The sequence below is a fragment of the Ptychodera flava genome, chromosome 8 (genome assembly GCF_041260155.1).
Source record: "Ptychodera flava strain L36383 chromosome 8, AS_Pfla_20210202, whole genome shotgun sequence".
In the NCBI taxonomy this organism is placed as follows: domain Eukaryota; kingdom Metazoa; phylum Hemichordata; class Enteropneusta; family Ptychoderidae; genus Ptychodera; species Ptychodera flava.
This window is the reverse complement of record NC_091935.1, coordinates 39515598-39776191: the sequence shown is the minus strand read 5'-3', so window position 1 is coordinate 39776191 and position 260594 is coordinate 39515598. Positions and strand designations below refer to the sequence as shown.

Here is a 260594-nt window from a genome sequence, read left to right as displayed (position 1 = left end):
ATCTTGTCATTTTAGTTTGGAAAATGTTGACTAACATTAACACCTGGCTAGTAAATTTGCATAAACATCGTTTTGCCGCATACTAGTGTCATCGGCTCTTGGAGTTGAGAGTTTGAAACAATAGAATGTGTATTTGTACATGTGTTTGTTCACGGTTCATGTTGTCGTCCATTTGGACGAAAAATACATAAATAGAGATACAGCTTATCCTCCTCAGAAAATGTCTTACTTGCTAAAAACAATTCAAGTTAAAAGAAGGATTTGGTTGATTTTGCCGACGGGGGTGATATTCTGGCACGTCGCTACCTCGCTAAAGATTGAAAATGAAAATTATGTGTCTATTGTAAAACGGTGCTGACTAGCGATTCATTTGTGATTCTGAGTTGCAAGCAAACGCATTCTGAACGGACAAAGGCGAAATTTGTTCCCGTTATCAACGTCCGGATTCTGTGGCTTAATGTTATAAGTGGCACAATCCTTATTTTCCAGCGATGCGCTCTTCTGTTCTAAAAGGCCTTTCAGACCCCTTTTCAGGCATTTACGCAAGAAAAAGCGAAGATTGCCTTTTTGTGACATTTTTTGCAGACTTTTGGCCTCTGCAAAGGTAAAATGAAGCTGTTTTTACCCCGTACTGTTACGCTTATATGTAATGAACACAATTTTACTGAATACTGCCGTAATCTTGACGGATTAATGGGGAAATAAACAGATATAAGGCATTTTAGAGTGGACTATAAACACAATATTGATAGATATCAACGTGGTTAAGAGGGCGACTAATTCAAAGGAACTGACGGACTTATACAGGACACGCGCAGGACCAGTAGAGCTTATGGGCAGACCAGTGGGTGTTTGAAATTACAGGAACCAGGACTTTAAATACCATTTTCCAAAACTCAAGAAAGATTTTTATCTACTAATTATATTTTATTTAAACTGATGAGAATGTGATGAAGGTGTACATTTGTGGTATACAGCCTTGTTCAATATTGTCGTTCATTTGGACGAAAAAAATACATAAATAGAGATAGAGCTTATCGTACCTACCTAGAAAAATGTCTTACTTGCTGGAACCACCAGTTACATATCTAGCCAAGCTACAGGATTCTTTGTTGCTTCTGATGTTTGTTTATTAACTAACTTTGTCTTTTACCTCCGGGTTAGAGATGAAATATACTTAATAATTTGAATACCTTCTACAAGACGTTCTTTTTAATTTCTGAAGTTGGACTACCGATAGGTCCCTTGACGAAAAAAATGAATATTTTTGTAAAATTATCACGTCAACAAAATCACACACGTATAATGCATTTCTTACCTTCCCTTCTCCAAATGAAGAATGTCGAATAATGACACCGACAGAGTGAAACTTCTTACGTTTTGAATAATTTTTTGGCTAACTTTCGTTTTTTAACTTTTGTTTGTTTTCCTTTAAATACATTTTTAAGAAAGATATACTCGAGGAGGAAGGATGGGTTTGATCCAATGTACTATTTGATCGCAGGGTTTAGGGTTTCTATCTATCTACCCCCCCCCCACCCACCCACCATCCATCCACCCACCCATCCATCCATCCAAAGATCCACCATCCACCCACCAACCCATCCATACATCCATCCATCCATCAATCCAACCATCTGTCCAACCATCCATCCGCCATTTAACCATCCATCCATCCATCAATCCATCCATCCATCCAAACATCCAACCATCGAGCATTTAACAATCCATCAATCCAACCAGCCAGCCAGCCAGCCAGCCATCCGTCCGTCCAACCTTCCATCCAACCATCCATCATTTAACCATTCATCCATCAAACCATCCATCCAACCATCCAACCATCGAGCATTTAACCATCCATCCAACCAACCATCCAACCATCCATCCATCCATCCAGCCATCCATCCAGCCATCAATCCACCATCCTCTCACCTATCTATCCATCCATCCATCCATCCATCCATCCATCCATCCATCCATCCATCCATCCATCCATCCATCCATTTTACCAACCATCCAACCATCCATCCATCCATCCATCCATCCATCCATCCATCCATCAATCCACCATCAATCCATCCATCCATCCATCCATCCATCCATCCAACCATCCATCCATCCATCCATCCATCTATCTATCCTTTCTTTGATCCTGACATTGACAATTTCCCTATTGTACGTACTTCTGTAGTTCATTGCAAGACATTACAGTAAAACACTCCAGTAAAATCAGACACACTGTCATGGATTGACTGATTTTTAGCTTACATGTTCACTTATGTGAGCTTTTGTTGTCTGTCTGCCTGACTCTGTATGTGTGTGTCTGTTGGTGCAATATCTCAACAATTACACACTGTCATTAAACGATTAAGCGTTTAGCTCATGTTTTCACACGCGTTAGCTATTGTTGTACCACTGTCTGCCTTTCAGCTTGCATGTCTGTTGGTGTGGATGGAGAGTTGGATGAATGGATGGATGGATGGATGGATGGATGGATGGATGGATGGTTGGATGGTTGGGTGGGTGGGTGGATGGATGGATGGATGGATGGATGGATGGTTGGATAAAAGGATGGATGGATGGATGGATTGATGAATGTATGGTTAAATGGTTGATGGTTGGATGGGTGGTTGGACGGATAGTTGGATGGATAGATCGATGGATAGATGGATGGGTGGCTGGTGAATTGATGGATAGATGGTTGGATGGATGGATGGTGGATTGATGGATGGATGGATGGATGGATGGATGGATGGATGGATGGATGGATGGATGGTGGATTTATGGATGGATGGTTAAATGGTTGATGGTTGGATGGTTGAATGGATGTATAGATGGATGGATGGGTGGTTGGTTGGATGGATGGATGGATGGATGGATGGGTGAAAGGATGGTGGATTGATGGCTGGATGGTTAAATGGTCGATGGTTGGATGGTTGAATGGATGGTTGAATGGATGGACGGATGAATGGTTGGATGGATGGATGGATGGATGGATGGTTGGATAAAAAGATGGATGGATGGATGTATGAATGTATGGTTAAATGGTGGATGGTCGGATGGTGGATTGATGGATGGATGGATGGTTGAATGGATGGACGGATTGATGGATGGATGGATGGATGGATGGATGGATGGATGGATGGGTGGTTGGACGGATGGTTTAATGTTACCTAAGGTATCCATGCTTTGAAGCCATCTCCTTATAACAAAAATATCTTGTATTTATCCGACAGCGAGTGATATTCTGTCACGTCGCTAAATTTGAATTAAGATTTAAAACGATAAAATCAATGAAATTTATGTGTCAACTATTTGTAGAACCGTGCTGACTAGCGATTCATTTGTGATTCTGAGTTGCAAGCAAACGTATCGGTGAGTGGACAGCGGCGAAATTTGTTCCCGCAAACAAAGTCTGTATTCTGTGGTTTAATGTTATAAGTTGCACAATCCTTATTTTCCAGCGATGCGCACTTCTGTTCTAAAAGGCCTTTCAGACCCCCTTTCAGGCATTTACGCAAGAAAAAGCGAAGATTGACGTTCGGTGACAATTTTTATAGACTTTTGGCCTCTGCAAAGGTAAAATGAAGCTGTTTTTACCCGTACTGTTACGCCTATTTGTATTGAATATAATTTCACTGATTACTGCCGTAATCTTAACGGATTAATGGAGAAATAAACAGATATAAGGCACTTTAGTGTGGACTATAAACAAAACATATAGATTTCAACCTGGTTAAGAGTGGCGGCTAATTCAAAGGAACTGACCGACTTATACTGACACGCGCAGGACCAACAGAAGGTTTTTACGGACCAGTAGGTGTTTGAGAGTAGGCCTACATGAAGCAAGGCTTGAAACACCGTTTTTTAAAACTCAAGAACGATTTTTATCTATTAAATATTTACAGTTTTAAGTCTTACTTTAGTTTCATCATTGCACATTTTTAGCAAAATTAATGTCTTGCTTGTAGAAGGTCTGTGGCTTAATACCACCAATTTAAACCTCACTGGTACATATACATAAGTCAAAGCAAAATCAGTGAGTTACAAGTCATTTACTCTGTACACATTGGCTTATGAAGCTTTCAGAAAAACTCTTTGCGGTTCAGCAACTTATGCAGCAAGCAACAACTTCCAGCTCTCTTCTGGTCAAGATGGTTCATGTCTGTAAACAATTGTATCTGCCATGGAACTGAAACTTTAAACACTGCTTTCCAGACAGTTTATGATTCCCTCAGAAGACTGCTACGATAAGGTCTGTCAGTGAATCTGGGTACATAGGATGGTGCTGGCACATCAACACTCCTTGCAGATTGATGTTGGGTACTTTGACTTTCCATGGCTGTGAAAAAGGTTCCTATCAGAAGGAAAAAAAAATATATTTTAATTTTAGATCATACAAAATTAAGATGAAAGGGTAAATTTGATGTGATATGAAAACAACTAGCTATAAAATGCATTCCTGGCCCACTTTTTTCTGATGTAATGGTGTTGTACATTTACATACCACATATACTTCAATGTATACATGTGTGAATTTTCTATAACCATCCATTGAAGACTTAAAACTTTGCACCTGCCAAATAACACAAACACGCATGCATGCACACATACATACATACATACATACATACATACATACATACATACATACATACATACTACATATAATTGTGTGTGTGAATGATATGTATATGATTCCATATGTATGTGTGTATATATGACCACACATTGAGCATTTCAAAAGCATATAGCGTGGTGACCCCATCCCACCTCCCCCTTTCTGCCAAGCTAGACTACAGCAACTCACTACTCTACGGATTACCGGACTCATACATCAGATTACTACAAAGAGCACAAAACTCGGCTGCCCGTCTCATCACAAAAACAAGGAAAAGGGATCACATTACACCAATCCTGAAGGAACTTCACTGGCTCCCCGTGTCTTACAGAATTCAGTTCAAAATCCTACTTCTCACATAATCAATACATGGACTCGCTCCTTCATACCTGGCTGAACTCATTGAAGTCAACACTCCTAGCAGATCTCTCCGATCAAGTCTACAAACCACACTTAAAGTTCCACGAACTCGGTTAAAATCATACGGTGACAGATCCTTCTCCTATTCCTCATCAATTCTATGGAACAAACTGCCAGCTCCTCTTCGATCAGCCCCGGACATTCGCACCTTCAGATCTCTGCTTAAGACTCATTTCTTCAAGAGAGCTTACCTGTGACCTAGTGTAAAGCGCCAGTGAACATTGCTGATGGATACTAGGCGCTATATGAATTATTTATCCTATCCTATCCTATCCTATCCTATCCTTTCACCAAAGTCAAAGATACGGTGATGCCCATGGACCCACTCCTCCGCCAGGCTGAAGAAACTGACCAGTGCCTAATACTGCTTGGCAGGAAAGGTGTTAAAGCTGTGCATCAAACATATATTTATTCATTTGATGTTGTTATATTCAGAAACACTCAATCTATATCAATTTAAATTTGCATGATATCCTCCAGCAGCGAGCAAGGGTAACACACTTTGTAAAAACACTGCACTAGAATGGATAAAAAACCCAGGTATCTAAGATTAAAACCACCGGAAGCAGAATAAAATCATAGAATGATTATAAAGGACTGTACAAGAATGTAAGACAAATCATTGCCTTTGCCATGTCTTAATTTGCCTGTAATGTTGCAACTTGAAAGTAAACATCTCTGCTGTTCATTTATAGGTGTTGATCTGTTGTTTTTATAACTGTGTAAGTTTAGCAGAGTGAACCTAAGCAACAGTTTAAGGAGACTATCTAACTTTCCAGACCTGTCAGTGAGGAGAACACACAAATTTAGAATACACCATTAGTTTAAGTGAGGCAGTCTTTGTTAGATTTTATTTGAATGTTATCTTTTCGAGGCATATACAAATCTGTAAAACTTTGACAAATGTTTTATTCTGAACTCTTTCATGTTCGTTGTTACTATAAATTTTCAGTAATACCAAAGTTCCAAACTTCAGTCATGTTGAATGTGATAAACTGACAACTTTCATTTCTGATATCTTTCACTTTGCTAACGGAAATCATTGAGTGAGAACTGATAAGACAATTTAGAATTGACCGTCAGTGTCTGTTCAAATCAACATTTCAATCGCAAACTGTTCAGATATGCATACAATAATTGTCTATTTGCTGGTTTATTCATGTCCTATTGACATACGGACAGAAATAAGCTTTGAAAAGATGCACTGTAGTCCAATACAAATTCATTATTTTGCAGTTTTGCATTATTTCTGTCTACCCTCTTGACATATTGTTTCACTTTTCAGTAAAATTGATATTATTTCAGAGAATCTAATTTGTCTGTGGATTAATTTGATACAAGGACATTCTTTTTTTGTTGAGAACACTCCTTTGAAAGATATCTTTGATAGTCTAGTCACTGTGAAAGGCATTTTATCAAGAGCAGAAGGGATACGTCAATATTTTTGCTTTTTGAATATATGATTTTGCAAATTGGAAAAAAATGATATCCAGTTCAACAGATTTTACAAATTGGTGACACTGTATTGAGATGTAAGATGTAAATTAGCCCAAATGTTGTCATTTTAATTTATTGTTAATGACGCTCAAGAGAAAAAGACATTTTCAAAGGGTTCCAAACAAACATTAAATGCTGAATCAGATATTTGATGATCATGTTTATATGAGTGGTAAATTGCCCTGCTTCCCATCTTTTTGATGTTTCAGTATGACCCACCATGACTTTTAACATCCTGGTGTTTTCATTTACATGAATTCAGAAGTTTAAACCTTCTGTCGCAGCCAACCATATCCACTAAATTATGCTCTGAGTTGCCGTTGTCACTTTTAACAAATCAAAATTTGCACATTTTGCTGAAAATGTTATCCTTTTAACTTTGAATATCTTTTTCAACTTAAATTTCTGGAATTCTAGTGAAGACAATGGTAAATGGCTTAGTACTCAGCTAAATTGCCAAACGTGCTGTAATACATGTGTATCTCTAGAATGAGAAAGCAGTTTAAATGATTCCTATATGTGGGTATGTGTGTCAGAATATTAATTACCTAGACATTTAAAAATTGTAATTCTCGCTAAAGCACATGGAGGGAGATGATTTAATATAATAAATTAGTCGTATTATTTTGAACATGGATAATGCAATGCTTGTTGCCATGCTTAACCACAGCAATGAGTTCATTCATACATCACTATGGCATCAATGTCAGACTGTGTACCAGTACTATTTCTTATGCTATGAGCTAAGAAAGTGGCACCCCCTGAATTTATTGGTATCCTTGTCAATACCAGGGTCTTTAGGATGGAGCAGCGAAGCAGCGCGAGTAGACATAAATACTGGTATGTTTGTAGAACTCAGTTAATTCAAGAAATTTCTGATGATTTCTTTGGTTTATTGTGTGAGGGCGCTCTACAACCACCTGTTGATTCGATCAGCTCAGTGAATAGCCCATAAAAATGCTTGCACACGCTTGGTATGTTCGAGTTGCATGGAAAGACTAATGTGTATGGAAGCTTGGTAGAGATTCATAACATTTATGACATTGTGTTGGAGGAACGTCTTTTAATGGTTAAAAGTCAAGAAATCGCTAAACAGATTTGATGGAATGAAAAACCTTATCACGTTTCTATAGGCCCTACTATTTTGTCATTGAAATACCGTAAAAATCGTTCGGCGAGATCTTGTGTACATTGATGTCTTGGAAGCGATAATACTGAATTTCTGCGCAATAATGTGTTGATGATGTTGAAGAGAGATTTCTGGTCGGACATTTCTCATTAATAAGATCACGAAAATAATTGTTTTTTGCGTCCGCTATCAGCTGACGGAGTATTTTACAGTGGTCTTTATAGATGTCTCTGTAAACACAAAGTTGAGATCTTCGCCATCGCCTTTCAGCTTTTCTAGTAAGTTGTTTCATCAAAGTGATTTCATCTGTGTACCACCGAGTATTTGGTTTGATTGTTACCTTTTATATCTTCTCTGGTACATGACGATTGAGAGTATCAATAATATAAACATTGTATTGGTCGAGAAGCAAGCTCAGAGATGCTGCTGGTTACCTTATGACAGGAGATAGTTCGAGTGTTTTACGAAAATCTGCCAAGTTTATATCTTTCATTCGACGAGATGTGACTACCTTTCTCGTGGAGATGGGTTTCTTTAGAGACAGAGCAAATGAAACTGCAAAATGGTCGGAAATGTCCAGATCTTGAATGCAAATGTTGTCTGCAGGGATACTATCTGGTGCTCTGGTTATTACTAAATCCAAGATGTGGCCACGTTGATGTGTTGGAACTTTAACATGTTGTGTCAGGTCAGCATTATCAAGAATCTCATTGAAACGACGAGCGCTGGTTTCAGATTTATTGTCAACACGAATATTGAAATCGCCTGCTATCAGTAGTTTCTTCGTTGAAAGTGTCAGGTCGGCCACAAATGTCGTGAACTCATCTAGAAAACTGGAAACGGTAGAAGTTCCTTTCGATGTGGAGGGAGGGTGATAAATAATGACAAATTTCCAGTAATCTGTGGCATCGTTCATAGAAGCTTCTAAGTACACAAATGAGTTGAAACGGTGGTGATGTTTTTCCTTAGAAACTTGCAAGACTGACTTTGACAGAAGGGCCAAACCGCCACCTCGACGGGACTGACGTGGCAATTGGAGAAAATTATAACCGGGTGGTGTGATCTCTCCAATAGTGTAATTATCACACTCATCACCACGTAACCAAGTTTCGGTTAGCATAACCACATCATAGTCATGTTCACTGATAAAGTCCGATATTTGCGAAGACTTAGTTCTGACCTATCTGGAGTTGACAAGACAGCAGGTAAGATTCTTGTAACTATGGGGAGAATAACTATTGCACAATAGAACGTTTATCTCGACCGCGGGCCATCCGGGTACTTGCGGTGTAGTTCTGTAACCTCCACAAATGTAATAATCTCCACAAATGTAATATCAACCACAATTGTAATAAAATCAACCACAAATGTAATAAAACAGTCAACCATTAATGTAACAGCCCGCAACCACAAATGTAATAAACAAATGAACCATAAATGTAATAAAACTCAACCATAAATGTAATAAACTTGAACTTGCATATGTGGTCATTTGTTTATCAATGCCCTGAGTAAATAATAACTTTAATAGGACTAGTGTAATGTTATTGCATACTTTCGTGAAACTAGGTTTCCTTTCCGAAACACAGAATAGAGTACTTTGAGAACACTATCAGAAAACGGCGAGGTACCGATAAAACCGTTAGATAATGGAAGTGGAACAGCCGTTCTAGACACTGACTGTAACATAATAAGGACGCGTCAAAACAACTCATCAACTAGTGATATCACACAGTTTATGACAGATGACTCAGAACAAATAACAGAGAAATATGCAACCTTATAATGGAAACTTACGACACAAAACATGTTAACGAGAACATGTATCCATATTTAAATCTAGTAAAAACAATACGAACACTACCTTGAACACTGTAGAACAAAATTAGACATCCTAACATCCCCAGTGAAGGAGCAAACATCAAGTGGGACAACATAGGAATACAGAAAATCTATCGATTATTCCACACATTTTATCCACTGAAGATGAATTTGAGGCGACTGATTAAGAAAGTACGGCAAATTTCGAAAAAACGGTGTTAAAGGATCGTAGTGTTATACAGTCTCCTCCACTCTGGAGTAGAGACTACACTGACGTTCAGATTACAGCTGTGTCTCGCCATGGCCAATCAGTTTTGTACACAAATAGGGAAACGTAAAATGCACTTTCAAATATACAAAAACACACTAAACGCAAACAATTGAGATATGAATAACGTGTAGAGTTGCTTTCCTTATTACAAAGATAAATATTTAAGGGCTAACTACTCAATTGCGCCGACAAATTAAATTTATTACATTTATGGTTGACAAGTATTACATTTATGGGTGATTTTTTTATTACATTTATGGTTACCATTTATTACAATTGTGGTTGGTGTTTTTATTACATTTATGGTTGATTTTTGTTACATTTATGGTTGATATTACATTTATGGGTGCATTTTATTACATTTATGGTTGATATTACATTTATGGAGATTATTACATTTGTGGAGGTTACAAGTTCTACCTCACGAGTTTTGCGTCACAGCGCCATGAAAACAAATAATTGAAGTTCGGATTTTTCAACCACCAAAGCAATATTCAAAGTTTCTATATACATAAATGACATAACTTTTAGTTCTGCTCTTTTTCCACACAATTTCTGTATCATTCGCCCTTCTGTATCGTCTGATCTCTTATTCACCTCGCTTGTATGTGTTTCACCTACTGACGTCACTCCGCGGTCGAGAATAAGGTTCTGATGAAACACAGATCTTTGCTGGTATCGACTTGGAATGCAATACCTGCTGTTGTACTACGTCTTGTTGACCGTGATTTACATATTCCCAGAGATCTTAGTATGTTCCATACGGTTGAATCAAGTCTTCTGTAATGGTAATTGGCATTCACACTTATTCTTATGGTAAAAAGTGACAGTCTTGTGTAAAGTAGAGAACGCATTCTTTCCTTGAAAACAGTCAAAAAATCAACCAGGTGTAGAAGCAAGCTGGTATCTGCAGGAGCCTGCCTAGTACTGTGGAAGTTGAACGAAAAAATACGAAAAACGAATCTAAATCTCGACGAAACGCACAAAAGAGCCGTTGGCAGTCTTGGACACTTTTAAAAACCCACTGAAGAAAACTCGAACAAATCAACGCTAAAATAGAATAAAAATAGAATAAAAAACTCGAACAGTTCCGGGAGACGTGGTGAGATGCAGTCAGCGCAAACTCTAGAGGGCGAAATGAGGTTTTCGTACAACAAACGATGTGTTTAGTACTGGAAACTACTTCATTGAGATAGTGAAAAGAGCGGAAACGGCCCATAATCTACAATAAACAACAATACAATTTCCCTGTGCTGCAGGTAGTCACGGTCTTGGCTGGGGCCCTATCGATGCATTGAATGCATGTGTTTACGTAAACTAATGCTCTGTGAAATTTCTGCATCGAAAGAAACACTTCACGTTTTCATGTGTTCCACACCACAGTGTACATCTAGAGTGTGGAAGTAAATTCCCTGCCAATGTCATGTAGCCTAATGGCACTGTACTTTTAAACATAATGAGCAAGGCAGAGGCCACTATCCGCATTCACGCTTTAGCCGAACGCAACAAATCGTGATCTTACCCGTGCAAACGTGCATTATTAATTTCATTACACCGAACAAACACTTTTTTATTCAAAACTTTGCGTAGCCAAGTGTCGGGACTCACCACAGTTTCATTTCTAGCTTGATCGCAATGCTAAATAAGGTTGAAATTGAGGTAAACTTTACGTCAAGACAGTGTTGTTCAAGCTTTTTCTCGTATAATGTAATAAGTGTGGTAAAATTCAAGTCGGGCTAACTTTTTGTACCATTTTCATCTCAAAATATGTATTTAATGTCTTATATCTTTTATTTTTAGACAACATATAAATGCAGCTCCTACATGGACAAATCATCAAGAAATCCTGACTGAATTAGAACACTGTGAATAGTTTAGAATATAACACCAGTGCTACAGACAGTAATTGATTATACTATATGAATAACATTCTAGTTATATCACAGTTGAATTCTGGGATAGCTCATTCATTGGTTATGTCATTGAGACTACCACCTAGTGACTTTTGACAGATGCATTGTGTTTAACTTCACCTTTTCTATTTCACATTTGTTTTTCAGCAAAGTTTGGAAACTGCATTGCCACGAATTTTGGAAAATCATTTGACAAAATTTTCCAAAGTAAACAAGTGAACCATAGATTGTATGGTTGGTTCACAATTTGGTTCCATGAATGTACGAGTAGGTGAGGCCACGATTTGGCCATCAACTGTTGTACGTGACCTTGGCGTGATGCTTGATTCGTTCGGTCTCATGGACGAGCATATTCGATATGTTTACGGTAGGGTGGCATCTGATTCACTTTGGCAGATAAGTAAAATTCTAAAATTGTTAGACCAGTCAAATGCTGAAAAATTAGTTCACGTTTTTGCCATGTCGAAGTTGGATTATTGTAAGAGTCTACTTTTTGGCCTACCTGCATATAAATTGAGCAAGCTTTAACACATTCAGAACTCTGCTGCTCGTTTGGTAACTGAACGGAAGATGGGCCGCCACATTGATATGACATCTATACTCAAGGAGTTACATTGGCTCTCAGTGGAGGAACGAATCCGTTTTAAAATTCTTTGTCTGGTTTTTAAAATTGTCCATCGAGGTGAATTGGTTCCAAATTACTTATCAGAACTAGTAACAATTGATAGCCCAGTACATAATACGAGAAGGAGTGTCGGTGTAAGATTGAATCCCTTTTCTGTCAAAGATCACGCGAAACAACTTATAGTGACAGAGCTTCTGTCGTGTACGCCCCTAAAGAGCTTCTATCAGATGATTAAGAAATTCGTTCTTTTTAAGAAGTCTCTTAAAACCATTATTTTTCGTCAATGCTACTGCTGACTTGGATATAATTTTACCTGCATATTTTATATTTTATCATTTTAATGAGACTTTTTAAAACATGTTCTTTGCCGTATTTTAGGTTGGACCCTTTATTTGTAGCTTTTAGCTTGCTTATTTTTATCGATTGGTTTTAATTACACTTTTTCACAAGTTATTTTGTTTTATTTTCGAAATTTTTTTTATTTCTACCTGTCATTTTCTGTAATGTACAGACCATTGAGACACGGTGTGTAGTGGTCTTTAAACAATAAATTGTTATTATTATTATTATTATTATTATTATTAATTTCAATAAAGTTAATATTATCAACCGTCACGATAAAGTACTTTGGATCTTTCTGTACATACGGGAGAACTTGCATCATAATATTTCCCTGGCCCTGGAACAGAAATACTTTTTTGTTTCAAGCTAATTTGGCGGTTGGGATAGAAATTAAAATTTTCAGGGATCAGAATTAAAATCTTGTATTTGAAAAATATGCTATGCAATGCGATAATCTGAATATTTAAGACAGCACATATAAATGTTTTAAATTACTTTACATGCATGCGAAAGGACGACATGGCAAAGACTATGGACGCCCATGATTGGTCACTTATTTACGAGCAGCAATTTCATTGGTTATTCGCAATTAGATGACTCCGAGTCAGCGTCCTTAAAATGCTAATAGAGTCCTAAGTATATTGCACACCAGTTTTATGCACACTTGCCACGTGTCTTCTTCTCATGCGGTAGTTCGGTGAACGTGGTCGTGTCATATTCTTGCCTCGTGGACTTTCAGTACGAGACCAGCAAGCAAGAAATGATATTAAAGAAACTGCTGACGGGTTTAATTCTACAGGTAAGAGAGACAAGTCCACAGCTTTAAAAGGGTTTGGGAAAGAAGAAATGTTAATTCTGACTCCGTTCTGACCTCTATGGTCATTATGGTGTCGGTTCAACGTGTTTGTCATTCAACATGGGTCCAGCAGTACCGTACGCTCCACGATGTCGACTTTCCACAGACGCACATACTATAAATGCCTCCGACTCTCACAGTCAGTTATTTGACTTGTGTAGCCGACGAAAACCATTATTGCGGAATACAGTAGAATGGATATATCCAGTTTTAACAGCAAATAAACACAATCGGATCACGGTCCCTCTATCAGAACAAAGAGTTACAACAGAAAATTGAGTAATATAGGGTCTAAACTGGCAAAGTCTTCATCTAGCTACTTGCGCCTCCACAGTGAAAGACTTGAACTTAGTTCAAACTTTCCTCAAGGAAAATTAAGACCGCTCTGTTTCAAAATGAAAAGTAAAATCTTGGAGTGCGGTGCAAATTGTTAATTTACCAGAAAAACGAACTGGGGTGCAAATTGTTGTATCAGAGAAACGAATAGCCTTAAATTTTCCGAATAAGACTATGGACATTTTACAAATTGAGCAGACACGAGAGGTAAATATAAAAAGTATGGTAATAATGTATAGGTTAGTCTGAACATCTGTCCTCAAGACACATTCGAAGTTTATCTTACGCCCAACTCCATCCTTCAGTGTTTTCTTGAGATTACATCAACTCAAAGAGTCTGACGCCAGTCTTTACCTGATTGGCTGTTCATTTAGAAATTTTGAGGAAAATGATGCTTATTTTGATGATGATAATTGATGAGAATAGGGTGACCGGACGATTTTTAAAACTGAAATTTTTTGCGAAAATCTTGATGGCACCTGTTGAAAGTGTTGGTACAAAGTCCAAATGTGAAAAAATAATTTGGCTAATTAGCATGATCACAATTTGGCAGCCTCTGGAAAATCAAAGTTTCCAAATTCTTTCCCTGAGAATATTGTAATGAGGAATAATGAGACAATATGACCAAAAATCGGATCAAATATTGTTAAATGGCTCAAAGATGACTAACTGTACAATAATGAGTCTGGTGAAAGGTGCATTGATAGTTTCCAAATTATTTCTGTGAGAATATTGTATGGGTTGATGAGTCCCAGTGAAAGAAAATGGAAGATTGTCCTCACGCTGACCTTTGTGTTTACAGTATCATGGATACAAGCCATTGTTTCTGGTCAGAGACAGGTGCGCACCGGTGAAAAAGCACGTTGTTCAAGTACGGCACTATTGCGAACTTTACTTCCTGCTTTGGAAAAACCGTGGGCGCTAATTTGCGCTGCATAGCTGAGCTATTTTAGGGCACAAAACCAGTAGAAAAATATCTAAGGTACAATTTGCCCGCATGGCCATTCCTTCCCTCCTGGAAAATGATGCCAAAAGTTATAGCCGTTTCAAAGTAAAACTTTCGTCAGCAGTTTCTCGGAAGAAAAAAAGACCTTTTTAGGAAATTTTTGCACTCATCTTGACTTCCTAGTCTTCACAACATTCACTGTGAAATGCAAGTGTTTCCGTTCACGCGATCTCTCATAGTGACCATTCGCGTGCGAGTAGACGACTTCCAAGATGGCGTCCCGTCTGACGTTTGTTGACAAAATGTGTTCATAAATTTCAAGATTTTTACGTCATTACCTTGTTCATAGACATAAATGTGCACAACTGTTGCATACTTAAGGTGAATTTGTACAATTTATCACTACCTGGGTCCCCCTTTATGCCTTCGATTTCGAGCATTCACTCTCAGAAAACTTGTGTCAGCCCCATTGTAGGGAATAGGAGGGCCTCTCGTCCGGTCACCCTACTGAGAGTTATTAGAGTTCTCTCTTAATAAGGTGAGATTACTGCCGGTTAGTCAATCACTATCGCTTTCTCGTCATGTTTCAATATTCGGCGCAGTAGGAATGTTATGAAAATTTTACAATTAAATCATTTGGGTCAAACGCGAGGGAAATTTTGTAAAGGGACATTTTTAGGAAGAAAACATCTGATTTTTTCCTAAATCTTGCAAGTCGCAAGCAATAATGGATAGATTATGAACAGAGGAACTCCAGCACAAAAATGACACACCAATATTCGAATGGACCACGGCACAAAATAAACCACGTAAGGAAACTTATGAACTGTCGGTATACCGACCGCGGTACTAGGTATTCACATGCAAGCGTTTAGCGGTTTATTGAACCGCTATCATGGCTTCGTCAACGTCACTCAGTTTTCCTCAGAACACCACTGCCAAACATCCAGTAACATTTGCAAAATTTGGTGAAAGTCAAAACATAAGACAGATTTAATCTGCCTTGTATTGGCATAAAGATCCAGGAAGCGCCAGCAATATCTTCTCATTGAATGTTTCGATGAATTATTAAATGTGTCCTCTTAAGCAGTTTTTCGATAAAATTCAAAAAGATTCAAACCGATATCAAGAACTTCTCAGATGACCCCGAGTTGATCACGGAAATTGTATATCGAAAGTTCGATAAGGATCAACTTAATTGCACTCCCAAAATGACAGAATATGTTTTGCAAGAGCTGTTAGGTTCCCAGACCATGGTACATCCATGATCAGACCAAACTGCGGTATTGGCTCAGTATGTGCCCGCGGAATCAGCTGTACGCTGGTCCAGCGGGCAAGAATCGTGTTGATGTCAAATGTTCATGAGGTACGATGACGTCATGACCAGGCGGGGGCGTTCCAATTTTTACAAGCACACGAGTTAATCAGATAAACTGTGCATCTTTTAAGGTGGGTGTACCCGTGTATCTTTTTAAACCTGAGGGAATCTGATTACTCGCTCTGTAAGCGATTCTCACGTTTACACGTCATACACAAGGTATAAATTTAGTTCGGGTCAAGCGAAAGAAATAACGCCACCAACAACGCAGTAGTCTTCATAACAACGTATAGCCCGTACATCGAAACGACAAAAATCAAGCAAGCCCTGACAGAGAACTGTAGTGAACTTGAAAAAGACGAAACACTAAAAAAACTGTTCCAAAACCAACCAATAATCGCATATAGAAGGAACAGAAATATTGGCGACACACTTATAAGCGCCAGACTTTACAAAAACTACAATAGCTCAAACTCAGGTTCACACGAACCTACACAAACAAAACAAAATCAAACAGTAGACATTCTAGCTTCCCTACCAAACGTAAGTGGAACAACATATTACCAAATAAAAACAATCAACCATTCAACACGTCTCACCAATCGAAAATGAATTTTAAGCGACTGATGAAGAAAACTGTGTTTTCGAAGCATAGCGCCAAAGGATCGCAGTGTCACAGTAGTCTCTCCGCTCCAGTGCGGATTAACACAAGACACGTAGATTACGGGTACGTCTCGCCATGGCTAAGTAACATTTTACATAAAACAGCAAAACATGATATTAACTTATATTATACATAATATCATACACAAAGCGCAAACAACCCAAATATAAACGATGTGTGGAGTTGCTTTCCCTTTACTACCAGTTGCTTTCCCTTTACAACCTACAACTCATGGTAAAATGGCATCGTTTTTCTAGCTCTGCCACTACCACGGTTGTTGTCGGACACGGACTTGAACTGAGCTCGCAACCGTTTGATTTTGTTGTGGCATTGTTCCGCTGTCCTCTCGAGTCCCTTCTCCCTGGCCTTGGCAGCGACGACTTCATACACTGGCCGAGCCCTCGACGTGCCGTTAATCATACGGATGACGCTTTCGTCTCTCCAGATTGACACATAGCCTGATCTCTTCCTGTGACCAATTGGCCAAACCGCGGTTAGCTAGTCCATGTAGCCGACACGAATATAGGGGTACACGAAAATTATGCTAATGAGTCCAGGGCAAATATGGTAATGGCGGGGGGGAGAGGGTTGTCTGTAGTTAGGGTGGGCCAACTACGCAGGGGCCTGTATCAAGTTGCGTACTTACTTAGTAGCAGAGTTAGGTTGGGCCAACTACGCGGGGGCTTGTATCAAGTTGCGTACTTACTTAGTTACAGAGTTAGGCTAGGGGAACTACGCGGGGGCCTGTATGAAGTTGCGTACTTACTTAGTTACAGAGTTAGGCTGGGCCAACTACGCGGGGGCTTGTATCAAGTTGCGTACTTACTTAGTTACAGAGTTAGGGTAGGGGAACTACGCGGGGGCCTGTATGAAGTTGCGTACTTACTTAGTTACAGAGTTAGGCTGGGCCAACTACGCGGGGGCTTGTATCAAGTTGCGTACTTACTTAGTTACAGAGTTAGGCTGGGGGAACTACGCGGGGGCCTGTATGAAGTTGCGTACTTACTTAGTTACAGAGTTAGGCAGGGCCAACTACGCGGGGGCTTGTATCAAGTTGCGTACTTACTTAGTTACAAAGTTAGGCTGGGCCAACTACGCGGGGGCCTGTATGAAGTTGCGTACTTACTTAGTTACAGAGTTAGGCTGGGCCAACTACGCAGGGGCCTGTATCAAGTTGCGTACTTACTTAGTTACAGAGTTAGGCTAGGGGAACTACGCGGGGGCCTGTGTGAAGTTGCGTACTTACTTAGTTACAGAGTTAGGCTGGTACAACTAAGCGGGGGCCTGTATCAAGTTGCGTACTTACTTAGTTACAGAGTTAGGCTGGGCCAACTAAGCCAGCCAACTACGCGGGGGCCTGTATGAAGTTGCGTACTTACTTAGTTAGAGAGTTAGGCTAGGCGAACTACGCGGGGGCTTGTATCAAGTTGCGTACTTACTTAGTTACAGAGTTAGGCTGGGCCAACTACGCGGGGGCCTGTATGAAGTTGCGTACTTACTTAGTTACAGAGTTAGGCTAGGGGAACTACGCGGGGGCCTGTGTGAAGTTGCGTACTTACTTAGTTACAGAGTTAGGCTGGGGGAACTACGCGGGGGCCTGTATGAAGTTGCGTACTTACTTAGTTACAGAGTTAGGCTAGGGGAACTACGCGGGGGCTGTATCAAGTTGCGTACTTACTTAGTTACAGAGTTAGGCTGGGGAACTACGCGGGGCCTGTGTGAAGTTGCGTACTTACTTAGTTACAGAGTTAGGCTGGTACAACTAGCGGGGGCCTGTATGAAGTTGCGTACTTACTTAGTTACAGAGTTAGGCGGCTACTACGGGGGGCCTGTATCAAGTTGCGTACTTACTTAGTTACAGAGTTAGGCTGGGGCAAACTACGCGGGGGCTGTATGAAGTTGCGTACTTACTTAGTTACAGAGTTAGGCTGGGGCAACTACGCGGGGGCCTGTATCAAGTTGCGTACTTACTTAGTTACAGAGTTAGGCTGGGGGAACTACGCGGGGGCCTGTATCAAGTTGCGTACTTACTTAGTTACAGAGTTAGGCTAGGGGAACTACGCGGGGGCCTGTATCAAGTTGCGTACTTACTTAGTTACAGAGTTAGGCTGGGGAACTACGCGGGGGCCTGTATGAAGTTGCGTACTTACTTAGTTACAGAGTTAGGCTGGGCCAACTACGCGGGGGCCTGTATGAAGTTGCGTACTTACTTAGTACAGAGTTAGGCTGGGGGAACTACCGCGGGGCCTGTATGAAGTTGCGTACTTACTTAGTTACAGAGTTAGGCTAGGGCAACTACGCGGGGGCCTGTATGAAGTTGCGTAGTTACTTAGTTACAGAGTTAGGCTGGGCAACTACGCGGGGCCTGTATCAAGTTGCGTACTTACTTAGTTACAGAGTTAGGCTGGGAACTACGCGGGGGCCTGTATCAAGTTGCGTACTTACTTAGTTACAGAGTTAGGCTGGGCCAACTACGCGGGGGCCTGTATCAAGTTGCGTACTTACTTAGTTACAGAGTTAGGCTGGGCAAACTACGCGGGGGCCTGTATGAAGTTGCGTACTTACTTAGTTACAGAGTTAGGCTGGGCGAACTACGCGGGGGCCTGTATGAAGTTGCGTACTTACTTAGTTACAGAGTTAGGCTAGGGGAACTACGCGGGGGCTTGTATCAAGTTGCGTACTTACTTAGTTACAGAGTTAGGCTGGGCACTACGCGGGGGCTTGTATCAAGTTGCGTACTTACTTAGTTACAGAGTTAGGCTGGGCCAACTACGCGGGGGCCTGTATGAAGTTGCGTACTTACTTAGTTACAGAGTTAGGCTGGGCCAACTACGCGGGGGCCTGTATCAAGTTGCGTACTTACTTAGTTACAGAGTTAGGCTAGGGGAACTACGCGGGGGCCTGTATGAAGTTGCGTACTTACTTAGTTACAGAGTTAGGCTGGGGGAACTCCGCGGAGGCCTGTATGAAGTTGCGTACTTACTTAGTTACAGAGTTAGGCTTGGGCAACTACGCGGGGGCCTGTATGAAGTTGCGTACTTACTTAGTTACAGAGTTAGGCTGGGCAACTACGCGGGGGCCTGTATCAAGTTGCGTACTTACTTAGTTACAGAGTTAGGCTGGGGCAACTACGCGGGGGCCTGTATCAAGTTGCGTACTTACTTAGTTACAGAGTTAGGCTGGCCAATACGCGGGGGCTGTATCAAGTTGCGTACTTACTTAGTTACAGAGTTAGGCTGGGCAACTACGCGGGGCCTGTATCAAGTTGCGTACTTACTTAGTTACAGAGTTAGGCTGGGCCAACTACGCGGGGGCCTGTATGAAGTTGCGTACTTACTTAGTTACAGAGTTAGGCTGGGCCAACTACGCGGGGGCCTGTATGAAGTTGCGTACTTACTTAGTTACAGAGTTAGGCTGGGGGAACTACGCGGGGGCCTGTATCAAGTTGCGTACTTACTTAGTTACAGAGTTAGGCTGGGCCAACTACGCGGGGGCCTGTATCAAGTTGCGTACTTACTTAGTTACAGAGTTAGGCTGGGCCAACTACGCGGGGGCTTGTATCAAGTTGCGTACTTACTTAGTTACAGAGTTAGGCTGGGCCAACTACGCGGGGGCCTGTATCAAGTTGCGTACTTACTTAGTTACAGAGTTAGGCTGGGCCAACTACGGGGGGCCTGTATCAAGTTGCGTACTTACTTAGTTACAGAGTTAGGCTTGGCCAACTACGCGGGGGCTTGTATCAAGTTGCGTACTTACTTAGTTACAGAGTTAGGCTTGGGGAACTACGCGGGGCTTGTATCAAGTTGCGTACTTACTTAGTTACAGAGTTAGGCTGGGGCAACTACGCGGGGGCCTGTATAAGTTGCGTACTTACTTAGTTACAGAGTTAGGCTGGGCAACTACGCGGGGGCCTGTATCAAGTTGCGTACTTACTTAGTTACAGAGTTAGGCTGGGCCAACTACGCGGGGGCCTGTATCAAGTTGCGTACTTACTTAGTTACAGAGTTAGGCTGGGCCAACTACGCGGGGGCTGTATCAAGTTGCGTACTTACTTAGTTACAGAGTTAGGCTGGGCCAACTACGCGGGGGCTTGTATCAAGTTGCGTACTTACTTAGTTACAGAGTTAGGCTGGGCCAACTACGCGGGGGCCTGTATGAAGTTGCGTACTTACTTAGTTACAGAGTTAGGCTGGGCCAACTACGCGGGGGCCTGTATCAAGTTGCGTACTTACTTAGTTACAGAGTTAGGCTGGGGAACTACGCGGGGGCCTGTATCAAGTTGCGTACTTACTTATTACAGAGTTAGGCTGGGGAACTACGCGGGGGCTTGTATCAAGTTGCGTACTTACTTAGTTACAGAGTTAGGGTAGGGGAACTACGCGGGGCCTGTATGAAGTTGCGTACTTACTTAGTTACAGAGTTAGGCTGGGCCAACTACGCGGGGGGCTTGTATCAAGTTGCGTACTTACTTAGTTACAGAGTTAGGCTGGGGGAACTACGCGGGGGCCTGTATGAAGTTGCGTACTTACTTAGTTACAGAGTTAGGCAGGGCCAACTACGCGGGGGCTTGTATCAAGTTGCGTACTTACTTAGTTACAGAGTTAGGCTGGGCCAACTACGCGGGGGCCTGTATGAAGTTGCGTACTTACTTAGTTACAGAGTTAGGCTGGGCCAACTACGCAGGGGCCTGTATCAAGTTGCGTACTTACTTAGTTACAGAGTTAGGCTAGGGGAACTACGCGGGGCCTGTGTGAAGTTGCGTACTTACTTAGTTACAGAGTTAGGCTGGGCCAACTACGCGGGGGCCTGTATCAAGTTGCGTACTTACTTAGTTACAGAGTTAGGCTGGCCAACTACAAGGGGGCCTGTGTGAAGTTGCGTACTTACTTAGTTACAGAGTTGGGCTGGGCCAACTACGCGGGGCCTGTATGAAGTTGCGTACTTACTTAGTTACAGAGTTAGGCTGGGCCAACTACGCGGGGCCGTGTATCAAGTTGCGTACTTACTTAGTTACAGAGTTAGGCTGGGCCAACTATGCGGGGGCCTGTATCAAGTTGCGTACTTACTTAGTTACAGAGTTAGGCTAGGGAACTACGCGGGGGCTTGTATCAAGTTGCGTACTTACTTAGTTACAGAGTTAGGCTGGGCCAACTACGCGGGGGCCTGTATGAAGTTGCGTACTTACTTAGTTACAGAGTTAGGCTGGGCCAACTACGCGGGGGCTTGTATCAAGTTGCGTACTTACTTAGTTACAGAGTTAGGCTGGGGGAACTACGCGGGGGCCTGTATGAAGTTGCGTACTTACTTAGTTACAGAGTTAGGCTGGGCCAACTACGCAGGGGCCTGTATCAAGTTGCGTACTTACTTAGTTACAGAGTTAGGCTAGGGGAACTACGCGGGGGCCTGTGTGAAGTTGCGTACTTACTTAGTTACAGAGTTAGGCTGGGACAACTAAGCGGGGGCCTGTATCAAGTTGCGTACTTACTTAGTTACAGAGTTAGGCTGGGCGAACTACGCGGGGGCCTGTATCAAGTTGCGTACTTACTTAGTTACAGAGTTAGGCTGGTCCAACTATGCGGGGGCCTGTATCTAAGTTGCTACTTACTTAGTTACAGAGTTAGGCTGGGGAACTACGCGGGGCTTGTATCAAGTTGCGTACTTACTTAGTTACAGAGTTAGGCTGGGCCAACTACGCGGGGGCCTGTATCAAGTTGCGTACTTACTTAGTTACAGAGTTAGGCTAGGGGAACTACGCGGGGGCCTGTATCAAGTTGCGTACTTACTTAGTTACAGAGTTAGGCTGGGGGAACTCCGCGGGGGCCTGTATGAAGTTGCGTACTTACTTAGTTACAGAGTTAGGCTGGGCCAACTACGCGGGGGCTTGTATCAAGTTGCGTACTTACTTAGTTACAGAGTTAGGCTAGGGGAACTACGCGGGGGCCTGTATGAAGTTGCGTACTTACTTAGTTACAGAGTTAGGCTGGACAACTACGCGGGGGCCTGTATCAAGTTGCGTACTTACTTAGTTACAGAGTTAGGCTAGGCCAACTACGCGGGGCCTGTATCAAGTTGCGTACTTACTTAGTTACAGAGTTAGGCTGGCAAACTACGAGGGGGCCTGTATGAAGTTGCGTACTTACTTAGTTACAGAGTTAGGCTGGGGGAACTACGCGGGGGCCTGTATGAAGTTGCGTACTTGATTAGTTACAGAGTTAGGCTTCGGGAACTACGGGGGGCCTGTATGAAGTTTCGTACTTACTTAGTTACAGAGTTAGGCTGGGGAACTACGCGGGGGCTTGTATCAAGTTGCGTACTTACTTAGTTACAGAGTTAGGCTAGGGGAACTACGCGGGGCCTGTGTGAAGTTGCGTACTTACTTAGCTTACAGAGTTAGGCTGGTACAACTAAGCGGGGGCCTGTATCAAGTTGCGTACTTACTTAGTTACAGAGTTAGGCTAGGCCAACTACGCGGGGGCCTGTATCAAGTTGCGTACTTACTAGTTACAGAGTTATGGCTGGGCAAACTACGCGGGGGCCTGTATGAAGTTGCGTACTTACTTAGTTACAGAGTTAGGCTGGGGGAACTACGCGGGGGCCTGTATGAAGTTGCGTACTTACTTAGTTACAGAGTTAGGCTTCGGGAACTACGCGGGGGCCTGTATGAAGTTGCGTACTTACTTAGTTACAGAGTTAGGCTAGGGGAACTACGCGGGGGCTTGTATCAAGTTGCGTACTTACTTAGTTACAGAGTTAGGCTGGGCCAACTACGCGGGGGCCTGTATGAAGTTGCGTACTTACTTAGTTACAGAGTTAGGCTGGGGGAACTACGCGGGGGCCTGTATGAAGTTGCGTACTTACTTAGTTACAGAGTTAGGCTGGGGGAACTACGCGGGGGCCTGTATCAAGTTGCGTACTTACTTAGTTACAGAGTTAGGCTGGGCCAACTACGCGGGGGCTTGTATCAAGTTGCGTACTTACTTAGTTACAGAGTTAGGCTAGGGGAACTACGCGGGGGCCTGTGTGAAGTTGCGTACTTACTTAGTTACAGAGTTAGGCTGGTACAACTAAGCGGGGGCCTGTATGAAGTTGCGTACTTACTTAGTTACAGAGTTAGGCTGGGCCAACTACGCGGGGGCCTGTATCAAGTTGCGTACTTACTTAGTTACAGAGTTAGGCTGGGCCAACTACGCGGGGGCCTGTATGAAGTTGCGTACTTACTTAGTTACAGAGTTAGGCTGGGGGAACTACGCGGGGGCCTGTATGAAGTTGCGTACTTACTTAGTTACAGAGTTAGGCTTGGGGAACTACGCGGGGGCCTGTATCAAGTTGCATACTTACTTAGTTACAGAGTTAGGCTAGGGGAACTACGCGGGGGCTTGTATCAAGTTGCGTACTTACTTAGTTACAGAGTTAGGCTGGGAAAAATACGCGGGGGCTGTATGAAGTTGCGTACTTACTTAGTTACAGAGTTAGGCTGGGGGAACTACGCGGGGCCTGTATGAAGTTGCGTACTTACTTAGTTACAGAGTTAGGCTGGGGAACTACGCGGGGGCTTGTATCAAGTTGCGTACTTACTTAGTTACAGAGTTAGGCTGGGCCAACTACGCGGGGGCCTGTATGAAGTTGCGTACTTACTTAGTTACAGAGTTAGGCTGGGGAACTACGCGGGGGCCTGTATCAAGTTGCGTACTTACTTAGTTACAGAGTTAGGCTGGGCCAACTACGCGGGGGCCTGTATCAAGTTGCGTACTTACTTAGTTACAGAGTTAGGCTAGGGGAACTACGCGGGGGCCTGTGTGAAGTTGCGTACTTACTTAGTTACAGAGTTAGGCTGGGCCAACTACGCGGGGGCCTGTATGAAGTTGCGTACTTACTTAGTTACAGAGTTAGGCTGGGGGAACTACGCGGGGCCTGTATGAAGTTGCGTACTTACTTAGTTACAGAGTTAGGCTGGGCCAACTACGCGGGGGCTTGTATCAAGTTGCGTACTTACTTAGTTACAGAGTTAGGCTAGGGGAACTACGCGGGGGCCTGTGTGAAGTTGCGTACTTACTTAGTTACAGAGTTAGGCTGGTCCAACTACGCGGGGGCCTGTATCAAGTTGCGTACTTACTTAGTTACAGAGTTAGGCTAGGCCAACTACGCGGGGGCCTGTATCAAGTTGCGTACTTACTTAGTTACAGAGTTAGGCTGGGCAAACTACGTGGGGGCCTGTATGAAGTTGCGTACTTACTTAGTTACAGAGTTAGGCTGGGGGAACTACGCGGGGGCCTGTATGAAGTTGCGTACTTACTTAGTTACAGAGTTAGGCTTCGGGAACTACGCGGGGGCCTGTATCAAGTTGCGTACTTACTTAGTTACAGAGTTAGGCTAGGGAACTACGCGGGGGCTTGTATCAAGTTGCGTACTTACTTAGTTACAGAGTTAGGCTGGGCCAACTACGCGGGGGCCTGTATCAAGTTGCGTACTTACTTAGTTACAGAGTTAGGCTGGGGGAACTACGCGGGGGCCTGTATGAAGTTGCGTACTTACTTAGTTACAGAGTTAGGCTGAGCCAACTACGCGGGGGCCTGTATCAAGTTGCGTACTTACTTAGTTACAGAGTTAGGCTGGGCCAACTACACGGGGGCCTGTATGAAGTTGCGTACTTACTTAGTTACAGAGTTAGGCTGGGCCAACTACGCGGGGGCCTGTATGAAGTTGCGTACTTACTTAGTTACAGAGTTAGGCTGGGCCAACTACGCGGGGGCCTGTATCAAGTTGCGTACTTACTTAGTTACAGAGTTAGGCTGGGCCAACTACGCGGGGGCCTGTATTAAGTTGCGTACTTACTTAGTTACAGAGTTAGGCTGGGGGAACTACGCGGGGGCCTGTATGAAGTTGCGTACTTACTTAGTTACATAGATAGGCTTCGGGAACTACGCGGGGGCCTGTATCAAGTTGCATACTTACTTAGTTACAGAGTTAGGCTAGAGGAACTACGCGGGGGCTTGTATCAAGTTGCGTACTTACTTAGTTACAGAGTTAGGCTGGGCCAACTACGCGGGGGCCTGTATGAAGTTGCGTACTTACTTAGTTACAGAGTTAGGCTAGGGGAACTACGCGGGGGCTTGTATCAAGTTGCGTACTTACTTAGTTACAGAGTTAGGCTGGGCCAACTACGCGGGGGCCTGTATGAAGTTGCGTACTTACTTAGTTACAGAGTTAGGCTGGGGGAACTACGCGGGGGCCTGTATGAAGTTGCGTACTTACTTAGTTACAGAGTTAGGCTGGGCCAACTACGCGGGGGCTTGTATCAAGTTGCGTACTTACTTAGTTACAGAGTTAGGCTGGGGGAACTACGCGGGGGCCTGTATGAAGTTGCGTACTTACTTAGTTACAGAGTTAGGCTGGGCCAACTACGCAGGGGCCTGTATCAAGTTGCGTACTTACTTAGTTACAGAGTTAGGCTAGGGGAACTACGCGGGGGCCTGTGTGAAGTTGCGTACTTACTTAGTAACAGAGTTAGGCTGGGCCAACTACGCGGGGGCCTGTATTAAGTTGCGTACTTACTTAGTTACAGAGTTAGGCTGGGCCAACTACGCGGGGGCCTGTATCAAGTTGCGTACTTACTTAGTTACAGAGTTAGGCTGGGGGAACTACGCGGGGGCCTGTATGAAGTTGTGTACTTACTTAGTTACAGAGTTAGGCTTGGGGAACTACGGGGGGCCTGTATCAAGTTGCATACTTACTTAGTTACAGAGTTAGGCTAGGGGAACTACGCGGGGCTGTGTCAAGTTGCGTACTTACTTAGTTACAGAGTTAGGCTGGGCCAACAACGCGGGGGCCTGTATGAAGTTGCGTACTTACTTAGTTACAGAGTTAGGCTGGGGGAACTACGCGGGGGCCTGTATGAAGTTGCGTACTTACTTAGTTACAGAGTTAGGCTGGTACAGCTAAGCGGGGGCCTGTATCAAGTTGCGTACTTACTTAGTTACAGAGTTAGGCTGGGCAACTACGCGGGGCTTGTATCAAGTTGCGTACTTACTTAGTTACAGAGTTAGGCTAGGGGAACTACGCGGGGGCCTGTATGAAGTTGCGTACTTACTTAGTTACAGAATTAGGCTTGGGGAACTACGCGGGGGCTTGTATGAAGTTGCGTACTTACTTAGTTACAGAGTTAGGCTGGGCCAACTACGCGGGGGCCTGTATCAAGTTGCGTACTTACTTAGTTACAGAGTTAGGCTGGGCCAACTACGCGGGGGCTTGTATCAAGTTGCGTTCTTACTTAGTTACAGAGTTAGGCTGGGCGAACTACGCGGGGGCCTGTATCAAGTTGCGTACTTACTTAGTTACAGAGTTAGGCTGGGCCAACTATGCGGGGGCCTGTATGAAGTTGCGTACTTACTTAGTTACAGTGTTAGGCTGGGGGAACTACGGGGGGGGGGGGGCCTGTATCAAGTTGCATACTTACTTAGTTACAGAGTTAGGCTGGGCCAACTACGCGGGGGCCTGTATCAAGTTGCGTACTTACTTAGTTACAGAGTTAGGCTGGGCCAACTACGCGGGGGCTTGTATCAAGTTGCGTACTTACTTAGTTACAGAGTTAGGCTGGGCCAACTACGCGTGGGCCTGTATCAAGTTGCGTACTTACTTAGTTACAGAGTTAGGCTGGGCCAACTATGCGGGGGCCTGTATCAAGTTGCGTACTTACTTAGTTACAGAGTTAGGCTGGGCCAACTACACGGGGGCCTGTATCAAGTTGCGTACTTACTTAGTTACAGAGTTAGGCTGGGCCAACTACGCGGGGGCTTGTATCAAGTTGCGTACTTACTTAGTTACAGAGTTAGGCTGGGCCAAGTACGCGGGGGCCTGTATCAAGTTGCGTACTTACTTAGTTACAGAGTTAGGCTGGGCCAACTAAGCGGGGGGCTGTATCAAGTTGCGTACTTACTTAGTTACAGAGTTAGGCTGGGGGAACTATGCGGGGGCTTGTATGAAGTTGCGTACTTACTTAGTTACAGAGTTAGGCTTGGGGAACTACGCGGGGGCTTGTATAAAGTTGCGTACTTACTTAGTTACAGAGTTAGGCTGGGCCAACTACGCGGGGGCTGGTATCAAGTTGCGTACTTACTTAGTTACAGAGTTAGGCTGGGCCAACTATGCGGGGGCCTGTATCAAGTTGCGTACTTACTTAGTTACAGAGTTAGGCTGGGCCAACTACGCGGGGGCTTGTATCAAGTTGCGTACTTACTTAGTTACAGAGTAAGGCTGGGCCAACTACGCGGGGGCCTGTATGAAGTTGCGTACTTACTTAGTTACAGAGTTAGGCTGGGCCAACTACGCGGGGGCCTGTATCAAGTTGCGTACTTACTTAGTTACAGAGTTAGGCTGGGCCAACTAAGTGGGGGCCTGTATCAAGTTGCGTACTTAGTTAGTTACAGAGTTAGGCTGGGCTAACTACGCGGGGGCTTGTATCAAGTTGCGTACTTACTTAGTTACAGAGTTAGGCTGGGCGAACTATGCGGGGGCTTGTATCAAGTTGCGTACTTACTTAGTTACAGAGTTAGGCTGGGCCAACTACGCGGGGGCTTGTATCAAGTTGCGTACTTACTTAGTTACAGAGTTAGGCTTGGGGAACTACGCGGGGGCTTGTATGAAGTTGCGTACTTACTTAGTTACAGAGTTAGGCTTAGCCAACTACGCGGGGGCCTGTATCAAGTTGCGTACTTACTTAGTTACAGAGTTAGGCTGGGGGAACTACGCAGGGGCTTGTATGAAGTTGCGTACTTACTTAGTTACAGAGTTAGGCTGAGCAACTACGCGGGGGCCTGTATCAAGTTGCGTACTTACTTAGTTACAGAGTTAGGCTGGGGGAACTACGCGGGGGCCTGTATGAAGTTGCGTACTTACTTAGTTACAGAGTTAGGCTGGGCCAACTAAGCGGGGGCCTGTATCAAGTTGCGTACTTACTTAGTTACAGAGTTAGGCTGGGGGAACTACGCGGGGGCCTGTATCAAGTTGCGTACTTACTTAGTTACAGAGTTAGGCTAGGGGAACTACGTGGGGGCCTGTGTGAAGTTGCGTACTTACTTAGTTACAGAGTTAGGCTGGGCCAACTAGGGGGGGGGGCGTGTATAAAGTTGCGTACTTACTTAGTTACAGAGTTAGGCTGGGTGAACTATGCGGGGGCTTGTATGAAGTTGCGTACTTACTTAGTTACAGAGTTAGGCTGGTGAACTACGCGGGGGCCTGTACGAAGTTGCGTACTTAGGGACTGGTCAGTTTCTTCGGCCTGGGGGGGGCCGGTGGATTATTTTTTGCCGACGTCAAAAAGTGGCTGACCCCCCCTATTCCAAATTTTGAAAACAGGGTGACCCCCCCTATTCCAAATTTTGAAAACAGGGTGACCCCCCCCCCCCCTGGCGCGCGACATAGGTAAAACAAAAGGTGGACATAAATTATATATATATATAATATATATATATATATATATATATATATATATATATATATATATATATATATATATTTTATTATATTATAATTTTACATTTTACATATAAATATATTTAAATAGTCATTCTATGTTTAATGAAATTGTTGACATGTCAGTTGTAAGATAGGAATTTCAAAGTGTCAATCTTAAAGTTTGAATACAGTACATTTTGAATGAGCTGTATTTTGAATGAGCTGTGAATGTATTTCACACTTTCAATGCTTAACCAGATGTCCTGAACTGTTGTACAGAAATGGATGTCAATCATTAATATCAAAGAGGAAAAAGCAGTGAATCAAAAACTTTGATGGGTGTTAAGACTTGCCAACCATCCAATTAAATCTCCTGAGGAGCCATAGAGAGGCATTTTAGCTAAATCTGATGTGTGCAGTGTCTGAGATGACCTTTTCTTGTAACATTGAAACCATAAAAGCACAGCTAATAATGACAAAAAGTGCCTTTTTTAAATGTTATTTTGTTCATAAAAAAGCATCTTTCTGCAGAAAACCTGCGACACAAAGGAAAATAATTGCATCAATGAGAAGGAAAGATATCTTGTCATTTTTCTATCTCTAAAATAAGTCACTGTATCAAATATATATTGTGAAATATTTGTGCATGTTGCTTTCTCATACTGAATTCTCATAGAGAGAACAGAAAAGTATCAGGAATTTGTCATCCTTTTCATATGAAATGCAGATTTCATAATGGTACACTTTACATCAAGATATCTCTCATTTATTAAAGTATGGCGCCCGAAGGGCGCGCCGAAAAATATGAAACATCCTGATATCTCTGATATATATGCCGAGTACCGGTATATTAAAGTCGTGCACCTAAAGGGCATGCTGAAAATGTCTGATATATTAAAGTAATGAGCTTGAAGAGCACGCTGAAAAATATTGAACATACAGATATCTCTGATGTATGTATGCTTGATATGTTAAAGTTGGGCGTGCTGAAAATATGACTGATTATTAAAGTTACGCGCCCGAAGGGCGCGCCGAAAAATACAACTGAATGATGAAATTTGTGGCTGACACGATGCATTTTAGGTAATGATGAGCCTGTGTCAAAATTCAAAAACACACTGACCCCCCCTATTGGGCATTTCAAAAACATGGTGACCCCCCCTATCACCAAAGTCAAAAACAGGGTGACCCCCCCATGAATCCACCGCCCCCCCTGGCTGAAGAAACTGACCAGTCCCTTACTTAGTTACAGAGTTAGGCTATGGGAACTACGCGGGGGTCTGTACGAAGTTGCGTACTTACTTAGTTACAGAGTTAGGCTGGGTGAACTGTGCGGGGGCATGTATCAAGTTGCGTACTTACTTAGTTACAGAGTTAGGCTGGGTGAACTACGCAGGGGCGTGTACGAAGTTGCGTACTTACTTAGTTACAAGAGTTAGGCTGGGTGAACTACGCGGGGGCATGTACGAAGTTGCGTACTTACTCAGTTACAGAGTTTTGCTGGGGGGAGTACGCGATTGCTTGTATGGTGACCTTATCATCGACCATAAAACCCTTCGACAAGGTTTGGGGCATAGTCATTTTGAACACAAAAGATTACGAACACAAAGGGGAAAGGCAATTACGCAACACTCAGTTTTATAGCCTGATTCTGTTAAAATGTTTACCCAGCAGTTGATGTGTTTGAGGATTAAAACTGTTGCTCAGGACGACTTATCAGGTGTGGCTGGGTTTTTGCGTGATTAAGTGATTAACTACTGAAAGAAAACTTGGAAGCGGGTATAAATGATTACGTACTGAAAGAAAACCACAGAGGTGTTAATGCGAAAGACGACCTGAAAAAATACACACGACCTAATATCAATTGAGATAATATAAATTAGTGCTATTATGTGCGTCGCCGACAGTAGGGTGTTAGAAAAACGCAAGATGAACACGTGATTTTCATTCAAGCTCCTTAATGTGTAGCGAGTAACATCTCAAAGGTTTGCCTCCAAAGAAGACTAATTTGAAGACCACGATGGCTGCAGCACGTAATCGCTTCCATGTCATGTCTGAAGACGATATTAAGGAAAAAGTGTGTGGAAGAGCGCCGCAAAACACCAGAAGAACCACAAGCTGGAGTCTCCGCGTGAGGAATGAGTGGGCCGAGGCGAGAAATGCTACAGAGGTTTTGGGGAAGCAGCTACAAATTCCCATGGCAGACAATCTGGCAGAGTTTGGCGTTGATGATTTAGATGTGTTTCTGAGCCACTTTGTAATGGAGGTAAGAAAGAAAGTGACCGTATGCTCCCGACTGTCTCAACTACCTAAGCGCAGGAACCGCAACTGTAACGCCAAGCAAACTACTCGAAGAAGTTCAAGAAACCTCGCGATTCACACTACCGTCATAAGAACTTCCAGTACAAGGACGTGATATTATCATCAGATTCGGATGTAAATTTTGAACTAAACTTTGATTTTTCAGAGTTAGATGATTGATGATATATGGGTTACAAAAGGATTTCTTGACTCATTGACTGTCAGAGACTCAATTGCATGTTAACTGGACGGCTATAAGTCGGTCATCACCGGCTTGAAACACATAGTATTTTGTTCGCAATTTATCCATAGACCGTACGCTCTACGATTTATTGATAATAAAGAATGAAGATAACTTGATAACCTCCAAAAGTTGTTATTTTTCATGTGTAGGTGTGTGAGTGGTTTATCCATGGTAAATTTTTCCCTGATTTCAAACGTGTCAATGTCATTGTGGTCTGATGGGCAAGTTACGTGGCCCGAAAACAAAACATTTAAAATCGTAAGCAGTGTGACACGAGTGATAAACGCAAGTTGTGATAAGTCGATGTCATGCGGTCTGATGGGAAAAATTAGGTTGCCTGAAAACAAAACATTTTAATCGTAAGCACTGTCTGACAGGAGTGATAAATACTAATCCTGGGTTCCTTGTTAGCTCGACGGCTATAAGTAGGTTATCGCCCGCTTGAAACGTAAAACAACTCGGCTCCGCCTCGTTGTTTACGTTTCAATCGGGCGATAACCTACACTTATACACAACTTGGCGGTGACGACACAGAACAAACAGTAAAAAGTAGTACACAACTATTAAACGAAATGTACGAGAACAAACACATCTACTATGTTCAGACAGGGAAAAATTGAAACGCTTCTGCAACACTATTTGTGATTTGTAAACACAGGGGATTAATAGATTGAGTCCGCTTGCGTCCACATACACAAAATTAAGCCAATTGTTTTGATGTTTAAGACGTCTTAATGCGCCCTCTCGAGTTCAAAAGGTGTGTATGGCCAAGCATTGTTTGTAACAAGATGGCTGAAATGGACGTCGTACTGGCTGTAAAGAATGTGAAAGAGGCTCCCCATCTAACTATCAAAAATGTTTTTGTGTCGAGTTTGTGTTTTATTCGTTTCTAAAATGTGTTCCTACATTCTTATCCGATTGTTTGTGTTAATAAAAATGTTTGTTTCGCCTCGCCATAAGCTTTCCCCACACAAACAAAACATTACCGTCCACACTAATCCAAACTTCCCTACAAATATCCGAGGCGAAACAAACATTTTTATTAACACAAACAATCGGATAAGAATGTAGGAACACATTTTTGAAACGAATCAAACACAAACTTAATGACTCAATCGAATATTTTTGTTCCCAATTAATAAATCATAGACAATCTCAATTCTCGGTTTATGGCAATTTTTGTCGACCGATAAAAGTCTTTTCATCTTCAATATTCCATTCTAATTTCACCTACGGTATATAATATCCTAACCTCCTGTGACTTTCCTTCTAAACGTTGATTTGCCTTGTGCACCAAAAGAGATGCTGTATTTTATGCCAAACGATGAAAAAATATGTGAAGAAATAACCATGTATCAGTCAGTACGGCAGGCGAAACCGGACGGCCATACCGATTGGGGACAGAGCAGAGTAGATCGAAACGCAAAAGGGGTGTTATTATAGGAAAGGCGGTGACTTATTTTAAAGCTGAATAAAATGCTTTCTCTGGTTGTGTAAGTCTGTTGATCGAAATATATATTTTGTTCCCAGTTGATTAATCATGGAGGATGGCAGTCTCGATCTCCCCTTTATGGTTCGATATTTACTGACTCGTTCCCTCTCATTTTTGTCAATCGATGAAAGCATTTCGTCTTCCATATTCAATCTTACATTGACCGATGTTATATCCTGACCTATAGTGTCATTAATTTTGACCAACGTACAAAGACATTGCCCATGAGTCCGGCTGATGAGATATTTTGCAAAACGGTGAAGAAATTGGGGCCCGGGAGACATCGATGTCAGTCTTTCCAGACTGTTTACATGTAACTTAGGGGATATCAAAGGAGACGAATCAGTTAGTTGCATAAAACATAACTTTTCGAACTTATTTTATGTCAATTTTGTCAATGTCGGACTTTTGATTCGATTGATGAAACCAGAATCACCTACAGAGATGTCTGTATTAAACACGGACGCACAATTGGGAATAGTTTGTTGTGCTACTGTCGGTCTCAGTCGTGGTGTCTCTCCCATAAAATTTCAAAGCTATAGGTCTACACTTGTCGTTTCGATTCACAGGTAGCGGTACACCGATGACCAGATATTGTACCGTTCTTAAAACTAGTCTAAGCAATTTTACGACACTGCACTATTTGCCATCGTGTCTCCCCGTGAACGTCCTTGAACCTATGGACGTGACCATTGTTTTACTGCGCCCATTAGAGTGTAAACCCCTGCTCGTTCCCAGCAGAATACTTTTTAAAGTTCTGTACATCAGTGTACACTGTGTGTATAAGCCCTAAACCTAGTTTAATTCAATTATGGAAAGGTATTAAAGAATAAAGGTCGTCACAGTTGCTAAAATTGCGAGAAAAACGGCACTTTTTACTCAAATAGAATAGATCTATTCACAAGCGCTATTGTTTTAAATCACGTCCAGGGTGTGCTGTTGATTTTCATTCTTTCGTGCAATTTCATTCGTTTGAAGCAATTATCCTTTCATTTGACTGCTCTGTGGGACTCTTCTGAATATGTATTTTGGATAAAAAGAACTCTACAGTGAAAGACATAAACTTCGACGGTGATAGGCATACAATATCGGTTTGATGTGCGAAGATATACAGATTGCAAGTTATTTTAGAAGTTCTCAAAACCAGTAAAAATAAATCTGCGCGCCACTTATTGATAGTTTCTTCTTGTGAACGTCCTTGAATCCGTGACCGCGACTATTGTTTTCGAAGTGTTCGACGGTCGATGATCGGTAGATTAATGAAGATATGTTACTGAACTATCGTGTGATTGTTTAATAGCATGGTTAGGTAATAAACGGTGTAGTCTGTAGAGGCGATACGGCGAAATTCCACGGCCCAAGGGAGCATACATCGCATGGTTTCTTACAACGAACGAGCCGTCGGTTTCCATAGCTACCACGTGAAATCCGGCTTCACCGATGTCCGGGGCCGATGTCCCTGTCCTGATTCGGAGAACAACTTTCAAGCTGCGAGTTGAGGTTCAGATGTCCGATTTTTCATATTCAAAAGCTTATTGATTTGCAGAGAACGCCCGTCTTGTTTTTAGCTTTAACTTAGCACATGATGGCAATTGAAAATTCAAAGCCAAATAGCCAGTGGGAAAAAATACACGACTCGCTCTCACCAGCGGTCGAGGTCGCAATGAAAAAAAAATCGAAGTCTCTGAAATCGGTATCATTGCTCCGCCAGGTTTATTGTTGGTTGTACGGCCAGTTTAAAGTCACAGACTTTCTTCACGGTAAAATTCATATAATTGCCATACCGTGAAGTTCCCTGTACATTTCAATATGTCTATTTGGAAGCAAAAGCGCCACGGACATTCGATCGATGGTGATGAACTTTCTCCAGGCCTTGACATGTCACCAGTTACGAACTTTACCGGTTTTCGGTACGAAAGATGCAATATATTATGAGCGTTGTTCACGTTGTGTTTTGAGTTTGATATGGAATATAACAGGAAACACTAACGATTAGAGTGACGATAGAGACCATGCCCGATACGGAAAAATTGACATCAACTACTTGCGTTGAGCAGTGACCTGAAACTTCAGACTGATATATAAATGTCGACAATATAAAACATTGAAATGCCGGAGAGAGAGAGAGAGAGAGAGAGAGAGAGAGAGAGAGAGAGAGAGAGAGAGGTTTACGCTGTCGCGAACTGATTATACTCTTTCGGATATGACTTCGGTGTAGACGATACACAGACATCGAAAATGTACACCTACTTTCCAGAAATTCGACTAATCTTATAATAAAGAGTAGAACAAATCCAAAAGTGTTGGTTGAAGTAAATCTTCAGATGTTGGTTTTCTAAGTTAGATAATACTTACAGAAATATGGTCGTCATAGTCTTCTTTTAAAAACTATTATCTTCAACACCACGTTTCTTATGATCGGTGATGTCATTTTTTATTATTTTTACAAACTTTCAATGCATCAAACGCTATAAGAGTATTTCATCTGCCTGTCAAGGAGTTACAATATATTTCCAAGGGCTGGCACACGATATCAACTTACGTGTCGTCCGTCGTGCGGCCGGTGGCAGTGTCACAGATTGTTCCGTCTGTAATCGCGGCCACTTTGATTTTGATGTGACACCAACGTGCGTTTGAGGTTTTTTTGTTACCTAATTTGTCGACCTCACAAAATTTCAGTCCATGCTTTGAAGCAGTCTCAACATGGCAAACATGTCTCGCTTAAATTTCATTCTCGTCGTTCCAAATTAAATTCGACCACTAAATTATTTCGGCAGTTTTAATTTCCTATTAATTCAACGTTTTTCAAATCGTAATTATTTTTTTCTGGTCGAATTGATAGGGTTTTTGGTAGCAAGCTTATCTCTTCGTCGGACCAGTATACCGCGAGATGTAGTACTGTGTTCGGCAGTCATGGCGAAAGTGAATATTGTATATTGGTTGTTGTTTGTTTTATGTTACAAATACCTGTCGCGTGAGGGCGTTTGAAACGCTTCTGAAGCGGCTCAGTCTGTCCACACAGCGATTTGCGGATAGAGTTAATCCCTACAACGGCTCTGGTCGGGCCGACTAAACAGTCTCAAATCTGAAACGCTTCAGAGCCACTTCGGAGTGTCCACACATAACTTTCTGTGTCAGTATTGGCCCAGAAACCGTTTCAGAGACGTTTCAATGGCCTGTGTATGAACGGCATAATCGACCATGATACTATAAGTATCTTGATCCCAAAAAACATAAATGTCCGTACTCCACAGTGGTGCTCATTGCCTACAATTCACAAACTGCCGCCTGAAAACTCAAAATTTGCAGGCAGACCAATAATCAGTGCTACTCCAGTCCCATTTACAGAATTACAGAATTCCTGGATTACTTCATAAAACCACACGTTCAGCAACAACCAACATATATAAAAGATACAACAAATTTCATACCAGAAATAGAAAAGACAAATGTCCCTTAACAAGCATTTCTCTTAACACTCGACGTGGTGTCAATGTACACAAAGACAATTCACAACGAAGCAATTCGGCTAGTCAGTGAAACACTAAACTCACAAACCTCGCATGAAACAAAATACAGCATCAAAAATGATCCACGGAAGAATTAATGGAAATGCTATCATTAATTCTCAAACACAACAGTTTTGAATTTAACAGGCAATTAATATTTCTGCCAAACCCGAGACTGCAGCATGGGATCAAACGCCTCACCGGAAATAGAGCACACATGACTTTTCATAATCGTAAATAACCACAACAACATTCATTCTGGAAAAGATTCAGAGATTATACTTTGCTATCTTTCTCGGAACACAAACCGAACTCACAAACTTCATCCAAAAAATCAACACAATGCACCCAACATTTAAGTTGTCATTCGAAAGCTCAACACAAGAAATAACATTTATTGATGTAGTTGTTTTCAAAGGTGCAAGATACTACAAAGAAAATATCCTCGACATCTAAACACATACAAAACCAACACACACATTCCAATTTGTACATAGAGAATCGTGTCACCCGACAGCAACTGTTAATGGCTTTATCAAACTTAAGGCAAAATCCTTAGATACGCTCGCACTTGTAACAACAATGACGACTTTACTAGAAAAGTCGCTTTCTTTACAAACAAACTACTTGATAGAGAATACAAAAAAAACGAAATGACGAAAATAACAGGAAAAATAGACCAGATTATCCAAAATACACTAACAAACCGCACACTTACACGTAAAGAAACAACAAACAAACTCATGTTCAGCACAACATACAGCCCACACATCAAAACAAATATCTTAGGGGAAGTCATTTGAAAGATTGGGCTGAACTGGAGAAGGATTCAACACTAAGGAATGTATTCCTAGAATCACCAATCATTGCTTACAAGATAAACAAAAATCTAAAAGACACACTAGTCAAAACAAAATTTAGTTAGAAGTAAAAAAATAGAACAAACAAACCGGACCACCAAACAGACTCACAACAAGACCCAAACATTGATATACTTGCCTCGCTACTCGAAGAGCAAGAACACTAAAATGCATTAAAATAAATTTTAACAAACACAAACTGAGGAAAGAATCTACACTGCGACTGATGAGAGACCACACTCGGGTTTCAAAACGCAAGCATCAAAGGGCCACTCTATGAAATAAGCTTTCCCCACACAAACAAAACATTACCGTACACACTAATGCAAATCCCTACATATATCCGAAGCTAAACAAACATTATATGAACACAAACAATCGGATAAGAATGTAGGAACACATATCGAAAACGAATCAAACACAAATTCAAAAAACAAGTCATCGTTGATGACACAGTCCCCACTTGTTAATGGGTATTTTGATTACAGGTCCTCAGAGAGGATAGAGTCCTCTTCATTAGGTCTGTGATAAAAATACTTTTGAATGAATTCGCTTGATACATGTCTGAGTTATGGTTCAGGACATGAAAAAATCGCAACAAAATGGTCGCACAGTGGCCATATTGGATCGCATCACAAAACAAATTGATGTGCATAGCTATGACATTGGTCGATGTCCTTGTACCAACTTTGAATAAAATTGGTCGAAACATGCGGATATGCCTGAGAAATGGCTCTGTACATGAAAACATCGTAATAAAATGGCCGCCTGGTGGCCATATTGGATCGTATCACAAAACAGATTGACATGCATATGTATGACATAGGTCAATGTCCTTGTACCAACTTTGAATAAAAACGGTTGAGATATGCCTGAGTTATGGCTCTGTACATGAAAAAATCGTAATAAAATGGCCGCACAGCGGCCATTTTGGATTGTATCACAAAACAAATTGACGTGCATATCTATGACATTGGTCAATGTCCTTGTACCAACTTTGAATAAAATCGATTGAAACATGCCTGAGTAATGGCTCTGTACATGAAAAAATCGTAATAAAATGGCCGCCTGGCGGCCATATTGGATCATATCACAAAACAAATTGACGTGCATATCTATGACATTGGTCAATGTCCTTGTACCACTTTTGAATAAAATCTGTTGGAACATGCCTGAGTTATGGCTGTGTACATGAAAAAATCGTAATAAAATGGCCGCCTGGCGGCCATATTGGATCGTATCACAAAACAAATTGATGTGCATATCTATGACATTGGTCAATGTCCTTGTACCAACTTTGAATAAAATCGGTTGAAACATGTCTGAGTTATGGCTCTGTACAAGAAAAAATCGTAATAAAATGGCCGCCTGGCGGCCATATTGGATCGTATCACAAAAAAAATTGACGTGCATATCTATGACATTGGTCAATGTCCTTGTACCAACTTTGAATAAAATCGGTTGGAATATGCCTGAGTTATGGCTGTGTACATGAAAAAATCGTAATAAAATGGCCGCCTGGCGGCCATATTGGATCGTATCACAAAACAAATTGACGTGCATCTGTATGACATATGAAGTAATCCTTGTACCAAGTTTGAATAAAATCGCTCCAGGCATCTCAGAGATATCTGCGTGAACGGACGGACGGACGGACGCACGCACGGACGGACGCACGCACGGACATGACCAAACCTATAAGTCCCCCCGGACGGTGTCCGTGGGGACTAAAAAACATTTTGGATAGTAAGGAGGGAGCCTCTTTCACATTTTTTGTGAAAACAATTTCGGGCAAAGGCTAGTTGTAATGGCGGCAGAAAGTGAACCGAAAGAACGTAGAAAACGCAAAAGAATGGTCGTACTAAAGCAAGTATATGGTCTTGAGTATATGTGCGATTCCGATGAAATAGTTAACAGGGGAAAATGGAAAATCGAATAAACGCTGGTAATGGAGTGCCTTCACAGGAGAGTTAGCGCCAAATCGGAAATGAATGAAGAGGAAGTTGTAACACTTTATAACACAGTAGCTGAAAGTGACATTGCACGTAACGAGGGTGTAATAATATCGCAGAAATCCGAACCTTCTATCATGGGTAAATGAAGAGAAGTTAGTAATAGAGGGAAATATCCCCACATTTTGATATAAAGGGCGACGATGAAAATCTAGAATGTTTAATGAAAGTCATGCCTGTAGACCTAGCAAACTTTGTAAGTAAATGCTTTTTGTAAGAGAATGTTTAAGTATGTTTACGCTTATTTATTCATAACTTAAAGAACTGTATTACTCCAGTGTCTTGTAAGCCGTAGGGGCTGGGTGTGGCATTATATAAGTCCACACATGACACTTTAATAAATAAAGATAACATTAGATAACATAACAATAGAGAACGAAGTTTGCTCCGCATATTCGCCCGCCAATTAGCAGTTACCATCGATGGTCAAAGAAGGACACCTGATAAAAATGAGCCGGCATATTGCTAACACGAACACAGACACACAGTGCTAACACGAACACACACACACACACACACACACACACACACACACATGATACATAACATAACTTACAAACCCTGCCTATGGCATGTACCTTGACGTGCAGGGTGGTAGGGCAACTAGTTAATAGACAACAAGAAACACTTACAAATGCGTAAACAGAAAAGTAGACTATGAATCAGACAAAACCATGGCAGTGAAAAGAAGATGAAATTTATGACAAAATGAATGAAGTGAGTGTGGTTCGTGGACGCAGATTTTCAATGAAAATATTATCATAAAATCGGGGTTTCACATCTAACATATATTTGAAGAAATGCGATTTGTTATGACATTGTAACATTATACCTTCGTATGTGTTTTGAAGTAAAGAAATTGTGATGTTAAGGTTTTCAAATGCTACATTGTTCCCCAGCCTAACTCTGTAACTAAGTAAGTACGCAACTTGGTAGAGGGCCCGGCATAGTTCCCCTAGCCTAACTCTCTAACCATGTAAGTACGCAACTTGATACGGGCCCCCGTGTAGTTCACCCAGCCCCCGCGTAGTTCACCCAGCCTAAGTCTATAACTAAGTAAGTCCGCAACTTGATACAGGCCCCCGCGTAGCTCACCCAGCCTAACTCTGTAACTAAGTAAGTACGCAACTTCGTACAGGCCCCCGCGTAGTTCCCCTAGCCTAACTCTGTAACTAAGTAAGTACGCAACTTCATACAGGCCCCCCGCGTAGTTCACCCAGCCTAACTCTGTAACTAAGTAAGTACGCAACTTGATACAGGCCTCCGCGTAGTTCCCCTAGCCTAACTCTGTAACTAAGTAAGTACGCAACTTGATACAGGCCCCAGCGTAGTTCACCCAGCCTAACTCTGTAACTAAGTAAGTACGCAACTTGATACAGGCCCCCGCGTAGTTCCCCAGCCTAACTCTGTAACTAAGTAAGTACGCAACTTGATACAGGCCCCCACGTAGTTCACCCAGCCTAACTCTGTAACTAAGTAAGTACGCAACTTGATACAGGCCCCCGCATAGTTCCCGCAGCCTAACTCTGTAACTATGTAAGTACGCAACTTGGTACAGGCCGCCCGCATAGTTCCCTTACTGTAACTCTGTAACTATATGTAAGTCCCCCCCCCCCCCCCGACGTACACACTGGAATGTGTAGGACGCCCTCAACCAGTCGTATCTAACTTCATAACTTAGTACGCAACTTCGTACAGAGGCCGGGTTAATCAGACGTAGGTAAGGTAGTAATATAGGTGTAACAACAATCTCGCTTCTACTGTGTAATAGTGTAACTTTAGTTGATACTTGACACAGATATACTGGAACTCCGCAAGGCCAACTTGTAACTCCGTACACATGCATCTAATTAGCATGTCATTATCGGCTACATGGACTGTCTGCCCAAGGAATTCGAATCGACCACGGTACAAACAAAGCCATGTGCGCAAACGCGCACAGACGTACGTGTATTTCCATACGCGTTCAGTACACATGTGGGTTTGTTTGTACCGGCATCACGTGATTATTTGGGCGTACTGAGTATGTAGAACGGCGTACGCATCGCGTCCTTTTTATTCCGGAGTAGAACCATTGTTGCCGCGATCGCGAGAGCTTCTTTACTTGAACACCGCCCATTGTGGTAATGACCGCAAGCCCGAAGACAGGATATAGTTTGGCGTTTAGTTCGGTGTTCTGGTCACACGTGTAAATAGGCCATTGTTTAGTACGGAGCACCGAACCTGGACCAGCCCTCCGACACCGAATTAATTTAGTTCTTTGTTAGTTCGTTGTTGTCTGTTCACACGTCCAACTGACACAGGTTTAAATTTATTCCGGTGTCAACTTCGGACTTAACTCACACGTGTAAACCCCCCATTTGTTACAGTTTGTCTAGTCCATGGAGCTATATCTCCATGTCTAGTCTACAGCAAAGCAAATAGCCATAACTTTACAGTGTTGTCGATTCCTTTTAAATTTCTTATTTGAGCAATCGGCGATCTATCCAATATACTGCCATTAACCAACCATAGCAACTACGTATGAATCCTGCTAAGGTCTACGTGTAATTACGGGTTCTCTGGAATAAAATGCCGTACGTAAACTATTTCGGTGTTCTTCTAAGAACAGTAAACTCTGAAAAGTCGCGAGATAGCGGCACAAAAAATTGGAATACACCTATTTCTGTGTGTACTTTTCGCACGTGGTTTTGTTTGTACCGTGGTGCGTTTGAAACGCTGCTTCACCTACAGCATTACCGATAAGTTTACAAGGGTGACATGCTAATTTTGAAAGTTCGGTATTATGGCACTAAGAATTCTGATCACCGAGAAAACCACCTGTTTGAATACTGTTTGATATTAAGTGATGGTCAAATTTCAGGGTGTGCACGTACTTGATACCCAACAAACATAAATGCGCAATTAATTTATCATGTATCGCGGCCACATGTTGATAAAACAACGTTGATCACTTGTTGTGAGATAATAAGGCTAATAACAAAATAAACAACAACAACAAAAACAACAACAGCAGAACAGGTAGACATTACAGCAAACCCCAAAACCGCAAACAACCAAATGTTTAGACAAAACTTAAACAGGCTCTTTAAAGACATCTTCCGCAGAGCACAGAGTGTAATTTCGACAAGAAAGCCCGAACTGAGTTTGGATGCCGAAGATGCTCTCACATTTTCATATCTGACAAACAGTAATGGAAAAAGATAAACAAATATAAAGGACGGACGCATCTGACGCGTCGACGTATCTCATTTTTAAAGTATAAGCTTACAATATCAACTCACCTCACACCTTCGGTCGTGTAAACACTTGGGAGGAGGCATTGAACTCTTCTCTTTGACAAATTTCCTGTCATATGCCACTTCGAAAAATTCTATATTCAAGGTTTGGCAAAATTAAGTTGATTCCGTCAAACGAAAGAAGGCGATTCCATTGTGCATTGGGGTACACTTAGGTGTACGTCGAGCTGGAGTAATGCGGTTACATTCGCGATGCTTTACTCGAAATCATTTGTTTCAGGGCAAATACACATGATATATGCTGTGGGAAATACTGGCCGCTCATAAAATAAGAAAATACACTCAATATCTGTACATCTTTATTTATATAGTCACAGTACCACCGACACCCACGAAAACCAAAATGGTTCAGTCCAGGTACCCGCAACTCTGCCACGCGACCGTTCAACAGGAAATCCACCGTGTAGGTGTCTATCGGCACGCGTATACGCGTATCACCCTGGCGACGTTAATCCAAGTTAATCGACACCACTTATCACCATCGGGAAGGTACTCCTCCCCCTAGCACAGACGAGCCCAACCCTCGAAGCCCTGAGTCATTCAACAAAACAGTCAATTTCCTGCATAAAATTAACAGCTGAGTTAGCCGGTCAAATCGTCTTGGCAATTCCTGCATGTGCGTATTAAAGCAGCAGGAACCTGCCTTGTGCCTTTTGATTTCTGAAGTTAAAATGGAAAATTAGAAAATCAGCTCCATACCACTCCAATGACCAACCTACCCGAGTGGTAGAGGCTACGGATTCGCAGCAACGCGGCGACGAGTCGCCTGTGACATGTCGGTTTTCCGGGCGACGTCGCCTGACCCCCTCGGGTGACGCGACGATATCATACAAACGAAGCAACACGGCGGGCAACTCGCGTTGCCTACCGCGTTGCTCAACGAGTTGCCTCGAGCCTCAGCGAAAACAAACGGTCATTATGAGGATTTTCAGAATTAATTATTGGCGAATGTATGTAAACCACATTGAAAAACGTTATCATTAAAGGCAGGGGGAGCCTATAAATACCCCTATCTCCCTGGGGATTCATAATCCAACATGAGTGGCACATGGTAACAACGTCAAGGAATGCTCCCGAAAATCTGGATCTTTCAACTACCATGGTGTAAATTAAAGCACTGTGCCAACATATTACGTTTGTGAATACTTGTGGCATCACCCTGTTGGCGAAATTCTCTCATTTTTTCCATTTTAAGTTGATTTTTTATGCCAAAACTGCTTCGATGCTGTGTTCGAAGCGTCCAACAAACAATAGATGAAAGCATTCAAACAGCGGCCAATCACGAGGGGACGCGGAAAGGTGCAAACGATCAAACATTTGTTGTGTACATCGGATCGATTACGATGTCAACAATGAATAAACGATTCTTACTACTGAACGAAAAAACTTGACCAACGGTTACTGAACACGCGCCTCAATGAATTCAGACACAAACGGACTAATTCATGGTTTCAAGCAGATTGCCTCTCCCTTTTTGTTCGTTGATATGTGTATACATGTAGCCTATGATGGGTGATGTTGTGTGTTGACCTGCAGTACGATATTTTACGATAGATCGCTTTTGGAAGTATGTTGTGGCTAGCCCTGCGTACGATGACGTGTATTCCCGGCGTTATACGGCCTCCCACCACAGCTCTGCTGATTACCATGGACAGAAACCGGCAACATGCGGATCAAATTTGGACGGAGCACGAAAAACTACTTTCTAACTGTTTTCGGCCGAAATCAACTCGATTCCGATCTACATGTATGCAGCCTACCCAAACCACTCAACCGCTCACAGACTGCGAAAAAAGATGCTCTCGTGACGTCCAAAACCGTTGTTTGCTCGCGATGCACGGTCAATGGCTCATGCAGTGGACGGGCATTGTATACGTTCATGCCACGATTACATGTATACAGGTGCCCATGAGCTTCATTATTTCCTGTCGGGTCGGGGCGATGAAACTAAATCGTGATTGATTCATCTCTGTCGGATTTGACCAAAAAGAGACACTTGCCATAGATTATAGCATCAAATGTTGACCGTTCAGACTGAAACATGATAAAAGGTCTGAAGATCGCCGTGATCGGTGATGTCTTTCTTCTCTATACGTTTTTCTGAGCTAGTTTTTTACTAATTGTTCGAGTATTAGCTGACGTTTTTTTGAAAACTTAATCAATTTTTCTTTCCCAACCAGGGCACAACATTACCTTTTTTACTTTCATGGTAACCTAGGATGAATTAAATCGCAGATTAATAGACTCTTATGTTCTTCCTCGATTGTCTGTGACTGATTTTGCTATCCCATATCGATATTGCGTTCGCACTCGGGTGTCTTGAAACTTACGTCATTCACTGAAATAGTTTTCGGACAAACTCAAAAAATTCGACAACTACTAACGAATAGTCGGCAAAATTTACAGAGATAAGCAATAATAATTATGGTCATTTTACCGTCTTTTTTACCATTTTTGCCGTCTTTAGCTAAGCGGACTCGTTTGACGGAAGCAGTATATAACGATCTGAGTTCCCATATTTTACCCTACCGAGTGTAGTATTCGAATGAGTGAGATCATAATCTTACGCTGTTCCGAGTGGTCTGGAGATTTTTTATAATATACAATAAATTGACCTTATCAAAAGTACTCTGTTTTACATTGCTTGGATATTGATATTTTTTCCGTACGTTTTGACTGTTGATTTGAAGTCTTTTGATTCTCCATTGGCAGCAGCACATGTACGGTTACAACCGTCATGTGATGATCAGAGTGTGTTTGTAAAGTTGTCGAGAAGTTGTTCAGAAGAAAAATCATTTTGTATTTAGAGGCTTCAGTTCGGGATTTTTCAAGATAAACAAATCATTATACATTTCCTACGTCTTTGAAACGGGGATTACGGTAATGTGATGAATGTGATGAAAATTTTGTGAACGTCTTTGCAATGTGTTCCCACGATGAGTGTGAACTGATTCTTTGTTAGTAAAAATCGTCAGAAATGGTCCAGTGACCGTGATAAAATAAACACAGATGCAAAACCATTGCGAGGAAGATAGTAAGAAATTCACATTGCAATATTTGCTGTCGTATTTCTCAGCAGGAATAATAAGTTTACACGTTGTGTATAAGAACAGCAAGCAGGTGTTCGGCGGTCAATTGCTTCTATCATAATGATCTTGATCGCAGCTATTTGGCGAGAAGACAGCGGGTAGTTACAATATAATCTCGCAAAATTATTGATATCATGTCTTTGTGTTAAAAATTTTCGATTGGAGGCAGCTCAAATCAACAGCCGTGATATATTCGGAATTGTGTTCTCACTGGACACCGAACTGCCTGCTATCAACAGTACGTTATGTACCATCGGCGGTAACACATTGGTCGTAATCTTGTCTAATTCTGCCCCGCCGTTTGTACCGTCCAGAAATTTCAAAGCTAGATTTTTTCACCCTTACATATAATACAGCGACCTTGCACACTAATGATCATTCCACTGTTTCTGTTGGGGTTTGTTGGTTTTTGAATTTGTTCCGTGGCCCCGGTAAGATTTTTTTCAATACGATACAGTTTGAAATTTTTTCAAGGTAAATTTAGTATATTCCCAGTATGTGGGGTAAAGTTTTCTGGAGTGAAAGTTTGAGTTGACGCTGATAGAGTAGACGTCGAGCCCGGCACAGTTGACTGGGACCCGGTCGGTTTGGGGTCGTTTAGTCCAGAAACCTGCAGCAGAGTTCTGTATGATCACCGTTCGGCATTTGGGTGATTTTTTGGTCAAAGTAATGCAGTAACAATGTACGCTAGATTCTTTGTGTTGTTTTTGTCACAACCGTCATACGCGTATACGGACGGTTTTCGATTAAAAACGGTAGTAATATACAGTGCTCGTAAATGCGTGCAAAATTTATTCAGTGACTGTTTACGCAGCAGTCGTAAATACGACTAGGATTTACACCACGTAACAACTGTAAACACCGCATCAACAGTCCATACAAAAATTTTGTGCTGAATCGAGGGAGATAATAATTGCGGTAGAAAAGGTCAGTCCATCATCCGTCAAAGTTGTTGATCGGAAAAATCTTCACTGAGCGCCAACTACATGAGTGGCTGTTATAGTTGTACACGTAGTTTCTGTGGGCTTTCCACTGTCCCTTGTTACGGGCTATGTTCAAAGTGCGTCAAGCTACGAATATTTTCATGTACTGAGGTACAGACATCGGTGAAGTACCGGGTACATTGATTTTGTTAAAAACCACTGCCTGTTTGTTCCTCGTACCGTGTTGTTTTTTGTGTCCCTAACGTCGACTGGCTCTATGTGCGTACAAACATAGCAGTCGGGATTAAGATTTCCTGGATAAATAGATTATTTCCGCCTCTGACGCAAAGATACACACTGTACATGTGCCACTCCTAGGCCCTGGGATCGATTTCCATACCTTTAAGAAGGGCTTGACTACGCAGTTTCTGCGTAGTGAAGCTTCATTACGTATTCATGGTGACCCCTGGCCAGCTGTCAATATCTTTGGGGGCTTTTGTCTTTTGGCCTGCTTTGCATATGCGTCGTTAGACACGACCTGCCAATCACCCAGGTAGTCAATTAAACTATTAATGACTGTTTACCGACCCAATTAACACTATCCAGCATTATCAGTCATATTTTAATCGCGTGGCCCGGGTGGGCACAACGTAGGAACGCGTGTATTTCTATGTGTACGTTTCACTTGTGTTGTTCGTACCATCGTGCGTTTGAAGTCCTTGTTTCACCTACAGCATTACCTTCAAGGTGACAGGCTTACTATTAATGTTCAGTATCATTGCACCGAGTTCTGCCCACGGTGAAAACCACGTGTTTTGCCTACTAATTACTGCCCGTCCTGAATGTAGCCTATCATAGCTACAGTAATCAGTCAATATATAATACCCGCGCCTTATACTTTTTATAGAAACTTGTAAAATCATAGTCCGAGCCGTAAAATTTGTGAACCCATGTGAAAACATAAATCATTTATTAGTTTTGAAATATACTCCTAAATTGTAAGTTTGATTGTAAAATCGAGACCACATTCAAGGTTATGCAGACCGTCCATATACGCACACACAGTGACAAGAAGGCGGCAAACACCTACTCACCAAGCACATCGAATCGACGAAAAGAAGCATAAAAAAAGCTAGGCTTATCGCCAAAACAAACGCGCCAAGCGCTAACAAAAACCCATACCAAGCGGCCCTTTTCAGGGCCACCAAATACTCCAAAAAGAGAACTACCAAAAAACCCATAAAATTACATAGAACACACAAATAACAAAAATCGTACACATAAACAACTGTAACACAACATTAAATACAAAATAAACAATCACCGTAACGTAACAGAAAAAATGGCAGTGGAAATAAATCAGCTATTTCCAAAGAAAGCCGACAGCAACATGAAATTCAACAACAACCTATCATCTCTCAAACCATGAAACTCCGTAAAATAGTACTAGGCAAAAGCCTTAAAGTTAATTCGGACACCAACAAAACCAAACAGAATAAAACCACCTCAGGATTTCAACAAATAAAGTCGTAAATATGACTACGCTACGTCGTGAGACACAAACAATCGCAACAACACCAATTCAAAGAAAAGTCAAATTGGGCTCCACGAACAACAAATTACAAAACCTTGAAAGCTATCTGAAGCTGCTAAACTCGCACTTCTAGAGATATCCTTTCAAACAAGGAAACAAAACATGTCGCGCGCTAAAAGAATCGCGATAAACCAGCTTGCAAACAATAGACAAATTTCGGGAAAAAAACCTTCGACAAGGGTCGGGTTTTCGTCATTGTCAACACAAACGATTACGTACTCGAATGCGAAAGGCAATTACGCAACACTCAGTATTATACACAACAAGCCAGAGCAAACAGTAAACAAAGTAAACGAACTATTAATCAAAATGTACGAGAACAAGCACATCAACCAGGATACTTGTATCTTGATCCAATAAACATAAAATCCGTACCCCGCAGTGGTACTTATTGCCTAAAAATTCACAAACCTCCGCAAAAATCTAAAAGACACACCAGTCAAAACAAAATTTACCGAAGTAAAGAAACATAGAACAAACAAACCGAACCACCAAACGGACTCACAACGTGACCAAAATTAATATACTTGCCTCGCTTCAAGACCACTAAAATGCATTAAAATAAATTTTCACATACACAAACTAAGGAATGAATCAACACTGCGACTGATGAGAAACCACACTCGGGTTTCGAAACGCGAGCGTCAAAGGGCGACTTTATCAACTTTTGTAACAACATAGGTCCGGCTGCGTCTCGCCATAAGCTTTCCCCACACAAACAAAACATTACCGTACTCACTAATCCAAACTTCTCTACAAATATCCAAAGCGAATAAACATTTTTATTAACACACACAATCGGATAAGAATGTAGAAACACATTTTCGAAACGAATCAAACACAAACTCGACACAAAAACATTTAGGATAGTTACGTGGCGAGCCTCTTTCACATTTTTTACATCTCGCTATACTGTCTATGATTCTAAAAATAAAGTCATCTGCCACTCTTTCTGTATACACGGTTTGGCAAAACTAATCTCTTCGATCGAAAGTTGGGTGATTCCATGGTTCAATGGGGCACTTAAGTGTACGTCAAGCTTAGGGAATGTGGTTACATTCGCGATGTTTTATTCGAAATTATTTATTTCTTCTAGGGCAAATGCACGTAATTCATGCTGTTGGAAATACTGGCCGCTCATAAATAAGACAATAAACTCAGTATCTGTGCACTTTACTTTTATTGTCAAAGTACCACCGACACCCACAAAAAACCAAATGGTTCAGTCCAGGTATTTGCAACTCTGCCATCCGACTGGTCAACAGGAAATCAACCATAGGTGTTTTTTGGCATGCAAATACGCCAGTCACCTAGGCGACGGTAATCTGCACCACTTATCACCATCGGTAAGGTACTCCTCCCCCTATACCACTGGCGATCCCACCCTCAAGGCACTGCGTCATTCGACCAAGCATTGTTATTGTAATTTCCTGCATAAAATTAACAGCGAGGTCAACCGGTCAAACTCTCTTGGGATTTCCTGGCATGTTTCCTCCAATCTAACTAGTCAAATTCATAAACTTATCAACAGCACAGTGCGCCTGTCGAAAGAAAAATGTAATTTTGTTATTGGAAAAGATGTTAAATATTGAAATAGTCAGATTATAGGAGCAGCATTTGTGTTGTTGCTTCGACTTCTTACGACTTGCAATTGTGCACCATCGAAATGTTTGGGAAGCGCAGAGGTTCAAGGCTCCCTAACTGAGACATTCTGATCGAAGAAGTTTACACATTTCGGAATGTTTACTACGTAATTTCTATACCATCATATATCTGAAATTGCAGAGAAGCTGGAGCCCTCGGCGTCCTCCTTCGACTCAGATCTTTTGAGCGACAACGGGGCAAAATATGAAACGAGTTCAAAATCGTCCAAGTGGAAAACGTTTTTCTATATGTAGGAGTGAAAATTGGCGTTTAGCGTTTGTGAAAAATAAATTATTTGTTACTTGTTTTTCTCAATATTTCATATAAACTATTCGGAATTTGACAGTACTTGCCAGGTTTTCGTAGCGATTGAAGGCGTTCCCTTTGAGTCTGCGCAGAAGTTAGTTGGGAGAAACTCCCAATGTATCGCGTTTTGCCCAACTCTTCGCGTTCACCCCACTCACGCGTTTCACATAAAAACAGAAACAAATCATCGCGTTCACAAATCACAGACTGATACCAAGTCTAGGTTCGTGACTTGATGTCCCTATTGGCCTTTTTTCACAAATCTTTTTCGGATTTCTTCATGCATGTGATGATGGCATGGTAATTTCCCCTATTTTATCAAGTATTTGTCTTTTTTTATAAATGTCATTATGCTGATGTTTAAGCCAACTTTGTCAGTAGCGGGAATATCAAGCAGGCAATATTTTACCCTTCAATATAGTCTCTTGTAAAATGTAGCGTATATTTGACACTTATTATTGTATCAGTCATGACTACAAGTCACAAAGACGTATATGTACAGAAAGAAATCAAAATATACATACGCCGTCTTTGATCGCCGGGACGACAAGATCACTGCCAAACCAGGGATATTCATCTTGATTTAGCTGTCTGTCTCGCCGACTCAGAGAATGTCTCTAACCTCCGAGTTTGCGGAATGGGTAGCGGTAATCGTCTCCCGATGGCAAATTTAACGGATTCTGTTGCGCGTGGGAAGGTTTTTTTTTGTAAAGTGTGCTAATGCTGCGACAATAAATCCGCTCTGTAGATATTTGAACGAATATTTTATGATAATGGTGTGGCGGAAAACTTCCAGAATCAGGCCAACCTGCAAATGATTCGTTGGCCGAAAAAAGGCCTAATAGTGTGTGCCTATGTTGGCTGCTAAAGTGTACACCATTGACCTGACATATTTTTCACGGCAGACTTTTTAAAACAGAGGGAAAATAGGAAACTTAAGTGATAGAGGTTATTATGGATTTGTTTTATGTACCACTTGATTTAAAGGGACAAAGTCACCCATTTTTCATGAATTTTGTATTGATTGACATGTTAAAAGATACTGAATGAATGGATGACCATGCACGTATTCGACCTCGGTTTTAGACAAATTAAATGAAACCATCGCGAGAATGAATTATTGTTCATGACCATAAATTTTCGCGATGGTTTCATGTATAGTGTCTAAAACCGGAGTCGAATATTTGCATACGTGTAAAATAATATAGTATCTCGTATCAAACAAAAGTCATGAAAAATGGGCGACTTTGTCCCTTTAAGTACCCCTCACATCATTTAAAACGAGCGAGAACAGTAAAGATGTACGCTGATACAACAAATTACATATAAGCTTACATATATATTGAAAATGACAATAGCGGTACGTTCTTATGATAGTTGAATTACTTTTTATGATCAAATAATTTTTCTTCTTCTTCATCTCCCTAAAATATGTTGAAATGCATTGTAAAATGTTATTTCAATCGGACATTACAACGGTCACACGGCCAGGGACTGTGGCGGCGTGTTCAGCACATTACGTTTTTTACGTGAATGTGGAGCGTGAACAACTGGAACAAAATTACTGAAAGTATATCGAGAGTTACAGTTAAAGAAGCTTTACTATGATTGACTTCATCTACTATAGCAAGATAATACATCGGTACATATTAGGAAAGATGGACTTTGTCCTAGGGTCCATAACAGTTATGAGAAGAAGAATTTCATACTTATGATAGATTTGCGGTTGCATTGAAGTTAATTCAGCACCAGAAACCTATAAAACCTAGTATTCAACAGAAGTTAAAAACTCGGCGAAAATGTCAAACATCTGGCCAACTCTTAGTACTTAAAATTTCAGAACCAGTGTTTCCTAATTGTCGCAACTGTCAAACAGACACAAATCTATAGGTAAAAAGTACATTTTTTTCATATTAGCACATTCTTATTATAGTAGTTACTCATTGTTACCAAAATATCATTAACTGTTTGAATAAAATTTCTCGTAAATAATAAGTAAGTCAACTGTCAGCGTAATGCATATTCCTTCGAAAACAATATCCCTTCTATATTCGTCATAAGTGCTCACGGGTTGAAGGTTGTTTCACGAAATATGATTTTCCAAAATTGGTAATGTTTCGCAAAATCCCGCATTGTAGGATTTTTGAATATTGAAGGGTAGGTAAAAAATGACAGAACAATGTATATTTATGTCGAGGCATATTTTTCTAGTCCGAAGGAAACAGAGTGTGTTGTTCGGCTTTGTATGTATTCGTTTGAGATGCTAGAGTTTTTGGGTCCTTAACATATAATGTAGCTGTGATATCGCAGCGGTACTTGTGGCGTGTATCGAACGCGCTCGGGTCATTGAGGTCATCGCCACCCCAATGACCGATCGCGTTCGATACACGCCACAAGGCCTACCGCTGCGATATCACAGCTACATATAATGCAAATTTTCAGTTTTTAACTTCAGCTGATCGTTATCCCCATAGATCATTCGAAACTTGTGCGATTTATTCTAGCTACTGATAGTTAAAGGTATGGAAATCGATCCCAGGGCCTAGGAGTGGCACATGTACAGTGTGTATCTTTGCGTCAGAGGCGGAATAAATCTATTTATCCAGGAAATCTTAATCCCGACTGCTATGTTTGTACGCACATAGAGCCAGTCGACGTTAGGGACACAAAAAACAACACGAGGAACAAACAGGCAGTGGTTTTTAACAAAATCAATGTACCCGGTACTTCACCGATGTCTGTACCTCAGTACATGAAAATATTCGTAGCTTGACGCACTTTGAACATAGCCCGTAACAAGGGACAGTGGAAAGCCCACAGAAACTACGTGTACAACTATAACAGCCACTCATGTAGTTGGCGCTCAGTGAAGATTTTTCCGATCAACAACTTTGACGGATGATGGACTGACCTTTTCTACCGCAATTATTATCTCCCTCGATTCAGCACAAAATTTTTGTATGGACTGTTGATGCGGTGTTTACAGTTGTTACGTGGTGGTAAATCCTAGTCGTATTTACGACTGCTGCGTAAACAGTCACTGAATAAATTTTGCACGCATTTACGAGCACTGTATATTACTACCGTTTTTAATCGAAAACCGTCCGTATACGCGTATGACGGTTGTGACAAAAACAACACAAAGAATCTGGCGTACATTGTTACTGCATTACTTTGACCAAAATATCACCCAAATGCCGAACGGTGATCATACAGAACTCTGCTGCAGGTTTCTGGACTAAACGACCCCAAACCGACCGGATCCCAGTCAGCTGTGCCGGGCTCGACGTCTACTCTCCAGCGTCAACTCAAACTTTCACTCCAGAAAACTTTACCCCTCAAACTGGGAATATACTAAATTTACCTTGAAAAAATTTCAAACTGTATCGTATTGAAAAAATCTTACCGGGGCCACGGAGCAAATTAAAAACAACAAACCACAACAGAAACAGTGGAATGATCATTAGTGTGCAAGGTCGCTGTATTATATGTCAGGGTGAAAAAATCTAGCTTTGAAATTTCTGGACGGCACAAACGTCGGGGCAGAATTAGACAAGATTACGACCAATGTGTTACCGCCGATGGTACATAACGTACTGTTGATAGCAGGCAGTTCGGTGTCCAGTGAGAACACAATTCCGAATATATCACGGCTGTTGATTTGAGCTGCCTCCAATCGAAAATTTTTAACACAAAGACATGATATCAATAATTTTGCGAGATTATATTGTAACTACCCGCTGTCTTCTCGCCAAATAGCTGCGATCAAGATCATTATGATAGAAGCAATTGACCGCCGAACACCTGCTTGCTGTTCTTATACACAACGTGTAAACTTATTATTCCTGCTGAGAAATACGACAGCAAATATTGCAATGTGAATTTCTTACTATCTTCCTCGCAATGGTTTTGCATCTGTGTTTATTTTATCACGGTCACTGGACCATTTCTGACGATTTTTACTAACAAAGAATCAGTTCACACTCATCGTGGGAACACATTGCAAAGACGTTCACAAAATTTTCATCACATTCATCACATTACCGTAATCCCCGTTTCAAAGACGTAGGAAATGTATAATGATTTGTTTATCTTGAAAAATCCCGAACTGAAGCCTCTAAATACAAAATGATTTTTCTTCTGAACAACTTCTCGACAACTTTACAAACACACTCTGATCATCACATGACGGTTGTAACCGTACATGTGCTGCTGCCAATGGAGAATCAAAAGACTTCAAATCAACAGTCAAAACGTACGGAAAAAGTATCAATATCCAAGCAATGTAAAACAGAGTAATTTTGATAAGGTCAATTTATTGTATATTATAAAAAATCTCCAGACCACTCGGAACAGCGTAAGATTATGATCTCACTCATTCGAATACTACACTCGGTAGGGTAAAAATATGGGAACTCAGATCGTTATATACTGCTTCCGTCAAACGAGTCCGCTTAGCTAAAGACGGCAAAAATGGTAAAAAAGACGGTAAAATGACCATAATTATTATTGCTTATCTCTGTAAATTTTGCCGACTATTCGTTAGTAGTTGTCGAATTTCTTGAGTTTGTCCGAAAACTATTTCAGTGAATGACGTAAGTTTCAAGACACCCGAGTGCGAACGCAATATCGATATTGGGATAGCAAAATCAGTCACAGACAATCGAGGAAGAACATAAGAGTCTATTAATCTGCGATTTAATTCATCCTAGGTTACCATGAAAGTAAAAAAGGTAATGTTGTGCCCTGGTTGGGAAAGAAAATTGATTAAGTTTTCAAAAAAACGTCAGCTAATACTCGAACAATTAGTAAAAAACTAGCTCAGAAAAACGTATAGAGAAGAAAGACATCACCGATCACGGCGATCTTCAGACCTTTTATCATGTTTCAGTCTGAACGGTCAACATTTGATGCTATAATCTATGGCAAGTGTCTCTTTTTGGTCAAATCCGACAGAGATGAATCAATCACGATTTAGTTTCGTCGCCCCGCGCCCGACCCGACAGGAAATAATGAAGCTCATGGGCACCTGTATACATGTAATCGTGGCATGAACGTATACAATGCCCGTCCACTGCATGAGCCATTGACCGTGCATCGCGAGCAAACAACGGTTTTGGACGTCACGAGAGCATTTTTTTCGCAGTCTGTGAGCGGTTGAGTGGTTTGGGTAGGCTGCATACATGTAGATCGGAATCGAGTTGATTTCGGCCGAAAACAGTTAGAAAGTAGTTTTTCGTGCTCCGTCCAAATTTGATCCGCATGTTGCCGGTTTTGTCCATGGTAATCAGCAGAGCTGTGGTGGGAGGCCGTATAACGCCGGAATACACGTCATCGTACGCAGGGCTAGGCCACAACATACTTCCAAAAGCGATCTATCGTAAAATATCGTACTGCAGGTCAACACACACATCACCCATTCATAGGCCTACATGTATACACATATCAACGAACAAAAAGGGAGAGGCAATCTGCTTGAAACCATGAATTAGTCCGTTTGTGTCTGAATTCATTGAGGCGCGTGTTCAGTAACCGTTGGTCAAGTTTTTTCGTTCAGTAGTAAGAATCGTTTATTCATTGTTGACATCGTAATCGATCCGATGTACACAACAAATGTTTGATCGTTTGCACCTTTCCGCGTCCCCTCGTGATTGGCCGCTGTTTGAATGCTTTCATCTATTGTTTGTTGGACGCTTCGAACACAGCATCCAAGAAGTTTTGGCATAATAAAACGACTTAAAATGGAAAAAATGAGAGAATTTCGCCAACAGGGTGATGCCACAAGTATTCACAAAACGTAATATGTTGGCACAGTGCTTTAATTTACACCATGGTAGTTGAAAGATCCAGATTTTCGGGAGCATTCCTTGACGTTGTTACCATGTGCCACTCATGTTGGATTATGAATCCCCAGGGAGATAGGGGTATTTATAGGCTCCCCCTGCCTTTAAAGAGGAAAGTCCAGCGCCGTGGGCGCACAATAGGCAACGTCGTAGTGGCGTCGGTTGATGGCAAACACTGGGCGGGATGGTTAAACACTTGCTTAGTCGTTGGCTTATCAGAAAACATAAACTATCTTTTACACCAGGAACTACCGATTATCACCTCTGCCTGAATATTACGGAAGTGTGTAGGGTTCACACAATTCGAGACTACATTATAACTAGGGTGGAGTAGGCCTACTGGTCGAGGGGCTGTGGTCTGGTCGACAGCCTGAGACCTTCCTTGACTGTGATTTCTTCGCTACTAAGGTGACTGTATGCCGTACGTTGTGAGTTCGAATCCAATCAAAATTTACTGAATTCAAATCACAGTCGTTTTGCGGTTCGATAGACAGCGATGCGATGACCGCTGTGGTATGCAATAGAAATACATGTATAGTAGGGATTTTACATGAAATTGATAAATAGCTACAATAATGATAAATTATATATCAAAAGAAAGTTCTCTTCAAGACCAATTGATTGCATTTTGTTTGATGAAAATTGGTTCAGTACGTGCAGAGATATGTCCTGTTGAATTTGAAAAAATCAGCTTCCTATTTAGAAATTATGCCATGGTAGACACCTGTAGTTTTCATTACAACCAGGTGACCCCATATTGAACAATGTTTGAGGAAACTAGAATTGCAATTTCTAGTGCTTTTTGCAATAACCCAAGCATTTCTTATCGAAAATTGATGAAATTTTTTGTGGATATTGCTGATGAAATGTTCAATAGTTTTTAATTATTATAAATGAAAAATATTATTTAGAATGCTGTTTACAAGGTAAACAAATAAACAATACATGTAAACAATCAAATGATACCTGTGACATAGATCACTGTATGAATTATGTATTGTGAACATCAACAGAATATGATAATCATATTCCATCATATTACTTTGTATATATGAAAAAAGTTATTTAGATTTATGTTTACAAGGTAAACAAATAAACAACAATACCTGTAAACAATCTAATGATACCTGTGACATTTTAGAACTTGATTTAAATTTAACAAAAATATTTTTTTATTTTTTTTTTAATTTGAACTTCTGAATTTCTTTTAATTTTTTTTGTGTGATTACAACTTTTATTAAATGATAACGAAATATGTCTGATTAATGTAGATTTTAAGTTTAACAATTACAGAGAACTTTTCCAAAAGTCAAAAAAACTTCGTTCTCAACCCTTTTACTATGCCGTAAACAGCAACACGCATTTATAGAATGAACAACTGCATTAGAATGGATGCAAAATTACGCTGCCCCGGAAATACCATAGACCCTCGAAGTCAGCGGTCCGAAATACAAACCAGTATAAAAACCAACTTTTCCAAAGTCCGGAACACCATCAATGAGGAAAGAACAAATTAATAATCTACGGCCTTTTTCTTCAGAGAGAACCAAAATAGTCCCCTTCTCGGGAACTAAAGATCGAAACTAAAATTTCAGTATAGTATCGGCAAAGTGCGGTGCACGTACGTGAGCAGTTCAGTATGGTATCGCCAAAGTGCGGTGCACGTGCGTGCAGTGCTGGCTTGACAACTTCTCAGTGTCTATCGAAAAATATCACCCGGAAATCAAACTACTTCGAACAAGATAACGTTTGAAAGGGTAAAGTATATAAATATATGTCTAGATCCTTGCGTTTAATAAGAAATCAGACAAATCTAGCTGCAAAATCGTGAACGTCGGAACTCAGCTTAGACCTCCCAACACAGAACATGCGGCGAAGCGCTGATTACTTGTATGTGATTCCTGGGAGTGCCCGGATGTAAAGTTTGGGGTGAAACCATACTTGCTAAAAAGGGCCTTAAGCATCATTTTTCGCATCGTCAGACTTGTAATTATTGCAGAATTACAATTAATATTTATCATAAAATTAATTTTTGGGCCGAACGTTTAAGAAAATCAAGATTTTCTTTCAAAAAAAACCAAACAAAACACAAAGTTTGATCATTGATTGAGTTTTTCTCGGCCGATTTTAACGTTCGCCCCCTCAAAATGAAGCCCATGATCTCGTCTTTCGTACCATCCCTAAAAAATAGTGATGCGATCGGAATAAGTCTTGCGGAGAACCTATCAAAGAGGTATATGTTCGATCTCCTTCGAAGGACATTCGAGATCACGGCACAACGCTCACAATGGACGCCAAAATCGATCGCCGGTACGCGTGAGTTTGTAGTCGTGCTGCTTTGCCATTTATCGTAGTACAAAAGTGAAAATTTCCCAAAATGAAGTTAAAATAATAATCTTCAACACTACAGTTTCATTTTCTCTGATTATTTGGTCTATTTAAGAATTAACACGAAAGTTCGGACTAGACCTGCATCGAACGCGTACGTTCAACACGAATGTCATGTGACCTAAAATCCCTATGTATAGGAAGTTATGAAACAGAATGGCCGCTCATGTATCGCCGAGTTCGGAGACGAATTTCCTTCATACAATTTACTCAATAAACAGCAACGATGTATGGCTTTTTCAATACATCTCTGAGTTTCTGCTAACCTTTTTGCGTCTATGTAGATGTGTGCATATTCCGTTGCAATTTCAAACGGGACCCGGTTTTCAACCCCCTGGTTTCAACCCGGCTTTCATCAACACGGAACGGATACTTTCTCACAACAGCAGCGGGTGATTTGAATGTGAAGGCGCTGTGATTGAAGCCAGTAGTTGAAATGGACAGAGTATTACGAGTTTCGGAAGGAAGATAGAAAACGAAGGTCTTGACTTAGTTCAGGAGAGAATTTCCTCGGGCACTGTAGCGCGCAAACTAGACATATAAAAAATAAGGGGAAAGTCTAGCAAATAGATGATAGTCTCTAAGGACGGTAGTAGATTGTGATCGTAAGCAATCGTAAGTTAGAACCTTCTACTGTTTGTAGCTTTATGGCTTTTTTGGTTGGCAGTGATGTAGATAATAGCGGTCACTGGTACTTCGCACGGCCGGGTTACACGCAGCTTGCAACGGGAAAAAAAACTTGTGAATTTGAAAACAAATCTTCACCCATTCGTAAGCTTATTTTCCGTGTAATTTTGGCATTTCGAACAAATCAGAGGAAAGGGTGAAGAAATTTTGAGTAAAACTGATTTAAAACGTTACGACCCCCAGTTTAGAGTTTGGTATGCATGACCCGAAGTATAGTGAGCGCAGATTGCATATCCGGTTACCTCGGATAGGTAACCTCGGAAAACATCGACGACCGTTCGTAATATGCAAATGACATGTGACTGAGACGTTGTGGAAAAGTTGCCGTAGTTCCATAGACGAGCCTGCATATTTGCATACTATACATACGCTGCTTGCTGTTCCGATATGTAAGCCAGAATCTTCAACAAAAGGAAACTACTAGTAATCTGTGACAATGGTCAGCCAAATATTTTGAAATACATTGGTAAAGAAAGTAAATGACGCTGATGAGTCCCCCAGGACAGCTGTGCAGGGCCGTGGTCGTCGTCGATGAGTACTCGAGTATGGATGATCATGGATGATCGATCTACAACGCAATAGTGGCAACGATGTAATCGACACTGAAATTTCAATTCCACTTAGCTCAACTGAATTGAATCAACTGATATAAACATGACCAAACTTGTCACAATGCTAAAGGTACTTCCTCAAAATGTGAGCCAAAAGATTCAGTTTCGATGCCTGAAGGAAAAAATGAAATTGTGATTGCCTTCAAAACGACGTGTGAAGACTCTCAATGTTCATAACTTTTTACAGGAACACATACAAAACGTTTTTTTTCAAGACCGCCAATCACTCCAAAAAGAAAATGCCGTTTCTTGCGTGTTCATTACATGTGTCGTATCGTTTACGTTGTATGTGGTTGTGTATGCGTGTGTTTAGGTACGTACATAACGGTGATTTTAGTGATAAGTCAGTACGCTTTGTTTGTTGTGCTCGGCAGAGATCAAGATCGCCTAGGCCGCAATTTGAATTTGAGTAATCATGATTGGCAGCATACATTAACATTTAGAACAGAGGTCAAATGGACATTCTGGACCCACACTTTGTGAAAATATGCGTTCTCTGTATTAAATAACAGTGTTTTTCAACGTTTTTTTCGACATAAAGGCAGTCGCTATACATTCACAGGTGTCATGTATGAGATTGGACGGAAATTGACGCCGTTAACCCGTCGAATTTCTGGAAATCTCGGAGCAAATCGAGTGCGTCTTACCCGTAGCGTGGCTTTTTCACATCTGCATAGTCTTACCATAATCCCCCTTTTGTAGGGGACTTTCCTCTTTAAACGGTCAAACCCTCTTGGCATTTTCCCTCATGCGCCTTCTATGCCTATGCTTTTACCGGCAAACTTCTCTGTTGGAAGATAAGGGAACTTTCATTTATTAGAAAAGGGGTGGGCCGGAGGAATTCCGGGCAGGGGGTGTCATATTTTGAAAACCTGTCCTAGCTTACAATCTCAAATTGCTAATTTATAAGTCCTGCAAAATACTTATTGGTCAGGACAGCTGGCAAAACATAAATATGACGATGTGACGTCGTCAACCCTTATATCGTATTGATGCAGATTGAGTTGGTGTACTATACACTCATGAAATTTCAGAAGCAAGTCAACTTTCATCAGGGTATTTTTCTCGAGAAACAAAGATGATATAGGAGTTGTCAACGGTCAGTGGTCTCGCGAGCATGTCCTGTTTCTGAAAGAGAGGACTTCCATTCTGAGGTTTAAAAATTAAATGGGCTGAATTTTCACCCAAACTTCGTATTTAATCGGAATCTGCACGCGCTCTGACAAACACCACAGTCCTATGTCAGCGAGGCGCAGTGTGATAATTGTTTGTAATGTGCATCCTGGCAGACAAGACATAGCTTCATCTATTTGAATTACAGATCGTGGAGTGTTCACAGAGTATGTGGGTTGCTACACTGACAGATCTGCAAGAACACTGAACTGGTATTTCTACACGTCGGATGACGCCATGAACGTCGAGAAATGTCTCAGCATTTGTTCAAGTCAGGACTTGAAAGCACCCTATGCAGGCGTTCAATACGGCAAACAGTGTTTCTGCGGCGATACGTATGACATTTATGGACAAGTGGATAACGGTGAGTGCTCGACGCCATGCACTGGCAACGCCAATCAGTATTGTGGCGGTACTTGGCGCTTCGTAAGTATATCATGTTTTATAAACCTTCATTTTGTACACTGTCAATGTTTTCACGCCTCTTCTTTCTCTTCGTTACGTGACGAGTTTTTGCAAGTGTCGCGTTCTGCATTCATTCTCGTATACGTACAAGGAGCCGAGTCTCCCAATGTTTTTGTCATTCTTTGTTTACGAATACATACTTCGGGTAAACACAAAACATAAAATAAAATGGGCAAAGTGTGTGTGATGTTCTGGCGTTCATTTTACATTTCGGTTTAATTCATAGTTTTATTTCAAATCAATACAAATTGTCACGTTTCAGCTATATTGTTATTTACTCTGTGGATATATTTGTAAACAAACAAACAAACAAGCAAGCAAGCAAACAATGTGCGTGCCGTTGTGGTTTTCATTTTACATTTTCTCTATTGCTTTATTTCAAAGAAAACAAATCTTCATGTTCAGTCATGTTGTTGTTTAGTCTATGAATGTATTTATAAACAGTCAAACAAACAAACAGCAACAAAACATCAGAGACTGAGCGCCCTGAAGTATGGGACAGCTTCATTAGGCAGATTTGCATACTGTGCCACTTGCCAGACATTTTGTGTTTGAATTCGATGGTAATTTTTAAACCCAGATTAATTTGGAATTAAGATTAACTTTCCAAGAGATAAACTCTTCTGAATATCTACAAGGTACAATTCAAATGTGACAGAACTGAATTTCAGATTTTATCTTTAAAACATCCATCATTTCCTATCATTGCAGATTACGCTGAATACATGGGATGCTACAGAGACCAATCTGCTAGAGCTCTGCCAGAGTATAAACAAACAGACGACATGACGGTCAGAAAATGTCTGAAATTCTGTTACGATAGCGGTCACACTTACGCAGGCGTCCAGTACAGCAAGCAGTGTTTCTGTGGGTCCGACTACAACAAGTACGGTCAGAAGAAGGCAGAAGACTGTGCCAGCCACTGTGTTGGAAATGACCAGCAGAATTGTGGCGGAACATGGAGAAACAGCGTGTACAGGTTGCCGCCAACATGCTAAAGCCTGGTCTGACATGTTGAAGTACAGTTGCAATTGGATGATTTCAACATGGCGGCTTGTGACACCGTGATAATCCAGTCTTTTGGTATTGCCTTTAACTTGCCTTTAACTGTGAGACTCTTTGCTGTTGTTTGAAAGCATATGTATCCATGCATTCATTGAGATATCGATTCCTACCGTTATTACCATTAAAGAAACTTCTAAAAGCACATGACAGGTGTCTCTTTTTTTCTTATTGAAAACTTTAATTTCTTCTAGTTTCCCTTGCAACACATGTATACTATAAGTGTTTAATTGTTTAATGTATACATTGCAGACCGCATCAGACCATCTTTCCTGAGACTTCTACCTCCATAAAGGCTGTGCCGTATTTGTCAAATTTTCTTCACTGGTGGTTGGAAAGGCTAGAGCGTCAGTTATAAACTTCAACAAAACTATTAAAATATAAAAATAGTCAACATTCTCTGTGGAATAAAAGAAAACTAGACATTTGGGCACAAAGGCATTGCAGAGTTATAGCCTGTTGAAATTTCTGAAAAACTGGCCAAATAAGAGGAAGTCGGGGAGTCCTTAGTGTATTAATATGGTAGAGGTCCCCTAGCTTTTAATAAAATGTTTAAAAAGTGAAAGTCATTATTTGCTGTTTTTAATACATTTTGTTGTTCAATTACTAAAACACCACTATTAAAAGAACCCGTCGGTGACCCTTGATTTTTATTCTTAATTTTGAAAAAAGAATGGTTGAAGTATTTCGGGACGAAAGTTTGAGCAAATGTTTAAGTCTTTCACTTTCGAGGCGCATACTACCTCAATAACATCAACTCGATTAATTTGCAATTATTTTTTCTGGAAACATCATTGAAGGGTGGCCTAGCAGTGACCGCATATGCATATAATTGAAATATTCATGTTGAGAGATGTTATGCAGAGATAGCTACTTCTTAATTCCTTGACAATAAAGACAGATCGTCATGTCGTCAGTTCCTTCTTAATATCCTGTGTTTACACATATTTCCATTTCTTTCTCACATGATTAATCTCTAACCAGTCAAAATCAAACACACTTCAATTTTTTCTCGCCAAAACCGGCTATACCACAGCCTGAATTAATCTTGTACTTTCAAATTCATAGCCAGCACATTTGAAAGTTAACCAAAATGTGTCTCCGTTGTGCTCAGCGAAGTTCGTCAATGTACCACTTTTTGTCTCCGTAGTGTTAGTTGAATACCGAGTATTTTTCCGGTGAGTTTTATCCAGAACACGATTGGAAATATGGGATAATAGGATATTGTGGTAATATTGGTTTATTCAGTAAATTTAAGCTAATCTACTCTTCGGTTTTTGCAATTCACTTGTTTTTTATGGTAATTTGTAATATTGCAACTTTCAGCTATAAGGTACCTGACATTTACGATAAATTTGTACAAAAAAGGGATTTCTTCCATTTTAAAATGACAGACCTCATTATTTTCTTTGAAATCTTCATTATTGTTTAGTCCTGTCCCCCAAATTTGGGTTATTTGAGAATTTAGCAACATTTCTGAAGGTCAATGGATAAGGACTTCTGTATGGGGTCACAATGGATATGAACTTCAATAACCATACTTGAATATACAGGGTCACGGAGATGGCCTTCTATAATAGTACTTGAATATACAGGGTCATGATGGAGATGGCCTTCAATATACAGGGTCACGATGGAGATAGCCTTCTATAATAGTACTTCAATGTACAGGGTCAGGATGGAGATGGCCTTCAATATACAGGGTCAGGATGGAGATGGCCTTCAATGTACAGGGTCACGATGGAGATGGCCTTCTATATACAGGGTCAGGATGGAGATGGCCTTCTGTAATAGTACTTGAATGTATAGGGTCAGGATGGAGATGGCCTTCAATATACAGGGTCACGATGGAGATGGCCTTCTATATACAGGGTCACGATGGAGATGGCCTTCTGTAATAGTACTTGAATGTATAGGGTCAGGATGGAGATGGCCTTCAATATACAGGGTCACGATGGAGATGGCCTTCTATAATAGTACTTCAATGTAGAGGGTCAGGATGGAGATGGCCTTCAATATACAGGGTCAGGATGGAGATGGCCTTCAATGTACAGGGTCACGATGGAGATGGCCTTCTATATACAGGGTCAGGATGGAGATGGCCTTCTGTAATAGTACTTGAATATATAGGGTCAGGATGGAGATGGCCTTCAATATACAGGGTCACGATGGAGATGGCCTTCTATATACAGGGTCACGATGGAGATGGCCTTCTGTAATAGTACTTGAATGTATAGGGTCAGGATGGAGATGGCCTTCAATATACAGAATCAGGATGGAGATGGCCTTCAATATACAGGGTCACGATGGAGATGTCCTTCAATATACAGGGTCACGATGGAGATGGCCTTCTATAATAGTACTTGAATATATAGGGTCACGATGGAGATGGCCTTCAATATACAGGGTCAGGATGGAGATGGCCTTCAATATACAGGGTCACGATGGAGATGGCCTTCTATAATAGTACTTGAATATATAGGGTCACGATGGAGGATGCCTTCAATATACAGGGTCACGATGGAGATGGCCTTCAATATACAGGGTCACGATGGAGATGGCCTTCAATATACAGGGTCACGATGGAGATGGCCTTCAATATACAGGGTCACGATGGAGATGGCCTTAAAGGGACAATGTCGCCCATTTTTCATGAATTTTGTTTGACACAAGATACTATTTATACTGTTTGACATGATGAAAGATACTGAATGAATGGGTGACCATGCATATATTCAACCCCAGTTTTAGACAAATTAAATGAAACCATTGCAAAAATGAATTAATGGTCATGACCATTAATTCATTCTCGTGTTGGTTTCATGCCTTGTGTCTAAAACTGGGGTTGAATATATGCATGGTCACCCATTCATTATCTTTCAACATGTCAAACAATATAATAGTATCTCATATCAAACCAAATTCATGAAAAATGTCCCTTTAAATAACAGTATTTCAATATGGGGTCACGATGGATGTGGATAATTATTACATGCCTCGATGTGAGTGCAAATCAGTGCATTGATTTGATTAGGAACATCTGGGAAGTTAGCGGGCCCGTAAATAATGTACTGACCAGTTACCATGGTTACCCAGTCCAGTGAAACCCTTAGTTTTGACTTTTTCAATGTCAAAGTAGCCGCTTAATGCTACATGCTTAATGCTCCATGCATGCACTGCTATTGTGATTTTCGTTAAAATCTGTTTGATGTTTGTCGAAAATGGTAAAATTGTTTGAAAAAACACCCTGCATGTAACTAAATGTCATATAGCATGAAGTAAGACGAGGCATGTAATAAAAAATATTTTTGCCTAAATACATGGCTTTATGTGCCCAAGCAGCAGGAGAAAATTTGCCCTCCTGGTGTCAGGCAACTTGTCACCTGATCTCCGGCACATAAACCCATGTATTCAGGCAATAATATATATTACTGCTTATGCATTATGACTGTTAGTTACCCCTTCATTTTGCAAATATTAATGTGGCTATCTCATTGAGGAATTATGACACAGAGGATTGACACCATTATTATGAATATAAATATGCACATAGCATTCACCCATACCAAGAAACATAAAGTAAACATGTTGTACTGTAGTTCACATTGTCAGATATTTATTTATCATTTCACACCACAAATATCTGGATGACACTTCAGAAAGAAAAGGTAAGGAAACATGAAATCGGAGAATGTAATCAAAGCATGATTCCCCTAATACAAACAAGTTGTGTCAATAAGGACATTTGATATGACTGTGGTTGAAAGGAAATATTCTAAAATCATATTTTAGTAAATTTTAGATGCCGCAGCTGAAATATTGCTAAAAAGACTTCTCAAACAATACGCTTGTGGTGTGGTTAACATGTACATGTAGACTTTGGCTAATATAGCCTTGTGGCCAGGCCAAACGGGTGATCTGTGGACATTGTGTACAATTGCTTTTCCCCCACATATTATGTACATGTACATGAAAAGAGATGACAATTGCTTGCTTGCTCATTCCAACTAAAAATGTAACTTGCACACAGTAGAAAAAAGACAAATGAGACAAATTCTCTCTGAAATTCAAAGTATGTCGTGTAAAAAACTGTCTGAACATATATTTGTGTTGTAAAGCTTTGATAGCTTGATTCAGAACAGCCTATCCAAATTGGAAAAAATAAGCTTCACTGTAAAAAATACAAAATTGAAGATTTCATTAAATTTGAACACATTACACTCAGCTCATACCAAGTAATATGTCTACCAAATATCAAAGCTGTCATCCAAGTAGTTTTTTAAGAAACCAATTTTTTGACCAAAACTTGCAAAATTGCTCAAAAATTAGTTAGTTTCTCCCGCTTTTGGTCCGAAAATCATCTTTCAAAGCCCCCGTCCCATAGCCTTGACAATTGGTATGCATGATCGTCTGCTTACCATCCTTAGCAATAACACGTATTATAACCAAAATTGATTTCCATTGTTGACTTCAATCTATTCTTATGGTTTGTAGGTCAAAGTCTGCAGAAAGCTTCATGAAGAAATGGGAAACGAGGATGATAAAACTCCTTTGGAGAAAACTTGTGCCATGATTTTGAAAGAGGCAAGTACATGTATAGAAATCTGTACTTTGTTTCTTTATCAATCAGTGATTTTACAAATTGTGAATTGCTCACTTCACTCAATATTATCCTGAACAGAAAATCACTGCAGAGATACTTTCTATCTGTTACTGTTAGTTGTTACTGCAGCTGTACATTTTTGTACTTTTTATGTGATTTATGAAATACACTCATGATGTAGTGTGTGATTTGAAAAAAATGAGAAAGTCACTGAGTTACCTGAAGATGTCAGCCACAGTCTCAATGGAAATTAATATGATACAAATGATATTATACACTTGAAATTACTTGTAAATAAATAACACTGACATAAATAAGCTAAAGTTTCCTGTAGACAACTCTTATAGGTTAGGTTCCAAAGATCTGTGTTTTCTCTTACAGTTCATTAAGTGTGTCAAATCTGATAGTGTTATATGCGCACAATTATGAAAACAACATTCCAATCATTTTTCAATGTCAATTTATGTTACAGAAGGTGGACAGTGCTATGATGCAATCAATATTTGAGATATCTTCCGTGGATGAAAATTATGAACTGATGATGTCTGTGATCGAGATGTATGAAGATGGAGCAACGAAAGGGCAGAAATTAAAAGGAGAAGAATTAAGAAATCGTCCCGTACCCCCCTTACACCAAACTTAGAGATTTTTTCAGTATGAAAACTGAGGATCAGTGCCTTCTTTTGGAAAATGTACTTGACAGCACTATGACATTTGCTGACATGTGCAAGGAGGCATCAATCCTCAAAAAACTAGACCTTGTCCAGCGAAGCTTCTGTCAACAGACACACTGTTTGGATGGTGGCTGGGAGGAAGCAGTCGAGCGGTTCCCAAAAGAGGCAACACGTGAGAGGCTTGAAGAATTCACCAAGCTGTCATTCTCCAGAGGCATCCCAGATAGTTTCGTCAACTATTGCCAACGGTTGCTTCGGTTGGAGAAACATGAAGATGGCCTGAAAAACGCTGCAGCATATTCAAAAATGGAACATATGCATTTTCAGTTCCAGAGACTATTTCAAATTTGAACACGAGCATCTTGAAAGAGCAGTGCCCAGGGTTTTCTGGAATTGACCTTACTTTAATTGATATGCCCAAGGTAAGTAGTTGCATTCATAATTTAACTCGTTAGACACACCTGCATACAATCATAGACCCTGTAGTAGAAAGGACTGAGAACTGTGACAAACGTATACCAGTGATTTTCACCTACACACCGTCAAACATTGTCGCCAAAATCAAAGCAAAATCTGTTGTTCTCCTTCAACTTAATGCAATCAGAATTGTTGGATAAAAGTGCCAGTGAGTGGCACTTTTAAACAAATGATCTGATGAAACTATTGTAGTACTGCATTTACAATCACTGACCAAGCAAATTAGCCTCAGATGACTGACTACATAGTCGCATTATGTATTTGCACTGAGGGACCTTGAATAAACATATCACATGGTATGGACCACACTTTACCTCATATGTTTATCATGATGTAATTTTAGTGCAGGATTCTTGTTTGTGAATCATCATATGATCTTAATTGAATATTACTGACACCAAGTGTAACATTTCTTGTAGGACTGGTCTGTTGAAGACATAAACAGATTGGTTGTGATGATCAAGGCCATAAATCGTGACTCCCAGAAGAAGATGTATAACATTGCCCTAGTTTGTGATGTAGCGCACATCAGCTCATATTCTGGATTGGTGGACAGTGTACTGTGTGTGGCTGTAGCCTACTTCGGTGATTCCAAGCGGTATTTAGAAAATTTCAGCAGCACAGAACAAAATATGTGGTCAACCAAAACAGACAGAACAAGTGGACACAAACCTGAAGGCCTTTATAGCCAGATGATTACATGGTTCAGCCATCCTGGAGAGTGGGTTCTGCACTTCTCAGATAACGAAAGCGGTATGTATCTCCACTTGAAATAGCTCATATTTCTTTTCATGATGGCATTGCATGGTAACCAGTGTGCCCTCTAACAAAAGAGACTTCATGAATCTTTTGAGTCAATTAAAAAATTCGAGAAATTTTCTTGAGTCACAATGTATAATTTCCTATTCATCTGAAATTTTCTTGTGTCACAGAGAATATTCATGAGTCATGGCACGCCAAATAGGCTAAGAGGGCACACTGATGGTAACTCAGACATAACTGCCATTGTTACTTATATTAAGTAGTGATTCTCTCCCTCACAGTTTATATTGTACACTTTGAAATAAGTGTGGATATAATGCAATTGTTTTGAATTTTCAGAAATATTAATGAAGAATAGACGACTGGAAAGTGTTGATTGATTCCCCACCCAACACAGTTTATATTTAACACTTACCAAAACTGTCTTGATTTGTACAATGATATTGAATTCTCAGCAAAAACAATGAAGAATACGCTGTAGTGAAAGGAGCCATTTTCTGTTTTTGTAAGAGGTCTGTTTTGGGAATAGTGTTGCACCATCATTGAATAAACAGTTACACAATGTGATTGATGCCATATTTTAGACTGAAATAATATCAAGTTATCTTAGTATCAAATGCGTGTATAAAGATCGGAACTTTTCCTTGTTATCACTGTACTTAAAGGTAACTGATGATTGTTCTGTTTATTTTGTTGTTTCAGCAACAGGAATATTGGCAGCAGTAGAGGTCAGGAGGCACTGCATTTTTGCATCTGGAGATATGGACCATCTCGCCATCATCCAAGATGTGCTGAATGCTGTGATGGACATGGAACAGAACCAGATGAAAACTAGAAAGCATTTGCAAGCAAAAGCGAAGTTCCAGAGACCAGAGCAGCGGAAGAAACAAGAGAATGTGTGACAAAGATAGGTGCAGAATGAAAGACTGCTTTGGATTTTAATATTCAGGGCTGATAGCAGTAAACACCATAATACAACTAAAAGCAGGCAGTCCGGGGAATTAAAGTACACAGATTACAAATGCCTACATGTACGGTAAAAACGCAACAGATACATACGGGGGCGACGACGCACGGAAATGTTTATCAGACGACATTCTCGCGAGCCAGAGCAATAATTTTCGCTCCGCTGACCTACGCAAAAATCAATCGCTTGACGGGTAGCGCTGATTGTTGCCGTAAAGAGGGTGTCATTTACGACGATGATCAGACGAGAGGAAACATCGGACCTAGGCCGTTGAAATTGAGCCACATGCATTTTCATTTGATTAAAAGCACAGACTAAACAATTTTCATTGCTATGTCGCTGTTTTCACAAGATACTGACCATTTGATCTTGGAAAGTTGAGTTGCTTTTACGTGCAGCCAACGCATGCCGGTGCATGACAGACAGTACGTTCACTATGAATGCCTAGCTGTGCATGGCAGGGCTGTGTGTTACCGGCGTTAAACGGCCTCCCATCACAGCCCCGCAGACTGATATAGGAAAAACCGCTGGTGGCTCCTCAGAAATACGGCGGGCAGTTTCTCCGCCAAAACAGCCGATTTGAGTCCAAATTTTGCATTGATCATCGTTTTCGAGCACACCCACCTCGCCTAGGTACACGATGTGCCCAGCCGCGCTTGTAAATTTAGGGAAAGGCTACTTTTCTGCTCTGTGCGAGCGAGGCGATCGATACGCGGCCATGCACAGGTCCAGTAGGCAAAATTTGTGATGATTTTTTCCTATTATTGTCATAAAAAATAATTATGAATATTAATAAATTATTAATATGAATGTTACAGAATATTAAAACATTTTTACAATGTCGTCTACTTTGTGTAAATGCTGTCTGGAAACTCCATTGTTGTGATAATTATGATTATAAGGGGCCTAATAAATTATGATTATGATTAATAAAGTCATATTTTACACATTGTAATGTGCTTATATGAACAACCCTCTGGAAACCCTTATATAGTTTCACAATCTATGCCAAAATATACAAGTGACACCATTGCCCAGGTTCAGTCTACGGCGAGAGTACCATTGCCAGGTTCAGTCTACGGCGAGAGTTACTACACAGTGTATATAATGAGAAGGTAGCCAGCTCCACTCGACAGTAAACTGACATACCCATGAATTACCTCCGTTTTCTTCACTTCTGCATGTTGATTCTCAAAATTTCTCCCGGTGTTGGCAAGTCTATAAATCAGCCATCAAATCTACCCAGTTTGGTCACTTAGACGGAAAATTTGTGAAGTTTGAGGCTGCGAGAAGGTATATATCGCCAATGAAATGATGCGCCTCAGCGGAATCGACAGCATCCGGGATCTTTTAGGGCCGTTTGCGAAATTTGAATGTAGCCGCCAAGCGGGGCCGAGGGCGGAGCCATGATTTAACGTTATTAGATATGCTGACATAATTGAACGTACGGCCAATGAACGCTTGTGACCTTTTTTACACATGAAAGTTACACTTACAGACTTACACTGTACGATTACTTCATGGTCTGTCTAAGGATGGAGGTGCCTCAAGTCAACGGTCCAAGCTATGTATGTGTGATTACAAACAGATGACGGGTTGCAGATGCGTTTGTTTATGATAGATACCCGGTTGACATTGTGAAAATATGTCAAGTTCATCAGCGACTTGGCGAGGAGACCTCAAAACAGCGTACGTACGTACAAACACGCAGTCACCTTCCAATTGAACTTGTGATTTTCAGAGCTTTACAATGAAAATACAGGCAGCGTTGACTGTCGTCTATTTTGCTGCCCAACAAAATATTAAAAACGCAGTCACGGACGTGTTTTACAGACAAAGCACAGACAATGTACCTTGAAATCGATATCTTTTTATAAAAAGGCGTACGCGTGCTGGCGTTACGAGGACCTGTTACTTTTTTATGAATATGTTAGACAAATATATCCATGTCTTGCAAAAAATACTGAGAAAAAGTGAAATTTTAATAATATTATCAATAGTTTTATTACAGAGCTTCCGTTAACGCAAAATCCTGCGTATTTCAAGCATGTTATTACTTTGAAGTACGCAAAGTAAAATGACGTCTGCGAAATCCGATACGCATCCCTTCAATGTGAAGTTTATCCAGGACTTAAAATAAATTGTTTGCTGATAAAAATGTTTTAATTTAGCAATATTTTGTCCTACATCCTATCAATCACGTTTTCCTTCAAGTCTGTACCAATAAAAATGTAACAAGTTCAATAGAGTTCGTCGTTATTGCGGCAAAAAAATGTTTTTTTTCCCGCTGCGCCCAATGCATACTTGTAAACCATGAAGATCTCCTAGTCGAATATCAAGTTTAAGTTAATGCTACGCAGACTATAACAATAGTTTTATGCCGGTCTGCAAACTTATTCCAGAATATTGCAAAATTGGCCATAATTGCAGCCGTGATTCCAGTCTCATCTGTCCCGTGTGAGCGCGTGGGTTCAGTACCCAAAACAGGATTACAAAATCGAAACGTAGCTGTCTAAGTGACTATGCCTGATCTAAATGATCTGATGGTGATAACCATGGAAGGCCCGAGACTAAGTGAATTTGACTTCAGAGCAGCGATGATAGGTCAAGCAGCGAAGGCAATAGTGGGAAGTTGTAGTCTAAATATTAGTAAGAAATGAAAATCGTCGACAGAAAATAGAACAAATTGTGAAACTAATATCAAAGAAAAAACATTGTCACTGATGTTGTTTATTGAACACTTTATTCATTGACTTTTGAACCGGTTTTCGATATCGCGTAGACAGCTGTTATTATAGGTACTTACATGTAGTCATGTTGTACGCATTTTTTGTACATTTTACGCAAATAGAAAAACAATTTGCGAACAGCCTTACGCAGATTTGGAAATCCTAACCGAAGCTCTGCAGTTTTATCACACTCAGAAACTGAAGCGAGGACTTTCTGTCTTCGGGAAAAACAATTGACGCTACACACGGATGCAGCTGGGTCTATGGAAAAAACACTAAAATTTTGAAACGAGAACGGGCAAGAAAATATCAGCACGGTTGTAAGCCTGGAAGTGTTAGTCGTGTTCCTTGCTATTCAAGGTATTTGTGGGTACGATGTGCACATGGCGGAGGTTCTTCGGGAATAGGTGGATACCGTGGAAACCTAGCTGTGATATCGCAGCGGCGAACGCGTTCAAATCAAAGGTCACCGCCACGGTCAAATATCACAGCTAGTGGAAACATTTGCTACGGATTAGTCGCTGATGTGTTTGGCGGAGGAGGGGCAGAGAAGTCGGTCACAGTTGATGACGGTGTGCTCACTGTCGTCGGAATTTCATCTGGACGTTTGTAATGCACATACGTGGTGACGGTGTCATCAAATAATATGGATAAGGTGTATATAATGCTGGCAAACACGATCGCAGCAATCTATATTGAGCTGCCTACTGCGGTATTTGACGTTTGTTCAGTTGATGCTGTCCCCGTTTCGCTGAAGCTACCACCTCCATTGATCGTATACCCAGTAAGCTACTTTGGAGCAACCTTACAACTGCTATAAAGTTCGAAAAATACATCGTCCAACTAGAGAAATGAAACTCATTCCACGTTCTGATGTTGATCAGACACATGTACATTCGGGTCAACTGATGAGAGGTCTAATCAAAGGCCACGAGCGTTCATAGGCCGTACGATCAATTATGTCAGCATATCTAATAACGTTAAATCATGGCTCCGCCCTCGGCCCCGCTTGGCGGCTACATTCAAATTTCGCAAACGGCCCTAAAAGATCCCGGATGCTGTCGATTCCGGTAAGGCTGCATCATTTCATTGGCGATATATACTTTCTCGTAGCCTCAAACTTCACAAATTTTCCGTCTAAGTGGCCAAAACTGGGTAGATTTGATGGCTGATTTATAGACTTGCCAACACCGGGAGAAATTTTGAGAATCAACATGCAGAAGTGAAGAAAACGGAGGTAATTCATGGGTATGTCAGTTTACTGTCGAGTGGAGCTGGCTACCTTCTCATTATATACACTGTGTAGTAACTCTCGCCGTAGACTGAACCTGGGCAATGGTAACTCTCGCCGTAGACTGAACCTGGGCAATGGTGTCACTTGTATATTTTGGCATAGATTGTGAAACTATATAAGGGTTTCCAGAGGGTTGTTCACATAAGCACATTACAATGTGTAAAATATGACTTTATTAATCATAATCATAATTTATTAATAATCATAATTATCACAACAATGGAGTTTCCAGACAGCATTTACACAAAGTAGACGACATTGTGTGTAAAAAAGTTTAAATATTCTGTAACATTCATATTAATAATTTATTAATATTCATAATTATTTTTTATGATAATAATAGGAAAAAATCATCACAAATTATGCCTACTGGACCTGTGGGCCATGTTGTTTTAAGAGCATTCGGGCGAAACAGTATAGCGCCACGTACGGCGAGTATTTAGAGAAAAATAAAATCAAAAAGCAACAAAAAACAAAGCGAAATAAAGCTAGAATTATTAATAACTGAACGCAATATGATAGTTGAGCAATGCCAAATAAAAAATAAATAAATAAACAAACAAGAAATGCCCGTAAAACCCGTCCGAGCTGAACGATGACGTCATAAGCGTGTCGCAATGCATTCTGGGTAATTAAGGTAAAATTTGTGTATAGCATGTTCTATGGTAGTAAAACCGGAAATAGAGAAAGAAAGAAAGAAAGAAAAGAAGAAGGAAAGTGAGCAAAAACTAACAGTTCCAGAGCTGGTCTCTGGAACTAATTAGGAGGATCCCAGTCTGCAGGCTGACATCCAGAAGTGATATGTTGAATACAATGATATTTCAGTTTTCTCTTGTAAATATAGTGTCAGGTGCCTAAGGAAAGACTCTGTGAGAGATATTCACATTGTGACTGAATGTGCGTTGTTTATTATTTTGCTGCAAGAAACAAGGACATTTTTGCTAGAGAATGTGGCAGTTCAGATCAAAATGCAGTGAGTACAGCACCAGCTACACAGATTCTGTAAAAGATATACCGGTATATGCTATTCCATATGCCCTCAATATGAGCTTGTAGCTGAAGTCAGCCTCAGTTATTAAACTCAGATGTATCTGCTTCTTTCCCTCTTTACCTGATTTTCTTCCCAATGTGGTTTTTTGTCCACTGTGTCGTATACTTTTAATGCCTCAACCCTACATCTGAACCCATGCCAATTGGGATGCATTTCTGTTCACAGAACTTGTCAAATAATTAGATTGGATGTCAAACTACGCTGTACTTTGACATTGTCATTGGCAACAGATTAAGTGTTGAGCTATTTGATAGAAAATGACACAGTAGATAAAAAAGAGCAATACAAAGAAAATCAGGTGAAGACAGAAAGAAATGGGTACACACATATGATTTTAATCACATTGTAACCAGTACCTACCATATGAATGTACGTTGACTGCAAAAAAATTGAGAGGGGTTGTACATGTCAAATCAGCATATGATGTACCCTCACATATAAATGTGCAATTGCTGTAAACTTTGATAGGCAGGTCCATAGGGATATATTAGTCAGGTTGTTCAATACAAAGTGCAATTTACATATTGCATATTTATGCAAATATGTATGTGTTTGGGAAACTTGCCCCATTTTTTATAAAAAAGCTCTTCTGTAAAGCTGCATGTCCAATTTGTTTTAAGTGTTGTATGACACTCTTTGTTTGTAATATTTGCTCAAATTATGGTGCAACTTGCATTTTGGTTTTTTTTTAATTTGGCATGGTAGGCTTTGGTGTCACAGTGACTGATATTTAGTTGTCTGTTACTACATGCCTTAATGTGAGTGCAAATAAGTGCATTGGTTTGAATAGGAATGTCCTAGGAGTTAGCAGGCTTGTGAATGATGTACTGACCGGTCTCCATGGTTATCTGGTCTGTTGAAGCCCTTCGATGTAAAATATCCATGCTCGCTCTGCTAGTTTGATTTTCGTTAAAATCTGTGTGATGCTTGTCCGATAATAGTAAAATTGTTTGAGAATGCCCTGCATGTACTAAATGTCATACAGAAGTAACTGTAAGGGGCATGTAATAAAAATATTGTTGCCTGAATACATGGGTCCATGTGCCCTTGTAGGAGGATACTATTTGCCCTTCTGGCATCGTGCAATTGTCACCTGCTCTCGGTCACATAAACCCATGTATTCAAGCAATAATATTTTTATGACTTGGAGTATCAGTATTTCAGTGGGGCTGTATCACTTGTCATTTCAAATCAAAAACTTTTATATCAGAACTAGTGGTCCTTTTGCTTTGAAGTTGGTTTGCTTTGAAGTTGCTTTTTAATCTATGTTTAGTTGTAAATAATAAATTTGTTCTCAGAAAAATTTGAGATGTTGGTCATATGAGTATTTTGTTGTAAGGGAGTTTGAAATTACAATTTGTTGACAACTGAAGTCATTCAGTCTCTTCCTAGAATTCCCAATGATGTTTAAATATGAAAAATTGAGGTCACATAAATGAACATTTCAAACAGCTATTTATCAGGTTTGATTAATTTTTTATGAACAAAACACTAACCAGAAAAGAATTACAATCATGATTTTCAAAGTAAGCAAATTTTCATGTTTTAACCCCAGGTGTAATCGTGATCCTCTGAAATTGTAGTCTTCATCAATGTACGATCATAACTGTCATTGCCTTCTAAACACAATATTAATCAACATGGCCTTCAAAATTAGTGGACGTGATATTTCTCACATTCTTGGCCGCTGGGAGTGTGGGATTGACAGTGTGGGAAAATTGATCCCACACTCTGCAGTAAATATTACACGAGCTCTGATTGGATGATGAAGAGTCGATTTCGTTACACGTTCAAAATGTTATCCAATGGCACGACGAGTTACACACGGGCCGATACTACAAAGTAAGCAGGTCAGAGAACAGAATCAGACAACAGAGTTATCACATTTTTGATAATATTGTACGTGTCCAATGTGACGCATTTTGTGGTCATGTGAAGAAAAGAATCACACACCAAGGACCTGGGATCAGATTTCTCACGCTCGTTGGGGATATTTTGTCTCACACTCACCTGCAGCTTGTGTGAGATAAAATATCCTCAACTCATGTGAGAAATCTGATCCCAGGTCCTTGGGGTGTGAGATTCTATTAATCTTGGTCCGCCTCAGGATTAAAGGCCTGTCAACAATGACCTTGAGAAATAGAGGGCAATGTATAAAGTGCCCTTGAAATATACAGGATCATGTCTAAGGTGGCCTTGCAAAATAGAGGGTCATGTTCAAGATGGCCCCGAAAAATAGAGGGTCACATCCAAGGTGGCCCTGAAAAAACAGGGTCATGCCCTAGGTGGCCTTGAAAATACAGGGTCATGTCCAAGATGGCCTTGAATCATAGAGGGTCACGTCCAAGGTGGCCCTGAAAAAAAAAGGGTCATGTCCAAGATGGCCTTAAAAAATAGAGGGTCACGTCCAAGATGGCCTTGAAAAATACAGGGTCATGTCTAAGGTGGCCTTGAAAATACAGGGTCATATCCAAGATGGCCTTGAAAAATACAGGGTCATATCCAAGATGGCCTTGAAAAATACAGGGTCATATCCAAGGTGGCCTTGAAAAATACAGGGTCATATCCAAGGTGGCCTTGAAAAATACAGGGTCACGTCTGAGGGGGCTTTTTAAGCACAAGGCAGGAATCATCAGAGTATTAAAAAAAAGGATCATAAATTCAAGCTGATTTTTTTGCCTTCCTAATTTTACAGGGATATTTTATCATGTAATATGGTGTTTTATGAACGATTTTTAGATATTTTCAAATTTTCAATGTTAAAATTTAATTTTAATACAAATTTTTCACCAGCTACCTGAACTCCTTGTAGTTTTTAAGTAGATAGAATAAAAAACTTATATTGTAAGTACTTTACTTTGCCATATTGAGGTACTAACTTAAAAGTATGAAATACTTAGTTTTATGAATGCCTACCGCATAATGAAAATGACAGATCGGCAAAATACAGAGAGTTTACAATGTACTGGCAGCATTCAACAATGTAGTGATTATAAATGTTTGAAAAATCGCAGTCTGACAACCGTGATAAATCAAAAACAGGTAAAGGATGAAAATTTGTAAGATTTAAAACGTTCTGCAGAAATGTATGACAATGACAGGTTGGCAAAATTTTTGTTTATAACACTACATTAACTTTTGCAAAAACAGCAAATTTGACTGGAACTAGTCAAAAACAACTAAGTTACCTTTGTTACCTAGTAGATTGGACAAAATTCAGAAATTTACCTTAATATGTACCGACAAATTATGGTCCGGTACCTTATTTTTCAGTAATTTTCGACGAACTGTTCTAAATCCCATTAACCCAAAATATTTCCAATCGTGTTCCAGATGGTCCTTTCTAAGATAAGTGTAAGACGACAGTAACGTTGAGCTTTTCCAGAGTGTAAATGTTGTTCTCTATGATATCGCACAATTTTCGTAGAATGTGGCGATAGTAAGTTCAAATCGTCGACAGCGTATCCATGTGCACGTGAACTAGTTTGTGTTCTTGCTCGTATCATACTCATTAGCAGATCAATAGCGCTTTTGTAATTAGAGTAGGCAGTACTCAAATCAGTGATTATACAGATAGATGGATATTTTGTGACAAAAGGTAGTGCAATGCAACTCCTGTGCAGTGGTCTTGTTTGGGCGGGGGCCAAAAAAGGGATAGCCCCTTTTTTGGGAAAACGTTTGAAAATTTAGCTACTGAAATGGTGTCATTTGATGGCATTTTGGGTGAACATTTAGACATGTACTGGCCAAGTGTCCAAAAATGCGACACAACGATTAGCTTTGTAGCGAGTAGTACAAATGACGTTATTATTTTGTCTATAAACAAACAAAAAGTGTTTTGTCCGTGATATAAATGGAAAATGTTTGTGGAAAAGAGATAGTCAGCTTTGACTACAGTAGAAGATAAGGCTAAATGGCTGAATTGTTGACACATAAGAAATGTTTGCATGCCAACAACACTTTGTTTTAATTTGATTGGTCTTATAAATGAGAAAGTTACTCTTAAAGTTTAACAATGGTGTCATCGAAACATTAGTGAAGGCATGAGAAGGTGGAATTAAACGGTTTGACTCTTAGGATTATGTCCAAGCACATTTGACTTTCGCAATTATGGTGATGACTGCCAGACATTAATAAACTGGACCATCGTGATGATATCTTGTGATTACAAAGACTTGGAAAAGTTTTGATTATTTTTGTATCGGGCAAAGGCATTTGAGTTATATTTCATTTTAACATCGTTGCATGAAAAATAGTGGTACTCCCCAAAATGTTTGCACAAATGTTAAAAGTCCTCCCTGAAAGACTTGCCAGAAAAATAGCGACTCTAACCGACTTTGCGCCAGCTCCTTCCTTTCTATGTTAATTGAGTCCAGGTCCTAAAGGGCATATCTCACCTGGAAAACATTTTATTAAATTTTGTCAATAAATAATTATGTGTGGAATATGACCAGGTCTGAGTAAGCAGTCGGGAGACTATAATAATGACGTAATACAAGAATATTTCCTAACATTCTCCCCGGCGGGAAATTTTAGCAGTGTTCCAGATGATTGCAAAATCTCAATGAAACGTAAAATACTAAGTAGAAATTTGGCAGTGAAATGTGTAATAAATGAAAAAGAATTTCTATTCTATGGGATAATATTGAGTAAATAAGTCCAATATATATAAGAGTATTCAGAAGAGCGGTTTCTTCTATATCCGAGGTAGCGAAATGTACTTGAGTAGTGGCCGCAGCGGGTTGAGGGTGTGAAGCGTTCGCGGTTCTGGGTTGAGGTGAAGCATCAGCGTTACGTTGAGTAGGGGTAGGATCGCGTGAAGTTTCCGAAGTCGTAGAGGTGGATCCCTGGTCCGATTTACAGAGTGAAGTGTGATGCTTTCTATCACATTTGCGGCATTTTCCTTTGGACTTACAGTCGCTGACTCTGTGTTTCCCGAGGCAATTGAAACACAGCCGGTTTTGTTTGACAATATCGTGTCGTTTCGAAGAATCGGTGACCACAGTGCAATCGTTCGGATAGTGTGGTCCTCGGCAAAAGGCGCAACTCTTTTCCTTCCGTTGAGTAGGGCGACGCGCGGCTGAGTTAGTCGCGGTACTTGAGTAAAAGGCGGCGGTACTAGGCATTGAAGACTGAATTGATTCGTCCAATTCAGCAGCACGATTGTTGGAGGACATTATCCTTATCTCGCGTTTGAGAGCCTCGCGAAATTGTTTGAACGTGTGAAATAGTTCATCCTCTAATGGACGTTGAAGCAGCGTCAGTAGGTTGGGCGGAAGTTTTTCCAACACTATGATTAAGATCACCCATTCGAATCTTTCTTGTGGAACGTCTAACTGTTCAAGATGGCGAACGTACGTTTCTAACTTATTGTAAAATGCGGTCAAACTTTCGACAGTGTAAGCGGGGTTTTCCAATTTGTAAACGCACCAATATGGAACGCCGTAGCTATCATAAATGCATTTTAAACATATTCTCTTTCCCATTTTCAGAACTTGTTTCGCATTTTTAGAACATGTTAGGCATTACTCTCACGTCACTCTGCATTGAAATTATCATTTTAGGCATTCGCAATAACATTACTGACATTCAACTGATCGTGTAAGGCATTTCAAACAATGTTATAGGCATTGAAATTATCATTTTAGGCATTCGCAATAACATTACTGACATTCAACTGATCGTGTAAGGCATTTCAAACAATGTTATAGGCATTGAAATTATCATTTTAGGCATTTGCAATAACATTACTGACATTCAACTGATCGTGTAAGGCATTTCAAACAATGTTATAGGCATTGAAATTATCATTTTAGGCATTTGCAATAACATTACTGACATTCAACTGATCGTGTAAGGCATTTCAAACAATGTTATAGGCATTGAAATTATCATTTTAGGCATTTGCAATAACATTACTGACATTCAACTGATCGTGTCAGGCATTTCAAACAATGTTATAGGCATTGAAATTATCATTTTAGGCATTTGCAATAACATTACTGACATTCAACTGATCGTGTAAGGCATTTCAAACAATGTTATAGGCATTGAAATTATCATTTTAGGCATTTGGCAATAACATTACTGACATTCAACTGATCGTGTAAGGCATTTCAAACAATGTTATACGCATTGAAATTATCATTTTAGGCATTTGCAGTAACATTACTGACATTCAACTGATCGTGTAAGGCATTTCAAACAATGTTATAGGCATTGAAATTATCATTTTAGGCATTTGCAATAACATTACTGACATTCAACTGATCGTGTAAGGCATTTCAAACAATGTTTATAGGCATTGAAATTATCATTTTAGGCATTTGCAATAACATTACTGACATTCAACTGATCGTGTAAGGCATTTCAAAGCAATGTTATAGGCATTGAAATTATCATTTTAGGCATTTGCAGTAACATTACTGACATTCAACTGATTGTGTAGGCATTTCAAACAATGTTATAGGCATTGAAATTATCATTTTAGGCATTTGCAATAACATTACTGACATTCAACTGATTGTGTAAGGCATTTCAAACAATGTTATAGGCATTGAAATTATCATTTTAGGCATTTGCAGTAACATTACTGACATTCAACTGATTGTGTAAGGCATTTCAAACAATGTTATAGGCATTGAAATTATCATTTTAGGCATTCGCAATAACATTACTGACATTTAAATGATCGTGTTAGGCCTTTCAAACAATGATATAGACAATTAAGGTGATTGTTGAAGGCACTCGATTGTTCACTTTCGGCATTTGCAATACTGTTATAGTACTGTGCGGGCGCTGTTCTGTTATTTTAGATTGACCAACTCATTACCATGTCAATAGTAGGCTTGCACAATACAGTCAAAGTCATTCAGCTCATCGTCTTAGGCATTTTCATCATTGTAGAGCCCATTTGTGAGGGCGCTGTTCTCAACTCCGAGTCTGCGCAATAGGTCCGAATCAACAGAGCGCTCCCGCGAATTCCGCGCACTTTTAACCCACTTTTACTGCTATCGTCTCCAACGGGCATTCGCATGATATTGTACGCATTGAGCTCGAACTTTTCGCCCTGGTCATGAAACGAATCCTCGAACAAATGTCTCTCAGTACTTTGGCTTCGAATTTTGAAGCTGAGCGAATCGATCCAACGCTTGTTCCATCTTAGCTCTGCATGGCAGCGCTGTGTGTTCCCGGCGTTATGGCCTCCCACCACAGGCCATAACGCCGGGAACACACAGCCTAGCCCTGCGTACGATGCTGTGTGTTCCGCTACAGCTAATCGCCCCGCTCACCACAAGCGGGGCGATTAGCTGTAGCGGAACACACAGCATCGTACGCAGGGCTACACACAGCCCTGCCATGCAGAGCTAGTTCCATCTATGAGTGAGGGCCAACTCATGCGACTGGGAGTCGGCACAATGGGTCTCCAGCTACGTCTTAAACAGTTATGTCAGGCGTATATTCAAGCAGAAACACAGGAAAGTGAAGGTGACGCCGCCGTGTAATAAAGGGAAAGTGGCTTCACACATCAGCCATCTCGTCTTGTATGTGCTTTGGTGTGTTTAGTGTCTGAGTTGTGTTTTGGCTGTTAGTGTGGAAATTAACAAGCGAGTCGTTAATTTTCAAATAAGCCATGGCGAGACGGGGGCGCAGTCAGATGTGTCCTTGACAGCGGTGACTCTTTTTTTATCCCCACGTTTCGAAACCAGAGCGGTCTCTTCCTCAGTCGCCTAAGATATGTGCATTTGTTTTATGTCATGTCGATATTGTTGATCTCCTGTGCTTCTAGCAGTGAAGCCAGAATACTTATGTTTGGATCGTAATGTGTTCGTTCGTTCATTGACTTGTTTCTAATGTAATGGTTTTTAGCCTTAATCAGTGTGTCGCTTAGGGACCGTTCAGTTTTTACGGCTGGGGGGGGCCGGCAAAATCTTGTCGCCGGTGTTCAAAAAATGATGACCCCCCCCTGCATTTTTCGCGAAAAAATGATGACCCCCCTTTGTCAGACGAAAAAATTTGATGACCCCCCCCCCCCCCCCTGCTGAAAATAACCAAAACCCATATGTCAAATTTACCCGCACGGTTTGGATTTGAACTCCGGTACGCGCGGCGCACTTTATTCGTGTAGCAGAGATGCCAGTGTACAAACTTCTTAGCCACATCCATGCAAACGTCTGTTAATTAGGACGACTGTAGGGCAATTTTTAACTTCATTTCCATAGACAACTTATGTCCATGGACATTGTATAAAGTAAACTTTATTGGAGTGGTTCGCAAAAGGCAGCCCTCTGGTTAAGAGGGTCATGGACCATTACGTAAAGTCAACTTTATTCTAGTGGGCAACCAAAGGTGGCCCACTGGTAAAAAGAGGGTCGATCATGGCCATTGCATGAAGTAAACTTTACTGAACAGGGCCGCTGAAGACGTCCGGCCGTTAAGATGGTCATGGGGTATTACAATTCAATTTATTGTAGTGGGCCGCCGCAGGCGGCCCGCCGGTAAAGAGGGTCGATCATGGCCATTGCATGAAGTAAACCTAATTGGAGTGGGCCGCCAAAGGCGTCTGCCCGCTAAGAGGGTCATGGGTAATACATAATGTATATTTATTGTAGTGGGCCGCCGAAGGCGGCCCGCCGGTAAAGAGGTCAATCATGGCCATGGCATAAAGTGGACTTTATTGTAGGTATTATGTTTTGAAAATGTGGTGACCCCCCCTTTCCTACCAGTGAAAAAGTGATGACCCCCCCTTCTTGGATTCCAAAATTATGATGACCCCCCCCCCCTGGATTTTGCCGGGCCCCCCCGGCCGTAAAAACTGAACGGTCCCTTATGTTCGTATTTCTTTGTAAGCGATGATCGGTTGTTTAGGAAATAAATTCCTTAATGTTTCGTCCTTTTCTATGTGATCCCAGTTTTCACACAGAGCTAGTTTGATAGCTTGTGTCTTTATGTATGGGCTACATCTTGTTGTGAACACAAGTGTGTTTTTCGTTCTGTTTTTGTGTTCGCTGGTGTTGTAATTGCGTAATTCTGGTAGCGAACTTTGTGTGTGATGTAAATTCTAGAGATTTCATCCTGTTTGTAGCCACGTTCAACTATTGCATTGAATGAATTGACTTTAGCACTAAAGTCATTCTCATTGTTGCAAGTTCTGATGTACCTTAGTGTTTCGCCTTTGATCAGGCCTTTAAAGGTAGATTTTGGATGGCATGATGTTCTATGTAGGAATTGAAACGTATCTGTGGTTTTCGTGTGTGTTCTTATGTCCAGTATTTTCTCACTGTTATGTCGTTGACCTTTGTATACCACAAGATCGAGATCGAGATACCACAAGATGTCCCTCAAAAGTATCAATTACGTCCCCAAGGTTATGAGAGGCAAGAATCTCCGCCATCGTCTTCATTTTGAATAGATATTAGTATCAGTTCAGTTCTAGGTCAGTACAGTGAGCTTATTAACACTTGCTGTGAAAGCAATGCATTGTTGGAAAATCATTTATATTCTTTTCATGTGACTTACATGTGGTGATTCCTGTCACAAAATAAAGTGTCAACCATGTGAAAGCCTAAAAGAAGATATTTCATACGTTTTTGTTAGTTGATCTGATCATTTTTCGCGAATGACTCATTTGGGTTCAGAGGTCACTCGGAAAATAGAATCATTTGAGGTTAGAGGTCATCCCTCCTTGAAAAAAGATACTTCAACGGAATGTTAAAAATACCAACCATGATGTCATACTTGTATGCAAAGCTATTGCCAAGGCCTGTATTGCTAATGCCTAAGATAAATGGCGAAGTGTCTATGGTAACTTTTACATTATTACAAATACCTGTCATAATAGATGAAACGCCTTAAAAATCTCGCCGATTCTTAAAATCATTACTTACATGACTCCAACGTTTGTAAAGTGGTAAAATAATCAATTAAAAGCCTATCAAATTGTTAAATGTTCGTAAAATGACCAAATAAATGCCTCAAAAATCAGTCACAAGGATATAACAGTAACAAAAATGCTTACAATCTTTAAAAAATGGTTATAACAGTGTTTGAAATGCCTAAAATAACAAACTGAATGCATTTAACAGTCAACTAAATTTTCTGTAACATTTATGAAAATGCCAATATAAATAACTGAATGCCTACAAAGCTATTGTGAATGCCTATCATGATTAACTAAATGCAAATGATGTTGCTTAAAATGCCAAACATAATCAACTAAATGCGAATGATGTTTTTGCAAATGCTTAACATGATTAACTGAATGCGAATAATGTCATTGCAAATGCCTTACATGACCATCTCAATGCTTAATACCGTAAGAGTAATGCCTAGCATGATTAACTGGATGCGTACAAACGTATTGCAAATGCCTAACATGATTTATTGAATGCCAATAACGTTATTGTAAATGTCAAAATGTTCATCTCAATGCGTAGTGACGTGGGAGTAATGCCTAGCATATTATGAAAATGCGAATCATGTTCTGAAATTGGAAAATATAATATGCTTAAAATGCATTTATGACATCTACGGCGTTCCATATAAAAAGCTTTGACGTAAGCTCTGCGTATTTCTTCTTGTCTGCCATATTTATCGCGTAAGAGTTCTATCGCGTCACCGTAACTTTTCTTGTTTGATCTCAGTCCGTCTACTACCCCGGCGGGAGGACCGACGAGGTTTGCTCTCAAATACCGAAGTCGCTCGGTGTCATTTAGCGAGGCGTCTTCATGTATGAGAGACATGAAGTTATCGATAAAGCTTGGCCATTTCATGATTTCACCGTCGAATTTTTCAAGAGTCAGTTTCGGCAGATGATTTCCCTTGTGTCTAAAAACGGGCGCAGAACTTGGCGCCGGCGACGAAGTCGACGAAACATTCGAACTAGTCGGCTCGTCAGTATGTTCTCCAATAAATTGTCTATAAAGCTTCAACTTACTGGTGATGTGATCTTCGTATTCGTCTGCTGCTTGAAACTCTTCTTGTAACTTTTCGTTGTTGTTTTTGATGTGTGAAGAAATTTCGTCGTCCAATTTCTTGATGATTTCTAGCTTGTTTGAGACGTTGTTGGTGACTTTGGAAAGTGCTTCAATTTCTTCTTTTGTGGGGTTTTCCTTGGAGGTTATGTCGTCCGCTTGCTTCAGAAGTGTTGTTATCCGATCGCGTCTTCCATTTCTTTGGTATTCCAGTTCTTTAGTTTCCTTGGATCCGGAGGACCCGAAGGAGTTTCCGTTTCTTGGCATCGTTGAAAGTATGCTTCAGGCTGTAGTAGGTAGTCTCGCAATCCTGGTCTCGGCACCAGAAATTATGTGTGGAATATGACCAGGTCTGAGTAAGCAGTCGGGAGACGAAGTCGTCTAATACTGTAAATGACTACTTTATTCTATACTAATATAATAGACAGTGGCTAATACAGTGAAGCATAACACTTGGGTGAGAGACCGTACATTGAGTCCAGTGACGTGAAGTGTCTCTGTTGAGGGTCGAAAGGTCTCAGATTAGGGAAAGCGAGGTTCCCGTAGATAAAGCACTTTTGGCGGGAAAAGTGTCTATGAGTAATGAGAAAGGCACATGATGGATTAGACATATTGTCTTAGCAAATAGAATCTCTGGTTGGTAAAATAAACAGTGATAGGAAGCGGTGCCTCAAAGCTTAGTCTTAGAAGGAATGCTATCAGAGTATCTATAGTAAGACACTGTACTAATAATGACGTAATACAAGAATATATTTCCTAACAAATTGTAGTTTTTCCCCGTTGATAAATAATCGTGAGAATGAAAAATATTTTGGGCTTGATGAAAAACCTCCGTGAGGAATGTATCCATTTCTGTAACGTCATAAGTGGCGTTCGTGAGTGTAGAACGGAGAAGCTATACAAGTAATTGCAGAATGGCATCTATCTCAAGTTCTGTCTATACTTTGGAAAGAGGCACTAATAGTTGGTAGCCAGTGATGAAGAGTCTTGTGTTAGTGTTGAAAATGATTCCATCGGAAATATTGGGATTTTGTGCCTCAGTTCACTCTGCGTGAAATGTCTCCCTGGACCAGACGGCCGGTCGAGTAGACCAAAGCAAACTATTCACAGCTACACAAGAAATCTAGAAAATTTTTGATCTGACTGCCCTGTTCTTTACAAAAGTTATTCGAGCAGCATACTACTTTTATCGGGCTTTACTGCCTGTGAAATTGATCCTGTGCTTTCCTGGAGTACATAAAACACCTGAGACGCCAGGGTGATCCCAGTCTTGGCTTTTTAGTCTGGCGTGGCATGCGGCACGTGCCCCAGTTACAGACAGCCCCCTCAAACCAACACACGAGCCTAGCAGAGTACACTGCTTCAATATCACCTCACCATAAACGTTACAGTCGATTGATTTTATTCAAATTCCTTCAATTTGTTCTGTTTTGATATTTATATATGCCCACAGACTTCGGGCAAGTCTAGTCAGACACCAATACACAGAGTATCATAGACATTTATGATACTCTGTGCCAATACACAGAAATATTCAGAGCCAATGGCCGCCAACCCGCCGATAATTTGACTAATCCCACCGTTGACATTTCTAATGAGAGAGGACATTTAAGAGCATGTTGAGCGTGGGACGCTTTTTCTTGTATACCCAAGTATACGATCTGAAGGGTGTCCCAACCCTGAAACCACAGGCACTCGTTAGCAGGGTAGTCTGCTAAGTAGATCGATTTTAGGCTCGATCTATCGATCCCGTAGTCGATATTGTTACATTACATTGTCACAGTTAGTCAATATCCTAGCCACCACATAAATTTGATGTAAAATAACGCAATGAAATAAACCATCTTAAATAGCTAGTATGCTGTGACAGCAATTTTTCAATGGTGTCCAACCTATAGTGTCGTACTTTATCAGCAACACTCATTCACATACACATACACACTCATTCAATTTCATCATCATCATCATCATCATCATCATCATCAACCCAACTATTAAAACCTGATACCGCTTGCCTGTCTCTCTTTTAGAATACTTTTGTTACTTCTTTTAACCATCGGCACGTTTATTTTTCTCCTCTTTTTGTGTATTGGTGACAATTTTACAACATTATAACTGTTCTGTTAACTGTCAACTTTGTTTTATTTTAGCTATTTCTTGAGGTTTTATATTTATTGTCTTCCTGTTTATTAATGAAATGCTTTCAACACTTCAAGCGATAATATTCTACATGGTGTGTATATTCCACCTGGGTCTTGTGGTGCGTCTTGAGAATCATATTGTTGAAATTAATACTAGGTTTGAAAATTGTGTTGTAATTCTTTGGAGAGATTTGAATGCAAGGGTTGGAGATTTAGATGACACTGTTGTTAACAGAGAAGAAGGTAACCATATGATAAAGTCAAATCGAGTGTCAGTGAATGGTACAATTAATTATTTCACAGACCTGTATATTGCATCGCAGAGTAAGTCATCAGTTTGTGATAGAGATATTAATGACTGCCTAGAACAGCAAGATTTAGACTTTGGTTTGAGTAAGGGAAACTTTCTGTCAGGAGTTAAATGTACAAACCGCTATATGATAAAGTTCGAAAACAATTATTCATTTTTGAATTCTAAGTCGACGGCGTTCATATTGCCCTTTGTAATTACATATGTGCAACTTTGTATTTGGCCCCAGCGACAAAAAATATTATAACACACCTCATCCGCAGTCTGTATTCTAATTCGCTAATTGATAGTCACGTGGGATGCGTTCTTTTTGTGCTGATTCACGTAAACGACGTCATCAGGCATCATTTGTCGGAACTGTTGCCTGCCACGCATCAGTTCCGAAAAATGATGCCCGCTGACGTCAATTTGGCGCATGCGCGAAATGGAATTTAAACAAAGATGTCGTTTGCGGCCGAGCGAAACGATAGTCGAGGAATTTCTCGGTTTATTCTACTTTCTGAAGAAGAACCGAATGCTCTGGTTTCAAACAAGGAGTCGGAACGAACGAAAACGATAATCAAAGGTGCATTGAACGTTTTGCAGAAGTATTGCGGCCCTGTCGGGAAAAACTTTTTTTGCCGAACCACTTCAACATCATTCATGCAACAAGTTTTGTGTATAGTACGTTCTTATGCATGGTTACGGATGAGGTGTGTTATAAAACACATATTGACTGGCCATGCGGGCGACAGCATACGTCTTTAACCCCTCGGGCCTGTGAGTCAACTCCAAAAACAGACTATTTCCCTCGGCCTACGGCCTCGGGAAACAGTCTGTTTTTGGGGTGACTCACAGTCCCTCGGGGTACAGACGTATGCTGTTGCTATCATGGCCAGTCAATATGTGTATAATGTCGACTCATCCTATGTGTTACCAGTATTGAACACATTACAAAATAGTGCTTGCTTTAGAATACAATACAATACAATGCAATATAATCTTTATTGTCCCAAATTGGGCAAATAGAATTGCGACAGTGACAAGAAAAAACAATAAAGGGGACTACAGAACAAGATAGAACCACAGGAACGTGACAAATTTAAAACACTTTAAAAATTTAGGTCAAAGCAAATAAAACAAATAGGCGCAAGAATAAAATTCCCAAAGGACTGTGTAAAAAATTACTTGAAATTGCGATACATCAACAGAAAAAAAACAACCTATTTAACGCTATTCAAAGATCCAATAGCTGTTTCTCAAAAAGTGTTTTGATCAGTTGGTTTTTATAATCGGAACGCTAAAACGACGACCGGACGGAAGCGGATCAAACTCATGACGCAATGGGTGTTGAAATTTAGCAAACTGTAGAAAATGTTAAAATAGTTTCGATGAATGATCTATCAAAAATGCCACTAGAGACCTATGAACATTGAATTGGTACAGTTTTCCTTATAAGAAAAATACACGTTGTTGCCCTTTTACCACAGATTACATCTATACTTTCTTCCCACTTTAATTTATCATCCAAGTATATTTTGTGACGCTTTCAATTTCTGCACCATCTATCGTTGTTGGCTTGGGGGTAGACCGTGGCCCCTTCTGAAGTCGATACACATGTCTTTAGTGACATTCAACTGTAGAAACGAACTATCACATCACTTAGTGAAATAATCGACAATAGAACCGTGGTCTCTTTCACCATCTCTAAGCAAGCTTACTGTGGCGGAGTCATCAGCAAACTTCACAATGTGTCTATCTTGATATTGACTTCTACAGTCGTTAGCATACAGTATATACAGGATGGGGAGAGAACGCAACACTGAGGCGAGTCTGTTGATGTAAAAAATTCGTTTGATACGCAGCTGTTAACCCTCACACATTGACACCTGTTAGTTAAAAAAAATCTAAAATCCAACCAACCAGTGTGAAATCCAAATTGAAGCGAAATAACAGTTTCTTGGCAAGCAGGTGCGGTTGTATGGTATTAAATGCCGAGGAAAAGTCAACAAATAAAATGCGTGCATGTGTTTTGTTACCTTAAAGATGTTTATACACAAGATTCAGATGAGTTAGTATTGCGTCCTCCACACCCTGTCCAGCCCTATAAGCAAACTGTAAAGGATCTAACAAGTGCTAAACTTTATATAAAATTTTCCATTTAATTAACTTTTCAAATGATTTCATTGTGAGAGAGGTGGGTGCAACTGGCCTAAAATCGTTGAAAACCATGGAATTGTTTTTCTTTGTAACTGAACTGGTACAATAGCTCGCTTCCACAAATTCGGAACTTTTGAAGGTCAAGAGACAGCGGGAAAATGAAATGAAATAGCATGTCACATAGCTGCTCGGCACAGAGCAACACATGACCACTAGTATTATCTGAGCTGGTTTTATTTGTCCTAAGTGACTTGAAAACGCTCTCTTTGTCAATCAGCACTCGTTCATCGGTGATAACACTTTCTTGCTCTGCACCATAGAAAAATCATGGGATATCAAACCGTAAATAAAATGAATTTAGTTTATCGGCAAAATTATAAATGAATGATCAATATCCGGTGATAATTTTATGAAACCTGACTATCAACTGATGCCCACTTTAATCTGAAGTATCTGACGTGTAACAGAACAAGGCATATAGTCATTTAGCACAAGGTTATATTGTCCATTTCAATTTTATGTTCGATGACATCACAATGAAAATCATACACTTTTATGACATCCGACAAGTCACCATAACGGCATGAATCAGCGCGCCAACTTGATAAAACGAATTTCTCTAGCGATTCACCTAGTTTACCAACGTTGCCATGATAAGCAAATCTGGACTTTAATAGGCTAATTGTTACATGCCCAATGGTTTTCTTTATCAGAACAAGCAGTCAACATTGCAAACCAGAGATCATTGAACATTGTGCATCCTGAAATGTTTAGCGTATTTACCAGATTTCGTCAAGAGAAGAGTATTCGTCATGAGTTTTGACTGACACTCCATGTTTGCTCAAGAGATCTTCGTTTAGATTCATTTTGAAGGATTGGCGTTGCCAGAAATGACAAGTTTGCAAAGCGGATGACATTTACCGGATAAAGACAAGTTCTTTTTGCTACCGTATCGTGTCAAGCTCACAAATTTTTCAATTTTTCTTATGTGTAATTGGTTCGATCATGGACAGACACACCGAGATACGAGTGAATTTTAATCTCAATATACAAATGCAAGATTATTTCTTTAAAATTATAACCAACTGGTAGAAAACATTGTATTTTGGTATTGGGTCGGCAAAACAGATGTAAAAGAGAACCAATATATGGAAGATATCGTGCAAAACGTGATGACAATATGCGTTTGTAATCAAAATAGTGCAGAATGTGTCACTACTGCTGGTGGCGTTCTCTAATCATCAGCCTGCAGAACCTGTATTTATTGAGGGATGTCAAGGTAATACATAGACTTGGTTCAAGCCTGTGATTTGTGAATGTTTGAGCGGAGTGAACGCAATGATTTGTGTTTTGCTTTCATGTGAAACGCGCGCGTGAGTGGAGTGGACGCGATGAGTCGGGTGAACGATGTACAGGGGAGTTTTCACTCGCAATCCGGTAGAAACTAACTCACTACACTGTGCAGACTCAAAGATAATGCATTAAATGGCTGGGAAAACCTCGCATGGGCTGCCAAATTCCGAATAGGTTTGTACGAAACGGGAGACACACAAGAGAAACTATTATAAATGATTATTTTTAATTCACCGACTTGAACCAAGTCTAGGTGATACACACCTTGGAAGAGAAAATTTAAACCTTTGATAAAACCTTCAAGCAAACTTTAAATTATAGTTTTATAATTTAGAATAAAATCAGGGGTCATAGTGCAACATTTGGGCTTACACAGAAACAATTCGTGTGTAAATTCCCTTCAAAAATTGTCGTTTTACAAAATTTCTCAACTCTTCTGCATGTTCTGGGACAACTTAAAGATTAATTTTACACCAAAACCGTGACTTTCTTTTGTTCTCTTGTTTCAGAATGAGTTCACTGAAGAATAAAATCAGCATTTTCTTGTAAAATTCTGGTACAATTTCATAATTATATAGAATGATTAAAGTGTTCTTTCATAATGCCTTTCTCGCGTGTTTTGACATAGAAGCAGACATATTATTATTATTATTATTATTATTATTATTATTATTATTATTATTATTATTATTATTATTATTATTATTATTATATCTTTATTTCAGATTATAAAAATCCATAGCAAAGCAACAATACATTTTAAAATTTACGCTTACCCCAAATCCTCCACAGTCCACTCTGTGATAACACTGATAAAGATAAAACACTCACCACAAACGGGTTACTTGAGAGATGGAGTCTACTCAGAAAACTAAATGATTTTTTCCGAAGGATTTCATCAAAAGTTAAAATCGAAAGACTGACAAACATTGCACTGTTACTCTGAATAAAAGAATGTTTAAAACCAGACAATTTACGAAAAACATGGTAGTAAGCTCGTCTAACTGCATTAAACGTACATAAAGAAAACGTACTCCACAAGTAAGAACAATAAGGACATTTTACAGAAAGAGGCGCGAATTCAAAATCACGAATTATAGCATTGCCACGAACATAAAATTGCCGAGACTGAGCCTGAATGTCCTCATTATCCCTAAGGTCACAAGCGATAAAGTGACCAAGGTATTTATAAACACTAAAATAACTAAGCATTTTACCATCAAGATAAATTGGAACTTGTCTAAGCTTACGAAAACTTGGTTGAATTATCATACAAACTGTCTTTTGCTCATTGAAAAATATTGAATGATTGTTACCATAATGACCACATATGTCAACAAGCATCTGCTGGCCATAGGCTCCAGTAGATGTAATAACTAAATCGTCAGCATAAATCAAATGATTCTCCCTATAGTGACCAATAAGGCATCCATAGGGAAGAGTGGAGAGGTTCTTACTAATATCATCCAAATAGACGGTGAAGAAGAAAGGTGATGTAATACCGCCCTGTTTTACCCCATTCTTTGAATGAAAGGGTTCAGATAGTAACCCATTCAATCTCACAACAAAGTCTTGATACCTATACATGTATGACAAAATCTTAATGAGATAAGGCTTAACACTTAACCCTATGTAACAGTTTAACATACAGAATATCATGACGAACATAGTCAAATGCTTTGGATGCATCCATAAAGGTGATGAAAACAGGAGTATTACAACGTCTATTTATAGAAATTCAAAATTTCTTTCCAAGCAAATATTGACATATCAGTACCATGGTCTGGTTTAAACCCAAATTGGTGATCAGTGGTTGTTAAACATTCCATACAGCGATTTAACCAGACCCTTTCGAACAGTTTGGAAATTGTTGTTGCAACAGCAACAGGACGATGGTTAGATTTGTCACAAATGTTGCCACCTCGAGTTTTTTGAATAGGAACTAAAACAGTGGTCATCAATTGTCTGAGAACAGTTCCATTAATCAAAATGGCCGAAAAACAAAGGGACAAAAGAACATTGACTCTATATGGGGCATACTTCAAATGCTCAGGTGATACACCGTCAATACCCGATGATACACCTGTCTTGAGGATCTTAACTAATTCACAAATTTCTCCGTGGTGCACAGTTATGTCATTACAGTATTTAATGTTCGAAAAGACAGGAGTCGATTCGTACCAGTTTTGGTCAAATAGTTTTCATAATGGCATTTCCACATATTTACTACTTCAGCGTCACTAGCATGACCGTCAACAGATGACGGAGCTATTGCTTTACCTTTACGTTTATTGACCTCTTTCCAATACTCTTTAGAGTTACTCATTAATTTTTCAGCCATGGCATTCGCACGCATTTCTTTTTCTGCCCTCTTATACTGTGCAAACTGCCTTTTAAACTGTGCCCTAGACCTTCGCATAAGATCAAAGAAAGGGCGAAATTTAGGAGAACCGTTGTCCTTCCAGATCAAAAAATCAGTACGTGCTTTGTCATAGTGTACAACTGTATTCCAACCTGGTATTGTATGCCTATTTGACTTTGTGGATTTGGGAAGAGTCCTATCTGCGGCAGTCAACAACGCTGAAATAATGTCACTATAAAATGTATCAATCAAATGAAAATGAATAGTACAGTCCGTGTCAGTACAAGCCAAAGCCTCAATGGGAATATGAGCTTAAGATAAAAGTCTAGACACTTCAAAGTTTCCAAGTTGGCAAGATGATGCTTTGTTCCAGCAAGGCGTATGTGCTTCAGTTTGTGACGAACTACTGATCCTAGGTAGCAAATCGGTCTTCAAAGTGAACATTACAGGAAAGTAATCAGAAGAAATGATATCATAGTTTACCTTTACAGAATCAACGATGTTATCAAATGAAGATGAGCAAATGATATGATCAAGCCAACTTCGAGCAAAACATGAATCACTTAAATATGTAGAAGTATCAGGATGCAGGCGTTCAATGTCTTAAAAGATGAAGTTATTATTTTGCACAAAATTATCTAAATGTACAAATTCATGCTCATTTTTTCGGCTCTGCATTAAAATCACCTGAAATAAGACAGTAGCAAGTACCTAATTCATTAATTGTAACTTGTAACAAGCCTAAAATCCGCTGATATTCATCACAATCAGAATTCGCAGTTGGTAGATACACGTTAAAATTATGACATCAGGCTTATCTATCATTTTAATGCGAATACCGATATCACGACTTTCACCGTCAAAAACGATAGGTGAGATACCGTTGAGATTTTTACGCCAAAGAATACCAACGCCCCCATAGGGTCTACTTGTGAGAACGCCATGCGAGCTATCAAAGGCACTCACATCTATTGAGGTAAACTCATTATGCGACTATCTAAGAACTGATAACTTTTCCTTGTCAAGCCAGTGTTCTTGAACTAATAAAATATCACAAGAATTCAGCAAAGCGTCAAGGGAACCAAGAGAGGAATTTAGACCTCTTACATTGTAGTTAGCAAGGTTAATGACATCCATTATCTGTTACTGATATTAACTACTCATGGAGAACTTTTCTTCGACTTTGCAATCAGCTCAGACTTCTTCAAATAATACGGTTTCACAAAAACTCCAGTAGGCCACAGTTCAGGACAGAGGACACTGTCAATACAGCTGTCATTTACGTCAATTCTGAACAATGAATATGCATCAAAGCGAGTTTTCAATTTGACACCATCTTGAAATGTTGAAGGACCGCAATTGTCGTTAATGAATGTCTTAACCTGATCAATAGTTGTATCTGGCGTTAGGTGGCTTTCAAAAACACTTCGCAATCTTGGCTGCTTCTCTGCAACGGTAAAGTGATGTGTAGCATTACCCGATCCTTGAACAATTTGCTTAGGTTTCCGGGGATGCTGAACACTAGAGATTGCCTTGAATTTTTTTTAACCACAAATGACCATGTTTGATCAACGTTTGAACCCGTCTTTGGCACATCTTGAACAGAGTTCTCACTCTCAGAAAGGCCTGTATGCACAGCGTTGGGAACCTCTCTTGATGACACAGTCGGTGAATTTCTGGACACGTTTAAATGGACATCTGTTGAATCACATTGATTAACGACAACAGCTGCATTGCTATTGGAGGGTTGATCACAGGCTGAATCCATGATTACCTCTTTAGTTTCAAGCTTGGCACTGACTGAATCCACTTTTTCGCGCATATCACGAACCATTTTCAACAAACTGATATAGTCTACATAATTAATGTCAATCGGAGGAAGAGATGCAGCTGTTGAGCAACAAACCGTTTCTGAATATGAACGGGTAAATCCGCTACACAATCGATGACATCACGAATTGTGAGGGAAGTTTTACGACGGGATGGACCACGATCTCCAGCCATTTCAAAAACAATAGTCTTAGCCTCGTCAACTTCGGACTTTGTGTAGAAGTCTTTTATAACTTTTTCCATCGAAGCACGTGTCATACCCGAGCTCAGTTTATTTACGACAAAGCATGCAAATTCACAGATGACTGGACCATTTTCAGTAGCTGCTGCTGTACTGGATATTCCATCAATGTTATCAGAACTACTGCAATTCGTACTTGTGGCAAACCTTTTTCTGTTACACTTGTGGGGCACAGCATTAAGTCTCCCTGACACAAGGATACTCGGTGTGATACTGTGGCACAGTCTTCACAGCGAAGAGACATTTCAACATCGATTACGTAACTGACCTCTGTAACAAAAGTTTTCCGACTTCAGCAATGTCGGCAGGTTAGTCTCTGACGGCAGGCAAACTTGAGGTCAGAATCAACGGATTTCTTCGTTGATATTGTCAATAGTCGTTTTTACACAGATACTCACGATTCTTGGCACATTCATAAAGGCGTTGCTTTACAAGATAGGCTCAACACTTGACAGAAAACGGAATTTTCAGGGAAAAAACGAGAGCACATTCATCTCCGTCTTCACTCGACTGTGCACCTATCACCTACAGACATAGGGATAGTAAAATATAACATTATTTGGCATCTACTATATCCGACGTGCGGGCGCTGTTACTTGTTAAAGTTTGAAGAAGAAGTAATGTCTTATTTTGTGGTCTAAGTGTTAATTATTTAGAAATCATAAAGCAGAATATTTCCTCAGTTATCTCTGCACATTGTACAACATTCAACTTTAGGAAGAGATGCAAATCGACATCATCTATGATTACAATTAAGCAAGATAAAGCAGATTGTGTGCAGAGTTAATCAGTCTGTTTGAAAGTAAAAAAAATATGTCTTAATGTCTTACCTTTAAAATTAACCAGATTAATGTCTTTTGACATTTACTGCTGATTTAAAAGTGTCTGGTCCAATATAAACCATACTATGATGTGATATGTAATTACAAAGAAATACATTATTATCATAAAATCGTGTCGACCAAGAGGTCATGTGTATCTGACGTCAGCTATGACAGTAAGTTCTACCTTCAGATGATATGTTTATACTGAAATTAAATTCCTGTTCTTATGGTACCAGTACTGGTTAAAATCACAGATTTTGTAGCCTGGGAACTTTTAAATCAAACTTGCACACACATTCTTGGGTTTATGGAAAGGCAGCAGTATTTGTCCTTATAAAAGTAACGAATGTAACATTGACAGAATGTCATTTATCTCAGGAAAGGATAAAATTTCTGATTTTCTTTCTAAAAATGGAGTACCACTGTATCCACATAATAAAGGGGCACTTTAAGTACGGCGCGCCAAATGTTTCAAAAATATTTATCGATTCAGTGCAAAAATAAACTGTCTTTCTCGATTGAAATAAAAATTAGGTGTCATTACGGAAGGAAATAAGTAAGACAAGTATAATTAAAAACCAAAAGACAGAAATGTCATTTAATACTTCATTTTAACTTGAGAATATTCTTTAAAGCGTAATTAGGAAATAAACAATTTTCAACGATTTGAAAAAGTCATACATCCATACCTATCGACATACATACACGTATAATAGTTCGCGTAAAAGGTGCAATTAGTGCTGATTTTACGAAAAAAGTATAAGATGTTTACAGTGGTACGTACACAAAAATCACAGGAAAATCACTAAAAAACCACTACTACCACTCGGAAAAAAAAATATTACAAAAAATTAAAATGTGAACCACATACATAAATCATTATAAAAGAATCAGACAAAAAAGCCATGCATACATAAAATTATTTATGTACTTAAGAAAGTAAAAAGCAGTACGTCTCATAAAATGTATTGTAGATAATCAAAAATATAATATGAACCATCTGCCGCTTTAACAGTAAAGAGAGAAAATCACAGAAAAAATTCGGCAGTGATGGCCCTAGACAAAAGTGGACATCATCTACTAAAAAAATAAATAAATAAAATAAAATAAAAATAAAAAAATAAAAAATGTCATGGACACAGCAAATACAAAAAAACGCGTGGGCCTGTAGAAAGAAAAAACAAATGAGCACTCGCCACAGCAAAAAAAGAAGAAGAAAAAACGGAAAAAAAAGGGAAAAAAAAACCAAAAAAAACCCCCGAGCACTCGCCACACAAAAAAAACCCAACGCGCGAAATTACAATTAATTTATTCAAAAAACTCATGGTTCACGTTTCCTTCGATCGATGAATCCCCAACAGCCGGGAATCCGATCACCACATACTCAAATGTTTGACGAAATACTAATTGAGCATTTCAGTACTTTGACATCTTGAATCCTAGCTCTGTTTGGCTGCAGTGGGCCCAGCCAAGCAGAGCTACTTGAAACCGTACTTGATGAAACGGCAATATCACCTAAAGAACGTCCAGGTTAACAGTGAATAGTTCCAGAGAGTCAAGTTAACTGAGCCAATTTGAGACAGTCCACAGTTCAGATCACGAGCGAGACGTACAACCCATGTCCCTTCATAGCAACACTGCAAACATATGGATGCCTTAGGTGCGATACGATACGGCAGGGGCTCACATGCAGACCTTGCACCGAGCCGCTCTGTCATCGCCGTTATTATGATTTCTACCGGTTACGTGTGGTTCGATACATAGCGGCCGGCGTGTTGAGAGAACGTCCATCGTTTTCCGTGTTCGACAAGACGAGCGACGCAACTATAAACACGCACTATGATGCAACCGCGATCCCTCAGGACCGGCACAAGCCTAACGAGTATGGCGAGAGTGTCCGGCCTTCGCAACGCCAGACACTCTCATTATACTCGCAGGGCTAGACCGGCACATACACGACATGTCGATCCCCATTGCAGAAAGCTTTATTTCCACACACTCCAATATATGGAGCTACGATATTTGAGCAGTAGCTTATACATAGCTCTGGGCGCCAGGGCGGTGAGTTACCGGCGTTATACGGTCTGGCCGTGTAACGCCGGTAACTCACAGCCCTGCCACCCAGAGCTACAGTATACAGAGAAATAGCGGCTGCTTGATCAGTGTTTGTCAAGTCGGGCGCGTTCGCGTTCTACATGTACTACCGAAAACGTAGCCTCGAATCTAAACGGAGTGTTTTAGCCTGAGTATTTTTTCCTTTGCCACACTCCGTTTAGAGGCTAAACCCACGGTTACATGTACCATGGATGTTTTTACATCCGTGCATGTACGTGTGGTTCGATACATGCGGCCGCCGCATAGTATGCAATTTTACTATGCAACTATGCATACCCACACGGCGGCCTCTATGTATTGAATCACACACGTAACCGTGGGCTAGCGGCTAGCCATCGTTTTATTAGGGTAGGACTCCATGGCTTTGGCACAGACTGTCTATGGTTTGGGAGAGGCGGCCCTACATTGTACAGCGAGGGGATCGCTGGTCGCCGGCGCGGGTGTACTGTACTAGCGACGGGACCGCCGGCCGCTAGCTTACCATCTCAAAGGGGTACATTGAGGCACGCATGAGCGAGGGGACCGCTGGCAGCCGACGAACCACGACGAATGTGTTTGTCCACTTGTAACTGTTTAATATAGAATGGGACGTGTCGGTAACTTGGACGTCCATGAGATGATATTGAAGACTAGAAGCTGAGAGTTATCGCTGAAATACCCAAAACATCTTGTCCAACATCCGAGTGTGATGATCCAAAACCCTCTGGCACTAAACTCTAACAATCAGATTGAGAATTATTCAATTTACATGTTAGGCTTTTTCTGCGGGGTGTCCCACTCTAAATTCTTTTCTCGAACGGTCCTCTCTTTTTCTACTTTTTTTTTTTTTTTTTGGTAAACCTCGTTTTCGGGGTTTTTTTGTTTTTTTTTTAACCTCGTTTTGGTGTTTTTTACGAGCTGACCTCGTTTGGTTTTCTTTCAGCCTCAACGCCAGCGCGATCTCGGTCGACTTTTCAGTTGTGATTTTCTTTCTTTTTAAGTCAGACCTGATGGTTGTTCGCTTTCTTTTTTTTGTAGTAGTGAAAGTACTATTTTTGGTTTTGTTTTTAAGCATTTCAATATTTTGTTTTGTGTGTGCTTGATTTTTTTTTCTTTTTCCCTTACAATCAGCATTCATTGCACCTTTATATCAAATACACGTGTATGTACGTCAATAAGTATGGGATTGTGGTATTTTCAAATTTTTGAAAACAGTTTATCTTCTCATTACGGTTTAAAGGGTATTTTACAATTAAGTATTACATAACTCTTTATCTGTACAGACACATTCAAATAGTTAATGACACATATTTTCAAATGAATGTTATTTTTGTGAAAAAGTACATTAATAAAATAAAATGATATGGACGAAAGAATTTTTTTCTTTGTTATTCATACACGTTTAAGACTTTATTTAGAAAGAAAAATTGACAGTTTATTTTTACTCTATGACGATAAATATTTTTGAAACATTTGGCGCGCCGTACTTTAAGACAAAAATCACCAAGTAGTCCAATAATATAGCAAATAGAGAAAACTAGATCAAAGTTGTCAAAAGGAAATCTGCCTATTACACATAATGTTATACATTGTGGTAACGGAGCAATAATAAATAATGTTCTTATGTGACAGTACTGATCACATTCTTTGCCTGTGTGTGTTGCAATGATCACACACATGGATATAAGCAAGCTGTTCCAGATTATAAATCCAAGAGCATTCCTGATAATTAAATGGGCTGACTCACATGTTTCACAAGATAATCCCATGTAGTAAGATGTGCAGATACACTGGTATTAATTTTCGGCTGATGCGAAGGACACACTGCATGTACCACCATTGTCAAGGTCCTGAAGCACAGGCATTCACAGTTTAAAAGAAACAAATTGAAGAAAAAGAATATAAAGTGAAAGAGTCAAAGAATTGCCACAATACATTTTTAAAGGGCCAGTAATGCTAATATGAGACATTGTAAGTGTATTTTATTAGTTATTTTGTGTGCAGAATTGATTAGCCACGGTGATAAATAGCTGTAATCTGCGTGTCCATGCACAGTATCCACGCCATAATGGCGAGACTGTATGACACAAAGTTTAACAGACTTTAATCGTCAGCCTTCTTCTTCTTCAGTGGATAGATTGTATGGAATAATTAATTAAAATGTATTTCAGATTGGTATCCCAACTCATTGTGAGAAACAGGCATGTTGCATGCAGGAAATGCACTCGGACGGTTGGCTGGGGTATCACAACACTTTTCAAAGTTGCCCACTCATTTATTGATTATGGTAAATTAGCATGGGGTGAGTTTGTCTAGACAGATAAAACTGGTAATTCTGTTGATTGCACGTGATACACAGTGTAGCTCTAAAACATTTTGTTTTCAGCTAAAACAACACTCTTTTCACGTTCATAAAATGCTCAAAAGTATGTTCAGGTATTTGGACTTCATCTATTGTTTGAGATGCAATGCAGTAAAATGCCCGGTGTTGCAACTTTCAGCTGCTGTTTTAAAAACAGCTACACTGTAGATCAAGTGTAATGGACTATTCAGCTGTCTATCCAGATAGAGTTGCCCCATGTCGGTTTAGTGCAATCACCGAATGAGTTTGTAACACGAAAGTGGTGTCGTGATACCCACGCTAATCATAAATATTGTACATGTGACATGTCTGTCTCACACATCAAGTTGTGGTACTAATCTAAAATGCACTGTAATTGTATGTATAATCATGATGTCCCACTGAAGTTTGTTCACTAATGCAGGAAGCTAGGATGTCACTCATTCATTCATTCATTCATTCATTCATTCATTCATTCATTCATTCATTCATTCATGTTTTATTAATTTCGATAATTTCGAAAACCTCTTTTCATGAAGGTCAAGATATATAACGTGTATCAAGGACAATTACATGCTGTACATTACAACTCTGAAGATAAAATAAAAGACATAGCAAATTCTTTAAGTTGACAATGAAGACTGGAAAAACACAACAAAAGGAAATAAAATGATAACCATAACAAACACCATGCAGACGATTTCTTCAAGTACGTTAATAAATAATTAAAACAACCCCGCTTGAGATTGATTTAATTTAATGCTACGAGAAAGTTTTTATCATACAATGTTCATGCCCTTTTTAATGAATATCGACTAGTTAATCAGCATTTTTTAAACATCCGAGAACTAAAACTGAGTTTTTTATAAAGGTCATTTAAGGTAGCGGGAGCCAGTGATTTTAACAGTTTACCTTTGTATTTGAAAAAAATGAGAACGTCTTGATAGTTCTAAGCGGGGTTGTTTTAATTATTTATTAACGTACTTGAAGAAATCGTCTTCATGGTGTTTGTTATGGTTATCATTTTATTTCCTTTTGTTAAGGAAGTTCAGTCGTGTATAAAATAAGACTTACGCCTAATGGGTGCTTATAGTCTACTTGAAAAATTTTTCCCATGATCCCCTATAGACCTTCGCAGGTACGGAAGGCCTACACTACAATCATCAACAATGTACATGTATGCTCTTCAACGTTGGTCGATTTTGTGCCTCACAGTATCATTGACAGGTATGTTCACCCAAAACTCATGTTCAGTGTACACACGGCATACTGAGATCGAGACACTGTATTTGCTGAGTAATTTGCTACAAGAAAGTGTCTATTTTGGCTAACAACACGCCATTAAGTACAACTCTTCGAGGTAAGAAGGGGTCAATTATGACAGGTTGGAGCACTAACGATGATGTTGAAAGAGGAGTGGCATTATTTGTCAAATTTAGGTACGGCTTATTTTAAATGTTATGGCCGGGCAAGATGTTGCAGTGACACTGTAGTTGAAATGATTTCCGTCATTCCTGGATCATAGTCGTCAGGGATATGTTCGGTTGTCATGTGAAACGGTACTGTTTGCTCTTTTTATTTCTTCAGGATTCAAAGCCTCTCAACATAAATGCCTGTACTTTGTCAGTTACACCACAAAGGCGTAGTGCAAATATTTGATTTACCTGATTTGATTTTAGCCTGATATTGTATGAATATTTTAGGACGTCATCAATCATCAGAAAATTTGGTTATATTCTTCTGCAAAATATAGTCAAAAACTTCCACCTTGAGTTCCAAAACCCCTCCTATAATAGTATAAGTAGATGAATGCTGCCGAGTGAACGGTAGCCCTTCAATCGCTAATGGGTTCATGTTATTCTCACAGAAGTTTCTGAAATCCTACCACAGATATGAATTGAAGATAAAAGATTCCCCAAATCATAAATATTAATACGGTGACCATAATTTGAACAAATTATGCGTTCAAGTTGTGTTGATTAAGGTCAAAACCTGAATCACTATTCTCTGGTGATTTTGAATTCCTCTACACAGTAAAGATAGACGTTCATAAACCGACGACTATGACATCTCGAACTTCAAATCCAAAATCACGAGAGAATACTGATTCAGGTTTTGACCTTAATCAACCTAACTTGAACGCATGTTTTGTTCAAATGTTGGTCGCTATTATCATTTCCAACGGATGTGTTTCGTGTCCAGACGTACGATTCCATAATTGTCGTTATTTCGCTAAATAGCTGACCGTTTATGAATTTGTTGGAAGGAACATTTTGTTCATAATACTTCTATTTAGTCACGTCGAACTTGGAAAATAGTGTGATCGATATGCCCTTAATCCCTACGGAAGGTTTTTTACAATAAAAGCTATGATATTTGACGTCGATAAAATGAAAAAAATAGCTGTCTTCAGGTTTGTTATTCTGTACGTGGATGTTAACATGATTTACAAGATGTCAGAATATTATCAATTGATGATTATTATGAAAGTTTAAAAATAAATAATTGTTTACATTGTCAGTAAATGGCGATGCGTGTGCCTGTTATGCTTCCTGGTTTAGAGAATTGTATCTGCATGAACAGATGGTTAAGATACCTTTGACTACAGGAGGCGAATTTTGAGATTTCTGTCTGCAGCTAGCCTATTTTGTGATGTTTGTGTCATGTGGCAAGCACAAACAAGATATGAGGAATGACAATGCTTCCTACCTAATTTATCACTGCAAAAATTCTTTATTACTTATTATCATAAAAGTTTGGCCCGAATTTATATTATATGTACTGCTGTACGATGACAGGAGCTGCAGAAAAATTATATTTGGCATTGAGAAACTGCACTCAAAATTGCGATCACTGAGGCATCTTTCGTTAACAATTATTACCAGGCTTTCATTAATTACCATTATCCAGTTGTAATACCATTGTTTGCTGCAATCACTAATAAATAAACTTAAGATAGAATGCGCCCCGGGGATTGATATTGAGACCCTCAAAATGTTACAATTTTCTACCACTTGATGGTGCTAATTTTCAAAGCTCTTTGAGCAAGAAGAATTTTCATCATGTTAGTTTTTCGAAAATCGAAAATTTCATTTTTGCCCACAGAGTTAACACAGGGACCGCAGCCATTTTAAATTTCAAATATCGGTAAATTTGAGGTAATGTGTGTCTCTAGTACCATAATTTGCACGACCACTGACGTTGATTTGTGAGAGAATTATTAAAAGTTTCATTGAAAAAGTTTGAGTAAAAGTTTAAGTGACTGTCTTTCACTTTAGAGATACATACTACCTTAAATTATTTCATACATCGTACATATTTGTGCGCGCGCTCTCGACCATTAGGGTGGGAACAGAATTACATTTTTGCAAAATCTTGGTCGATGAAAAATAGCGGTCCTCACCTAAGTTCTCGCACGAAAAGTAGTGACCCTCCCGAACTCCGTGAATGAAAAATAGTGCTACGGTGACTCCCCTGTGTCCCCACTGATACCTACAATAACAAAGCAACAAATAATATTATTATTATTATTATTATTATTGTTATTATTATTATTTACAAATTAGTGGATAAGTTGCCTATTTTCTGATTTATGTACCTCACTCAGGTTGGTTGAAAATTTAACGTTTTGCTGTATCTCTCCATGCAATACAGAAATGCTGGCTCTGCTAGTTATTTTGCAAAGTTGAATTGATATTACAGCTGGACGGACGTCAGGAGAGGTGTCCACCTCCTGATAATGAAGTTTTATGAAGATTTGATAAATATTGTTTCATTTGATGTCGAAGGTTTTTAAAAAGTTTGCTACATTTGGCCAGTTTTCATGTAACCAGAAAGTGTAAGATATTGTAATGATATAACAATTTAACACAATGCTTTGATGAAATTGATGTATATGTATGTGATGCGATGCAAGTATACCTGGGGAGGTATCCCCTCTGATGTAGAAGATTTTGATTATAAAGTCACAGTAACAAAATGGTGTGTGGAACTTTTATGATTTCAATTTTATATTTTTGGTGTGTTTTAAATGAAATTGTTCACAATGTAAGGTGAATGAAGTCAGATCCCCTTTTGATTTAGAAGATTTGTAAAAAAGTTATGAAACAGCTTTATTTGGTTTCAGTTTTGTGATTCTTTATATCATTTAATGATTATCAAAATTGATAATACATGATGTACAGAGTAGCTGGGGGAGGTCAGGAGGGTGAAGAAGATTCGGAAAATATGGTATTACTTTGTGGTCAGTATTACTTTTAATGGTTTTGTGTTACTATATCATAACGTATAAAGTCCGCAATGTAGTAAAAATTCATGATCCCCGTGGTTTGTCTTGATTTCACGGTTCTCATTAGACTTGGTTCAAGTCGGTGAATTAAAAAAAAATAAAATCATTTATAATAGTTTCTCTTGTGTCTCTCCTATTTCGTACAAACCAATCCGGAATTTGGCAGCTTACGCCAGGTTTTCCCAGCGATTGAACGCGTCACGTTTGAGTCTGCGCAGTAGTGAGTTAGTTTCTGCCGGATTCACCGAGTCTGTGATTCCGGGTGAAACTCCGCTGTATAGCGTTCACTCTATTCATCGCGTACACCCTACTCATCGCGTTCACTCACGCGCGCGTTTCACATGAAAGCAGAATACAAATCATTGCGTTCACTCCACTCAAACATTCACAAATCACAGACTTGAACCAAGTCTAGGTTCTCATCATTATTTGTGCATGCAGCCAAAACAGTGGAGCCGATTAATAGCGACGTAAGGTCAGGTCACCGTCTTCGAAAAGTTATATTTGTACTTGTCAAAATTATTTATCAAAGTATTGGTAGTGTTCAGTCGTCGCACCCAGTAACGGCTAAGAGATCATAAATTGTTCCCCGGCAAATATTAAAGTTGATATCAAAAGGTTATCCGGACTGTGATGAATTATGACAGGTTGCGTCAATAAAATACCTCGGTTGATAGAACTCAATACATTCCATTATTCCGTTTGGAGAATCGTCATTTGATCAAACGTTCGGATTGATCCAAGGTCCCAGGTAGAAAGAAACAGGGTAACGCAACTGGATCATTCTGACCAGAGGTGAAACTACCTTATCCTGAGGTATATATATAAATTATAGCATGGTATACCGTACCGCTCACCGGTTTTTCGGGAACATATATTTACTCCTCACCTGACCAGTTCGCGCTATTGTCAGTCCGTAGAAAAACTTTCATTGTCCCTCCCGTTATGACAGTGCCATCCACATGATCATTGCCTGCTAGAATTTTGGTTAAATATTTTTTCTGTTCAACAACATTATAAACAGCAAAAATGAATTTTCTAACACTGTCTGAACTTGCAAGTAGACCATAAAACCGAATTGTATTCGCCACAGGGACTTGAAGATTCGCCCCGCATGCAAAGAAATATCTTACTGTTTGCTTAGGGCATGGAGAACACATTTGCTCTTTTACATTTCCCTTTGCAGTCGACTTGATCTGTAGAGTGACAAATCAATTGCCATGAATGATGGATAACAGGCCAAGAATATCAAAAATATTTTGGACAACGATTCACCAGCATCAGGGCAATGAAGTAGTAATTCATCGATGATCGAGAAACAGACTGCGTTTATACGTGTTTGTTGCAAATTTTGACAGCTTGTTCTGCACTCGTTTCAATGGATCAGTCATTGGGATGCAGTTCAACATATGTTCATTCTGAATGCAATATCACAATTTGTTTTGAAAAGTAAAATACAAGATGCTTCTACCAGAGTATGATTATGAATCAAAATCATGGTCTATCTGTTCTGATTTTCTTAATTGATAGTGCAAGAGTGTGAAATTATTGACATACAGTTGATATACAGTAGGCCTACATGATTTCGGAGACTTTGCATGGTGATTAAAAAAAATAGGCTCACTTATAATAGGATATCACTATTACAGAAGGGAATAGATACTGTTATATTCCGCTGAATCATTTTTATTACCTGCAAATCTGTTATTCTTTCACTCACACATACACAGGGTCATTCTCAGCCGCAGAAATTTTACCGTATTCATATCGCGGCGTGGTTAATGACACTGCACACGGGTACGTCGCTATGGCTCCGTGACAGCCGTGAATATGAGCGCGGGCTGGAATATTCCTGTTTGCGAGCTACCTCGGCCAGTCGTCTGCTGTCCTGGTCTCAGAAGCGTTAGATATTGAAGGATGTGCTCTCATGAACATGGGACCTGACGGTGTGCGTTAACAAAAAATGGGGACATAAACAATATGAACGTCCACAAAGGGTAGATGTTCTGTTGAAAAGCTTATACCAAAAACTGAAGAGAGCGAAAACCTTGGCACAAACTCTGTTTGTAGACTGTGATTAAAATGACACTATACAAGGGTAACTTGTATTTGCTCTCCAATAAATATCCTATATTTTTTAAACAACTAAACTTGTTGTAAGTTGTGTACAAGCAAGTCCAGGATGGAACAAGTTAGACTAAATTTGAATTGGTGTAAAATGTTTCCCCCGTACGTGTACAAAGCCCACACAGGCCTGCAAAACATATCTTAGACCAAGAGACCATTGACCTTTGACATTTTATCATGAACTCGTTCGGCAGGTTTATATTTTTCATATTTTCGTTGTTCTTATTCGCACTCTAGTTTATATACAAGCCTAAATGGTGTTCGCTTTCAAGAAAAGTACTGTTCCTATGACATTGATTAAGTTGCAATGAGATTACGTATCACAAAGGTCAACTTGCCGATGCATTATGATCTTGGCAATGCGTGACATCTACTATGATTTATGTCACAGGCAAGTGCAAGTTCAATTCTGTGAACTCTCTGAGTTTGAAGACTAAAAGATTATTCTGCGTTGCTTTCTCATCGGACTGGGAGCTGAAACTGTCTGAGTTGGTGGAACCATGTTTACCATAAAGGTGTCGCCATAAATCGTAGCACTGCTGTGCAATGTTGGTACGAAGAGCACGTAAGCGAGGTTGTCTCTCTGTGAGCGATGACAGATATTGATGGTGTGGAATCACTCAGAATATCCGACATGTGCTGCTGCTGCTCCAATGACCCTGAGTGCTGTTGTGTAGTGATTGAAACTTTGGATATTTTGTGTCTCGACAGTTGTGTCATGAAATTTTGCAGTCTTTCTGACGCTTTGATTTACATTTTTGCCAGTGATTCCCGCTTTCTCCGCCTTTTTCTTCAAGATAGCAGCCGGTTTGTTTTGTCCCATCAGATGTTTCTGTGTGATACCTGACTCTTGGGGAGGCAGTTTATTGACAGATACAACGAACCTGAGTCACTACATATCTCCACCGGTCGATAATCCATACTTTGTATATTGTGACGCGGACGGGAAAAGTGTCCGGACTTGTTGGCGTTACAAAGATGTTGGGACTGAATTGTCGGATCGCCCAAGTCTGTTCATGTCGTGTTTTAGTTTCGCGTTCGTTAAAGTTTAGATGTTCAGATCCATTCGGTATTGCTTTGAGTGGGTTGTCATCCCATGCTAGTTGACGAGATCCCTGTCCACCTCGAAAGCCATCACATCTCCTTTTTAGGCTTGTTTTCCATACTTATACTTTCTTCACTTAAGATCGTTTTCGGCACGACTTTTCGCGATTGTTTAAACTTGTCATACCTTATTATTGATTGTCCGTAGTTATTTTCGACCACCTTTATATAATGAAACCATGTTTATAGTATACAACAATATAAAACAAAATATGAACGGATACGGTGGTTATTTTGATGGAAATCGCCATCTTGGAAGCATTTCCGGCGCGCACAAACTAAAGGCGTTTACCTTCACATGTCAGGCCTGACAATTTACGATAAACGTCATAAGTGTGAAAGCTATTTTCCATATCATATGACAAGTACATTTATCATATACCCACACCTATATCGTTCTATCCTCATGACGTTTACCCTTAAGGTAGAACGCGCCTTGGGGACGGCTATATGGACTCTCAAATATATACAATTCTTTTCTGATCTATAACTTGTGGGGACTCATTTAAAAGCTTATGGACAAAGAAAAATTCTCACCGTCTTGGTTTTTCGAAAATCCAAAATTTAATTTTCCCCATAAAGGTTAACACGGGAATCGCAGCCATTTTGATTTTTTAAATATAGCAAAGTATTGGGCAATTTATTTCATTAGATCCAAACTTTGAAAGGTGACATCGATTTGTATTGTTGATTTGGTAAGAGAATGATTGAAAATTTCATTCAGCAAAGGTTGAGTGAAAGTTTAAGTCTTTCACTTTCGAGTCGCATACTACCTTAAATATCAGCCATTATATTTTACGGTATACGTCGACATATGCACGATAAAGGTCACCAGTTTTAGAGTTTCCCTGAATTACATTTTCGACTTGAAATTAAACAAAAGTACACAAGCCAAATGACTGCCGCTTTCCTCTGATGATGCGATATCGCGATTATTCCCATGAAACTGTTTGAAAAACTGAAAATGTTGGACATAGAATTACCCATGTACCATTGGTTACTTGATGTTCTGCTTAACAGGCCCCAAATTGTAAAACTTGGTGATAAATTATGCAATTCTATAGTCCTCAATACTGGCGCGCCCCTGTAACCTCCATAAATGTAATAATCTCCACAAATGTAATATCAACAACAACTGTAATAAAATCAACCACAAATGTAATAAAACGGTCAACCATTAATATAACAACCCGCAACCACAAATGTAATAAACAAATTAACCATAAATGGAATAAAACTCAACCATAAATGTAACAAACTTGAACATGCATATGTGATCATTTGTTTATCAATGCCCTGAGTAAATAACTTTAAGACTAGTGTAATGTTATTGCATACTTTCCTGAAACTAGGTTTCCTTTCCGAAACACAGAATAGAATACTTTGAGAACACTATCAGAAAACGGCGAGGTACCGATCAAACCTTCAGATAAAGGAAGTGGAACAGCAGTTCTAGACACTGATAATACATAATGAGGAAGCGTCAAAATAACTAGTCAACCAGTGATACCACACAAAGTTTATGACAGACGACTCAGAACAAATAACAGAGAAATATACAACCTTATGACAAAAACCTACGACACAAAACATGTTGACAAGAACACACATCCATATTTCAATCTAGGACACTACCTTGAACACAGAAGAACAAAATTAGACATCCTAACATCCCCAATGAAGTGGTACAACATAGGAATACAGACAATCAATTGATTAATCCACACAATTTATCCACTGAAGACAAATTTTAGGCGACTGATTGAGAAAGTACGGCCAAAACGGCGTTAAAGGATCGTAGTGTTATACAGTCTCCTCCACTCTGGAGTAGAGACTGCACTGACATTCATATTACTCCTGTGTCTCGCCATGGCTAATCAGTATCTGTACACAAAATAGGGAAACGTAAAATACACTTTCAAAATACACTAAACGCAACAATTAAGATATGAATAATGGGTGAAGTTGCTTTCCTTATTACATAGATAAATATTTAAGGGCTAATTCCTCGATTGCAACGACAAAATAGATTTATTACATTTATGGTTGACAAGTATAACATTTATAGGCGATTTTTTTTTTACATTTATGGTTACCATTTATTACAATTGTGGTTGGTGTATTTATTACATTTATGGTTGATTTTTGTTACTTTTATGGATGATATTACATTTATGGGTGCACTTTATTACAATTATGGTTGGTGTTATATTTATGGAGATTATTACATTTATGGAGGTTACACGCCCCAAGGGTGCGTTTTGTCACCTGTGCTGTTCTCTTTGTTACCAATGACAGCGTCTCCCATACAGAGTCAGTCAAGCTGATTAAGTTTGCTGACGACACTACTGTTAGCGGGTTAATTTCAAATGCCGATGAAACTGAGTACCGATCCGAGGTTGCACGGTTGGTTGATTGGAGTAAGCTTACAAATAATAATCTCAAGTTGAATATCGCAAAAACTAAAGAAATTATACCTGATTTTGGCAGGAAGAACCCCTTGTTAGAAACAATCAAATTGTAGAACAGGTTGATTTCTTCACTTTTCTTGGCTCAACTATCACAAATTCGTTAAGTTGGGACATGAACACAACTTCCATAGTGAAAAAAAGCACGACAAGGGATGATTTTTTTTATACAACTCAAGAAATTTGGACTGAGCCAGAAAGCTTTGACACACTTTTACAGAGCAGTTATCGAGAGTGTTCTTACACAATTACTGTTTGGTATGGTAACTTAACAAGATAAAAATATAGCATCGGTTGTAAGTTACCATTTCATCGCCCTGCTCGCAAATCAGACAAAATCATTGCTGATAAGACTAAGCCAGCTCACCGTACTGTCTTTTCCAGCTTCTTCAATCTGGGAGGCGCTTCATATATTTTAAATCAAGAACACACCGTTTTTATCCAAGGGCAGTTCAACTTTGTTGCTCTAGTAAACACCTATTGCCTGGTCTTGAGGGCTATAGCGACCGTCTATTACCCCGAGGGGCCGTGTGTTACCAGAAACACATCGCTATTCCCCGAGGCCGTAGGCCGAGGGGTATAGCGATGCGTTCTGGTAACGCACGGCCACGAGGGTAATAGACGGGCCCTATAGCCCAAATAAAGACCAGGCTATAGGTGTTTTATAAGACACCACATGCTCATGTTGTATTGTTATATAGTTTTTAATGTGTTTTGATATTTTGCACCGCAACAATCCATTGTGACAAGTTTACTGGGCGATGTTTCCACAGCGGTTTCAGTTGTACGTAGTACCACTTTCTTTCAAAAAATATTCTAAGCATACCTAGCGACATCCTTGGTTGCACTTCAATCTTTTCCGTCGATGAGCTGTTCAAGTTCCTACGCTGTTGGAATGTTGGAAAATGTTGGAAAACCTGTTTTAGAGAATGTGTCGTAACCTATTTCGGACGCACATCACGTTCTAGTCACCCGCCATTGAAGTTGCAAAGCTGCAGACGACACTGCGGTCACGTGACCGGCACTTTTCCAAATTTGGTCAGAACTATTTCCCTAGGGAAATAGCTTTTCAAAAAATGCCCTCTGACGTCACTTTTGTCGATCCGGTGGGGACTAGACGTATCTATTTACTCGTCACGTGACGTATTCTGGCCAATCGCGACAGGGAATGAGCATGTGGTGTGTTATAATAATTTTTAGTGTGATGTTTTAGTGTGAAGTTTACTGGGCATGACTCCGCAGTAGTTTTATTGGTTTTAATTTGTTTCTCTACTGTTTTGTTGCAATTTTGGTGTTTTTATTATATTGTGTGGTCAGGTGTATAGTGGGATTGTGTGCGTGTGTTTGTTTTACAACACCAAGTCACAATCCTTATCGATTAAATTTGGTAATAATAAAGTAATAATAATGTCAGCGACATAAATATGTGAAGGGCTTTGAGTACAAGGATATTTCGGGTAGCTAAAAACGGGAATGATATATTGAATCTTGTTATGTTATCGCGATGTTATTCCATTAAAGTTCTTATCATGTTATAGACCAGCTTTATCAAACATTCTACCGTTCGCACGGCGTGAGAACATGGCGTGACAGCGATATGTAATATCGACAAGTGTTGACATACAACTCTCATAATAAACAAACAAAATGGCTTCCGCTCTCCGCTCCCTACGACGATCGGGGGCGATCGAAATGTAGGAGAGATTTAAAGGTATAAAGTCACCTGTGATCTAAATATGCCCAAATATGGTCAAAGGGGCGTTCCTTGGTATTCAAAATGCCCATGTGAGGGCGCTGTTTTAAAAAAGCGGCTACCCGCTTAAAAGCTGTGATTGGTTAGATTTTCTCTTTCCATGGTAACTGTGGCGAAATTGGAACAGATGACAGTATACCTTTAAAGCAGCGAAGCTTTTTGATTGTTAAAGATGGTGATACCATATCGCACCATAAAATGTTCTTCCCGTGCGACTGTTTCTGAGTATCGGTATAGGACCGCATTCAAAAAAAGTGGTGAGGGGGCTGGAGGAATTCAGGGGGGATTCAAATATTTTTGGGGTAGTCGAGGGGGGACTTGAAAGTTTTACTCTGCCTAATTGGGGGCTGGATTGACTCCCAACATTTTGATGTCGTCCAACGGTTCTAATGTTAGTAATAATTAAACAAAATCTAGAACCGTTTTGTCACATTTTATGTCTTTAATCTTGAAAAAATCTAAAAATGTATGAATGCCATTAAATTTTCGTAAGACAAGTTGGCCTTGTAATGGGGCAGTAGCTACAACTGTTGATAATTTTTTTCAATATTTCTATGCAATATATCAAACACAGTTTCTTGGTGTCTCTCTACAGCATGCTGAAAAACAATATTCAGTTTGTCAACAAAGCCCGTTTGTTTAAATATTGGTGGTAATTGAATGGTACACTGTGTTGGCGAGCTGAATACTGGAAAGCTCAACATGCTGTAGGGAGTAGAACAAGAACGCAATTGTATACACTGAACAAAAATATTGTCAAAATTAAAAGTTAATACAACTACTGCCCTTCTACTACATACCGGCAGTAACAATGATACATGTAGCTCTGACTCTGATGTAGTTTATGAAGAGTTTCGGTCATAGGACACTCAATTGACAGTGAAACATACATCTACTTGTACACAAGATTCAGCCAGAGAGCAACACATAGAAGACTAGGGGACTAACAGTTACCATGGATTTTTGAATCCTGGCATATGAGAACAATCAAATATTAGAGAAAAAAGGGGGGTTACCATACTTGATCTTATACAAATGTACGATGAAAAGTCAGTTTTTCTAAAATCACTTTAAATCAATATATAAAACCATTCATTTAAAATTCATGCAGTGAATGAAATTTTCACATCCCATTGTACGATAACACATAAGTAAAACTTTGAACAGTAAAGACTCTAATTTAAATGGAAAAATGTGTGACTAAATGGAATCATTTATTTTTTATCAAATTTGCCATTATTAAACCCAAAATTTCTGAGATTAAAACATTAATTTGATGGAATATTTTAACCTTCTAGTATTGTTAATTTTGTAAAACATTTACATTTACAAGTGGCATCTAAGTTCTATATGTCTTGTACTTTTGAAAAAAAAATTCGGTTGGTCATTGTGCTCATTTTTTCACAATTAGGTAAAACGTAGCCAGGAGTACACAATTTCATACTCTCCCATGATTGTCATTATGTGTGCTTTTCAGCTAGCGCCATTGACCTGGCCAGAGTTGGATAAACTCAAGTCGGCTTAGACTGAGAAATCCAAAAAATCCACTGATGCATTTAAAAATAAATAAATTTTAGAGCTTGCCCTAGGTATATGGCTCTACAACCTGCTGATAAGAGGTAGTGTTGAACATTTGTGTGCAGAACTACACAATACATGTTTATTTTTACTCTGCGTGCATTCCTAATTAATATGCGGCTATATGGTAATTTGGGGCGACTTGAAAATTTTTGAGGGTATTGAGGGGGCATCTGCAAAACAATACGATTTCAATCGCGATTCCTTCAGCCCCCATCCCCTCACCATTTTTTTGAACGCAGCCTAGTTTCTCATAGTGTTCATTGATTGAGATATTGAGTATTTGTCGCGCACGGTGTTTACTTTAGGCCAGCGTACACGTCGTATGGTTATGAATGAAGCGAGTTTACACAAATATTCCCATATTTATGTGCAACACGGCATAATTTGATGAAGAAAAGACACAATTACTGTGGGAACAGGAGCTCATAAGGTAAACTCCGTCTGTTACCTCATGAGTTGTCAAAGAGATAATCCTCTGTATTGTTGATCAGTAGAAACACAGTCGGACCGTGGTAGAAATAACTATTATATATAAAGGGGACTAGGGTGGGTAATTAATAAATAACGAACTGCCATTTTGAATAAATAAACGGTGACAGTGTGCAAGGTTGTGTTGTAAAAATGTTATTTGTCATAGCTAATTAATAAATGAATGTATTGCTCACTAGCCCCTGTGATTTCACACATACGGAAGCGTTATCTGACAGGAAGAGGGCAGATCTATGATACTCTTCCTCTTTGTGTAATTTCATGGCACTTGGCTACTTGCTCTGTATATATTCATACATCATAGAAGTTCTATAATTAGTTAGGGAGCCTTCGAAGTGAAAAAAAATATTTCGATGAACCACTAAAAATGTTTTAAGGTATATTAGCTTACCACGACTATTCGATTGTTACCTTTCTAATGAGTCCAAACCTGTGGTCCATTTAATCGTATTACATCTCAATCACACACAGGTGCAAGATTAGATGTAACTTTTTACAATGGGAAAGCAACACCAAGTTTCAGTGGCAATGTTTTCATCGGTGGATACTCAGGTGGTGATGACACATCAACTGTGGGTACAAATTTCTCTTATGGCAGGATTCTAGACACAGGTACAGGATCAGAACTCCCTTCCGGGTATACGTATGAAAGCTTCATTGACCGTGCAAGAAGACTTCATTTGCCTACTGGCGCTGGCAGACCAGGTGTATACTACTGTGATGCCAATGCTAACACTGGAGAGACTGAGAGACTGCAGACAGTTTTGGTCGCAGAAGAAGGTAAATTGTGACTTTTTTCATGGTGTCACTATTCCTATGATTCTCCATGCCGACCACAATCTATGTTCCTCCTCCCTTACTTCATTTTCTTTTGTACTGAATCATTTTTATGGTACAAACCATGTAAGCAAACAAACATCCTCAGGTTCTCTTTTCGGTGAAATTGTTTTTATGGTTTTGTTTGTTTATATGTTTGTTTGTATGTTTATTTGTTTTCCAGTTTAAGAAATACTTCCTAGTTTTTCCCTAATGGAAACTGACTGGATATTACTACCTCTGTTATTGAATTCTGTAAGCAGTATCCTTCCTATGTCATTATCTTATCACTTTTGTCACTCTTCTTTTGTGTAAGTGTAGAGGGAGCCTTCGTTTTTAACAAGGAGGGTTATCTGTGGAATTAAAGGTATAAAAAAGCTCCGTCCTTTTTTTCGCAAATGTGACATTTAAATTCATCTAAAATCTCCCCTTCTAAATTGTTAATTGGATAGATTGATGCAATGATATTACAATGTGTAATTTGCTTGTCATCAGTCAAACAGGGTTTTGTGTTCAAAATACATGTTGTGTCACTGAAGCCTAATAAAATCAAATAAATACACAAACCAACTAGCTACAATTCCTATTCTTACATGGAAATTCATGCCACTTTGCCATGCGAAGAAAGGACAGAAAATTAATGTAACTGGTCTCGAAACATAACGGTAAATAGTAATTAATTTTTTGTCGCTGAAGAACAAGACTGAGGCTACTGAAAACAAAACGACCACACGGAATATGCTCTTCAGAACTCGCAAAAACGCAAACAGCAGATTGTTCTGTGTTTCTATTTCGAAACATTCAAACCAGCAAAATGAAAATAAACGATGTGTGGAGTAGTTTTGTCTGTATCACAACCAGCATAGTTACATGTCGAAACGTTTTTTTTGTTCACAAACCTTGTTCTATTTCCTTTATGTAAACATTTTGCTCAATTTTCTAGTAATTAAAACATATCACTCAAATGTAAAATTGGACCCGAATCCTTCAAGACGCGTTTTGTTATATTTGACCCTCCATGTCCAAGCTTACACTTTCTCATTGCCCCCCTTAACTGAAGGCTATCTGAGTGGGACATGTCGTTTCATTTCTGCCTACCTTAAACATCGCCTGTTCTTTTTGTCCATACCAATGTTTTGAAATCTGAGTTTCTGTGCAGATGCCATTTAAATCTGCCTGTTTTTAGGAGTCTGTTACTATGCTGTAAAGTCTGCTTTTTTCATTTTGTCTATTTTATTAACTTTATCCTTACAGTAATTAATATTGCTATTTCGCTTTCACTGTATCATCAAGTCAACGTTTTGAGTTCATTGATGTTGCGAGCAATGTCAACATTGCAAGGATATTGTAATTTGATTCTTTGTACAGCTGAAATAAAACCAGAAATTCAAACAAAGACAGTAAGTTGGGGAGATGATGTAACACTGACCATGACGACGACCATACCAGAACTATCGTTGAAATGGAGACACAACGGGATGCAGAAATCAGAATGGCATGGCCAGAGTAGCATTGTGATATCATTTGCAAAGCCCAGTGATGCAGGAATTTATGAATGTTACAGCAATGAAACACAACGAAGTCAAGGAAAACATGGATTTATGAGACTAATCGTGCGAGGTAAATTATCAATACTTATACAACATGATCGATTGTTTTCCTATATTTATTATTGAGTAGCATAGAAAACAATATAGTACTCACACGCTCTATTATAATGACCGCTACAGCCGATACAGGATAACTAAACAAGTGCGAAGTTTTTACAGCAAGCTCCAGCATGTTGTAGACAGCAAACATGACTACATATGATCTCAATTCTCATGGTATTTTTCTCTATTTGACGTCATCGTAGATGAGTGTTTCTCGCGGAGCCGTACAATTTCGAGCCGAAATCTGTGTTTTATTTGTCGGGATTACTTAAATTTAATGAGTTAAAGGGCCTATCACCTTGGAGATATGCAAATAATTACAGGGTGCTTTCATTCATAAATCTAATTAAGTTGAAAATTTAGTACACCGTATGTCATCTCAACCAATTAGACTTGCGGGTTCGGTCACGTGAACTTGTCAGTCGTTGTCTCGCAAGAGTCAGCCGTCAGTTGGCAAAAGGCTCCACCGCGCTAGCATCTGGCGGCCATAGTATTATAATCAGACTTATTTAGAATATTTTCATATATTATTTATTGAGGGATGGCAACCAGAAGATCGAAACAGTAGTTTTTAATTCTTGGAGTTGTCGTGGCTTTCAAAATATCACAAACTTGTAAAAACTATCTTGGCGACCCGAAACGTTTCGTTCAATGGCACCCACTGTGACCCAGACAACGTACACAATGGCTGTCGACACTGGTACCCGCTAGCGCGCTGGTTATAAACACGTCAATTCCGATCTAGGTCGTCAATGTTTACGTCTTACGGACTTTGATGTTTGCAGTGACACATATCTCGCCGGTAGATACCTCCCAATTTTGTCACTTGACGAAAAATATGTTCTGTTATTGGAGTCAACTTTTGATAATACATAGAGCAACAGCGCTGCTCTACAGAGTTCAGGCTCTACAGTATAGCATAGGCAAAAAAAAAATGTGCTGTCCCGATAACATGGTTTTAAAAAAATAGGGTAGGTAGGTCGGCAGGAATTTGTTTTTCCAAAATATTTATTAAATATTTATATTTAAATATGCATTTTTCAGGGGTTCAGGGCTCAAAAACACTGGCCACAACATTTCCAGAAAAATATATCATGCATATAAAAGGAATAAAAGCATAAAAGACATCCTTGTTCAAGCAAAAAATTAAATGCCAAGTTGCAAACGCATGATTTTACGGTATTTCCCTTCCTTTTTTTACTTCCTTGTTTACGTAGCTCTAAAAAGTTTAGGGTCGGCCGGTAAAAAGTAGAGTAGGTCGGGTTATCGGAACTGCACAATTTTTGTTCGGCCTCATAAACGGACATAGGCCGAAAAGTATACCGCTGCAATACTACCAAATACATAAATAAATTTTATTCTAAGTCTGGCGGTGGGTATTGGCGACAGGTGTATCCGATAAAGAGCTGACAATTTTCCGGACATAAAGAGCGTGAACGAGGATGTCAAAAGAGCGTGAATAAGGATGTCAGGCGGCAGCAGCAGGGTAACAGAAGTGTCCGGTAAAAGACTGACAATTTTCGGTACCACAAGCACGGGTATTTGAATGTCGGATGCCGGCGATTGGACGACAGGTGTGCAAATTAAAGGGGCGACAAATTTCCCGTACTTAAGGTTCTAAGACAAGAAATTTACCTTTTTAAGCTAATAATTCTCTAGTGGTTAATAAGCTCAGAACCCTGAAGTAAATTATACATTTTCGGAAAGCCTAGATGTAGATAACATTTTGGTTACCATAGTGCCACCATTGTTTACATAACAATAATGTGCATAACCTTTCAAAAAAAAAGGTTTACCTTATGTTTTGTTTCAATGCTTTGAGATATCAGGCTGAAATTTGTGTGAGTGCATGCTGTTCTAAGGATTTACCCCCGAAATTGCCGAGGAATAATAAGGCGGGCGGCGGGATTGGCGACAGGTGTATCCGGTAAAGAGCTGACAATTTTGCGGCCATAAAGAGCATGAATGAGAATGACAAGCAGCGGGAGCAGCGTAACAGAAGTGTCCGGTAAAAGACTGACAATCTTCGGTACCACAAGCACGGGTATTGGAATGTTGGATGGCGGCGATTGGACGACAGGTGTGCTAATTAAAGGGGCGACAAATTTCCCGTACTTAAAGTGCGACAATTGGAATTGCATTCAATGGGCTACCCGGGGACAGGTATATAGCGAAAGGGGTTGAAAATTCCCCGCACAAAAAGGGCGTAGATTGGCATCGCTGCCAACGGACAGCAGACCACGGGTGTGCCCGGAAAAGGGGTCGACATTTTCCGTAGCATGTGGATTGGAATGGTCTTCAGCGGGCCGTTGGCGAAAGCTTTCCGTATCTTAAGTCTGGGAATTTCAATGGTCAGGCCAAAAAATGTGCTGTTCCGATAACATGATTTTCAAAAACAGGGTAGGTAGGTTGGCGGGATTTTTTTTCCAAAAATATTTTTAATTTTAAATATGCATTTTTCAGGATTTCAGGGCGCTCAAACACTGGCCACAACATTTCCAGAAAAATATGTCATGCATATAAGTAGGGTGGCCAAAGTTAAGCTAAAATGTTGCGACATTATACGCAACTCACGCACACTGAAAGTGAAATTTGATTTTCGTGAAATTTTAAACGCCATTTTTTCTGAAAATAAGTAGCTCAGTTACTGAAAAAATAGATATTTCTAATTAAAATCGATGTATGAGGCAGGTTTCATTAAAAAACTGAAGAAAAAACGATAGAAAAATAGTGTTTTTTCCTCTCCAAAAATGCCACTTTGTACTGACCGGCCACAGCGCTCGAGCGGTCGCCGCTCATGGCACGCACTTCTGAATCCAGTCAATACCTATTTCGCAACGGAACTGCTTTCGGGCCCTGTGCGCGCTGTCATAGAACTGTGAAACTTGGCCAGGAAGTGGCAGACCATCCCATTTACATGTAGTGGTGAGTTTTTGTTATATTCTGGGAATTTTAGCCAGCAAACACGAGGTAAAGTGAGTACGGTGAATTCGGTGTAGATTTTTCCCATTTAGATACATATTTTTGCCATAAAACTTGTAGCATGCTCTTTTTAAACATCATTCCAACATTTCTGTGAAATATGACGAAAATCTGTCCACGAGCACAAGTACGAATCATAAAACAAAATCATGTTCATTCATAGACCTCAGTACAGTGTAACTCAAGATGGCGGCGGAAGGCAGTCACACTGACACACCATTGACAGCCTGCCTGAGGCTGAAGTTAGGGACAGCTATTTCTTACAATTTCATGGCTGAAAATGAACTGCATTAAAAGACAATTGGCAGTTTAAATTGATTTGTTAGAATTGAGTGTTATTAAATAACATTGTGACAAAATCTCATTGTATTGTGAGCTCTAGTTTTTAAGTTATGTGAATTCAAAATTCATAAAAACATAAAAATCCATCCATTTTTCGATGGTACGGTGCCGCCGCAATTTTGACTAAGTCAAACAAAATATTTTCAATTTTCAACACTCACAGTTTCATAATCCAAGACTGTGCATCAGTTAAATCTTGATTTTTCCGTAATATTTGGTAAATCTGTGCACAAGACACATAGTTTAATGATTCCATGTGAAGTAAATAAAAAATTATGGGTTGCCAAACTTGAAGGAATCGGCATTCATTGAAATAATTTTAAAATTTGCCGAAAATTGTCCGCGAAAAAATGGCATTTTTTTTGCTTTAAAACTTTATAACTTTTGATTGGATACAGCTATTTGCATAATTTTTTTTTATTTTTCTTCTTTTACCCCATTCTTGCTAAAAATCCATTTAAACTGTGTGTATAAACAAGAAAAAAAATGGCTTGGCCACCCTAATATAAGGAATAAAAACATAAAAGACATCCTCGTACAAGCAAAAATTTAATGCAAAGTAACCAACGCATGATTTTACGGGATTTTCTTTTTTCTATTTTTCTTACTTCCGTGTTTACTTAGCTCTAAAAAGTTTGGAGGTCGGCCGAAAACAAATTGGGTAGGTCGGGTTATGGTACAGCACTATTTTGTTTTGTTCGGCCTTGTGTCTTCGCTACAGCCCTACGTTGCAGGTTTGATTCCAATCGAGAATTTACGGAATTTTTTATGCGATAAAGGAAATTTATCGTTGTTCGTAGAATGACTTGATGTTCCATGTTGCTTTCCCGAAGATCATACGATAATTATTCATTCAGTTCACCTTGAACTTACGTTGAGGTGTAGCTTTGGGGTTATCGCCAGGTACGAAGTCCACCATTAGACGTGCGACTGTAGCCGCGCCGCGATATTCCTGAGTTATTAAATCCATCAACGGCACCCCTTTCGATATTTTGGAATAGGTAAAGCTTTAACGAGTCGAAATTTCGTTGGACATGGCTTCTATGTTTCCGTGTCTGAATTTGTAGCGTCATTTTTTCGTAAATATATCATTAGAGCACTGCATCGATCACCACAGATCGGTCTGTGTCGCTGCGTGTATATATTATGAGGTTATTATGAAAATACCGCAAAGGATGCACTCGGACATTGGCGTAGCGTATCGCCCGACGCGAAGCGGAGGGCGATGCGCGGCGCCAATGTCCGAGTGCATCCTTTGCGGTATTTTCGTAATAGCCTTATTATTATACCTCTTTCATTCCTGATCGGGGCATCAAAATGTCGGAGTATTGACCGTTTTTGTGCAATGTCAACAATTTTACTTCCGATTTTATCGCGCCAGTGTGGAACGCTACCTCGGACGCGCTTCTGCAAGTTTTGGAGAGTGTGCACTATACACATACGTATGTACGGCGCTTATCTGACAAAACGTGCTTATCTGACAAAACTCGTTTTAGCAAACCCTGGGGAGTCACTTTAGCCAGCGCACTTCATGCGCGCGGTACATGTCGTCGCTTCGTACGATGTTGTGTACACCGTAATACGAATTCTTCTATACGAAGGATTTTGTTTCTGTAAACTACTCTCAAATTGTTGACATGTAGTTTTTTTTATTACGGTTGTTCTTCCATCGGCCGGGCTCGCGCTCGCTCACTGGGCATGGAACTCGCCCTATTTGCTCGCTCACTGTACTGTACACTGTACTGTACGAGCCCATGGAGATAACTCCGTGTTGCAACATGTAGTTGCTTTTCTTATCATACACTTGCATGTTTATTGAATATAATTTATGTACTTTAATGGCAAAATTAGCGATCGAGGAAGGTGATGAAAAACAAAGACTAAAGTACTCTGCTTGCCATTGCCGCATTGTGATGTTAGTGGTTTTGATACTCCCGCCACCGTGAGAGCGCACGACCTCATGTGACCTCGTGCCCTCTCCTCTACCCCTTAAAGGCGCCCTTCTCAATCCCAGGTTCTCGCATTAGCGAATGTGTCAATAGCCCATTAACAGTTTGTCATTCTTTTGTTTTCCATTGAATATTTCATCGAGGAAATAATATTTATATTAGATAAATCTGATAATTGAGTGGGGGCTTTAACTATGTGTTGATCGATGTATACACAATGATTAATTGAGGTGCTCGGCGATTTTACGCAATCAATGAAATTTACTGTATTTTTTAACTATTTTATGGCTGTTTTGTGATGTTCATGGTTTTAGACTGCTTTAATTACGATTTCATTTGTGTGTTTTGACTGGCGAAGTATTGTGAGGGGAATTACTTTCCACAGGTGAGTAGGGCTACAACCAGTGATTAGTTATTTTTTGTCAGATAAGCACGTTTTGTCAGATAGGCGCCGTACACACGTACGTACAGAGCGCGCGCGAGACTTGTTCTGGCACTCGTCCAAGGTGTCCCTTGAAACCGTTCTACAGTGAACGCGCAGATACAGCCGCAGGGAATGGGGCGCCTTGAAACCGTACGTGTTCCGGAACGGGCGCGCGTTCCGTACGGCTTTTTTAGCGCACGCTAAATTCTATTGTTCTCGATGGTAGATGTATAATAAAAGCTTATATTAAGATCATTGTAATGTTTTAAGAGGGAGACGTGTATTGCATAAACTGTGTAACTCTTACATTCCAGAAAGCTCGCGTACAGTATTAAGGGAGCGTTCAGTTATTATGGCCGGGGGTGGGCCGGCAAATTCTTCCTGCGCATCAGTCAAAATAAGTGAACCCCCCTACCCATTGTACCAAAAACTTGATGCCCCCCCCTTTCAACATGACAAAAATTTCATGACCCCCCTCACATTGCTTGAGTAAAGATATGGAGCAATAGAATCCCCCCAAAAAAGAGCTTAGATTTTTTCAAATGACCTTCCTTACAAACTCAAAAGGTGTTAAAGCTCAGATTTCCACTTCTGACATGCTATAATTTTGAAATTACCCTTTAAAGGGGTTGGACAGAAATTACTGGAGGATCGCAATTTTTTTGCAAGCGTGTGTGTACAAAATTTTGATATTTGGATTTAATTAAAAATCAGCTGTTGATAATGTTAATTCACCATACATCGTATACATATATTTTCTCATACATGTATGAGAAATCTATGTAATACTTATTCAATGCAAAACTATATCTGTGCATTTATAGATATTTGATAATTTACATAAATGTACTTAAATGAAATATGGTTGTTACAACTGGCATGTGGACAAAAAGTTTGACCTTAGAATTTCACCAAAAATGTTCATCCACTATACATGGGAGTCTATGAGGAAAGTATGAATATTTTTTTTCCAATACAAAAATGGGTAAACCCATGTATTTATGTACTCTCGATTATTGATATCAATGTACTTGATTAGATTAGGGTGGTAACAAATGGATGTGTTCGCCAAAAATTGGATTTTGGAATTATACCAAAATGTAGATTCACTGTAAATAGGAGTCTATGAGGAAAATGAATAATTTTTTTCCAATACAAACTATCAAAATCTGTGTATTTATAGACATTTGATAATTCATTTTAAAGTACTTAGTTAGCCTAGGATGGTTAAAGGTTGATGTGTGTGCAAGAAATTGGATTTTGGAATTTCACCGAAATGTTGATTCACTATACATTGGAGTCTATGAGAAAACTAAGAATAATTTTTTTACAATGCTAAACTAAATTAATTTGTGCTTTTATAGGTGTTTGATAATTGATACAAATGTACTTGATTCAAATAGGGTATTTAAAGGTTCAGATGTGGACAACAATTATGTTATTGTAATTTCACCTAAAAGTATAATTTCACTTTTCATGGTACTAGTAGTCTCAGTACAGGTAACTGTTAAATAATTTCCCTGACAAAACTTGCTATATCTCTAATATGTAAGTAATAGGAATTGTTCATGGCCCTCAGTGCAGTGAGCTTGATTTACAATAAGACAAGCCTCAGAGTTGTCAAGTCAAGATGTTCATGTGACAGATAATTATACTTTTGTTCAGATTTACAGGTGAATAACTTCAGAGAATGAAATCATGCAACGAATCATTTTTATCTCCCAGAAAATTTCTGACCACTGAAACTGCTTTTTGACGGGACGGATACTTATGAAAATTAAGTGACCCCCCCCCCTCTGAGCTGTTTGAAAAATACATGACCCCCCCCTTGCAGTTTTCAAATTTGAGGTGACCCCCCCTGGATTTTGCCGGCCCACCCCCGGCCATAATAACTGAACGCTCCCTAAGTAGGATATTTTAGGAAAATCAGATATAGATAAAGAAGTCAACTGCTCGTAATGCACATCATTTTTGAAGAAAGTAGAATTATTGCAATGCAAAAAGGATGGGGCCATTCATATTTTGCATTTAGGTCAGTGTCGGCAGTTCAAGCGTATTGTACTTTCTTGTCTTAAACAAGAAAAGTGGCCTTTAGGCTGCGTTCACAAATAACGATTAGGGGGGGAACTGGAGGAATTGCGATTGAAATCTTATTTGTTTTTCAGACCCCCCCCCCTCAATACCCTAAAAAATTCAAATGCCCCCCTCTATATGATCAAAAATTTTCAAGTCCCCCCAACTATCACAATCCCACATATTTGAAAATCAAACATGGTGACCCCATATTTTTTCTTCAATATTTGATTATTCTCATATGACAGAATTCAAAGATCCCTGATAACTTTTCAAGTCTCCTGGTCTTCCATGTGTTGCTCTCTGGCCTGATATTTGTGTTCAACTATGTTTCACTGTCATGAGCGTCATTTGACCCAAACTATTTTTCAACTACCATGTACATCAGAGTCCTCGCCATCTCTGTCACTGCTCAGGTAGGCAGTGACAGTGACACTGCAGTAGCAAGGCAGTATCTGATAGTCCCACTGCCTGTAGGCAGTAGCTGTATTAACTGTGATAATTTTTGACAATATTTTTGTTCAGTTCATACAGCCGTGTTCTTGTTCTACTCCCTACAGCATGTTGAATTGTTCTATATTCAGCTTGCTATCACAGCCAGTGTATGTATACCACGCATTTGTATCACTGGCAACTGACTGTCAGTCTGGACTCTAATTAAATCATCATCTAATTCACATTTATATATACAGGCTTTGTCGACAAACTGAATATTGTCTGTTAATTTGAGCATGCTGTAGGGAGACGGCAAGAAACTGTAGTTTATATACTGCACAGAAATATTGCAAAAATCATCAACAGTTGCAGCTTCTACCCTGTTACTAGGCTCGAGTTTGTTTTCTTATGACAATTAAATCACACGTTTAGATTTTTTTTACATAAAGGTCATGAAATGTGACAAAATGGTTCTAGATTTTGTTAAATTATTACTAACATTACAACAATTGGATGACATAAAGATGGTATTCATTTTTCATTGAATTACCTACAAAAACTTGGAATTGGAAAATGTAACACATAAATGGGAACCAAAAAACTTTCAAGTCCCCCTCTACAGGCAGAGCAAAATTTTCAAGTCCCCCCTCTACTATACCCAAAATTTTCGAATCCCCCCTGAATTCCTCCAGCCCCCCAACCGTTTTTTTGTGAACGCAGCCTTATCCATCTATTGAAAGGGCGGTGGTCGTCGGAATGGCGCTCAAAGATCGCTAAGGACCCCTACGACCAATATAAACACTGTTCAGCTACGTTGGCGATTGATGAAAGTTTAAAATGTTGGTCTTAATGTACATCGTAAAATTTAAATGTTGCAGCTATTTTGACATGATGTATCTATACAGTGCATGAAATACATTGTTTGTAAACAAGAAAGTTGCACATGCGCAGTTCCGACGACCACCTCCCTTTAATTACCCTTCATCAATTTTTGGGTAAACAACTTCATGGTTGTAGTCATTTGGTTCACAGGCTCACATGAAGATAAGACTATGACCTGCACATGATGTTGAGATTCAAAATCATAACGAAAATAGTAGCGCATGCCAGCATTCATACAATATCCAAACCAGGAGTGGACAGTATGTTAGAAGCAAATGGAGCCAGTTTAAAAGCTGCTGAGTTTATTCATTAATTATGAAAAGAATCTAATCGAAATTTAACAACTTTAGCGTCACCATGACAAATGTTGTGTTCCTATGTTGTTCCTATGAGCCTTGTGAATACATTCATTCTTCGTGAACTGTTGACTTTGTGTCAAACGAAACAAATTGTGAATTGATTTGATACTTATTTATCAAAACGTTACGAAACGTTAAAGGCTTCTTGTCAGTTGAATGTCATTTGAGAATTTCATCGTCAACAAGGTTGAATCAGTACTAATGACTGACAGAACCTGTAGTGTGCGTTTCGATAGATACTACAGTTTCAATGCGGTAAGTATTCTGGCGCGGTAATTCGTTCATCATTTTCTTACACACTTTGCTTAACTACATCAGCACTTCAAGTTGAACGCCAAACAATTGATGTATAGCTTTCTTTATGTAGTCATATTGCTTTATCTGGCACGAGATTCATGATTAACTTTATAATTAATTTCATAAGCCAAAATGTATATGAAATATGCTTTATCAAAAACTTCTGAGGCAACACCTGATTGATTCACAATTAAAATACCACAGAGTTCATTGGAGTACAAATCAATTTCGCAGGTTGTCCTAATGGAAAATGGGGTTTACCGGGCTGTCTATTCTCCTGTCCAACGTGTTACAATGGAGGGATGTGTAACTCAGACACAGGGGAATGCGTCTGTCCACCCGGATTTCAGGGAACAAAGTGTCAAACCGGTAAGTAATCAGATATACCAAAACATTCTAGAGACAGGATATGCACTTCATGAGTGCCTCGAAACCTATTCGACATACGGGCAGCAATTCAATTAACGTAGTGATATTTTTCAATTTTAGGTTGTGGAAAAAATAGCTGGGGTATGATTTGTGATAGAGTATGTTCAAGTGGCAAGCCTGATGCATGTCGTTCAACAATGTACTGCCTAGCTGATCCCTATGGATGTTCATGCACTGCATCATATGGAGGAATCGACTGTGCAACGAGTAAGTAAGATATTGGGTGGTTGATTAATAGAATCTAACATCACCAAGGATGTGGGATCAGATTTCTGACACGAGTTGGGGATATTTTGTCTTAAACGAGCCGCAGGCTCAATGAGTGTCTCAGATTAAAACAAAATGCGTTAAATTTCACTAGAAACATTTAACTGTATCATTGACTAGATATTATTCCGCGTCACTCGATATAGTCCTATATTTCCCTCAGATCACACGCTGCAAGTGTTCATGTAGTCACTGCCGAAACTTCTGCTCCTGACGAGACATACATTAGGCGATATGTTCAAAATGGCCTATGTTTGGAAAATTCGACTGTCTTTTGTGAGTCTCTCTCCAACTACATACAATATAATCCACGCTGTCGTCATCTACTGCATGGTTTCCTGCTTAACGTTTAGTTTTAACCCGTCTGCTGCTCATTGCGTCATTGGATAATATTTCGTAGTTGGAGCCAAATGACATTTATTATCCAATCAGAGATCGTGTAATATATACCGCTTTCGTGTATGCACATTTATACACAGTGTGAGATGATTTCTGGGAGTGGGGGATCGATTTTCTAATCCCAGACATGTTCATTAATTGCCTGGGTTTCTCAAAGAAGAATTTTGAATTTTTCATGACACCAAAGTGATTTTAGCAAATAATGTTGCGCCTCTCTTAAGTTTGAAATAGATGGGTATGGTTTGTGGCAAAAGACGTTCAAGTGCTAATTCAGACGTGTACAAATGTACTTCATAGCTGATCTCTTTGGATGTTCATGCAATGCATTCCAGTACAACTAATACTGAGTGAATGATAGAGTGGTTGTGTTCAACTACCGATTCGGACATGTACGGCATGTATTGGTGTTCTAAGTCCCTTGATTCCAATCTCTCTTAATTCATTACATCCTTTAATTCTGATCTCGCAAAAAATGAAGAATTTAGTCGCCCCTCTGAATTTTCGGCGCTGCCAAGATAAGGGTAATAAATCAATAAATAATACCTCTCTCAACCACACCCGCGTTGCAAAATACATCCACGATAATAATGATCATCGAAAAACCATTCAGAAGTTATACAAAGGCTGTAGTGTATTTCATATTTCCGTGTCGAATTTGAATAGTGCACACAGTCTTTAAATGGTTTAAAAGTGGATCCCCTGAATCAAGTATCACAATACAAAAAGTCCAATAATGTTGTAGACGATGGCCTGCGGCTACAAAAAAGCGGCATTATAACACTGGCGTACTGGCCAGTATAACTTGTTCGGTGGTCATGTGATTGCACACCAGGTACATCGCTTTTTCTTTCACAGAATGGGAATGACTACGACATAATCACGAACTGCAGTAGCCTTCAGTGGAGAGATTCTCTTGTGTATTTTTCGTCAAGGGTGAAATATTTCCATAAATATGATAAACTCCAGACTGGCATTGGAACTAAATTGGGATAATTGGATTTTATAGTTTTCAAAGTTCTCAAAAGTTTTAGGTGCCTTATAGCTGAATGTTCCAATATTACAAATAACTAATTAATCAAGTGTGTAACTTAGAAAGAAAGGCAGATGAGCTTACATTTGCAGATTAAAACCGACATTACTTCAGCATCCATTTATCCCAAATTAGTTCCAATCGTGTTGTTAGCTAATTCTGGATCTTTCACCATAATTTATCAATAATTACTTTTTTCATCAGCGTATCAGTCACTCCAAAGCGTCGTATGGCAGCCTAAGACAGGTTTTCAATGGGGTTAGTAAACGAATATTACCTTCACGGGTTTTCCTAGCGACTGAACGCGTTAACTTTGAGTCTATGCAGTAGTGAGTTAGTTTCTGCCGGATTACCTATGATTTCTGGTGAACACCCCAAACATCTCCACCCCCCCCCCCCCCAATATTGCGTTCAACCCACTCATTGCGTTCGCCCCACCTACGCGATCTTCATGAAAACATAGCACAAATCATCGCTTTAACCCCGCTCAACTTTTCACAAATCAGACTTGAATCAAGTCTACCAATACGATAGCCGAGTACGCACGCTATGTATCCGCCGCGCCAACAATGAGTTAGCAATGGGCGCCGAATGTCCCTGCGACGACAATCGCCGCGTTAGATTCTGCTTTTACTTTTTGTTTTTTTGCTAAAACTACCCAGGAAAGACTTTTTAACGCCATGGCTTAATTTTTTCGTTTGCATCAATCCAAACTAACACCATATAACCGTCTTTTTTCTATTTACCATAATCGTTAATGTGGTTTGTGAAATTATTGCAGTTATACCACTGTCCGCCTCGTGCCCATTGTTCTAACCATGCTCTCTAATTTCCATAACCGAATATTTTATTATATACCACCTGGCTTTCTTTTGTTTAAAAAGTGTCCGATTTACAAGTTCTTTTGTTTAAAAGTGTCCGATTTACTAGTAAATCGGACAGTTCTTTTGTTAAAAACTGTCCGATTTACTAGTAAATCGGACACTTTTAAACAAAAGAACTTGTAAAATGGACACTTTTTAAACAAAAGAAAGTCACGTGGCGACGAGTAAAAAAACAAATGCGAGACATTATACCAGAAGAAATTTATTTCACCATTAAGTACAGAGTAAAGACACTTTAAAAGAATCACCGGACTGAATTAATTTTGCACGACTGTACATCTCAAAATCAATTACTGGTCACCGTGAAATAACGGCATTGATTGCAAATATCACTTCAGTGTTAAGGTTATTGTTATCACGATCATTCGAAGCTGAAATTTAAGACTTCAAAGTCAGTTATCAACACTGAATGTAGAGGTTTCAGTCGCCTTTGGTAAAGTTAAATCTAGCTACAGGCAAACACACACGCAGTACCACAGTCATTGTGGATCTACACGTTTTGTACTTGCAGTTTCTGTTGCGCCTTTCTCTGACGTGGCTGTGTAGCTTGGTCTTCCGATTGTGACCGTTAGCACTGGCGTGACAGGGGGACTTTTCTTTTCCATCTTTGGCTTTGGTAGTTGAAGTGCACCGGATACAGCTTTCATTTGTACTTCATCCGCCATATCGATATACGTAGAGCGACTCGGCAATTGCGTGTTCAAAGTTTTCGACCCAAATGAGCAAAGCGTGGCGCTAACGTCGATCTGCAAACACCTTTTCACTTCATTCAACCAACCAATCAATCAAACTTAATTCATACAATTCAAATCAAACCAGGTGCTCAACCACGTCATCGCACTACAATAGCAACACATGTCAACTTTGTTTTATCCAATCATGGGTTACTTTTTTTATACTTTCGTTCAACAAGGTGTCAAAACGCGTCAATGTTTTCTTGCCAAAGTTTCAACTTGCACTGCACTAAAATTACAAATAAAAACTTTCGGCGTGCAAACAGAGCTCTAAAACTCGGCAAATTCGTGGTATAACACGGTCAGCGAACTCGTAGGAGGCGGTTTACGGAATTTAACGGTACAGTTTGCCACAAAACTCCTCGGCCCTGCGGGCCTCGGAGTTTTACTGGCAAACTGTACCGTTAAATTCCGTAAACCGCCTCCTACTCGTCCGCTTACCTATAGTAATCTGTACACATTTATCGCTTTATCGATAGATTGTCAAAGTGGAATGTATGGCTCTGGATGCACACAGACATGTCATTGTATCGATGGTTGTGATAGAGCTACAGGTGAATGTAACAGCGGTGGTTGTGAGCAGGGATGGAGTGGATTCAAATGTCACAGTGAGTAACAAACTATGTTCAATATCCCAGTGAAAAGTATGGCTCTGGATGCACACACACATGTCATTGTGTCAAAGGTTGTGATAGAGCTACAGGTGAATTACAGTGGTGGTTGTTTGCAGGGATGGAGTAGCTTAAAAAGTCAAAGTGAGTACCAATGTACGAGACCCGATTATAAAATAATTAGTTTACACTTTCACATATTCTTTTCTTGTAATTGACCATTATTGTTACGGCTTGCGGGTCTGTCTTGTCGATTTAGTTTAAAACTCGTAAATTTATACTGCCTGTAATTTCGACTCTTGCGACCTGCATGTCGCAGCACTTCAAACATCAAATAGCTATAATCTTTACTGACAATGGACAGATGTAGCTGCATGATGGGTGTAACTCACAAATATAGTTTAGTCTAACATTTATTTACTGTTACTTAGTTAAAAATTTCTGCCCATTGCAAAAATTTTGGGTTCAAGAATGAAATTTTTGGACGAAAAGTAGGTTTTTAGCCCAGGATGACAACGACCTGTTAAGTACCTTCAAAGGTCACAAAACTAAAAAAATACAGGTACAAAAACTATTAGAGGCAGGAGGAAAAAAATTACTGGTACGAAAGAAATTACATCTTTGAAAAAAACTCCAGGTATCACAAACAAATTACATGTGAAAAAATAACAGGCATAAAAAAATCTACGAACGGAAAAATAACAGGTATGACAAAAATACGGGTATGAAAAAAATACAGGTAAGGAAGAAAATACAGGTTTGAAAAAATGACAAATGTGAAATGAAAACTACCAAGGTGGCCAACGTAAGCCACGATACTTTTTACACATTCGATCACAGTATCATTATGTTGATGTCTCAAGGCCTGCATGGAATTTTATGTCGCAGCATTGTTGGTCACATGGTAGTGTATATATCACAATTGCAATATTTTTTTAGTTCCAGATTCATGTATTGACGGTCTCTACGGTGAACTGTGTGTTTACAAATGTCACTGCAAAGACAATGCAGCATGTGATAAGACGACAGGAATCTGTTCAAATGGCGAGTGTGCTCCAGGATGGATCAATTTATCTGATGACTGTCAACAGGGTACATAGGCTTACCGGTTTTTTTTGTAGAGCATGTTAGTTACCATCGTAACATTATAGAATTGACATATGTGTGCACTTAACCAACCTGATCATGCAATTGCACAATGTGGTTGTGAACGTCTTCTATTAAATGTTGATACTTGACCAATGGTTTTGTTAGGCAAACTCTCGACGTTAAAACTACTTCACCGTTATCATAAATGACGACAACTTAGCTGTTTTCGATACGTTTCAGTTCGTAGCATTTACATACATGTGTGTCTACTCCAATATATTGTGCTATTCAAATCGTTCAAATCGTATTTGCGGGGTCGTACGCAATCGGTCTGTGTTGAGTCAATTCTGTCGGAGGCACAGTTCCTTGAATGCGGTGTCCCCCAGGGTTCGGTCCTTGGACCAATTCTTTTCAGTTTATACATTGCACCATTAGAGGATATCGTGACCAAGTATGGGCTTAATTGTATGACGTATGCAGATGACACCCAATCTTATATCATTTGTGAGGGCGATCGTGTCCCGATCGATGTTATCGAGTCTTGTGTGGAGAATATCCGAGGGTGGATGAGAGAAAATATGCATGGTTTTCAATGACGGGAAGACAGAGATTTTACATTTCTCATCTAAATTCAAAGGTGTCAGCCCGGTAACTCGCTGTGATGTACAGATTGGTGATGTCACCATACAGCCTTCGAACGCAGTTCGTAATCTTGGTATTACCATGGATACAGTCGGTAGTATGTCGGCCCATGTTGTTAATGTTTGTAGGTCAGCCTCCCATGCGTTGTGGAAGATAGGAAAAATTCGTAACATCTTAGATCAGAGCACTACGTAGGAACTTGTTCACACTTTCATCACGTCTCGTTTCGATTATTGTAACAGTTTGCTTTTTGGCCTGCCAGCTTATGAAATTCAAAAGCTGCAAACGATTCAGAACTCTGCAGCTCGTTTAATTACTAGAACAAGAAAAACAGACCATATCACACCTTGTCTTTACAGATTACATTGGCTTCGAGTTAAACAAAGGATAGAATTCAAAATTCTTATCATCACTCACAAGATACTAAAAGGTCATGCTCCAAAGTATTAAGGTGAATTGCTCACAGTCCGTGACACTCAGCGCACACTTTGCTCTCACTCTAGTGTTGTAAATTTATATCAGCCAATAGGAAACACGGTGTATTACGGTGATAGGGCTTTCTCAATTTGTTGCACCTCGCTTATGGAATTCTCTGTCATTACATATTCGAGCGGTTCAGTCATTCGATGTTTTTAAAAGTAAACTGAAAACTCACCTTTTTACGTCTTTTTATTCATAATTTTTGTAGTTTTTATGATGAATTTTTATAACATGTTGCTATTTTTAACTTTGCTTTTTTACTGTCAGTTTAAAACAATTTTATGTTTCATCCTTCTCTTTGTTGATTTTAAGTGTAAAGCGCATTGAGATTATTTTTAATATAATGCGCTGTATAAGAAATAAAGATTAAGCCTATTCATGCGTCAGTGGCAGAAAATCAATCAAAATACAAACTGTATCACTATTGTGTACATGCGCCTACAATGTACAATTGTGACCTGTTCGAAAAGCGGATCGCATTTCTTTTTGCCCCCAAAAAATAAAAATCGAGTTTAAGATTTTGTGGTGTTCATTAAAGGGGGCTAGGTTTTTTTCGGAAACGTCATACAGAGGGTGGTTCTGGCAATAATCTTCTGCATTCATTTGCCGAACGTTTTATAAGAGCTTGGAACAATTTACACGACTTTGACAAATACGAACAATGCTAATTTCCGCTAGAGCGAGAGCAAAGTTTGTCATCAACGTTCACATTACTTTCTCAGTGATTTTTGTCTCTAACTGAACCATGTATGACGTGCGGTATGGTGTTCCCAAGTATAGGTAACATTTCGTACCGCTACCTGTGCGCAAAATTCGACAAAGTTTAGGAGACATGGGCACCAATCACCTATACCGTTTGCCACCTTGAGTAATCCCGCCTGCAGAATCTGGTTTCCCCGGTCCCATAGTAGTCGTTACAGATGGCTGGTAATACCTGACGTACTTTGGTCAGAATATCCCAAACAAATGACTGAAGCGACTTGCCAATAAGCATTGATAGGCCATCGTGATTAAAACATTAAATCACATTGTTGTAACTTCGTTAGATGCTGAATTTCCGACGTTAAAAATGTCGCTTTTAATGTACTTTCTAATCGGCACAAGATGTTGGCATTGAGACGTAACATAAACCACTTACAATTTCAGGCATTTTAAATCGATTTTTACAAACAGACTCGGACATCGGGTTCGGCAAACAATAATGAAGGTGTGATAACATGTCATTCTGTTTATAAATCGAACAAAACGTTTTCGTTTTCAGATGGGAGTCTGCAAATACGTGCCCTGTATAACGTAAAAGTCAACCCTGGTGAACAGACCTCTATCATCTGTGAAGTTAGCAAGAATCCACCTATATCGTCTGATGACGTGACACTAGTTGATCAGTCTGGATCTGATATCACACAAACAGATCATCATTTCAGCGGGATGTACATTTCCATCAGTAACTATAGCAATGCTATAGTTGATGACGGACTGTCATACACTTGTAGAGTTGGTAACGACTCAAAAGAACTGACAACTTTCGAAATATATGGTAAGGACCACAGGAAATATTATGACGTATTAATTTCTAGCCATCAGAAATATGATACTCAGACAAACACGCATGTGACAATGAACAATTGTTACACAACACAACACTACACGCTTTGACGGTCAGTACAATCATCATTCTCTCGTGCCTGAAACACGGAAGTTTTAAGAATCATTGTTTTCAAAAAAATAGTCGTAACTTTAAGAGTGTATCCGTATTTAATTTCACCTAGCCTATTACAGACGTTTTGAGCTTAGATTATATAAGCTAAATTCACGTTTGTTGAATAAAGTGCCATGTATCTCAAAAGGGAGATAGAGTCGACTTCAAAATGTAACTACCAACAAATATTACACGACGAAGTTTGAGGTCAAGGGGTGCGGGCATCACACACAACCAGCCACAAAGACGCAGTGGCGAGTAGATGAATAATTTATTTATTTGTTTATTTATTTAGTATCTATCTATTTATTCATTTTATTGGTTAATTATTAAATCTTGTGGCTTTTTTTAAAACCGCAATCGTCTTAATAAACGTGGTTTTTTTCTTAAAATTATAAGACTGGGAAACAAAAAGTGACATTTGTTGACTAACTATAACTTTAAAACCTATACGGGAGTAGAAACTTCAATTGTCCCTAGAATATAGTTAAAACAAAGAACATAACATAATCCCTCTACACTGTGTGCTTATTTCAGTCTTACCTGAATTTTTACCGAGCAATCGTCCTGAAATTTCTCCACGAGCAACAACAACAGCTGTCACGTGGGAGAAATGGGAGAAAGGTACCGACCCCGGAGATGGACCTGTTGAGTCTTACAAAGTGTACTTCAAAAAGACAGCAGATAGCGATTGGACGGCAAATCGACATTTCCAGGTAGATGATCCAGATCAGACAAATTACACCACAAACATCACGGGTCTTGACTGGTCTACTAGTTATGATTTTACAGTAACTGTCAAACGACCAGGACCAAGGGGTGAAGGCAGCAAAGACACATACAGTACAGTAAACACACTGTGTGATGGTAAGTGCATTTAATGCGAAAACGACCCAGCTGGATCTTGCAATGAGACTTTTCATTATCTTTATTAATTACAAATCACAGCAATCAAGGTGCAAAAAGGCGATATCATGCAGTAAATTGCATTGTCAGATGACATCATTTTCAAGTAATGTCATATAATCGGAGCTTTCACAACAGTCACATTGCAGTCAATTCTTATCAATGACAAAAATATACCGATTCTATAAAATGCATTTATTCCCGTTTAAATTTTAATATTGGTCCTTTGATGGTTTCTTTAATGTCAGATATTGAAATTCGAATATTTTTGTATAGCTGCTTAGAAAGGTGATGACATATTCCACCTCCACGAATATCAAGTTGTATTTTTCTTTTGTGAAACAATGTCCCATTGTAGTACCTTCAGAGGGACCAACAATCACGGCAACAACATCAAGTCATCCAAATGCTCTGCAAGTTAGCTGGGTGGTGAGTGAAATATATACTATTGTTGGCGAAGTTTAACGTTTTTGGTATTTTGAGTACTTTAAATAAAAACTGAACAGATCTAATGTTGCCTTCTACATTTAGGCAAGAACGATAAATAACAGTTCTGTCCGACTAAAACGATTTTTAGAAACTTGTAACTGAAAATAGAGGTATTAAATTTAAGTAGTCACATCTCACAAGGGATCACTCACACGTTTTAGTCATTGAGATGAATGTAAACTTGACGATGACTTAAATTATTAATTTGTAAAAATATCCAAATTTCCTTGAAAATAGAATGCTCAATTAGTTTTTGGCCCACTCGGTAGGCGTAGCCCACCAAAGTGGGCCAATGACGCTGGTTGGCGTGTGTTAGTCTGTAAGTAATGTCTGAGTGTGTGTGTAATTGTTATGGATTTTGTGTCATCGATTAAAATCCTTCGTCAAATGTCACGTCATTTTGTACACAGAATCTTCAGGTTTTCGACTAGTTCGGATTAGGTTTTGGAGCATTTGGGTTGCACAATTAGGCATAAATTAATTTTTGAAGTAATCGTTTGATTTATATTTACTCATTTATGCTCATTTTCATATCTGGGGAATATCAACTAAATTATGAGTAGGCTACATAACATATTGAACAAAAACAACTTGTATAGTTAATTTATTTGTTTATTTATTTTACTTTATTTTAACAGAATAAGTCCATTCATTTTCTACGCAAATGGTGTTCTATGATCTCCAATGACGTCCTGCGTAAAAAAGCTATGAATATACATAACAAATAAATATAAAATTGACAAGTAGAACATATAATAAAACCAAACTTCAATTATCACACATCAAGTGATCCTACTAGTTCCATCTTTTCAATTACAATAATGCAAAACAACAGCACTTGCAACATAACACAGTCAATATTAAATCTTTACTAAAACATTAAACTCGTCACCTAATTGACTGTGTTTCAAGGTGTTCATGAGTTATCATGACATAATTTGATCATTGCAAATATGTTGTTGTGAAATAAAAGTATAATACTTCATAGACAAAGAACCAACTACCAAAATGTTTTACCATAAGAGGTATTTCCGTTGAACTTACCGACAAAATGAAACCATATTTCTCATGAATTTTCCTGATAGCATTTCTTATTCAAAACATTGTTGCATTTAATGTTTTATCCTTCAAAATATCAACTATTCCCACTTGTCTAACTTAAATCTTACTTAGATTCACAGAAGGCTTCCATACGTTAACTTTGATGAACAGGCCTGTCATTTATACATTTTTCATAGATGATAATTACAAAAAAAACATGTCATCTGAAATCAACTTACGATTTCCCTTTTTTTCCTTCTCATATTTCTGAAGACATTGATGATAAACCCTTATAAAGTGAATATGAATTTAAACTATATAATACTTGCACTGTTAAAAATAATAGTATACTATGCCGTACGATTCAACACGCGTGAGTGTATGCTGAAGTCTTTTCATTCAAGTTTTATACAATAGGTGCCTATGTGGTGATGAACGTTTCTAATGATACATTTTGTAACTCAAACCAATATCTTGCATTAATTGTCTATTTTTCAACTATTGCCGTGTGAGAAACTTAAGTTTTACTTTGATTTTTGATATGCCTTGAAGTCGGGTAAAGCATGCATCTAAGAATATGTTACGTTCATTGCAAGCAGACGCATATACGATGGGAAATAGCGAAATGTTGGGTTCCGAACTAAGATTTTTTCTGTCCAACTCTTTCTCTCACGTCAAACACTCTAAGTGGTTTAATACTAATTATGGAATGAATCATGAAAATATTAAAATGAAGTGGCCTAATTATACTAAAACGACAATATATAATATCTTTTATAAACTTCCTTTTTTTTAGTTTTCAAACAAATCATTTATTCAATATGAAAATTGGCTATTTACAAAAAATGCATAAAAGTATATACATAGATGCATCAAATTGTTAAAATCAATGAAAATCAAAATTACAAAAGCCAGGTATTTTTGAAGATTTCAAGTTGATGACTAAGTTTAAAATAAGAAAATTCAATTTGAAGACGAGATTTAACGAGAGTTTTGAAAATTTCCACATTGATGTAAACGAAGAGACGGTTTGCTTGTTTCGAGAGGAATTTACCGGATTTATGTGGAGGATTTAAAACAAGCCAGTGGCGTCGGATAGTCGTATTCTCATCGCTTAAAAGCTGCTTTGATAAACGTGTAAGATTGTTGAAGAGATCATTATTACAGTTACATTGAAAGAAGGTGTGTAGCAAGGTATCGGTCTCGCCACATAAAACACAATTTGGAGTCGGACAATAGCTCATTTTGAAAAGCAGCATGCCTGTTGCGTATTCACCATGAATTAATCTCTAGTCTCCTTCTTTTGAAGAAAGTAAAGGAGAATAGCAAGCCTTGAAATTTGGAATCACAGAGACAGGGAGTTGTAAAATGCTTCGCCAACACGTGTCGGACGCATTAGGGAGACGTTCTGTTTGGAGAACCTTGATAAGATATTTGTAAATGGCACCTTTCTGAATTTTGTAAAGCGGGTAGTTGATTTCATTAGAATGGTGAAGTTCATAACAGTGATGTATTGGCGTCCTAGTTATCAAATTTCTCCCCTGAGATTGGAGGTGATCGTATTTTTACATTGTGGTGGAATTGCCTTCAAAATGTCATTGTAAATAAGTTTGGCGATGCGACGAGAATGGATATCAATCTTAGAATCGATGTCTGTATCAGTCAACCATGTTTTTGCTGGTGATCAATTAAATTGCCAATCTTTGTGATGCCAGAGTTGATAAAATAATCTATTTTTAATGTCTCCCTCGTGTCTGGGTGAAGGATTTCCTTACTGTAAAACAGAGGCTCTTGAAGGACCTCATCAATGTTTTTAAAATTTGTTTTACGAATTTTTGACAGTGAATACCAGCATGTCAGCAAGTCAGTGTGAAATTTTGGAAAGCAAATGAAAGGGGTACCAATTTCAACTGCAAGAAGATTTTTAGAGTAACAGAGGCTTTGAACTTGACTGAAATAATAATCAACAAAACGGAAAATAGGATGGTCATAGTCGAAATAGAGATATCTTTGAACATTTTCCTTGGCAAAAGAAATCAAGGAGGCGGGACTGAACGTAGGCCACCGTGCCGGCAGGAGGGCAAAGTGAGGAACAACGGTACACAAATTTGCTTGCTAGTAAATTATTGATAATCAAAACTCTCCCACGATACGATATGTTTGGAGCGTGTTGATTCCAGTAGTCAATATCGTTTGAAAGTTTATCAACCAGCTCAGTCCAATTTCTGCTTTCAAAATGCTGGTCGTTACCAAGATACACCCCGGGGCATTTAAGACCTTTGCTATTCCAGGTGGTGTTGAGAGGGCTATCCTTCCTTACCCGCCAACTTCCAACCCAAAGACCCTCCGTCTTACCAATATTTGTCTTAGAGTTTGACGCTTTATTGTAAGTTTTGGGCCAGCGGTTAAGTTTACTAAAATCATCATTATGAGTTATTATAAAATCAACATCATCTGCATACGCGGAGAGAGTACAAGTTGTATGAGACTCTGGTATCATGGTAAGACCTTTGATATCACTTTTAATCCGGATTATTGAGCAAGGGCTCTATGGCAATAATGTGAAGTTGTGCGGAAATTGAACAGCCCTGGCGGATTCCTCGGTTAAAAGAAATAGGGGCAGTGAGGTTGTTATTGACCCGGACTAAACTCTGTGCATTGGTGTATAAAAGTTTAATGTAGTTGATGAAATTTTGGCCGAAACCAAAAGCCTCTAAAGTGTGAAAAAGGTAATCATGATGCACTCTGTCGAATGCCTTTTCTTGATCAAGGGTAATTATTGCGAGAGGAATATTTTCAGCATTAGCAAATTGAAGGCAGTCTCTGAGCATAGCAATATTATCGTGAATTTGTCAACCAGGGACACTGCAGCTTTGATCACTATGAATAATGGTACCAAGAACATAACGAAGCCGGAGGGAGAGGGTCTTGGTGAGTATATTGTAATCGCTGCAAAGAAGACTAACTGGCCGCATAGACCCTAGTTTCTCGAGAGTCTATGCTGGCCACCAGTTTTTTAGTTTTGAATTTTCCCCGGATTTAGGCAAAAGACGTATGACTGTGTTGCCATCGACAATTATCCTCCTCGGGGAATCGCCATGTGAGAGGGTATCGGGATACAGAAACAGCGTAGAGACTCCAAGTCTTCAAAGATAACACCGTTTATTTCTTATAAATGGATGTTACATATTGCCAGATAGTTCCTTCTCTCAAGATGTTGTCCCTTCGTCTGCACTGGTGTTCGTAAAGACACCGTGTATATACAATTCAATGCATACAATCCTTATCTACATACAAATAAAATGCAATCTTTCCCTGACATATTTGGTGCCAAGGTACCTACATGTATCAATCGCCAAGACCATAAACACGAGAACAGTATGTACTTGTTAGATTTCTCACCTAAGGTATAATCATCGCACATAATTAACAAAGTCTGAACCTGTCTGAACCTGATAATTAACCTTTATGCAGAATTGACGTCAGAGTCAATGAACTCTGTAACATTCCCCTTCTTTCTATGAATGCGTCCCGCATGAATTTTCAATTAGAAATAAACGGTAAAATGAAAAGCATACAACCACTAATAAAATAAAGAATAGAAGAAAAATTACATAACTCAAGAAAGTGTGTTAAATAATTCTACACAACAGTAAATATACTTCGTCATAAATATACATGAATAATGAATAATAAGGGCCCTTTCTAACTACAATTTACACAGAATATTTTCATATTTTCTTATGAAGGGTTATATCCCTTCATTATGAAAAGTAAATCTTTCCTTTGTTTCATCTTTTTTCTTTTTATCACTATGTATTACAGAACTATCATTAATATCTCTCTTTTTCGAAACTTGCATTTCTATATCATATCTTGTACAACTTCAGTCACACAAAATTCACCATTATAGGAGGCAGAGTGGGTTTTATCGCCGATTTTTCTATTCAAATTTCAGAGAATGACGGCTTAAACTATTCCCATCCTTTTCACCTCGTGTAGCTCCCATTAGGGGGCGTACTAAATTTAAATAGTCTCAGTTACGTCTTTCTTTTGGTTTCTTTAAGTGGAAGGACTAAATCTCGATACTTTCAGAAGATAAATACAACACTATAAATTCATATTTTGTTAATTTGATCACATTCAGGGCAAACAAATCGAGTCACGCCACTCACAAAGTTCTAACATACTTAGGCCGGCCATACACACCAATCATTCATCTCAGACTAACTGGTGACCACACATTCGTTTCACCTTTATATGTGACCAATTAGCAAATTCGTAAAAAAGACAACAATGCCTTGCCTGTAACTTTCACAGGGTGCTCTCGTAAATACTCTCGTGCGGCATCATTCAAATTATTTTCATCTTCCCACGTATTATGTTTGTGTGAATAGTCCTTCCACTTGACTAAATATTGTAATTTGCCGTTTCTATATCAACCCCTTACAACTTTCTCAACTTCATAATAAGGTGCCTGTTCACTTTCTGAGCCCACTGATCGTGGAGCGTTATTGTCATGGTCACCACCAATTGTTACATATTCGTGAACTGAATGTTCATTGTCATCATCATTGTAAGAATGCACACTCTGACTGGAAGCTGAACTAACATCGTCATCAGGAGAATTCCTGATCTCATCAGCTACTGACGATTGAAACGGAACTTGTAATTCATCTTCAGACTCATCAGAAGTCGACGAATTAAACTCTGATGGACGCAAATAAGCTTTCTTTCTTCAACCTATTTACGTGGATCACCTTACGATAATTCTTATTGCTATTCAAAAGTCGTAACTTAATAGGGGCCCGTCCACTTGTGACAAATTTCTTATTTACTCCTGGCTTAATTGACGGCTTGTACAAATACACTGCATCTCCTATCTTAAACTCTTGAGATTTCTTAATACGGCGATCATAACGCTCTTTCATTTCACACTGATATTTCTCAATATTCTCTCTTGCTAACTGATAGGCTATGTTTCTTTTACTTGCCAGAATTTCAAATGGGTGTCTATATTTCGTGTTCTAACCCTCAACTGGTTGAAATTCTACATCCATAGGGAGGGTAGCCTCCCTTCCGTATAACATGAAAAAGGGAGATAGCCCTGTTGCTTCTTGTGGACTAACTCGATAAGCAAATAACACAGAAGTTATATATCGGTCCCAATCTTTCTGTTTGCTATCTACAAACATTGATAACATGTCAACTAACACACAGTTAAAACGTTCCGTTAATCCGCTGGTCTGAGGTCTATATGGGGAGGACATTTTGCGCTCTATATTAAAATATTTACATGTTTCTTTTACTACCTGAGATAAGAAATTTGATCCCTGATCACTCAACAAAACTCTAGGACTTCCATATGTAGCAATTACTTCATCAAACAATATTCTGGCCACAGTTTCTGCTCTGGCATTTCTCAGAGGGAAGGCTAAGGGAAATTTGGAAAAATAATCAGTAAGCACTAAAATGTATTTATGACCATCATAAGTTCGGGGTAATGGTCCAACGATATCCATTCCTAGTCGATCCCATGGTCCAGAAACTGGAATCGGCAGTAATTTAGCACGGGACGGGGGCACAGCACGTTTCCTAGTATGACAATGGGCGCACGTTTTAACATACATATTAACATCTCGAGGCATTCGCTCCCAAAAGTACCTTTGTCTCAAAACTCCCAGTGTTTTAGTGTAACCAAGATGTCCACCCAGGACACAATCGTGGGCCCTCTTCAACACATAATTCCTCATAGATTTGGGGATAACTACCTGCCTAATACAATCAGTTTTCGTCGTAGCTTTCCCAGTGGGTTTCCAATAGTGATATAGAACTCCGTCAACAATATCATAATTAGGAGCCATATTTACTAATTTCTTAGCTAACTGTTCATTCTCAGGTAGTTCGTTACTCTCCATATAATTTAAAAGGTTAATCAATACGAATCATTTCTCTGTTCCTTTCGTAAGTTTTCTATAACTTCTTTGTCAATTTCATTGTCTGCCTTATCGGTATGGGTTTCCTGATCTGAGAAAGTGTCTTGGCCTGTGGCGTAACCTTTGTTTAAGCTTTCCTGGCTCTCAACAGTCAAACTAGAAATGGTAGGAGGCTGAACTAAGTCTGTATTGACTGCTTTATCAACCAGCTTAGGACTGTGATCAGGTCGATAATTTATTTCAGGAGCATTCTCAAGATCTGTGACGTCGGAAGGAAAACCTTCACACTGACGATATGGTCGCCTTGACAACCCGTCAGCGTTCATGTGTTTCTTTCCAGGCCTGTAAATAATCTCATAATCATATTGTTGCAATGTCATTATCCAACGACCAATTCGACCTTTTGGTATCTTTTGTTTAAACATGAAAGTTAGATTGGAATGATCAGTTACAATAACAATGTGATTGCTCCTTACATATGGATCGCAGTATCTTATAGCATGTATAACGGCAAGGGCCTCTAGCTCTGTGATAGAATAATTCCGTTCATGACAGTTTAAACTCCGTCCGCCATACAAAATTACACGCTCGACGCCATCTTGCTGTTGTGCCAAAACAAATCCAAGGGCATAAGTCGAACAATCAGTATACAAAATAAATTCTTTACTCATATCAGGGTACCCCAAAATTGGTGCTTCGCATAGTATCTGTTTCAATTTCTCAAATGCCTCCTCGCATTTATCAGTCCACTCAAATGTGACATCCTTTCCCATAATTTGTGTAAAGGCCTTGCTATTATTGTAAAAATTCTTAATAAACTTCCGATAGTAATTTGCCATTCCCAAAAATGACTTTAATTGTGTCACTGTGTGAGGGCGGGGATAATTCTTTACAGCTTCTACTTTACTTTGATCAACCGAAATTCCATCTTGACTTATGATATGTCCTAAAAATTTAATACTACGCTTCATAATTGACACTTGCTAGGCTTCAATTTTAATCCTGCTTCACGTCATCTCGTCAAAATGGTGTCAATGTGTTGTAGGTGGTCTTCGAAGGTGTTACTAAAAATAATGATGTCGTCAATATAACACAAAACATACTGCCAATTGATGTTACGTAGGACATATTGCATGGTGCGTTGAAAACAACTAGGACTATTTCTCAACCTTGAGCCAGCCTCCGATATAGATATAACCCTTGATGTGTGACAAAAGCTGTCTTTGGCCTACTTTCTTCATCCAATTCTAACTGAAAAAAGCCAGATTGCAAATCTAAAGTCGAGAAATACTTGGGATTGTTTTTACCAAGCATTTCTAAAGATTCATCTGTTCTTGGCAAGGGAAAGGAATCAGGTATAGTTAATCCGTTCAAAAGCCTAAAGTCCGTGCAGAATCTAGCTGAAAGAATGATGATCTGATTTCGCAACTAAAACCACCGGACTTGAAAAAGGAGAAGTAGATGGTTCGATAATACCTTGTTCTAATAAGTTGTCAATTTGTCGTTCTATTTCCTGCCTTTTATCAGGGGTCACTCTGTAAGGGGCGCGACGAAACGGAACAGAACCCTCTTGCAATTGAATCTTATGCTTAATCAAATCACAGTGACCCAGTTTACCACTAGAATCAACAAAAGCATCGGCATTACGCAGTAAATATCTTTAAGTTGATTACGTTGATTATCAGTTATGTCTAACTCATCAAGTTTCAATTGACCAAGCAAGTAATCTCTCTCATATAGTGATTGACTGTGACTGCTAGCAACGTTATTAATCATGGGTTCAACCAGTGGAATAATTTCACTTGAGAAATGAAGTGGTGAAAATGCTCCGACAATACTATTTTTCTTGATCTTAACATCTGTATCTAATGTATTCAAAATTCTCATTGCATTGATTTCTTATTCGAATACACCAAACCACTAGCTACTAAACACCAGGCGTCAGTCGGTCCGTTTATCACAAAGACACCCTAACACTCCATTTGCATACTTATACGGCACCTTTACGGGAATTATCATTTCACGCCCTTGGGGAATTATCATATCGACAGTAGTTCTCAATGGTACATCAGATTGTAACTTAACACTATTTGCAGTAAAATCAATGACAGCTCTATAACGCTTCAAAAAATCAAGTCCCAAAATTAAATCATGAGTGAGAATATCAACTAAGTTAACATTCAACATTACACGCTTATTTCCAACATAAGCAGGTATCTTCATAAACCCAACAACATTCAATTTTCCCTTCCCCGCTGTTTGTACACAACTATATTTTGATGTCAAAATCGGATATTTCCGTAACTCAGGAATTAAATCTAATAATCGCATGGGAGCCACTGTAATACTAGCCCCTGTATCAATCAAAGAATTTACCTTTCTGTTACAGATAGACACAGGAATTAAATTTTCTTCAAAAGTATTATCTTTCCCGAGGAACAATCTGTATGGAAAATTTTACGAGTTTCACCTTCAGTAAATGACATCCCACAAACAGCTGGCTTAGTAAATTTGCCCTGGTGAAACCCTACAAACTTCTTAACACATTGACGGGCTATATGCCCTGGTTTCCCACAATTATAACATATCCTACTATCGAAATAGTCTCTTGAATTTCTAAAACATTTCGAAATATTATGTAAAATACCTTGACGGCGATTAGACCGTATTGCTTTGCTGTCAGCCTTTCTTCTTCCATATTTCTGTACTTTCCGTTGTCTCTAATGCCTGTCTGTTGTGAGTCATTTTGACGCGATTGTTCATGCAAGTTTCGATTCAATGTCCGACATTTCTTTCACAAGTTCTTTCAATTGTCCGATTCTTTCTTTGATCTCCTCCGTTAACTCTGCTGACTCCTCCTCTGGCTCCTGTTGCAGTTTGTTGACAACTTCGGCCGTCTTCGCGTGTTCATAGGCACTTGTAAAATCGGTGGGATTCATTCCTGCGACGAATGCTTGTAGTGGAGGTTTCAGTCCATTCATAAAGTACGACAAAATTTCTTTGTCGGTTTTCCTAGCTTCTTTCTCTGCCTTCAGCTGTAACAGTGATGCGTATTGGTCGACTGTCTGGTTAGACTGCTGTTTCAATTGAAAAGCATTTTATCGTACAACCATGTAGACCACGGACTATATCAAATCGCTCAAGGAAAGTCTCTCCTAAGATTTCCATGTCAGCCCGTCGATCGCCAGGTAAATTCCGAAACCACCTCTCGGCTTCATCTGATAAGTAAAGGCCAAAGCCTTTGAGTCTTTTTTCATCTGACCAGCATCGAAGTATATCGCTGCCACCATCGAAGCGCGTTCTCATTTTCGAGACCGTGGAAAATGCCCGTCCTAAACAATCGCCGTTTCCAGAGACGATGTCCTGTAACTCTGCCAACCTGGCCGTGACATCGCGCTGCCATTCAGCCACATTTATACCTTCGTTCTCGGCTGCATCCATCGTGCTGTACGTATTTTTCGTTCGGTGTTAACTTTTCCAACTGGAGCTTGCTCTGTATGTTCGGATTCTGCCACCATGTGTTGCCATCGACAATTATCCTCCTCGGGGAATCGCCATGCGAGAGGGTATCGGGATACAGAAACAGCGTAGAGACTCCAAGTCTTCAAAGATAACACCGTTTATTTCTTATAAATGGATGCTACATATTGCCAGATAGTTCCTTCTCTCAAGATGTTGTCCCTTCGTCTGCACTGGTGTTCGTAAAGACACCGTGTATATACAATTCAATGCATACAATCCTTATCTACATACAAATAAAATGCAATCTTTCCCTGACGTATTTGGTGCCAAGGTACCTACATGTATCAATCGCCAAGACCATAAACACGAGAACAGTATGTACTTGTTAGATTTCTCACCTAAGGTATAATCATCGCACATAATTAACAAAGTCTGAACCTGTCTGAACCTGATAATTAACCTTTATGCAGAATTGACGTCAGAGTCAATGAACTCTGTAACAGACGTATGACTGCTCTTCTACAAGACAATGGCAGTTCCCCATCGCTAACGGATTTGAGGAAAACTTCATGAACGTCTCTACCAATTACTGACCAGGAAGTCTTGTAAAATTCGTTTGGTAAGCCATCAATCCCAGGAGAGCGACCATGAGGGAGGTTTTTAACCGTATTTATGAGTTCGTCATAAGTGATTGGATAATCTAAAACATCTTTGTCTGTCTTAATAAGTTGTGGCAAACTATCGTATCGTGCAGGAGTTTTTCAGAGTTCTTATCAATCGGGTCCGGGGAATACAGATCTTGATAAAACGAATACGTAAGGTTTCTAATTTCCTTTTGATCTTCAGTAAGTGAACCTTCGTCCGGCTATAGATGGATAATAGGCTTTTTTCCCAATTTTGATTTCGATATCACGGACAAAATATTGGGAGTATCATTCGTACTGATATGTCTGTTTGGCGCGAATGACCGCCCCTTTAGTGTCATGGTCAAGAATTTCCTTAAGAAGGTCTTTCTTAGCTTTATAAATAGCATGGACGGACGGGTCTTGGAAGAGGGAGTTTTCTAACTGGCGAATTTCTTTTTCAAGGTCGTGTTTCAAAATATTCTTTCCGTATTTTTGTGATAACAATATTGCTGAATCAGCTGCTTGACTTTGTTTTTTCCTATATCCCACCAATGTTGAATCTTACGATAATTGGATTTCTTTTGACGCCAATTTCCCCAGAACAAGGAAATAAGGTCAACATAATCATTATCATTTAAAATATCTGGGTTCGTATGCCACACTGGATTATGGCGATTAGCGTATTTCTGAGAAAGAAATATTTTCACGGCAGAGTGATCAGCAAAACAGATAGAAGAATTAATGATATTGCAGCAGTTTATAAGATTTGCAGAATGCTTTTTAATATAAATTCCGTCAAGCCTGGCATAATTGTGATCGCGGGACCAAGTGAAATTATGACTTCCAAGGGAAATGTTTTGATTACGCCACGCATCAACTAATTCAAAACGATGAATAATTTTGTTGAGGAGTTGTGAAGAACGAGGGTCGGGCTCTCTACCAGAACGGTCAATATCAGAATCAATAGTGCAATTGAAGTCTCCTCCCAAGAAAATCGGGTTACTGTTAAGGGAATCAAGATGTGTTTTAAGTATTTTAAAACACTGGAAACGTTCTGTAGAATTCGAGGGGGCACAAACATTGATTACATGCACTGGTTTATCATTGATAAGCACGTGTTCGTGAAGGAGATAACCATTCATTGATTCTTTCGTGTCAATGATGTCAATTTTCTGTTTGGGTGAGAACGGAATCGCAACTCCTCCAGTTAAGGGTTTGGATTTACGATATTTATTGAAAGCCGTGATTAAAAGTTTAAAGTGGCACTCCCACTTGGTAAAATTTTTAAAACACATTTTTCTAATGCCAACGGTCGATATTTGACGTGGCGACTGCGCGCTGATCGCGAGATAGCGATAAAAACATGCCACTTCCCCCGAGCGTATTTTTTACATCCCAAAGTTTTACGATCGTTTCTGATTATGACCCGAAATCCCCCGAAGGTTTGTTGTTGCGCTGATTGACGATATTCTAGGGAGTCCATAATAAGTTTGAACGACGCAATTAATTTACCTCCCACTGTGAAGACTTTATATACAGCATTATGCCTTTACCTTAGGTAAGTTTTTTCAAAACTCCTCTTTAGTTTTTGTCGTTTTCATTATTCTCAATCAGTTTTATTACATTTTTAACCAATACCATATAGATATCAGTTTTTACGTGTAAAATATTAGCCGCCTCTGATGACTACATTTTGTCGTCTGTCACACAGTTACGCGAGGTTCGATCCACAGCGGCCAGCGCGTGGTATGCGTCTATGCATACCACGCGGCCGCCGCTATGTATCAACAGCACCAGCCGCACGTAACTTTGTTATTCACCTATGCGAATTCTGGTGGAATCAGCAAAAACTGTTTTTCGTTTTTTCGCCAAGTCAGTAAGACTCAGCTTTTTCCCACGGGGCATGGCCGATCACCGACGCGAGTGGTAACAATGGTGTTCAGCGAAGACTCGTACTCCATAGCTTAGCTGACAATGGCCCCAGTGCCGAACGTTCGATGTTCGGAAGCTGAATTTAGGTGGGCCACCGGAATTCAAACTTTTACTTTTTTGAGGACATTTTTTTATTGATATCTCGCGATCCGCGCGCAGTCGCCACGTCAAATATCGATCGTTGGCATTAAAAAATGTGTTTTAAAAATGTTACCAAGTGGGAGTGCCACTTTAAGATCCGGACAAAACTCGATGCATCTGGTAATTATTTTCTTTGAGTGAAGAGTATCCTCAAGGAACTCTTCAATTGATTGAAAGGACGGTAACTGACGGTTATTTTCAAAGGTCTGGGAAATATCATTTTGTTTTTTGTTTTTTTGTTTTATTTTATTTTACATATTTTCTACTTACTCGTAATGTATTTATTTAGTTATATATTTATTTATTTATGTAGTTGTTCTTATTTACTTAGTTACTTAGCACTTTCAAGTCTACTTTTACACAATTTTTTTTGTTTTGTTGTATACACTGCAAGATCCGAGGTGCAAACTTTTTATAGACTACCCCCTCGCTACGTATTTAAGTGTTGCGAGTGTAGCGAAGGCTAGGAAAAGAAGTCTAATTACAGAGAAATATATCAATGCGCAGCCTGTTTAAGATGGGACTATTTTCACATAGGGTGTCTTGTATGGAACAGTTCGATCTTCCCATCGATTTACATATCGTGAATAATTATTCCTTTCATAAGAGAAAGAAAGTTTAGAGTAGTAAAAGAGAGAGGGTCACCGGAACTTTGTTTAAAGGACCAGAAACCCCTACGAATAATATAAAAACTATACTAGGGTACGTTGGCGATGGATGAAAGCTTAAACATGATAAGTTTCAAGATATGTTGAGGTGATGTATGTATATATTCAGTATGGAATACAGCAGTAAAGTTGTAAAAGAGCAGTCGCGTCATTACTCGCCAGAAAGATACCAATTTTGTAGCGTAGTTAAGAACGTGTAGCAAAGTGTAACCAGGTCTAGGAGTAAAATTTTGTGAAAATTGGAGAAGGGGTGTAGCGAGCGTAACGAAGTGTAGCGAGGTGTAAGGGGCTGTAAGATGGTCACTTTTTACTCGCCAGAGAGACACCAATCTTGTAGCGTAGTTAAGAACATGTAGCGAGGTGTAACCAAGTCTAGGAGTAAAATTTTGTGAAAATTGGAGAAGGGGGTGTAGCGAGCGTAACGAAGTGTAGCGAGGTGTAAGGGGCTGTAAGATGGTCACTTTTTACTCGCCAGAGAGACACCAATCTTGTAGCGTAGTTAAGAACATGTAGCGAGGTGTAACCAAGTCTAGGAGTAAAATTTTGTGAAAATTGGAGAAGGGTGTGTAGCGAGCGTAACGAAGTGTAGCGAGGTGTAAGGGGCTGTAAGATGGTCACTTTTTACTCGCCAGAGAGACACCAATCTTGTAGCGTAGTTAAGAACATGTAGCGAGGTGTAACCAAGTCTAGGAGTAAAATTTTGTGAAAATTGGAGAAGGGGGTGTAGCGAACGTAACGAAGTGTAGCGAGGTGTAAGGGGCTGTAAGATGGTCACTTTTTAGCAAAGTTTAACCAAGTGTGGAGAATTTAATTTTCTTGAAAATTGGAGGGAGAGGGGTTAAAGAATGTAGCTGCGTTTGCATGATGTTAATTCAAGTAATACAACAAAAAGTTACAGAGTGTTGTTAAAAATGTTTACAAAATTACTCGAACATATTTAATTTGAAAATTGTCACTTGTATAGTGCCCTGTAGCCTCTATATAGAACCTTTTTTAGATTATTCAAATAACAGAAAATTCCCCAAAACGTCATTCTTTCTTCTTCGATCAAAACCCTCGATCCTAGGTAAATTCTGTAACCTTCGTACGGAGCTATTTAACCTCGCGAAGGCATGGCACTGTGAAGCTCACCGAGCACTCGCACATGCGTAATTATTAACAAAACACTTCATATAGTACGCAAATACAAACACAGCAACTAACTTATACATCGGTAAATTGTGAAACAGATAGCCTTCCGACAGTAAGTGCATAAATTGGTTCTTAAGTATCGATGCCCTTATATTATCAGGAAGAGCATTTTCAATAAGGCATATTTTTGTCAGAAAACACTGATAGTTTCATCAAAATTTGTGACATAGAGCAGCTTTTGAAAAGATATTATTGTATTATTGCTCTGTGACAGTGATTAACTTGAAGAGGATAAAATCATCAAAGTAAACCGCGTATTTAAAGAAATGGCATCTTTATCAAGAACAACAAGTGGAACTGAATTAAAGCGCAGTGGTCGTCGCACTGCGCATGCTCCTGAGGGGTTCCCCCCCCCCCCCCCCCCCCCCCCGTTGACAACATATCCGAGAATGCCGCATGAGGTTACGGGTTGATTGGTATGTTTGCGATATTGTCGATAATATGGCGGCTGATTTGTCACAAGCATACCACCTTTCCAAATCTAACACGCAATAAAAGGTCAATTAATCTAAGTTAAATATCTTCTGAATATTGAACAGTAATTACACGCTGGATTGAGATCACATTTGATCATGATTTCCTTGAATCAGTTGAATGGGCCTCGCTCGAGCCATGGAGCTGAGTAAACGTCAACGCGGTGACCTTCTCCATTATCGAAGCAACAACACCTCCCTTGTGCTGCTCTGGCTTGCCGATCATGGTCTTGAGTGTAATTTTTGTGTTTAGGCATTGTGCTTGTTCCTGGTCTTCATATATATACAGTGTTGATCATTTTAGTGATGTATTTTTACCGTGCTGTACATAGCATTGTGTACAACCAGCGTGACCGCGTGATCAAACCCATTTGTTCACTGTGACTGCGTGCAGTAAACTCGGCGACATAATGTGCAGAGTCTCTCAATGTTCGTAGCCTTACATGAGTTTATAGATAGAAATACACCACTGAAGTTCGTTTCCGATCTTAATATTTTACTAGCGCATGATGTTGAGTCTTACAAAGGCGTTAACAAAGTGAGGGACCGCCCCATCTCACTCCAATTGAAGTTGGCAAGACTTATGTTTACAAACATTTATGTTTATCAACAAAAAAATCGCGCACGGGCAGCGCGACGACCACTGCGCTTTAAATTTCCTAAATACCACTCATACGTCATGATCGGCTCTCCAATATATATTTCATTTGCAATTTACTCAAACAATGACAATGAGAATGCAACATCGACGATGGACAGAGAGACAGACACTGAACAAATTAGGAAAATACATGTACAGCTGTTTTGCAGTAAAACAACGAAAACATCAAGAAGCCTCAGATCAGAGTGCCGTGCACCAAAAGATGAAACTTCTCTATAAAATCATAAACATTGCGGAAGGTGGTACACGGATCGGTATTAGCTGTTCAGTGTTTCCTTACCTGCTCAGTGTCTGTTTTCTCTGAAACAACAGCACTCAATAGCTTGAAATTTAATTTTAAAGTGTACATGCAGGTTTGGTCTATGACAGTTTTTCTGAGATATTAATGTTATGGCTCAAGAAATATGAAATTGAGTTCGAACAAGAAAAGAATTAATAAAAAAAGCCACAAGATTTGTTTACATTTTCCCAAAATATAGCCTTACTGGGTGGCAAACCTAAGTTGTTTAAGGAAAAGCCAAGTTGATCAATTGGTATACAAATAAACGTAGGGAGTGATCGCTCTATGACTTTAAAATTTTGTCATTTGTTTTTATGTTGTTGTTGTGCTAGTTTGCTGAACCAAGTTGATGACATAACTAATAGGCAATTGTACAAACATAATCCTAATAGTAATAAAAAATTCTAAAATAAGAAAGTATTTTCGCTGTAGTCTTAATGTCGTATGAGCAAACTGTCGTTGCAAACAGCATTTTCATCTTTTGGTGTCCTAAAATTTAGTTTGATCCTGAAAGGGGCTGAAAACATACTCAATTCCGTACAACTTGAAATTATAAAGGTGGGTTGACCATGTCAAATGAGGGAATGGAAGGGATAGGAACAGGAATACCCGTGGTGTGCCGAATATGACTCCGTTCTACGACTAGGGCGATGTTCGGCCTCTGAAATAAACCATTTCATAAACAGATTGAAATATATGTGAGATGACAGCTTTCACACCTCGGGTAGCATTCATTGATTAACCGATCGACCGGTAAGTTATATGGTTGACCAGCTTCTTTGATAATGAGTCATGCTGTCGAGCGTCTGCAATGTCGCATTTGTCGTAGAAAAGGCGATATAATCTATACAAATAGAATTAGAAATTAGGCTAATCATCAATTTTCAAACGTTTCTTCACGTTGATGAAGCGCGCTTTGGCCCTTTTCGAAATGAACAAGTTTTCAACGCCGGTGAAACTTTGAGAAATTGGTAAAAACTCTTGTGAAGATGGTACTTTGCGGACAGTCAGTATTTTCATATACAAATGTCATTGTAAATGATAGTTATCTTAGAAAAGTGCCTATTTTCATTGATGTTAGATAACTTTGTGTGATGCCGATCACCTTTCAAAACTGCAGGTGGGACCTTATTTCCAATTTGCCATTTTCCGACTTCCTATTTGAGTTTAGGCGTGGTCTATGCTAAGAAGAGGCGGAGCACGAGACGAGTTATCATGACAACTAGATTGATGTCTAAGCATTCCCGCGAATATTACGATTAAGCTAATCACAATTTCATGAATGTTTCACTGTACATTCCTGGCTCTTCGACACCTAATTATGAATCAGCCTATTCCCGACAGTGTACATATTTGGAAGTATATCCGATATAAATGAAAGGATTGACATGATTGAATTGTTCATTTTCGCCACCGGTATGCTCATGCAACTTCTCCGGTGCAAAATTAATATATGAAGTTGATCAACGGGCCGCGGTCTATCATTTCGTTAAAATACTAGCGCTCCTTTCGTACCCTATTACTGTGATGAGGGAACTAATAAATTGTACATATTTTAGAAATATATTTTTACTATAACCCAAATGGATTCGAACCCCCACACACTCACGGCAACATCGCCTAGCTGCTAGGCCTCACACAAAACCAGTCGGCTACCGTTTCCAAGAACATTAATTTAAATAATTTTATTCGGCCACAGGAAGTTTTCCTATCTTGAAATGCCATGACGGTCAAGATATTTAACATCGGGACTGTAAAGATGTTCACCTTGACTGAGTTCCTGCTGCTCCTCCCGGTTTACGTTGAACCGTTGGCTGTCGAAATTGAGATGCCAACACTCCGCTGTTATCATCTACTGAGCGGTAATATCCACCAAAAAATCAAGTCTGCGAAAGTTGAAACATTATTGACTTGCGGGAGGTCAGACTTGTAGTCAAAACGGATGACACCACACTAGATCCAAGCACACCTGATAGCCACCACTCTGGTTGATATTATTAGTGATATATGTCAACGTCACTGTTTGGTTCAATCTGATTGGCTGTTTCGAGGTGTCCATTATTTACGTTCCGAGGGAATTCCCAATAGACCACGCCTAAACTCTAATAGAATTTAGGATATGGTTGACTTTTGGAAAGTAAGAAAATAATCAGGTGTTAGCTAAGCAGCATTTTGAAAAAGATATGATTTTCAATATTGAATGAAGTTTTCCAAGCAAAATTCTGATTTGCCGCAATGTACCATCCTCCCTATTTCTCACACTTTAACTTGTGGCAAAATTTAATATATTTAGAAAAAGGCTGAAATGCTCTTCATCTGCTCGCCTAAAATATTTTAAATCAATTTTGATAATTACCCTTCATTTTATTTTTTTAATTGAATAGCTACATTAGAAAATGAACTGACTGCAAAGTTCCACGGATTCGATACTCGGCGCGCTTGCCCTTTTTCTTTCTTTCGTTTAACACAATACACAGTAAACCGGCCGTTACAATTTCCATTTGCACTTTTAAATGGTTTTCAAACCTATACACTCAGAGTCTAGTCTTGCGTTTAGCCGAGCGTCGTCAGTGGGTTAGAAAAACGAAGTATGGTCTCCGTTCTTTCGAGTTGACAAGCAACCTTGCTATTTTACTTGTACAATAAAACGGCTTTTGTTCCGTTTTTTCATGTAAGATTTACACCCTCAGATACGCATTGTGTGTAAGGGATAAGGCGAATATAATATTTCGTTTCTTGCGTTATTCAAGTTGGAGGATATAGCCCCAATGTTTTCGCCCATAAAGCGTCAATGTTTCTGTAACGTTGGCTCAAGCAACGAGTTTTCATTCATCTGTTCAACTGTCAGGACTCAATGGGTTTATTTATAGAATGAAATGCGTCTATTTCCTTTCATGGAACCTCACTTGAGATTATTCTTTTTACAGAAGAGGAATAGGAGAAAGATGGAATAATGGAACTTTTAATTTCCTACTGTACTTACTTATTGTTGTACTATTACAGTATGGGAAATAAACGACTGTTATACAAACTTGAGAAGAGAGCTGGGAGGGTTATATTGGTAGTACATGTTACGGTTTCTTCTCGCTTCCTTCTTTCACGTCAATGGGCTATGTATGGATTTACTTATTAATTATTTTGTCGCTGTTCAGACATTTGAAATAATGAATGATTTTTCACGTGATTATTTACAGTTTCCACGTTTTTAGATGTATCACTTCAATACTCGGAGTTCTGGCAACGCTGATTTGTACATTCCAACTTTTCAGACAGCAGCAAGATATGTAGTTTGTATAACGTACTTCTACAATCGGATATAGTATTCCTTCATCTATATAGGAATACCGAAAGTTTGCCACAGTTCAAAGCGCAGTTACGTAGTTTTTTAAATGATAAGTTTAAGAAAAAAGGCTTCGATTAGATTTCATTTGTTATTGTTAACTTTCGTATTTATATTAAATAAAGTCAAATTTTGTATTTTCCTTATCTTTGCACTCGGAAGTCTCTGATGTAAATTATGATTTCAAATGGCAGAAAATGTAAAATATGTAAACTATTTACAACCTTGATACACATAAACATCGATCTCGTCATTCATCCCTGGAGAGAGAGAGAGAGAGAGAGAGAGAGAGAGAGAGAGAGAGAGAGAGAGAATCGAAAAACCTATGGAATATACTTCTTGGAGACCAAACCTGCTAAAATCACCTTCAGCTTTGCTATTTCAATACCAAATACAGTTTTAAATTACCATATAAAATGCTTACTAAATAACCACATTGTATACTCTATGTTCCTGAAGGTATAAAATAAGAACAAGTTTTTTCACAGTATTTATTAATTTTATTCACGTCATCACAATCTGAATATATAATGGTACTGCACTCAATGGAACTTTCATGCCAAATTTCAACCAGCATCGGAAGTGATTGTTGTAGGGATATTTTTACCAAGATCGACAAAGAAAAATAATAAAAATATCAGAATTGTTTATCTCATTCTAACATGCAATGTATGTATGAGAACATTTGTAGGGATTTGCAAACCTAATTTCCAATCAATACAACGAACTATTTCTGTATTTTTTCCCGTCAAAAATTCCGAAAAAAACTTCACAAAAACACAAAATTGAAGATATTTCTCTGAAGCTAGAGCCTCTTATGTTATATAGAGAACTTTTTGTGACATATGTGTTGATGGAGGAGGACATCTTTGACAACCATTGCAGGCTAGCCTGACCAAAAATAGCAAAAATAGCTGCAAAAATACTTGATTACATATGTCATCATAATTTTGACATATTAAATTAAGATCATCCATGGGAATATGTCTACTGAATATCAAAGTTATCAGACGAGTACTTTTTGAGAAACAATTATTTAAACCAAAAATGACAAAAATTTTCCCCAAAATACAAAATTGTGGATATCATCAGACTTTCAATACATCACATTTCGATAAAGCTTATGAACCATTATACCAAATATCAAAGATATCATATGAGTAGTTTTTTGACCCAAAATTTGGAGAAAATCCCCGAATATTACCAACAAGAGAATTTCACTACAATTTTGATAAACTTGACTATAGTCATCCCATGGAACATGGATACAACTTTCAAAGCAATCGGACAAGCCGTCTCAGGGAAAATTTTTTGACTAAACACTGAAAAAAAACAAGTCATTGACAATGACATAGTCCCCACTTGTAAAAGGAGTATTAGTCTTGATGGGGCAGGGGAATGGGGTCATTAAGAAGTATCACTGTGGTGTATATGCTGAGATCTAGTGGCACATAGGTCTATGTCGTTGTTCCAATTTGAAACACATGAGGCATGTCTAAGTTGTGGTTCTAAATCGGGAAAAAGATAAGACCTCTAGCTGTATTGGCCAGCCAAGAAATACATATGTGCATAATAAATGAGGTACAAGATGTGACATCTGAAGGTCTAACATCCTATCAAAATTGGAGGGTATAGAACTTGCAGTTACTGAGTTATGCATATATATATATATATATATATATATATATATATATATATATATATATATATATATATATATATATATATATATATATATTTATATATTTATATATATATATTTATATGTGTGTGTGTGTGTGTGTGTATGTATAACCAAGGTCAAAGGTCATCGAGGTCACGTGACATTTTCAAAAAAAATTGTATTGCTAATTAATCCCTACATAACAAAAATCAGACCTCTAGCTCTATTCACTTGCCCAAAATTAGATATGTGCATAATTAATGAGGTACAGTATGTGCCGTCATAAGGTCTCCCATCATACCAAATATGAAGGGTGTACCATTTGTGGTTACTGAGTTATGGACAAATATGTATATTTGAGGTCAAAGGTCATTCAGGTCACATGACATTTTGTCAAAAAATTGTATTGCTAAGTTATCCCTTTTACCAAAAATCAGACATCAAGCTCTATTGGCTCGCTCAAAATTAGATATGCGCATAATTAATGAGGTACAATATGTGGCGTCATAAGGTGTCCCATCACACCATATATGAAGGGTGTAGCACTTGTGGTTACTGAGTTATTGACAAATATGTATATTTGAGGTCAAAGTTCACGGAGGTCACGTGACATTTCATCAAAATATCTGAGATATCGGCGTGAACGGATGGTCGAACAGACGGACGAACGGAGGGACATGACCCAATCTATAAGCCCCCTGGACTTCATCCGGGGGACTAAAAACTGTGTAACTGCATCATTTTTGCAATATGAATACGATGAGAAACTGATCTTTTTATTTTTCTTGGCCTTATACATGGGAGTCTATGTAGAACTGCCTTATACACGGGAGCCTATGGAGAGCTGCCTTATACATGGGAGTCTATGGAGTTGTAAACTAAAAAGTCCTCTAACACGGCCAAAAATGATTGCATTGTGAAACAAATCGACGTGCATCTGTATGGGGTAGGGTACTGTCCTTGTGCAAAGTTTGAAAGAAATTGACCACGGCATGTCTGAGATATCTGCGTTAACGGACGGACACACAGATGCACGGACGGACGTACTGACAGACTGACAGACAGACATGACCCAATCTATAAGTCCCTACCGACAAACTAATAACCCCAAAAATGCAAACATACATGTTTCACCTCAATTTGTACACTCCTTACTCTGTAACTTACTTAGTATACCTAAAGGAACCTGCGTACACCACGTTTCAACCCAATATGACCTAAGGTTACAGAGTTTTAGCAAGCTGCCGCATTTTTCCTTTATTCCCCTAATTTGCATATTTTTGGCACTGACATTTGAACATGTTCTCAACTACACCCCTTGGTGCACCTGTACGTGAAATGCTAAGATGGTAGGTGCTGCGGTTTAGGAGTTTCTAATCTTAATTGACATACATACACACACACACACACACACACACACACGCACACACACACGCACACAAACACACATACAGACAGACATACATACATACACAGATATGCAAATGAACTGATTCATCTTTATAAGATAGCCTCTCATTGATTTTATATATATACCAAATGTGAGGTAAAAATCACAGGATCAAAAGCCAAATTTAACATTCTTTATGCAATTGCATAAATTTGCATAAAGTTGGTCAGCTCCTTTACGCACCTTTATGCAGTGCATAAAGGTGTGTAAACATGGTGTCAGTGGTGGTGCCTATATGCATCTTTATGCACTTGTATAAAAGGGTTTAATGGCTCACTAAAATTATGCACCTTTATGCAATCAAATAAAGTTGCATAATTTTACGTATGAGGTAAAGATTGTAAAACAACACTGAGGATGACAATTTACAGTCTCTACAAATTGGAAAGGACTATATGTGTTAAAGAATAGCTGGATGTATAGTGAGAAACATCTAGTCACTTCCCTGAGCTCACATTTCTAACGTTCACTCTACCCATCTGGAAACCATCTTGAAGGGCTTAGGGTTTGCACTTTGGAGTCCCCGCACTGTAGAAGACACATCCCCCTCCTTTAATTCTTATCATTTTGCAACTGTCTCTTTATCTTTCAACTGAAATAAAGATTGCGTTTTGTATACCACAGTATATGTTGTTGCAGTCATGACGAAAATAGTGATAGTTCAGGCAATGGCAAGTCATGCACGCTCTGATTCATTGCTCCATTGTCTCAAGGTGTAAATAGCCATATGTCATTAACATATCAGAAAGGTTGCCATCGATATCGCCACAGCAGTTACACATGGGATTCTTCCCTTTTCGTCATTGTTCATTCAAATGAAAAATGTGTGGAGTCAGTAGATGACTGCCTATCTTGTGATAGTATTTGGTAGCCAGTATCAGACAGTTTGTGTTCGTGTCGGCTGCACAGACGATCTGCCCTCTTGCGAGTTCGACTTTGTGAAAAAAAAGATATGACCTGCGACCAAAATTGCTTATTTGACACATAACCAGGAGACCTGCATTACATTTTGCACCGGTATATCATGAAGAAAATAGTGATAGGTCAGGCAATGGCAAGTCATGCAGGGCTCTGATTCATTGCTCCATTGTCTCAAGGTGTAAATAGCCATATGTCATTAACAACAATCAGGAGGAACCCCTTGAATGTATAAACAAAAGCGGTTTTCTTGCTTCAGTCACTGTTGCTAGAAAGTTTAACTGAAAATAGACTTTGTTCAAGTCTGCAATTTACATCAAATTCTTGTAAACTTGTTTTCTTTTAAAAGTTGATTGAACGCATTGTCATGGAGTTGCACCCGAAATCACATTTGCAGGATCGCTGTCAGCCCTACTGCACTATGGATGAAAAAGGAATGTCATAAATTTGAAAGATTTTTGTGATGCATAGAAAATTATCAGTGAAGTTTGTGTGTGTGTGTGTGTGTCCCTGGACGTACCACAGATACGTCCATGGAGTGTCTTGGCCGTCCTGATAATGGCAGCCATGACACAGCTGAAAAGGCCAGCGTCGACAAAGATAAAATAATAGGTGTGAAAGGGATTATCAGGCCGTCCTGTACCCTTACATCCATGACCGCACAGACTCCACTTCTAGTGCATTCTACAACTTTTAAGAACGTCTACACTCAAAAAAGTAACTTGAGTAGTTTTGCGTGAAATAAAGATGACCATGATAGCCGTGATTGAAACAGCCTTTGTTTGCTGTCTTACTCGACCTCAGCCGACTACCATGGCAAAAGTCGGAGACTGCAGACGGGAAGACCATTATCAAATTTGAAAATTGTGAATGTATCAGTCATTTTATCTAGATGATTCAGTCCTTTTCGATATTAAGTGTTCGAACCAAGGCCCCCGGTATGCACTCTGTGGTCACAATGCATATGCAGTACAGTCAGGGTGAAGTGTGCAACACAGACAAGGGGAATTATTTGTTTGTGTGTGCAAGAAGCATTGTCAGGGCAGGGACTTCCCTAATTACCGTGGTCAATGTCGGAATGTGGAGAGGTTGCCTGATGTCCTCCCACATTAAGTGTATGGCATAATGTTATGAACACTCTGGTGCACGAATGCTTCAAACGTCGTTTGTGTGCAGAGGGTCTGTGCCTTGACGAAAACTCTATGATACAACTTCTCATTTGCATCGTGGGGGTTTTGCATAGTTACTATCAAGTCGCCCGTGCCCTTGCGAGTGCATAGCAATTATCTGGCGAATCGACTACCTTTCAAAATCGAACAAGGAATGTTTTAAAATGATGAGTAAAATTAAATGCTGAACACAGAATCGACAATACTGAAAATACTTTGCTGTAGCTGATGGCACAAGTAATTTGAAATACTCTCAAAGCGAACCTACTTATCCATATGAGTAAATCGCTACAGCCAGCCATCGGTAAGCATGAATGTGAAAAGATACATCAATGCTGTAAGGTCAAATAATTTTGCTCTGGTAGGTAATTAAGATTGCCTTTTTTTTAAAATTTTTCCTAGTGCTTCCAGTGTACCAAGTATTTTCTGGTCAGATTTTAGAGTTGCAAACGTTGTATCTCATATAACGGTGTGACCACCAGGTTTGCTTATTTGGTATGTAAGTGTAAGAGTATCAGGGATAGACTTCTCAAAGTCTTCCGGCATATCAAAACATATTGAAGGACTAAACATCGGCAACCCGTTGTGCTAATGGTAGGCTATTTCATGGCTCGTGGAGTGAATGGCGCTAAAGTTTCGTGCTTGGAGGGGCCTCTGAAAAATTATGATTTTTTTATTGTTATTAAAGTTAAGCGCCTAAAGGGAGCACCATGAATGCAACTGAATGATGACATTTTTCGCTTGCACGATGCACTTTAGGCAAGTATGAGCCTGTGTCGAAATTTTTAAAACACACTGAACTCCCCTCCCTAATTGCCATGAAGGCGCGACTTTGCACAATTTTTAAATATCGGATATTTACAATCTAGTATCGAAGTTTGACATATCGACGTTTTCAGGACTAGTATCGATACTAGACGATACTAGAATGAAATGCCGTCGTTCCATGGGAAGCCGTTGGGGACTTTAATATCGATACTAGACGATACTATGATGACTAGCCTTGTACCTCGGCACACCGGATCTGTGAAATATCCGATATTTACCCGATATTTATCGGCGATTTGGGGACTCTAATATCGATACTAGACGATACTAGAATGACTTGCCTCGTGCCCCGGCACGCCGGATCTGTGAAATCTCCGATATTTACCCGATATTTATCGGGCGATTTGGGGACTCTAATATCGATACTAGACGATACTAGAATACTTGCCTTGTACCTCGGCACGCCGGATCTGTGAAATCTCCGATATTTACCCGATATTTATCGGCGATATGGGGACTCTAATATCAATATATCAATATATTTGAGTCTGTCAAATCGCAAGTAAATATCCGATATATATCGGATATTTCACAACCTCACCGTTCTGGCCAAGCCCGACTTCCGAGGACTGACTCTAGCATCGATACTAGACGATACTAGAGTTTGTCAAATCGCAAGTAAATATCCGATATATATCGGAGATTTCACAACCTCACCGTTCTGGCCAAGCCCGACTTCCATGGACTGACTCTAGCATCGATACTAGACGATACTAGAGTCTGTCAAATCGCAAGTAAATATCCGATATAAATCGGAGATTTCACAACCTCAGAGTTCTGGCCAAGCCCGACTTCCAAGGACTGACTCTAGCATCGATACTAGACGATACTAGAGTCTGTCAAATCGCAAGTAAATATCCGATATATATCGGAGATTTCACAACCTCACCGTTCTGGCCAAGCCCGACTTCCAGGACTGACTCTGGCATCGATACTAGACGATACTAGAGTCTGTCAAATCGCAAGTAAATATCCGATATATATCGGAGATTTCACAACCTCAGAGTTCTGGCCAAGCCCGACTTCCAAGGACTGACTCTGGCATCGATACTAGACGATACTAGAGTCTGTCAAATCGCAAGTAAATATCCGATATATATCGGAGATTTCACAACCTCACCGTTCTGGCCAAGCCCGACTTCCAGGGACTGACTCTAGCATCGATACTAGACGATACTAGAGTCCGTCAAATCGCAAGTAAATATCCGATATATATCGGAGATTTCACAACCTCAGAGTTCTGGCCAAGCCCGACTTCCAGGGACTGACTCTAGCATCGATACTAGACGATACTAGAGTCTGTCAAATCGCAAGTAAATATCCGATATATATCGGAGATTTCACAACCTCTGAGTTCTGGCCAAGCCCGACTTCCATGGACTGACTCTAGCATCGATACTAGACGATACTAGAGTCTGTCAAATCGCAAGTAAATATCCGATATATATCGGAGATTTCTAGCCAAGTAAAGATTTCACCACCTTATCGTTCAATCTAAGTTCGATATTGTAGAGTCTAGTAGCCGTAAATATCGGATATCATATAAAAGTGCAATGTCGCGGTGTCCTCCCTAATTGGGCATTCAAAAAAATAGTGACCAGTCAAAAACAGGGTGACCCTCATGAATCCACTGCCCCCCCCCCCGCCGAATAAACTGACCAGTCCCTTATTATGAATATTGTACAACTTTAGCAGCTATGACTTCCAAAGAATTCCTAAGACAGACACGTTTTATAACAACTTGGTAGCCTAACAATCCATCATAATCTTTCGCAAAATGTGCTCGTTCTTCAGACCGTGCTTCAACCACATCAAAAATCGACTCGGGGCGAGTCAAGGCTGTTTACCGGCATTGCTACTGTTGCTAGCTTCAATTTTGCGACCGTGACCCGATGATATACGATGATGGATTTCATAAAAAAGTGCTAGAATTTCGCTTTTCCAGGCCCGTCAGTACAGGTTGGTAGTTATTGTATGAGACCGATTTCAAACCATGTTCAGAATTGATGAAATAGGCCTAAACAGATATGATCTCCAAAAACCGTTTTTTATTCAATTGATTCATCACCTTTTTTCGTAGACCTCGCTGTGTGTATCCACATTATCGTTCGGAAAGATACCGGTATATCTCCTATATACGTAAGCTGACATGGAGAACATCGTCAGAACTACAATATTTCTGCAAAGTCGCAAAACATATTGCACCACCTTGGTGAATGATACACGTCCTTGCATGTTCGTCAGAAACTAATTTCAGTAGGTTATAGGATACGACATCGGTCAAATGAGGATGAAATATTGTACTGCAGTTCTTTCTTTCAATTTATTTTTCTTTCATGTGCTGTATTATTCTCAATTCCCTCCATACTACTTTTGAGCATAGCCGGCGTGTACATTGTTGGTGTTGACATGAATCTAAATCTGGCTATTGCAACAGTAAGAATGTTGTATGTAGCCTACGCCCTACAATAAAGAAATTGTTTACAAGATGCACGATTGGCTGTATCTGCAGATGCAGTATCAATGTTACATGTAATATCAATGTTATACTAGCCATTTTGCACAGTTCAACCCGTCTAACATACACACGCAAACACATATCTACCAAGCAAGATCATAGAAGAGATATCGTTTATTTAAAATAGTTAAATAGGAAATCACATGCAACAAAAAACGAATGAATTCTTCAAAACCGTCCTCAAAATACAAGCAATAGCAATAGGCCTATAGGCCTACTTCATATGACTTACACACGATTATTTCCCAAAGTTTTAATTAGGCCAAATAGCTGCTATTTTTTACCATCTTGAAAAAGATCTCGCCAAATATCCGGCTCAGTGCACTGGTTATATAACACGGAATATTCATGAAGATAAAAAATGCGTAAGCTGCTTTGTACATGCAGAGAGGCTGGACTGGAGCATGATGCTAGGGGGTCAATGTGTACAATGATGTACCTTTATCTGGCGAAACACGAAAATATGGTTCTGTTAGCAATATTTTTGTCTAACGAGAGCAAAAAAACAACATTTTCTTCAAGATTGAGTAAAAAATGATAGTTATAATCAAATTCTTTGCAAAGTTCATTTCGTGAATATTTGAGCACTTAAGGAGTCATACTCAGAAGACGCCATTGTTACGATAATGGCGTGGCGTGGCGTGGCTTACATCTGTACATCGTACCATTCCTACCCCGTGATCGTGCCGTCAAGAATCTTCAGTTGTCGATATTTTAGCTTCTACTGACATGTCCCGTCGGTGTTTAGGAATGTCTGCTGAAGAGTCTACCCTTGAATTCCTGGACCATCTCGACGACTATGCGGTACGTTTGAATCTAGTGCCACTGCCAGTGTGTCATCGACCGTGTCATGCAGTTACGACATGTCAAGCGGCTAGACGAAACTCGCCAAAACGGAAGAGAGTACCTCTTTTCCGCACCAGCGACAGGTCGACACACACTTCAAGCCCTCGATCGTCGCTGAGTCGGCTCTATACCAGGTAAGCTTATGTATAGCTGCTGTCTTATTTTTAACCAGCCCAATTGTGTCTAACTTCAACTCTAAGATACGTCTACTCCTTCTTTTATAAACGTGTTCAGCAATGTCTGTATCCGGCAAAGTATTTAACGTTTGTTTGTTTTAAATCATCGATATTCCTGATAATTTCAATGAACATCGAATTTCAAGGTCACTTTATGCTAAATGTGACTTTTAGTGGTACATGTATGCACCCCGGGATGACTGTTGATTCATGTCAGGGACCGGACAAAAATTAAGGGGGGGGGGTTGGTTGGTGTTTTTAAAGGCCTGTGTTGGCACCAGATTGTCTCAACAGAAAATTTACACACCAGATTACAATTTCAATGGAAAACAACAAGCTAGCACCCCTCCATAGTCCTCTTACATACTAGAACAAAGGTAATTCCAGGGATCAGCAAAAGTGCCATTTTAAATCCATGGAAAATAATGACCCTTCAAAAAGTGTTAGCAAGAAAAAGATTATCCCTCCCAAATTTTTGTATGACCAGTGAGTCACAGTCTGTATTAATGATCAGGGCTTGACAATTCCTATCGCCTGATGCCGGGGACAAGTGAAATTTCCATTCGGGCAAGTCAAAAATAAATTCTGGTTGCCCGCCGGACAAGTTGTTTAAACAACTTCTGCCGCAATCAACGCGAACCTAAGTTGCGGTTTGTGTACGTGTCGCCCAATTTGTGTTGTCGTTCACACAAAATAAATGTCAATCACTGACTTATTTTAGATACAATTGTGACGTTCTTCTGGGATTCACTTGCCGACTCACACAATGTTGCAATTTTTTGATGATCAACTTGAAATTGTTTTCTGTCCAATTAAAAAAGTCGCTTAAAATTTGACGTAAACAGTATTTCTTTGTTGAATGCTGACTGCTTCGCCCCAACAAATTAAGTAAAAGATTGCAAAACCTGATCACATTGCTTATCGGCGATCGACCATGCAGTACTTCAAAATCATTTATGCGGCCTCATGAGGTAGATGAACATTGTAGGCAGATAGTTTGTGGAGTGATCACTGTAAATATGAGTATTTTACGGTAATATTTCCACTAACGCAAACAAGGCATTGTGCATTTTCACGAACCAGAGCGTAATTTCCGCTCCGCAGACCTACGCAAAACTCAAGCAAGGCTTTTGCCGTAAAGAGGTACGTAGTTTACGACGATGGGCATTGTGTAACTCTGAGAAACGACGTTGTGATGATTTACGATGGTGCCACGAGGGCCAGCGTGAGTGGGATCGTCTGAAAATTGACGACTCGATGTGATGAATAGAACGATGTTTCTGACAAAAGATCTAAACATAAGCGTTATGATGAGGAAAAACGCCGTAGATGTTATCTCCCGAAATGGAAAGCACAGTGGCCTTGGTTGTAATATGACGGTTCCAAAATGTTCTGTACGTCGTGTCTCAAATACCCACCATTGCCAAACCATGGAGGTAGGAAGAGACTACCTCCATGGCCAAATGTTTCGCGTTGAATCCATAAGGTCTCACGAGTTTAGTCAACCAGGACTGTTTGGAGCATCGCAGATGAGATCGTGACGGGGACAATGATTGTGGAAATTTTGTGGGTCCCGCTGAGCCCGATACGGTTTCACTTGACAACACCCCGATCGCATGCACTCGCAATGCGTGAACCGAATGACGACGACCAGCGACAGACACTGACCAATCTTTTTACGACGGCATTTATGCTTGCCAGACACGGGAAGCTGATGTATGATATGAACCTTCAAATTCAATGTTAGCCCTGCGTACTGGTCTGTGTGTTCCCTGGCTGTGCATGAAGGTTAATACAACCCTTTTCAGAATTAGAGCACGAAGCCACTGCAGTGAACTGCAATAAAACTGCTCACACTAATTAGTTTCAGCTGTAGCCAGCTGGCAAAGTCGACAACATTGTATGTCCCATGCAGACAGTTTGTCTGGGGAAGTTGAAATAAAAAAGATTTGTACATGGACCAGTGCATGGTAATGTTACATTGTATCTTAATCTTGAACACAGGGTGCCAATCGTAAACTCTCATTTACAACTCGAGCCTCAGACAGAGCTAGTTTTGCCTTTGTACAAGCAGACTTTTTGGTCTTTATCACGCCGCCCTGGAAGATATCCTATAATGCATTGCTGTAAGCCCAACGCCTAAACCGGAAATAGGCTCATTTGGCGTCAAGACACCAAGGCGAGCGGACTGGCCTCGCTCATCCAATCTTGCCGCATATGGCAAGCAATTGCGATAATGACGAATGCCTTATTTCCAAAAATCAGTAAATGACATGCTTTATCCATCCGTACTTCAGTGAGACACGTTCCCCAGTCAGTAAATGACAATGGGGCCGGGGTACCCCAGGCCTCCCACAAGTATCAGAGTGTTCACATGCACAGCCCCGTGGATTGTTGTAGCGAAGCCAGCAGTTTTTCTCACAGAAACAAGTTGCATAATGTACTCAGAGAAATGTTGTCAGGTACATGTAACATGAAAACTGACTGAGGTCGAAGTGACTAAGGAACCGGGATTGATTTGACCACAAACAACGACAAGAGGGTGTGAATTACTTGGGTCGAAATGGACAGGGGTCGAGGTGACCTGCTGCCCCGGTCCTCAACTGCAGGCCTGACGGCCTGGCTATGTTTACATAAGGCGTCCACATTTTAGAAAATCGCTAAAAGTAGGCAGAAAGAAAGCCCCCATTACGTGAAAACGCTAGGGGTCGATAGGGGTCGGATGACAGTTTGACACATTTCGTACCACTAAGAGTCGAATGATACTACATTGACCGGGTTGACCATATGACTTTCATCAAAAAACGTCCGGGGAAAAGTGAATACATTTGATGTTTGACCAAACTTTACAAAGCATCAATTTTTCGATCAAAATATTCACGCGTAGAACTAATGAAAATTCGTAAAAAAATACCACTGCCTTGTACATCAGGCACTAAAATGTCGTAGGCGTGAAAATGAGTTTATTAGAAAATACACAGTGGCTCTTAAAATTAGTTTGAAAATTTAGCGTCTTTACCGCGGTATCGCTAGATGGCCATCATTTTTGAAGCGAAGGCGAAGTGGTGGATTCTGGGATATCTTCCAGGGCGGCGTGGTCTTTATCAAGTAGCCTTGTTCAACATCAAAGTGGCAACGGCTACAGCTGAAACTAATCAGTGTAAGCAGTTTTATTGCAGTTCACTGCAGTGGCTTCGCGCTCTAATTCTGAAAAGGGTTGTAATAAGATTATGAAGTGTTGCTATACTTTCTTTTGAAATTGCAATAAGTTGAATATGTTGGTAGATTTTTGAATTCAATCCCACAAGTCTCCTAACTCTTGTCACTCAAATTTATGTATGTTCTATGGCTCAATGACAGAAAATAGAATATCAAGGGGCTGCCCCTTGATATTTTTTTATCTTTTTTTACTATAGAGGCATTATATCCATGTTGTCAATTTATTTCCTCTGTCACAATAATATTATTAATTTAGAAGGTTATAAATAGTGCAAAGTGACATGACATAGCATGTGAGTTAATGCCCCACTAGCTGTAACTTGTGAAATTTGTTGACCTCAGAATATGTTCCCATTTTGTCGTGGTTTTCTCTGAATTCTACCCTCAGAAGAGATATTGGCTTTTACTGCATTAGGAATATTCCTCTGAGAAACATTTAAACAGTAAACTCAAATTTTAACAGCCATTTTGATCATCGCCCCTTTTCAAAAATTGGTAATATTAACAAGGAGAGAGAACATACAATGTCATAGTTGAAAACATTCACCTCTAGGGTGAACATTCAATCTTGGATGTCAAAACAGGGGGGCAATCATGAATGTGGGCCCGTACTCCTGTCCCAAGGGGAACCCTTGAATTTTCTGTGGAAAATACTATAGTCTATCAATATGCGACCTAAATAAAGTAATCAATATATCAAATTTTATTAAAACCCTTTTCCTGCCAGACAGTATCACTTCCCCATCAGCCAAGTCAGTAAAAAATGGTATTGAGCCAAAACATGACATATTTTCACCCACTTGGCTTGGTCTGTTATAGCATCTTTAGTCCAAAAGAATCAAGTTTACAGTTTTGAACAGCTTTCAAATGTACAGTATTATGTTGAAATACACCATATGAAATATGTTGTGTTTCATTAATTTTAACCATCTTGACCTGGTGGTGAAATATGGACTTGCCAGGAAAAGGGTTACTGTGGTTTTACGACTTATCCGGACACCAAACTTGCTAATTACCCAGCAACTTCGCTGATGATATTGAGACTTTGATCAGTAATTACCAAAGCACTTTGGTAATTCACCTCAAACTTGATACTTGATCTGGCTGCAGTAACTCCATGGGTGGCAAAGTGTAAACACAGACGCTGACAGCCACAGTGCATACAGTGATAGCATAAACCAATTTGAGACATGAGTTTGCACCCAAAGTTTTCAACAGTGTACCCATACAAAAAATTGCTGAACAAAGTGATGAAAATGGCACAGGACAAATACAACTTGCATTGCAGTAAACCTGCCCACTGCACCAAAAAGATTTCTGTAACTTCAATGGACATCATGCCTGATTGAACAGTTCTACTTAAATACTTTTTCCACTCAATTCGTGCTGATTTAGGCACAATTATTGAACACCACTCAAACTTTCAATCTCTTTCCTAAATCGACTTACACCCGAAGAAATTGTAAAGGAAGCTAGAATACAGAAAAGATTTTCAATCTCTCTATCTTCATGAACGGGCATTCCTCAATCACATTTATGCTGATAGACAACCATTGCCAAAAGGCAGCAAAACTCAGCAACGATTCCGAGTTAAACTGACACAGTATTTCATATCCCTGCATCAAATGAAATTGAAAACACAATCCCATCAGTGACATCTGGTAAAATTTTCACATGAATCATATCTTGAAATAAAAAAAAGTGAAACAAAGACGTCTTGTACTTTGCCGATCAACAGCACAGTGTGAACTGTGAAGTGGCATCTGCATTGCCTGCACGTAAAAGCAACTCAGCGTATCTCAGTATCAAATGGTCTGCATCTTATGAAAACAACAACTGGCAGTCAAAGTTGTAATAGTCACCTGTAAAAGCTCTTCACAGATGAAAGGATAATTGCTTCAAATGAATGAAACTGCAGGTTTTAGAGGAGGAAAACCAATGGCGGATGCGTGGAGTGGGAATATTCTATTTAGGTGACGGAGACTGAGGGTCATAGGATTAAATAAACTGGATAATGTAGGATTTTCCTCACAATGCTGTAACAGGAATTCCAATGTCAGCTTGTTTTAACGTTAGTAATAGTGTTTCTGCTCTGAAAAGTAATTTAACAAACTCTAACGACCCATTATACTCTCCTAACCTCTCCGTAGTTGAGTTTTACATGTAGTCGAGTTTTACATGTAACACGGATGAACAGCACACATGTACATATGTTGGTTTTCCTGAGGAATGCTGTTCAGTGGAATTCCAACCCCTGGTCACAAATTAGTTTATGGCACTAGTATAATACTTATCAGTGACTTTGTATACACATTGTGTACCCCATGGAGCACTCATGCAGCCAGATCAAGTATCAAGTTTGAGGTGAATTACCAAAGTGTTTTGGTAATTACCGATCAAAGTCTCAATATCAAAGTCTCAATATCGTCAGCGAAGTTGCTGGGTAATTAGCAAGTTTGGTGTCCGGATAAGTCGTAAAACCACAGTAAACATATGGGTAACTTGTATGTATTAGGAAATTTATGATCATTTGTTCTGACCAAAAGGTTTTGCTCTTGAAAATCAGAAAATGATGCTGTTCAAAACGAGCATAACTGACCTGCATGGATGCTTTCCTTGCAGTGTTCAACGTTTGTATGGACTGTGACATTGTAGACTCTTCAATTTGAGGGCATACCCAACATTTACATTCATGGGCAATGCCACATGCATACAGCTCCAATGCACTGTTGACTTTACATCAGTCCTTTCTACCCAACTTCCTTTGCAGCACCTTATATCCACCAAAAATTTAATCAGCTGTGTACAGGTTTATATTTATGTCATAAAAGCATTTATCATTACTTTTTGCACAGAAACAGTGATTTGTTGAAGTTATCCATGAAAATAAATATCAAAATCAGGCAATATGGAGACCTTTTTAGCCTCCACAAAGCATGCCGGGAGAAATGCCCAGATTATGATGTGAAGTTTTCGGGTTTTGGTGCATTGACTAGGGGGTCTGATCTAGGGAGTCTCATAAACAGCTTAGATATTATGCCTGCCTGTAAGTATTACAGATGTACTAATTAATCGTGCGCGAGATTTCAATAAGGCATTCTGCATGATCCGAAACCTGAAGTGAAAACACCGCCTCTAGAAATTGTTGCTGGTAAAGATTGGCACGACGTGAGTTTTCAAAATTATAAGTACAGTGTGTGTTTTTATGTATGCAAAGACCGTTTCCAAGAGTTTTTCCCGACATTTTTCCCAATGACTAGTTGTGAGGTTGTGGCTTTCAGATTTTAACCATTCTCAATTATTTTCCCAAGACTGCACAATTGACAGCAGAAAACGGCTGCTTGGATTTGCAATCTCTTCCTACTTCCATTGCGGTTTCTAATTACCGGTAACTCACGATTAGAGTTCAAAGTGAGTTGCGAGAACAGGAAAATTGTAGTGTGTAGTTTATGACTGTACTTTGAAATGATAAATTGAAATTTCATTTAGTGCCCCTAGAACATGAAAGTGTGTTTGAAGTTTAATTTAGTGCCCCTGAGAACATGAAAGTGTGTATGCACAACTATTGTTTGTTGGATGAAGGACACTCCATTTAGAGTCCGGTTCAAAGTTATAAGGTTGAAGGCAAAGTGTGTCCATTGGGCAGTAGCTCAATACAAACATACAGTAGATCAGACCCCTAGTGATACCCCCTAACTTCCTCAACCAAACACGAAAACTTAACGTCATCTTAGGTCAAGCCTCTCTGAGGAATTCCGATAAGTGGCGCTTCCATATGGCGAAAATGGCGTCATACACATCAATTAATAAAACATTAATTTCCAGGAGAATCATTAGCACATAATCTCATCTCTTCATCATGAATGTTACAAAAATAATATAGTTCAACTTTTAAAGGCAGGTTGATATTTGGGTGGGCTATCCCTTTAACATTTCACACTATGACTGAGGTGAGGTTATGACCTTTGGGGAGCCCCACTTCACTGCGCGAATGAATGAACTACATGCATTTGCGTGAACTCTGTGTGACCAAACCATTCAGAGAATGTTGCGTCCTGAGTGGTGCATCAAACAGTGAAGTAAGGGCCATTCAATATCTTATAGCACGAATTGCACAATGCTCTGTGCAGTTTATGTGAAGATTTCAGTGCAGATATGCACATTATCCAGGGTTTTTGCTCGTATGCATGGTGGGATTTAATGTTTGGGCAAATATTTAATCACATCGCAATCTTTATCTTGGCCAAAGTTGCATGTACAGTCCCAGTGGGTAGTTAATAATAAGTGTATACATCACCAAAATCAGTGCATTCTCACAAACTTATTTCGGCTTGAATATAAAATAAAAAAAAAAACAATGCTAGAAGATACAGCTAGTCGGGGCTTTAAGTGAACATGAGATTAATTCTAATCTTACCTAAACATGATATGTCATTTTATTTCGCATCATTTCAATTCATTTTTAACTTTCTAAATTATTTCTATTTATGCTGAAATAGAAATTTGGATTTATTTTCAACATGCTATGATGCACATTTTGGATATTTATATGACCATCGATGTAAAAAAGAGTCAATTTTTCATCAATGGTCTGACAGTCTACAAGCTCTGAGATACTGCAGGAATGCATAGTGCAGTGTGAATCCAATTATGTTGAGCCTTTTCAGGCCATGAAAATGCTTGATATATTTCTGATTCAAATATGTGTCGATGGACTGTCAGATTAATATGGTTATTCATCGTCATTATCATGACTTGAAATGTGATTCATCATCTGTGTTTGAGACAATTTGATTTTTCTCAGTAGGATTTTTAACTCTTTTTTTTATATTTCTGCAAGTTGCAGGTCCCCTGGAGGTACATGTATTTATTAGGCGTTGAACAAATAGGGAAAGTGTAGTGCCCAAAGGAATGACAGTCACACAAAAAGGCATGCCAACAACTGGGAACAATATGAGAGGTATGTACTACAAAGTCTGCACTGATAAGTTTTTAGTCTAAAGTAATGAACTTTGAAGGGCAAGTTAACCAAAGCACCAGTGTTGGTGAATTATAGTACATGAACATGGTCAAGCAGAACCATCATGACACATGTACGACAATTTTACTTAGCTGAACTTTGATGTTTGGTTATATTTGCAGGTCACCTAACAGCCATAAGCGACAAAATCTGCCTTTATAATCTTCTTTTGAAGATACAAATGTAATAGATAGTGATGCAGCTTAGCCCATGTCAAATTTTGAAATCACAATGAAATATGTAAACCCTGGAAATTATTATAGAGGAGCAGTGTTGAAACAACTTCAGGGGCTCTTCCATGAGTTCCAAAACACAAATGTACATGACATACAATAATTGCATAGTCAAACCAAGGAAATGTTCTTTTTAACACTGTCTCCCGACACTGGCCAAAATACTTGAATGAATCCATGAAGTGTAATTTATGAACCTTGTCTGGGAAACAAAACTTTGAAACAATATCACAAGACAAACTGAGGTTGCAGAGTCTGTTGCAAATTGTGTAATGAAAGATGAAACAAGCTTCTGTTCTGATAACATGTTCCAGATTACATGACATGCTCAAAAACCATATTTTATCTTTTACTAAAATTGAACGAAACTATTTTCCGAACAACATACAGTGTGCAAGAAAACCATTGCTTTTTTTCAAAAATTGTAGCATAATATATATTTTTGCATAATTGTACTGTCCCAAATACACAAACATGACCCCCAACAGATCACTAGCATGTGATTTCCAAACATTTAACAAATTCACCACTCTCCCCTGTAATGAATCTAGCAAGTATGTTATTGTTATTCAATCACCGTAATTCAAATGACATAATCCAGCGGGGACTCCATGTATGTCATCAGTGATGACTTCTAGATCAAGTACCGAAAGATTAACTTTTAATCCATACTATTACTGACACACATACACAGTCACTTAAATCTTTGATTTGGGTGATTCCCCAGCATAACATGCCCTCTTTTGAGTTCAATATATGTATATGTTACAAGGCTCTGTAGGTCGAGGCTGCATGATACAAAAATATTTCTATCTTCAATATTCCATCCTAATTTGACAGATGTAATATTCTAACCTATAGATCCTACTGTATTAGTTCTCGGCCAACGTACAAAGACTTGGTCCATTTGCTAAAGCGCATAATTGACCATTCGCTAAAGCGCATAATTGATGACATGTTTTGCAAAATTATTATTGGAAGCACGACCATACTCCATGTGTCTGGGAGGTACAATGATTTTACAGTCTCTCTTAACAAAAACAGGAATATTTAGTCAATAACATAGGCAATGAATCAGTGAAAAAACATTTTGGTCTTCATATTTGTATATTTAGGCATAAACATGTCAGTTTGATGTACAACAGTACATAGATGACCAGTTTATTCAATAAGGGAGCATTCAGTTATTACAGCCGGGGGTAAGCCAGCACAATTTGAAGGGGGATGCGGTTCACCTTAAATTTGAAAATTGCAAAGGGGAGGTCATGTATTTTTCAAACAGCATTTGGGTCAGTCAATTTTCTTATTATAAGTAGTTGTCCTGTTAAAAAGAAGTTTTAGTGTTCAAAAATATTCTGGGAGATAAAATGATTCGCATGATTTCACTCTTGGTAGTCATTTAACTGTAAATCTAAACAAAAGTATAATTATCTGTCACATGAACATCTTGCTGTTGAAACTCTGAGACTTGTCTTATTGTAAATCGAGCTCATGGAGGGCAATGAACAATTTCTATTACTTACCTATTAGAGATATAGCAACTTTTGTCAGGGAAAATATTTAAGTGACCTGTAGACCACTAGTACCATGAAAAGTGAAATAGGTTTAGTTGAAATTCAAATATCAAAACTGTTGTCCACATCTGAACCTTCAAACACCATAATTTAATCAAATATATTTGTATCAATTGTCAAACACCTCAGAAAGCACCGATTGTGTTTAAGACTAAAAGATTCCGTGGTGTGCGGGCGCTCCGGCGCACTGCGACCTGCAACCCTTTACCAGGTAGGTCGCAATGCACCGGAATGCTCGCATGCAACGGAATCTTTCAGTCTAATTGTGTTTGTGAATTATTCATAGTTTTCTCATAGACTCCAATGTATAGTGAATCAACATTTCAGTGAAATTCAGAAATCAAATTTCTTGCATACATACTGTATCAACTTTTAACCATTCTTGTCTAGTGAAGTACTTTAAAATGAATTATCAAATGTCTATAAATACATGGATTTAAACAAAAACAAACAAAATTGATGATGTACAGTCCTGATGATTTATTCTGTGTATCATTATTTTCAGGAACTGAAATACATACAATCTGGGCTATCCAAGGACTAGCATCAAGCTGAAGACATTTTGATAGTTGTGTGTGTTTCTTCTGAGGATAGGGAACATGACAGAAGTTGCAACGGTGGTGCCTTTATTCGGAGACTCTTGCCATGGGATAGAGAAAGAAGTGAAACTGCTATGGAAAAACACATGCATCAAAGGAAATGCATGTTGAGGCTACCTTGCATTTAGGGCCTGGTATCAATCAGATCAGAGCCTGACAGACACATGACAATACCAGCAGCATTGACAACTCAATACAGGACAATGTTTACAGCGAAAACGGAGTCAGCGTGGACTCTCTGTTGTGCCGCGCGACAAAATAAACGCAGCCACTGACTTTTTTTTGCAGACAAAACACACAGACAATGTAGCAAATGTCATGAAATCTTTTCTATTAAAAAGGAGGCTAGCGTAACCATGACTTACTTTTTTGAACGTGTTGAATTTGTCATGGATGTGCATGTCTTGAACAAAATAATTGAAAAAAAAATTAAATTTCAATACTATCGATGATTTTATCCACCTCACAAACTGAACCAAGGATTTTCCGTCTTTAACTGACGCTAAAAGAGGATAGCGTCAATGGAAAAACACACTACGGACCCGACCCTAGTACAGCTGGGGTAGAGGTGTCGATCAAACAGTCGGCGGTGTGCTAGTTGTCGTCGGAATTTCGTCTGGACGTTTGTAATAGACGTACGGTGATGAAAGTGACATCAAATAATATAGATAAGGTGTATAATACAGGCATTTCGATGGCAGCAATCCATATTGAGCCACTTGATGCGATGTTTGTTCGGTTGATGCTTTCCCCGTTTCACTGAAGCTATCACCTCGATTGAAGTTTGCGTAGATGCAGCCTAGACGCAAGAAACGTGATACCATGCCGTTCAAGGTCTTTCTGTACACAATTTACTGTATTTTTGGTTTTATTCTCAACTCGCCATGAAGAAGATTTTGTAACAATAAGATTACAAATTGAATCTTTTGTCTGTTTTGTTGGATTGATTGAATAGGCGGTGTGCATTTGATGACATTTAGTTTGGGTGTTCTGTCTGAAAAAAACGTCTGTGGCTGCGTTTATTTTGTTGCCCGGCACAACAGCGAGTCCACGCTGACTCCGTTTTCGCTGTAATGTACATGTATAAGCATATTTTATACATTTTCTTGATTCTGCCAAAGGCTTAGTGATGTATTTTTAGTTTCGAACAAAGACCACTCAACTTTTGAATTTTGTTAACCAGACAGAGGCTGTACTCATGAAAGTCCAACTGGGAACACTTTCCATATGTTATTACACCAACTGAGTTATAATCAGTGATTAAGCTGAATACCCAAAGCTGTACATGTGTGAATATGTGGACTGTACTCGACCGATTACTGGCTGAGTTATAAGACCAATAATTCTGTCTTAGTCTCTTCAGTGGCCATATTTGATATTTCATGAACAATGTGTTAAAAATGAGATGCATCTTTGCAAACAAATTTTACAGATTAAGTACACCAACTTACAACTACAATTATTTTTGGCAACACTGTAGCTTTATGTACATGCAATGTGCTTGAATCTTAGCTCGAGTCTAGGTTGTAATCAAAATATTTGTATGGCAATTTTCAATGATATGGCAGAACTCATTATCATGTGTGATCTGTAATAGATACTAGCAATGCAACACAAAACAGCTAAATGTGGAGTCTCTTTTCTACTTAGACATCCAAACACCCGGTACATCCAATTTTATTTTAAATCTTAGAGAACAATGGATTTATTATTTATTTGTTATAACTAAAGCCATAATTGCTGTGTAAAGTGAATCAAGTTAAATCAGTTCTCAGATACTTGGTTGACACTTCAATATTGCATCTAAGAAGAAAACAATAAGTGTATTTTTTGTTTTTCACATGAAGTATATTGTATTTTTGAGGAAGTTTTGAGGAATTTATTCTGTATTTTTTGTCCCATGTGATTTCCTATTTAACTATTTTAAATAAACAATTAAAACCGATACCTCTTCTATGATCTTGCCTGGTAGATATGTGTGTATGTTAGATGGGTTAAATGTGCAAAGTAGTTAATACAACAATGATATTAATGTAGTTAATGAGTGCAGAACTACAGTACAATAGGTGCAAAAACAGAACAATCAGGTTCATATTTGGACCTACAAGATCCAAATTACAGAAGATTGAATATGTTTCTTTATGTTGTGCATAAAGATGTATAAATACAAATCAGGTTGATGCATAAATGTGAATCTTTATGCATCTGTAATGTCCTGCATAAAGGTGATTAAATTTAGTCAGCCATTAAACCCTTTTATGCACAAGCATAAAGGTGCATAAAGTTCCATCTTTATGCTGCATAAAGATGATTACAGATCATCTTTATGCAACTTTATGTCACCTTTATGCTGCGCATAAATCTAGATTTTCATCTTGTGAATGTTTCTATTTCCTGAAAACCATGGCTTTTTGAATTTAAAAAAACCTAAAAATCTTAGAAAAATTGCAACAAATTTGCCTGTTTTCATTGAAAAATTCAACAAGTGAAATTCCACACTGAAGATCTACATCTGTACATCATTTTCTAGGAACTATGCTACGACGTGTTATCAAATTTGATGCAGTATTTCTGAACTAATTACGCTTATAAGTAAATTTCATTAAATATGCAAATTAGACCTTAATTATCATGATACCGGTAAATGTCTTTGAACACTATTACAGGACTAGATTTTGTAAACTTTGCAGAATTTCTAAACACATCATCTTAATTATGAAAATTCATCAAATATGCAAATTAGCAAGTAATTGACTTAACACTGCTAAATGCCATTGCACACTATGGTAGTCCTGGGAGATCAACATCTGTACCACATTAGTCAAATTTGATGCAGGATTCCTTACATTAAACTTATCATAAATATTCATTAAATATGCAAATTAGCAATTAATTGACAAAATACTGATGTAAATCTTTGTCTGTTATCAGAATTGTGTGAGAAACACCAGTACTAAATTTCGTCACCATCTTTCTAGAAACCTAGCTTTTCAAAATTCACTAATCATGCAATTTAGTACTAATTATTCACGCCACGCCAAAAACAATGGTTTTGCATATGTATTTCATAGTTTTATGTCCTTGTACCAAGTATGAAAAGAATTGGCTCAGGCACGTCTGAGATACCTGCATGCACAAATGCACAGACTCATGCAACCATAAGTCCCTCTCTGAACTTACCTCTGTGGGACTAATGTGTGTACACAATGCAACAAGACCTCTAATATGTGATATTTCTTTGGAAAAATATCATATAGAAAATATAGTTTTACTGTACATAGAAAGATAACTGATATTTTTTTGGAGAATATACATTTTCATGACACGTAAACGTTTACTTAAATTTTTCTTGAAAACATTAATGCTTTCTATGATAAAATACGCATAATATCTCTGACACATTGATATTGGTGGGATTCAAGATTGATCAACTTGCCATTTGGCACAGTGTATGAATGTGATATTCAAGATGGCTTACATCTATTTGAATATATTTCAATACATTTTAAAAAACACTAGAGACACACATACCCGGTAGATCATCCTACGATATGATAGAGACAGAAATACATGTTATGCTGTATAAAAGCTTGTTAGGAGGTTTTATTTACCATTAAATATCTGTATTACATTGTAAAAGAGTGATACACAATCAACCAAGTGTTCTTACATATGCAGGCCTTGGAAAAAACTAGCATATATTTTCCACAATTACAAAGGTTACAAATGCAATGTAATTTGAACTACTGGAGGAATCAATTAAATCTTACATATGTGAGGAAGTTTCAAGTATACATCAGTGTACAGCTGATACAATGTCAATCCTGCCAATTGGGGATGAGATCATTATCCCATGTAAATCAGCATTAAGTATTGTGATAAAAGTCTTTACTGTGTAACAAGAGAATTTCACAATACACAGCTTTAATACTTGGCTGCATATTTTTACAGGCATAATAGTGGAGGGCTTTTTCCAATTGACAATTGATGTCATGAATACATTCATTTCTAAACAACATGGAAACTCTCTTTTAATGGTTTGTGACATATTGGTAGCATTAAAAGTTCTCATTTGTAAGCAAGTGAAATGGCAGTGGATAGAGCTCAGCTGTGTTATGTAGAGTGTAGAGACTATTTCTGACACTTATTGATGAAGAGGGTGGAAATCTTTGCTAGCTCATTTCAGGACAGCTGTAAAAATTCACAATGTCACATTAAGATCATCCCTAAGAACATGTCTGCCAAATATCAAAGCTATCAGATGAGTAACTTTTGAAACACAAATATTTTGACCAAAAATGGCAAAAATTGACCAAAAAATACGAAAATTGAAGATTTCATCAAATTTCAATATATCACACTAAGACAATCCCTAGGAACCTGTATACCTGATATCAAAGGCATCAGACAAGTAGTTTTTGAGAAACACATTTTTTGACCAAAAATGGCAAAAATAGCACCAAAAAACAAAATTGCAGATTTCGTCATATATTCAATATATCATATTAAGTTTAGGCCAAAGTAAGTAAATTCTTTGTTTTGCGTCCACTCAAAATCCTAAAGGTACGCGGGTAAGCGGCTAAAAAACACACACAGAAAATTTAACACAAATTTGTTTGCCTTTATTGGACAATTTTTCTCAAACCACATGAATACTCCTGTCATAGTGTGACACACTGTGTGATCACTGTATGCATTTTCATAACAAATGGATCAAAATAAACAGCCATTCTTTGACGTTTGCTTTTCTCTTATTAGTTTTAGATTTTTTTCTTGTGCACTCAAAGTGTCCACATGTCAATACCATTGCACAGCAACTTGACAGCCTCATCAAATTACTTAAATCTGGACAGTTTGAGGAATGGGTACACTATAACAGTATACAGTACATCTTTTGTCCTCAAGTTCTTGTACGTTTTTTTCAAGTTTCCTGTAATGTCTGTGCTCTGATGTAATGTCATAGTTTTGCTGAAAGGTGTCTGTTTTGAAAGAAAACACCAAACAGATATGGTAACTTGTAGCCTCTGCATTCAATTTTAGAAAGATGGGGCATCAGAGAGAAGAAGAAATTGGTGATATAATTGACAAAAGTATTCACTGTAGGTTCCTCGGGACCATCCGTAAAACCAGCACCTTTCCTTTCCATCAAATAAAAGAAAACATTTCGCAATTGTCAGTCTCCACACACAGACTCATCAGACCCAAATTTAGGTGGAAGCTTCACATCTATATTCCTTGCACTTTCAAAGTACCACACCTAAGATAGATTGAAAAGATGAAGTATCATGGCATAAATGGAAATATTCTACAGTGGGTCAAAGCATGATCGACAAATACAGAACAGCGAGTAGTCATAAATGGAGCATCATCTGAATGGAGAATACGTCACAAGTGGTGTCCCAAAGGGTTCAGTTCTTGGACCAGTACTCTTTCTAATCTACATCAATCATACTGGCTGTGAAATTAGTTCTGAACTCAAAATTTACTGACAATACAAAGACATATCATCCCTTGCGAAATTGTAGTGATCCTTATATTCTACAAGCTGATTTGGACAAGCTACAAAAAATGAGTGAACACTGGCGGACGCATATTGGCTACAACAACCCCTTCAATAAATACTCAATGAACAATATTTCACTGGGACGTACAACTGAAGAAAATGACTTGGGCGATCTACTTCATTCTACCTTAAAACCTTCAAGCAAATGTGATAAGTTTGCAAAAAAGCAAACAGAATGTTGATCTCATCAAACGATCATTGTCGATCAAATCAAAAAAATGTAATTCTTCGTCTTTACAAGCAACTTGAGAGCCCACAGCTTGAACATGCAGTACAAGCTTGGTCACCATGGCTACAAAAGGACATAAAAATCTTAGCACGGCAACTAATACCTAAACTTCAACACTACAATTATCAAAATAGACTTAAAAAGCTTGGTTTAATAACACTTGAACAAAAAAAGAATTCCCGGCGACACGATTCAACTCTAGAATTAGTTTTCAAAGGCCATGACCACTGTAACCTTTCACTTGAGTTAGCAGCCGACTCGAGAACTTGAGGACACTGTCCCAAACTTCGTAAACTAACCGTTCGACTTAACACAACACTGACACAAGAAAGTACTTTTTTCAGCAAGAGTTGTGGACATCTGGAATAAATAACCAGCCGATGTCATTAATGCAGAAAGTGTGACCTCCTTCAAGAGCAGCTACGACCGCCTACTACAAGTTTGAACTTTCACAAAGGGATTCTAATATACTTTCCCATACCCAAACTGAACAAAAAAGTACGTAAAGGCCTTTCGTTTACACGACTGATCACTGCTTTAGTTTTTGTTTCAAGTTAAAATGGACAAATTAACCAAATTTTTGGCAAACCTAAAAGACCAATTACCAGGGATAGGCTCAACACTTTCCGATTTTTCGGTCTTCCATACTCTCTAAGTCGTGGTACCCAAGTCCAATCGCGTTAATCGGCCGACTGAATCTCTCTCTGTTCAAGTCCCGATTGCTCACAGTGACCATGCCTTCAAGTTGCCGTGCAAAGGTTTCCTGTTTTTTAACTTCGATTTTTTCCCTGCTTTCATCCATTTTTTATCGTGACGACAAAGCCACAACAGGCAAAGCACAACAAACAGGGAGAACGTGAGGCCCCGGCGCGCGTGAGGCTGAGAGTATCGACATGGGTAAATGTGTAGAGAGTACTGTTTTACGTCACCGCATGGTCCATTAGTGAAATCTGACTGCCGTAAAGGAGTTTTTCATCGCAAAGTTAAAAGCCACAACTTGTTTTTGCGACAAAATAGCGCCACCAACGGCGAAATTTAGAAAGGAAAGTTTGTGTTTTTTTTCCCGAAAAATCTCCAAAAACCTAGGCGCGCGCGGACGCAAAACAAAGAATTTACTTACTTTGGCCTTATTACAAGCAATAATTTTGATCTCCAAAGCAAGCTTCAGATGTAGTTTTCAGCTTTTGCTCTTGATAATGGAATGGGACTTCATGTACTGTATTCACGAGTTAGTCCAATTTGCAATAATCTGCAACATAAATCTCTGTACCCTGTCCACAAGTTGACATTGCCTGAAATCCATATCGCACAAGCTTGAAGATATATCTCCTTGGAAGCCATCATTGTTTACAGCTGGGGGGGGGGGGGGGTCAGAGGAATATGAAGAGGGTCACTCAAAATATTGAAATCTATAGGGGGGGGGGTTACTCAAAATGTTGAGAGAAAGAAGGCGGTTACTCAATTTTTGGTGCAAAATGTATTGAAACACGTACCTCTCAGATTGCACCACTTCACACATCAATTTCTAAAAAATTTTACTCAGTAAATTACACATTGAAAACACCTCTGAGATTACGCCAAACTGTACCAATGCACACTACAATTTCTCAAATTTTTCCATGCAAGGGAGATGAGCAAGCCCGTCGGACACTTTCCCCATCAGCCTTCCGCATGTTCTTCAATCAGTACTTTCAAAGTCTACCCTATCAGATATCCCAGTGAGGACCCTGTTATGATACCCATCCATATTAAACAATACTGTATGTGGTTGTATACTGGTTATAGTGTGACCTTTGACATCTACCTGTTTTGTTGTGACTTTGAATTTCATTTTGTTGGTTTCACCTTTTTCAACCGTCATGAGATAACCAATGATTATCTAGCAGGGTACACTAGGATTTGAATGGTCTTTACTATTGCTGTATTTATTGTAAATTATATAAAATACATGTATTGAAATTTAAGTTTTCAAAAGTGAGGGGAGGGGGTCAGTCAAAATTTCCATGTAAGAGAGGGGGGTTACTCAAATTCATCATGGTTTGGGGGGGGGTACTTGAAATTTTAGAGTTTCCGACAAAATTCCTCCAACATCCCACCCCCCCACCCCCCCTTAGGCTGTAAATAATGACAGCTTCCAATGAAATTTGGGCTGCAGTGTTGCTGTATCTTTTTGATGAATTTTTCACAAATTTTATAATATCAACTCTAGTTTCTTGTTCTTCTTCTGAAAGCTTACTGGGAAACAAAGTACCTATATATATCATACATGTGCACATTGCAATGTTATTGACCAGTATATGTAAATCTGGGTCCTGATTGACATGTACACCTCTGGAGCAGAAAAAGTGATAATGGAATGTTTATAAACAATCATCACAAGTGACAATTACCTACAGGTTTGTTATTATACTACAGAGATCACCATGATACTGAGGGGAGGCATGAAATAATAATTGTGTTTTCTCAGTGCTCTGAAAGTTGAATTTTTCCTCTCTTTGAGCTGGATATATAACTTATAATATATATCCAGTATATAATGTATATACCTTAAACAGTTCTGTGTACTAGCTGTAATATGATGATGCTTAGTATTGCGGGTTATATCTGTTAAGTTGCCCACTGTTTGTCTGTGGTAGGTGTAGTGGTTTAGGAGTTTTTGATCCCAACATACATGTACATACAATCTGTGTGCTGAGCAGTGTAAGGGTTCACGTCTGTCCACCATACTGACTAATAGGAAATCCTCTACCAAATGGAGATGCAATCCCACTGTCTTCATCTTGAGACAACTGTCCCTGGTAGTTGGTTCCTTTCTTTGCGTGGTAAAATGCTGCCTTGAAGTCGTTTTGTTGGATTTATCTTGCTTCCTATTCTGCATGGATATACACACCTGTTCCCTAACATAGAAATAATAATAAACTCATGGAAGACAATCATGGACCAATCATGGAAGATAATAATTTCTCTTCACAAAAAAGTTAGTTTATTTGTGTGTTACATATCCAAGAATTCTTGTGTACAAAGAACAAATATATTTATTTTTGTCTCCGCTATATGCATGTTTCTCTAACCTAGACATCTCAACCACACTTTTTCCTTCTTGCTCATGTCATATGTAATAGATTGGCTACAACCAATGTCCTGCACAGTTTAAGAATGAGGATTGCTATCACATGCATGTTGTGTATAATTCTGGATGGATTAGTGTTAAGCTGATGCACCTGCATAGTTGCTGCTGGCAATGTCAATTAAAATACAGCAATGTATCACTTATGTTTTTGTGAACCTGTGTTTCTAATTAGTATTCTTGTAATTGTAAAGATGCTATACATGTGTAGCTATATAAAGACAACTAACATAAAACACTTTGTGCAAGTTACAAGATACCACTTCCAGCACATCTTTGCAACAGTCACTTGTGTACATATACTTGGGTGCAAGGACTGAAATGGAAGAAATTTACCTGTTGTTTGATCATTTCCATTCATCTTTCGTTATAATGTCATGGTCCAAGTCCAATTCAAAGCCCTCCACTTTGTCTTTAACGCTCTTTGTCAAGGTCAATGATATTTCTCATCCTTGATATTGCAGCATTCACTGCTGATCCTGAATTGTAAACAGATAGACTCATGATTACTTATAACTCTTTAAAATGACAATGATAACCGGAATGATTAAAATACATTTGATGATGGGATGTATTGCTGGGATGAATTGTAAACACTCTGTATGTCCTTAACCCTAATGATGATAAGCATTACACACATGTAAACGTTATAAATCACGTGTGCATACCAGATGTATTCTCTCATTGGAATATATTTCATCATAACAGTTTTATGGATCCTACGAATGAAGCTACATGTATTGAATGTCTAGTCATGTGCATTTATCATATCATCTGCATTTCACTAGGCAATTCATAGAGTGCCAAGTCTAAAGAAAATTTTAGCAAATTCAGCTAAAAAAGAGAAAATAACTTCACCAAAAATGTGTAAGCCATGATTATCACAACAAAATTACTGATTAAATACTAGTAGAGGTGTAATACATTTGATCTACTCAAGAGGGTATTTTAAAAAGAACTACAACTGTGTATGACAACAGCAGTGTTTCCGCTGCCACTCGCAAGAGCGTGAAATGGGAAATGAAATGTCTGCAGATTGGGAAATATTTTTCAACTATCCTTCGCAAAACTGGTTAGTGCTATTTTTCAGGGGGCTGATCGAGAGTGTAGTTAAAAGGCAGAGATATTTTTCAACATCCCTGGTGGTCATCTTCTTTCCTCGCTTTAGTGTGCAGTCTCAGAAAACTATTATAATCAGTAACAAGTGATATGCCATGCTTTCAGATGGCTGCATGCAATGACCTTGTTATTTTATGATGACAAGTGCTTTGTAAACAATGCTTCTAACATAGTCAGGAAACACTGATTGCAGTGTATTTTCAAAAACTAAGCAGACAGCAGCAGCCAATGACAGCAAGGGTGGTGAACAGAATGAAACCAGTGTTTCAAAAACCGGCACCTTAGAACACTTCTGTGGCAACCTCAGAGGCAGCTATAAATGAGTGCAGCATGGTAAACTGTCAATTGGATGACGTCCTGAGCCTAACTTCATGTAAATGTTATAACCTATGCAAATACAATGACCTAGGCCTATCCACAAAACAATTATTCAGCATCGCAGGTGACCCTGGGCTAGCCCGAATACACATACAGGTACCTGCTATGGAAAATGACCCAGGCCTATCCTGAATACAATAACGGTACATATTTTATTGAAAATGACCCACGCCTATCCTGAATACGATACAGGTACAGACTGTTTGTATTGATGATAGGCCTTGTCATCTCCCATTTTGTATTCTACATAGGCCTGAGTCATCTTACATGTACATACTGTGTGCATGTATGTGTATTGTGGATTGGCTAGGTCATCTTCCATTGCATTTTATATATTATGTGTATTGTGGATATGTCTGTGCCATCTTCCATACCATGTGAATGCATTTGGATTGAGGATAGGCCCGGGTTATCTTCCATACCGTGTACATGTATTTGTGGATATAGGCAGGGGTCACTTTCTGCCATGATGTGTAAAAGTACTGAATATAACACTGTATTGTGGATAGGCATAGGTCATAAATTTGCATGAAGATATAACTAGGATGTTGTCCAGTTGAATGTTTACATGCTGAACAACAAGCAGCACACTGTGACATGCTAATTTTAAGTCGTGTTCGAGTACAAGTAAGCAAAAAAGATAATTGCACAGGCTGTCCGCAGAGTTGCAGGGTAGGAGCAGTTACAAAAAAAAGAAAGTGTGCCAGGAATAGTTCGTTGAATTTCCATGGCTAGTGTTTGAATAAGAGAAGAGTCAGCTTTTTTTTCTGTAAGACATGTGGCCAGACAGGACATTTTAACATATACACCCAGTTTGATTTTGAAACTAAAGCATTCACTGTTTGGACTACCAATAGAAAGAGGCGACTGTTTACACCTAGTGTACAAAATGTAATTACCAGTACACCTTCTTAAAGTGAACAGTTGGTGTAAAATTAGACTCTGTGATTGGAGAACTGAAAGCACTTGATGACTGAGGCAGAAGCTATGGATCTTTCAAAGGAAACATCTTGAAGTTACCCTGTCAATGATGTAATACTTGTGATACATCTTGATACATTTACAAAAGTGCAAGTCACATAAGTGTTTGGCACACAGGAAATAAAATTTGTTGTGAATGTTATTAAGAAAGCAGTTTGTTCCATAAAAAATAGTTATTTATTTACATTGCCACTGATTATCAGTCATTCAGGATGGTCCTACTTAAATTTTTAAATCACAAATGGACCTGGTAATGTATTACCTTGAATGTAAATGATTATTGGACTAGTTTAATGTCATCTTGCCATTGTAGCAACTGATAGGACCCACCTGAGTATACAACTGTCAGTTGGATAAAAATCATAAATGCAATTACATGTAATTTTGATGGCTATAGTTCTGGCTAATCAATTTTGGTCTCATTTAGCCATAATGGCTTAGGGGAAAATTTAGCCAGTGGAAACACTGAACAGTGTAAGTACAAACCTGTGCCACAGCAAGGACCCATTGTCTTAGGAAAGTAAATATATTGATGAAAGACTCCCTCAATTCCACAGGTTTTTGCTCTGCATTGATGTCAACACCACGATCTCTGTTCAGTTTTGGCTGTTTGCATAGCCACACACTGTGTATTTCCTTTGCAATGGAGGATGGTATTGTCACTATGTTGCTTTTCACCTGGTTGTCATTGCCCAGTATGCACTGTCTCAGCAAGGGATCTTGAATCTGATTAGGTGAAAAGAAAACATTAACTTGAAGCATGCAATGTAAATATTATCTCCTGCAAGTTGCTGACATTAGTTTACATCAGTTCATTCTAAAATATGGCTTTTTATATGCAGATAAGACAACTTGATTGTTTATGACTTCTGTAATTTTAATTAAACTATAACTTTGCCCCAAACCCATTGTATTCACTGGTGATTGTGGACCTTTTTAAAGGAAACAGGTACATAATGTAGGTCAAGACGTGTATTCAAGCAAGTAGCAATATATTTATTTATATATTTATTTCAAAGGAAGACCAACAGGAACAAGTCACATTAACAGGCTCCATAAAATATACATAAAAATATAAATGCATAAGGTACAATAAAACAATAAACAACACAACAAACTATATGAAACCATTAAAAATATGTACATATTTAAGCATGACATTCTGACCAGGCATATGAAACTTTGACAAGATAAAGTGATGTCAATGGCAGGGCTGGAAATGCACAATTCATTTAGAGTAGCCATATATCTTTGAAGAGCCAAGTACCTAAATACATTGAGTTTTATACTGCGAGTCTATCTATCTATCTATCTATCTATCTAGAAAATTTATATAGCGCCTAATATCCAAAGTTAAACAATGCTCAGTGGCGCTTAGAGTTACAATGAAAAAGCTCTCTGGAAGATGTAAGTTTTTAAGCGTCTTTTGAAAATGTTGACATTAGGAGAGGTTTTTATGTCCAGGGGCAAGAGTTCCAAAGGACAGGAGCTGCTACAGAGAAGGAGCGGCGACCATAGGTAGTCAGATTCCATCTAGGTGTGTGCAGAAGGCATTTATCAGATGAACGAGAACACGTGATGAGGCACATGGTGTTATTAAATTCCTGAGATATTGTGGAGCTTGTCCATTTAGGGCTTTGTAAGTAATCAGCAAAAGTTTGTATACAATGCGATGATGTACTGGAAGCCAGTGAAGTTGCATAAGTATGGGGTAATGTGGTCGGATTTCCTGGTCTTTGTAACAATTCTAGCTGCTGTGTTTTGGGCACGTTGTAACCGCTGTAATTGTGTATCGGGTAGCCATATAGTAGAGCATTGCAGTAGTCAAGCTTTGAAGATATAACGGCGTGGACGAGGGTGGCACAGGAATCTCTGGACAAGTACTTTCTGATACGACCAATTTTGCAAAGGAGGAAGTGAATAGCACTGCAAGTGGCACCAATATGTTGTTGGAATGTATGGTTGTCATCAAATATTACACCGATGTTCCTCGCAAATGAAGTGGTTTCAATAACACTGGAACAGATGTTGATGTCAGTGAAAGGCACTGGTGAATGGTCAAATTTAGATCGAATTAAAATGACCTCCGTTTTAGAGTTGTTTAACTTCAGCTTGTTTTGTGTCATCCAGCTCATAATATCATTAACAGTTTCTTCAACAGAAGATACGGCAGACGTGGTATTGGATTTCTTGAAAGATAGGTACAGCTGATTGTCATCAGCGAATTGATGGAACTGGAGTTTGTGGCGGTGGATGAGCTGTCCGAGTGGATATGTAGATTAGAAACAGAGAGGTCCAAGAACAGACCCCTGAGGAACTCCGTATCGCAGCATTTGAGGCAGTGATCTTTGTCCATTTAATGTAACTGACTGAGATCTGTCTGTGAGATATGAACGAAGCCATTGAAGAGGAGTAGATTTGATCCCAAGATTTGATAAACGCTGTAAAAGTATGTCGTGATCAATGGTATCAAAAGCTGCAGATAGATCCAATAGAACCAGTAAAACAATTTGTCCAGAGTCAAGAGCAGTGAGAATGTCGTTATGAACAAGGAGGAGTGCTGTTTCTGTACTATGATATTGTCTGTAGGCAGATTGAAGTGGATCGAGTAGATTGTTTTGGTTCAAGAAGTCTTTCAACTGAGCATCAACGACCTTTTCAATTACCTTCGACAGAAAATGTTAATTTGAGATTGGACAGAAGTTTTTGAGAATTTCTAGATCCAGAGTGAGATTCTTTATGAGTAGTTGGACGACTGGAGACTTCAAAGAATGGGGTAAAAAGTCAAACTTCAGTGAAAAATTAACAATTCATGTGATAATCAGGAGTAACTTTTCAAGACACGGCTCGACAAATGATGTTGGAAATGGATCCAAACTGCATGTTTTATTCGGCGAATCCTTGATGAGCACAGAGATTTTCTCCTCTGATATTGGTTGAAAATGATCAAAGGATACTGGAGAAATGACTTCCATATCACCAAAGTCATCAGATGAGCTTCGAGCATCAAGGCTTGAGCGGATGTCTGTGATCTTTGTAGTGAAAAAGTCACTGAAACGGTTACTTAATTCCAATGCAGATGTATGGGACGGAAGCAAATTATTATTTGGTGACGATGAAATTGATGATACAATTTTGAAGAGAGACTTCTGGTCGTGAGCATTCTTTTCAATGAGATCTTTGTAATAGTTTACTTTGGCGTTTCGGATGAGGGCATTGGTATTTTTGCAGGAATCACGGTAAATTTGTCGGTGAATTTCAAGTTTGGAATTACGCCACTGTTTCTCAGCAGAGCGTCTAGTTTTCTTGGCAACTGCAATTTCGGATGTATACCATTTACAATTTGGTCTTACAGTGACGATACGCCTTTTTATGGGTGCATGCTTGTCAAGAAGTTCACAGAGTTTTGAATTATAGGTATGAACGGCATCATTCAGATCACGTGGTGGATCAGAGAATACTGCAATGCTGTCAAGGTCTTTCAACAAATCCTTAGTTGAAAGTTTACTCAGTTGACGATATGTGAATTCTTTTTTGAGACGATGTGGTTTCGGGAGAGATAACTTTGCAACAACCGGATTGTGATCAGAGGAGCAGAAGCCATCTACATAGAGGGATGATACGAGTGAGTCAGAGTTGCATATCAGAGTTGCAATGCGGGTTCTAGTACATGTAGTTTACTGAGGAACATCAAAATTAATATGAAACATGACTGGGGACAATCATACACATTATTCTTATATTTCTAAAAAAATATAAATAATTTCCAATGATAAAGAGGCCAAATGTTCAAAACGCTTGCAGAATTCTTCATAATTATTTCGGCTGTAAGGATGCTATGTTTGAAACAAAGGAACTTCATGAATTTCATTTGCACTTGCTTTATTTTGTCCTGTTGTTTTTTTTTGCCAAGGAGACCACACTAAAGACGCATATTCTAAAATACTTACATGTATTACATAAGTTGTGTACAAAGCAATTGATGTTGAAGAAAGTATCCGCCAAATAAAACAGAGCATGCGAAAAGCTTAACTGATAATGAATGAGACATGTGCAGGAAATTAAAAATAAAAAATAATTAAAATTTAAAACAAATCTTACCTGATGAAGGATTTTATTAAAGATCAGTTATCCATCTTTTGCTTCTTGTTCCTTCTAAGTTTCACATACATGTACCTCTGAGGCTTTACGACCAGGGTACGTGAGGTATACTTACAGCTGTAGGCAAATATCAATGAATACAATTAGAATCTTGCAGATAATCCTATTCCTCACTGTCTGTACAATGGATACTCAACTTTATAATCATGAATATATGGGTCAAATGATTAGTAAAATCATTCACTCATTCATTATGTATTACCATGCTATATACATCTCATTTAATTGGTCGAGCTGAACCATGTGACTGACCACAAATACACAGCAATGGTTTGTTTTTATGTCCGTGAAAATGAATAATAATGCTAACATTGTAACTTTTCAGCAAACATGTAAATTGTCAATTGTACAAAGATCAAAATAGTGACAACATCACTGTTCGCTCCCATATAAGTTATCAAAACAAGTCAACAATTGTATGAAACATGGACATACATACAGACAGACTGACATACACAGACTGGCACAGAGTGATGACATTGACCCCAAGTGTGCCTTGGCCCATGGAGAGTGATAAAGATATAACAACAGCTGAATGTAATGATAAAATAGTTAAGTATAGGCCTATACAGGCACTGAGAGTGAATACGTTACAGCAATTTGATTAGTTTCTTTTCCTTTTCAACTTCTGTGATAATCTTTAAGACAATCAATCTGCAAGGCAGTTTATGTATTGACAAATATGCTATCTTTTACAAGCACACAGCAAACTGTTCTTGATTTTTCATTTACAATATTTGACATAGACTGAAATACATAACATGCAACCAATGTTTACACTTTGCCCATACACCAGATACATGGAGAAATTTCAACATACAATCATCAACTCAAAACCCTACAGGGAAAAGTAAACATTGTTTTCTTCCAGAACAGCTGGTGCATCCACATATGGAACAACTTACAAACTTAACCAATTACACAAGGATGATGACACAAGAGATAAAGTTAAACTGTGGTGAACTTGACTATTCCTTTCAAATCCTTAATTAACTTGACATCTTAAACTAAAATACACTGCATGGTTAATTGTGTGCAAAAATACATCGGGGTGGACCATTTGATAAGGGATGGTGTCTGAAAGATCGATGAGGTACATTATCTTTTTTATCCGATCCATTGTACATTCTGTTTTCCCCACCTTCCCACCTTTTCTTTTTGTCAAACCTTCTCTGGCTGAATTTTTATTGGCATTTGTTTGGAATTTTTTCAAAATCTGCCAGGATTTTTTTACTGCATTTCAACACAAATACAGTTTACCTTATCAAATGCTTACTAAATAACCACATTATATTCTCTTAGTTCCAGTAGGTATAAAATTACCAAAAAAATCTTAAAAATACAAAATGAAAGATATCCCAGTAAAACTGAGAGTTTCACAAAGTTGCCCCAAAAATTCAAATTCCGGATTTCAACTTAATTTCAATATATCTTATTAACAAAAACCCTAAGAACCGGTTTACTAAATATCAAAGCAATCAGACTGGTAAATTTTGAGAAACAAATTTTTTGACCAAAAATGAGAAAAATGGCCCCCAAAATACAAAATTGCAGATTTCATCCTAATTTTAAATATATCTAATTAACGTAAACCCTAGTAACCTGTACACTAGATATCAAAGCTACCAGATCAGAAGTTTTAGGAGAAAAAATTTTTGACCAAAAAAGGCAAAAATTGCCCCCAAAATAAAAAAAAAATTGCCAGTTTCAACATACCTTCAATACATTATATTGAGATTAATCTTAGATACCTGTATACCAAATATCAAAGCTATCAAATCAGTAGTTTTTGGATAAAAAAAAAAATTATCAAAAATTGGGAAAATTGCCCCAACATTGCAAATATGACAATATCAATACAATTTGTACAAGCGTGACTGATTTCATCCTGAGGAACATGAATATCAAGTTTCATAGCAATCAGACGAGTGATTTCAGAGAACAAGATTTTTTTACTAAAAACGGAAAAAATACCCTAAAAATACAAACATGCAAATTTAATCCCAATTTTTGCACACATAATTTAAATTACCTAAAGAAATCTGCATACCAAGTTTCAACCAAATCTGACCAATGCTTACTGAGTTTTAGCCATTTGCAGGATTTTCCTTTTTCCCCTCATTTGCATATTTTTGGCACTGACATGTTCATTTGAACAAATTCACATCTCCACCCCTAGGTGCACCTGTACACCAAATACTAAGACAGCAGGTGCTACGGTTTTGGAGTTTTTGACGTGGACGGACATACATACATACATACATACATACATACATACATACATACATACATACGTACATACATACATACATACAGACGAAATTTTTCCACCATACAAGAATACCTCCCATTTGCATATATACATATGCATATATGGGAGCTAATAATCAATTACAAAAACAAAATGAAGCACTTGTGGGCCAAATTATACTTTTTTAAAAAATCTCCAGATTTGCCAAATTTTTAGGGTGGGCATGACCGTGCATTGCCTATTACATGCCTTAATGTGAGTGCAAATCAGTGAATTGATTTGAAAAGGAATATCTGGGTAGTTAGTGGGTCGGTTAACGATGTACTGACTGGTTTCCATGGTGACCCAGGCCAGTGAAGCACTTCAATGTTTTCTACATCTAAGTAGACGCTTAATGATAGATGTAAAATATACATGCACACACTTTTTTTTTACTTTCGTTAAAATCCGTTTGATGTTGGTCGATAATGGTAAAATTGTTTGAAAATGTCCTGCATATAACTACATTGTAAATGTCATATAGCATTTGTAACCATGAAGAGGCATGTAATAAAAATATTGTTGCCTGAATACATGGGTTTATGTGCCCTCGCAGCAGGAGACAATTTGCCCTCCTGGCGTCAGGCATATTGTCACCTGTTCTCGGGCACATAAACCCATATATTTAGGCAATAATATATATTATATCAAACCAGTATATTGATGGTGTAAATACAGCGATCCGATTGGTCGAGACGCGAAAAGAACCGTGGTATATTGGCGATATACCACCGCTGGCATACGCGCGAGCTCTCAGCTTGAGCAAAAATCCGTTTTTGACGTTCCACACCAGAATTTCAATATACTGTTATGATATAATAGCAATAAATCACACCCAGCGACGGTATACCACTCGATTTTGACCAGTTCACTTCATATATGCACTCGCTATCGCTCGTGCATATATGTCGTGAACTGGTCAAAATCTCGTGGTATACCATTGCTAGGTGTGCTTTATTTTCACATGGGAAATTTTTGTAAATCTTGATGGTTTTCTAGGGTTTGTTGATAATATCATGAAAATACAAGACTCTGCCTCGACCATTAACATTTATCTATACGCTTGGGCAAGACTGAAAGCAAAATAAGCATGCTCGCCAAGCCTTGTTAATTCTTGACTTTCCGCTTGCCCTTGGCCATAAATGAATAATAATGGTCAGGGCATCACCCATTATTTCTAAATATTAATTACATTAATCATTAATTAATATGGTTAACATAAGTGTGATAAGGGCATTTATGTACAAGAAATTAAATTTTGGAATTTCCCCAAATGCACTCCATGTATACAAGGCTGCCAATAGAACAAGGAACAAAACTGACTACATTTTTGCACTCTGTAGACTTGCTCCAAGTCTGTGGGCATATAAATATCAAAAATTAATAAATTGAAGGAATAAACTTCTGCAGACTGCAAGGCTAGGTGGTGGGCTGGTGCTCAGATAGTGGGGTGAATGCTTTTCCCCACAGACTTGACTTGTAAACCGTGCAGGGTTTCAGTAGCGATAAATAATTCATATGACGTCAGGTAATAAATATGCATGACATATAATCTCAATCTTACTCAAGCATAATTTTCCAACTAATTTAAAAATGGGGATAGAGAGGAATGGTGTTATAAACATGTTTTCAGAATTTTTACAACAGTCTGTGAATCTGTCTAAACATGGGGATATTTTTGCCTTCCCCGGGAATCACAGCGGTACAATTATCATAATGAATCATGAGAATCTCCAGTCCTGTGTAGCATCAGTAAATTTCAAAATTACAATAGCAGCTTGTCACCTTCCCTGATGTTTGTAAACACAGCCTCCAGATCCCACCACAGCACTGCAAAAATTGCATACAAGCTCTGCGTATGTGTGAATAGGTTGTCAAACTTTGAGGCGTCACCGTTCTCCTAAGGCTATGATGATCTGCGGGTACGGGTATTGATGTCAAATGACTAGAAAATTCACTTCCTGAATAGAATCATGAAAAATAAATCTTTCATTGTCTAGATATAAATAAAAATATCCTTCACAAAAAATCTTCATTCATGCATGGGCTACCAGACCTTGTCACTGGGCTACCAACTTCAGAAAATGGTAGCCCAATGCAATGGGACTACAAGAGAAAAAGTTATTTCGAGCCCTGGGGTGTGTTACCGGCGTTACACGGCCGTAAAAGGCCGGCAACACATACAGCGCCCTGCCACGCAGAGCTATAGATATAGCCATGCTGTGATTATTAAACCTCTGCGTGCAGAACTTTCGTTTCTCGGCGGTTCAGCTTATTGCTTAGTGGTCTTCTCTGCAGGCGTCTACTGACAATATAGTATACGTTTGTACGTTTCGTGTGACTGTATGTTGTAACAACACATGATGATTGACAAAACACCGAAACCAGTGCGATCTCACTGCAATATCAATACAGCAACTCTGCGTGGCATGCTGTACGTGTTGAGGCTGACCAGCTGCAGTATCAGTACAGCAGCTCGCGCTTTAGGTTTTGCCTGGGTATTTGGGTCGGACGGCAAAACCTCGAGCCACTGTGCAGTTTTACACACACTGCTACAGCATGCAGCAGTGCCACGCACAGCTGCAGTACAGAAGCTCGAGGTTTTGCCTGGGTATCTGGGTTGGACGACAAAACCAGATTTGCTGTCCGACCCAAATACCCAGGCAAAACCTCGAACTTACTGTACTGCAGCTATGCCCCGGGAGCTATGCCAGGCAGAGAGCTATATTAAGCGGCAGCATACTGTTACTTACGTGGAAGAAAGGACTTCGCCAGTCGAGGAAAATACGTGATCATCAGCTGCTACCCTACAATGGTGAGACTTGCAGTACGATGTAACAAAACGCAACTCATACGCGATCGACCGCGGGCCGCATAATGAAGTGACTTCGGCGAGTTCCGCCTGGGCATTCCTCGTAGTACAGTCTTCGGGTCACGGGGGTCACCGAGCGTTTGTGACAGTAGGTCCGCTTTACACAGGCATATCCTTCCATGACAAACAATCAAGTACGCCACTCTTGGCTTTATTTTGACAATACATCAAAGAAACTGAATGTACAATTTTACAGAATGCTTTATAAAATATAAACCAACACTCCTAACACATTAAGTTTTCAAGTATAGTGTTAATTTAGCGTCGCTACACTTCGCTACACTTGTTCTCATTTGCATAGAACTTTACACCTCCGAAATTGCACTAGATGTTTTGTTGTTGTTTTTTTGTTTTTTGTTTTTAAGTGATGATGAGTTATATTCAACTTTACATATATGTATATCATATTTAAATATAGATATATTTTATATACGTTTTTTTTTCTCTTATCGTTTTCTTTTTTACGCATTTCTACTTACTCGTAATGTATCTATTTAGTTATATATTTATTTATGTAGTTGTTCTTCTATTCACTTAGTTACTTTGTTACAATTAGGTTACTTTGCAATCCCACTACTTTCATGTACACTACCCTCGATATACTTCAGTTTTCTTTTTTCTTCTTCGTTTTCTTGCTTTAACATCAAATGGCTTTGGGAACGGACTAGACTAGCATTTGCTATTTTCCGTTTCCATTTACCGTTTATCACAGCACAACTCAGATGTACATTCATTATTGAATTGTAATTTTATTATGATTAAGGGTAATAAAGATTATTATTATTATTAATATTATTATTATTATATCGGATAGTTCTGATGTCATGGACGTCGTTTCATCGTGATCGTCTTCTTGACGAGTAGCAAAAAGATCTTGAGAGATACTGACCTCTTCACTAAAGAGAGTTGATGGACCGGAAAGAGACGAATCAGAAAGCTGAACGGAAATTGGTTGTTGAGAATCAGACGAAGTCGTGTAATCTTAGGCTGGCGAAAATATGGGAGAGGGTGGGAAAGGTGAAGAAGGGGGTTAGTACCCTCTCTTCAACACTGAAGTTGTCTTTATCGGCAGGCAAAATCTCTGATGGGAGCGCCTTTTCGTTAGTAGATTTTTTATCGTTTGCACGAGGGTTTTCTTTGTTGTCGGTTTCCATCTTATTAACATTTTCTGTTGAAGTGTGGCCATTGTTAAGTTTCGGTATTAAATGTGTCACTTTTTTTGAGATAGACTCGCTATTGTCATTGGTCGATAATATTGAAACGTCGTCTTTATCACCTGTGTCACTTTGTGTCGTATTGTTTCGTTTGCCATCAGTATTTTTATCAGTAGTGATGACCGACCTCTCATCGTGCAATTATCGCTTATGTCATCACTTTTGTCATTATTGGCTACTTCATTGTCAATAACAGGTGTACCATAGCGTTGAATATTTTCCATCGTTGCATATTCATTTTCGTCAACCATATCAGTGGCGTTTTCGATATTGTAATCATCTTTCTCGCTCGTTTTTTTCCTGATTATCTGTAGCAATTTCCTTATCAACGACTGTCTTTGACCCCTGACAATTGCTTTTTATGTGACCAATCTTATGGCAGTTAAATCATCTCACTTCATCAAATGACAAATAAATACGATAAGATTTGTCCTCAAACGTAACATGGTAACATCCCAATAATTCATCATCAGAGACTGATGGCAAAATATACATTTGACGTGGGAAAGATTTGACATGCTTCAATCTTTCCGACTTGAAACCTAAAGGAATGGTCTTAACACCACCGACAACTCTATACCACACTTGTTTAGTTCATTTATGAGAACGTGGTTTTGAATGACGGGAGGTACTCCCGAAAGTATGACCTTTGTTGCGGGTTTCACCAAGGGTAGCAATGCCAACCAATTATTATGCTAATGAGATACCTGAAAAAAGTCAGTTAAATTTGGGTCACTTACACCTGAAAAGTGAAAATATGACAGCTATCAAACATTGATTATGCACGACTTTATTTTTTCACTGTATTTTGGGTCCACATGCAATGTTTACAAATTGCACCATTACACCCAAAATGACATGTTTGTTTTTCATGTGTAAAAGAAGCTATTTCATTGCATTTGTAGCATTTCTATGTCTAATCCCATTTTGAGGATGAATCCACTTGGATTATACGCAAAATTACGCTATAAAAATATGATAAAGGTCAAAGGTCAAAATTAGCCAATCACATCCTGTTTTAAAAAGTCCTTTCATTGAATTTCACAATTAATTATGCATGCCGCTGTGCATAACTTTCACAACTAATTATAATTTGTTAGTACAACAGACGTAACCATAGAGGATGTATGTCGCAATGGCACCACTATGACAGGTTTGCACCCACATGACATGCTCCGTGTGCGCGCGTACTTGCAATGTTATTTTCCAGGCTATGTATATGTTGTACACGGTACTTTCTACGCGGCAACTATAAGTTATTCAATAATTCATACAAATTTATCACTTATTGAATGTTTCACTGCAACTTTGGCAGGTAGCCTTTTTTCATGAATTTTACGGAATGACACGGTGGAATTTGGGATCGGAAATTAGGTTCAGCTGTTCGAGTAATGGTGATGCCACGTGTAATTTCAAAACACGCGTACTCATGGCGTGTGAACTATAATAACATTATGAACATTTCAACTGCTAATCTCATTGGAAGAACTTTCCTTACCTAGTCAATATACAATTGGTACATGAAATTGATAATCAAAGCTAGCACTTGAGTCGCCAACGATGGCAGTACACCTTCTCAGTTTCGCACTAACAGCCGTTCTGGTAATCTGATAAGAGAGTCAGTTTTATGTCAGCTTTAATACCTCAACCCTGCAGCGCCCCCAACGTCAGTTAGCATTGCTACCAAGGGTTCTGTCGAAACCCAACAACCATCTAGTTCAAATCCGTCTAAACAAACAGTTTCAACCCAACTAGTTGAACTTAAAGACACAATTACTGCACCGTTAACACGAGACGCAGCGATAATATTTCCAGGTCCCGTGATTTTTGCAATTTCTCCTACGTATGTATCAACTCTCACACCCTCAACAGATGAACATTTCAAACCATGCTTTCGAGTGAGACCTCTGAACACCTGGCTTGCGGACGCCATCTTGCCTCACTGGCCTTGCCTGGCCACGGTAAAGATAGAATCCAACAAAATCGACCACAAAACCGACCAAAAACGACAAAAATGATAACTAACCGAAAGTAGAGCTTGGTGACAACACAAATCAGTGAAGATTGGCGAGGGATGTCTTCTCAGTCTACCAAAATCTTGCCTTGATACGGAGCACCTCATATACACGTCTTCACTGTAGTAGTAGTAGTAGTAGTAGTAGTAGCTGGTGTTGTTGTTGTTGTTGTTGTTGTTGTTGTTGTTGTTGTTGTGACTAGGACTATTGGTCTTATTGATTATTTACTAGTTTAATTTATACCTTGACAGGTGCCTGATCCATCCAAGATCAAATGCGATGATGCGGGATTCATCGAGAAGTTCCATTTGAGGTACAGGAGAGCAAATACGCAAGATAAATATATTGAAACGATAGTTAATGATAGCATCTCCAGAGAATTCACAATTACTGAGTTGCTTGCATTTACTGAGTATGAATTGATGCTGTCATTCAACAACCGAGATGAACCAAGTCCGTGGAGTTCAGTGCACAAAGCAAGAACTGCCAAGGATGGTACGTAAATGATATATCAAAATATAAAATAATTTTCTTTGTATGGTTTAACATTTCAATTGAATTACTGTAACAGCTGAGACCTAATGTGACTTTTATCCTGTACATCAAATTATAAAAGAAAATCTTGGACGATAATTTTATTACCGCCACATTAGAATCTCCCAGATAAAAGCACATACAAGGTGGTGTGCCTTTAACAAAGAAATTTACTGTTTAGGCTGCGTTCACAAAAAACGATTTAACAATTTAATGTCATCCAATTGTTCTAATGTTACCAATAATTAAACAAAATCTAGAACGATTTTGTCACATTTCATGACTTTCATCTAGAAAAAATCTAAACATGTATGATACTCATTTATGAGATTCTGTGGAAACCCCAACAAGGGGGCCTAGTAACAGGGCAGAAGCTGCAATTGTTGATAGTGTTTTTCAAGATATAAAATACAGTTTCTGGCTGTCTCCCTACTATGGAAATCCGGTCACGACATGCGACCTGCGACCTGCGACTTCAAAACTGCGACCTGCGTCCTGCGAGTTTGAAACATACGACCTGCGACTTCGGCATTTAGACCAAGGTGTAACCTGCGACTTCACAACAGCGACCTGCGTCCTGCGTGTTTGTCAAACTGCGACATCAGTCCCCGGCATCAGTCTTGATTTGTTCGCACCATTGCTGTGAACACGAGCCTGAAAACACGAGGGACACCATTGCACTGTATTTAAAACAGCCGGTTTACCGCATTCTCGCGACCAGAGCATAATTTTCGCACCGCTGGCCTACGCAAAAATCGGCCTAGCGAAAGAATTCAACCAGCGATAGAAGTGCACGAAGGTGTGACGGTAGAGAATTCCACAAACGAAAAGCACAAATTTATTTTCCTTCTTACGAAAGGCCAACTGATCTGAAACAATGCAATAGCAATAGGGTTTTAAACGTCTACATCAGAATTAGTTTCTGGAACTTTTCTGCCCATATGATCTAAAATATTATATACACACAAAAAATAATATGTACATATTATAGTATTATCTCTCCAGATGAAAATGAGTGAACTGGTGTGTACATGAATTGAGTTTTGCCAGACTTGGTGAACGATTTACCAAAGCGAAAGCAATGGCTTATTAATTGATCGATGTTGAACATTAAATCTCCTTTCCACGTTTTACCCTTTGAGCGCTGTAATTTTCTCCCACCAAAATTTTCGTGCAAAATTTTACCAATTGTATGAATTTTCTGTAATTTTTTGATAATTTTGGACCAAATCGACATCACATTTCATTGGCTACAGGATTTTCCAAAAATTTTTGAAAAAATTGGAGAATAATTGACAGGGGTTTATTATATAAAGGGGACAAAAATAGACTTTGACGCTCAAAGGATTAAAGTTCACGCAAGACGCCTCCAATCTAATACTGAGGAAAACACCATGAAACGTTACGTGTTGTTGTCGCATGTCGCAGTTGTGAAGTCGCAGGTCGCAGTTTGACAAACACGCAGGACGCAGGTCGCTGTTGTGAAGTCGCAGGTTACACTATACGTAGGTCTAAATGCCGAAATCGCAGGTCGCATGTTTCAAACTCGCAGGACGCAGGTCGCAGTTTTGAAGTCGCAGGTCGCATGTCGCATGTCGTGACCGGATTTCCATACCCTACAGTATGCAGGTACTGATTGATTTATAATTTTCAATTGAAGATTATGAGTCAATCAGTACCTGCATAGCACTACCATCTTAACCTATTGCATCCTTTACTTGTATCTTGTTCTCGTAGAGTACAGGTTATAGGTTTTGCTTTACATGATGAAGATGCTGGGCTCGACCCCGGTAGTGGTTTTGGTTATTATATAAAAACATATAGCATTACTGATAAAAAACCACTATATCTCCCTTAATGAACTTTTCCTTTCACGTGGGTATAAGGATGGCTGAAGAAGATGTAGAGATATTTAGGGTACTTCAATAAGAGGGGATGGAGTGAAAATTTTGATCCTTTTTGTCAATCATTTCCCCCAAAGTTTTTTAAGCCCTTATACCTAACTGTTATCCAAATATAATTCATCGCCTCTTTTAGAACGTAACCTTTGACCCATTTCCGTAAGTATAAATAGTTTTAACGTCATCCCTTTTTGGCATGCCACTTTACAATGTTGAGTCAAATATGGAGACAATAATGGAACTATCTTGAAAATAACTTTATTTAAAACTTAACTTATAAAAATTAGTTACCTTGCGGTATTTTGATACCTCTTCCGCATGGCACTCCAGGACCAGAAAAACCAATGACTGTGGAAGTCATGGATACCAAAGATACAGAAATTAAATTGACATGGACAGAACCTTTCCCTATCGTTGGAGAAGTCATACAATATGGAGTAAGTGATATAATTATTCCATGGTGAACGTTGTCTGTACAGAATTAAACATATAGAGTAATAAAGAGTTTCACAGCAATTACCCTATCAGTTTTCCGAAAATCGAAAACTGTATTTGTTTCCCATAGTGGTAACACGGGGATGGTTACCATTGAATTTACGAAAAGTATGCTCACACGTGCTTAAATAAGTAGCAAAGCTTTCTTCATTTCTCCGGGTAATATCAAATTTATGAAAATGGCCTTCAACTATTTCTCTGGATCTTTTCTGCGAAATGAAATGGCAAGATTTAAAATTATTATATTTGTTTAAAACACACTATTACCCTTTCCAGGTGTATTAATGCTAGTAAAGATATTGATGACTTTGTATCTTTGGCACATTTTTGAAAAGCTTTATTTTGTAATGTCATAGATATCGTACAAGTCAATCGACTCTGTCTTCAAGAACACAGAACTGCAGTTCGTATCATTTTTTGTCCATGGTAATGTAACTATTTACACGTTGGAAGATTTGAGTCCAGGCACCGTTTATAATATCAAGGTCAATGCAAGTACACAGGAAGGTGTTGGAGAAGCTATAGCTTTGTCAACTAGCACTTCAGGTAAATAAATTTGGAATGTCTATAGTATACCTTAGAAAAGCCTTATGAGCCTTTTCATCATTCCCTGAATATGCAATAATAGGAAAACATGATAGTTATGGAATAACTGAAGATACATTCTACTTATTACTGAATGCACATTAAATATTCTATTAAAAGTAAACATGACAATTAAATTATAGTGATTCATCCAACGCTTACTCCTAGCAATATAGCGTATTTTAATGGGTTTGTAGACTATTCAAGGAAAAATAATTTGTATCGATTTTTTTCAATCCAGAATCGATTGATTACAGAAATAGGGGTGACCAATTTTCCAGCTGTGGCTTGTATCGATACCGTTACGTGACTAAAGAGGCTCAAAGTTCGTTTATATGTCTTGAACAGTATTTAAATTATTGCTTTGTTCAGTACAGCTTACTTTCCGCTCTTATTGTAATGCCATTTATTCGGCATTGAAAACAAACTTGAGTCGCTCTCGCATTGTGATCATGACTATGACATTGAATTCCTCTGAAGACAGAATGTTCACACTATAATTTTGTCAATGTGAAGAAAATCAAAATAATATTCTAAAATTGTAACACTAAGTGGGTTTAGATAATTCTCAAGCCCTACATTATTATTTGATTTGATTTCATTACAGTTGATATTTCATCAGCACTTTCCATGACAGAAGACATCAAGAACGATATACACCACTACGGATCAATCACACTAGTGTCACTCCCTATTCCCTCGGAGGATGTAATCATTTCGAAAGAACCCTCTTTGATGTACGTTCATTTTAATGTCTACATTTATCATCAAATAACATAAACGAGATGTGCTGCTGTCTTGACAATATGCCCCGGTATGCTAGATATTTAATAGGATGACATACGTGTACACATAACTTTCTCGAATTGCTGAGATGATAGCAGTGATAAAGTTTCGTCTTTCTGAAGTGCTTAACTTAGAAGCTACTGACTTACTAGTTGTCAAACCATCTATATTTAACTGCATCAATGCTTAATATGCATTTTACATGACTTAGCATTAAGGCCGATTGCTTATAGTACTGAATAAATATGATGATGAAATGACAAATGCAGTGGATGAACTAAAAACAACTGAAAATTATTATAACGACCATTGATAGTTTTTGATGACATAAACATTGCCCGTGTAAATAATAAGTTTGAAGTCAATTGCAGACTTTTCGTTGACATGAAAGTAATCAAACACTGATCATAATACTGAAATCTAGTAAACTATGAAGAATTTATTAGGCAAGACCTCATTTTAAGCACATCCACTCCAATTCCAGATATTACGTCATATTGATTGAATATGATCAGAGTTCAAAGAGGAGAAGAAAACGTTACACTGGCACTTCAGGACTTGGAGCGTACAATGAAACGGGTCCTCCTTACTACATTACAGCATTGCTACCTCTCTATGGTCTCCCACAAAAGTTTATCATCGGTGATGGTGGCATTTATAGTGGTTACACCAATGTTCCATTGACGCTTGGAAGGCAATATAGTGTCTACTACGGCCTGAAAAGTGAAATAAACGGCGTAAGTATTTTGGTCATGCGAACTTTTTGAAAACAATAATCTATCCCCGGTCCATAATGGAGGAAAGCAAACTTTGGTTGAGTCCATTATTGGCCGGGGGCCCGGGGGTACACCAGTGCTTTTATTTTACAGTTTTGGCAATGCCAGTAAATGTGTAGGACCTAAATGAAGAAAACTAATAAAAAAGAAAATTTAAACTGAGTTTGAAGTCAGTGAACATTGTCCGGTATAATCGGCACTGAATCTGTATATTGTATACATTTCCACACACTACAGCACACTGCACTGTACACGCACATTAGTACGAAATGAGCAGTACATCTATGGATCGGTTTAAAAATAAAGACAATGTATTTTCGAAGGAAAAGAAAAGTATTAACATCCTTACTGTCTATATTGACCTGGAAGCATCAACTTTCAATATCATATCATTCTAACAGCTGAAACATGTGAAATGCCAGGCAAACAAAAAAAGATAGAATTTTTACGAGCATCGACATCAACGCTGTTGACTAACATACTGGAGAGAGTTTGTCGGGAACTTGTCGAAACCGATGATTCACAACAGTGCATCAGAAATAGGTAGCCGAGACGTTAGATCAACGGAGAGTCCATGGTCATCATGATTGTATGCCGTAGCTGACTTTGGACCTAGTCATTTCCGGAGTCATTTACGTACACGCTACCGGGAAGGTTGATGGCACTGGCTTGTGTATGGCTGGTTCGAGTAGCTTTTCACGCCTGTCTCGTTTATATGGCTACTGACGTACATGATATGCCGTAGTTAAGTCAAACTCAGCATCATCTAGGAGTTTGCAAGCCGTGGCTCTGATAGATTTTCGATAGTACGAAGCCTTTGAACAAAATCTTCATCATGGCCCCAAGAGTAATCTTTGTACGAACGCGATTCTTTGGGATTGAATGGAGACTTTGGTCCCTGGAATAATGTTGTATTGGTAGGATGAATTAAGCTGACATAATTTTCAAATGATGCCAGTGAATAACAGTCTGTGTTTGTGGCATACATTCGTTCGTGACGTGACAAGTGTAGTCGTCTGCATCACCGGCGTGGTTTTTCACTTTCGTTGAATGTAAGCTTGTATTTGACATATCGTTGCCCGATGTCGTTCCTTTCGATCACGAACGATGATTTCGTCAAACTTCTCAGACCTTCACGGCCTCTTCTTCAAAGTGTAGCATTAAATAAACCAGACATTTCGTTGTAGACAAATGTTGTGAGCAATTGAGAACACAGGCGACATCGACAGAGTTTTCAGGTCACCACAGCTAATAGGCGCTTTGTGCGTTGTCGGGTCTTTGCCATCTTTTTCATGGTCTTGACCACACCAGGAAATGCATATATTGCTGCTTGAAACTCCCTGTCGTGCGTGATATTTATTTTTCATTGATATGGGGGACCTGTAATATTGCGATGAATCGATACTAGCAAACCAGACAAGAAGAATTTGCCGTAAAATTCACCGTCTTGTTTCAGAGCTGACGCATAGAATTCTCAGCGAGTTGATCGATTGGGAGGTCTTCAAAATTCAACAAATGTAGGCCTATAGTACTTGTAATCAAGCCATTCTACAGCAAAAAAACAGTGAAACCAAATAAAATCACCTTAAATTGAACATTTTTGTTTCGTTTTAGTTTTGCTTTATTCCTGCTGAATATGCTACGCTACTTAACTTGTTGTGAACAGCTGATCAATTTGCAGCTCTCAGCTTGAGTAAAAATCTGTTTTTGACGTTCCACACCAGAATTTCAATATACTGTTATGATATAATAGCAATAAATCATCACACCAAGCGAAGGTATACCACTCGATTTTGACCAGTTCACTTCATATATGCACTCGCTATTGCTCGTGCATATATGTCGTGAACTGGTCAAAATCTCGTGGTATACCGTCGCTGGGTGTGCTTTGTTGCTTAAATAATGGATGTTGTATTAAAGTTGATGGGAGTGACTTTTTGAAACTTTTTTCAAACGATTAACCTGAATTTATGGCATGGGCGTAACAAACGCAATATATTTTTTACCATATTTTCTCCCCTATGATTAATTGGATTAAGATCCAGAGAACCTGAACAAAATGTAATATTTTATTTGACCGTGCTTTGTAGCTTATCTCACCTCATTAACTTCTGCACAATATCTTCGTTGCCCCTCAGGCTACAACAGTCCACTGTGTCAGTGGTACGGTAATCCCTTCCGTTTGGACTTAGAACTAAGTCCAGTTTGAGATGTTTGAGGATGCTGCTATTTTTTTTTATGATTCTCTTGTAGGAACCATTCTATTATTTCGATGAACAGCCTTCAATAGTTTTTACAGGTTAGCAACTTCAAGTTTTTCTTTAGTATTGAGCGTCTTCCTTGTATGACCTTATGTAGGTGTCAACACTTTTGAAAGTCAAATAGTATGTAATACATATGAAACAAGTATTTTTTTCTCACAATATTGCCACCGTCAGGTAGTGAAAATTAAGGTAATATTGCTTGATAAGAAGGAAGTATTATTCAGTATTGATCAATTCTTGTTACCCAGTGTGTAATATCAGTAACAGTTTCGCTTGTCAAAAAACAGCTACATTGAAAAGTCTTACAGCAATTTTCAATGGGCAAGTAAACTGGTACACGACTGAAACTTAAATTCGATTTTTTTTCTCTTGGTTTACAGCTGTTGTCAAGGGAAACGTGTGCCACTCTTGGTCTACCGTGACTATCATTGTAAGCGTCATTGCCTTAGTATTGATACTCTGCCTGATAACTGTCCTGGTTTACACTATCAGACGGTGAGTGTCAAACATTATTTACTTAGGGTGTTTTATAGAATTCTAATTATCGAGTCTATTTCACGTAGGTTCGTATGATATTGAATATTGAACCTGTAAATTGTAAATTGTAAACTGCGCAATTTGTGAAATTCTTAATTCAACAGGCAAAACCCACGAAAAAGAAGGAACGAACATGAAGAAGTTAGACTCGGCAAAACGAACACCAAACCACCGAGAAAGGATAACAAAGGTATTACTCTGCAGAAATTGAGTATGCTAATCAGCAATATATTTCCCTCTCTTCTGTTGGTTAATTCATTTCTTTCTTGTGGCATTTAAGGTTACTTTAAGTTGAAAGTCATTGTGGTATTGAAAAATGTTCACATAAATGACAATGCGCTTTGTTACAGAAGAAAAACAAGATAAGCCAAAGGAGGGGTTTCCTGACGGTAACTATCAGTATGCATATGAAAACGTGTCAACTCAACAGTCTACAGATCTGACAACTACGCCTAGATATCAGAATAGGCAAAATGACAATGAGGAAAGACTGTACACTGGTCTCGTTGAGGAACTGGTAAGCCTTTAGTGTATACTACATATTAATGCCAATATCAGCCAAAACACTGGACATACAGTTGATGCGTTGAGGAAATAATTGTCATCCCACTGTGAGTTAGCAACGTTAAGAAGAATATTGTATATTCTGTGAGGTTTTACACACCGTTACTGGCACAGTACTTCATAAGTTGATATTGTGCACATATATAGTTTCATTAATGTGTTATTTAAGTCTTTACTTGCGTTGTTTAATAACATTCTCTGCCATTTAAGTCGGTAAGTAAAGTTTTATTGATCGAAACAGGTGATGAGGTTTAAGTGTCACCGAAATAAACTATTCTTGATTTCATTACAGCAAAGTGAGTCAGAGTATACGTCACTGAGCACTACTGCAAGGAACATTGACACCAAACACTGAAGCAGTTTCTGGCATCCAGAATTTCTATTAAGCTTTACATAATTTTACCATAATACTTCCCAGCCTTCGTATGGAAATCAGAAACATGCCTTTTTAATCAAGCAGGTTATAGCATTTGAGCTCACACCATACGGTAATGTCCGAGCGACGAGGTGGGCACAAAAGCCCACCCAGCTAAACTGAACTTCAAAACGCGTTTTTTAGTTAACAGTAAAACGTGTTTTAGTCTTTAGAAAACATTAAAGTAGTGAAACAAGCGTTATTACGCTAACGCTTGTTTCACTACTTTACTTTACCATTATGACATAGTCACTGTCATATTTTAAATTATATCATTCACATAAGCCTCTCTCATCAAGTCTAATATCTAATGATCATGGTTATGTTTCTTTTAATGTTTTTGCAATGTGTACCCAGTTCACCGAAAAAAATTAGATTCTATAGTTTTAATATAATCATGCTATCCAAATATTCCTTATATATATGTAAGCGTGTTATTTCTTTATCGCTGATGGATATAACAGTCCATGGAGCTTACGGAATGAGATCTGACAATCTTACGAGCGGATGTGCTAGGTCGCCGTAAATTATTTGTGCGTTTACGTTTGTACAGTACGTACCCGTAGGTAACTCAATAGACATCACCTCCTGTGTTAATTAGTATGGAAATGTTTGTGAAATGCAGAGTACAGTGCACATTCGTTTATCATGGTAGGCTTTTTGAACAATTATCATTTCATTATATGTTCTGTTTTGCGGTTTGTTTGTTTTTTGTAATGAATCGATTACTTGTCACTTTTCCATAATGGGACTCTAAAGACTTGTATTATTAACCTAATCCTCAGAGAATGTCACTTCGACTTCTTGGCAATGCCACACCAGATTTTTGCATAAACATCGGTCGTATGCAGTCTTAACATAAGTTTTGGAGATTGTAAACATTGGTCATGCAAAGCTTTGAACACTGACTGTCTTGGATAAATTCTGAATTTTGAATGTTGATTAGAGTGAAGCGTTGATATAGCTGTTGTACTTTCAAGCAGTAGATGAAGACAAAAAAGTGAAGGCAATAGTAGTATTATTTCACATATCAATTGAAAGTGGGTTTTCCATTTCACTGGTACAGCAACTTTTGCTTTTAAAATGCTCATAAAAGTTTAGTGAAATATAGAAAAGTTGCCTTCATATTCTACAAGGTCAAAGCTCACGTCACAAACACCAAGAAAGTTTCGCATTTTATGTTTTATGCACTGTATTGTGTTTTCTAAAAGTCTGGTAATGTGGAAGAAGCTATCTCGTCATTAAACACATTAACTCATTTAACACTTTGAGTGCTGTTATTTTCCCTCCAAATTTAGTGCAACATTTTACCAAATTTTATGATCTTGATGATTTTGGACCAAACGGACATTAGTTTTCATCAGTTGTAGTTTTTGATCAAAAGTTTGGGAAAAATCAGCAAAACAATGTCTAGGTTACATTTGAAAAAGGTGACAAAATTGACTTTGGCAGTCAAAGCGTTAAAGCTGTTTGAATTCAAGTTATAGCCTTAGTTAAGGAGGAATATGGAAGATTCTAATTGTAGAATTATAATATCTTGATTTGTTATACTTGTTATTGAAGGTTTTCACAACCTTGATCTACAATGTCTTTCACTGTAAGTGATGCTATTCAGCTTTGTTTTCATTGATATTATTAATTGTGTTTCAATAACCAAGTTAAGGTATTTCATTTTTTCTGACTGTGACTCCTCCACACGCTGTAGAGTTCATGAATCACTCACACTCACTATCACACTTCACACACTAATGACGTGATGTATTTCGATTTAAAAGATCAACATGATGAGAATAGTACCACTATATTCCAACAAATTCAATCATCTTGTGTATTGTTTCAAGAGGGATATGTATTTTTCCTTTCAATAAATCCAAAGCTACAGATTTAAAATTGTTCCAGTTTATTCTGTGAACGAATGCCTAATCATGGCAATCTAAATATAGTTTGTTTCAACAGAACAATGCTACACCAAGAGAAATAATTGAAAATTGCTTTTAGGAATAGTGTCTTTATGAAAAATTTGTAAACAGTCGTTAAGTTTTATGGAGTTGTTTGTGTTGCCTAATTGGATAACAATGTTTTGTACTTATGAATAAAATTGACTTCCACACGTAAGTTGTCAGTGTCCATTCACTGTGACGAAATTACATTTTCCTCTTGTAAGGAGATGACATATGAGGTGTGGGCTTTGAGCTAATTAGATGCAGTAGCCATGGTAACAAAATCAACATCTATAAATGCATAATTTTAGAGCATGAAAGGAGAACAAATGCAATGCACCTTTTGTGAGAAGACAGATTTTCAAGTTCAAGGAAATTGCAGGGAAATGATATTTATATTTCCATTGTGATTTCCAATGTCAAGAATTGACACAATCATGAATAATCTTCTGATTTGGATAATGTGGTCGTAAATTTGAGATAAGAAATTGTGGTTTTTCCAATGCAACAATATCCTCAAGATATATTTTGATTGCAATGAAATATTCCACATTTAGAATTTGAGCTTTTGGTTTAACACCACTTATTAAACCCCTATACATTACATCATTGAATGGAATGCCTTGCTCTAAACCAGAAAGGGACACAATTTTTACATAAAAAGCTCTTAGATAAGTCTTTTGTCCGAGATAAGTATTTTTGACCATCATCTGTTAAAATGTAAGCTAGCAAGTCAAGGCATTAATAACATTTAACGCAGGCCCAGTGGTAATCAGCCCTCTTTAGAGACTGCTCAGTGGCTGGTAAATTATTGAGAATGAGTGTAGAGGGCACACACATTCTCTCTCTGTATACCACACTGGCAATTCAAGGCACCTGTGGGCAAACGCATAATGCCAAATTTAAATAGCTTCCGTTCATATAACTAGTGAATGATGATAAATAATAAGTAACAATGCTTCGTAATGAGAACTATCTGAAGTTTCGACCAGGCGAAGGTGTTTGAGGTGAAGCTCAATATCCTTGTAAACTGGCGATGTGAAAAATGAAGACAGTTGTTCAGCAAACACTAACATACAAGTCATAGTGTCAAATGGAGATTGACATTATCTTCTGTAATAATCGAAGATGCTTCATAAAAATAACAATAAAAGAGGAATATCAATCAGGGCTCGAAATTAACTTTTTTCCATGGTAGTCCCAATGGGCTACCATTTTCTAAAGTTGGTAGCCCAGTGACAAGGTCTGGTAGCCCATGCATGAGTGAAGAGTTTTTTTTGTAAAGGATATTTTTATTTATATCTTGACAATGAAAGATTTATTTTGCATGATTCTATCTATGAAGTGAATTTTCTAGTCATGTGACATCAATACCTGCATTTCATAGCCTTAGGAGAACGGTATAGCATGTGTAGTGGACAACGGTGACGCCTCAAAGTTTGACGACCTATTCACATATACGCAGTACTTATACGTAAGTTTTAATGTTCGCCAAGACAACGATTTTTCACTCAGCACGTGTAAACATAACATGGCTAAAATAGATTTGCTATTCATTTCAGGATGACAACTTGGTACAGTCATGTTCTTAATACTTTCGTGGCAATTTCGGCCATATTTCTCCATCATAATCTCGTGGATGGCTCGACAGCTTTTTCTTTGCAGTTTGAATAATTTTTGTGTTTAATTGTGAGTGATACATTATGATTAAATAACTATGAAAATGAATTTCCGTTGGCCATCATTTCCCGAGCCTGTCATCCAAGTAAATCAGTTCAGATAATGATATTTTAGTTTGGTTGACTTTATGAGCGTCGGTCATCTCACAGCGATCAACCTCAAGTTGCCCACCAAGTAATGTCGTGTCCCAGGCTTTGGTAGTCCGTGTGGGCTACCATTTCATGGGTTTTGGTAGCCCAAGGGAAAAGTTGGTAGTCTGTGGACGCGGGACTACCGCTAATTTCGAGCCCTGTCAATCAATCAATCAATCAAAAACATTTATAAAGCGCCAGGATCAATAACCATGTTATTTTCAAAGGCGCTGAGTTTTTAACATCAGTGTTCATGCGCTTTGGCAAATAAATGAGTCTTGAGTTTTTGTTTAAAAATGTTAACACTTTGGGCCTGTCGAATGTCAGAAGGTAGAGCATTCCAGAGTTGTGGTGCTGTGATGGAGAAAGCACGTCCACCATACGTTTTAAGTCTGTAGTTGAGTACACACAGCAGGTTCTTAGAGTTGGAGCGTAATGAACGACGGGGTTTATATGGCTTGATCCGATCCTGAATGTAGACTGGGGTCAGACCTTTGAGAGCTTTGTAAGTTAGCAGGAGAATTTTGTAGTCAAGTCTGTACTGAACTGGCAACCAATGAAGACTGCGAAGTACTGGCGATATGTGATCTGTTCTTCTTGAACGGGTGACGATTCTGGCTGCGGTATTTTGAGCTCGTTGAAGCAGCCCGATATTGGATCTGGGGAGACCGTATAGAAGTGAGTTACAGTAATCCAATTTTGACGACAATACAGCATGTATTAATACCTGACAAGTTTCCTTGCTCAGATATTTCCTGATGGATCCGATTCGACGTAGATGGGCATAAATTGACCGGCAGGTTGTTTGGATATGCTTGTGAAACATATGGGTATTGTCAAAGATAACTCCAATATTCCGGGCTGATTTGACTGGCGTAATAACATTTGAGCCAATGGTGATTTGACTGACAGGATTTTGAGAATGGTCAAACTTCGAACGAATGAGAATGACCTCTGTTTTTGAGTCGTTGAGTTGTAGCATGTTTTGTGTCATACAGAGTTTGATGTCACAGATACTGGCCTCAATAGAGCTGACAGCGGACAGTGAGTCATTGTTAAAGAAAGACAGGTACAATTGGTTGTCATCTGCATACTGGTGAAATTCCAAGTTATGTTGACGAATGAGTTTTCCAAGTGGAGAGATGTATATATTAAACAAAAGTGGACCGAGGACTGACCCTTGAGGTACACCGAACTGAAGAAGATGGGGTTTACTCGTAACATTTGCAATTGCTACAGACTGGTACCTGTCCATAAGATATGATTCGAGCCATTTATGGGCAACAGCTGTAACGCCAAGGTCAGACAGCCGGTTCAACAGTATGGTGTGATCTATGGTGTCGAATGCTGCTGATAGATCCAGGAGGACAAGTATAACACTCTTACCGGAATCAAGAGATAGGCAGATATCATTGTGAACTTTCAAGAGAGCTGTCTCAGTACTGTGATATCGTCTGTATGCAGATTGTAGTGGCTCTAGTAAGGAGTTGGTAGTGAAGTAGGCATTAAGTTGAACTGCAACAACTTTTTCCAGGACTTTCGAGAGGAATGGTAAATTGGATACGGGACGGTAGTTCTTAACAGTGTTAATATCCAGCGACTGCTTCTTCAGTAATGGAGTTACAAGAGCAGATTTAAGTGTGGTAGGTACATGTCCAGATCGGAGAGATAAGTTGATTGTTGTGGTTAAATACTGCAGTAAATTGTCCAGGCATTGTTTCAATACTGATGTAGGAAGTGGGTCAAGAGAACACGGTTTGGTAGGCGATTGCATGATGAGAGTTTTTATGTCTTCTGCTTTGGCTGGTTCAAATGATGGAAATGTGGACGTACAGTTGGTTTCTCTATTGATGATCTGTTGATTGCAATCAATGGAACTCAGGTTTCTTCGAATATCTGGAATACATTTACATGATTTTGTTAAGTGTGACCTTGTGCTCTAGAAAGAAAAAATCTGGCCGTCGGTCCGTTAGTTGTGCCATGACAACAACCAGAGACCAACGCTCTGTTACTTATAAAGCGGTCTGTATGAAGAAGGGAATGTGATGTTGCCATGACAACACCTCGGCACCAACGCTCCATTAGTTGTTATGCACGATCCGTATGATGGGCAGACCGTGGTGTCTTCATGATAATCATTATGTTAGTTTAAGCATCAGTATAGGAAAAAATTGCGAGACTGGAGTGAGAAAGTGACGCTTAGCTTTCTCGCAATTGGTGAGGATCTCTTGTCATTCTCACTTCTAACAGTGAGAATTTTTGAATTCTCACTGCTGAGCAATGAGAAATGCACTCCTTGGTGAGATATCAGATTCTCACCAATGAGAATGGAAATTCTCACCAAGCACTGTGAGAATGGTAATTTTCACAGTGAGAATGTATTATACTCATCATTCACTGGTGAGAATCAACCAGACTATCTGTTCACTGGTGAGAATTAACCAGACTCATTGTTCACTGGTGAGAATTAACCAGACCGATTCACACAACTGAACAAGAAATCTGGCTGATTCTTACCAATGACTTGTGAGTCCGGTTGATTCTCACCTGTGTCTAATTTCTCACTGCTCACCATTGAGAGTTGTTTAATTCTCACTGGTGAGCAGTGAGGATAACGAGATTCTTACCAATTGCGAGAAAGTGTCACTTTCTCGCTCCAGTCTAAGATTTTTTGCTTAAGTCCATGAGATCTTTGAGATGGATTCATTGCGGTGTTACCATGACGACTACTCCGCTAGTTACAGTACTTGATTCAGTGTGAAGAAAGGATGACCGTTCAACCATGCCGAACCTGGTGACAGTAATTTGATCACCCTAATCCACTGACTTGTTCTGACTCTTCAAGTCTTGAGATCCAACTTCAACAATGCGATATAAAAGTACGATAGTGCCTACGTATATGTCTAGGCAAATGGTCATGTGACTTATCAATACTAGACTGTGAGTTCATAGTTTATAGTTAAGCAACAGATTCTTTTCGTGTCAGCATTCAGCATTCGTTGCTGGATAATGTACATCCCGTTGACTATTCACATTCTCAGCTCGATAAAAGATTATCGTTTTGTCAATGAAATCATCTACCTGTCTACCCCATGATATTTTGTGACGAGATGAGAAACATTCTGTCCCTCATAAGGTTACTGTGTAGTCATGCGCACATGTAGTGCTTTATTTCAATTAAGGGCCACAGCCCATCGCACAACAGAGAAATACAAAGTCTTGAAAATTCCGTGAGATGGTACATAACTTCAGGTACACTGTAAATACTTCATTTTCACACAGGCAAAAAAATTCGTTTAGACAAATTTTCAAAGTTTTTACAATACATGCTAATTCTTTGTCTGACTGGCAAGTTTCTATGACGACCAATTTCAATACTAAATTTCTGAGTAGAGCAGCGAAAGTTTGCAAGTATTCTCTTACGGTCGTGGCTCAAATAATTTAAATACTTTTCTGGCTCAAGCATTGTTTTAAATTCAGAATAAAGACTTAACCTTGAAGAATTTACAATATCTGTATGCCATTCTTGTTCAGAACATTCTTGTTCTTTTACCCTTTGTTCAAAAATATTCAAAAATACAGTTACATTTCCAACCTGCTGTTCCAACCAAACATTTTCAAATCCATACTTAAAAAGAAGATTTTTAACACAAGTGGCCCATGTACGTCTACCAGCCGCATCCAGTTTTTTTAACATTAAATAACATGCCTTTGGGTATCTATTGTTATCCATTAAAATCAGTTTCAGCCAATACGAAATACATCGTTTAAAGTATACAATGGATGTCTGCCACATTCTCCCAATACAGCTGCAGTATTAACATTACTACTCACACCTGTTAAAAATCTACAGAACCTAGTTTGTACACGTTCAATACATTCTGAATACTCGTAACCCCAAACCTCGCTACCATAATAAATAATCGGGACAATGACTGCATCAAGCAACTTAAAAGCATTCTCAATAGACATTCCACCAAGTTTCTTAATTGCTATTTGAATTGAAAATAAAGATTTCATACCCTTAGCTGTCAAGTTTGCTTTTGCAGGGGACCAGGACAGTCTTGAATGTCCAACACATATAGGGTACATGTAAATTACACCGATACTTTTTGATTCACTAAGTTTCCAGATATTTATAAATATATTGACTGTATTTACTATGTTCATTAAATCAAGCAAGGGATTTGTAGTTGTGGCCAGTATTACTTTCACCAATCAGCAATTGTCTATTCATCCACAGGAGGATGGCAGGACCATATGGTATCAAAGCTTTGCAAGAAATCAGTACCATTATGGCAGAGTCAGTTGTCAGAGAAATTTGGAAAATATGAAGATCATTTGAACTTTTACACAGCAGAATTATTGAAAAGTTGGAGTATCTGACTGAGCAGAATGACGCTATTGTCATGTCCAGAGATGTCTTATCAAGAGATGTGAGACTCAAGAGGTTCCTTCATTTCTTTCTTAATTGTCCCGTAAGAAAAATTAGATTTACTTCATTACTTGATACTAATTTCAACATCCTGTATTGGGAGGATATCCCATGAGGCAATGTTTGTTTACTGCCTTTGAATTACTGTGTTGGAACGTAAAGCAAAAGTCAATACCAGGCAACCATCTATTACCCAACGTAGTATTGAACACCAATGGGTATGCAGCCAAGTACTTCTTTCTTTGAAGGTGTTCAGAGTTATGAAAAATTAGATTTTACTAAAACTTACATGTACTTCTATCATTCCTTCTCAGTCACAGTAAAATTGACTCCCAAAAGTTTTGTTGAAATTTATAACTGAAAGAGCACTTTGCTTTGTCAGTTGAGTGGTCTTTGTGACAATTCATCGCAAACTTTCATCAGCAAACTTCAATACCGATTTGAAATAGTGTAACAGGCATCTCAAATTTGATGTAACATCCAGCGCATTGCTTCTGAGTAGTTTTCAAGTATTTTTACTTTACTTTTGCTTCTTTTGTGCTGTAACTTGAAGGCTACAAGCACTGGTTAGCTGATGGTGCTTAGATTGTGACATTACTGACACAAGTTACTTCAACCATCCAAAAGATTCATCAAGGTACTATTCTCTACAGGACAAATTACTCATAAATCCTATCACTCATTGATGTACTACACCTTGTGTGACGTCAGTCTTATCTTGCAGTTTGGTGGTTTCAGAGAACAGTGCATGCCAACCCCTAAATATTATTCTAAATCTAAAACAAGAGCAGTTTGAATTTTTCCAGGGAATTAAAGTATGGCAAAATTATAAAGATTCAATTTGGGATTGCATTTTCCCATAAAAACGTAGAAAAACCTTCCTAACAGCTAACTGCTCTTCTCTTGATTTCAGGTCCCTGATAACATCTCCACATTCTCCTCTGCAATATCAACAGGAACTGTGATGTACCAAGGTCTGGCAGCAAAGTTCATGACCTTCCAGGGTGTATAAGTCTCCTCTGCAATATCAACAGTAACTGTGATGTACCAAGGTCTGGCAGCAAAGTTCATGACCTTCCAGGCTGTATTAGGCTCCCCTGCAATATCAACAGGAACTGTGATGTACCAAGGTCTGGCAGGAAAGTTCATGACCTTCCAGGGTGTATAAGTCTCCTCTGTAATATCAACAGGAACTGTGATGTACCAAAGGTCTGGCGGCAAAGTTCATGACCTCCAGGCTGTATAAGTCACCTCTGTAATATCAACAGGAACTGTGATGTACCAAGGTCTGGCAGCAAAGTTCATGACCTTCCAGGGTGTATAAGTCTCCTCTGCAATATCAACAGTAACTGTGATGTACCAAGGTCTGGCAGCAAAGTTCATGACCTTCAAGGGTGTATAAGTCTCCTCTGCAATATCAACAGGAACTGTGATGTACCAAGGTCTGGCAGCAAAGTTCATGACCTTCAAGGGTGTATAAGTCTCCTCTGTAATATCACATTAACTGTGATGTACCAAGGTCTGGCAGCAACGTTCATGACCTTCCAGGGTGTATAAGTCTCCTCTGTAATATCAACATTAACTGTGATGTACCAAGGTCTGGCAGCAATTAGTTCATGACCTTCCAGGGTGTATAAGTCTCCTCTGTATATCAACATTAACTGTGATGTACCAAGGTCTGGCAGCAATTAGTTCATGACCTTCCAGGGTGTATAAGTCTCCTCTGCAATATCAACAGTAACTCTGTGATGTACCAAGGTCTGGCAGCAAAGTTCATGACCTTCCAGGCTATATAAGTCTCCTCTGCAATATCAACAGTAACTGTGATGTACCAAGGTCTGGCAGCAAAGTTCATGACCTTCCAGGCTGTATAAGTCTCCTCTACAATATCAACAGTAACTGTGATGTACCAAGATCTGGCAGCAAAGTTCATGACCTTCCAGGCTGTATAAGTCTCTGCAATATGAACAGTAACTGTGATGTACCAAGGTCTGGCAGCAAAGTTCATGACCTTCCAGGCTGTATAAGTCTCCTCTGCAATATCAACAGTAACTGTGATGTACCAAGGTCTGGCAGCAAAGTTCATGACCTTCCAGGCTGTATAAGTCTCCTCTGCAATATCAACAGTAACTGTGATGTACCAAGGTCTGGCAGCAAAGTTCATGACCTTCCAGGCTGTATAAGTCTCCTCTGCAATATCAACAGTAACTGTGATGTACCAAGGTCTGGCAGCAAAGTTCATGACCTTCCAGGGTGTATAAGTCTCCTCTGCAATATCAACAGTAACTGTGATGTACCAAGGTCTGGCAGCAAAGTTCATGACCTTCCAGGCTGTATAAGTCTCCTCTGCAATATCAACAGTAACTGTGATGTACCAAGGTCTGGCAGCAAAGTTCATGACCTTCCAGGCTGTATAAGTCTCCTCTGCAATATCAACAGTAACTGTGATGTACCAAGGTCTGGCAGCAAAGTTCATGACCTTCCAGGGTGTATAAGTCTCCTCTGCAATATCAACAGTAACTGTGATGTACCAAGGTCTGGCAACAAAGTTCATGACCTTCCAGGGTGTATAAGTCTCCTCTGCAATATCAACAGTAACTGTGATGTACCAAGGTCTGGCAGCAAAGTTCATGACCTTCCAGGGTATAAGTCTCCTCTGCAATATTAACAGTAACTGTGATGTACCAAGGTCTGGCAGCAAAGTTCGCATGACCTTCCAGGGTGTATAAGTCTCCTCTGCAATATCAACAGTAACTGTGATGTACCAAGGTCTGGCAGCAAAGTTCGCATGACCTTCCAGGGTGTATAAGTCTCCTCTGTAATATCAACATTAACTGTGATGTACCAAGGTCTGGCAGCAAAGTTCATGACCTTCCAGGGTGTATAAGTCTCCTCTGCAATATTAACAGTAACTGTGATGTACCAAGGTCTGGCAGCAAAGTTCGCATGACCTTCCAGGGTGTATAAGTCTCCTCTGCAATATCAACAGTAAGTGTGATGTACCAAGGTCTGGTGGCAAAGTTCGCATGACCTTCCAGGGTGTATAAGTCTCCTCTGTAATATCAACATTAACTGTGATGTACCAAGGTCTGGCAGCAAAGTTCATGACCTTCCAGGGTGTATAAGTCTCCTCTGCAATATCAACAGTAACTGTGATGTACCAAGGTCTGGCAGCAAAGTTCATGACCTTCCAGGGTGTATAAGTCTCCTCTGCAATATCAACAGTAACTGTGATGTACCAAGGTCTGGCAGCAAAGTTCATGACCTTCCAGGCTGTATAAGTCTCCTCTGCAATATCAACAGTAACTGTGATGTACCAAGGTCTGGCAGCAAAGTTCATGACCTTCCAGGCTGTATAAGTCTCCTCTGTAATATCAACAGTAACTGTGATGTACCAAGGTCTGGCAGCAAAGTTCATGACCTTCCAGGGTGTATAAGTCTCCTCTGCAATATCAACAGTAACTGTGATGTACCAAGGTCTGGCAGCAAAGTTCATGACCTTCCAGGGTGTATAAGTCTCCTCTGCAATATCAACAGTAACTGTGATGTACCAAGGTCTGGCAGCAATTAGTTCATGACCTTCCAGGGTGTATAAGTCTCCTCTTCAATATCACAGTAACTGTGATGTACCAAGGTCTGGCAGCAAAGTTCATGACCTTCCAGGCTGTATAAGTCTCCTCTGCAATATCAACAGTAACTGTGATGTACCAAGGTCTGGCAGGAAAGTTCATGACCTTCCAGGGTGTATAAGTCTCCTCTGCAATATCAACAGTAACTGTGATGTACCAAGGTCTGGCAGCAAAGTTCATGACCTTCCAGGCTGTATAAGTCTCCTCTGCAATATCAACAGTAACTGTGATGTACCAAGGTCTGGTGGCAAAGTTCATGACCTTCCAGGCTGTATAAGTCTCTGCAATATGAACAGTAACTGTGATGTTAGGTCTGGCAGCAAAATATAACACCCAGACATACCACTGTGGTGTGGTCCAACCCTATTGTTTTCAATGGTGAGTGTGGTCATGTATACTGTGAATAGTTAATACACACTGCCGGCGGCACCACCATCAATGACCACTGACACACAAGAACAATACACATCTATTGTATGATCAATTTTGTCATGACAAAATTAGAAATGAGGATGTAGAAAGAAACTTGCCATTAATTAAAAAAGTGTTCACGTACCCGGTATACATCTCTTTGTAACTGTTTTTAAACGAAAAAAACAATAGTCAAACCCTGATTTTTTCAATAGCATGATTGTAATTACATACATATTAGTGGATTTTGTCCCAGGAAGCAAGAGACAGGGACTTGTGCTAAGTTGTGAATGCCATTAAATACCATTATATTTCCCTACAGTGTCAGTAACGAATCAGTACCCTGAATGTACCAATTTACGTCAATGGAAAGGTGGACCTGTGAAGATGGACCCTCTGGATTTGGTGAGAGCAATTGGCGGGTATATTGTCATCCATGGATATATCACAACATATAAACACAACAGTGAAGTTTCCTGGTATTCAACGGTAAACACAACAGTGAAGTTTCCTGGTATTCAATGGTAAACACAACAGTGAAGTTTCCTGGTATTCAACGGTAAACACAACAGTGAAGTTTCCTGGTATTCAACGGTAAACACAACAGTGAAGTTTCCTGGTATTCAACGGTAAACACAACAGTGAAGTTTCCTGGTATTCAATGGTAAACACAACAGGTAGGTTTTAAATGCTGTATCTGAATGCTGCTGATGTCCGAAAACTTGGCTTTTATTTTGCCATTGATCAGTATATATGTACAGATCTATTAGTAGGTGTACCGATATTAGTAGGGATAAGAATATTTTTGTGAAATTTGTGATTTTTGTCGTGACGTACAGATCATCACATGTAAGCTCTTTTTAGTTACTTTCAACAGTGCGATAGGCTGAGAGGCTTACACTACAAATAACTTTATCTCTCTGTACAGATCCACCATTACTCTGATCCTACAACTTTATGGACTGTACGCTGAAATACTATTTTTTTTTTGGTTCATGTTTAAAGATTGAGAGGGAATTGGCATTCTCTGTTGTTTTATTGGTTGTCTGATGCATGAATATTTGCCATTTCTTTGAATTTTTTATCTGGGAAACATTTTCATGATTTTGATGCAAACAAAAATGTAAATTGAATTGAACAGTCTGTACAGGGTTCATTAGGGAAAGACTGCATTAACTTGAATGGTACCTGAAACCCAGGTCCTTGCCTGACCAACTTGGGTGACAAACAGAAGACTTTAACCCCCAAGGTGTTAATATTCCATTGTCACGTTTATCTTATCCAGCTGGTGCTATGACAGGAACATCAGGTCTGAAAAGACTCACTCAAGATAATCTGTTTGCAAATGTTGACATAGAGATTAATCATTCTGATAACCAAGTAGGGAAGTGGGGTATTCCTAAGTTAATGGAACTTTCCCATAATGTCAATTCGAATGTGTAATGGTATTTGACAAAGTGTCATCTGAATTATAGAAACAACAGATTAAACCAATTAAGTTTTAGATCTTATGTGTAATTTGTCTTAACAATTACTGTGTGTGCTTGATTTACAGGCAGGTGTGTGTGACCCAGATGACCCTGTTGATATGGAAGTTACACTGTATGCTCAAAGACCTAGTGCATCTCATTCCTTAAAGACACCGAGACACGTGATTCACCATGCATACAGGGTGAGTTTTGGTACATTTCCATGGTATATTTCTATCCCTTATGAAAAAGACTTTATGGACCTCTCTACAGAGTTGTATATACACAGTGTATGTGTAGTAACTCTCGCCGTAGACTGAAGCTGGGCAATGGTAACTCTCGCCGTAGACTGAACCTTGGCAATGGTGTCACTTGTATATTTTGGCATGGATTGTGAAACTATATAAGGGTTTCCAGAGGGTTGTTCATATAAGCACATTACAATGTGTAAAATATGACTTTATTAATCATAATCATAATTTATTAATAATCATAATTGTCACAACAGTGGAGTTTCCAGACAGCATTTACACAAAGTAGACGACATTGAGTGTAAAAAAGTTTTAATATTCTGTAACATTCATATTGATAATTTATTAATATTCATAATTATTTTTTATGATAATAACAAGAAAAAAATCATCACAAATTATGCCTACTGGACCACAGGTCCAGTAGGCATAATTTGTGATGATTTTTTCCTATAATTATCATAAAAATAATTATGAATATTAATAAATTATTAATATGAATGTTACAGAATATTAAACTTTTTTACACACAATGTCGTCTACTTTGTGTAAATGCCATCTGGACACTCCATTGTTTTGATAGTTATGATTATGAATAAATTATGATATGATTAATAAAGTCATATTTTACACATTGTAATGTGCTTATGTGAACAACCTCTGGAAACGCTCATACAGTTTCACAATCTATGCCAAAATATACAAGTGACACCATTGCCCAGGTTCAGTCTACGGCGAGAGTTACCATTGCCCAGGTTCAGTCTACGGCGAGAGTTACTACACAGTGTATATATTATAATACACTGTGTAGTAACTCTCGCCGTAGACTGAACCTGGGCAATGGTAACTCTCGCCGTAGACTGAACCAGGGCAATGGTGTCACTTGTATATTTTGGCATAGATTGTGAAACTATATAAGGGTTTCCAGAGGGGTTGTTCACATAGGCACATTACAATGTGTAAATAATCATAATCATAATTTATCAATAATCATAATTATCACAACAATGGAGTTTCCAGACAGCATTTACACAAAGTAGACGACATTGTGTGTAAAAAAGTTTTAATATTCTGTAACATTCATATTAATAATTATTAATATTCATAATTATTTTTTATGATAATTATAGGAAAAAAATCATCACAAATTATGCCTACTGGACCTGTGACTGGACCTGTGGTACTGCTAATCATTAACAATTTGCCATCGCTTTCAAGACTTTTTGAACACCCTGGAGAAATGCACAACTGAATTCATTGTTTCATTCATTCATATATTATATGCATGAGCGATATATGAAGTAAACTGGTAAAAACTGAGTGGTATACCATCGCTGGGTGTGATTGTCATTATGTCATATCAAATTGAAATTCTGGCATAGGACGTCAAAAAAGGATATTTGCTCTTGCCGAGAGCTCGAGCGTGTGCCAGCCATGGTATTTCACGAATATACCACAGTTCTTTTCATGCTTTGACCAATCAGATCTCTGTATTTGCGCCATCAATACACTGTTATGATATAATGATACTTAACAGTCCGGGTAATGTCCATATAGAGGATAGTTTGGAAGAGCCAATGGCGTACCGTATATGTAATGAGATTTAGGCAAGAACCAATCACGTACAGTATATGTACCCGGGTTAAAGGTTACATTGGTTCGCTATGAAATGTTTTGCTGACATCGCGATCTGACTTGACAGATCCACCGATCGACTGAGACTGTTGGCTACCCGGAAGTGTCGACGTTCTGCCGTGTTAAAAATTGTAAGATTTCTTCAGGAATAGTTTTCTGGGTTTATTTACCCTTGACCATGTTCGAGAAAGAGTTACTGGACGTTTTTCGTGCTCTTTTCCAGCTTTTGGTTAACTTCTCCCACAGGTGCCTGGGTTGCCGGTGTACATGCCTAGAGATAGCCCATCTCTCTCTATGCATGTACACCGGCAACCCAGGCACCTGTGACTTCTCCGCGATTGATCCGGAGCGCGCTTTTCTGAGCGAAGGGTCAATCGTAGCGGGAAATGCATGGTGATCGAAAAAATCGTGCTCCAATGACCGACAGGAACAGTTGACCCATCGTTGCAAAGCTTGAAACATTCTCGGTCATGAAACATTGTCGGTCACCATTCATTCATTCATGTCACTTGAAACATTGTCGGTCACCATTCATTAGCTTTGCATTAGCTATTTTCTAGCTCCTATTCACATTCATTCCCTTTCATAAAAGAGAATATATTCCTCATAATTCTCGTGTGTCTTTTTTTTGTAACAGCATTTCTTTATTGACTAATTTAATTATATGTAAGTTTTTGTTTCTATTTATTTGTACACTGAGATATTTACTGTTGTATATACTTTTGTAATACACAGTGAGAGTTTATAATGTGGGGTCTTTATACCTCATAAGAATAGCAGTCTTTGTATCTTGCAATCATAGATTGTGATGTAATTACAGTCTTGTAATTATGGAAATGAATGAATGAATGAATAAACTAAACTAAACTGAAATCTACACTACAGATTGCAAGGTTAAATAGAAATTTGACCAAAAATAGGCGATATTTGGCGACAAATAACTTACTATAGATTTACAAGGGTTAAATCCTGATTTCTAGGAGCGGTACCTAGCCAGGAAAATCATCCAAAGAAGTAACTTTTGATGTACTAACAACTTGTGTCGGTCACCATTTCGACCGTACTAAACATTGTGCGTAACGTTTACATCTAAAAACTACCGAGTGCTAAAAATAAATGGCGAAATCAAGCCGAAAAGTACCGAACTTGTTGCAATCTACGAGCCTAGGTTTGCATGGTTAATTATTCATGATGTTGCGACGGCAGGTTCGCTGATTGGTCAATCATAGTATCCTCTATATGGACATAACCCGGACTGGTTAAAGCCAGGTTAGTGTTAGCTGTATCTTTTTTGCATTTTGCTTAATAGAAAATATCATCCCAATAATCATGGAAATTGTTTTGACTTCCTGTCATTAAAACCATATTATCATTTGAAATGTCATTCATTCCTTGATGATTTATTTGATGGATTTAATTCAGGTGCTTTATACATGCACATAGGTGTTAGCCACATTTGAGTTGCAACTCAAAACAAAATTTTTTTTTAAAATCTAAGTTAATTCATTGTCATTATTCCAAAATTATTATGCAATTACTCCGCAACAAGCACTTTTATATCATTGATATTTTATTTCAACCATCTTATTGAGCAAAAAATGCAAAAAGATATCTAATGGGGCTTAAAGAATGATTTCTTTCCAGACACAGAGTGTAGCCCGAGATCAACTAGTAACTGCATAGTTTTGAAAACTTGGAGGAATTATATTGCATCAAACCATACCACTGGTCCAACTGTTATCTTGCAGCCTGTAATAGCCAATGATGTGATTCTTTCACATGATTTTCTTCCTTGTGGATTCATATCATAGTTCCCTGTACAGCTCTATCCACCTTTATACAAGATTCAGATGTTTTAAACCAAACGAAAATGCTGAATTTGTAATTTGATAGTGTATATAGAGCTTTCCAATGTACTATCAGGCCCTCCCATGTGCGGCTCGATCAGAGTTGCTAGCTGTCATTCATGAAATGTTTTGACAATTTTCAGTACATTCTGACAGAATCAGACTGTCCCTGAATACTAATGGTTGTCAGTAAATTTGTAGAAAATGACAGTGATATATAAAAAAGTATATGCTTACATTGGTGAAGTTCATTTTGTATGAAATTTTCAATTAGTCTGTATATGAATTCCATGTAAATATAGAATGGTAGTCATTTTGATGACATACACAGGCCATGACGGCGGCTAATCAGACTTCATTCCCATAAACAGTATTCCACACAGTAGACTTCATAATTCTTTTCAGTATCTGTTTCACTGACACCATTAAAAGTTTTTATGTTAACTTCTGTATTTTTATGGAGAGTAAATATTTGAGATTTATTTGGTAATTAGCTGTGTTCTTGTAATGGCTACCGGCACTGCACATCTAAAGGTTTCATGTACTTCCAGTTTGCTGAATGTCAATTCAAATAAAAGCTCTTTGATTTTTCATCATAACACCTGTCAGAGATAAAACTGACTCTGTCAAGAATAATAATCAGTCACAAACTATAGTTGCTGTCACTGTTTGATTTTGAGCTGACCAAAAATTTGTGAAAACTTTAACAGAGTGTTAAAAAAATTGAAATGCTTGCTACTATTTGTAAACTTAATTTTAGTTGTTTGTTAACTATCACTATATTATCCAATGTATCATTTTCTTAAACTTCTTTCTTACAGTAAATATTTTAGACAAATCAAACTGTTCTACACCAATGAAATTTGTAAACTGTATCAATATCAACTTAACTTTTCATCATCCTGAGTTGCCAGATCACTGTATCAAAATACTGTCTGCATTGTAAATTATTGAGAGTACTGAGTTCCTCAAAAACTGTGTCAATCAGTATTACACCAGTATTTGTTATAAGTTTGGTGAGGATTGAAGAAACAAACAATATTGCAAATTAAGAAGTAAAAAGACCTTGTCTTGCTTTAAAGATAAAATACTATAATTCTGTCATACATGTACTAATCTTTGTGACTTTTTTGTTGATAATTCTTTCCAGCAGTGATATGCCTGGATATTATCGATATACTGTGAAAATGAGGACCATCCAATTGCTTCAATCTCAGGCAACACTTTGAAGTGAGCAACTTCACTTGGAAATGAGCAACATCACTTGGAAATGAGCAACTTCACTTAGAATATACAGTTTGCTGAAGTCCCTGGAGTCAATGTTAGTTGCTGCATGTGGTGTCCTGTCCACCTGTCGAAGGGGTAGTCATGGATCTTCAATGAAGACAGCACTTGGATTTTGATTGACACTGAATGGGACACTACTTCAAGTAGGTAAGCAGTTACACTGTTTAACAAAGACCATACCAGAATTCTGATCACTTTTTACGGGAAAGCGAACTCAACATTCAACTCTCGCTAGAAATCGCGCCAAATCTCGCACAGCTGAGACAGTCTCGCGGGTTCGTTTGTTCATTTCTTTCCTCACCGCTAAAATTCGCAGCTTCCGGGTAATGAAACACGCGTGTGTAAGGTGTAGTTTTAGATCATACCAACAAAGAAATATAAGCCAACTGCACTGGTTGCTGGTACCTTTGAAGTATAATATCACATTTGTGATGATGTCATCGTTTAATGCAAGATAACATTATTGCCATTGGTGTACTAAGTCTGTAAGCATTGACAGCTGGATACAATTGAAGATACTAAGATACTGGACATTCAAAATTGACAATGTAAAGCTTTGCACTGTTGATAAAGTCGATGTGAATAAAGTATGTTTTAGTTTTGTGAGCTCACATTTGGTTATACCAATGTGAGGTTATCGTATAAGCTGAAGTCGATGGCGTCTGTATGTATGTGTGTATGTACGTACAGTATGTCCGTCAACAACAAAAACACGCAAACCGCTGCACGTTTCAGCTTGGTATTTGGTGTGTGGATGCATCCTGGGCTATAGATGGGATTTTGTTCAAATGAAGTCTGCGTTGCCAAAATTATGCAAATTAGCTTACAAAATGTGAAAATGGTCAAGAATCAATAACTAAAGAACCGTTGTTTTAATTGCTTTGAAAATTTGTGTGCAAGTACCTTAGGTAAACTTTATACAGTTTTACGAATATTGTGAAGAAATCTTTAATTTTGTGTTTTTGCTGAATTTTTTGGTGATTTTTCTCATTTTCAGTAAAAATTCTTCTTCTCTGAAACTGCCAGCCCAATCGCTGTCAAATTTGGGTTGGATGTTTTCTCGGATGTTAGTCTTCTAATTTGTTGAAATTATGACAAAATTGGGAAAATTACTATTTTGGAGCCATTTTGTCATTTTTGGTCAAGAAATTTTAAACAGTATTTTCTTTTTAAAGCCCCCGGACAGACAGCTTTTATATTTGGTACACAGACGTAAAGAGATGACAATAGTTTGATATGTGGAAATTGTCCTGAAATATAAAAATTTGTATTTTCAAGACAATATTGCCATTTTTGCTCAAGAAAACTTGTTCTCAAAATTACTTGTTTGATAGCTGTGTAATTTGGTATAAAGTCCTGAGGGATGTTATTAGATAAATTTTCTGCTCAAAGTCTTGGGAAACCCCAAATTTGTATATTTTAGGTAATTTTCTCAGTTTGTGACCTTAAATGACCTACACCTACCCAGGATATGTTGTGAGACAGTTTCGAAGGCTGTGAACATATAATTTTGTCATATTTGGTATCAATTTGTAGGAAAATTTGATCCAGAAAACAAAGCTGAGGTGATTTTTTTCATTGCAGACCAATTTTTGCAACTTTTCTATGTAAGACACACAAGTTCTGATGAGAAATTTGGATCCAGGATAATTCCAGATGTTGTAATCACCGCCCACAGTGGAAGGCATTTCACTATCTGTGACTAACTTAAGTGCTGTGTACATTAGAATGCATTAATTAATTGATGTATTGATGAACCCATTCCTGCAAAGTTTGTATTTTAAGGTAGAAAGACAGTTGAAAGTTCCTTCAAGGAATCTTTCAACCATTCTCTTTCAAAACAAAAATAAAAATCTGGGGTCACCATTCCAAATTTGGTACTCGAGAAACAAAATACCTGACATTTTCCGATATTTGATATTGGCTAACTCTATTGAGAATGAGCAAATTTTCGACTTTTGAAAAAGTGTGGTGAAAATTTTTGGCTATTCTTGTTCACATCTGGCGTTCTGACTTCTTTATGTCAAGAGCCATTACTCAGACATCCGCTGGACCAGTTTCTTGGAGATTAATTGAATTTTGACATTTCAAGAGCCAAGGGTACGACATACCTAATTCTGTCCAACTTGATTAAAGGACATAACTCCATTCATACTATTACTAATGGCTACGGTACTTGTTTACAATCCAAGCCAATATGGACAACATTCATAGACAGGGCTTTGGTACTCGCATTTCTTTTGTCATGCGCATCATATCGACTTCAAGTTAGCCACTTCCAGTGACAAATTCCCAATTACAAGCTGGGACTATGTCGTTGTCAATGACTTGTTTTCTGAAAAAATTTGCGAGCAATGTTGGTTCAACTGGTTTTCTCTCTTTACCTTGTTAGTTTTTAAAGCGATTTTAAACACTTAGCATAGGGGTTTTTCTTGCAGCAGAGACCCTCCCAACGCCAGATTTAAGTTTGCTACACACTCAACTTTGTGCATATGGATGATGATTTTTTTCTATTATCAAATTATCATCCTGTTAGAATGCATATTTCACGTTCTGGGTATATTGGTTACCAAACGTTTGTTCTTCGGGATGATCAGAGAATTTCTCTTCAAGAAATATTGCTTTCACAAACTCTATATACGAGGTTTGGATGAAACGTTTTGAGCCTAACTTTGAAGGAACGATGCCAGATCAATGACGCTTGGTTTGCATTTGTTTCAACTCTTCAGATGACTAATTACCTGACTGGTTTATTTTCAGTTCGCTGTGTATTTGACTGCTGATACAAGACTTGTGGGAGGTTATAAAAAACGACGGGAAAGTTGAGGAAAAAGGTATTTTGTTCCATCAGGACAATGCTCCACCCCACAAGTCAGTCATTGCGATGGACACAGTGCGTGACTGCGGCTACAAACTCTATCCACACCTAGCACCCTTAGACTTTCATCTCTTCCCCAACATGAAGACGCAGTTAACTGGAAAGCATTTTGACCATGATAATGACGTCATATCCTCCGTTCAGGATTTTTTGACGACCAAGATGAAACCTGTCTGATTGGAGTTTATGATAGATGGAAGAACATTACGTATACGAAATGAAATGGCTTTCGGAGCAAGTTTGTAGTCAGCATTTAAGAGCGAAATTGGTCTCCAATTTTTAAGATACCATCCATTCGGTTCTTATCTTTTTCGGGAATGAGCGAAATGACACCTCTTCGTTGTGAAATTGAAAACTGACTTTCAACTATGAATGAATTCAGGGAATTGACATAACTGTCAGAGATCGCATTCCAAATGACTTTGTAGAAGTCTGCCGGAATGCCATCCGTTCCAGGCGAACGACCGTTATCAGTTGATTCGAGGGCCAACAACAGCTCATTCTTGTCTATGCGACCTTCACAACTCTGCCTCTCACGAAGACTTAACTTGGGAATAACAACACCTTCCGGTAAAAAGTCGTCATTAACTGCAGTATCACAGGTGTTAAAATTGTTGCAAGTGGAATATAAATTCTTATAAAAGGTCTTTTCCATATTTAAAATTGTGGTTGAATCAGTCCATAGGGGATAGCCTATGTGTCCGTCCCCAGGGATGGGTAGGTGTTTTGTTATATTGCTAATAAAGGTTTATTCTACCAAACTTTGGTGTTTTGGTCTTGCACTGCCCTTGACAATCTTGCTTAAAGGTTTTATCATCATGCTGCATCTATTATCTGACCAGTTTGATTGCCTAATTCGCCAAAGCAAGCAAGGTGGCAATTTAGTCTATTATCTGATGAGTTTGAGTGCCTAATTTGCCAAAGTAAGCAAGGGTAAATTATTAATCTGTGGACGCTGTCACCAGATTATCACCGGATTAACTTTGACAAAGTCAACAACGAGCGCACCAACAAGGTATAATCTTCAGTTATACCTTGCTGGTGCGCTTGTTGTTGACTTTGTCAAAGTTAATCCGGTGATAATCTGGTGACAGCGTCCACAGACGAGCTACTACCTCCATGTTGGATTGATGAGATTCATGTAATCCATATCAGACAAGAGAGAACAATTCAGTTTCAAGAAACCTGAACCTCATTTAACCTTGTCCAAGGTTATAGAAATAGCAACAAGAGAATTATCTGTAGGAAAACCTGGACCAATATTTGCTTTGACAGTTTGACTCAGGAGATTGAACGACAAAAGGAAAAAATCAAATGTACAGTATACAGGAGGCTTCTTTTGCCTCCATGTGTATCTACGAGTGTTCGGATTCAAAACCCTCCACACGTCAGCTAAATCCAACATTTCTGATTTTTGACGGACAATATGTCAACATCGGAAATGCGCGGATGGCCTTCCGCCAGTCTTATCAATGTGAACATTCTGTACAAAATTGAAATCCCCTCCTAGGATGAGTTCTGCATCTGTAAAATTACTTTGAATTTTTTCAAAAAGTGACTCACTAAAAAGAGAGTAAGGTGCGGAATTGTGTCTTTTACACTGATGCGTTTCTAAACTCCATGTATTGACTATGGGAGCTAATGTAGCTAAAGTGGCTAAACACAGCTAAACAACTACCAAACTATCGTTCTAAACTTTATAAATTTGCCGCTATTTAGCTAAGGCGTTCTGGCAGTCGGAGAAAAAAATTTGGGTTGTTATATCCGATATTAAGCGCGTCTAATTATGGTTCTAAACTTTATAAATTAGCCACTGTTTAGCTGGGGCTTTCTGGCCGACCAAGAAAAAAAATTTTGGGGTGATATATCCGATATTTAGCGCGATAATTATCGTTCTTTGATCCTATGTAGCTGGGGCTTTGTGGCCCACCAAGAAAAAAAAAATTGGGGTGATATATCCGATATTTAGCGCGATAATTATGGTTCTAAACTTTATAAATTTGATGCTATTTAGCTAGGGTTTTCTGGCCGACCAGGAAAAAAATTTTGGGGTGATATATCCGATATTTAGCGCGATAATTATCGTTCTAAACTTTATAAATTTGATGCTATTTAGCTGGGGTTTTCTGGCCGACCAGAAAAAAATTTTTGGGGTGATATATCCGATATTTAGCGCGATAATTATCGTTCTATACTTTATAAATTTGATGCTATTTAGCTGGGGCTTCCGGGCCGACCAAGAAAAAAAATTTTGGGGTGATATATCCGATATTTAACGTTATAATTATCGTTCTAAACTTTATAAATTTGATGCTATTTAGCTGGGGCTTTCTGGCCGACCAAGAAAAAAATTTGGGGTGATATATCCGATATTTAGCGCGATAATTATCGTTCTATACTTTATAAATTTGATGCTATTTAGCTGGGGCTTCCAGGCCGACCGAAAAAAATTGGGGTGATATATCCGATATTTAGCGCGATAATTATCGTTCTAAACTTTATAAATTTGATGCCATTTAGCTGGGGCTTTCTGGCCGACCAAGAAAAAAATTTTGGGGTGATATATCCGATATTTAGCGCGATAATTATCGTTCTAAACTTTATAAATTTGATGCTATTAGCTGGGGCTTTCTGGCCGACCAGGAAAAAAAATTGGGGATGATATATCCGATATTTAGCGCGATAATTATCGTTCTAAACTTTATAATTTAATGCTATTTAGCTCGGGCTTTCCGGCCGACCAAGAAAAAATTTTGGAGTGATATATCCGATATTTAGCGCGATAATTATCGTTCTAAACATTATAGATTTGATGCTATGTAGTTGGGGCTTTCTGGCCGACTAGGAAAAAAAAAATTGGGGTGATATATCCGATATTTAGCGCGATAATTATCGTTCTAAACTTTATAGATTTGATGCTATGTAGCTGGGGCTTTCTGGCCGACCAGGAAAAAAATTGGGGTGATATATCCGATATTTAGCGCGATAATTATCGTTCTAAACTTTATAAATTTGATGCTATTTAGCTAGGGTTTTCTGGCCGACCAAGAAAAAAATTTTGGAGTGATATATCCGATATTTAGCGCGATAATTATCGTTCTAAACTTTATAAATTTGATGCTATTTAGCTCGGGCTTTCTGGCCGACCAAGAAAAAAATTTGGGGTGATATATCCGATATTTAGCGCGATAATTATCGTTCTAAACTTTATAAATTTGATGCTATTTAGCTGGGGCTTTCTGGCCGACCAAGAAAAAAAATTTTGGGGTGATATATCCGATATTTAGCGCGATAATTATCGTTCTAAACTTTATAAATTTGATGCTATTTAGCTGGGGCTTTCTGGCCGACCAAGAAAAAAAAATTTGGGGCGATATATCCGATATTTAGCGCGATAATTATCGTTCTAAACTTTATAGATTTGATGCTATTTAGCTGGGGCTTTCTGGCCGACCAAGAAAAAAAATTTTGGGGTGATATATCCGATATTTAGCGCGATAATTATCGTTCTAAACTTTATAAATTTGATGCTATTTAGCTAGGGTTTTCTGGCCGACCAGGAAAAAAATTTTGGGGTGATATATCCGATATTTAGCGCGATAATTATCGTTCTAAACTTTATAAATTTGATGCTATTTAGCTGGGTTTTCTGGCCGACCAAGAAAAAAATTTTGGGTGATATATCCGATATTTAGCGCGATAATTATCGTTCTAAACTTTATAAATTTGATGCTATTTAGCTGGGGCTTTCTGGCAGACCAAGAAAAAAAATTTGGGTGATATATCCGATATTTAGCGCGATAATTATCGTTCTAAACTTTATAGATTTGATGCTATATAGGTGGGGCTTTCTGGCCGACCACGAAAAAAATTTGGGGTGATATATCCGATATTTAGCGCGATATTATCGTTCTAAACTTTATAAATTTGATGCTATTTAGCTAGGGTTTTCTGGCCGACCAAGAAAAAAATTTTGGGGTGATATATCCGATATTTAGCGCAATAATTATCGTTCTAAACTTTAAAGATTTTATGCTAATTAGCTAGGGTTTTCTGGCCGACCAAGAAAAAAATTTTGGGGTGATATATCCGATATTTAGCGCGATAATTATCGTTCTGAACTTTATAAATTTGATGCTATTTAGCTCGGGCTTTGTGGCCGACCAAGAAAAAAATTTTGGGGTGATATATCCGATATTTAGCGCGATAATTATCGTTCTAAACTTTATAAATTTGATGCTATTTAGCTCGGTCTTTCTGGCCGACCAGGAAACAGTTTTATATATCCGATATTTAGCGCGATAATTATCGTTAGCTGGTGCTTTCTGGCCGACCAAGAAAAAAAAAATTTGGGGTGATATATCCGATATTTAGCGCGATAATTATCGTTCTAAACTTTATAGATTTGATGCTATGTAGCTGGGGCTTTCTGGCCGACCAAGAAAAAACTTTTGGGGTGATATATCCGATATTTAGCGCGATAATTATCGTTCTAAACTTTATAAATTTGATGCTATTTAGCTCGGGCTTGTTTGTGGTCAAATCAATTCCGGTGCCTTTAGTCACTTCGACCTCAGTCACTGTTCATGTTACATGTACCTGACAACGTTTTACTGAGTACATTAATATTCAACTTGTTTCTGTGAGAAAAGCTACTTGCTTCGAATTCGCTACAACAATCTGATACTTTTGGGAGGCCTGGGGTACCACGGCCCCATTGTCATTTACTGACTAGGAAACGTGTCTCACCGAAGTGGGGATGGATAAAGCATGTTATTTACTAATTTTGGAAATAAGGCATTCGTCATTATCGCAATTGCTTGCCATATGCGGCAAGATTGGATGAGCGAAGCCGATCCGCTCGCTTTGGTGTCTTGACGCCAAATGAGCCTATTTCCGGTTTAGGCGTTGGCCTTACAGCAATGCATTATAGGATATCTTCCAGGGCGGCAAGTGCTCACAGTAAGATGTAGTAATTTCGAATGTCGAACCTTGGGTGAAAAACGTTAATTATAGCGCTATAATTATCGTTCTAAACTTTATAAATTTGATGCTATTTAGCTCGGGCATTCTGGCCGACCAGGTAAAAAAAATTTGGGTGATATATCCGATATTTAGCGCGATAATTATCGTTCTAAACTTTATAAATTTGCCGCTATTTAGCTCGGGCTTTATGGCGGACCGAGAAAAAATTTGGGAGTGGGGTGATGTGTTCGATATTTAGCGCGTCTAATTATCGTTCTATAGTTTATAAATTTGCCGCTATTTAGATAGGGCTCTGGCTGATCGAAAAAAAAACGTTTGAGCTTGTAGGAGCAGTCTTGTAGAACCAGGAAAGTACTATTTGTTTCCCCAAGAGGCATGTTTGAAAATTCAAAGCTCAAAAGTGACTTGTCCCATAGATCTCATTGAACAGTACCTCGTATATAATTGACAACTTGAATAGGCCAGAAGTTGGAATGGGCTTGACGTTGTTAATTTATAAGAGGAAAGTCTTAGAATCCAAATCTCAATGTTACTTTTTCCCCAGACTTCCGTAAATAGTACCTCCTATATGATTGATCATTGCAACTGGCAAGAAGTTGAATGTCGGGAAGTAGAGAACAGTGGCAGTAAGTATGTAAGCATTGAAACGATCTTGTTGAAGAAAAATTGTCAATTTGTTTTTGCGCGTCTAAAACAAAGACTGTCAAATAGTTACCGCTGGTGTCCGTGACAAATAAACCAGATATGCAAAGTGAAGACGAATATAAATAAATGTAACCATACTGCCACATTTCAAATGACCAAGGTGTGTTGAGATAATCTTATTTCCAGGACGATCGCGTCCATTTGGTGCAGATTAAACGGTGCAAATTAACGCTAATAGCCTTATCAAACGTGTTGCCGGCCAAGCTGCCACCTCCAAGGTGCGCGTGAGCCGCGGCAAGTGCTGTCAGTAAGATGTAGTAATTTTGAAAGTCGAGCCTTGGGTGAAAAACGTTTTCCAAGGATATATAGGATCAGGGACCGTGATAGGATCAAAAAAGATAATTATCGCTTTCAAAATAGCGTTGTAGATTTAGAAATTAGCTGTAGTTTAGAAAGTCAGGCCTTAAGTGAAAACTTTTTTTCCGGAAAATATCGGACTGAACGTCGTTACATCATTTTTGTTGTTATCTTTATTTCCCACGTGTTTAGAGTAAAACGTTTGAGCTTGTAGGAGCAGTCTTGTAGAACCAGGAAAGTACTATTTGTTTCCCAAAGAGGTATGTTTGAAAAATCAAAGCTCAAAATCGACTTGTCCCATAGACCTCACTGAATAGTACCTCGTATATAATTGACAATTGGAATAAGCCAGAAGTTGAGGATGCAAATGCGACGTCATCCAGTTCACACGTAGGCCAGAAGTTGAATGTCACTAAGAAGGTCCAGAAGAATGTGACAGTGAGTAAGCTGACGAAAAATTGTGAATTTTATTTGCGTGTCAAAACAAAGACTGTCAAATAGCCGCCGCTAGTGTTTATGACAAATAAACCAGATACGCGGAGTGGAGACGAATGTAAAACAATGTAACCATACAGCTACATTTCAAATGGCCAAGGTGTGTTGAGATAATCTTAGTTCCACGACGATCGCGTCCATTTGTGCGGATTATGTTAATGTTAATAGCCTTATCAAACGTGTTGCCGGCCAGACTGCCACCCCCAGACGCGTGCTCACAGTAAAAGATGAAGTCTGGCATTTAATTATCGTTCTAAACTCCGTGAATTTGCCGCTCTTCAGCTCGAGCTTTCTAGTGGACCTAGAAAAATGTTCTGGGATGATATATCCGATCTTTATCGCGTCACTTGGTCGGCCAGAAAGCCCGAGCTAAATAGCATCAAATTTATAAAGTTTAGAACGATAATTATCGCGCTAAATATCGGATATATCACCCGAAATTATTTCTCGGTCTGCCAGAACACCCGAGCTAAATAGCATCAAATTTATAAAGTTTAGAACGATAATTATCGCGCTAAATATCGGATATATCACCCCAAAATGTTTTCCTTGCTCTGCCAGAAAGCCCGAGCTAAATAGCATCAAATTTATAAAGTTTAGAACGATAATTATCGCGCTAAATATCGGATATATCACCCCAAAATGTTTTTCTTAGTCTGCCAGAAAGCCCATAAAAGCTTTCTATTTGGGCCAATTTTGATAGTACAGTTCAGTTCGGCTAAATATCGGATATATCACCGAGTAAAAGTTTGGCTGGGGAAGTCCGATCTAAACTCCGGCTACATGTGAGCTAATTTAGAAAGTTTAGAACGATTTTTAGCTCGGCTAAATATCGGATAGTTAGGCTAATTTAGTACATTTAGATGTAGATGTAGACGAACCAAAATTAGCTTTCTAAACTTTCTGCTAATTTAGAAAATTTAGATGTAGATGTAGACAAATCTAAACTAGCTTTCTAAACTTCAAGCTAAACTTTCTAAAAACGATAAACACAATTCCGCACCTTAAAGAGGAAAGTCCAGCGCCGTGGGCGCACAATAGGCAACGTCGTAGTGACGTCGGTTGATGGCAAACACTGGGCGGGATGGTTAAACACTTGCTTAGTCGTTGGCTTATCAGAGAAACATAAACTATCTTTTACACCAGGAACTACCGATTATCACCTCTGCCTGAATATTACGGAGTGTGTAGGTTCACCATGGATTTTTACATCCATGGGTTCACACAATTCGAGACTACATTATAACTAGGGTGGAGTAGGCCTACTGGTCGAGGGGCTGTGGTCTGGTCGACAGCCTGAGACCTTCCTTGACTGTGATTTCTTCGCTACTAAGGTGACTGTATGCCGTACGTTGTGAGTTCGAATCCAATCAAAATTTACTGAATTCAAATCACAGTCGTTTTGCGGTTCGATAGACAGCGATGCGATGACCGCTGTGGTATGCAATAGAAATACATGTATAGGAAGTTATGAAACAGAATGGCCGCTCATGTATCGCCGAGTTCGGAGACGAATTTCCATCATACAATTTGCTCAATAAACAGCAACGATGTATGGCTTTCAATACATCTCTGAATTTCTGCTAACCTTTTTGCGTCTATGTAGATGTGTGCATATTCCGTTGCGATTTCAAATGGGACCCGGTTTTCAACCCCCTGGTTTCAACCCCGGCTTTCATCAACACGGAACGGATACTTTCTCACAACAGCAGCGGGTGATTTGAATGTGAAGGCGCTGTGATTGAAGCCAGTAGTTGAAATGGACAGATATTAAGAGTTTCGGAAGGAAGATAGAAAACGAAGGTCTTGACTTAGTTCAGGAGAGAATTTCCTCGGGCACTGTATTGAGTTTAAATCTAGCCCCGAACATCTCATGTTTGGTACAAGCGCGCAAACTAGACATATAAAAAATAGGGAAGTCTAGCAAATAGATGATAGTCTCTAAGGACGGTAGTAGATTGTGATCGTAAGCAATCGTAAGTTAGAACCTTCTACTGTTTGTAGCTTTATGGCTTTTTTGGTTGGCAGTGATGTAGATAATAGCCGGTCACTGGTACTTCGCACGGCCGGGTTACACGCAGCTTGCAACGGGAAAAAAACTTGTGAATTTGAAAAACAAATCTTCACCCATTCGTAAGCTTATTTTCCGTGTAATTTTGGCATTTCGAACAAATCAGAGGAAAGGGTGAAGAAATTTTGAGTAAAACTGATTTAAAACGTTACGACCCCCAGTTTAGAGTTTGGTATGCATGACCCGAAGTATAGTGAGCGCAGATTGCATATCCGGTTACCTCGGAACCTCGGAAAACATCGACGACCGTTCGTAATATGCAAATGACATGTGACTGAGACGTTGTGGAAAAGTTGCCGTAGTTCCATAGATGAGCCTGCATATTTGCATACTATACATACGCTGCTTGCTGTTCCGATATGTAAGCCAGAATCTTCAACAAAAGGAAACTACTAGTAATCTGTGACAATGGTCAGCCAAATATTTTGAAATACATTGGTAAAGAAAGTAAATGACGCTGATGAGTCCCCCAGGACAGCTGTGCAGGGCCGTGGTCGTCGTCGATGAGTACTCGAGTATGGATGATCATGGATGATCGATCTACAACGCAATAGTGGCAACGATGTAATCGACACTGAAATTTCAATTCCACTCAGCTCAACTGAATTGAATCAACTGATATAAACATGACCAAACTTGTCACAATGCTAAAGGTACTTCCTCAAAATGTGAGCCAAAGATTCAGTTTCGATGCCTGAAGGAAAAAATGAAACTGTGATTGCCTTCAAAACGACGTGTGAAGACTCTCAATGTTCATAACTTTTTACAGGAACACATACAAAACGTTTTTTTTTCAAGACCACCAATCACTCCAAAAAGAAAATGCCGTTTCTTGCGTGTTCATTACATGTGTCGTATCGTTTACGTTGTATGTGGTTGTGTATGCGTGTGTTTAGGTACGTACATAACGGTGATTTTAGTGATAAGTCAGTACGCTTTGTTTGTTGTGCTCGGCAGGGATCAAGATCGCCTAGGCCGCAATTTGAATTTGAGTAATCATGATTGGCAGCATACATTAACATTTAGAACAGAGGTCAAATGGACATTCTGGACCCACACTTTGTGAAAATATGCGTTCTCTGTATTAAATAACATTGTTTTTCAACGTTTTTTCGACATTAAGGCAGTCGCTATACATTCACAGGTGTCATGTATGAGATTGGACGGAAATTAACGCCATTCACCCGTCGAATTTCTGGAAATCTCGGAGCAAATCGAGTGTGTCTTACCCGTAGCGTGGCTTTTTCACATCTGCATAGTCTTACCATTCGTCATTTGGTACATATGTTACATAACACAATCTGCAGTCATTGTGTGACCTCGCAAATAATACACCTGACATTATCACACGCCACATTTTATGAATAACAAAGGGAAAGTTATTTTTAAACAAATAGCGACTCCTCTTGGTGAAGACGACCCGTGACTAAACAAAACTTTGTAACCCCATTCGCTTTTCCAGACAAATTCACAGTCACTCAACGAGTGTTTCTTGTTAGAAATAAATATGGAAAGCTTTTTCTCTGAACCACAAGAAAATCTGACGTCTTTTCTTGGTGTCTATACATCCTGGTACATTCAACGAACAGATGCTTAACTCGCTCATAATAAAAAAAAATCTGAAAAATACTTCTACCCGCATAAGCAATAAGTAAATTTGCCACAAAAAACATTGCAACTCCATCAACATTTCGTAGAAAAGGAAAGTTTGGAGATAAAGATTCCTGAATGAAAACATTACAAAAACTTTGTGAAAATCTGGGATTTGGAAAAGAGAAGAAAACATACAGAGACGAAGGAAAACGGAAAGAAGCATTCATCATTTTGAAAACTCACATATTTAGGACAACCGTTACCGTCCGATGAAACGTTCATTTCTTTAAGTCTTCCAGGCGAATGACTTTAAGACTCCGTCTTCGACATGCCACCAATGGTTCGTCTGTGTATTTAATGACCCTAGGTACCGACCACGGAATAAAAGCAAAGTTCCCGTTTTGACATAGCTCATGCATTTTTGGAAGCAATTGTCTATGCTGCTTTCTGGTTTCTTCATGGACATCGTCTGAGATTCGTATCTTGTGCTCGTCCTTTCTGAAAGCTTTCGCTCCTTATCAAAGTATTTCTTCTCTGTCTTTAAATCGTAGAAACTTTACGGGTGGGACACGGAGGATGCCCAATACGAGGGTTGGCAGTGATTGGCAATCGATGAACTCTCTCAATTTCATAGTCCTTATTTAAATTTAGTTTATCTTTGAATAACTCTTTGACAAAATCAGAGCAGTCGAGAACACGATTTCCTTCCGCCTTTTCAGGAATGTTATACAACACAACATTGTTCCTTCTGCTGCGGTTAGACAGCTCAACAATTTCTGAACGTAGTTTCTTCACAAGGTCGGCCGTCGCCAAACTCTGTTTCGCTTCAGTCAAGTCGTCTTTTAGACCTTCCACCGATTCCTCGATAAAACTGGCAGCATTATAAAACCAGTACTAGTGGTCTTTAATACTTTAACTCTCTTTTCCACGTTTTCCAATCTTGTCAAGGCACGGTCGACTTTTGTTGACGACGTGTCCGGCACTGCCATCCGTGACCATATGCCACGTAGTATCTCTTTGTCTTCTAATAAAAACATATCGGACTCGCTGCCGCTGTAGGTGGTATATCTTTTGAGCTCTTTTGCCGGGCGGAAGACATTTCGACTCTGTTCTGCCAGCAAGATTTTTCTGGACAACAAATGTACTCAACAATACCTGTAATGGCTTGGTTGGCAGTTTTTATGACAGAAATGGTGTCCGAAATGTAGGAGATCGTCAACACCGTTGAATACTCATTGAATGACACGTGAATCCCCTAGAAAAACATACTTGGCGAAGTGATTTCAGAAAAGTTGGAAATAACACTTTTTTTCTTAAATCCTTCAAAAAGTGGCCTGTAAGAGCTTAAAACATCTAGCCGCCGTTCTCAATCCCAGGTTCGCGCATTAGTGGGTACTCCACCCTGTCAACATAGTATCGTTTTCATTGTTTTGCGTCAAATGCCGCTATATATATAGATTTACAAACATAAATTCACGTCGAACGTCGATGAGCACGTCGGAGTACGTACATTTTGGCATGTGGTGTTTTCACCATACTTGGTGCGTTCAAGTCACAGATTTCACCGATTCCAACAGTGTGTCGCTTGGCGCCGGATGCGCACAGTGTCCTCGACCATCTCCCCCCCCTCCCCTCTACTGTCTATGCCTCGATCCACAAAATTACAAGTCAATATACTGGTATGCAAAAAACACGATCTGCATCGTTCGAATCTCTCAAATTTTTAGACCTAATGTTTTATTAAATTTGGAAACATCGGTGTCGAAATAATATAAAATGAGTATTTTCTGAAGATTGAACCGTGATCCCGACGTACTCAACCAGCCAACATAAAACTTTTATGAGGCCAAGATGGCGGTCGGAAGTCAGAAAACAAGTGCAGATCATCGTGTAATACATTATTTGCTTATTTGTGTTGCGAGACTTCGTTTGCATTGGAACCAAAAAAGTACAAAAATCAGATGCATTTCGAAAATTCGGACAGGAAATCTCGTAAATTTCTCAGACGTAATGAATTTTGATCGATATGCAGCGGAACTGCATCGCGTCGGTTATCGATAAGATGGCACTTGCTCACGTGGGTACGTACGATCGAAGTGACGGCGGAACGAAACAGTGGAAGTCAAATCATCCTTTTTTGCTCCATGGTCAAATAAACATTTGGTTTATTAGTAGACTCGTGGCGGTACAAACGACACTCCATGGGAAACTATACACGGATACCGTACCGCTTCACACCTCTATGCCAGGGTATGGAACATTTCTTGATTTGTCATTCTGAGTTTAGCATCATTAGTTTGGCAATGAAAACGCGTCTATCTGACTCCGACTCTGTCGGAAGTATTGGGATATCCTTGACCGGACACACGCTTGGCGTGATGAGCGATTTTTGGCCCGAAAACAGCATCTGATGCAGGCCGATGACGTACTCGTCAAAAGAAGAAAATTGATATGCCATTTTGCGTGACTTTTGTTGTCCGATCGTTATATCCAAATTTGCCTGGCTTACTACACACATTTGTCATCGTTGGGTGTACGGTAGAAGCCACAAAATCAAACCAAATGGCTCTTTTCAGGGCACCAAACGTTCCAATACGAGAGAACCCGATAATACATTTTCTTCTTCACGGCACGTTTTGTGGAGGGACCATTCTACGGTTACCAAGATGTAATCGACTTGAATATCCTCTGATCACGTTTTTTATCCCCAGAAATGCGGCGGGTATGTACAAAAGTTAGAGAACTGTGAAGAAACTATTGCGCACGTCTTTCGACACTGGAAATCTTGACACATATTTTATTTATTTTAGTCACCATTAGCAGATAAGGCGAATGCTAATCGACATTAGGTACACATCCAGCTGAATCGTGTCTTACTTTGCACAAGGTTTGATTGACAGTGGTATTCAAATTCAAATCGGCGTCCTATGGGTCGACGTTCTCACTGGCCACGCACGATTACTCACTAAAATTGTCCCGAAAACTTATCGGTTTAAAAAATATGGAGTCGTTATGTATTGATCAGGTATTTACCCTGCTGTAGAGCATTCCCATTTCATAAATTTTCATTTAAAAAACCCCAAAAACCGCAATCTGTGGAGCTCTTAGTTCAAGCTACTCGCACGGCGTCTCTTTGCATAATGAGCGTCCTTTCATGCAATCCGGTATCTATAACCAATGGGCGTAAAGCTGACTTGACATGTGTTGACCAACATGGAGGACTATATGTAGCTGAACATTTGTCAGATATTTGGAATGGATAACCAGGAAGAGTACTGGGTGGAGCAGTTTCCACTAGCAGTAACTGTGTACAATACGACTAATTAGTTCCAGAGACCAGCTCTGGAACTGTTAGTTTTTGCTCACTTTCCTTTCTTTCTTTCTTTCTTTCTTCTTTCTTCTCTATTTCCGGTATTACTTTCTTCTTTCTTTCTTTCTTTCTTTCTCTATTTCCGGTATTACTATCATAGAACATGCTATACACAAATTTTACCTTAATTACCCAGAATGCATTGCGACACGCTTATGACGTCATCGCTCAGCTCGGACGGGTTTTACGGGCATTTCTTGTGTGCTTATTTATTTATTTTTTATTCTGCATTGCTCGACTATCATATTGCGTTCAGCTATTAATAATTCTAGCTTTCTTTCGCTTTGTTTTTTGTTTTGCTTTTTGATTTATATTTCTCTAAATACTCGCCGTACGTGGCGCTATACTGTTTCGCCCGAATGTAACAATGGCGGCGCATAAGATGGCTTCGCTCGCATAGAGACAAAAAATTAGGCTTTCCCTAAGTTTACAAGCGCGGCTGGGTACATCGTGTACCTTTGCGAGGTGGGTGTGCTCGAAAACGAAGGTCAATGCAAAATTTGGATTCAAAATCGGCTGTTTTGGCGGAGAAACTGCCCGCCGTATTTCTGAGGAGCCACCAGCGGTTTTTCCTATATCAGTCTGCGAGGCCGTTTAACGCCGATAACACACAGCCCTGTCACCGCACCGGCGCCGGCATGCGTTGGCTGCACGTTAAAGCAGCTCAACTTTCCAAGATCAAACGGTCAGTATCTCGTGAAAACAGCGACATTGCAATGAAATTTTTTTAGTCTGTGCTTTTAATCAAATGAAAATGCATGTGGCCTCGGTTTTCAATTTCAACGGCCGAGGTCCGATGTTTCCTCTCGTGTGATCATCGTCGTAAACCACACGCCTCTTTACGGCAACAACTCAGCGCTACCCGTCAAGCGATTGATTTTTGCGTAGGTCAGCGAAGCGAAAATTATTGCTCTGGCTCACGAGAATGTCGTCTGATATACATTTCCGTGCGTTGTCGCCCCCGTATGTATCTGTTGCGTTTTTACCGTACATGTAGGCATTTGTAATCTGTGGACCGCCTTGCTTTTAGTTGTAGGCCTATATGGTGTTTACTGCTAGCAGCCCTAACTATGTACGTGCTTGAATATTAAAATCCAAAGCACTCTTTCATTCTGCGCCTATCCTTGTCACACATTCTCTTGTTTCTTCCGCTGCTCTGGTCTCTGGAACTTCGCTTTTGCTTGCAAATGCTTTCTAATTCCCTGTTGTTTTTGTTCCAATTCTGATTCTGCAACGTACAGAAGCCATTTATTGTCACATGAAGTTAAATTTGTTCTGTTCATTGACCACTGTAATTTGGTCAAACTGAATTCTTTTTAATGAAAGCTGAAGAATTAAAAATATATAATATTGTTAGAAATAACAGTTTGCCGGTAAAGTTTGTAGTCACAACACCATTTTTTCTCAAACATTGTATCTAGGCTGACCATGTTGCAGGAAAAGTAGTATTGGCCAACATGGAGTACGATGTGTTGCTACTTTGGAATGGACATCCAGAAAAAGTGTTCAGAGAAGCTGTTTCTATCTGCTGTGAAGTGTCCGGCGTGACTAGTTTCCTGCTGTTTTTTCTAGTTTTGATCCAGTAAAAAACACTAAGCAAGGACCTGCGACACCCAAATAGTTTTACAATCATTTCTCTCTACAGCTACCACAGACTTCCTACAACTACATGTACTTGTAACCGCATGCCCACTTCTATGAAATTTGCTCAAAATATTCTTTACATACCGACGAAACTTTGTTTTTTTTCTGTTTGACTGCTTTTTCAGTAGGATATCATCAAATAGCGAAATCATTGGAATTTTTTGTTGGATAACATAAAGGTACCTAATACACATAGTAGCATGCTAGCAGTATCAAGATGACATCAATCATTGACACACTGTTGCCCAGTTTTGTTTCATTTTGCGTTTTTCTGCTACCAGTATGGCTTAAGTGATTTTCCCATTGTAATCCAACACTACAAATGTCAGTGGTCCTGGAATACCTGCATCGTCAATCATCTCATTCAAATCATCATTTACCTGTAAGATATAGTGCATTATACCAACAAAGTTACCAACATTATATGAACATTAAAAAGGTGAACATGTCTATATTGATAATCTACTTTAATCATTTCCTGGTTGCTCATGACAAATTCAGATTCTTATTCGATGTTGGTGATAATCCTCTCATATTTCTGGTTGCACCATCATTTGATGTCCAATAATCAGAATACAAATACATTTAACACACTTTGTGCTCCGTAAACAACACTGAATGTTGTATTCAACACATGAGTGTGTCAATATAACACACTATTATTTACATGCATTGCTAAAGGAACCTCTTTGATATTTACATTATCAACAGCTGCCCAGAAATTCGTGTGATCGTTCTCCAACAGTGCATTTGCCATACTATCAGCACCTTTGATCAATCTCTCTCCATTACACTTTCTTAGAAAATATTTTAAAGAATGGTTTGGTCTGACGCATATACTTTGCAATCGGACGAAAACGAGGCACTGATGCAGATTTCCAGGCTTTTGTGGCAATTCATGACTCCACCAACTTAGGTACCTTCTTTGGCCTGATGTTCTTGGTTGAACCCATTCGTCATTCCGACAGATATCCCACCGCCATCTTGGGAGCATCTGTCACAGCGTGATCTAGTTCTTTGTTGTAAAGCTGTAAGGTACATTTTCACTTATCACAACATCCAGGATCCTCATCCTTGACAACGTGAGCGTCAAAGTGCTCCATCGAACACTTTACGGAAAATGGAAAACTGAGGGTCAAACTCCCTGGAAGTTCGGATTGTGTGCAAAAGCGCGCACGCGTAAGCTTACTATTCTGCGTGTTGACGTCACTATGATTGTTCTTATTTGGTTAGTGATAGCAGAACTCGAACATTGTTCTCTGTGTTATCACACAACAAAGTTCGTGTTGCATAAATTCTCATGTTAATCATGGATTTTATTGATACACATGGCCCTCTTTAGCTTAATTACTTTCCTCACCTTCGTATTCTATCGGACAACCGGACGGCCTTGGCCGAAAAAACGCTGTAAGTGCAAAACTCCATCTATATGTGTTACTTCTCTATCTACAAGTGTCAGCTCTAACAGTAGTACGCCTCTGACGCTCTCTGATCGTGTCATTGTCTATCAGAGAAACCCAAATAATGTCTATCAAAGACAGTAGTGAAATAACAATTTCTGATGCATATTTCTTATGCCCACAAACCTGGAGACATGTTACAAGTACGATGCTCACAAGTGCCGCTTACCCCTTAAATTAATACAACAATTCACGGTCACTCGTTCTGAACGGAGTCCCTACATTGCAAACGCAATTTTTTACTAATTTCACATTTTTTTCTGATATTAGATGTAGAACCCGAATGTCCCGTAGACCGACGATCGGCCGTGAAACTTCACCTAGAAAATGCGGCGCTAGAGTCACAACGACGAAGTACCTTCTGCTTGAGTATTCGGGGAGCCAGTGTTGCGTTCTCCCGTCAAACGCCGGCAGGGAGTGGACGACCCAGAGAGAATCCAAGGCTTCGGCCCCCATTTCCGAACCGTCCTCCGATCGGCAGGTTTACAACGGAACAGAAAACTGAATTTTCGGACGGATTGAACGATCTCCTGGCAAAAGTGGCCCTGATCACCAAACCTGCACACACTGGTATCGTAAATAAATTTGATTCTTATCCAGCCATGATGGTCCGCCGTGCTCGTTCACAGTATTCCGTCCATAACATCTGGAAACAAGGTTTCAAACCTAAATGGAAATTGATCAAACACCCTGGTAATCTGTTAGACGTCCAATCACACGGTGGTAGTGCCATAGACAACCCGGTTCACACAAGTTTGTCCGCTGAACATCCTTGGACCGATATCCTCTCTACTCCGATGTGGGGAACTTTCTCCTTCTTCGTGATGATGGTAAGTCCTAACAACGCATTTATATTTTGTGCATTTGGTCATTTGGTATATTTTGTGCATGTAAAGTAATCTGTTAACTTATCCATAAGAATAAATATAACAAGGGGCAAATAACAAATTTAAGATTTCTTATCACTTTACACAATTTCTCACTAGGTTTGTTTTCCAAAGCAATCTTCTCTTTGACCATATTTTACTCAAATGCCGAAAAGCTACTTCTGTTATTCATTCAAAGTGTGGTAATTATGACTATATGTACCGTTACGTGTAATGTTATCATGATGATGTATTATTTAATGTAACATTCAGCACTTTATCGAAAATATCATTCAATTCTGTGTTTACTGCTTACCATATCCATGTACTGTGAGAGTGAATGCTGGGATAGATTCACTAAAAGTGTATTGAATGTAGATGTATTTCATTGTATGTGCAATAGCGTATATATATGACAATAAATTATTATTATTATTATAAAAGTGTATTTCCGTTTGTACCAAATAGATGACTATGGCCATGACTTTTTTGGTATACGTCCGAATGTACGAAGACTTTTTCGCCTTCGATTCAGACGAAGACCCAGTTGTTGGAATGCTAGGTGTGATTCCATTGTACTCGTTGCTTCAAATGTCTCTTATGGCAACTACTCATTTCATCGCCAAGAAAATAACGACTCTCGGTAAGTTGCCTGTCAGTCATTCATTACTGGATGGTGTTTGAACAAATGCTGGCAACAATTAATCATCAGGGTAAGCGGGTAGTATTTCAGTCCGTCGCCGTGGTCTCTGTCCCTGCTTGTCACTCTGTCTGTGATCCCTCTCTCTCCCTACCTACTGGCCCTCTCTCTGTCCCCTTCTCAGTCTGTCAGTCTGCCTGTCTTTCTGTCTTTCTATCTGTCTGTCTGTCTGTCTGTCTGTCTGTCTGTCTGTCTGTCTGTCTCACACACACAAATCAATGTGGTTTGTGTTGTTACGATGTTATCTTCCTTCCTTACTCACAGAAAACCACCGATATCAGAACGGATTTAAACTTTCGCTGCGTAGAAAGCAAGTTGTATTAAACTTTGTAGGAATTATTTCTCCCATCCTGTATATCATCGGGAAAGCCTTGCTTGGCAGGTAAGCGATTCAGAATTATTATGGTGTAATGACCAAATGACCGACAATAACGGCAATGAAATTAAACAACAACAACAACAACAACAACAACAACAACAACAACAACAACAACAACAACTAATACTATTACTGCCACTTCAAGTAAAATATAATAAGAGCTCCCCTGCTTTTTCGACTCTCTCTCTCTCTCTCTCTCTCTCTCTCTCTCTCTCTCTCTAACACTGGGGATGCTATTGTAACGTATCATTGTTTGACAGATACCTCATGCCTAATGACCACGCCTCAGTGGCATTTTTCTATCTGAAAACGCTGTTGATTGGAATGCTGTATCCATGCTGGCTGGCTGAACTTGGCATTGACACTTGCCCAGCGGAAGTAGAGACGACCGTAACAGAGTGTGTACGCCTGACTGTTCACGTGTCCGTGGTTGCTATTGTCGCTGCCACAAGGATCTGTGATGCCGCGGTCATCAATCGTTCCCTGAACAGGTATACTTGCGTTGATTGTCATACCATGTAATATGTATGTCAAATATCTATCTAATACTATCTATTCTATCTATCTATCTATCTATCTATCTATCCTAATTGATCGATTGATTAATGGATGGATTGATGGATGTTCAGATACATTCATCACTCATGTAAAATGCATATACGTGATACTTTGTCATACTCGTCGCATTGTGAATTAAGTGTCTACAGCCAAAGTCTACTACCAGCCCATTATGTTCTCCTGAGTGATAGCTCTTCGTGCTTTACAAGTAACTTGACTTGTACCAATATTTTTTTTGCTCTTGGAAGGGACAGTCAGTGTTCAATCTGATTAAAATCAGATGTAGAGTACGGCAACGTCTTACGCGGTATTCTCTTGCTGTCGCCTCTCACTACGGCATAAGTAAAGACGTCGCCGTACTCTACAATCTGATTTTAATCAGATTGTCAATGTTTATGTTGATAATGGTCACCGTAGTTTCAAATTGACTGCCTTTATAACCACCCTCATCTCAAAGCCAGTGTACTGAGTTTACTCTTTTCAAGATTTACGCTTCTATTTTTGATTAGATTTGAATCAAACTAATGGATTAGTATTTCAAGGGCCAATGAGGTAGTGCCAAATGTAATTTGTTGCCTATATACATTTCTTTCTCAGGTTGACGACATTTCTCAGATGTATATGTTTTTCAACACGTGAAGATGGTAATTGGCAAGCTCAATATAGTCACGAGCTAGTATAATGCCCAGAGAAAAAGGTTTCAAAAAGATTGTGTCAGTTGACACTGTCACCAAAACATCAATGTATTCTTTCTACCATGATGACTTTTTGTCAAGTAAAAAAAATCAAAAACATAATCACTTTTGTTTACTGGTTAATCTTCCACCCCTACCCCACCTCTATCTCTCTGTATGTCTCTCTATCTCTGTTTCATGTATGTATGTCATGGCATGGCGCTAGTAACATGGTAGGTACGTAAGTAAGCAATTTCAAGAAAGTTGGAACGTTCGAAGGAACGAAATTCGGGCACATCTTAAGATATGAGCCAAGTCACGTGACCAATCGGCAATATGTTCCGTTATAAATCATACTTTGAAACATTGCATATTCTAACCACTAAACAGACAATTATTTCAAGTAAAACGAATAGGCCTACTTACTATAAAACTAGATATGAACTGAAAATGCTCACGTGTTTCATTTTATACCGGTTATGTGTAAATTTGAACCTTTGCCACATGTTTGCAACTTCATTGAAATTATTATGATCAACATAATGAACAATAATCACCGCTGATTAATTCTAAAAGGTCATGAAGTATACAAGCTGAAATAAAAATAGTAAAGTTCTTTGACTGCTGTCATTGTATCACCATTTTATATAGCAAGTGTAATTACCGTTGGCCAAGTCCTTCAAGCCATATATGCCGAGCTGTGAAAGCTCATTAGGCATGCAAATTATAAATTAGCTGACATGAAAATGTGAAATGACTTTCGATATTGTTTTAATCAGGTATAATCATCAATGTACATAGCATGTTTTGCCAACTTTGATCAAGTAAATCCCAGTCAAATCTCATCTCATCAAATTTTGTGTAGTCGTTTTTAATGTATATCCGTTTTTTTCTAAAATCATTAATTATGCAAATGAGTAAAAAGTATGCAAGCCACACCCACCAAAAACTAATCAGTTCTTGCCATTTGCTAACTGAATATATGTACCAGATTTGATTCTGATCTGACCAGCCGTTTTTGAGATATCGGACCAACAGACAGACAGACAGACAGACATCGCTGCGACATATGCATGCTAACGTGTGTAAACACGTGAGCAAACCAGATATGAACTGAAAATGCTCACGTGTTTCATTATATATTGCAGTTATGTGTAAATTTTAACCTTTGCCACATGTTTGCAACTTCACTGAAAATATTATGATCAACATAATGAACAATAATCACCGCTGATTAGGTCATGAAGTATACAAATATGTAATTAGCTGAAATAAAAATATCAAAGTTCTTTTACTGCTGTCATTGTATCACCACTTTATATAGCAAGTGTAATTACCGTTGGCCAAGTCCTTCAAGCCATATATGCCGAGCTGTGAAAGCTCATTAGACATGCAAATTATAAATTAGCTGACATGAAAATGTGAAATGACTTTTGATATTGTTTCAATGTAAATAGCATGTTTTGCCAACTTTGATCAAGTAAATCCAGTATATATCCCTAATAAGCAAAGGTCATTAAATATGTAAATTAGGAATTGGCTTAAGTAAAAATGCTTAATGATTTTCAACAATGTTGTATCATGGTATCTGTAATATATGTAGCAAGTTTTGTCAACTTTGGTCAAGTTGGTTCAGTTGATTCAGTTGATTAATATGCAAATTAGGAATTGGCTGAAGAGAAAATGCTTCATGACTTTCAATAGCGGAGGCACCGTGGACTAGTGGTTAGGGTAACGGACTCACTATTGGAGGATGGTGGGTTCGAGACCCGGTTCAAGTCCCGGTAGATCCAGAGTAGCGGATTCACTGTCGGAGGACGGTGAATTCGAGACTCTAGCTCGGTGTTGTGCCCTTGAGCAAGGCACTTTACTCCTAAGTGCTCCATTGGGGTAGTGGGTTATGGGTACCTAATCCTGTAAATGGGCTAGCGCCCGTTGGATGATGGACTAAATAAAAAAAAAAAAAAAATAAAAAAATAAAAAAAAAAAAAAAAAAATATTGTATTATAGTGTCTTTAATGTACATAGCAAGTTTCATCAATTTTGATCAAGTCAATTCAGATAAATATCCCTAATTATGAAAATTCATTTCATATGCAAATTAGAATTGGTTGAAGTAAAAATGTTTTTTGATTTTCAATAATATTATATCACAGTGTCTATGATGTATATAGCAAGTTTCAACAACTACAATCAAGTTAATTCAGATATATATCCGTAATTGGGAAAGTTTATTAAATATGCAAATTCGTAATTGGCTGAAGTAAAAATCTTTAGTGACTTTCAAAAATGTTGTATCATAGTAGCTTCAATACATGTAGCAAGTTTCATCAACTTTGGTCCAGTCAATTTAAATATATACCGGTATCTCTAATTAGCAAAGTTCATTAAATATGTAAATTAGAATTGGCTGCAGTTAAAACACTTAATGACTTTCAATAATGTTAAATCATAGTATCTTTAATATACATACCAAGTTTGGTCGATTTTGATCGAGTTAAATCAGACATATATCGCTAATTAGGAAAGTTCATTAATATGCAAATTAGTAACTCTCTTTCATGCCACCCCTTAATGGTTCCCACTGCTGATATATCTTGGTGTGATCAACATTTGTAGCAAATCTCATCAAATTGTGTGTAGTCGTTTTTAATGAATATCCGTTTTTTCTAAAATCATTAATTATGCAAATAAGCAAAAAGTATGCAAGCCACACCCACCAAAAACTAATCAGTTCTTGCCATTTGCTAACTGAATCTATGTACCAGATTTGATTCTGATCTGATAAGCCGTTTTTGAGATATCGAACCAACAGACAGACAGACAGACAGACAGACAGACAGACAGACACACGGACAGACAGACAGACAGACAGACAGACATTGCTGCAATATATGCTCACGTGTGTAAACACGTGAGCAAATGACCTCCTCCCTTACTGAAAATTTTTACTGTCTGACATGAACTCAACCCAATCACAAAAAACACAATTGACCTTTGGTCAGTGGTGTTAAACATCATGATGAAAAATTTTATGACATTTGCAAAGAGGAGTCAAACGGTTGTACAGGGAACACATTTTGAAACATATGCTTTCTCTGACAAACCAGATATGAACTGTAAATGCTCACGTGTTTCATTATATATTCAAGTTATGTGTAAATTTGAACCTTTGCCACATGTTTGCAACTTCATTGAAATTATTATGATCAACATAATGAACAATAATCACCGCTGATTAATTCTAAAAGGTCATGAAGTATACAAATATGTCATTAGCTGAAATAAAAATATTAAAGTTATTTTACTGCTCTCATTGTATCATCACTTTATCTAGCAAGTGTAGGTACCGTTGGCCAAGTCCTTCAAGCATATACGCCGAGCTGTGAAAGCTCATTAGATATGCAAATTATAAATTAGCTGACATGAAAATTTGAAATGACTTTCGATATTGTTTTGACCTAGTACCTGATATAATCATCAATGTACATAGCATGTTTTGCCAACTTTGATCAAGTAAATCCCGGTATATATCCCTAATAAGCAAAGTTAATTAAATATGTAAATTAGGAAGTGGCTTTAGTAAAAATGCTTAGTGATTGTCAGTAATGTTGTATCATGGTATCTGCAATATGTGTAGCAAATTTTGTCAACTTTGGTCAAGTCAATTCAGACATATATCTCTAATTAGGAATCGGCTGAAGAGAAAATGCTTGATGACTTTCAATAATATTGTATTATAGAGTCTTTAATGAACATAGTAAGTTTCATCAATTTTGATCAAGTCCATTCAGATAAATATCCCTAATTATGAAAATTCATTTAATATTAAAATTAGGTTTTGGCTGAAGTAAAAATATCTTTTGACTTTCAATAATGTTATATCACAGTATCTTTGATGTATATAGTAAGTTTCAATAACTACAATCAAGTTAATTCAGATATATATCCCTAATTGGGAAAGTTCATTAAATATGCAAATTCGGAATTGGCTGAAGTAAAAATGTTTAATGACTTTCAAAAATGTTGTATCATAGTGGCTTCAATACATGTAGCAAGTTTCATCAACTTTGGTCCAGTCATTTCCTAATTAACAAAGTTCATGAATTATGCAAATTAGGAATTGGCTGAAATTAAAACGCTTAATGACTTTCAATAATGTTAAATCATAGTATCTTTAATATACATACCAAGTTTGGTTAATTTTGATCGAGTCAAATAAGACATATATCCCTAGTTAGGAAAGTTCATTAAATATGCAAATTAGCATTTATCTTTCATGTCACCCTTAATGGTTCCCACTGCTGATATATCTTGGTGTGATCAACATTTGTAGCAAATCTCATCAAATTGTGTGTAATCGTTTTTAATATATATCCATTTTTTCTAAAATCATTAATTTTGCAAATGAGCAAAAACTATGCAAGCCACACCCACCCAAAACTAATCAGTTCTTGCCATTTGCTAACTGAATATATGTACCGGATTTGATTCTGATCTGATCAGCCGTTTTTGAGATAATGGACCAACAGACAGACAGACAGACAGACAGACAGACAGACATCGCTGCGACATATGCCCACGTGTGTAAACACGTGAGCAAAAAATGGCTTTTAGTGCATATAAACTGATATGAACCACTACTCTTTCTGCTTGTGTTATTTCCAAGCTGCAACATGTGAGGCAACATTGCAGAAGTTACTTTTGCTCAAATCCATGTCTGAACCACAACATCATGTTATGCTCTTGCATTTTCTAAATTTCCATTCCATACTAACCTACAACATGTACATTTCAAATGTCTTCATCAAAAGTACCATCCCATTGCAGTGTTTTAGGGAGAGATGTTCTCAGAACTCAGAGGGCCTTTTTCTTCATGTTGTGTACAAGCTGTCAAAGTTAAAGAAGAAAGTACATCTTAATCGTAATCTAAATCTTATTTTATTCATCTTAATCTGTAATCTTAATCTCATTAGCTGAATGATAGATTATATATGATAGAAAATGCAGAATTTACATAGCTATGTATCTTTTACAATGTGGTTTCATAATTGGCTAAAACAATTATTGCTCTGTAAAAAGTGAGTTCTAAAATATTGTAAATATTTTACTGAATCATTCATGTGTATGTAAGAAGTATCATTATTATGGCCTGGATAAATTTGTGAATTAAAAAATTATTTTTGCCGTATGCTGTAACCACAAAAGTACATGAGCGTGATGTTTTTACAGCAATTCCTGATTTATGTGAAAAGTGAATAAATCTTTGAAAGCTATTTCGGCACACACATATTTGAGACCATTTCTAGAACGTGCGTAATGTACGTGTAAAAGCTATGTGATGTAAATTGTTGGCAGAAGGACATAAACTCAAGCCTAAAGTTTAGCCTCAAGTGAAACTCTAATTTACAAGAATGTGCTTGCAGAACGTGACAACTATAAAAGTCATCTTTTAAGATATTTATAATGAGAGCAACTTTTGGTGGCATTCATCAAAATACAAGATATGAACTGTAAATGCTCACGTGTTTCAGTATATATTGAAGTTATGTGTAAATTTGAACCTTTGCCACATGTTTGCAACTTCATTGAAATTATTATGATCAACATAATGAACAATAATCACCGCCGATTAGGTCATGAAGTATACAAATATATAATTAGCTGAAATAAAAATATTAAAGTTATTTGACTGCTCTTATTGTATCACCACTTTATCTAGAAAGTGTAATTACCGTTGGCCAAGTCCTTCAAGCCATATACGCCCAGCTGTGAAAGCTCATTAGATATGCAAATTATAAATTAGCTGACATGAAAATTTAAAATGACTTTCGATATTGTTTTGACCTAGTACCTGGTATAATCATCAATGTACATAGCATGTTTTGCCAACTTTGATCAAGTAAATCCCGGTATATATACCTAATAAGCAAAGTTAATTAAATATGTAAATTAGGAAGTGGCTTTGGTGAAAATGCTTAGTGATTGTCAGTAATGTTGTATCATGGTATCTGCAATATGTGTAGCAAATTTTGTCAACATTGGTCAAGTCAATTCAGACATATATCTCTAATTAGGAAAGTTCATTAAATATGCAAATTAGGAATTGGCTGAAGAGAAAATGCTTGATGACTTTCAATAATATTGTATTATAGTGTCTTTAATGTACATAGCAAGTTTCATCAATTTTGATCAAGTCCATTCAGATATATATCCCTAATTATGAAAATTCATATTAAAATTAGGTTTGGCTGAAGTAAAAATATCTTTTGACTTTCAATAATGTTATATCACAGTATCTTTGATGTATATAGTAAGTTTCAATAACTACAATCAAGTTAATTCAGATATATATCCCTATTGGGAAAGTTCATTAAATATGCAAATTCAGAATTGGCTGAAGTAAAAATGTTTAATGACTTTAAAAATTGTTGTATCATAGTGGCTTCAATACATGTAGCAAGTTTCATCAACTTTGGTCCAGTCATTTCAAATATATATTCCTAATTAACAAAGTTCATGAAATATGCAAATTAGGAATTGGCTGAAATTAAAACGCTTAATGACTTTCAATAATGTTAAATCATAGTATCTTTAATATACATACCAAGTTTGGTTAATTTTGATCGAGTCAAATCAGACATATATCCCTGGTTAGGAAAGTTCATTAAATATGCAAATTAGCATTTATCTTTCATGTCACCCTTCATGGTTCCCACCGCTGATATATCTTGGTGTGATCAACATTTGTAGCAAATCTCATAAAATAGTGTGCAGTTGTTTTTAATATATATCCATTTTTTCTAAAATCATTAATTATGCAAATGAGCAAAAACTGTGCAAGCCACACCCACCAAAAACTAATCAGTTCTTGCCATTTGCTAACTGAATATATGTACCAGATTTGATTCTGATCTGATAAGCCGTTTTTGAGATAATGGACCAACAGACAGACAGACAGACAGACAGACAGACAGACAGACAGACAGACACACAGACGGACAGACAGACAGACATCGCTGCGACATGAACTGAAAATGCTCACGTGTTTCATTATATATTGCATTATATGTAAATTTGAACCTTTGCCACATGTTTGCAACTTCATTGAAAGTAACATGATCAGTATAATGAACAATATTCACCGCCGATTAATTCTAAAAGTTCATGAAGTACGGTATAAAAACATGTAATTAGCTGAAATAAAAAAAAATTAAAGTTCTTTGACTTCTGTCATTGTATCACCACTTTATATATAGCAAGTGTAATTAGCTTTGGCCAAGTCCTTCAAGCCATATATGCCGAACTGTGAAAGCTCATCAGATATGCAAATTATAAATTTAATTTATAGCTGACAATTGAAAATGTGAAATGACTTTCGATATTGTTTTAACCTGGTATAATCATCAATGTACATAGCATGTTTTGCCAACTTTGATCAAGTAAATCCCAGTATATATCCGTAATTAGAAAAGATCATTGAATATGCAAATTAGGAATTAATATTGGCTGAAGAGAAAATGCTTAATGACTTTAAATAATGTTGTATCATAGTATCTTTAAGGTATATAGCAAGGTTCGTCGACTTTGGTCCGGTCAGTTCAGATATATATCCCTAATTAGCAAAGTTCATTAAATATGTAAATTAGGAATTGGCTGAATTAAAAGTGCTTAATGATTTTCAATAATGTTGTATCATAGTGTCTTCAATATATGTAGCAAGTTTTGTCAACTTTGGTCGAGTCAATTCAAGTTAATTCGGATATATCCCTAATTAGGAAAGTTCATTAAATATGCAAATTCGGAATTGGCTGAAGTAAAAATGCTTAATGACTTTCAAGAATGTTGTATCATAGTAGATTCAATACATGTAGCAAGTTTCATCAACAATGGTCCAGTCAATTCAAATATATATCCCTAATTAGCAAAGTTCATTAAATATGCAAATTGCGAATTGGGTGAAGTTAAAATGCTTAACGACTTTCAATAATGTTAAATCATAGTATCTTCAATGTACATACCAAGTTTGGTCAATTTTGATCCAGTCAAATCAGATATATATCCCTGATTAGGAAAGTTCATTAAATATGCAAATTAGCAACTATCTTTCATGTCACCCCTTAATGCTTCCCACTGCTGATATATCTTGATGTGATCAACATTTGTAGCAAGTCTCATCAAATTGTGTGCAGTCGTTTTTAATGTACATCCATTTTTTCTAAAATCATTAATTATGCAAATGAGCAAAAAGTATGCAAGCCAGACCCATCAAAAACTAATCAGTTCTTGCCATTTGCAAACTCAATCTATGTACCAGATTTGATTCTGATCTGATCAGCTGTTTTTGAGATATCAGACCAACAGACAGACAGACAGACAGACACACGGACACACAGACAGACAGACATCGCTGCGACATATGCTAACGTGTGTGAACACGTGAGCAAAAAACATGTCGCATACAAGTTACACGCGTGCAATTCAGCTGCTCAGTGTAAAGCATGTTGTACATCTGCTCGTCCTTGGGTTTTGAATTCAGTTCGGAGGTACCGGTTATGCATAGTTTTCTCTCCTGCCGCACTGCATTGCCCCTACATTCTTAGTTGCGCAGCTTTCCTTTTCTGGTGCAATAGGGCCGTTCACAGTTTACGTCACTGTTCTCTCATTAATATGCAAAAATAAATATTTGTCCGCATTTTTAGATTACGCTTTTGAAAATTACGCATGCAAGAACGACGAAAATACATCTCAGTGGGCGACTGCTAGTGTAACAATGAATACTAAAAAACATACTCACGACTCTGAGTACAAGCTGCAACCAGATATGAACTGAAAATGCTCACGTGTTTCATTACATATTGCATTTATGTGCAAGTT

The 260594-nt window shown here is 38.8% G+C and overlaps 4 protein-coding genes and 3 long non-coding RNA genes across 9 annotated transcripts; 5 read left to right on the top strand and 2 right to left on the bottom strand.

The window, feature by feature from the left end:
- Positions 1-59879: 59879 nt before the first annotated feature.
- Positions 59880-62647, top strand: LOC139138101 (uncharacterized). Its single transcript, XM_070706325.1, has 3 exons — positions 59880-59943; positions 61333-61548; positions 62361-62647. Exons 1-3 carry the CDS (start codon positions 59880-59882, stop codon positions 62645-62647), a joined length of 567 nt encoding a protein of 188 aa, XP_070562426.1.
- A 40373-nt stretch (positions 62648-103020) lies between these two features.
- Positions 103021-212381, top strand: LOC139139321 (angiopoietin-1 receptor-like). Its single transcript, XM_070708199.1, has 20 exons — positions 103021-103103; positions 116158-116466; positions 117871-118122; positions 128132-128266; positions 128387-128533; positions 132120-132248; positions 133191-133343; positions 135724-135999; positions 136699-137028; positions 137426-137496; positions 201721-201964; positions 204235-204341; positions 204756-204945; positions 205592-205721; positions 206255-206507; positions 208800-208845; positions 209191-209305; positions 209452-209537; positions 209698-209864; positions 210204-212381. Exons 1-20 carry the CDS (start codon positions 103046-103048, stop codon positions 210264-210266), a joined length of 3261 nt encoding a protein of 1086 aa, XP_070564300.1. The 5' UTR covers positions 103021-103045; the 3' UTR covers positions 210267-212381.
- On the top strand, positions 166468-179465 carry LOC139139320 (uncharacterized). Of its 2 annotated transcripts, none has more exons than XR_011553779.1 (3): positions 166468-166833; positions 174935-175054; positions 177427-179465. It is a non-coding gene; the product is annotated as an uncharacterized lncRNA (long non-coding RNA). The 2 variants fall into 2 exon arrangements; XR_011553778.1 differs by having other exon boundaries at positions 166472-166833; positions 174941-175054.
- Positions 186162-198256, bottom strand: LOC139139319 (uncharacterized). 2 transcript variants are annotated; one of them, XR_011553776.1, is made up of 5 exons: positions 198122-198256; positions 193019-193135; positions 189404-189643; positions 186776-186918; positions 186162-186209 (listed from the first exon to the last, which is right to left on the bottom strand). It is a non-coding gene; the product is annotated as an uncharacterized lncRNA (long non-coding RNA). The 2 variants fall into 2 exon arrangements; XR_011553777.1 differs by having other exon boundaries at positions 186174-186202.
- Positions 212382-219804: 7423 nt separating the features above from the next.
- Positions 219805-221615, bottom strand: LOC139139318 (uncharacterized). Its single transcript, XM_070708197.1, has 2 exons — positions 221226-221615; positions 219805-221147 (listed from the first exon to the last, which is right to left on the bottom strand). The coding sequence occupies exon 2, from the start codon at positions 221142-221144 to the stop codon at positions 220206-220208; it is 939 nt and encodes a 312-aa protein (XP_070564298.1). The 5' UTR covers positions 221145-221147; positions 221226-221615; the 3' UTR covers positions 219805-220205.
- A 1398-nt stretch (positions 221616-223013) lies between these two features.
- LOC139137982 (uncharacterized) lies at positions 223014-232631 on the top strand. Its single transcript, XR_011553523.1, has 4 exons — positions 223014-223229; positions 224108-224224; positions 228908-229188; positions 231802-232631. It is a non-coding gene; the product is annotated as an uncharacterized lncRNA (long non-coding RNA).
- A 15075-nt stretch (positions 232632-247706) lies between these two features.
- On the top strand, positions 247707-251794 carry LOC139137981 (uncharacterized). Its single transcript, XM_070706208.1, has 6 exons — positions 247707-248115; positions 248811-249370; positions 249875-250049; positions 250371-250488; positions 250746-250976; positions 251641-251794. Exons 2-6 carry the CDS (start codon positions 249143-249145, stop codon positions 251723-251725), a joined length of 837 nt encoding a protein of 278 aa, XP_070562309.1. The 5' UTR covers positions 247707-248115; positions 248811-249142; the 3' UTR covers positions 251726-251794.
- The last annotated feature ends 8800 nt before the right edge of the window (positions 251795-260594 follow it).

Coding starts and splice junctions, on each gene's coding strand:
- LOC139138101 (XM_070706325.1), top strand. CDS start 59,880: ATGACGCTGATGAGTCCCCCAGGACAGCTGTGCAGGGCCGTGGTCGTC. Junction 59,944..61,332: donor CGTCGTCGATGAGTACTCGA/GTATGGATGATC, acceptor TTTGAATTACAG/ATCGTGGAGTGTTCACAGAG. Junction 61,549..62,360: donor TTATGGACAAGTGGATAACG/GTGAGTGCTCGA, acceptor CTATCATTGCAG/ATTACGCTGAATACATGGGA.
- LOC139139321 (XM_070708199.1), top strand. CDS start 103,046: ATGTACATGTATGCTCTTCAACGTTGGTCGATTTTGTGCCTCACAGTA. Junction 132,249..133,190: donor GAGTGGATTCAAATGTCACA/GTGAGTAACAAA, acceptor ATATTTTTTTAG/TTCCAGATTCATGTATTGAC. Junction 136,000..136,698: donor GACAACTTTCGAAATATATG/GTAAGGACCACA, acceptor TGCTTATTTCAG/TCTTACCTGAATTTTTACCG.
- LOC139139318 (XM_070708197.1), bottom strand. CDS start 221,144: ATGAACTTTGCTGCCAGACCTTGGTACATCACAGTTACTGTTGATATT.
- LOC139137981 (XM_070706208.1), top strand. CDS start 249,143: ATGATGGTCCGCCGTGCTCGTTCACAGTATTCCGTCCATAACATCTGG. Junction 250,050..250,370: donor CAAGAAAATAACGACTCTCG/GTAAGTTGCCTG, acceptor CCTTACTCACAG/AAAACCACCGATATCAGAAC. Junction 250,489..250,745: donor GGGAAAGCCTTGCTTGGCAG/GTAAGCGATTCA, acceptor ATTGTTTGACAG/ATACCTCATGCCTAATGACC.